The 288358-nt window shown below is 41.4% G+C and overlaps 3 protein-coding genes across 14 annotated transcripts; all 3 read right to left on the bottom strand.

The window, feature by feature from the left end:
• Nucleotides 1–5714: 5714 nt before the first annotated feature.
• Nucleotides 5715–35778, bottom strand: Ldhb (lactate dehydrogenase B). Of its 3 annotated transcripts, none has more exons than XM_057771867.1 (8): nucleotides 35627–35778; nucleotides 33146–33279; nucleotides 28758–28875; nucleotides 26007–26180; nucleotides 13679–13852; nucleotides 8927–9044; nucleotides 8000–8123; nucleotides 5715–6074 (listed from the first exon to the last, which is right to left on the bottom strand). In XM_057771867.1, exons 2-8 carry the CDS (start codon nucleotides 33272–33274, stop codon nucleotides 5907–5909), a joined length of 1005 nt encoding a protein of 334 aa, XP_057627850.1. In that variant the 5' UTR covers nucleotides 33275–33279; nucleotides 35627–35778; the 3' UTR covers nucleotides 5715–5906. The 3 variants fall into 3 exon arrangements, with proteins under 3 accessions (XP_057627850.1, XP_057627869.1, XP_057627860.1); XM_057771886.1 differs by having other exon boundaries at nucleotides 35647–35762; XM_057771877.1 differs by lacking the exon at nucleotides 35627–35778 and adding an exon at nucleotides 35334–35543.
• Nucleotides 35779–107308: 71530 nt separating this feature from the next.
• On the bottom strand, nucleotides 107309–113901 carry Kcnj8 (potassium inwardly rectifying channel subfamily J member 8). Its single transcript, XM_057775602.1, has 3 exons — nucleotides 113699–113901; nucleotides 112433–112875; nucleotides 107309–108953 (listed from the first exon to the last, which is right to left on the bottom strand). Exons 2-3 carry the CDS (start codon nucleotides 112804–112806, stop codon nucleotides 108053–108055), a joined length of 1275 nt encoding a protein of 424 aa, XP_057631585.1. The 5' UTR covers nucleotides 112807–112875; nucleotides 113699–113901; the 3' UTR covers nucleotides 107309–108052.
• Nucleotides 113902–129919: 16018 nt separating this feature from the next.
• Nucleotides 129920–257016, bottom strand: Abcc9 (ATP binding cassette subfamily C member 9). Of its 10 annotated transcripts, XM_057763727.1 has the most exons (41): nucleotides 256697–257016; nucleotides 256323–256429; nucleotides 252205–252365; nucleotides 248742–248883; nucleotides 244914–245035; nucleotides 236330–236496; nucleotides 234717–234959; nucleotides 231307–231501; nucleotides 228492–228644; nucleotides 227599–227754; nucleotides 225477–225611; nucleotides 221387–221549; nucleotides 219088–219128; nucleotides 217820–217962; nucleotides 210073–210181; nucleotides 204288–204392; nucleotides 202540–202612; nucleotides 198047–198152; nucleotides 192257–192295; nucleotides 190510–190611; nucleotides 187665–187749; nucleotides 186160–186240; nucleotides 180736–180873; nucleotides 180479–180604; nucleotides 177020–177116; nucleotides 174595–174824; nucleotides 173380–173528; nucleotides 173131–173200; nucleotides 171579–171736; nucleotides 166877–166969; nucleotides 155964–156066; nucleotides 149187–149291; nucleotides 147933–148053; nucleotides 146444–146574; nucleotides 145691–145769; nucleotides 143259–143367; nucleotides 141636–141739; nucleotides 140684–140817; nucleotides 136338–136400; nucleotides 135804–135979; nucleotides 132697–132760 (listed from the first exon to the last, which is right to left on the bottom strand). In XM_057763727.1, the coding sequence occupies exons 3-40, from the start codon at nucleotides 252344–252346 to the stop codon at nucleotides 135842–135844; spliced, it is 4650 nt and encodes a 1549-aa protein (XP_057619710.1). In that variant the 5' UTR covers nucleotides 252347–252365; nucleotides 256323–256429; nucleotides 256697–257016; the 3' UTR covers nucleotides 132697–132760; nucleotides 135804–135841. The 10 variants fall into 10 exon arrangements, with proteins under 10 accessions (XP_057619702.1, XP_057619729.1, XP_057619720.1 ...); XM_057763719.1 differs by lacking the exon at nucleotides 135804–135979 and having other exon boundaries at nucleotides 129920–132760; XM_057763746.1 differs by lacking the exon at nucleotides 135804–135979 and having other exon boundaries at nucleotides 129920–132760; nucleotides 155973–156066.
• Nucleotides 257017–288358: the final 31342 nt, after the last annotated feature.

Genomic DNA, 288358 nt, shown 5'->3' with positions numbered 1-288358 from the left:
TAAAAGTTAACAAGGACAGACTATGCTTTGTCATCATCTCTATGAATATTACCTTGACTTGTAGAATTATCATGGGCTTTTAAAAAATAAATTTATCCTATGCCAACTTTATACAAATAGATTTTGCATTTTGATCATAGCCCCACCCAATCTCATCTGCCTCCCATCCTTGCCAACCCCCTCCCTGTAAGTACCACCTCACTGACTTTTAATATTAAGACCATTTTTGTTAGCACACAATTGAGCCTGCTCATGATAAGCACCGTGAAACATTCTTCTCCATTCCCCTGGCTATAAGTTAATACTAAAGACAGAAACGATAATAAATAAAGATAGTTTAAATACATTTTTAAACATTAAGGGAGCTCATGGTGCCTGTTGGCAGAGCTAGGAGCTGGGAGCTATTTTTAAGCACTGTTAAAAATACCCCACACATCATTCTTATAAATATTCAGCTGATTAGAAAGAATAATTCATGTCACCAGGGGAATTGAAAGCAACAGCTGCAGGGATGAGGTGGGAGGCTCATGTTCCAAGCAGCCTTCACGTTCCTCAAGGCCAGGGGGCAAGCCTGACAACCATTGGTGTTTTGAAATACAGGTCACTAAATATCTTATAGACAAAATCAACGAGAACCTGGGGCATGCACCATAGTTTTTTTCTGATCCTCCTACCACCCCACGCCCCATTTGGGATGAAAATCCCCTGTTATTTAACTCTTCAAACCCTTCATGCTTTCTATATTTCCTGGAAAGTTGATTTTATTCAAAACTAGACTCATCTTGGGATAATGTGTTGCTTATATGTCTGCTCTTCTCTGACTCTTAGTCCTGGGATTTCTCAGTTTCAAAATAAATTACTCCAGTCTCTCAGGGACACAAGAATTTGTTCCTTCTCTGTCAACTAATAAGAGATATTGGTTTTGACGCTGTAAAGTCTTACTTTGCTATCAGCACTGATGAGTTAACAAGGGATAGAAAAAGAAAATGATGGTTCACACATCATTATGGAGTTCAAAAAAGTGACTGAGAGCCTGTGAGATAGCTCAGAAGGTAAAGGCACTTGTGGCCAAGCCTCGTGAACCAAGTTCAGTCCCCACAACACACATGATGGACATAGACAAGCAATTCCTGCCAGTTGTTCGCTGACCTCCACACACATGGACTGTGGCATGCACGTGCGCACACAAGCACACACACACAATAAATAAATAAATGTAAAGGTTTAAGAAATAAATTAATATTTTGTATTATTTTCTTCTATTCTGTGAGTGAAAACAGTTATCGATATCCTTTTACTTATGGATAGTTTTTCACATATTTTTTTTTTTTTTTTTTTGGTTTTTTCGAGACAGGGTTTCTTTGTGGTTTTGGAGCCTGTCCTGGAACTAGCTCTTGTAGACCAGGCTGGTCTCGAACTCACAGAGATCCGCCTGCCTCTGCCTCCCGAGTGCTGGGATTAAAGGCATGCGCCACCACCGCCCGGCAGTTTTTCACATATTTAATATCAATTTGAATAGTTATTTTTAGAAATAATCTACCTAAGCACATGATATGGGCTGTCCTTCTGTATATGTGTTGCTTTTTTTGGTTGGTGAATACAGCTGTTTAGGCTATTGGCTTAGCAGAGTAAAGCCAGGCAGGAATTCTGTACAGAGATATATTGATAGAGAGTAGGCAGAGTCAAGGAGACGCCAAGTAGCTGCTGAAGGAGGCAGATACCACATAGCTGCCCAAGAAGCAAGATGAAACAAACCAAGAGCCTAGTGGTAAAATGTAAAATAATAGAAATGGGTTAAACTGTAAGAACTAGCTAGAAAATATGCATAAGCCATGGCCAAACAGAGTTGTAATTAATATAGTTTCTATATGATTGATTATTCAGGTCTGAGCAGCCAGGGAAACAAAAGAACTATCTCTATTTAGAGGCACAGCACCTTAATTTGTTCTCAAAATTAAATCTTAATTCTTACATGCTGAGTAGCTGGGTCTTTGCCTTGTGTCTCCTTGTGTCAGCTGCTGTTTCTAGGGAATTGTTTCTCTGGGAAGAAACCTGGTTCTCTTGTGAAAAGCCGGACTTTGAACCTTGGAGAAGTTTTTCCAAACTTCAAGGCAGTAAAAGGATTTTCCAGATGTATTTACTTCCTAATTAAAAATAAATACTATTTTATGTATGTGGGTCCTTTGCATGTATGTATGTCTGCATACCATGTAAGTGCTTGGTGTTAGAGAAGGCCAGAAAAGAGAATTAGAGCCTCTGGAAATGGAGTCACAGACAGTTGTGAGCAGCCATGTGGGCGCTGGGAATTGAACCCAGGTCCTTTAGAAGAGAGCTGATGTTCCTAACCTCTGGACTGTCGCTCCAGTCTTCCCAGGTACATTAAAGCCTCCATGTATAGATATTTGCCCTCTGTGTAGGGTGAGATACTCGTGAATGCTTTCCCCAGCCATGCTTTCGGGTTATTCATACCGCCCCCACATTCCTAAATGTTTATAAATTTTTCCCTATCATTTCACAGATTGTTTTCCAAGACTGGCACAGCACTTTGGACTTCATCCCTGTGATATTCTTACCGTAACAACAAAGGCATCCAGGTTCACAACTGAGGTCATTTCCAAATGTTACTTAGTCTATATCACTTGCTACATTTTAAAGAGTCTGATTATGGGGTTAGAACTGTGTCTTGGTGGCAGGACACATACTTAGCATGAGCAAAATCTTCAATTTAATTTCCTACATCAACTAAGACTAAGAAAAATTAAAGTGGAAAAATCTGACACCATGATTACATGCATTTGGAGATCTGTGATCTTTAACATCAGGACTAGTGTTCCTTCCTATATCAAGTATGCAGTAGGGCTGAGGTGGTACAGAAGAGTACTTTCTACTTTTGCAGAGGACCCAGCACCCACAGCCATTTTTGACTCCACCTCCAGAGGGTGTCTCACCTTTTCCTAACCATCATCAATGTGTACATACCCACAGATAATTTTTTAAATGGGAACATATAAATATAATGCACACTCACACATTTTGTTTTCTTGAGTTATTGACACTGAACACTGTTCCTAAACTTGGCGAACAGCTTCTGCTTCCTACTCAGCCCCTACCTGCAGACTTCCATGGCAGAATGTAGGAGCTCCAGCAGAAACAAGAATCCCATTTAAACTCTTAACTGGTCTGTAAGCTGAATCTTGGAAACCAATAGTTTACTATGAATTCAGCATTTACTTGGGGATTATGACCAAGAAATGGCATTGAGACTTATCCTCTCTCCTTGCAGAAATGGTCTTGATGCAAACATATATTCTGGAAATGACTTGAAAAATAAATGCAATACCTGTCTTGGTCTCTGTTACCATAACACAAACATCCTTAGGTATGTTAGAACATGAAACAAAACTTCAAAGTGTTATGAAGAAGTGGTGATTGCTTCAGAACACACAAAGGTTAAGGGCAGTCGAATCTCCAAGGTCTGGCTTGAATCTTACTTGTTCAGTGACTGGTTGTCATCTTTGGATACCTCTCATTTTCCTTACGATAAAACAGAGATACAAATGTTCAGGGCAGTTATTTTAACCAGGGTGACTTTGTCCCTTCCTCCAGGAACATTTGAAGGTAACTACAGGACTCTTTAGAGTGCCCTGAGAAATGGTGTCCATGGACATTTGCCAGGTCTGTCAGGTGACCATCTGAGCTGGGGCCAAACATCTCACTGCCAGTTTTCTACAGTGAGTACCATCCAGTCCAAAGCATCACTAGTGCTAAGGCGAAGAAACACGACCTTATAACTTGGGAGATCAAAATCTGTGCATAACACCTGCAATATAAGCCCTAGTTGGGTGTTGGCCCCTATTATGGCCACACCTTGTACTAAGAGTTCTATATAATTTTCTCATTTTATTTACATATCTTTGGCTAGGGATACAGCTCAATGGCAAGTATTTGCCTAGCTTCAAAATAGGGTAGACCATTCATATTGAAAAGGAACCATTACCACGACTGCTCATGGATGAAGGAATCAAGGCTTTGGTTCAATTAGACAGAAGGTAACATGCTCAGACCACTGTCAATCCAGAACAGAGCTGACTCTCAAACCCAGGTGTCTTAGGGTTTACTATTGCTTTGAAGAGATACCATGACCATGACTGAAATTACCTGGCGCGAGTGAAAAGTAAACACGGAACACAAACAAACCCTTTTAGGAGTTTATTAGAGGGGGTGAGTACAGGCCTGGGATCGGTGTGCAGAGAGATGTGGGGAGATGGCGCGTCCAGCTTTTAAAAGCTGCTTAGCACATACGCACAGGGGGTGGGCATGACTATGTTATACACTGATGACGCAGATGATGAGCGACTCATGCGTGCGTGCAAGGGTTTCAGCTGAGTCATACGTGGATGTAATCATGAATATGTACACGTGGATCATGCGTGGGCCCTTTGTGCCTGAGGGCCCGTCCGCACATGCCTGCCTTTAGAACCCGGAAGTGCAGCCTTATCTGTGGCTGAATAATTACAATGGCAACTCTTATAAAGAAAACATTTAATGGAGGGTGGCTTGCTTACAGTTTCAGAGGTTCAGTCCATTATGATCATGAAGTAGAGCATGGTAGCATGCAGGCAGACATGGTGCTGGAGCTCAGAGTGCTACATCTTGTAGACAAAAGGAAGTCAGCTGACTGTCACACTGAGTAAAGATTGAGAAAAAGACCTCAAAGCCCACCCCTACAGTGACACTTCCAACAGAAGGTGTGGCCCAGATTAAAGGTGTCCACTCCAGCCTAGATTGCTGTATGCTCCAGCCTCCAAGTCTAAATTAAAGGTGTGTGTCATCTAGCCTCCTCCAACAAGACCACACCTCCTAATAGCCCCACTCCCTATGAGCTTATGGGGGGCAAACACATTCAAACTTCCACACCAGGGTTGTTATAATGGCTCTTAACCATCCCCAAGCTGAGTCTTAGATAACCCATGTGTATCAGTCTCTGTCTCTTTCATTTCTCTATTGTACTGTCTTCTTGACACCTGGGACTTTGTGAGTCAACCTAAGCATTCGTTTTCCTTCACTATCAAAAGCAACTCCAACATACGTCTTTCCCAATTTCACAGAACAGTTTCTTCCTTTCAGAGAATTAAAATGGGAGATTTTATAAGAAAGGTGTGCACATGAGCATGCGAGCACACACACACACACACACACTAATACACATTACTTCTCTAGTTATAACCTCAAAATTGTAGCCACAGCTTGAGAGATGGCTCAGGGGCAAAGAGCATGTTCTGCCTGCCCTTGCAGTGGACTCTTGCTTGGCTCCCAGCACTGACATCAGTTAACTTACAACCACATGTGACTCCAGCTTCAAGGTATCTGGTGCCTGTGACACCATGTGTACATATCTACACATAGCTGTAATTAAAACTCTTCAAAAGTTGTAACCATATTCTCAAGACATGGAAATCATGGAACACACTATGAGTGAATATTCTAGTGCTAACTCTAAGGCAGGTTACAGAAACAGAGATGGCAGAATTTAGGGACATTGAAGGTGGAGGAAGGTCATTTAAAAAAAGGAGGAGAAGCATACAAAGTGAGCTTATATCTTGTATCTCATCACCAGGGAAGCGGAAGCCAGAAGGTCAAGTTCAAGGCTGGCCCTAGATACAAAGGTCCTGAGACACCATCTCAAACAGCCTAGAGAAAAGGACACAAGAAACCACGCTGCAATGTCTAACTTTATTTGTTCAAGAGCTCCTAGTGCAAACATCAAACAAGTCTGGGTTTTGATCTGTGAGCTCATATCACATGTCAGGGGAGAAGCAAATTGTGACCTACAGACAAGGCTGAAGACTAAAGGTTCACGGTTAGTGACTTTGGAGGCTTGGGTTTTACAGCCTAGAACCCAGCAGTCACAGGTCTTTTAGGTCCTTCTGGATGTCCCACAGGGTGTCTGCACTCTTCCTGAGCTGAGCAACCTCATCATCCTTCAGCTTCTGGTTGATGACACTGGTCAGTCCTCGGGCATTGAGGATGCATGGGAGGCTGAGGAAGACTTCGTTCTCAATGCCATACATCCCCTGTGAGAGCAACAAAAGCATTCAGACAAGGCATGAGGTCATGGTTCAGATGATCAGCAGAGTTATGTTGAATACAGACGACTGTAGATTTGGTGAACACGTATTCTCCTATTTTGCATTTAACTGGTCCATATGTCCATATATCTTTGGGGATTGAAGTCATTTTCATATTTATAGACTATACAAACTTACACTGCAAAAAAACTAGTTACAAGAAGGTAGTCAGTACTTAGTTTTTAAGTCAAATACTATATTCTGCTTAAATATGCTTTGCTATAGGAGTCTTTTTTTTTTTTTTTTTTTTTTTTTTGGTTTTTCGAGACAGGGTTTCTCTGTGGTTTTGGAGCCTTTCCTGGAACTAGCTCTTGTAGACCAGGCTGGTCTCGAACTCACAGAGATCTGCCTGCCTCTGCCTCCCAAGTGCTGGGATTAAAGGCGTGCGCCACCACCGCCCGGCTCGCTATAGGAGTCTTTAAATGACTTTCAATGAGGTCCCTTAATGGATAACTTTCCATCAACTCATTTTTTTTTAATCTTTATGTTGTTTGTGCCTAGGGTGGCACATGCCTTTAATCCCAGCACTCAGAAGGCAAAAGTACACAGATTGTTGAAGCTAAACTATGAAGAGCAAGTTCCAGGACAGCCAGGGCTACATAGAGAAACTTGTCTTGAAAACACAACAACAATTTATTTTTTGTGTTTCTGTGAGTTTATTTGTGCCAATGAGTACAGGTGTCTACAAAAGCCAGAAGAGGGTGTCAGATCCCCTGGAACTGGAGTGATAATACCATCAAGAGGTGCTGAGGAAGCAGTTTTAACTCACTCTCAAATGTTCTTTAAATAAGGGAATTGATTAATTATAGTTAACTTATCTTAATCTTTAAAACTATTAACCTCAAACATTTTTGTACATACACCAAAGTAGATAAAATAAAAACATTCTTCTCTAGGCACCCTAAAGAAGCCAACAATTACTCAAATTTTCCCATACTCGCTTTATAAACTGTCCATAGTACCCTAAGCCAAACATCTGGTGCCATGCTGTACACCTACCTAACTACCTTTCTGTATGTGTGGGTATGCATGTGTGCATCGTGTTTCGGTGTGTGCATGTAGAAGTCAGAAGTTGACAGCAGGCGTCTTCCTTGATGGCTCTTCACTTTACTCCCCTTTGAAATGACAGCTTGTCAATTCAGCTTCCCAGCCAGCTAGCTTACTTTTGGGGATCCCACTTACTTGCCATATTTTTTTTTTCATTCTTGGCACTGACATGTAGAAACAACTCACTTGCTACATATGCTGTTTTAATATAACTTTACTTTTCTTGGATGGCTTTTATTCCAACGAAGTAATGTAGTAAATGTTCATCTCAAACTTGCCATGTAGCTGAGGATGACTTTGAACTTCTGATCCTTTTGTCTCTACATCCTCAGTGCTCAGATCTGCACAACCACACCTGATTTCAGCAGAACTGGGAAACTAAACCTACATCCAGTCCCTGGCTTCAGGTTCTTTTGGCCTCTTCTGTATGTTTGCTTCATAGTTTTTGAATTAAACTAGATTTGCTATGTTATCGAGTGCTCCATGAAAGACTTTCTACGGTTTATTACATAAGCTTAAAATGGACCTCGTATATGCCTATTTAATAGTACAGCAGAGGCAGGATCTGAACAGGACTCATGGTTAATAGTTTTATGGCACACAAGGAAGATTTCTCAGAAAACGTTGTCAGATACTTTAGCTCCTACAAAGTTAAGTGCTCTTGCCTTAGACTTTGGTTGGGAAGAGATCAACTATGTTTATATAAACTGTAAATGCAGAAGTAACTTTGGACTGAAGCTTCTTTGTCTTTCTCTAGATGAATCTCTTTATACAACATGAGACTAGACATGTTGCTACTTTTTTCCCCCAGCGGTTTCTCTCACCTTCACCATCGTAGACACAGGGTGAATCCGAGACAGGTTTTTCAACATGGACTCAATGAGGTCAGCCACACTTAGCCCAATGGCCCAGTTGGTATATCCTTTCAGCTTGATGACTTCATAGGCACTTAGGAAAAGAAACCATATGAGAGATTATTGAACCTGACACTGAATTGACACCTGCTCTGTCTCTAATGGTCATCTTGGCCAATTTCTAAACTTTTCCGGCTTTAGTTCCTTTAGTAAAGGAGAACATACACTTGTTTTGTAAGTTGTTTTAGGAATATTAAGTGAATTAATGTACAAATAAAAGCTGTAAAAATGTAAGGACTAAATGGCAGGTATCAGTGAATATTTATGAAGTCATGATGGTTATGAATATCCACTCTCTTTTCAAGATTTTTTTTTTAAATGTACGCATGTGCACCATTTGTCTGTGCATTTGTATGTGCAGGTGGGTACACGTGCACATGAGTGCCAGTATCCAGGGGCCAGAGGTATCAGATGCCCCTAGAGCTGGAGTTATAGGCAATTATGAGTCACCCACTGTGGGTGCTTGGAACTTAACTCCAGTCCTTTACAAGAGCAGTACAAACTCTTGACTGATAAGTTATTTCTCCAGTCCCTAAAACTGTGTGTGCACGTGGTTATTTGACTAACAGGGTCCAGGTTTACCTTATTGGCTGACAGGTAACACAGTGAAGGCCCTCTCTCTAGGCAGTTCCATGTTGACTGCTACAGCTGGATTTGTATTGCAGCTTTCTCTAGATACCTGCACAGCAAATCTGACTGGTCTAAATTAATCCTGCCTACTTCTTAAAGAGACTCATCAGGGGAGGAGCTTCCTGAGCAGGCTGTCTGGAAACAGCTTAGAGTTTTACCTTCTGGGACAGGACACGAACTCACCAAGGTGGGGTCACCTGTACTCACCTGTCCACCACCATCTTATGTACTTCCTTCCAGTTTTCACTGTCATTGTCTGTTCCCATTTCAGGGTTCAGCTCCTGAAGGGAGACTCCTGCCACATTCACCCCACTCCACACAGCCACTGTGAGAAAAACAAAACTTTCTTATCTCAGATCTCAACTCTGATGCAAATTATCCCAACACCAGTTGGTACTATTCAGTGGCATCTGACTCTAGTAGACTTTTCATCCCCTTTGGAGGGAGTATTTGTTCTAATACTTGGCTTCAACTAGCAACAAAACTGACCTTTTAAATAAATAAATATAACATGTATGTATACATACATACATATATAATTTGTATGTATGTATGTGTATTTATGTACTTGTATGAGCATGTACATACAAGGAGTCCAGAAGAGAGAGTCGAAGCAACTGGGGCTGAAGTGACAGGCAGTTATGAGCCAACTAATATGGGTGCTATGAACTTGGTCCTCTGCCTTCTGCCACAGCAGCAACTGCTCTTTGCTGAGCCATGCCTCCAGTTCCTACTACTGACCTTTTCACTCTCAACATATGTGGTTCAAAACAGTTACTGTATAATTTACAGAGAACATAAAATTCTTTCTAAATCTCTAGGTTGGTAAAAATTACAAGAGATTATAGTTTGGGACCATCCTAAACTCTCAATTTTAGAAATGTAAACTCCTCTACTGGGGATTGTTTGTTTGGTAACAAAAACCCATTTCTTTTTAAGAAAAAAAAACCTATGGTAATTATACCCAAATACAGTTATTATAAAAGCACACTAATATATAAATTAGGGTCTCTATAATTTAGAGGAGAATGTCTACAAACAAACATAGGAACTGGACTTTGAAACCTCAGTCTCACACTCCAAAAGTGTGACTCACAGTATGAACGAGGGTTCAGGTACAGCTCAGTGCAATTACACAGAGACAGCAGCTAAACTGCTAGGGACCAAGTAAGATCCTCATGGTCCATGGTTTCTACTGTTTCAGGCCAACTAGACATCCTCATGGACTTTAAGGAAAACCATGTGATGTGAGAGCCCCCTTTGTATGCTGTGAATACTATTGGTAAATAAAAGAACTGCCTTGGCCTGTTGATAGAGCAGAACTTAGGTAGGTGGAGAAAACAAATACGGAGTTTAACACAGTTTCTCACTGTTTGCTGGTTGGAGGCTGCAGCTCCTTAAAGAGAGGTTTTCCTGACTCAGTGGTAGCCGTGGTTTTGAAATGCAGGCTTTCTGGGCCGTGCTGCTGGCATGACCTCTGGCTCCTTCAGGAGATCCAGCCAAGGAGCATTTAAATGGAGTCTGTGAGAAGAAGGCTACAACTTGCTTTGTGGAGACATAGACCCACTGTGTGCCTGAAAATGGGGCTGTGAGCATGGCTCTCAGAGGGAGCAAACAGCTCCACCATGCTGGGCTGGGCAGGACAAGCAGGCAGTGCTGTATTTCCTCTAGCAATGGCGCCACTTAAGTTTATAAGAAGGGCTTAACATTTTAAGAAGCGATTCTGGTCAAAAAATAATTACAGATATACAATAAAGACAAATCAAGATGGAAAAGACCTCTAAATGAGACACAGTGTTTAAAAAATGTACATAGGCTTGGGAGAGAAAAATAGAGTAAAGAGATAGTAAATGTAATATAAAAGAGTACAGATAGTAATAGATTAAAGGATTAAAAATAATAAAATAGGTATTAAACTTGTAAAAAAAGGTAACAGAGTAAAAATAAATAAGCCATGTAAACATAAGATATACAAAGAGAGTCAGAATATGTATATTATTATGTTTTCTTTAAATTTTTTGACTGTGAAGGAGCTAAGTACAGAGAGACATTTCATTGTATGGGCTGCTAAGCTAAGCCAACATATATCTTTTAGAAGTATCTTAAATTCAAAATATGGTTTTAAGGATATGTTGCTTTGGAAAAGAGGTTTTTCTTTTGTTTCCACAGAAAACGAGAATCTGTGGATTGCTTCCAGACTAATGTGGTTTGATGGACCAAGATCCCCTAAAAGGTTTCCTTAAACAACCCTCAAAAATTATTTTGCTTAGGGCTGGAGAGATGGCTCAGTGGTTAAGAGCATTGCCTGCTCTCCCAAAGGTCCTGAGTTCAATTCCCAGCAACCACATGGTGGCTCACAACCATCTGTAAAGAGGTCTGGCGCCCTCTTCTGGCCTTCAGGCATACACACAGACAGAATATTGTGTACATAATAAATAAATAAATATTTTAAAAAAGTATTTTGTTTAATAAACAGCAGAAAGCAGTTTAGAGAAGAATTGTGGCCGGGCGGTGGTGGCACACGCCTTTAATCCCAGCACTCGGGAGGCAGAGGCAGGCGGATCTCTGGGAGTTCGAGGCCAGCCTGGTCTACAAGAGCTAGTTCTGGGACAGGCACCAAAGCTACAGAGAAACCCTGTCTCGAAAAACCAAAAAAAAAAAAAAAAATTAGAGAATTGTGCCCATATTTCCAAATATTACTTATAAATGTTTATTTACATTTAAAGGGGGATATGCTAGAGATTTGCATTGGTATGGATCTTGGTTTATTGATACAAATTTGAGGTCAATTTTGTTATATCTTGTGATTGTGTAGTTCATTTTAAAATGTAATGTATAATTAAGAAATAAAGGTTAATAGATAATCTATAATAGTCAAGCTTGTAGTCATGTTAGATTTTCTAGATTGACAGTTATGTATTTCAGATGGGTAGGCATTCTTCAAACCTTTCAAAGACTACAGAATATGACATTTAAAATGTTTAAAATCTTAGGACTTTTATGACACATCTGCTCCTGGAAGCACCAATCTATTTCAAAAAATGATGGGCATCAAAAGAGGCTCCTTATGGAGTTTGTTAGCAATTTGGATAAGAAACTTCTCTTGCCTGGACTGCTTAACTGGACATGCAGGACCCACAGAAAAATGAATGCTAAACTTGCCTAAAGGTAAGACTGTCCTTTGGAGTTCTTGTTTCATGAAAGAGTCTGCCAGACATTCTGCAGGACACATAAAAATGTGACTGGCAAACTGCCAATATAGCAGATCTATAAAATTTCCTACTTTATGGAAAAGTCTGCTGGATACTATGGGTCTGTAGGCTAAAGATGGATGCCCTAATGGTACAGAAGAACTTTGGGTGACTTTCCAGATAGTGAGATGTCTCTGTCAATTCTAGAGTTTTGGAAGTTGCTTATAATGCACTTCCTGTTTACTTAGGTAATATATCCTACTGGAGTCTTTGATGGAGTTAGAGAGTAGATAGTAATAATATAGCTTTCCTTAATTATGATAAATGATAAAATAGATATAAATATTGTAACTAATTACTGCTTAATACCTGCTTTGTTATATGTAATTTTACTATGCTAAAGTTAAAACCTTCCTTTTTATTTAAACAGAAAAGTGGAGGTGATGTGGGATTTCCCTCTGTATGCTGTAAATACCATTGGTGAGTAAAGGAACTGCCTTGGCCTGTTGTTAGGGCAGAACTTAGGTAGGTGGGGAAAACTAAACTGAATCCTGGAAGAAAGGAGGCAGAGTCAGAGAGAAGCCATGGATCCATTGGAGACAGATACACTGAAACATTGCCGGTAGACCACAACCTTGTGGTGATGCACAGATTAATAAAGATGGGTTAAAGAAGATGTAAGAGTTAGCCAATAAGAAGCTAGAGCTAATGGACCAAGCAGTGATTGAATTAATATGGTTTCTGTGTGATTATTTCAGTTCTGGGAGGCTGGAACAAACCAGCGGCTCCCTTCCAACAACCTGGACTAAGGAAGACTCAGGAAACAGAATGAGATACAACTCAAGATATCAGGATGGATCCAGATGGGGAAGAGGGCCCACAGGACATCAGAGGGTGACATTTGCAAATGGTCTGTGGGTTAAATATGGGCTCAATGTTACATTCCCTGATTTTGCTTCCTGTATTGTGGCACAGGAAAAAAATAAAAGAAAAAAGAAACCCCCCTAGGCTTTGGTCCCAGCAATTTTGAGACAGAGGCAGGAGGATCAGAGTTCAAGGTTATCGTCTGATACTGGGAATTTTAGGCGAAGCTGGACGGCATGAAAAACAAAAACAAAACCACAGAACAAAGTAAAGCATGAGGAGGAGGAAAAGATAGAACAGAAGAAATCACAGATTCAAGGATTTGGGGAGAAAAGACCATGGTGACTGATTTAATGGAGGACGGCAAACACAGTGAGACAGGCAAGTTGGCTCAGCAGGTAAAGATGTTTGTTGCCAAGACTAATGGCCTGAGTTTTATCTTTGGTAATTTTGTGATAGGAGCAACTCCCAAAGTTGTCCTCTGATTTCCATGTGTGTGCAGATGTTCACACACAGATATTTTAAAAAATAGCTAGATGAAGTTGGGCAGGGTGGCACATACCTCTACTCCCTGCACCAGAGAGGCAGAGGCAGGCTGATCTCTGTGAGTTCAAAGCCTGCCTGGTCTACATGGCAAATTCCAGGACAGCTACATGGTTAAGTTCCATAGTAAGACCCTGCCTGTAAAACAACCAAAAAAAGGTAGCAAGGTGGATGGATGCATGGATGGATGGATGGATGGATGGATGGATGGATGGACAGATGACAGCAAAAGCAAACTTGAATAGATTCAAAAATACAACTATACTACTTCTGAATTCTTTCTGAAATATAGCAAAGCATATAAAATGAAAAAAAGAACAGTCTGCATAAGCCAGAAGCACAAAGAAATCATTTTTCTTACCGCTGGAGTCGCCATGTTCTCCCAGAATCCACCCATGGCAACTGCTGGGATGAATGCCAAGCTTCTCAGCCATAAGGTAGCGAAACCGAGCAGAATCCAGGTTGCATCCACTTCCAATCACACGGTGCTTAGGTAACCCGCTTAGTTTCCAGGTGACATAAGTAAGAATATCCACTAGATATTTTAGAAAAAAGAAAGTAAATTAGAACGGCTGAGCCAATTAGAAGGTGTTCTAGCCTCTCCTTCTCCACATGCCCATCTCTCAGATGAGATGTGACCTAAAAGATGTCTGTGATTTAACTTTTCATACCCAGGTTCAGACAGATAAGAATGAAGTATTTGTAAAGAAACAAATATGAAATATGTAAAAAACATGCACATGTATTATTATTTGACATAAGAATACCTAGGAGCTTTACAAGTCAATGAACTTTACCATGAAAGAAAGAAAAAGGGCTGGTTCAGCCCTCACTGGGATAGCTTGAATAAGAATGTGCCCCATTGGCTCATGTAGTTGAATGTTTAGTCACCAGGGAATGATCAGAAGAATCAGGAGGTGTGGCCTTGTTGGACTAAGTATGGCCTTATTGGAGTATGTGTGGCCTTGCTGGAGGAAGCAGTCAGTAGGGAGTGGGCTGTGAGGTTTCAAAAGCCCATGTAAAGCCCAGGCTCCCTTGTTCTGCCTATGGATCAGGATGTAGAACTCTTGAGGGCTGCCATGCTTCCTGCTATGATAATGGACTAAACCTCTGAAACTGTAAGTCAGCCCCAATTACATGCTTTATTTTGTTATAAGTGTTGCCTTGGTCATGGTGTCTCTAACAGGAACACAGCACTGACATACACACTTAGATTGCCCCCAGTTCTAACAGTCTGTGGCTGTGGAGGCTGTCATCACAAAAAATTGCCACTTCTAGGTTAGTAAGGGCTGCCAGGATGCATTTTCTTGAGTATGATATTGTCTAACAAGTTATCATGAAATTCATGTCATTACTGTCTCATGGTTGGACAGCTGCTGTGTAACCTTCACCTCCGTGTGGCACAGTGGTAAGACGTTTGCTGGGTCACAGAAGTTAAAGGCTATGTTGGAAAGAAAAGGAAAGAAGCACACTGTCGGAAAAGAAGCCGACAGTGCATCTGGTTATCCCCCCCCCCCCCACTGCACTCCTCTGTGCAGCCTGGCCAAGGTATTTTAAGTGCACTCTGACTGGATAATGCCTTTGTATGCCAACTTGAATGCATCAGAAGTGGTCCCCGTACAGACGTGGTACCCCCCCCCCACATACACTCTGCAGAAGTGGTCCCACCTTGCAGAAGTGGTTTCTCCCTACAGAAGTGATTTCCTCATGCAGAAGTGATTCCCCCACCTTGCAGACATTGTTCCCACCATACAGAAGTTCTGTGAAGACTCAGACTTGGAAAGTTTACCATGAAAGTGATATAATTAGTGTTGAAGGAGCTGAGGGCTGCGTTCCTGCCACCCAGCTCCTGGTCACCTGGCTAGTTTATGCCCCAAAATAACAACAACACACAAACTGTATTTTTTTTTTTTTTTTTTTTTGGTTTTTCAAGACAGGGTTTCTCTGTGGTTTTGGAGCCTGTCCTGGAACTAGCTCTTGTAGACCAGGCTGGTCTCGAACTCACAGAGATCCACCTGCCTCTGCCTCCCGAGTGCTGGGATTAAAGGCGTGCGCCACCACCGCCCGGCAAACTGTATTCTTTTAATCACTGGTCTACAGAGTTATTCTAGGTCAAAGAGATACAGAGAACCTGGCTCAAAAAGCAAAAAGTTAAAAGTAAAAATAAACGAAATAGAGGTTAAAACAAAGCTGCACAAAGATGGAAAATACACAGAGAATCTTGATACTTTATGCTATTATGCTCTCTATGAATTGTTTGAATGCTGAGGAAGGAGCAAGAGCTGCTAAAAGATATTTGTTTATAAATGCTGCTGAACTAATCCAAGATAGATATTTTCAAAATACCTTGACTTTAAAATTTGAATCTAAGGACATGATGCTTTGGAAAGGAGTTTCTTTTGTTTTCACAGAGGATGAGACTCTTTGGATTACTTCTATCACAATATGGTATGATAGACCACGCCCTCCTGAAAGGTTGCTGTGAACACCTTCAAAAAATTACTTTGTTCGCTCTCTTCTTGTCCCACCCAGCTTGCATCCAGAACCCTTCTTCCTTCTGCCCCCTTTCCTCTTTGGGCACATAACACCATCCAGCTCAGTCTGTCTGGCGCTGGGGGCAAATCCTCAGGGCAAGTAGGCAGATGAGACTTCCTTTGTCTCTCCAGCCAGCCTGCATCAAGCAAGGTAAGGCCTTTGTTTACAAACTACCCAACCTGCACGGAGATCTGATCTAGGCACCAGGAGAGACAGCAGCGGGGTGAGTTTGTGACCTGACTGGCGGCGGCGGAAGCAGCCCTGGACAGGGAACTCTGAAGTTCCTCATCCCCCACCCTATACTCCCTGGGCTCCCTGCAGGGGCTCTACACCCTGCATACTGCCTCTCTCTTCTTGTCCCACCCAGCTTGCATCCAGAACCCTTATTCCTTCTGCCCCCTTTCCTCTTTGGGCACATAACACCATCCAGCTCAGTCTGTCTGGCGCTGGGGGCAAATCCTCAGGGCAAGTAGGCAGGCGATACTTCCTTTGGTTCACTGGCCTGCCTGCACCAAACAAGGTAAGGCCTTTGTTTACGAACTACCCAACCTGCACGGAGATCTGATCTTGGCACCAGGAGAGCCATCAGTGGTAGAGCTAATCTGGGTACCAGGATTGCCGTCTTTGGGCACGGAGATCTGATATTGGTACCAGGAGAGACATCACTGGAGCACCAGGAGAGCTATCACTGCAGGGTGCCATCACTGGGAAAGTACATCAGTAGGCAAGGAGACCTGATCCGGTAAAAGAAGATCCATAGGGGAGCATTCGGAGAAAGAGATGGGCAGGCGCCAATGCAAGAATTCACCCAACAATCTGAAAAACTATATGAAACCACCAGAACCCAGCGACTTCACAACAGGAGGACATGAACACCTTAATCATGAAGAAGTAGATAAAATTGACTTTATGAAAGTGATTGACGCCCTTAAACAGCATGTAAAAAATGCCCTTATAGAAATGGATGAGAAGTATAACAGAAAGTTTGAAGAATTGAGTAAATCAGTGAATGATACCCTAGGAAACCAAGGAAAAACAATCAAACAAATAATGGAAACAGTTCAAGACTTAAAAACTGAAATGGAGGCAAAGAAGAAAACACAAACAGAAGGCCAGCTGGACAGGGAAAATCTAGGTAAATGAATAGAGACTACAGAAACAAGCATAACCAACAGAATACAAGAGATAGAAGAAAGAATCTCAGATTCTGAAGATACCATAGAGAAAATAAACACGCTGATCAAAGAAAACAGCAAGGCCAACAAATTCTCATCACAAAACATTCAGGAAATATGGGACACAATAAAAAGACCAAACCTAAGAATAATAGGAATAGAAGAAGGAGAAGAAGCGCAGCTCAACGGTCCAGAAAATATATTTAATAAAATTATAGAAGAAAACTTTCCCAACCTAAAGAAAGATATACCTATGAAGGTTCAAGAAGCATACAGAACACCAAATAGGCTGGATCAAAGAAAACATCCTCTCGCCATATAATAATCAAAACACAAAGCATACAGAATAAAGAAAGAATACTAAGAGCAGCAAAGGAAAAAGGCCAAGTTACTTATAAAGGTAAACCTATCAGACTTACACCTGACTTCTCTATGGAAACCATGAAAGCCAGAAGGTCCTGGATAGATGTACTGTAGAAACTAAGAGACCATGGATGCAAGCCCAGACTACTATACCCAGCCAAGCTTTCGTTCACTATAAATGGAGAAAACAAAATTTTCCAGGATAAAAACAAATTTAAACAATACGTAGCCACAAATCCAGCCTTACAGAAAGTAATAGAAGGAAAATCACTAATCAAGGAGTCCAACAATGACCACAGTAACTCAGACATCTAGAAACCCTTTACCAGCACATCTCAAAGAAGGGAAACACACAAAATCTACTACTAAAAAAAAATGACCGGAGTTAACAACCACTGGTCATTAATATCACTTAATGTCAATGGACTCAACTCACCTATAAAAAGGCACAGACTAAGAGATTGGATACAAAAACAGGATCCAACATTCTGCTGTTTACAAGAAACACACCTCAACCACAAAGACAGGCACCTACTCAGAGTAAAGGGCTGGGATAAGGCTTATCAAGTAAATGGACCTAGGAAACAAGCAGGTGTGGCCATACTAATTTCTAACAAAGTTGACTTCAAACTTAAATCAATCAGAAGAGATGGAGAGGGACATTTTCTACTCATAACAGGAACAATTCATCAAGATGAAATCTAAATCCTGAATATCTATGCCCCTAATATAAAAGCACCCACGTACGTAAAAGAAACATTGTTAAAACTCAAGGCAGCCATCAAACCGCACACATTAATAGTAGGAGACTTTAATACTCCTCTCTCACCAATGGACAGGTCAATCAGACAGAAACCTAACAGAGAAATAAGAGAATTAATGGAGGTAATGAATCAAATGGACTTAACAGACATCTATAGAATATTCCACCCAAATAGGAAAGAATATACCTTCTTCTCTGCAGCTCATGGAACGTTCTCAAAAATCGACCACATACTCGGTAACAAAGCAAACATTCACAGTTACAAAAAAATATTAATAACCACCTGTATCTTATCAGATCACCATGGATTAAAGCTAGAATTCAGCAACAATGCTACCCCCAGAAAGCCTACAAACTCATGGAAACTGAATAGTCAACTACTGAACCATACCTGGATTAAGGAAGAAATAAAGAAAGAAATTAAAGTCTTCCTTGAAGACAATGAAAATAAAGAAACAACATACTCAAACCTATGGGACACTATGAAAGCAGTCCTGAGAGGAAAGTTCATAGCACTAACTGCCCACTTAAAGAAAACAGAGAAAGCACACATTGGAGACTTAACAGCCCACCTGAAAGCTCTAGAAAAAAAAGAAGCAGACTCACCTAGAAGGGGTAGAAGACTGGAAATAATCAAACTGAGGGCTGAAATCAACAAAATAGAGACACAGAAAACAATTGAAAGAATCAATAAATCAAAAAGCTGGTTCCTGGAGAAAATCAACAAGATTGATAAACCCCTATCCAAACTAATCAAACGGCAGAGAGAGAATTTGCAAATTAATAAGATCAGAAATGAAAAGGGAGACATAACCACAGACACAGAGGAAATTCAGAGAATCATTAGATCTTACTACAAAAGCCTGTATGCCACAAAACTGGAAAATGTAAAAGAAATGGACACTTTTTTAGATAAATACCATATACCAAAGTTAAACCAGGACCAGGTGAACAACCTAAATAGACCTGTTAGTCGTGAAGAATTAGAAGCAGTTATCAAAAACCTCCCTTCCAAAAAAAGTCCAGGACCAGATGGTTTCAATGCGGAATTCTACCAGAACTTCCAAGAAGACCTAATACCTATACTCCTTAAGGTATTTCACAATATAGGAACAGAAGAGTCATTGCCAAATTCCTTTTATGAAGCTACAGTAACTCTGATACCAAAACCACACAAAGACCCAACCAAGAAAGAAAATTACAGGCCAATCTCACTCATGAACATCGATGCAAAAATCCTCAACAAAATTCTGGCAAACCGAATCCAAGAACACATTAGAAAAATTATCCATTATGATCAAGTAGGCTTCATACCAGAGATGCAGGGCTGGTTTAACATACGCAAGTCTATCAATGTAATCCATCATATAAATAAACTGAAAGAAAAAAACCATATGATCGTTTCATTAGACGCTGAAAAAGCATTTGACAAAATTCAACATCCCTTTATGATAAAAGTCTTGGAGAGATTAGGGATACAAGGGTCATACCTAAATTTAATTAAAGCTATATACAGCAAGCCGACAGCTAATATCAAATTAAATGGAGAGAAACTTAAAGCCATCCCACTAAAATCAGGAACACGCCAAGGCTGTCCACTCTCTCCATACCTCTTCAATATAGTTCTCGAAGTTTTAGCAATAGCAATAAGACAACATAAGGGGATAAAGGGGATTCAAATTGGAAAGGAAGAAGTTAAACTTGCATTATTTGCAGATGATATGATAGTGTACATGAGCGACCCCAAAAACTCCACCAAAGAACTCCTACAGCTGATAAACGCCTTTAGCAATGTGGCAGGATACAAGATCAACTCCAAAAAATCAGTCGCCCTCTTATACACAAAGGATATGGAAGCAGAGAGGGAAATAAGAGAATCATCACCTTTCACGATAGCCACAAAAAGCATAAACTATCTTGGGGTAACTCTAACCAAGGAAGTGAAAGATCTATTTGACAAGAACTTTAAGGCATTGAAGAAAGAAATTGAAGAGGATACCAGAAAATGGAAGGATCTCCCTTGCTCCTGGATTGGGAGGATCAACATAGTAAAAATGGCAATTCTACCAAGGGCAAATTATAGATTCAATGCAATCCCTATTAAAATCCCATCAAAATTCTTCACAGATCTTGAAAGGACAATAATCAACTTTATATGGAGAAACAAAAAACCCAGGATAGCCAAAACAATCTTATATAATAAAGGAACTTCTGGAGGCATTACCATCCCTGACTTCAAACTCTATTACAGAGCTACAGTAATGAAAACAGCGTGGTACTGGCATAAAAACAGAGCAGTCGACCAATGGAATCGTATAGAAGACCCGGATTTTAACCCACAAACCTATGAACAACTAATTTTCGATAAAGGAGCTAAAAGTATACAATGGAAGAAAGAAAGCATCTTCAACAAATGGTGCTGGCACAATTGGATGTCAACCTGTAGAAGAATGAAAATAGACCCATATCTATCACCATGCACAAAACTCAAGTCCAAATGGATCAAAGACCTCAATATCAATCTGAACACACTGAACCTGATAGAAGAGAAAATGGGAAGTACCCTACAACATATGGGCACAGGAGATCGCTTCCTATGTATAACCCCAGCAGCACAGACATTAAGGGCAACATTGAATAAATGGGACCTCCTGAAACTGAGAAGCTTCTGTAAAGCAAAGGACACTGTCATTAAGACAAAAAGGCAGCCTACTGACTGGGAGAAGATCTTCACCAACCCCACTACAGACAAAGGTCTGATCTCCAAAATATATAAAGAACTCAAGAAACTAGACTTTAAAAGGATAATTAACCCAATTAAAAAATGGGGCACTGAACTGAACAGAGAATTCTCATCAGAAGAATTTAAAATGGCCAAAAGATACTTAAGGTCATGCTCAACCTCCTTAGCGATCAGAGAAATGCAAATCAAAACAACTTTGAGATATCATTTTACACCTGTCAGAATGGCTAAAATCAAAAACACCAAGGATAGCCTTTGCTGGAGAGGTTGTGGAGAAAGGGGTACCCTCATCCATTGCTGGTGGGACTGCAAACTTGTGCAACCACTTTGGAAATCAGTGTGGCGGTTTCTCAGAAAAATTGGGATCAACCTACCCCTGGACCCAGCAATAGCACTCTTGGGAATATACCCAAGATGTGCCCTAGCATATGACAAAAGCATTTGTCCAACTATGTTCATAGCAGCATTATTTGTAATAGCCAGAACCTGGAAGCAACCTAGATGCCCTTCAATAGAAGAATGGATGAAGAAAGTGTGGAATATATATACATTAGAGTACTACTCTGTGGTAAAAAACAATGACTTCTCGAATTTTGCATGCAAATGGATGGAAATAGAAAATACGATCCTGAGTGAGGTAACCCAGACCCAAAAAGAAGATCATGGGATGTACTCACTCATAATTGGTTTCTAGCCATGGATAGGGGCCACTGAGTCTATAATTTGTGATCCTAAAGAAGCTAAACAAGAGGGTAAACCCAAGGAAAAACATATAGATATCCTCCCAGCTATGGGAAATAGACAAGATTGATGGGCAAAAAATGGGAATCTTGGGGGGTGGGGTGGGATGGGGATGAGGGGAGATGGGGAGAGAAAAGTGTGAAGGAGAGGATGAGGGGAACTGGGGAAATCGGGGTGATTGGGGGTAAAGGAAGGTTGGATGGGGGAGCAGGGAAACTCATACCTTAGTTAAGGGAGCCACCTAAGGGTTGGCAAGAGACTTGAACCTGGAATGGCTACCAGAAGCCCAGGGCAATGTCCCCAGTTAGCTCATTGGGGCACCTGAGCATAGGGAACCTGAAATGAACCTATCCTATAATCATACTGATGAATATCTTGCATATCGCCATAGAACCTTCATCTAGCGATGGATGGAGATAGAGACAGAGACCCACACTGGAGCACCGGACTGAGCTCCCAAGGTTATAATGAGGAGCAGAAGGAGAGAGAACATGAACAAGGAAGTCAGGACCATGAGGGGTGCACCCAACCACTGAGACAGGGGGGCCGATCTATTGGGAGCTCACCAAGGCCAGCTGGACTGCTACTGAAAAAAACATGGGATAAAACCGGACTCTCTTAATGTGGTGGACAATGAGAGCTGACGAGAGGCCAAGGAGAATGGCACAGGAACTTTCATCTGGCGATGGATCGAGAGAGAGACAGAGACCCAATTAGGATCAACCGTCTGAGCTCTTAAGGTCCAAATGAGGAGCAGAAGGACACGAGGGGTGCACCCACCCACTGTGACAGTGGAACTGATCTATTGGGAGCTCTCCAAGGCCAGCTGGACTGGGACTGAATAAGCATGGGTTGAAACTGGACTCTCTGAACAAGGCGGACAATGAAGGCTGATGAGAAGCCAAGGACAATGGCACTAGGTTTCGATCCTAATACATGAACTGGCTTTGTGGGAGCGTAGCCTGTTTGGATGCTCACCTTCCTGGACCTAGATAGAAGTGGGAGGACCTTGGTCTTCATGTAGAGCAGGGAATTTGGACTGCTCTTCAGTATCGAGAGGGAGGGGGAGTGGACTAGGGGGAGGAGAAGTAGAGTGGGGATAGGGGGAGGGGAGCGGGGGGAGGGGGCAATATGTGGGAGGAGGGGGAGGGAAATGGGAAACGGGGAGCAGTTGGAAATTTTAAGTAAAAAAGAATAAAAAAAAATAATAAAAAAAATTACTTTGTTCAACTGCCGACTGAGATGAACCTAGCAGACAGGTTATCCCATAAAAGACCTAAATAACAGCGCTCCCATTCAGCAGGAAGCAGTTTGGAGAGAAATAACTGTGCCCATGTTCCCATATATTGTTTATAAATGTTCTTTTACATTTAAAGGGGGATATGATATAGATATGAATAATTTGCATCGGTATGGATTTGACTTTATTGATATAAATTTAAGATCAATTTTGTTATATGTATTTCTGATCTTGATTAAGGTATTGTGATTGTATAGTTCATGTAAAAATGTAATGTATATAGGTTGTTAATATATAATCATCTACAATAGTCAAGCTTGTCATGTTAGTTAGATTTTCTAGATGTACATGGATATATCTTAGATAGGCATTCTTCATATCTTTCAAAGATTATAGAATATGGCATTTTAAATGTTTTAATAACTTAGGGTTTTTCATGACAATGAGACACGTCTGCTCCTGGCAGCACCAATCTACTTCAAGAAGAAAGAAGATGGGCATTGAAGAGGCACCTTATGGAGTGTGATAGCCATTTGGGCAAGAAACTGCTCTTGCCTGTACTATTGTATAAACTGGACACAGAGAACCCACAGAGAGAGGACTACTGAACTTGCCTAAAGGTGAGATGATCTTTAGGGGTTCCTGATTCATGAAGGAGTCTACGAGACATTCTGCAGGACACAGCAGATACTGACTAAACTGCCTTTGAAATTTCCTGCTTCATGGAAATGTCTCTGGATACTATGGGCCTGTAGGCTGAAGATGGATGCCCCAATGGTACAGAGGAACTTTGGGTGACTGTCCAGGCAGTGAGATGTCTCTGTCATTTCTAGAGTTTTAGAAGTTACTTATTTCTTGTTTACTTAGGTAGTACTATATCCTTCTGGAGTTTTTGGTGGAGTAGAAGAATAGATAGATAGTTATAGTTAATAATTTTCCTTTGTTATGATAAAGATAAAATAGATGTAAATATTGTAATTTTTACTTGATAACTGTTTTGTTAAAAGTAATTTTGTTATGTTAAAGCCTTCCTTTTTCTTTTTTGTTTAAACATAAAAAGGAGAAATGATGGAGGAAGGTCATTGGTTAAAAAATAAAGAAACTGCTTGGCCCTTATAGGTTAGAACATAGGTGGGTGAAGTAAACAGAACAGAATGCTGGGAGGAAGAGGAAGTGAGCTCAGATGCAGGGCAGCTGCTCCCCAGGGCAGACGCGATGAAGCTCCAACCCAGGATGGACATAGGCTAGAATCTTCCTGGTAAGCGCACCTTGGGGTGCTACAGAGATTATTAGAAATGGGCTAAATTAATATGTGATAATTAGCCAAGAAGAGGCTAGATATAATAGGCCAAGCAGTGTTTAAAAGAATACAATTTGTGTGTTGTTATTTCGGGGCATAAGCTAGACAGGCGACCGGGAGCTGGGGTGGCAGGAACACAGCCCGCAGCTCCCACAACAAATTAGTGACGACTGAAATAGGACATGGAATGGAATAATATGGCTAGCTTTCTGCCATTTCTGTCCTACAATGACCTGGTGCACATGTTTACATACACGACTGAACCATTCAGGAAGCCCCAATCTACACTCATAAAGAATGGGAATACAGAAATGGTCTCCTAACAGGTCCCAACTCCCAGTACTAAGGGAACTGCAGTGATCCCCAAGCTTCTTCACAATCCTCCAAGGAAGGGTCAGAGATAGCGCTATCATTTTATCAGCATTCCGTGTATGCACACCATCACGCAGTAACATGGATGATAAACTATAGACCAAAGATGTGTGACACTGACCTGAGTGGGGACACAGCTCAACGGGAGAATACTTACCTACCATGTAGTTCAATTCCCCGTGCACCCCAAAACAAGTGAGTCTGCGTGTGCGTGTGCGTGTGCGTGTGCGTGTGTGTGTGTGTGTGTGAGTGCGTGTGACAGAGATGGAACTTTAGCCATTTGTTCTGACACATGATAAAGTAAAATTTACTTACAAAACCTTAAATTGTCCTTAGAAAACGTTCTTTTTATAAATAGAAAGAAAAAAAGCTAAGGCAAGAAAATGTCAAACAAAAACTAGCTCAGCCATTACAAAGTCACTTTCTTTGCAAGATGGTGACAGAAAAACAATTGATACCAGGTTCTAAGAGCTGATTCTGTTTTCAGAAAGTTTTAGTTATTTTTCTTTTATGTGTGTTTATTTACCTATATGTCCATATGCCACATGCAGAGGCCAGAAAAGGGCATCAGATTCCCCAGAACTGTAGTTACAGATGGTTGTGAGCCAACATGTGGGTGATGGGAATTGAATCTGGGTCCTCTGCAAAGGCAGCTGGGGGCTCTTAACTACCAAGTCATTCTCTCCAAGCCCCTTTGGGAGATGTGACTATTTTGTTTCTTGTTCTGATTTATCAATTCAAATGAATGGCTCGGTGGCAACTTGGTGGTGTAGATTTTGCTTCGTGAATCAACTCTGACTTTTACCCTGGTCTGATGGCCCAGCAGAAGCTGTAAACAATGGCATCATATAATTTTTATTATTAGGCTAAAAGAGGTGGTGTCAGGGACTGGAATGTGTTATATATGGCGTATGCACACAAGAGCACACACACACCTGTGTGAGTGTGAAGGCCAAAGGTCTATGAGTCTTCCTCAGTTGCTCCCCATCTTATTAACTAATCCAGCATTGGCCAGTTTGGGTAGGATGGCTGGCCAATGAGTGCCAGACAATCTCCTGTTGCCATCTCCCTGGCACTAAAATTAAAACTGTGTGTCCCCAAGCATGGCATTTTACCTGGTTGCTATAGATCCAAACCCAGGTCCTTACATTTTCATAACATATACTTTGCAGGGTCATTGCCCAGCTCCAACTTTACAGCATTAACAAATGCCTTCCAACTCTACAGCATACATAGCTGAAATAAAAAGATGAAACCCCACCATACAAAACACATTTTTAAACATTTGGCCCGGGATGGAGCCATCTGTTTTGCAAACACCATCTTTCTGCACCAGTAATAGAAGACATGTGAACCACCTCTGCCAGTGAGCAAACCCAAAACAAAGTCCCCAAAGGCAAAGCAGACAGAACAGAACCAGACAGGCCACTGTCACAGTTAAAGCCCCGCGTTAGTACCTGGGTTGGACACCACAATGATGGTGCAGTCAGGGCTGTACTTGACGATCTGAGGAATAATGAACTTGAACACATTGACATTTCTCTGCACCAGGTTGAGTCGACTCTCTCCCTCCTGCTGACGGACTCCCGCGGTCACCACCACGATTTTAGAATTGGCTGTCACAGAGTAATCTTGAAGAGAAATGGCAAGAGAGGGAACCTTAAATTCAACTCCTGGGCCAAATAGGCCATCTATGGTATGCTCTGGAAGCTTCACCATGCATAAGTCTCCAGAACTTACAAGAGTTAAGACTGTGTTTTAAGAAGGTGTGTGTGTGTGTGTGTGTGTGTGTGTGTGTGTGTGTGTAGATGAGGGCATCAGATTTTTCTGAAGCTGGAGTGGCAGGTGGTTGGTTGTGAGCTGCCCACAGAGGTAGTGTGGACTGAACCTAGGTCCTCTGGAAGAGCAGCACACAATAGTCAACTAAACACTGGGTCATTCCTCCAGCCACTATTTAAAGGTTTTCAGAGCCAGATGGTGGTGGCGCACACCTTTAATCCCAGCACTCAGGAGGCCGAGGCAGGCAGATCTCTATGTGTTCGAGGCCAGCCTGGTCTACAAGAGCTAGTTCCAGGACAGGCTCCAAAGCTACAGAGAAACCTGGTCTCAAAACAAACAAAAAAGGAAAGAGAAAAAGGTTTTCAGGTTCAAGCTTCTGCAACTGCATTTTTCTTCCCTGAGAGACAATGAAGCAACCCCACTTTAAAACTGGCAAATAATGAACCAGGGAAATGCCCTAAAGTATGTCTGTGGCTAAGAAGTCCATTGGATTTCCATGAAAAGCTGAAACATGTTAGTGAGCCCGCAACCCAGCAGACAGGCTTCCCACATCACCATGAAATTACAGTTTTGCATATTCCTGTTAGTAACACACAAGACAAACAAAACTCAGTTTTAATTTTTTCTTCAGCCATATAATGCTATTGCTATCTCTAAAGGAAAAGAAAGTGTTAAGTTTGGTTTGGAAATCAAATTTTGATTTTTAATATTCTATGTACTAAGGGATGGGACACACTTCTAATACCAGCATCCAAGAAGGTGTACCAGGAGGATTGCCATGAATTCAAGGCCAGTATGAGTTACATACATATATATTATACATATACATACACATGCCTACAGTATGTAAAGGCATGCATGAACGCACGTGCGTGTGTGTGTGTGTGTGTGTGTGTGTGTATGTTTAAGAGAGTCTTACTATGTAGCCCTGTCTGGCTTGGAACTCATGATGTAGATCAGGCTGGCCTAGAACTGCCTGCCTGTGCCTCCTGAGTGCTGGGATTATAGATGTATGCCACCATACCTGGTTGTCACACATTTGTTAGGGAAGATTATTTATGTTCTAGTGGTATTAATTTTTGGAGAAGATTTTATTTTTCTGCTAAGGAAGTGTTGATGCAATCAGCAAATTCCAACACAACAGCTTATTCCCATCACTAATGCAGAAGATTAACAGTCTTTTCCCATAAGATGCAAGGACTGGTCTTATCTCCTCCTTACGACTACTGTGTTCTGAAGGTGGAATGACAAACCCAACCACCTGACCCAGGACTCTGAATGCTACATAAGTAACAGCCATTAGCTAGCTTCTTCCAAGGGAGCTGAGGAACGAGAGAACAATTCTGAGACAAAGGAAATGCAGATTACTTGAAAACAGATATTACATATAATCATTCTGGGGTTTTATTATTTTTTAAAAGGTAAAGATCATTTTAAAAAAAAGAAAAGAAAACACGCAAATTTTACTTCAGAAAACAAACTGCGCTGCTGAGCACAGCCCTGCACACCTATAATCCTGGCAGCTAGGAGAGGCCAGCCTCAAGTGCATAGTGAGTTCAAGGCAACTTGGATTCCATGAGATGTGTCTCAAGCAAGCAGAATGAACAAAACCCATGTGTCTGTAAAGTAAAGCTGACAAAGATGGCGGCTAGTATGTGGCTCACAGGACCACATTCTACAGGGATTCTCAAGGACAGAACATGTTCACATGCTGTGTGCATCTAAAGCAAAATCTCCAGAAAACAGATTTCTAGAAACCGTTGCAAAAAGGTTGGTGTGTCCGAAGCCAATACAGACAGTAAATAACTCCACACATCACAGCCTGAGATTCTCTCCTGGCCACAGTAGAAATGGAGAAGAATTTCATTTTTAATGACTACACATTCTACAAGAAGTAGAATTGAGAACAAATTTTAAGTTAAATAGGGGACTATTTCTAGGTAGATGGAAATTTTGTAGTATATGAAATTACTAAAACAGATCATGAGCATTTTGTCATTAGCCATTATTAAAACAATCACTCCACAATTGCAACGTTTTCTAGTTTAAAAAAATAGTTTTAACTGGGTGGTGGTGGCATACATCTTCAATCCTAGCCCACAGGAGGCACAGGCAGGTGGATTTGTGAGTTCAAGGCTATCCTGATTTACAGAGCAAGTTCTAAGAAATCCTGTCTCAAAACGAAACCCAAACAACAACAAAACCCGAAAAACAAACAAACAAAATTTAGGATAGAGTATAACTCAGGGGACGTTGGGCACTTGCTCTGCATCCAGCAAGGCCCTGGGCATCAGCACCACAGGTAGTAATAGCAATAAATTAAAAGTAAATGATCAGTTTGTCATGCTGGAGGGTACATTCCCACCATCTATCCATTATAAAATTTCTTTCACGTAAGATCCCTTGTAGCATACAAAGAAACTACCTACCTTTATCCGCCACGATTTTGGAAGTCTGAAGAAACAAGCTCCCGTGCTGCAGATCCATCATCTCTCCTTTGAGCTTGTCTTCCAGGACATCCACAAGGGCAAGTTCATCAGCTAGGGACTAGAAACACAAAACACGCACTCGTTCCTATCACGGTTTGAATATGAAGTCTCCCACAGGCTGTGTGTTCTGAACACGCAGCTCGCAGCCAGCAGAGCTGTCTGTGGAAAGTAGAACCTTGAGGACATGAAGCTTCACTGGACAAGGGGGTCACTGGGGATGGGCTTGGGGTCCACATTATAGCTGGCTTTACTTCCCACCTTATCTTTGCAGCTGATCTACAGAGATATAAATAAACACGCCTTCTATGCCATGATGGTCTGTGAGGGAAAGTAACACACCTTCTCATTTGAATCGCTCACCAAGGGTTTGAGTATAAAAATAGCACCCTAAGTTACACAAGAAAGGTTTAGCACCAATATATCCTAAAGAAGTCTTTTACAAATGGCTAAGTACCCAATGTCTAAAATCCTCAACAATGATTCCTCATGAAAGTTAAGTTGGTTCATTAAAAGACACTTGCCTACACATTATGTACATATATAAACATATATATGAACAAATATGTACATATATGAACACACACATATCTATGAGAGAGACAAAGACAGATGATAAAGACTGACTCAGAACAACATTAGAAGTATGTTTTGATGTCATCATAGTTCAGAGGGCTTATGGGAGGGTGATCGATTTAAATCTCCAAAGGTGAGTTCACATTGGAGTTGAATGTTGTTGAACCCTAGAATGCTTAACTTGGCAGGAAGGGCAGTCAAGTCTTAGGATAAAGAGCCAGCCCTCGGGAACCAATCCCTAAGCACAGGGAGAGACGACAGCTCTGTATCAAATATGGACACAGACTTTTATATACCTTCTTACTTATACGTGTTTGGAAAACTTTTAAAGACAACTGTTCTTCTGCATGCAGCATCTAAGAGCCCACAACATCCTCATTTTCATTTTCTAGTTCTAAATTAGCACCTTCTCACTTAATAATAACCTAATATATTCTGTAACCACACCCAGCACCAGCAATTCCAATCGTCTTTAGTAACAGTACAATACAATCCAGTGCTTATGTCAGAAAGCACACCACAGGATGTCAGTGCCTCTGTGTCAGTGGGTGTAGAGAATTTGCTTTGAAGTGCATGTTTAGCTGAAGGAAGCAGGAGAGTCAGCACCTAAAAAAATAACCAAAGCGCTGAATATAGCTGACTGTGTGTGCCGCACACCCTCCACAAGCAGAGATACACAAAGAGATGCATGGGCAAGGACTGATGCTGTGGATGACTCAAATCTCTCTACCTACATCTCCACAGCGCATGCATTTACTGTGACTATAAATAAACTATTAAGGAGCAAGACCAGTTGGAAGCCAAGAATGCTAATGTAGAAATCTTTTTAATCTTAAGAGGAATGGATGTAGTTATGAATTCTGCCTCTTAGTTAATAAATGACTCACATCAATGGGTTGGTATTTGATACCAGCAATTTTATATTCAAGTTCTGGTTAAGTATGAGATTTTTATGGGAGGAAAAGACATAACTTTTTAAATAATTAACCAAATGGGGAAGTACCATTCACTAATTTTCATTTTTGAGCTTGTCCTAGCCTAGGGATATGTATTAAGATATTCTGAGCAGCTGCAGCGGGCTGCAGGACCCAGGGATACAGTTCTCTCCCGTGTCCTGTGCTGCTGTGGCACTGGGTGGGTTATTCACATTAAATAAGTACATTACTTTGTGGTGCTGAGGAACTGAATCCAAGGCCCTGTGCGTGGCAGGAATGCTCTCTATTTGAGCGTATGTTATCCCTAGGGTCAACTTTAGAGGCTTGTGTCAGATACGTGGAGGGATAGCCATATGTACAGTTCATGTGACAATGGCAAGTGACATTTTACTTCTCTTGTCTCAGTTACTTCGTCTCAAAACAAGGAAAAGAAAAGTTCTCTGTGAGGAGGATGTAGTGTTATGGGCCAAGAATTACAGCATCTGGAAGGTTGAGCTGATGCAGAACTATCATGAGATTGAGGCCAGCCTAGTTTGAAGGAGACCCCACAGCAAAACAGTAGCATCTACCCCCTCCCCCACACACACACAAAAGTTTTTTTTTTTTTTAATCTATCAATTGTTTAGAATAAAGCAGTTTACTAGTATTGGCATGCACTTATATTTTTTTTTTAAAAAAAAGAAATGTAAGCTCAACTGTTTTTGTTCTGACTAAAGAGTGAACACTTATTAAGACAATTTAAAACCCCTATAATTCGGGAGACTATAACATATCATAGGTATCTAGTCAATTAAAAGCAGCTAGAAAAAACAAGCAAAAGGGCACAGTACACACTGATCAGTTCTTTGATAACTATTTCTCAGTTAAAAGATTCACAATTTGAGGCCGGGCGGTGGTGGCGCACACCTTCAATCCCAGCACTTGGGAGGCAGAGGCAGGTAGATCTCTGTGAGTTCGAGACCAGCCTGGTCTACAAGAGCTAGTTCCAGGACAGGCTTCAAAACCACAGAGAAACCCTGTCTTGAAATACTTAAAAAAAAAAAAAAAAAAAAAGATTCACAATTTGATCCTTTAGAATTTAAAATTTACACACTGGAAAGATGGCTCTGTGGTTAATGGCACAAGCTACTGTTGCAGAGGAACCAGTTTAGATTCCCAGCACTCACATGGTGGCTCACAACCGTCTGTAACTTCAGTTCCAGAGGATCTAACACCCTCTTCTGGCCTTCTCAGGCATGAATGAAGATACATTCAGGCAAACACTCATACACATAAAATAAATAAGAGAAAGAACCTAAAGTTTGGGGTCAGGTCTTGCGGCACATACCCCTAATCCCAACGTTCAGGAGGCGGAAGCAGGAGGGATCACAACTTTGAAACCAGTGTGGGATACACAAAGAATCTCAAAAACACTGAAAATAAAAAGTGCTGGGAACGCACCCAGGAACTGAGCTGCAGAATGCTCATCTAGCATACAGAAGAGTTCCTGTGCTCAGTCCCCAACAAAACAACAACAACCCACTAAACTTTACAAACAGAAGGAATATGCTTGGTCAGAGGTACTCGGGAAGCCTCCTCACAAAGAGTCAGTGTACTCTGTGGCGGGGGAGGTGCTGCTTGCGAGCATTGCTTCTCTCTTCCTACATGTAAGGACGCTCTCAGAACCAGCAAGGCCTCAAAGTCACTAAAGCCAGAGAAGCAAAAAAAGAAACAGTGATGTGAACCACAAGGGCTATCTGTAAGCACAACCAAGAGTCTAGCAGGTGGACGGCGAAAGGAATAGTAAGTCTGGAGACACAAAGTCAGCCTTAAAACTGATGCCGAGAGCTGTGGACAGCAATGCTTATGTAAGAATGGGTCCTGTTCTTAGAAGACATGTGGGGGGCTTAGAAAGCTTTATCTCATCAAGATATTCTCAAATGCTTTAAGAAACTCATAGTACACACATAATACCTATACACATACATACATATATACATATGTATACGTATATGTATACATACATACATATACATGTACACATAATGGAGGCGGCGAGAGAAATGAAAGGCAGGAGAGGGACGAGAAGAGGTAGGGACAGATGGCAAAATGCAGAGGGCTGGCAAATCTGAACGATGCATACATGGAAATGCTGATTTATTAAGATAATTTTTACAAATTTTCTGTTTTAAGTTTGAAATCATTTCTAAATAAAGCCATAGATTTAAGATTTGAGACTAGTAAGACGTTCTTTCAACAAGCCACTCTACAAAAATCCCCTAAGAAGAGAAAGCGGAGACCACGGCATCTGAAGTTTCCAGTCACTCATTCAACCACAAGCTCAGTTTATCACCATAGAAATGAGGCCAAGTTACCATGCTGTCCTCCTGATGTGACACCCACCCAACAGATACAACTGGGTTAATCATAAAGAAGTCCCCAAAAAGCATATACTGATGCCCCAAAACTGACTTGGACCAGTAAAAAAAGTCAAAGGCTTGTGAGACAGAGAAAAAGAGGCATGGTAAGGATATAAAATGCTTGTCTTGGATTGAGGCAAAACCAGCTACAACAGATATGATTTTGACAACATGGAGAATTTTAAATATGAATATGATGGGGGACACCACACTACTATAGCAGTGTCAAGAAATCCCTGGGTGGTCACACAGAGTGACCAGAACCCTCTGGTAGTGTTCAAGTACTGAAAGATAAGTCAGTGTGACCCTCCAAGTTACTTCAGATTGCTGAGGGTTGTCTAAAGACAACCCTCCCCTAGGCTGTGCAGCTGGAACATGCATTCCTGCAGCACGCGTGACCTCTCTTGCTCTTAAAACATACCTTTCCCAGAATGCTGATAGCACACGCCATTCCAACTTGTCCAACACCTACAACAGTAATCTTATTGTTCGGGGTAGCTGCTTCCTCTTCCGCCACTGGGGCAATGAGCTTTTCCTTAAGGGTTGCCATGTTGCCTACAAGAAAAAGGTGACCAATGCATTTTCCAGGAGTGGAATATGAGTGAGAAACAGCCTAAAATGACAGAGCTTCAATACCAGAGGAGCCTCAGAATGGTCTAAACACAGAATGCATTTGCGGGAACCACATCACACCTAATGGATGATTTAAACATAGGAAAATTCTCTAGGAGCTTAAAATAAAAGTTCTTTCCCTGGGCAGAGGGCTCCATGCACGCAATTAAGTTGCCATCATCACTCCTACGACCTTTTTTGTTATAACCGCTCATTACTGGCTAAAGGGTAGGGGCATTTGTACTTAAATAAGCTATTTCTTTCCATTGTCCCTATAAGAAATTTATATACCACCATGTTAACCAGCTAACTTATATTTGTAGCTCTTTTTAAGCCAACAGAAATGATTATAATTCCCATTATAAATAATTACTTTCACTCCAGGATGGCAAGGCCTGAGTTTTGTGCTTTAAATCTCATGAAATGTTCCATGCAGCTCTGCCCTTCTCACAAGTTTCTCCTTCACGACTAAGTATCAAATTTAGTAATCTATGCTGATTACTTTGTTGCTTTTTAGCTTAGCTTATCACAGCTGAGGTGCTGGTCATCATCCTGTTCATAGCCCATCCTGTTCTTCCTACAGCCGTTTTCACTTTTCACCCCTGAAGAGCTAAGTGGCAAAACCTGGCTTTGCTAACTGCTGTGTGAAGACCCCTTAGTTGTCCTGAAGGAAGAGTAGCTGGAGTCAATCACGACTATTGTAGTCTGTAGCTTGTTTATTTTAAACCGTTTCTCCAAACTGTACCACTTCAGGGGTTATTTTGGTTTAGGGAATCACGTTTGCGGCTTCCTGGTGGACGAAAGATTGAAATGCCTCCAAAGGACTGGGACAAAGCACTTAGTGAATTCAAACAGACCCTGTATTTTAAGCAGCTTCAACAGAGGAGCTGTCTTTCTCCAGTCAGAAAAGCACAGCCTCCCCAACCCCTGCCCACACCAAGTTTATTTTTGTTAGTTGGCTTAAAATCGGTTAGGTAGGTTCCAGAAAGCATTAGGAAGGCCTGGAATCCCAGCATTTAGGAGACGAGGCAGGAGGATGGGGGAGGTCAAGGTCAGACTCCATCACACAGTCACACAGTGGTTTCTTGAGATTCCTGAGAGCGTGTGTGTGTGTGTGTGTGTGTGTGTGTGTGTGTGTGTGTGAATCCAGAAAGGGAAAGCAGAAGCTTTCTCCAGCTGGGCTGTCCTGAAAACATCTTAAATTGGTTTGGGTAATTTCAAAAGCGACACTGTTGAAGATCCAGCAAGCACAGGCAGACTCAGTTGTGCAGAGAAAAGAACACATTCTCCTCCCAGCGCCCAGCAGTGGTAGAAAATAAGAAGGAAATGGTAAGCATTGTAGCAGGCCTGGCGTCAAATCGGAGAGGTGACTGTCGGGAGAGATAAACTGGAACAAACAAACAAAACACGCTAGTCTCAGGGTCCCCCACATCCCCTCCCCTGCGAACTTGAAGAAGCGTCAGAGACTAAGGTCCCCTCCGCAGAGGATCTTTCTGTGTTAACTGTTAAAGCCCAGGTTTTTCCTCGAATCCCCCCACCCCAGGTTGGGGCTCACTCGGTTCGCGGCCCACAAGCCACCTCTCCTGTGCAAAGCAGGTCGCGAGGGAGGCAGCGGCGCACATCTCGGATAAAGTCTCCGGAGGCAAGTCTAGGCCTTGCACACTGAACGCAAGAAGTAAACAAAACCTTAGTGCATCCAAGAGGCACAGCAAACGCAGGTAACCGGCTGCGGGGTGGGGGGTGGGGGGGAGGGAGAAGGCTGCGTGAGCCGGGGATGAAGCCGGACGTCTAGGACTGAACTTTGCTTTATCCTCATTCCTACAATCGCAGGAAACTTAATCCATCACTAGGTGCAAGGCCTTCCAACCTTCACAGAACCCACTCGTCCCACCGGATTCCCTGGCACTTAGGCTCGTGCCCCCAGCCTGCACCCCAGCAGGTGAGTGATGTGTTCGCCACCTGCCGACCAAGGACTTGGTGGGACTAGGTTCACTTACGCTTGTACAAGTCTCTCCTCCGATAGCACACAGGCCTGGGACCAGCCTGCAGGATGCAGACCAGAGTTCAGCCCCAGCGTCCTGCCCACCTCTGCTCCCTGGGCTGGACGCCAAAAAACGCCAGGCAGAAAGAGGCTGGAGCTGAGATGCTCAGAGGTAAAGGCCCCAGAAGGTGGATGTGTCGTAGCTTCTTCCTCCCGTTCCGCCAAACAATTACGCCTCTTAGCTCCCTACCCCCAACACACACCCTCCTGTTCTGTGAGTCAGGCTTTGGGGTCCTGGGTCAAACCTACCAGACAAGAAGAGACTCTACCTCGCGCTGAGGAAGGGAAACCACCGCAAAGTCAGCCGACTGCACCGCCGATCCTAGATCTGCAAGAAGGAGGAGGTGGAGGAGGCGGGGCCCGCTGCCCTCCAGCCTCCTAGCTTTCTCCATTGTGATTGGAAACCCGAGCCGGGTCTACCACTCCCCTCGGCTCGCTCAATCCCCTTCAAGGACAAGGCTGCAGTAAGCACACGCTCTCCCCCGCTCCCTCTCTAAAAGTTGGAGGTCACCTTCTGGCAGCCGCGGCATTCTTCCAGCTTGAGGTCTGGCTCTCACTGTGGCAGTTGTCGCCTAAACCTGCTTCTCAGGCCTTTCTGGATCGTCCCCATCTTGCGCAAATAGAAATCTATGTCTAGATTGCATTTAGACTCAACTTTAGACCAGTCTCCTGGGTTAAGATGCTGCTGCTGGTTCATCCCTCAGAAAGACTCTCTCAGAACTCACATCAGAGCAAGGGTCTTGCGCAAGCTTGGAATCCCAGCACTGGGCATGCGGAGTCCAGAGGAAAGCCAGGAGTTTGAGACTAGCCTGGACCCCCCTGTTAAGAGTCTGTTTCAAACAAAAACTGAAAACAGAAGAAAACTAAATATTGCCCGTCATGTTCAAATTTTTTTCGATAAGACATTGGTCTCCCCTCTACCCACACCTGCTTCAACTAATAGCTGCCTAATAAAACCAAGGGGGCTTGATTTTTGCACTTCACAGTTCTTATGCGCAGCAATTTCTCACCCAGTCCAGAGCCTGGTTCCTTAATCCTGCATGGAGAGGTGTTCTGAAAATTGGGGCAGCTGTGTTTTCTTACGATAAATTGTTTCCTTATCTAGCTATCTTACTGACTCCAGTGTGTGAGAATTAGCCTTTTGTTTTCTCTCAGTGTGTAGATCTTGTGAAGTCCTGCTAACTCCATAAATAGAACTCTCCTCTGCCAAGCGGTGTTCATGGGGTGCTGCTTCTAGGCCCAATTTATTAAAAATTTGGGGGAGTCTGGGTGGAGCTACCACAGTACTGGGGTACAGAAGGAACGCTGGAAATTGAAGAAAAGGAGCTGCTTTGATATAAAGGTATTAGCACCTGGGGTGGGGCTCAGCGGTAGGGCGCATGCTTAGTGTGTGCAGAAGTCTTGGGGTTTGAATCCTGGCAGTGAAAGAGAATAGCGAATAGCGGCCCCAGGAGCTGGAGAGGGGCTGATAACGGGAAGATGTTAGGGAAGGAATGCACTTTTTCTTCCTGGAAGAAAGGTACTTGCTAAACATCTAGGCAATGCGGGCTAAAGAAATTAAAGTAAATCATTCCTAGGGAGGGAGATCAGTTATAAAATTGAAAACGAATATAAGAAAAAAATTGTCAAAAGCGACGACGGGTTTTTCCTTTCTAGTAGGTACTGAGAACTTTCCTATGTGATGAGTGATGCTCCAGGGACCAAGGCACACGAGATGAGACGCTTGCTAATAAGCTGTGCACTCATAGAGGACGAAAGGCACAAGCAAGTGAGTAAAACAGGAGACAAAGAATGTGCTCTCGAGCAGGCGTGGTGCCTTTAGTCCCAGAACTCAGGAGGCAAAGACAGGCACCTCTTTGAGTTCAAGGCCAGTCTGGTCTACAGAACAAGTTCTAGGACACCTAGGCCTACACAGAGAAACTCTGTACTCCCCTCCCCCACTCCCTAAAAAAGAGTATGATCATGGTACAGCGCCTCAGAGCACTGTGAGCAGGGTTCATGACATGCAGGGATGAATCCTAAAGCTGAGGGTGGAGGTATCACTTGTGCAACAAACGCCTGTGGCCTGTGTGCATGTGTGTGTGTGTGTGTGCGCGCGCGCTTGCTTTTCCTCTTGTGTCTTAGTAAGGTAATCTCCCATTGTCAGAGCAGTATGTTTTAGAACCAGGGCAACTGAACTGTGGAACAAAAACACTTTGGAGACAGTATAATCCAAGTGTATACTCAGCATGTGTCGCTAGTGTATAGAAGCTGCCAAGTATCCTAGTGCGTGTAAACTATACGTATCTTAATACTTGTGTAAACTACAGGTGTGGGAGCTGACACAGTTTGCACTAAGATGTAGATAGAATCATGGTTACCAGAGCCTGAGTTCAGCAGAGAGGAGATGGGAAGGGATGGAGGTGACAGACACATGACCCAAACAGAAGAACTTTGAGGTAGGAGGCCACCTTAGAAGAGTAGCTTGTCCTTAGAGTTTTCTTTCTTAATCTAGGCTGTTAGACACAGTCACTGTATTCTGACCTCTGAGCTGCCCCTCTCACCATAGACTCTTTCAGTCCATGTTTCTTTCTAATCTGCTATATTCCATAAGAAAAAGCGGGGGAGAATTCCGGGCAATTGGCAAGAGGGATCCTGAGTGCTAACATCGCAAAGGAACTGTATTTAGATTCTGATTGACTACCCGTTTCTTGAGAAGAGGTTCAATGTGGGCTAGTGATAATGTGAGTTATATCAGCAGTTTTAAATTGACTCAGGGTGTTACCTAGCTCTTAGGGTCAAAGCCAGGCCCTGGCAGCCCTAACAAAGTAGGTATGAAAACCTGTTCTCAATAATTAAAGAGACCAGTTAAACAGGGCAATTAAAGCAGAGGAAGGGGAGTTATCCAAAGACGCCGCACTGCGAAGAACAACAATTGCAGTTCCTTGGGGAGGAGGGGGGAAGGGATTCCTCCCTTGTTTCAGTGGTCTGACAGCCAAAGGGACGGGCACAAGGGTCTTTCCCTAGCTCATCTTCCATGTAGCTCCCAGAGGCTACATGGGAGAACCTAGCTGGACTGAGATTGTAGCTCATCTTCTACATAGCTCCCGGAGGCTACATGGGGCACCTAGCAGGATAGAGACTGTAGCCCATCTTCTACATAGCTCCCGCAGGCTACATGGGGGCACCTAGCAGGATAGAGACTGGCCTGTGTGTGCTCTAAGTTGAGCCAGGGTTAAGAAGTGATGCTCTTGATAAAACACTTCTGGACTCCAACCAACCAGTGTGCATAGAACCGGATTTGTCTCTCCTTGAGGTTCTGAAAGCAGCAGTGGACAGACACACATTTGGTGAAGAATGTCATTTTTTTTGTGTGTGCAAAACTGTGTTCAGCAATTACATACTAAATTTTGCTGTCACTGTTTTAGAAAAAGAAGCAAACCTTTGTTTGTTTGCTTGTTTATTTGTTTTTTAATGTGTGGGGCTGGCATTGGAACCCAGGTCCTTCCACGTGCTAGACTGTGGACCTGTGTTGTCTACAAAACAGCTATTTCCACTTTGTAGACGGGAGACCTCCCTCCCCAACAAGAGTAGCCTTTTGGCCTTCCACCTCAAAGAAGCCAGGTGGTGGAGCACGCCATTAATCCCAGCACTCGGGAGGCAGAGGCAGGCGGATCTCTGTGAGTTCGAGACCAGCCTGGTCTACAAGAGCTAGTTCCAGGACAGGCTCCAAAGCTACAGAGAAACCCTGTCTTGAAAAACCAAAAAAAAAAAAAAAAAAAAAAAAAAAAAAAAAAAAAAAAAAAAAAAAATTCTCACCTGATACCCCTGCTGTGATTAATTCTGTTACCTCTGCTTGAGCTCTTAGGAGAGACTCCACAGCTGGAAGGAGGCCCTTACCCATGCTGGTGTGGGGCTTCTCTGTGTTCCAGCTCTCTGGGGGTAACTTCCATACCCACAGGCACCCCCTCACCCATGTTCCTGTAAGTAAACTCAGGGGTTCACAAGCTGGACTGGGCGGGGTCCTTCCTCTGGTCTTTCATTGGTGGGGGATCTGGGGTGAACACGTGTCTGTTCCCACCTCCCCAGGGCAGGTAAAACAAGCCAGGCACTCAAGTCCTCCTACACGGAGTTCAGCGGAAAATACCTGGAGGAGTGAGTCACCGGCCAGGCTTGACGTCTTAGCTTTTCTTGAAGGTGAATTTCCAGAGAGGTGTGCTCCCTCCCGCAGAGCTGATGAGGAAATATCTTTCCCAGAATTTCACACAACATGGTTCCAGAAAACTGAAGTCGGAGACATTCTCCCTGAACATATTTAAGTCTTCCTTGTCTAAAGGCCCTGAAGTCATCTACCTAGCATATCCCAGGACCCAGGAGCCGACCAGCACGAACAAGGTGTTCTCCAGAAGGGCACAGCCTCTTATTCTTCCCAGTCTCACCTGCCTGCTGTCTCATTACACTGACCCTATTCAATATTAATGCTTTATTTGTGCCAATCAAAAAAAAAATTGTTCAAAATGCGAATGACCGTGGTGATTCATAGGGACATAGAATTTGCTTTGTAAACGTTAATATTTATTGTTGTTGATCTTTCACAGTGGCCGTGCATCTTGTGCTGTCTGTATTTTGTCCTTCAGTCTGGAAACCAGATTGGAGCCCGGGCAAGCCTACAAGCTTTGTGCAGATCTCACAGTTTTATATGCATACGAGGCTTACCGAAATAGTTCACTTGCATTGAACAGTTTGTGCAAGGGACACAGCATAATTTCTAGGTGAAAAATAAATATACAAATACTCAAAATATATAAACTATATCCCCCTCACTTTCCTCCTCTTTCTCTGTCTCCTATCCTTTTTTCCTTTACCTTTCTCCTCTCTCTCCTCCCTCCTCCTCCAAGGAGTTTTATTAAATACCCTCTATTGAGCTCCTGGCCTCTTTCTAGGTACTAGTGAATAGACTTGGCTCACCTTAACACTCACTGGTTAAGCTCAGGTGAGTGATTTGCATATCAGGGCAACCTGAGCCGGGTGTTTCCACTGTGTTCCTCCAGCCAGGAGGAGGAAAGGCCACCTGAGGGGATTCATTCCTGCTTACAAATGGACCCTGGTGAGGAGCTGTAAAGGGGAGAGAGCACAGGCTGCCCGAGGCCCCAGGTTTGAGCCTCAAAACTGCTTAAACTAGGTATTGTAGTGTACTTTTGAATCTAGTCATTCAAGGCAGGAGGCAGATGGGTCAGAAGCTCAAGGTCATCCATAGCTACCTAGCAAATTTGAGGTCAGCCTGGTCCTAGGGACCCTATCATTAGGGCTGCTGTTTTGTTAAAAGACAAAGTTGTATCAGTTTCTTCCCTGTTCCCACATTCCCCGCATGTGCATTTGTATACGCGGTGAATCCTTTTCTCGTCCCTCACTTGGCTAGTAACTGTTGTTCACCTCTTTCCGGCATCCTGAGGGCTGCCTTTCTGGCACATTCCTATAGGGAAACAGCAGAGTGCAGAATTAGGACTTACTTTGATGTTGAAATTGATCACCATAAACTCCCCCCTTATCCTTCCTGGCTTGGGTGTGAGCTCTCCTAGCATCTGCCAGGGCTTGCTGTACAGCCGGCCTCTCACCCCCTCTATCCGTGCTGTGTGGGCTGCTGCCCATAACTATGGCATCAAAAATGTATTACCCTCGACTTCCACCTCCTGCCCAGACCCCTCTCCTAAGCCCCTAGGTCTCTATTTCTAGCTGCCTCCTGGACAAATCTGCCCGGAAACCTTATAGGTGCCCCACACTCCACATGTCCATGTCAGGAGCCACCCCGCAAACTTCCTTTTGGCAGTTGTCAGAAGCTGAGAATACCCACAAATAGTTTATTTTGGATGTACATTATTTTAAGTATTAAATTAAGTGCTGGGGAAGGATAGAGAGGTGGCTCAGTGGTTAAGAGTATCTCCTATTCTTCCTGATGACCTGGATTCAGCTCCCAGCTTCTACACTGCCTCTCACAACCATCTGTAACTCCAGTTCCAGGGACTCTGATACCTCTTCTGACCTCCAAGGGTTTCTGCATACACATGGTGCACAGACATATACTCAGGTGTGCACACTCACACTCATACACATAAGATTAAATAACATTTAAACAGTATCCAATATTACAAGCTTAAGATGCCTCGGCTCCTTAGGAAAAAGGTTCATTCAGGCCAGTGGCTTCAAGGGAGAGAACTAAGCACCTGGGGATTGGGTGGGAAAATTTCTTTTCCATTGTGTTGTCTTTTGGTGACTTTTATACACATGTGTACTCAAAGAATAATAATTAAAAATAATGAAGAGTCTAAATTAATTTGTGTGTATCTGTGTGTATGTGTATAAACATGTATGTGTGTGTATAGTTTTGTGCCTGTGCATGCTTGTGTGTGTGTGTGCGCACATGTGTGTGTGTGTATCTACATGTGTGTGCATGCAGAGGTCAGAGGACACCTTTTGGGAGTTGGTCCTCTCCCTCTACCAAGTGAATCCTGATGATGCCACTCAGGTCAAGCATGATGATCGCGAGTGTGTTTACCAGCTGAACCATCTCACTGACCCCGAAAAATGTTTATTATAAAAATCCACTTATGCAAACCACTTGAGTACTCAGTCCCATGGGAAGTGTCTCTCCCTTTCAGGAGACCACTAGTTATTCATAGGCACTGGCTCCTTCTGAACAAGGTCTCTCGGCTACTGTGGGATTGTTTCAAGTTCAAAGATTTCCTTCCTGAATACACACCCACTGAATGTTTATGTCCTGTGTGTGTCTGTGTGTCTGTGTGTGTGTGTGTGCCTGGGTAGCCACACAGAGTCATTTCACACATCTCTGGGTGCCAGACCCTGATCAGACCTTACAAGACAGATTGAGTTTCAGAGCTCAGGTTGCTTGGAATCCACAGACACATGAATTCATGTGTTAATGATCTAGGGCTATCTCGGGCATTGAGCTTGTGCACAGAGAGGACTTGAGCCAGAGAGGTTTCCTAAGGCTGATGAGAAAGGTGGAGAGGAGAGAAACAGGAGCAAAGTGAATGGAATCAGGAGTGTCTGACCTGAGCCAGGCAAGATGAGCAGAGCAGGGAAGCCGAGGATGACATGGAGGGTACAGATCTCTCTAATTCAGTAGCTCAGTTGTGTGTGTGTGTGTGTGTGTGTGCTTAAACTAAGGAATGTCTTCTTGTGTTCTCAATATTCCATATTGCCTGAAAAAATGTAGTTTATCTTTACACAGCCTAAAAGCATACCCACAGATGTGTGGCTCCTGATCTTTCCCACCTTCGTGACTCTCAGACCCATTAAGCATCTGGATTTTATACAATTGGTGCACAAATACAAGTGTGCATTTTTAATTAAAGGGACTCAGACATCTCATCAGTGCTCCCCTGCCCCCCCTCCAGGCACACACACTCAAGACACAGATCCTTCTGCGTAAATGATTATGTTATAGGACCTCACAGACACATACTCCAGCCATTCCCAAACACTGGCCCTCAGCAGACAGTGTGAACCCCACTTTGCCCATTTGAATATACTGATTAGTTTTTTCTGGGGCAGACTATATCTGGTAGATACTGGGTTAATCCATGTAAACCTTGGACTTGGTGATATTTAGGGCCACAGAGTTACATGGCACAAGCCACTGTTATTTTGTTGTTGTTTCTTAGATGAAGTCTCACGTAGCCTAGGCTGGTCTTGAACTTACCATGTACCAAGAATGTGATCGAATTCTTTTCTGAGCCTCCTTCCTCCACGTTCCACATGCTGTGATTGCAGGTGTGGGTAGACTAGGATTACACCAGATGCCCATACATTTCCTAGACCTTTTCACATGTAGTCAAAAGACTACGTGTACAAACAGCTTGTTAGTGTCCTTTAAAAGTCCTTGCTAGTGTCCTTTAAAAGTCCCCAGGTAACCCTAAGAAAGAAAACCATGCTGGACGGGTTAGGCCAGACTTTCATTTCCTTCATGTGCAGACAACTCATAGCTTGTTTCTTTGCTGTTTATGGTTTGTTTGGGGGAAGATACTAAACATTTCCTTTGAGGGAGCCGGGTTTTTCTAACATGATGCACACACATAGAAACAGAAAGGAGAATGGTTTATCGGGGGCCAATGATAAGAATGAGCATCCAATTAACTCATATGGCTCAGGACTCTGGCCAGTTTGGGTTAGCTCTATCTGCTTTCTGTTTGTGGATCAAGATGTGAGCTCTCAGATGCTGCTCCAGTGTCTGCCTGCCTGCTGCCATACTCCCCACCATGATGGAGATGTAGAGACCCTTCCTCCTACTGCCATGCTCCTCACTGTGATGGGGGATGTATATGTTTGGGACAAGCTTTGATAAAAATACCTCTTGCCAGGGTAGGAATGTGTGGATCAGAAAAATAGTAAAGAGGATGAAGATGCTAGTAACAATAATAAAACTAAAACATAGGATAATACTGAGAAGGAGTTCCAGTGAATATTGAAATTGCCTCATTTAATTTTCCATACACTTTTATACCCCAATATAAAAGGGGGAAGAAGTTCACAAAAGACTTCTTTAACATGATCCAAAGGACAACTCACATAGTTAAATGCTTCAGTACTTTGAACTATCAAGCCATTAATCCATCCATTAGCATTCTGTTGTTTAGACCAAGTATCCTGAAGGCAGCCAATCCCCAGGTTAAACCTCCAGCTACAAAAGAAGGATCAGAAGTAAGCTTGCACATCCTGACCATCTGCCAGGATGGAGTGGACCTACCTGTATGTGGCATCTTAATGTCAGAAGAACCAAGTAACCACACCCATCATCAGGTGTGTAGCCCTGGTTGTTGTCAACAGTTCCGAACAAGCTAAAAGTCTCTGACCTTCAGACAAGATGGAATAGGCTCACATTTTTGGGCCTCCAAGTGTATAGATAAACCCTTCTTTCCATTAGTTACCTTAGTCATGATGATTTATGACAGAAATTGTAAAGTAACTAAGGGATACACTGTGCAGGATGACTCAACTATTTTAAATGCAAATGTGGATGCCTGCTATGGTGAAAGATGGCCACAATGAGCTGATGAGGCTGATTCTCTGGAAACGAGTGAGGCTACCTCATCCTACACCCGTAATCTGAATGCTTGTATGTCTGTATAGACATGCTAAATATGTCATGCTGTACTCATTAGCTTTCATAAAGAAGAACAAAAATGGGACTGGGATGTAGCTCACGTGGAAGACTATTTGCTCAACATATACAAAGCCATGGGTTTCATTCATAAATTGTAGGAGGATACTGCTTATTCATTTCCAAAATAATCACACAGAAACTTTATTGATTAAAACACAGTTTGACCTATTAGCTGAGGTTTATTAGCTTACGTGTAACCAACTCTTACATCTTAAATTAACCAATTTCTATTATTCTGTGTGTTCCCACAAGACTGTGGCTTACTGGGTAAATTTCTGGCATGGTGTCTCCCTGACTCCACCTTCTTATTTCCTCCATCTTTGCTTAAAATTTCCACATTGCTCTATTCTTCCCTGCCATAGGCCCAAGGCAGATTCTTTATTAACCAATGGTAATAAAACATATTTACACCATACAAAGGGAAATCCCATATCAAATGATGTAATGGTACATATCTGTAACCATAGCACCTATTTAGGAAGCAGAGACAGGAGGATCAGAAGTACAAGGTCATCCATGGCTGCTTAGTGAGTTCAAGGCCAGCTTGAACTACCTAAGACCTTGTCTGGAAAAAAGGAAAAGAAAAGAATGGTATGACAGATACAACTGCTACACATATCTGTGAAAAGAGCTTCCTTTTAAAAGGTACGCGAATTCTAAGGCAACTGAGCATAAAGAATGGATTATGCCTTAAAGATGCTCCACGAACCATAGATGACTCTGGGTATCTAGGAATCAGAATGTGGGCTATGAGGCCCTGGATTTAATCTCCAGAATTCCTAAATCAGGGAATGAGCAATGACCAAACCGGCTTTATTACCATTAAGTTAAAGAAAGCAGGAATTACATGTACAGAATCTAATTCTGAAAATGATGTTTTCATCACTCTGAGAAGATACATGGAAGATGAGAGGACAAAGACAGGAGATGGGGACCAATCGCAGTGAACACCCGGTGAAGAGCATTTTGAAGCAAGGCAGGAACATGGCTTTAGGAAGACTGAAACAGGAGATTTTTAAACAAGGAGACCAAGGTTACAGTATGGAGGTGAGAATGGCCGTGGTGAGCTCAGAGGACTTGTGCCTGTCCAGCCAGCGTAAGGATGCAGTTAAGTAGTTTGTACAAGGCTTTATCTGTTAGGGAAGTGTGATAAGCAGTTATTTGTTGCCAGGTAACAGATCTATCATGAGCATTGTGGTCACCTGTGTGCATGTCAACAGTCTAATCCTATGTTTATGCTTGGGCAAGACACTGAAGAGCTAACACAAAGCAGCAGCACTCCAAAGCTTAGTAAACCTGGTAAACAAGGCAAGCATAATTATAGGTAAAGAATTAAATTTGAGGTTGGGATACATTACAGCCTAATTGGTAGAGGGCTCACCTAACATATAAAAGATCCTGGGTTTGAGCCCGAGTAATGCTTTAAACCAAGAATGGTGGACATGCCTGCAACTCCAGCCTTGAGAAGCGGAGGCAGGAGGATAAGAAATTGTAGCTCCAAAGTCATCTATAGCTGCATAGTGAGTTTGAGAACAGCCCGAGCTACAAGAGACTTTGTATGGGATAAAAGAGGTCGTGTTTCAAGTACTTTACATAAAGTTCCTCAAATAAAGTTAACCAAACTTACTGTAACTTATTAAAACCATTGATCTAAAGGGCAGCCCCACATGAAAAAGTTATTAGAAAAATGTGACACCTTGCTAGTTCCAAAGACAATGAATGGCACAATATTTGGAAAAGCAGCTTTAACCAAAGCTTAAAGTCTCTTGCTTCTTGGCAGTGGAGGGTGTGGTTGAGTGGCGGCCCTGAGCTCACCCTAGCACCAAGTCCCCTTGCTGAACTTGCTCTGTGTGGAAATGAGCTGTGGGGAAGCTGTGTGCCATAATGTTCTTAGACACTGCCATCTGCTGGAAGTTTTAACTAGCATGTTTAGCTAGCACACCCCACACAAGTTTTCTTGTATTTCTTTCTCCTTCTCTTGCTCTTATTTTGCAGTCGTAGAGATTTAACCCAGGTCCCAGTAGGTACCCACAATCTACAACCATGCTTTTCACCAACCTTCTATCATGGTCCAACACCGACCATGTGGGGAATGAGTAATCATGGATTCTTTAATGTGAGGCCTCTTCGATTCTGTAACACCAAGTCTTCATAGAAGAGCAGATCTATGGTAATCTGTGAGACAGGAAAAGCAGGACTGGGGCTGGGGAGACTGCCCGGGGGGTTAAGAGCACTGGCTGTTCTTCCTGAGGAGCTGGGTTCAATTTCCAGCACCATAGGGTGACTTCCAACCATCTGTAACTCCAGTTCCAGGGCATCCAATGTCCTTCTCTGGCCTCCACAGGCACCGAGCATGTCCATGCTCATGGTACACAAACATAAACAAACATCCCTACAAATACAATAAAAATAAAATTTTAAAAAGAAAGACTAGATTTAGGTTTAGCTTTAAAAATAAAGTAATTCCTTCTTGATTTGATTCTTAGAAGAATACAACGTATAAAACCATTTTGCTTTCTTCATTTCAGATCTGGTGTGAGAAGTTTTTCTGTATATGTGTTGCTTTCATTGGTTAATGAATAAATCTGTTTTGGCCAATGGCTTAACCGAATAAAGCAAGGCAGGAAATCTAAGCAGATAGAGGAGGAAAGAAGACAGAGTCAGGAGATGCCATATAGTTGCTGCCAGAGGAGACAGATGTTAGAATCTTGCCAGTAGGCCATGGCCTCATAGTGATGCACAGATTAATAGAAATGGGTTAATTTAAGATATAAGAGTTATCTAGAAATATGCATAAGCTAATAGACCAAGCAATATTATAATTAATATAGTTTCTGAGTGATTATTTGGGTCTGAGAGGCCAAGAAATGAACAAGCAGCCTCTGCCAATACAGATCTGCTCCTTATAATAAAGTTATTGCTCTAGTATTTACCGAAGATCCAGACTATTCTAGAAAGCAAATATTTTGCTTAGGTTAAAATTCAGTTTAGAATTAAGGCATTTTATAAGCACTGCCCTGGATAATGGTAATGTATAAAAGGATAAAATGTAAATGTATTAATAAAAATGAACCTGGGCCTCGGCCTCACGTTTTAGTTCAATGATGCTGGCTAGGCTACTCCACTTGGATGACCTTGTTTGTTCTATTGTTGACAAACATCTTCACTCACTGATCTCTCAGCTATAGGCTCAGAATAAAAACAATAACTGATTAACATAGCGCCAAAGAAATAGACAAAGCCAACATGCTATGATACTTTGGGATGGGTGCTAAAAATCAGATCCTGGGCCCTCTCTACACACCAAGCGAGCTCTCACCCGCTGAGCTCCAAGCCCGCCCAGCCATCTGATTCTTAATCATGGTTGATACTCCTTTTTAAATGCTGTATGAAATTCAAGTTATAATGAAAGGATATATTTTCATACCTTCAAGATGTTCCAGCTACCAGATTTATCCTCCTAAGTTCCGCTGACCTGATTCTGGATGGGAGGATGGTTTCTGGGTCATCACTTCTTTGGGAGTGTTCCGTGCTCACCATGCCAGGTGCCGTCCGCTTCCCAGTCAGCTGGGAATCACATGTGGAACTATTTTGGGATCTAAGGGACTATCGATTCTTGCCAAGGTGATGAGAATGGGTACAAAATTATATAAGCATCTGCATGACTCAGCAGTATATGTTGCAATGTGTCCCTTGTTTTGTCCTGTTTATTTTAAGGTCACACATTTCTACAAAGGGTCTGAAGCACAAAAGTGTGTGTGTGTGTGTGTGTCCCTGTGTATGAATACTCAGGGCCATATAATACCACTAGTTTGCTGTTTTCCCTGCTCTGCTCTTTCTCCCTCATCTACAAATTTCTCAGACATTCCTCTCTATAATCTCTTTTTCCAGATCTAGGCACTTACTTCTGCCACTGTTTGTTCATCCGGGAAGATAGTGTGTTTGAGGGATCTTTGACAATCTCTGTTGGTCTTCCACTCTATTGTTGCTGGGGAAGTACACGAAATGAGGGGTTCCACTGCCTTCCGGGTATGTCTTAACCCAGGAAGCTTCACTTCTGTTTCCTATCTGCCTCAAAGACAGGCCTTGGAGTCTGGGGTCAGAGGGGATGATGTCATTCACAGTGTGACTAAGATTTTCTCAGGTGAAACACCCAGACCCAGGCAGTTAACTGTGGATTTAGATTGACCTTGGGGCATCGTCATGGACTGAACTGTATTACTGGGGAAAACATGCAGAAAGCAATTGCTTCCTTTTCTGTCTGAAGTCTTGCAAAGATTTTGGGAAACTTCCTGCCACTCTTTTTCTCAGATATTTATTTTTCTCTCCTTCTCTCTAAACAGAGAACTCACTATAGTCACAAAAAAAATGTAGCCAGAGTCTTATCCCAAAACAAACAAAGCTCTGAGAAGAGATGAGACTGGAGAGGTGAGTGTGAACCGGTAGGTATGGATCTTGCTTGGTTTATTGTAAAAATTCACATTTTCTTTTTTATTACGGAGAAGTTGATGTAGGATTTCCCTCTGTATGCTTGATTACCACTGATTAATAAAGAAACTTCCTTGGGCCTATAGCAGGATAGAACAGAGCTAGATGGGGAAAATAAAACTGAATGCTTGGACAAAGAAAGCAGAGTCAGGAGAAGTCACAAAGCCATGGCCAGGGACAGATGTGCCAGAAACTTGCCAGTAAACCATGATCTTTGTGGTAAAATATAAAATAATAGAAATGGGTTGACCAAAGATATAAGAGCTAGCTAACAATATGCCTAAGTGATTGGTCAAAGCAGTGATTAAAATAATACAGTTTCCAAGTGATTATTTTGTGGTCTGGGCAGCCAGGAATGGCCTCATACAACAGATCAGCACACCAAAATGGGCAACTACATCTACACATAAACCTGAGAGAGCTTGAAAAGGAATTCTAAACATAAAAAACTAGAGTTTAGCACAGCTTCTTGCTCTGCTTGCTTCTAGCAAGCAGAGGCATAGCTCCTTTAAGAGAGGTCTTCCTGATTCAGCAGTAGAAACAAAATAAAAAAAAAAGCATGGGTTTGAAAAGGTGCTGCCAGCAAGAACTCTGGCTCTTTTAGGAGACCAAGCATTTAAATGGATTTGTGAGCAGAGTACTACAATTTGCTTAATGGCAACACAGACCTACTGCAACCCAACTCTGGATCTGGGGTGGGGAGAACGATTCTCAGAGGCAGTGAATGGACCTCTGCCATGTAGGACTGGGCAGAGCCAACAGGCAGTACCTCAGTGTTGGCTCCAATCATGTCTGCTTAGCAAAAAAGTGTTTCTGGTCAAAAAATAATTACATATACACAACAGGACAAATTCAGATATAAAAGACCTCTACATGAGACAAAGTATATTTAAAAAATGTATGTAGACTTGGGAAAGAGAAGAAAAAGAGTAAAGAGACAGTACATGTAACATAAAAGAGTACAGACAGTCATAGATTAAAGGAATAAAGACAATAAAATGATGTGGGATTCTCTTCTGTATGCTGTGAATACCTTGGTGAATAAAGAAACAGTCTTGGCCTGTTGTTAGGGCAGAACTTAGGTAGGTGGGGAAAACTAAACTGAATGCTGGGAGAAAGGAGGCAGAGTCAGAGAGAAGCCACAGAGTTACTGCCGGAGATAGATGTCCTGAAACCTTGCTGGTAGGCAACAACCTCGTGCTGATGCACAGATTAATGGAGATGGGTTAAATTTAGATGTAAGAGTTAGCCATAAGAAGCTAGAGCTAATGGGCCAAGCAGTAATTTAAATAATATAGTTTCTGTGTGATTATTTTGGGGCTAAGCAGCCGGGAACTAACTAGCAGTTTCCTCCTACAATAAAATAAATATTAAACTTGTAGGAAAAGTAATAGAGAAAGAAAAATAAGCCACATAAAGGTGGAATAGACATAAAGAGTTTGGATTATGTATATTATTGGGTTTTCTTTGAATTTTTTTTGCCTGTGAAGGAGCTTTGTACAAAGAGACATTACATTGTCTGGGCTACTAAGTTAAACCCACCTATATATTTTAAAGGTATCATGACTTCATAATTTGGGTCTAAGGATATGTTATTTTGGAATAGAATTTCTTTTGTTTCCACAGAGGATGAGAACCTGTGGATTCCTTTCAGACTATGTGGTTTGATGGATCAAGATCCCCCAAAAGGTCACTGTGAACACCCCCCAAAATACTTTGTCCAACAAAAAGCAGGAAGCAGTTTGGGAAGAACTATGCCCATAGTCTCAAATACTGTTTATAGATGTTTGTTTACATTTAAAGAGGGATATGCTATAGAAAATTGCATTGGTATGGATTTTGTTTTATTAATACAAATTTAAGGTCAGTTTTGTTATATGTATATTTCTGCTCTTGAATGAGGTTTTATTGTGTTTGTGCAGCTTATTTAAAAATGTAATGTATAATTAAGAAATATAGGTTAATAGATACTCATCTATTATAGTCAAGCTTGTAGTCATGTTAGTTTGGTTTTCTAGATATATAGAGATATATTTCAGACAGTTAGGTATTCTTCAAATCTTTCAGAGACCTTCAGAATATGGCATTTAAAATGATTTAAAAACTTAGGGCTTTTCATGACAATGAGACACATCTGCTCCTGGCAGCACCAATCTTCTTCAAGAAGATGATATATTTTATATTTTACCATGAGGATCATGTTTTACTGGCAAGGTTCTGGCACATCTGTCCCAGGTTGTGGCTACATGGCCTCTCCTGACTCTGACTTCTTTCTCCCAGCATTCAGTTTAGTTTTTCCAACCTTGCTATGTTCTACCCTGCTATAAGCCCAAAGCAGTTTCTTTATTAATCAATGGTAATCACAGCATACAGAGGGGAATCCCACATCATCTCCCCATGGGAAAGGCTCCTTATGGAGTTTGCTAGCCATTTGGGCAAGAAACTGCTCTTACCTGTACTGCTTGATAATTTACTGTATGAACTGGACATGCAGGACCCACAGAGAAATGACTGCTGAACTTGCCTAAAGGTGAGATGATACTTCAGGGTTCCTGCTTCATGAAAGAGTCTCCTAGACATTCTACAGGACACAGAAAAAAATGACTGACAAACTACCAATATAGGCAGAACTGTCTTTGAAATTTCCTGCTTCGTGGAAAAGTCTGCTAAATACTATGGGCCTGTAGGCTGAAGATGGATGTCCCCAGCAGTACAGAAGAACTTTGGGTGACTGTCCAGGCAGTAAGATGTCTCTGTCAGTTTTAGAGTTTTAGAAGTTGCTTACAACATATTTTGTGATTGGTTTGATGGAAAATTGAAGGGATAATAGCTAGGCAGGAGAGGTTAGGTGGGACTTCCATGAAGAGAGAAGAACTCAGAGGGATGATGAGTCTAGGTGTGGGGAGTCTCTAATGAGACACTGAGAAAGTTGGATGCACAGAATGGAAGAGAGATAAAGAGTCACCTGACAGAACATAGATTAATAAAAGTGGGTTAATTTAAGTTATAAGACCTAGTTGGGAACAAGCCTAAGCCAAGGTTGAGCTTTCATAATTAATACTAAATCTTGGTGTCATTATTTGGGGGCTGGTGGTCCAAAGAAAGTTTTACAAGAGAGACCAGCTAGAGGCTCTGCCTTCTGACCTCAGGTTTTTATTTGATTAATATAACCATGGGTTTGACAGTGTGATCCAATACCTTGCAAAACCTGTCTTAGCTCAAAATAGAGTGTAGACACCGGACATCCTGCCATGGCCTCTATATGCATTGGAGTGAACTGCTTACCTGAACACTCACACCTCTCTCTCTCTCTCTCTCTCTCTCTCTCTCTCTCTCTCTCTCTCTCTCTCTCTCTCTCTGTCACACACACACACACACACACACACCTTTGTGAATCTGTTATACTTTTAAAGAGTAGTTTTGGAAAGCTCTTGTTATTCCCAGGGTCATGAGTAGACATTCATTCTCTGTCCTTATTCACTCTCTTCTCAGTGGTGATATACAGCTGGCAGAGAGGATGAGGTTCATCTGGGTCTCACTTCTGAGGCTTACGTAATTTTACATGTCTGTTCTTTCTGATTTTGTAGGGTGGGGAAATATCCTAGAAGCCATAGTTGAAAGGCATTGAGTTATTCACCTCAGATATCCGGAGATGGATGGAGAGTGTGGGAGTTATTTCAGACCTCTGGGAACAGACACATAAAGCTGCTAATCCATATCTAGAACTTTCCATATGACCACAGCCAGGCCAGAAACATGGGAGCATGGTGTTGTTGACTTTCCCCAACATCTAAGTATTTTATCAAGAACCTAGATTATGGTTGTGTAATCCATGTACAGTGGCTTGTCCCATTGTTCCAGAATTATCACTGAGACTGGCCCGATACCACATTCTAAAGATAACTGAAGTTCTTTTGACCCTTTGTTAAAGCCATGGCCATGCCACTGGAAACAACCAGCAGTGTTCACTGAAAAGTCTACAAGCAGAGGCAGGGATATTAAAAAAATGAGTAACCATAATCCATACTTCAGCTTTTTCTCTCTTTCTCTCTCTCCCTTTCTCTTGCACGTGTGTGTGTGTGTGTGTGTATGAGCTCATGTAAGTATGGAAGGTAGAGGTTAACCTTGGCTATTGTTTCTCAGGTAATATTTACCTTGATTTTTGAAATTTAACCTCTCATTAGCCTAGAGCTCATCAAGTATATTAATATGGCTGGTGAGCCAGTAAGCCCTAGGGATCCTCCTGTCTCCAACTTCTCAATACTGTGGAAACAAGTGGATGCCATCATTCCTAGCTTTTTTATCTGGGGTCTGGGAATTGGACTCAGGCCATGAAGTTTTCAAGACAAAGACTTTTATGATTGCATTCTCTCCTCAGACCCTCATCTAATTTGTAAACTCATTTATTTGATGCTGCTGCTGCTAATGATGATGATGACTGTTTTTTGAAACAGGGTTTCTCTGTGTAGCTCTGACTGTCCTGGAACTCATATATAGACCAGGCTTGTAGATGAAACTTTCTGTCCCACCTAGTCTCACAGCCATTCAGTCCCAAATAAATATACAGAGACTTATATAAATTATAAACTATTTGGTCACTTAGCTCAGGTTTATTATTCACTAGCTCTTTCAACTTAAAATTAACCCATTATTCTTATCCATGTTTAGCCATGTTACTTGGTACCTTTTCTTAGTAAGGCATTCTCATCTTACTTCCTCTGTGTCTGTTTGGTGACTGCATCTCTGCCTTTCCTCTTTCCAGAATTCTCCTAGTCTGGTCACACCACCTATACTTCCTGCCTGGCTACTGGCCAATCAGTGTTTCATTAAACCAATATGAATGACAAATCTTTGGAATGTATAAGAGCATTATCCCACAGCATAGACTGACCTCAAAATCAGAAATTTGCCTGCCTCTGCCTCTCTAGTGCTAGGATTAAAGACATGCTCATACATATAATTTTACCATATGTATGAATGTTTCTTATATGTCTTACATGTATGTATGTGTACCATATGTGCAGTACCCTTGAGGGGCAGGAGAAGGTTTTGAATCCCCTGGAACTGAAATTACAGATAGTTGTAAGCCACCATGTGGGTGCTGGGAATCAAACCTAGGTCCTCTGCAGGAGCAGCCAGTGCTCTTCACTGTTGAGCTAACTCTCCAGCCTGATTCATTCAGTTTTTTAGTAAGCCTTATAAATATCCTAGAGTTACTAAGGAGAGGACAAGTGCCCTTTTTGGCATTTCCTAGTAGGCACACTGAAGAATGTAATATGGTTTCAGAATCTACAGTTGCTTTTAATTACATTTTTTTTTGAAATAGGGTCTTATATAGTATAAGCTGAACTCCAACCTGACCTGCACCTGAAGGAGACCCTGGCCTCTTGACCCTTATACCATCTCCTCCAAGGTGCCCCCCTGAATCTTCTTACTTGCTAACATGGGCTCTTGGGGCGTCAAATAGAAGGGGAGGGGCAATTTCAATTCTCAAATCATTTGAATCAGTTTCAAAAAAGAATGATATTGAAATGTACATATTGCTATGATTAAATGCAAATGTGTCATTCATTGTGTCTCTTTTAGAAGCTCAATACATGCCTGCTTGCACATGAATGCACTTTAAGAGACCTGACATAACAATTGGAGCAAACAGTATGTTTAATTAGGAAGAAAGGATCAGGGAGACTTCCAACCTCCCCTCTCTCTTTCCCTCCCTCTCTTCCCCCCTCCTTCCCTCCTCCCTCCCTCCTTCCTCTCTCCATACAGGCATGGGTTAGTTGAGCTTTGTGACCTATTAGATAAGGGCGATGATCTCCCATCCCTCATTTTTCTAAAGATTCAAAAATAGTACTATACACACAGAATGCTAAGAGCAGGAACTAGTAGAAACTTACTTCTATGTATACATAAACTTCAAATATTTTTTTAATTTTTTAAAGTTAATTAACTTTTGGGGAATTTCATGCATGAATCCTGCATTTACATCATTACATACATAATCTTCTCTCTCGCCCCTTACAAATTGCCAAGTCCATTTAACGTTGCATATATATGTATATATATGGCTGATCATTTGGGATTAGACAGTCTCTTAAGGTGATTATTCCTTGAGAAGACTGGTTCTTCCCTTCTACAGCCATTAGTGGCCTGTAGGTCCATCTAGGGCCTTGTGACATTTCCTGCATCTGGGCTGGCATGCCAACTAGTGTTGTCATTAGGCTGTTCTTGTTTAGGCAGTCCTATTGTTGAGATTTCACGGATGTAGCTTCTCGAAGGACCTGCTAGAAGCTAAACAATGTTCTATTCCAAGGGACCTGCTGGAATGTGAACACGAGACATTTCTGGGAATGCTGTGCCTCTTACACAGTGTGCCTTTCAATTGTCAATCCTGGAATGATCTTGAGAGGCAGAGTCCTCCAAAGGAGGTGAAAGGGTCATGAAGTGTTGCCGAAAATTAGCTGAAGATGTGTTACATTCATTTACGCTGGGGAATATTTATTTAAAGATGCAAAGATGTGTTACATGCTTTTATGTTGCATTTGTTTAACTCTGTAAAGTTGTGTTGCTGTGCCTGCCTAAAACATCTGATTGGTCTAATAAAGAGCTGAACAGCCAATAGGTAGGCAGGAGAAAGGATAGGTGGGGCTGGCAGGCAGAAAAATAAATAGGAGGAGAAATCTAGGATCACAAAGAGAAAAAGAGAAGGAAGGAGGGAAAAAGGGGGAAGGAGAGGAGGGCGCTGGAGCCAGCTACCTGGTCACGCAGCCAGCCATGGAGTAAGAAGCAAAGAAAGATATATAGAATAAAGAAAGCTTAAAAGCCCAAAGGCAAGGCATAGTCAATGAGAAATGGGATAATTTTAGATAATTTTAAAGTTAGAAAAGCTGGCTAGAAACAAGCCAAGCTAAGGCCGGACATTCATAACTAAGACTAAGTCTCCATGTATTTAACTGGGTGCTGGGTGGTGGGCTCCCAAAAGAGTAAAAGAACAAGAACAAAAACAGAACAAAAAACAACAACCACAATTAAGCATTTTGTATATTTCTTGGGCATGAGCATTAGAGGCCCCACTTCACTCCTGAAGGCATAGAAAGGAACCATGTGAACCCACGTATCTCAAATCCCAGCAAGAGCCAAACTCTAACCATGTGTTCGTCATTTTCTAATTAGACTATTGAGCACTCTCCTTTCTTCTTGTCTTTCCTTCCCTCTCTGTTCCTCCCTCCTTCCTCCTTCCCCTCCTCTCTCCCTCCCTTCCTTCATCTCCCTCCCTCCCTTCCTTTTCTCTATTTTTTCTATTTTATTGAGATAGGGTCCCAGGTGGTCTATGGTGACCTGAAATTCACTGTGTTACTGAGGATGACCTTGACTCCTAATGCTCCTGCATGTGTCTCCCAATTACCAGGGGAAAGGCATGAGTAACCACACCGAGCTTTAATATTTATTGACATAATTTAAAACAGTGAATGTCTTCTTAGTTGCTTGGCTCACTGTGCAGCCCAGGCTGGTTTCCATCTTACTATCTTGCTGCCTTCACTTCTTGAGGGCAGAAATTATGTACCTGTGCTAAATTCTGCTTTTACCTGGTAATTTTGTTCTGAGCTCTCAGAATGTGTCTGTATATTTCTATCATTGTCACCAGATGGCGGTATGAACCCATTTATTAATTTCTTCCTCATTATTTTCCTGCTTATGTAATTCTAGAAATGAGAAGTGATGACTGACATTTCTCATACTTCTTATGACAAGTCAGGACCCTAGAATCACAGATCCATGTGGGTGAAAGATAGTTGAAAACATACATTGAAGTAGACAAAGGAACAATAGTATACATGGGAGGGGGACTGGATTTGTGAGGCAGGTGGTATTGTCGTGTATATATAACTTTTAAAAAGCACAGGGGCTGGATATATAGTTCATCTGTTGAGAATGAGAACTGCTCTTCCAGCAGACCCAAGTCTAGACCTAAACCTGTGCAAGGTGACTCACAACCTCTGGCGAAGCCTGCTACAGAGGGATCCAGTACCTCCAGCTTCAGTGGGCAGCTGCACTCACATGAGCAGACAGACGCGCTAACAAGTGTACACACTTGCTCATAATTAAAAAATAAATTCTTTTAAAAACCCAAGCCAGAAAAAAGCAACTGTTGCCACATCTGAGGCAAAATTCCATCAAGAATGAGGACACATAGCAGCAGTTTAATGCTAGTTTCTATCCTGTTGTTCATTAACCTCTCTCAGTTTACTGTAATGTAGCATCTTTCCCATATTAATTTCTCCAAGGTGGGTGAAAAAGAGAAGAAGAAGAAGAAGAAGAAGAAGAAGAAGAAGAAGAAGAAGAAGAAGAAGAAGAAGAAGAAGAAGAAGAAGAAGAAGAAGAAGAAGAAGAAGAAGAAAAGAAGAAGAAGAAGATCTCTCTTGGATTCCTAAGTTTGTCTTTTAGCAAATTGTAGCATTTAGAATTAAAGAACTTTCTCTCTTATTAAAAAGAGTTATGAAAAGTTTCTAAAGATTGAGAATTAAAACCTACAATTATGCCGAACACAAAAACTGCCCAGGCTTCTCTCAATCTTGATGAGGGCTGTTTAAACAAAACTTTCAAGTAAATTTTCAAGACAGAGAAGGATGGTTTGAAATGACGGGTTCAGGTTGTTGTTGCTAGTCATTGCATGTTTAGTTAGTGGGGCTGGTGTTGCCCATTTTCCAGCAATATAGAACAACTATTAATATTATTTCCACCCCAGATGATAGTCTTCAAGGATCTTAACTGCCAAGAATGATGCCAGAGAGCCTGGTTTTCATCAGTGAGAAGTCATGGAGAGTAGAGGCATCGTCATTACCAATAAAGTTGGGTTGAACCTTACACATTCACAGCTGAATGTGTGCATATGGACTTGGTAGTCCCATCCCTAAGATGGGAATAATTTCATTATGAGGAAAAACTTAGGGCCTGTGGCATGCATGCAACATTGAATAGCGTGACTTGTTACTGTCTGCTTCTCACTGCCTTTCCAGGATACAAGTAGTATGACCTGGCTTGTATTGAATAATGTGACCAGTGTGCTGACTGACTAATCTTAGGTGGCTCAGCAAGTAAAGGCACACATTGTCATGCCTGAGGACATGAGTTCAATTCCTGGATTTCACATAGGATAAGAAGAGAACCAATAACCTTCACATATGTGCCATGGCATGAGTGTACCCACATACCTCCCTCGTCCTTCTCTCCCTCCCGCTCTCCTGCCCTCCCTCCCTCCCTCCCTCCCTCCCTCCCTCCCTCCCTCCCTTCGTCCCTCCCTCCCCATCTCTCTTTCTCTCTGTCTCTCTGTCACACACACACACACACACACACACACACTCCCAATGGGAGAATAACTTGATCGTAGACAGGCTAAATGCTTTCTGTGGATGTTTATTTGATACAGCTAAGGTGGCACTCATGAAAACATTAAATGAAACATCTTATTGAAGTGAGAGACAAAACAATTTTAAACAAGTCCTAAAAAGCTTCATGATGAATTCCACTCCGTTGCTCTCAGAAGTTAACACATTTTATGTGTCCTCAGGCTCTGGAGGTATACTAAGGACAAGACAGAGGGGAACATCTTCTTTGGTTCTTCTTTCTTCCTTAGGGCATGCTCCAAACTAGACCAGTGTTGTGGGATGGGAAGCAGGTATACTGGAAGCAGAGAAGCAGAGAAAGTTGAGCTTCTTTCCTTAACTGAGCATGAAGCAATACTTCCCACCAATAGAACTTGGTGAAGGGAAGATGAGTCACGATAGCTCAGTGCTGTGCCTAGAAGGGGTTAGGAGCACAATGTCACACAGGATGTATTTGAAAGTCATATGTGTGTGTGTGTATGTGTGTGTGTTGTGTGTGTGTGTTTACATGCTCCTACTACTAAGAGTGTGTAGAGAGGTCAGAAGAAAACTTGCAGGTCTCTGTTCCCTTCTTCTAGCATGAATGTCACAAACATGGAACTTATGTCCCCAGGCTTTACAATAAAAGTAAAAAATGTGCCCTTATCCACTGCGCCATCTCACCAACCTGTCTTTTTTTTTTTTTTTTCCAACGTGGGCCGGTTCACCCCTCCTTAGGCAACCTGGTGGTCCCCTGCTCTCAGGAGATCATCATATTGATGACGACCTTAGTGCAGACACCCGATCAGCATAACACACTGCAGCCCAGAACTCCTGGGCTCAAGCAATCCTCCTGTCTCAGTCTCCTGAGTAGGTGAGACTATAGGCATGCACCACCACACCCAGTCCATCTTTTTTTAAAGATTTTATTTTACAGTTCTTTGTTTATGTGTCTGTGTCTATATGTACACATATGTGTTGGTGACCTTGGAGGCCCAAAGAAGGAGTTGAAACACAGGGTCTTCAGATGGAGGTGTTTGCTGCATTATTTAGAAATAGACATTGTATTGTCTTGTTTGAGCTTCATCTCCGCAGAGTTGGGATGATACCTCTATTTTATGTAGATATAGATTTCCAAAGCCTGAATAATGTGCATTTTACAAATGTATGTATGTGATGTCCCAAATGTTTGTTCACAGGAAGAGAAAGAAAACTTCAACAATATTATTGTTGAGGGACACAAAGTCGAACTGCCACTCAATGAGGGAAGCCCAAGAAAGGAAGATGGACAGGGACCAGAGAAAAGAACCTAATGTCTGTCCATCCTAATAAACAGTGACTGTTGAGATTTTCTGGTCAGGACCTTGTAGACCTCAGACTCAGGGGTGGGAAAGGGAAGAAACACTTGAGTGCACGCACACACTGTGTAGGATGGAGGGGCGTATCTAGCATTTACTTCTACATATCTCAATTCAAACCAAATATTGATGCAGTAGTATTATGTTTAAATGCCAGCAATAAGACTAAATAACTCAAGAGTTAGGGACACTGTTTTTTAAAGTAGGAAGGGCTAGAGATACAGACATGAACTTTGGCCTCTAAAGCTCCTTTCTAAAACTGAGCTGGAATTGAGCTGGAAGCTTCCTCCCTGCTGGCTGGCATCAGAAGACGAGCTGCAGAAAGAAAAAAGGTGTCAATGGTCTTTCCTAACTGTGACCCTATGAACTACAACACCAACTCATCAGGAAAGATGAGCCCATTTGTAACAGCAAAACTGTTATTGGGGGGGGGGCTGGAGAGATGGCTCAGCGGTTAAGAGCACTGCCTGCTCTTCCAAAGGTCCTGAGTTCAATTCCCAGCAACCACATGGTGGCTCACAAACATCTGTAATGACGTCTGGTGCCCTCTTCTGGCCTGCAGGCATGCAGACAGAACAATGTATACATAATAAATAAATAAATAAATAAATAAATAAATAAATAAATAACTGTTATGGGTGTGACCAACCACTGTGATTGGATCTGAGGCCTGCACTGCAGGAGGGAATATATGCTTGGTGCTGTTAACTTTGTCAAAATCACAGGGCTAGAGAAGTCCTAAGCTCTAGGACTGCCATTGATTAAATAAATAAACCTAAAAATTATTTTCTGAGTTAGTGAGATGCTCAGTATGTAAAACACTTCACACCTGAGCACGAGGACCAGTGTTTGGCCCTTAGCACCCATGTAAACACCCATGTAGACACCATGTAAACACTATGTGGGTAGGGCAGCCTGTCTTTTACCCTAGCACATTGTTAATGAATCAGGGTATTCAGAACAGCCAAAATGGTGAGTTCTGGGCTCATCTAAAGCGAAGTGTGATGGAGGAAGAGACCTAAGGTCAAATCAGGCTTGCACACATGTGGCCATGCGCCCCCAGGCTTGCACACTCATATGTGCACGTGCAATCTGATGAGGTACCCATGGCTCCCAGCACTGTGAAACTGAAGGTCAAATAGACCTTTTGTTCCTTTAGTTTCTTTGGCCAGGTATCTTGCACAGCAGTGAGAAAAGTTGACAGTCATCAATGGGATCATACACAGGGGTTCAGAGATTAAAAGGGTGTTAGCAATTATCTAATCCAAACCACGGTCAAATCTGAGGAACCCGTGTCAGATTCTTCACATCTGATAGTTCAGACCCTGGGGAGCAATCCTCAGAAGGGAACCTGCCTTTTAATCTCTGTGGGTTGAGAAGAGTTGCATGATCTAATCATAATCATATTTACAACTGGGAGAAAATATACATTTAGAGCAAGTAGTCAGACCCTTCACAGCTAACGGACATTCCACTCACAAGAACACGCTACCTTGTTCCCCATTTCTCGCCTTTCCTGTTACACAGAACATGCGGTAGTTCTTCATTTCGGCGACTGTGGGAGCACTAGAATGGATCATTTCCTCCTGCGTAATGATTTCTATTTTCCATGGAAGGCTGCCAATGTTGTGTGTTTACCCACAGGCTCAGGGGAGTGGACAGCACAGTTGGAAGAAAGGACTTTGTGTCTTTAAGGTGTTCGGAAGCACCATCGGAAAAGATCCCTCCATGTCTCTTGCTTTCTTTCCTGAGACATAAAAGTTAGAACAGACAACATAACAGTCAGGTACGTGGAGCCCAAGTGGAGTGACATCTTTTATTTCATGCCATCAAATAGATTAACTGACTATTTGGACTCCGAAATGCAAGCATCTTGTTCACACTCACTGAACTGGTATTTACCAAGGTTTTAACCAGTGTAACGTGGCTTTCGTGGTGGAGTTGTACATTTTGTTCACGCCCATTGAACCAGTTTAACCAGTGTAACGTGGCTTTCGTGGTGGAGTTGTACATTTTGTTCACGCCCATTGAACCAGTTTAACCAGTGTAACGTGGCTTTCGTGGTGGAGTTGTACAGATGCCCCTGTCCTCAGAGAAGCAGATTCTTACAAATGACCAAGTAAGAAAAGCCACAGGACTCAGATTGTGAGAATTCTCCCCTCCCCAGACTCATGCATTGTGGGAAATGAAGTGCTGAAAAGTCCCACAGACTCTCTTACCAGCTCAGTAAGCATCACTCTCTCGGGGAGCCATACAGAATGCAGCTGGCCAGAGACCCGAACTCACAGCTGTGAACGTTGGGGTCAGGATTCAAAACTGGCCAGCTCTCTCGGAATGGTCCCTTTATCACTGCTTTCTAAAATCTTCAGTTTGAAATGTCATTCATCGTTTGTTTCCTTGCTTGAAAGGTGACTGATGGTTCTGGAAAAGATTGTGCCATTTTTTCACACTGACACTTAGCAACAAAGAGAAAACAGATATCAAGAGATTGCCTCTTCAACATTCAAACCATCTCTGAAAATTTCAAGACATAACATAAGTGCGAATGTGGTTTTTTGGTTGTGTCTCACTCTGCTTTCTGTCCTTGTTTGTTTGTTTTCAAGACAAGGTTTCTGTGTAGCCCAGCTGTCCTGGAACTCACTCTGTAGACCAGGCTGGCCTTGAACTCAATAATCTTCCTGTCTCTGCCTCCCTAGTGCTGAGTATAAAGGCGTACGCTACCAATGCTTGGCAATAAACTAAAGAATGCCTCACCGTGCCTGGCCCTTCTGTCTTCTTTAACGTGCTTCTGTTGTATTTTTATACTATTAGGAGAACACTCCAATTGTTCACAGGGAGAATGCTTAATCAAGTCTTGGCCCTAGCCTATTGCCAGCCCCTTTCCTGTTGGAAGAATTGGAGCAAAGGCAAAAAAGACATGATGCTGGCGAGGGTGTTGTGCACTACCCCAGCTCTGTGACTTGGATGTCATTTCTCTAAGAAACTTAGTCCTCTTGAATTCTTTTCACTGTAGAAATACAGCAAGTGTCGGGTCAGCTAGGGTCAGTGGTGAACACTGTGGCAAAAATAAAAAAAATAAATGAGCGAATAAGAAAGATAAATAAATATATCTCTGTGTGTGTGTACACATGCACGCAAACATGTGTTTAATTTCCTTAAAATTTTTTATTTAAAAATAGAGCCAGGCACAGTGGCAAATGCTTATAATCTCGAAAGTCAGAAAGCTGAGGCAGGGCGATAGTGATTTCAAGGCCAGTCTGGGCCATGTTGCAAGTGCTAGATTAGCCTCATAAACATAGTGAGACCCTGTATCCAAACAACAAGCAGTAACTGTTTACTTCCCTCTTGGTGCTATCATACATTCATACACCAAGTGTTATTGTGTATGACACAGTTCTTCGGGTTTCTGGGTCTAAGGTGTAGTAATTGATGATTTTGCAGACAGACCTTGCTTCATGCTCTACAGGATATGAATGCTGTTTAGAATTTCTATGGAATCTGCTGTCATCTCATAGTTCATTCTCTTTCAAAGGGCTTATTTGTGTGTGTGTGAAAGAGAGACAGAGAGAGAGAGAGAGAGAGAGAGAGAGAGAGAGAGAGAGCTCATTTGAGAGTGACAATCTGTGCTAGTGCAGAGGCTAGGAGGGAGAGTCTGGTGTCTTCCTCTGCTACTCTCCATTTATTCTTTTGAGGCAGAGTCTCTCCCTGAACTTGGAGTTTATGCCTCTGTGCAAGACTGGAAGCCAGAAAGCCCCAGTGACCCTCCCTGTTTCTGTGCTCCTTGTAGCTGGGATTGACAAGGTGTGCAGGACACCTGTTTGTAACAAAGAAGCTGGGATCGAAACTTTGGGACTCATGATTGTATAACAAGTGCTCTTGACCTCTGAGTCATGGCTCCAGCTCAAAAGTCTGCTAAGCAGCAGTTTCCCAGCTTGCTTACGATTTGTGCTATTCTTTTTTAGAGGCTACTCCACCTGGTGTACAGGGAAAATGGAACCACTCTTGAGGGCAAGGATTGTTCTAGGTTGCATTATTGTTGTAGCACTATTTCATTTGTATTTTTAATAAATAAAGCTTGCCTGAAGTTCAGAGAGTAAAACAGCCACCCTGGTCAGCCTTACAGACCAGGCAGTGGTGCCACACACCTTTAATTCCAGTAGCCATGCTAGGTTGCCATAGAAAACGGGTGGTAGTAGTGCACACCCTTTATCCCAGAACTAGAGAGGAATATAAGATGGGAGGAGACAGCTCTCAGTCAGTCTCATTCTGAGATTCCTGGAGGCAGGATCGCCATTTCGGATGGAAATAGAGGTAAAAGTCAGTGGGTAGATGTTTTGCTTTTCTGACCTTCAGGTTGCACTCTAATTTCTGTCTCTGGGTTTTTATTATTCATGCACATTTTGCTGTGATAAAACATTCTGATCAAAAGCAAATGCTGAAGGAAAAGGTTTATACAGGCTAAGTTCATCAGGAAAGAAAGTCAAATGATGGATTCAGGTGAGACAGAAACCAAGACAGAATGCTGCTTACTCAGCCAGCTTTTTTATACAGCCCAGAACCCCAACCACCCATAGTGGGCTGAGTCCTCCTGAATCAATTAGTGATCAAGAAAATACCCCACAGACATGCCTGCGGGGTGATTTGTTGGAGGCAATCCCCCGAGTTGAAATTTTTGGTTATGTCAACTTGACAGGTGAAGCTAGCAAGAAGTATGATCTGAAGACAATGGACAGAAGGGTTACAGTGCTGGTCAACAACCAGGGTCCTGCCTGGCATGCTGCCTGGCTTCTTTATACAAAGGTTTGGTGACAAGTCACTTTTTTGGTACACCGAAAACATTTAAGGAAGAGTCTCCATTAATCTCCCCAGTGCGCTACAGTAGGATAGTCAGCCCTGGGACCCTGGACCCTGGACCCTTGAGCTCTCGTGGGCTCCTATCTTCTCTGCAGACTTCTGAGTTAGAGAGTCTGGATGTTGCGATCTCACAGTCAGATTCGGGAGGGAAGGATTCATTTGGACCTCACAGGTGACCTATTATTTATTTGCCTCCTCTACTTAATATTTTTTCTCAAACTAAGACTTTTTTTTCCCCCCACAGGACTTAATCTAAGTTTTCCAGCTTTCCTAGTATAAACCATTAGTGGTCATTTTGTGGTGTCTCTTTAGGTCATGGGAAGGTACTGTGTTTCCTATGCACATAATATTAGGCAGGCTCTCCTCACCACCACTGTGAGAGGGTCATTCCCTTTGTCTCTAAGAAGCACACATGTAATTACAATGCAAATTTACTTCCCATCTGTAATTATGGGAAACACAGAATGCTTGTACAGTACGCTGCAATAGCTTAGGGACCTCCCGCCTGAGTTTTTACCTTTTTTGTCCATATGGTCATAGAACCTTTGTGAGAAAATGAAAGTTTTCAAATGCCTCATACACCTTCAAAATAGTCAGTGAAGTCGATATAGAAAATGGGCCTGGAGAGATGGCTTTGTGGTTAAGAGCACTGCCTGCTTTTGCAGAGGACCTGGGTTTGATTCCAAGCACCCATGATAATCATGGCAAGCTTCTTTCTTCAGCCTTCTGAGCACTGGGATTACAAGCATGTGCCAGATATTCAATTTTTCTCAGCATGAATTTTACATAAAAAGATAATCTTTTTTGCACATTTTTAAAAATTTGTTTATTTATTATGTATACACTTGCCAGGAGACAGTGCCAGATCTCATTGCACATGGTTGTGAGCCACCATATGGCTGCTGGAAATTGAACTCAGGTAGTCTGGAAGAGCAGCCAGTTCTCTTAACCTCTGAGCCATCTCTCCAGCCCACAAAAGGATAATCTTATGGATCCTCATCTGATTACTCACCTGTTCTTTGACTTCTGACTTTGTTTCATTGTTAAAGATGTCCTGGTAAATACACATGTGTGTTCATGCCAGCTTTGCCATTCTATATTGCTGGTGAGTTTTCACATATAAAGCTTTTTATTTTATTTATTATTATTGTTTGTTTTTTTGAGACAAGGTTGCTATATATAATTTTAAAATAATATTTTATTTATTCCTTGAGAATTTCATGCATGTATACAATACATTTCAATAGAATCCACCCACCATTTCCCTCCTCAACTCCCACCAGACCCCAGCATATTTCCCATTCCTAACTCATGAATTTCTCTTATTATCTCATTGAGTCCATTCAGTGTTGCCTACATGCACACAGCCAGTGGAAGCGGTGTCATCCACGGAAGCATGGGTAACCTATCAGAGGTCATATCCACAAGGAAAAGAACTCTCCCACCCTGCTATGTGCCAATAGCTCCTCATGCACCATGACCCCATTCATGCTGGGATGGAAACTGGCTTGATCTTGTGTGGGTCTTGTGCAGGCAACTGTGCCGCTGTGAGTTCCTGAGGGCAGAGGCTGTGCCATATCCAGAAGACAGCGTGCCATGGCACTGCTCATCATTCTCTTGTTTACATTCTGTTTGTCCCTTCTTCCTGAGCTTTGGTGGTGTGATTGTGGAGGGCTTGACATAGGAGCGCCATTCAGGCCTGACCTCTTAGCAATCACCTCTTTCCAGGACTTTGACCACGTGAGTCTCTGCATCGACCTCAGCCTGCTACAAACAGAAGGTTCTCTTGTTAAAGCAGAGAGCAGTGCTGATGTGGGCAGTTTGGCATTATCACAAGAGTAGTTTTTAATTTGAAAGTAAAAAGATGCCTTTCTCCTTTTCATCACATTGTTGGTATCAGTTTAACAGGGAGGGTACCAGTTTCATCTGTTTGGTAAACACTTAAATTCTTTCCTTTGAGAGCTGCTCATCTGTCATTCTTCCCGAGTTTAATTTGGTGTGTGATGTGTTGCTAATTAGATGCATAAGAAAACCATCACCCATTAAAGACATTATCTAAATTGATCTTTATTGGAAATGTTTTCAATTCTGGTGTTTGCTTTTTAATTTTGATGATAACACTTATTGATTGTAACTGCTAATAATTAAAGTTTTTATTGTCTGTTTTTCTCATTCTCATAGCCCTGCTTTTGCTGTATTTATTTATCTATGCCTCACTGGTCAAGAGCACTGACCTGGTTTGGGTTCCCAGCACCCACATGGCAACTCACAGCCATCTCTAGCTCCAGTTCTGCGGACCTGATGCCTTTTTCTAGCTTCTGAGGGCACAACATGAACACTGTGTACTTTCATTACATTCAGACAAATACTCATATGCATAAAGTAAAAATAAATATATCTTTAAAAGTACCTATAAAACATTAGCAAAAATATCTGCAAGAATCTTTGTATTTGAATAAAGGATTAAATTTTTATCACCTGTAGCCAGCCTTAAATCTATCTGAAAGCTTTTTGTAAACAACAACAATAACAACAACAAATGTCTCTCTTCGAAACCTCCTTATCTATTGTTTTTGGGTTCCATTCAATTGTTTGTTTGTTTTTCTTTTCTTCTTCTTCTTTTTTTTTTCCTTTTCCTGTCTCCATGCAAGTGTCCCTATTTCTGGTGGGAAATTTGCTAAGTGATGTGTGTGTTTTCTCTTCCTTTGGGATTTGAATTATCCCAGAACCATTTTTTTTTCTCTATTTTTTTCCCCTATAAATTCTGCTTCTCAGATGACAATGTCCGTGTTTGGTTCCACCCACATCTGGATGAAAGTTCCTTGTTTTCCTCTGGAGATACACACTGACACTTGAGTATATTTTCATTTTTAGAAAACTACAAGGTGATAATTCAAAGCCTGGGCAGACAAAGGGCTTTTAAACTCAGAGCAACTTCAAGTCATGGGGATTCATTTGCTAAAACTGTTCAGGGAAAACAACCTCTTTTTTTTATTTAATTTTTGAGTTTCTAATTTAACTACATAATTTCTCCCTTCCCTTTCCTCTCTCCAAACTCTCCCACATGCCCCTCCCCACTTTCCTTCAAATTCATGGCCTCCTTTTCATCAAATGTCGCTGAAGAGATATACGCATATACAGAAGTATCCCTATATAGAACTACTTGGTCCATATAATGCTACCCTTGTATAAGTTCTCAGGACTGACTGCTTAGCACTGGACAACCAACTGTCCTGCTCTTCTCTGGGGAAAGTCAGCTCACCCACTCCCAAGTTTCCCTGGTTACCTCTAGTCCTTTTCTGTAGGGCTGAGGCCTCAGGGACTTAACACCCCCACCCCTCCACTTCCACCTCTACCCTACCCTCTGCCCTCCATCCACTTTGGCATGGAGAAAAGCCTCTTTACACTAGAAAAGAACCCAGTTACTTAGGGTGAAGCCTTTGAACCATTCTTTTCTTTCTTTCTTTTTTCTTTCTTTCTTTCTTTCTTTCTTTCTTTCTTTCTTTCTTTTTTTGAGACCTTATGCAATTAAGGGAGGGGATTCTGTCTTTTCACTATTTAAGACCAGGTCTCATATGGTCTGGGCTATGTAGGATGACCTTGAGTTAGTGATCCTCCTACCTCTTCCCAAGTTCAAGAGATAGAGGAGTACTTTCTTCATTCTTATTTTATGTTCTTGCAGTCATCAGATGAGGACATCCTATGTAACTGGAAGTAAACATCAGTGGCTGTCAGTGTGCAGGAAGTGATGAGTGCAGAAGCGGTTTCCGTCTACAGACTCATCATGGTTCTTAAGACTGTCTTCTTTGGTCTAGTGTAACAGAACAGGCCTGGATATGCCCCAACAACTTCTTCCAGGAAGATTAGCTTAAGCGTTTAAGACATCATTAAGGACAGCAGAAATACCATCAAACAACTGTTGCTTTTGTTTCAGTAGGAGCAGCAAAACTTCAATATTTGATGTGGAATGAATCAATTATAGACATAGACACACTAGCCTGGCCTTATCCTAGAGTCATCAAGGGTAAAGATAGATGAAAGCCAAAAAGGTGACTGCAGGAATCAGTCTCCACCTGTTTTTGTTTTTTTGGTTGGTTGTTTTGTTTCATTTTGTTTTTTATTGTAAGTGTTTTGTTGTTGAAGGAGCTGCGGGCAGCATTCCCACCCGGCTCCTGGCCGCCTGGCTAGCTTATGCCCCGAAATAACAACACATAATCTGTATTCTTTTAAACACTGCCTGGCCCATTATATCTAGCCTCTTCTAGGCTAATTCTCACATGTTAATTTAGCCCATTTCTAATAATCTGCATAGCACCACTAGGTGCACTTACCAGGAAAGATTCAGCATGTTTGACCTGGCGGATGGCTGCATTGCATCTGGCTCTGAGAGGAGCTGCCCTGCATCTCAGCTCACTTCCTCTTCCTCCCCGCATTCTGTTCTGTTTACTCCACCCACCTATGTTCTAACCTATGAGGCCAAGCAATTTCTTTATTAATTAACCAATGACCTTCCTCCATCATTTTGTTTTTCAACTAACCTCCTCAAAGAATTGGTACATGTGCACATTATGGCACTTGGAATGATCTTTCCCTGCAAAGAGTTGCGAAGATTCCTGCTGCTCCTAAGCAATGATGTTTGGAGTTTGCATCTATTTTCTATCATTTCATCACTTTCATTGTTCAGAGAGAAAACAGCTTTCTTTGGGAAAAAAAATATATGAAGAACTAGAGAGATGGCTCAGCCGTTAAGAGCATTAGTTGCTCTTGCTGGAGACCCAGGTTCAATTCCCAGAACTCACATGGTGGCTCACAACCATCTGTAACTCCAGTTCCAGGTGGTCTGACAGCTTCTTTTGACTTCCAAGTACACACATGATTCAGACATACATGTAGGCATACATATAAAATAAATAAATATAAGTTACAAATGTTTTATATTTATTTTGTGTTTGTGTATGCATGAGTACAGGCACACATATGACACTGTGCGTCTGTGTAGATCACAGCCAGACTTTTGGGAGTCAGTTCTCTCTCACCATCTGGATCCTGGGTATCGAGATCAGGTCATTAGGCTTGGTAGCAAGCACTTTCATTAACTGAGCCATTTTTCCAGCCCTTAAATGTCAAATTTTAGTTTTCTTCTATTTCAAATAATCAGATATGGATTGGGTCAAGAAATCCTTCTAGTTAAGAGGTGACTGTTATATCTCATATTTCAAAGAGAAAGGTCTAGTCATGAGTTGAGGGTCAATTATAAAGGAAATTGTGAGGGGGGAGAGTTACTTTAGCATATAGGAAAATAATTAGCAATTTGCTCTCATCTTTTTGCTACTATAGTGGATGCTTATAGCAGGAGCAGCCTAGAGGAAGTAAGACAGGATTAGATTGAGATGAGCTGGTAGCCAATGGCCCAGACTGGTGAACTGAGCTATGATCTGTGAAACAGAAGAGCATGAAACTGATAAGACAGGATTATCAGAGTTGAATTTCCTCATCATTATCTTTCCATAACTTCTATTTTTGTTCAGTTTAACTAATCGAGAACAGAGATAGTTTTTATTGTTTTTGTTTGTTTGTTTGTTTGTTTTAATTAAAAGCAAAAACAGAAAAGGGGGCAGGGAGGAAAACAACTCCTTTCAGGAGGTGAAGCAGTTTCGAAGTTGTTTGTTTTTACGACACATCACCTTTCCTAGCCTTTGTTCTCAGGGGTCCAGGTTAAGAATCAAGGCCACCTGCCCACAACAGTTAAGAGTTTATACTTGAGCACATACACTTTGAGATGATTCTTAACATCCAGGCAGTGGTGCTGTCCAGACAGGCACTGGAGATGAGCTCAGGGTAGTAGGCTGGACCGAGAACAAAGAGCCTGCAATCATGTTGGAGAGACCAGCCAGCAGATAAGAGCACTGGATGTTCTTCCAGAAGAAATCTGAATTGAATTTTATGCCCTAGCAACACTGAAGCATGCATGGGCAGCCCATATATGATGGTTCTGTTGAACTTGCCTATTTGGGTTTCATGGTCTAAGTTGGTGAGGACGACAGGCTAGGTCTCTTCCTCAAGAGTAGGGACCTGGCTTTAATTCCCAGTACCCATCTGATGGCTCACAAACATCTGTAACTCCATTTCCAGGGGATCTGATGCCACTTTCTCCCTCCTTGGGCACCAGGAGGCCAGTCATATGCACACGGTACACAGACATGCATTCAGGTAGAACACCCATACACATGATATTTTTTAGATTAAAAAATGTGAAGGATTTTGTCATAGAAATTGTAAACCAAGGACTGGGATGACCTGACAGTGTCAAAGAGAGAAAAAGAAACAAGAGGCCTTAAAAATCCTCTTTTTAAATGGAATGAGTCTGAGAAAACCCAATGACAAACAACGGAGATACAACTGCAAAGGAAGGAATTGGAATGATGTGGGGTTCACTGAAAAGGCTGAGAGTGGGGCATGATGAGCTGTCTGGAACACTGCCAGGCTCAGGAAGACGAAACCTGAGACACAACCTGTCAATCTTTGTAGATAGGATCAGTTTGTCCCTAAAGAAAAGATGTTTCAGTTTGGGGACAATAGCCCAGTTGGAGTGTGTTCAAGTGGAAAATAAAAAGATGTTCAAGGAATTGACATGGTTATGAATTGAGAAAAGGATAATGGCTAACTTGAGAAGATTTTTTTCTTTCCGTAAAGACAAGCAGGTGTGGGAGTCGGGAGCAGTGAATACAAACAGATGCAAGACCTAGGGAAAGTTTCTTCCCTTAGCAGGAACTGCCTCAGGTCCAGCATATTTGTATATTGATTGGAATGATCTCCAGGGAGATAGGTGTTACCATAAGAAAGCGAGAAGTGTAGAATACAGTGTGTAAGGGAAAGAGGTGACACAGGTAAGTGTAGGAGGGTCCTACACTAAATAGAAGATGAAATAAGATTCATGAGCACATGTGAAGTCTGTGATAAATTGTGGTAGATTCTTGAATGCTCTCTCCAAACCCATTGTCTTTGGAGAAGGGTGAAAATCTAGGTCATCATCTCAGAGTGAGGAGCTAGGATGACAAATGCATGAGAACACATGTGTAGAATCTTCTGGAAGCACTTGTGGGCCATTTGAGGCTAAGAATCATAAAAATGAGCCCAATGAGCATTCGTGAGTATAATTAAATTTGGGGTTTCCAAAGGATGGGGGAGAGGCAGCGGCAAGAGAGTGGAGAATGATTAGACTGAACATAAGCAATTCTATCAGAAAACATAAGAATCTGGACTAGCTAAGGAGGCTGTAAGCAAAGTACCGTGAAGAGGAGGTAGGAGAATCAGAGGCCAAGACAACTGAGTCATTGGTAGAGTCAACTACAAAGCAAGAGATCTGGAAATGTAGAATGTGGCAAGTAGAGAAATGAACTTGGACTTGAAGCTGAAGGATGCTGCGATCACTAGGAAACAAGCAAGCATGACCAATCAAGAGGCAACCTAGGCAGAGTGAAGGGCATTCATAGCTCAAAGGAGGCAGAATGTGAAAGGACCGGGTGTTGGAGAAGTTGGGCACTTGAATGTGAACATCCCCAAGAATTTCTGCAGGATTTTCTACTGTGACCAAGGCTAACACCTTAATGGACAGCTAGAAGCATTTCATCCATCTGGAAGCAACAGGAATAGACAACACAGTCTGGAGGCAGGGACAAGGAGCATTGGAGGTCCAGCCCCAGAGTAACCTAAACAATTCAGACAGCAGTCCCAAGCTCTGCTGTGTGTTAGCATCACCTGGGGAGCCTTGGTGTCCACGGATTCCCAGTTCTTAGCATGTATTCACAAAATCAGAATGCTGGTGGGTGGGAGCTCAGCCTGGGAAGTGTTCTTAAGGTCATGAGATGATTTATTTCAGTGACATCCAAGTCTGAGGGCCGCATGGCACAGAGTCAACCCAACCTATACCATTTGGTGAGAATTAAGGGTTGATCTTCCTTGGGAGGCTCTTTCCTGAAAGTATCCTTGTGAAAATGGGAACAGGAAATGACAATAGCTCTAAGAACAATAACAAACCAGCTGTGGGAAGCCGGAAATGGGGCCGTTGTTGTGATAAGGAAGTTGATAATTCGAATGAGTTAGGTATGCTCTAGTTCATGCATGACCATGGGACTTGGTGCCAGATTCCTATCTGTATCCTGTGCCTCCTCAGTGGTAAAACGAGGTCAAAATATGTATATTTCAACTGTTGGCAGGAAGCAAACACCCTTGGCAGGGTGACCCTCATAAACACAAGTTCCTCCTTATTAAACAATTTTGTGTCTTCTGCGTGGATGAAGCTCTTTCATTATAGCACTTTTGCCCAATTTTACATATGTTCATCAATAGCAAGGTCTCTATAATTTAATTTGTTTTATTTACAGGTACATGCATGCATAGAAAAACGTTCCTCAATGTATTTCCAAATAAACCCAGTACGACTTGAAAATATGAACAAAAAATACACTTAATCACTTACCTTGGTAAATGTGCCACCTTACCAGTACAGTTGGCTGTATAAAATCATGGCTGTTCCTCCTCACGATGGCATGACCAGCTAGGAACTTCTGTGGGTACTTAGCGTTGCCTGACTAGGAGGCTCTGCCTCTTGCTAGTTGGGTGAATGTACGTTATTCAAAATTTGGAGCATGGTTTCAATTGGTGGTATATATCTCTGACAACACTGTCATGTTGGAAAACTGTGATGGACTGGAGTTCATCTGTGTCCACATTCAGGAGATCACAGGACAGCAAGCACCATGCCTGTCATGGGAGGACGGGTCAGCATCACTTCTCTCTCATAGAGCCATGGCTTGAGCAGGATATGGTGCTGTTATTTGTAACCCCAGCGTCTGAGAAGCTAAGGCAGAAGGACCACTATGGGTTTGAGGCCAGCATGACTTGTAGAGGGAGACCTTGTCTCAACAACAGCAAAGTTGACACAGGTCTGCCGAAGATTGTCAATGGTACTTTCTGAGAAGGAAAGGGAGACAATGGGCTGTATGGTTTCCCCCTTTTCCTCTGTGAATCCTTCTAGGCGGTGTTGAGATAACATAGGTGCCAAATGCCTAAACCAGTTTCTGGCCCACAGTGAGTGTGAGCCTTCAGTAAGTGGTTGTCACTATCCATCATCAACAGCCACTTGAATTGGAGTTGTTTGCGGTTTTACAAATCAGTGACATGCCTAGAAGAATTAGGGGAAAAAATGTGCAAGAAATATAAGCATTACTCATGCTGCATGATTTTGACAGTTTTCCTGATACTGTTTATGTGAGATTGAAAGGTCACAAGGACACATTCCATTTCCTCTGATAAAGGCAGGAAGTTGACAAAAAGGACCAGATGGCTCATTCCTTGGGTCCTTGGTTACTGGAGACAGGAACATCACTAGGACAAAAACCTACCTCGGAAACGCTCCTCTTTTCATCCTTTTTATACCACAGTGACACATTGTCCCTCCTTATAATTTGCTGACCGTGACGCTGCTGAAGGTGAGTCATGGAGAAGCATCTTGCTGATTCTACAATGACCTTCAGTTGTGACACACTGCAATACTCCAAGACGGCCATGGCTCTAGGGGCAAAACAGGCTTTCCAAAAATATCTTTAATAGCACAGTCTTTCTTCAGGCCCTTCCACTTTGATTTTTCTGATTATTGTATAATAAACATATATAAATCCAATTTGAAAATTTTCAAGTCTTGTAAACTGGCCAGAAACTTTCAGGTCAGCTAATAATAATGGGACTAAGCAGTTTCTTGGCTCCTTTCTTTAAGACTTAACATCTTTCCCCGGGCTGTAAATTAAACAAGCTTCCCAGGGTTTAAAGATCTGATTGCTGGTGGTGCTCTTTGACACAGTGGTCTGCTCTACAGGAGATGGCTAAATATATTACTTTTCTCAGAATTAGAAGCCATATCCCAGTTCTGCCATAATCGTGGGAGTGGGAGACATTTTCATTGTCAGAAACTGATAATGCTCCACCATGAAGGCCTTGTGCTATCACGTTGTTAAAGGGTCAATGACAAGATGGTGGTCACTGCTGACGTGGCTTTGAAGGCCTAGTAACATCATGGTTTCCACTTGAGCATCTATTTTTTTTGGAGACCTGACCAAAGTTAAGGTCATCTGGGAAGAAAGAACTTCAGTTGAGAAAGTGCCCCCTCCATCAGAAGGGCTTGTAGGGAGATCTGTGGAAGTATTATCTTGATTAATTATCATGTGGGAGGGTTCAGCCCACTGTGGGTGGTGCCACCTCTTCAATGTGGTTCTGAGTTGTATTTAAAAAAATGCAGGCAGATCAGGGCATGGGGATCAAACCAGCAACTCTCTTTCCTCCATGGTTCTTTTCTCTGTTCCTGCCTGAGTTCCCACCCTGACTTTCCCCAGCATTCTAGGCTGTGATCAGGACCTGTAGGCCAATACACCCTTTCTTTCCTAAGTTGCTCGTGGCCAGTGTTTTATCACAGCAAACAAGCTAGGATACCACTTTCACTAGGCCTTATAAACCTTTTAGAATCTTGTATTAGACAATCATGTGAAAAAGAGAAATTTAAATTATGCCTTCACTTGTTTGCATGTGTGTTGTACGTGTGTGTTTATGTGTGCATGTAATGTGTATGCATATAGTATGTGTGCACATGTGTCTGTGTATGTGGTGCATATAGTGTATGTGATTCCTGTGTGGGTATTCATGCCTGTATTTGTCTCTTTGTATGTGTGCATATAGTGTGTATGCATATAGTATGTGTGCATATAGTGTGTGTGTATGTGTCTGTGTGTGTGTGTCTGTTGTGCATATAGTGTATGTACATGCCTGTGTGGGTGTTCATGCCTGGGTGCATCTCTCTGTGTGTGTACATACAGTGTGTGTGTGTACATATAGTGTGTATGTGGATTCCTGTGTATGTGTGGATGCATATAGTATGTATATATGTGTATGTGTTTAGAGGCCAGAGGTTAAGATTGGGCATTTTTCTCAAACATTTGCTACCTTACATTTTAGAGAGTCTCTAATAGAACCTGAAATTCTCTAATTCTGATGGAGAGACTGAACAGTGAACCTCAGAGATGGGCCTGTCTCTCCTCCCACCCTCGGCACTGGGATTACAGGTCCCTTCTGCCACACATAGATTTTATGAAGGTTTGGGGATCTGAACTCCAGTCCTCATGTTACATGGCAAGCAGTTTATCACCTGAGTTGTCTCCCAGGCTCTTGACTTGGGAGACATTGCATCCCTTTTCCTTTTCCATTTTGCAATTCTCATGATTTCTTCCTTATTACTGGTGTGAAATTTGCCAAGTTATCTTAGGTCTTTTTGGAAAAATTCTGTAGGCCGGATGCCCAGACTATTATTTGTTTAAAAGATATCTATCCTTCTCACCCAGTTTAGGACTCATGGGACTAACCAACTGGAATAAGATAGGTGCCTTGACAGCCCATTTGATTTGTTTATGTGATTTCAAATCACCTCCTACTCACACTATTCTTTATCAAGAAGTAAAAACTGAAGTAGAAAACAGATCTTGCTCCAATGGGTGGGTCCTAATTCAGTCCTGGATGGCCCCAAATGGGAGGCTGTTTTGATCCCTTGCACACCACAGGTTGGATCATTAGGACTGTGTCTAAGGACGAAGAGCAGAATGTGGGCACATTACCCAGTGCCCGTGGAGGAGAAGGTAAGAGAGCAAGGTTGATGGGGAAAATATCAAGCTTCAGTCTCATCTTGATTTATTTTATATTCCTGTGATAAACACCACAACTCAAAGTAACTTTGTGAAGAAAGGGTTCATTTATTTGTCTTCGGCTTAGACTTTATCATGAGGGCAGAACTAAAGGCAGGAAGCTGAGGGCAGGAACTAAAACAGAGGCCATGGAGAGAAGCTGCTTACTGGTTTGCCCTCAGGTTCATGTTCAGCTACCTTTCTTCTACCTCCCAGGAAATCTTCACAAGGGTGGAACCATCCAAAGTGGACTGCCTCCCACTTCAGTCATGCAATAGGACATCCCACAGCTGTCCTACGAGCCAATAGGATGGAGACGTTTCCTTAGTTGATATTTCTTCTTTCCAGATATGGCCAGATGTGTCATATTGACAGACACTAACCAGCACAGGGCTCAGTAGGTATTTTGACCAACCTTACCAAAAGTTGCCCTACTGACTTTTAACTCACTATGAAGCCAAGAATGACTTGACCCAAGCTTCCTCCTCAACCATTCCTCTCCCTGTGAGTTCTGTAGTTGATGGCATTCATCAGGGGATCAAACCTAGTGTTCTTTGCATCTGGACAAGTACTCTGCCCACGAAACTCCATTCTGAGCCCCTCATCAAAAGTTTTAAAGAGGAGATAGTACCAGAACCAAGAGAGATAGACCTTTGTATTTTCATATCAAACATTTTTTTGGATGGATGCAGGTCAAAAAACTTTGATCTAGGCCAAGATGAATAACTAAAGAGTCCCTTTCTGCCTCCCCTTCTCGCCAGCTCCCCCTCCTCTCTTCTTCCTCCCCTCCCTCCATCCCTTCTTTCCTCCTTTGCTTCCTCTTTGGTGATGACAGCAGGATACAAAACTCCAGACTTGGAAGGTCTGTGAATGGCTTACTTCATATGTATTGATGTCCCTGGAGAGATTGGTAGGGACAGTGTAGGAATACCCTGCTCAGGGCAGAGGGATAGTAGTGCCTTTGTCTAAAAGTTCTTCAGTTCTGAGCCTGCTTCCATCACCATGTCTCTACGGTGCTGAGGATCATGTATAGCATCCACCATCCCAGTCTGTGGTACACATCTACAAACAGATATTAAAAACTCAAACACATAATATTTCACTTTAACTCTATGCCATCATCCCATGGTCTCCCTCTTGACTTCCAGACAGAACCCCTAAATGAGGTTTTCCAAAAATATAAATTTCAGAGTACATTCTGAAAGTTCCAAAAGACATTTTATTGCCCCCAAAGAACAGTTAAAAATGCAAACATGCTAAAGCATAAGCAATAAATCAAATATATGAAACCCACAGAAAAAATGTCATAAAAACCATGAACACCACACAGAATGTGTTTAGCATGTACATTGTTGATCCTCAAAAATTCTGATGATCTATGTAGGGATCCTGGTATTTGCAGGGCCTTTTCCAGATGGGCAGAGATTGATTCAGAGTCCTCCTTCTCTACTAGCAGAGGAGATTAGGAGGGAGGGCATTTTATACCTCCCCAAATATAAAATATTAAACTTATTTTAGTAAAAATAGCATATTTGTGTAAAAATATCATGCACTGAAAACATTTCAGTTCTTGACCAATATTTTAAGATGTGTAAAGTTTTCCAATATTTTTGTATCTGACAAAGCCAGCGTGTTTTAACATAAAACAGACGGCACATTCTGGGGAAGATATTCTCCATCTGTTCACAGGAGTGAGGGCCGGGTATAGAGGACTCTGCCAAAGTAACAGAGGGCTTTGGACATACATCTACCACTGAGCCACATCCCCACCCCTTAGATCAGGTGATTTGGTTCATGTCTGTTGTGATTTTAGTAGAAAATATCCCCCACAGGCTCATGTTTTGGACGGTTAGCCCACAACTGGTGGTATTGCATTAGAAGGCTGTAGAACCTTAGGACTGGAGCCTTGCTTCAGTAAATGGGACAGCGGAGTGGAGGAAGACCTTAAGACCATCTAGTCCCACCCCACTTTCTGTCTATCATCCGCTTCCAGACCTACTTTGTCATACTGCTACCGTAGCACCTTCCCCATCTTTATGGATTTTATTTCCTTGACCTAACCGCTCTTTCTCTTAAATTGTTTCTTGTTGGATATTTGACCACAGCAATAAGAAAAGCACCAGGTCTCTTTTCTCTCAAGGATGGAAGGAGAGATAGTTAGGATTATAGAATGCAAGAAGGAAATTGCTCCCTTCCTCTCAATGCAGGGGAAGAGAAAACAGGAGGACACACACTTCCACCCCATTCCACCCCTTCTACTTTCCATAAAAACTCCCCACTTGACAAGTCATAGTACAGAGAAGTGGAAGGAAGAGAGAGAGGATCCAGGGAGCAAGGGGGCATGCTTGATACAGGAGTACATGAGGAGAAGCCGGGACCCTGAGTAGATCAGGGCTCTATGATTTATTGATTATGTTATTCATTGATGGATTAGACACTTACCTAGTATCTACTGTAGTGTCAGATACTGTTGTAAGTTTCTGGGAAGAGGAAGATCCATAGCACCAAGTATCTGGCAAAGAAGAGAAGATTGACCATGTACAAGAAAGTGAAATTCTCATCTAGGTGGAAGGTTAAATTCCAAATGCATGACACAGATGTTTGAAGAAGGCTTCAAGCAGCTGTATTTGAGGAGATATTTTCCCTCCAAACATTTGTTAAAGAAAACAGGAAATCCACTTCCAGGAAGAACAGCAGATTTGATCCTGTGAACAGGGGACAAAACCAAACCAAACAAACAAAGAACCCTAGGATATTATATCAAGACCAAAGAGCAAGGAGTAAAGCTGGTGAAATGTCGGGTTAAGGAAGATGTGGTGGAGGTTGTCCTGAGACGGGAAGGTCTGTGTACAGGATAGATGGTGCCTCTGAGAAAGGCACCAGGATGGGAGCACAGAAGGGGAAAGTGTTCACCATAGACTTGGGCTGTGTCCAGGGTTCCTGAGAGCACATCTGTGGGGAAATCCCATGCAATCCAGAGACCAGAGAGACCTTCTCCTCTCCCCCTGCCAACTTGTCCCCAGAACCCAACCCTTTATCAGTCCTTTTATTATGTAATTAGTTATTCTGTCAATTAATTTGTGTATGTTTGTGATGGAGGAAGGTCATTGGTTAATAAAGAAACTGCTTGGCCTGATAGATTAGAACATAGGTGGGTAGAGTAGACAGAACAGAATGCTGGGAGGAAGAGGAAGTGAGGCAGATGCCATGCCTCTCCTCTCCAGGGCAGATGCGATGAAGCAAGCCGCCAGGTCAGACATGCTGAATCTTTCCCGGTAAGACTGGTGCTACACAGATTACTAAATATGGGTTAGGCAAGATAAGTCACCACCTCGTGGTGCTACACACATTATTAGAAATGGGCCAAGCAGTGTTTAAAAGAATACATTTTCCATGTAATTATTTCGGGGCATAAGCTAGCCAGGCGGCAGGAGCCAGTGGCAGGAACACAGCCCGCAGCTCCCTTCAACATGTGTGATCTTAAAGCAGACAATACGTAGGAAGTGAGCCTGTTTATGGGTGCACTCATCCAGGTGTGGAGGAGAGGGGTGGCCACTAGATGCCTCCTTCCAATGCTCTTCTATTACTCTTTTTTTTTCTTTTTTTTTGTGATAGGCTCTCTGACTAAACCCAAAGCTCAAAACTTTGCCCATATTGGCTGGCCAGTTAGCTCATGGGATGTGCCTTTCTCATCCCTACAGCACTGGGTTTACAAACTCCTGCTACAACACCTGATTCTTACCTGAGGGATCCATATTCAGGCCTCTGTGCAAACACTTGAACCATCTGAACCCACAGAACCATCTCTCTATCCCTCTTTATGTGCTTCTGTACATTAAAAAAATACAATTACATACTTTTTGTTTTGTTTTTGAGATTATGTTTCCCTGTGTAGCCTGGATGTCCTGGAACTGTCAATCAGGCTGACCTCACACTTAGAGCTCCACCTGCTTCTGCCTCTCGAGTGCTGGTGTTATGAGGAGGCCTCTCGTTTGTTCCTGGCAGCTCAGACCTGAAATAATCACAAAGAACCCATATTATTTAAATCACTACTTGACCCATTAGCTCTAGCTTCTTATTGGCTAACTCTTACATATTAGTTTAACCCATCTCCATTAATCTGTGCATCACCACGAGGTCGTGGCCTACCAGCAAAGTTTCAGTGCATCTGTCTCCAGCAGTGATTCCATGACTTCTCTCCTACTCCTCCTTTTCCCTCCCATTATTCAGTTTAGTTTTCTCTGCCTAGGACTGTTCTACCCTATTAGGCCAAGCCAGTTTTCTTTATTCATTAATGGTAATCACAGCAAACAGAGGGGAATCTCACATCACCTCTCCTTTTCTGTTTAAATAAAAAGGGAGGTTTTAACTTCAGCACAGTAAAATTACATATAACAAAACAGGTATCAAGCAAGAATTACAGTTACACTATTTATATATACTTTATCTTTTATCATAACTAAGGAAAACTATAATTATAACTATTTATTCTTCAACTCCATCAAAGACTCCAGAAGGATATATTATTACCTAAGGAAACAGAAAGTTCATTGTAACCAACTTCCAAAACTCTAGAATTGACAGAGACATCTTGCTGCTTGGACAGTCACCCAAAGTTCTTCCGTATGTTGGGGCATCCAATCTTCAGCCCACAGACACATAGTATCCAGCAGACTTTTCCATGAAGCAGGAAATTTCAAAGACAGTTCTACCTATATAGGCTGTTTGTCAGTCACTTTCTTCTCTATCCTGCAGAATGTCTGCAGACTCTTTCATGAAACAGGAACCCCGAAGGATCATCTTACTTTTAGACAAGGTTGGCAGTCATTTCTCTGTGGGTCCTGCATGTCCAGTTCATGTAGCATAACATCAAGCAGTTCAGGCAAGAGCAGTTTCTTGCCCAAATAGCTAGCAAACTCTATAAGGAGCCTCTTCAATTCCTATCTTCCTCTTGAAGTAGATTGGAGCTTCCAGGAGCATATGTGTCTCACTGTCATGAAAAGTCCTAAGTCTTTAAAACATTTTAAATGCCATATTCTGAAGGTCTCTGAAAGATTTGAAGAATACCTAACTGTCTGAAATACATCTCCATATATCTAGAAAACCTAATTAATATGACCACAAGCTTGACTGTTAGAGATGACTATCTATTAACCTGTATTTCTTAATTATACATTACATTTTTAAATGAACTATACAATCACAATACCTTAATCAAAAGCATATACATATATATATATATACACACACACAGTATAATAAAATTGACCTTAAATTTGTATCAATAAACCAAGACCTGTATTAATACAAATCTCTATATCATATCCCCCTTTAAATGTAAACAAACATTTTAAAACAGTATTTGGGAATATGGGCATAGTTCTTCTCCAAACTGCTTCCTGCTGTTTGTTGGGCAAAGTATTTTTTGGGAGGGTGTTCATGGCAGCCTTTCAGGGGGTCTTGGTGCATCAAACCACATTAGTCTGGAATTAATCCAAAGGTTCTCATCTTCTGTGGAGATAAAAGAAGAATATCTTTTCCAAAGCAACATATCCTCAGATCCATATTTTGAAGACAAAATGCATTTAAAGTATATATGTGGGTTAGTTAGTTCCTTCACAGTCAAAAAATTCAAAGAAAACACAATAATATACACAATCCAGACTGTACATATTTCATCTTTACTTGACTTGTTTTAACTTTGTTACTTTTTAATATTTATTTTGTTATCTTTACTCCTTTAATCTATGACTGTCTGTACTCCATCTCATTAAAGACTTCATTTTATTTTTTAAGTGATTTACTTATTTTCCAACTTTCTATACTCTTTTTCTTCTCTCTCACAAGCCTACATACATTTATCCAACACTGTGACCCATTTAGAGGTCTTTTTCATCTGAATTTGTCTTTATTGAGTATTTGTAATTATTTTCTGACCAGAAGTGCTTCTTAAAATGCTAAGCCCTTCTTATGAACGTAAGCGGTACCACTGCTAGGGGAAATGTGGTACTGCCTGCTTGTCCTGCACAGTTCAGCATGGCAGAGCTGCTCACCACCTCTGAGAGTCGTGCACAGTTGCCCCATCTCTAGGCACACAGCTGGTCCATTTTGCCACCAAGGAAGCCACAGCACATTGCTCACAAACCTCATTCAAATGCTCAGTCTCCTGAAAGAGCCAGAGGTCACACTGGCAGAACGGTCCAGAAAGTCAGCATTTCAAAATGGTGTGGCTTTTTCTCTGCTACCACTGAACCAGGAAACCTCTCTTAAGGGAGCCACAGTGTGCCACCAGCAAGCAAAGCCTTTTCAGAAAAAAATGTGGCTAAACTTTGTTGGGGTTTTTTTGTGTGTCCAGAGTTCCTTTCCAAGTTTTCTCAGGTCTTACATGGATTTAATCCACCATGTTGGGGTGCCAATTGTTGTGAGGAGGCTGCTAGTTTGTTCCTGGCAGCTCGAATCCTAAATAATCACAAAGAAACCATATTATTTAAATCACTGTTTGGCTCATTAGCTCTAGTTTCTTATTGGCTAACTCTTACATATTAATTTAACCCATCTTCATTAATCTGTGCATCACCACAAGGTCATGGCCTACCAGCAAAGTTAAAGTGTATCTGTCTCCGGCAGTGACTCCATGGCTTCTCTCCTACTTCTTCTTCTTCCTCTTAGCATTCACTTTAGTTTTTCCCACCTAGGTCGGTTCTACCCTATTAGGCCAAGCCAGTTTTCTTTATTCATTAATCCTTAGGAAGTAGTTTTACTGCACCTTAGCATGTTTTGTCTGCTGGAAAAGCATGTTAACATGTAGACCTCTGTGGGGTATGCTGTCAACAACACATTTCCAACTGCTTCCAAGGACCACAGTTTAAGCAGCTCACCTTTAGGTTGCAATCCAACACATCACTCGTGCTTGACGTCACAAACTTCCATCCCTCAGTGTCAGTTGATATGTCATGAGGACTGAAGCAGACAGATCTTTCAAAAGGATGGATCCAGTAACTCTGGTGAGGAAGACTCTCCCTCTAGATGGAACGCAAGTCTCCTTCCTAATGAGAATTTGCATACCATCAGATTGTGCCATATTCCATGAGTTAATTAGTTACATGAGAATCAAGGGAAGAGAGTGATCAACTAGAGACCATTATGTGATTTTTTTTTCTTTTTAATAGACAGTTTAAGCCCAACACAATTAAAGTGACTTCAATACCTCAATCTCACCAACAGATAGGGCACAACTGCTCACAAAAGAAAAAGCAGAGATCCAGACCCAACCAGATAAACCCACATCTGGCTTCTCTAGGCTGTAGTCTGGAGAGTCAGCCAGACTCCGCTTTCCACACTCTCCCCAGTTCACCAGATCTAGTCTGGGTCCCACATTCAGGGTCCTGTCCTAGTGTGGAGATCCCAACTTATACCACAAGCTAGTTCTTGGAGTGCTCCATGACCCACCCTATGTATCACTAACCCAAGGTGCCTATGTGATTTTTAAAAAAGATTTATATGTATGCATATTTTATCTGTCTTTATGTATGTGCAACATATGTGTGCCTGGTGCCCAAAAGGCTAAGAAGAGGGCACCCAGCTCCTGGGACTGAAGTTAAGGATGATTATGAGCCACCACATGGATGCTGGGACTGGAACCCTGGCCCCAAGAAAATAGCATCAGTACTCTTCATCCCTGAGCCATCCTTCTGGCCCCATTATCACATTATTTTTAATATTAGTTTGCCACTTGATAGCAATGAGTAGTAGTATTATGATAGTATAAATTTTATCCTATTTAAAAATAGACGCTCAGCTTTAAAAGGAAGTCTTTAAATTTTAAAAAGTGGTAAAATATCTCTCGGTGTTCAAGTTGCTTGTGTTGGCTCTCTACCCCTGTAACAAAATGCCTGAGACAGTTAACTTACAAAGAACCAAGGTCTGCTTTAGCTAACGGCTTAGGAAGTATTAGTCACTGGGAGGGGGATGGCCACATAGCCTACTGACTTTTGTATTAGTCAATGAGGGGATGACTACATAGCTTATTGATTTTTGTCCTGTGATAATTCAGCACATCATGGTAGGGAACAGTGTGTGGTGGTGGAAAAGGCCTGCCTGTTGGCAGTGGGGAAATGAAAATGGGAGATGGGAAAAGAAAGAAAAGATCTTAATGTTGCCTTGCCGAGCATCCTCCAAGGAAGGCCCTAACTTCCTTCCAGTAGGCCCTGCCCCTGGAGGTTCAGTGCCTTCCAGTAGTGCTCTAGGGTAAAGCCTGTAGCTGGGATACTTAAGGTTAAATGCTATTGCTGCCTTTCAATTAAGAAAGCAGCTAACAAAAGCGAGCTTGGTCCCTGAGCTCTGTTCCAATGAAGGAAAAGGACAAGCGTCTTCCAGAGGACTTCAGGAGCAGCCCACGAACAGACGCAGTTACAATGATAAAGCAGCCCTGGTTCCTCAATCCAGAAGATAATTAGACTTGTATACTCTAGCGAATTCTTTCCAGGCCGCTTTTAGCCTGGCACTGCTCACACCGCTAACTTTCAGGCTTAAGCATGGACAAGAGCCAATGAAAACGAACCATAACTCATGGACGCAGGGACGAGAGCTCTCTGTGGGTGAACAACTGGAACGCCCCATGTGGAGAAGACCTGGGGTTTTCTCTCACTCGCATTCTGCCCACGTGAAATAGAGAAGGTAAGATTTTAGGTAGGATTACACAGCTTTCTTCACCTCCTGGTTTGATTCGCTCGACGGCTAACAGAATCAGTTTATGACTTTTGCTTGGTGTGTTCAGAAAATATAGTAGGGGAAGCCTAGCTATCTCTAAATTTCCCAATTTATCAGAATATTGGCAGACTGACTAGGCTTCTAATCTCAAAGTTGGCGACCAACCATACAGTTTGTATGTTTTCATAACTATTGAACTGTTTTGCAACTGTGAATTGTATAGACATCTATTTTAAAATCACAATCTCATTTACTCTAGATCTATGTCTTTCTTCTCTTTCCTCGTTATCCATTCATCCTTGACGGTGATTCCCAAATACCTAAACAGTAAAGAAATCAAGTTTTCTGGTCTCAGATAAAAATCGAGTGTTAACTTTTCCATACTTCTGCATGTGTACTTTCTAGATCACAGTATTTTACCCCTGAAAACTGGGCTCTAGCAGTCATTGACATGAAATCTGGCTGGGGAATGAAAGGGACCTTCTGGGCAATAGCTGCTATGATGTCAGAAATCACTGTCATGTCAGAAGTGTGGTGAAACTACACACACTTAGTTGGAAGTACAACCTGGGGTGTGTGTGGTGGGGGAAGGATTTATAATTTTGGTGCTCACTTGGTTATTTGGCTCCAGAAACCAATTCCTTTAATTCATTTTCTAAATTTATCTCCCTACTTTTACATGAGACACTGTATTTGAACATCAAAACACAGCGAAGAACATGTTAGTGGCTAAGTCATAGTTCTGGAGCTTTCATGATGTTTATCTTTATATGCACATAGATATATAATGCTAGGAGTTGGCAGATGGCTTCACAGTTAAGAACACTGGCTATTCTTCCAGAGGACCTAATCTGGGTTCAGTTCCCAGCATCCACATTGACAGTTCTAGAGCATCGATGGTGCTCTCTTTTGGCTTTCTTGGGCACTGCACGCATGGAATGCACAGACATACATGCAGACAAACACTCGCACATAGAAAATTAGTGGCTCCATGCCAGAATCATTAAGCATTGTTGGATTTTAGTCTTTGGTTTGACTTTCTGATTTTTCTTTCATATTTCTTCTCTGTTGCCTAAACAAACAGTCTACTTGGCTCTAATAATTCCAAATTATTCCAGAAACTTTTCAAGAGTAATGCATTTTATATTCAAAGACTATTAAGACTAAGATGGAGAACGGCAAATAATACCTCACATGGTGATTATTGATTCTTGGTGTTAATCAATTAATTGTATGTTTTGACCTAATAATTTCTATATTGTTATATAGAGACTTTTGGAGAATGTTTAGTTTTTAATAAACAAGGAGGTTTCGAATTATGATTCAAACACTTTCCTATTTCTCGGTTCCAAGCAGGACGTTTTCACTGGTTCTGATCTCTTAGCTGTCACAGATACTTCTCCAGATCCCGGATGCTCAGCAATTCAGTTTCTTAGCTAAAGTATCACACAAATAGCCCCTCTCCCTGCTCCTGGCAGTCCTTATTCCTTTCTATGAGCTAGGTTTCCACTGTCTATGTTTCTCTCTGTGATTCTCTTTTCTAAACTTCTTCTAGAATGGTCCATTAACCTTATGCACAAATCAATCCCACACCAGTTATGATTTAAAGGAATATTTATTGGGGGGGGGGGGTAAAACTCACGAAACACCAACCGTCAGGAAAGGAGCCTAGTCGCTGGAGCAGAAGCAGGAACCAAGCACTGGAACCAAGAGAGCAGGCCAAGACTTGCCACTCTTTTTTAAAGATAAATAGACCACGCCCCGGTGGGCTGGTATTTCAACAGCTATTGGCTGAAGGAGCGGAAGGCGCTCCTGCAGCACAATGGGCTCATACTTCAGGACTATTGGCTGAAGGAGCGGAAGGTCCTCCCACAGCATTAACTTCTACCCATAAGTTCAAATTCTTCCACAATAGTCCACGGGCATGAAATCTGCATGGTTGCATTTATTACAGCACTGACTCAATACCAGTTTCTGCTCTAGTGACTTTTCTGTTACTACAATAAAATATCCTGACTGACAAAAAGCAACTTAGAGGAGAAAGGGTGTGCCTAAGCTCAAAATTTGGTTATGGTCCATGATAGAAGGGAGGTCAAGATGACAGACTTCAAATAATGCGTCACACAGCACCCACCGTCAAGACCAGAGGGCAGAAACATGTACATTTCTCACCTGCCTGTTTGCTTGTGCTCAATTTGGTTTTTCCCTCATATATTCAAGAGGCTCTTGGTAAGGATGGTGCCACCCACAGTGTGCTGGTTTTCCCTACATCAGTTAACTTAAGGCAGCTCCCACAACAGGCATACCCACTGGCCCACCAATGGAGACAATCTTTTATTGAGATTCTCTTCCCAGGTTATTCTAGGTTATGCCATTGACATTTAAAGGTTTTTTTTTTTGTTTGTTTGTTTCGTTTTTCGAGACAGGGTTTCTCTGTGGTTTTGGAGCCTGTCCTGGAACTAGCTCTTGTAGACCAGGCTGGTCTCGAACTCACAGAGATCCGCCTGCCTCTGCCTCCCAAGTGCTGGGATTAAAGGCGTGCGCCACCACCGCCCGGCCCATTGACATTTAAAGGTAACTGCTGTCCTGTATAAACGAAATTATTTACTCAAGCTTCCATCCAGGGTACTAGCAATTCCCAAGCTCCTTTATACTGTGGGACTTGCTATCTCTGTCACCTTAATCAAGTTGTATAAGTTATTTCTCATAGCTGTGAAATGCCTCACAGAACCAAGTTAAGGAGAGGATGGTTTATGTTGGTTGGTTCATGATGTCAGAGGTATCATTGTAGTCCTGTCTCCAGTGTTCCTGGCTCCATAATGAGACTGTAACAGTGAGGTTTGAAATCAAAGAAACAGAAACTAAGCAAGTCTGGGGACCGGGAGTAACTTCAAAGGCACACCTATTCTTCAGAATAATCTCAACCTCCTGTTTCCAGAACCTTCTAATCAGCGCCACCAGCTGGGGACTCTTGCCAGGGGAAAACTTTATATAACTGCATAACATTCTTCCTCTGGACCCCAAAACCATCTCATAATTTAAAATGCGTTTAATCAATTTCTAAGAGTTTTAAAAGTCTACCTGGCACATTCAACCATGGCCTTCAAGCTACATTCATTTTAGAATATCTGTGAGTGAAGTCAACACATTTGTATAAGACAACACCATGGCACAGTGTCAAAGTGTGCCCCTACATAGTTCCAATGTTGTTTTTAAAAAAAGTTCAAAGATCCCTCTAATAATCAAAACAAACTTTTAGTTGAAAGCTACCAAAAGACAAATAGCACAGATTTTCACTATTCAGTGGTCTGAGCAAAATCTGCCAGGGTAGTCATTAAATCCTGCAGGTTTTGTTCAGCATGTAGACAAATGGTGTTGTGATATAAGATACAAAGGCCTTGAGTTGCCTCACCCTGGTGATTGGATGGTTGCAGGCACAGGTCCTGTCTCTTGGGCTAGCTCAGATCTCTACCTGTTGGTTTCTTTAACAGGCATATTCTATATTTCATCTTTATGACTTCACTTCGGGGCTCCCTCCAGGGAATCATACTCTGCCATGCATTGTCTAGCCTCCTTGTCTTTCTTTTGAAATCTATACAGAATATCCCATCACCCCACAACTCTTCCCTTTTATTTTATTCCTCCATTATCAGTTGGACACAGATGGTACCCACTGCAGCTGGCATTCTACCTGTTCAGCTCACAGTGTTCCCACATGTCTGGATGGTTGACAACTGTGAAAAAAATCTCAAGGAAATAATTTCTTGGGCTGCCCTTTGCAAAGAGGTGGTAGTATACTCCGAAGAGAAAGCTTTTCAAGTGTTTACTCTTTTATGCCCTTAAGCCTGTGACAACTAGGTTCCAGTAGCTTCTGTGATGACCTTGAAGTATCTTCCTTGTTATCCAGATGCAAAGTCTGAGCTATATCTCCAGTCCTTAGCACTTTAGATTTCTCCCCTGTTTCTAGGCATAATCTCACCATGTAGCTCAGGTTAGCCTAAAACTCACTGCATGCTGGAGAGGTGTAATTAAACATTTCTCTCTCTTCTGACTGCTCCCAAATGCCTGTCTGCTTCCCAAATAGTTGACTTTGAGACTTAATATTACTTATAAATGCTTGGACAATAGCTCAAGCTTGTTACTAGCAAACTCTTACATTTTAAGTTAATCTATATTCGTTATGTATGCTGTGCCACATGATACATTCATCTCCTACTCTGTCTGCATCTGGTTGGCCTCCTTCCCATCATCCTTAGTTTGATTCCCCACCTATACTTCCTGACTGGCTACTGGCCAATCAGTGTTTTATTAAACCAATTCGAGTGACAAATCTTTACAATGTACAAAAGGATTATTCTACAGCAAAGCTGGTCTTTAGCTCCTGATCTTCCTGCTTCAGCATGCCAAGTACTTGGTTTATAAACTTATCCTATACCACCTGTATTCTTGGCTTCTTTTATACAACTAATCCTTCAAGAAATGAAAATTTGATTTTACCTTCAAATTTATATAGGCCTATTGGACCAAACTGAAATATTTTCATGTCTTTCTGTTGTGTCTGTTCCTGATTTTCACTATACAAACCAATAAAAACAGCAATAAACATTCCATTGCTTGAATGTTGTTAGTCTCAGAATTTCCTGTTCAATGTTAACTACTCCTTCACCTCCAAACTCTATTTCCTCAAAGTCTCGGGAGCGAAATGTAGAAAAGTTACTTTCATGCATACACATATGCATTTTTGTTGAATTTAACCACAGAAGCCCTGTCCCAACTGAAACTTCATGAATGTTCACTGTTATCTGCATTTTGATTGGCATTCTGGCCTCATGACACTTTGAACTCCTAATAGAATTACTTACAAAGCTCTGATCATAACATTTTAAGTTTTTCTCTAGCCTTTATCTGCAATTTTTCTACATTACTCATACAAACCAATTCTCAAGTCACCTGCCAGGAATAGTCACTGCAACAACCCCACTGCTGGTACCAGTTTTCTGCATTACTTTCTCACTGCTGTGACGAAACACCAGACAGAAACAACCAGTAGGAGGGAGGGCTTATTTTGTCTCATCGTGTTGGAGATTTTTGCTGGTAGTCTTGAATTCTTGATTCGGGCCCCATGGTGAGGCAGTCAAAGCAGGAGGAGCATGAGATGTTAAGGTTTTGTACTTCATAGCAGATTGGAAATATGGAGTGAAAAGTTGACCTGTATCTGGCATAGCCCTCACAGCCATACCTCTGATGGTCTGCTTCTTCTAGCCAGATCATGCTTGTTAAGTGTTCTAGACCTCCTAGAACACACACAACACATGATCCTGCTGGGGTGCATTTCATATCCATACTGTAAGAGGAACTGAAAGTAGAATGGAATGAAGTAATTTCAATAGCCTTGAACAGTTCTGTGTTTTTGAATTAATGGGGATGGGAAAGATTAAAGAGGGGAGGTTAGAATTTGTAAACCTTTGCTAATGAAGTAACTGAGATTTTGGTAGCTGAGGATGAACTGCAGATTTAGACTTTTCGGACACATACTAGAATAAGATTCCACAGTACAAGAAGCCTCTCTGGGGTTTGAGATGAAAACAAGGTCAATTTCCCAGGGGAGTAACGGATCAAGCAAGCGCCTAAGATAAACAAACTGTCTGGCTCTTACTTGAAACAAGCAGTGGCTAAGCAAGACTTACCGCAACTGACTCTGGACCCCATTCAAATGTTGAATTAATGCAAAGTTCTTATTGACTAAAATGGAATCTCACTTTTGGCAGATGCAGTAGAAAAGCTCCTTTGCTAATTCTGGAAGTAGATTAATTACCCTCTCACCTCCCAGCCTGGGTTGCTGAACACTATCACAAGAGAAGCAGAGACTTTCTGCATGTATTGTTTTAGAGATTTGATCTCAAAACTTGTAAAACTCAGAGGCACAATTCATTTATAACATTTAAAATTAGATTTTAGATAAGTCTTTGAAAATATAGTAGCTCACATATATATTGTGATTTCAATTGTATAGTCTCTGTGATATATGTAATTGAAATATATATGAGATAATTTTAATACTTTTGTCTTTTCCCCCCATGTAACAGTAGACAACTGATCTCCTTGAGAGCAAGAAGAAAGGGTTCAATCCTTTTAGGATCCTCACTTGAAGGAGGGTTTGCTCAGGTTACCACCAAAGATGATGGCAGGCTGGGTCAAAGATAGGGCCTAAAGGTCTCAGCTCTAACAATCATAATCTGAAGTCCTATGTCATAGGAAAGGTGTCTCTTCCTTGGTGATGTTACTAAAACCGTAGTCTGTATCTTACCAGCTGGCTCTCCATTGCTCAAGCAACCTTATCGGAAGGCTCATGTTGCAATGAACTGGAGTCATCACCAGTCAGGGACAGTAATTCCAGTGGCTCTCAAGGAGCTCCACAACACATGACCTCGGAGCAGGCCCTTTCCCAGTCATGTACTCACAGGGGATTCTCTCAAACTTTGTGAGAGACCCCAGCTGATACCTTGTAGATGGAGCAGTAGGCCGCTTCCAGCCACTCAGCTCCCAGCCATCAGCTAGCTTTACCTGAAATAATTACACAAAAACTGTGTTCTTTTAAACACTGCTTGGCCCGTTATCTGTAGCCTCTTATTAGCTAACTCTCACACCTTGATCAACCCATATCTAATAATCTGTGTAGCACCACGAGGTGGTGGCTTACCCGTAAGATCTTAACCTGCATCCATCTTGGAGAGGAGAGCTATGGAGACTGTTTTACTCTGCTTCTTTCTTCCAGAATTCTGTTCTGTCTACTCCACCCACCTAAGAGCTGGCCTATAAAGGCCAAGCAGTTTCTTTTTTAATTAACCAATGAAAGCAACAGATCGATAGATGACACTCCCAAATCATTTCCCCTTTTTCTGTTTAGACAAAAAAGGCTTTAACTTTAACATAGTAAAATTACATATAACAAAACAGTTATCAAGCAAGAATTACAATTACAATATTTATATCTACTTTATCTTTTATCATAACTAAGAAAAACTATAACTATCTATCCATTTTTCAACTCCATGAAAGACTCCAGAAGGATATAATATTACCTAAGTAAACAGGAAATAAGCAACTTCCAAAACTCTAGAAATGACAGAGACATCTCGCTGCCTGTACAGTCACTCAAAGTTCTTTTGTACCGTTGGGGCATCCATCTTCAGCCTACAGGCCTATACTTTCCAGCAGAAATTTCCATGAAGCAGGAAATTTCAAAGACAGTTCAATCACTATCTGTTGTGTCCTGCAGAATATCTCGCAGACTCTTCATGAGTCAAGAACCCCAAAAGACCATCTCACCTTTAGGCAAGTTCAACAGTCCTCTCTCTGTGGGTTCTCTGTGTCCAGTTTATTCAACAGTCCAGGCAAGAGCAGTTTCTTGCTCAAGTGACTATCAAACTTCATAAGGAGACTCTTCGATGCCCATCTTCCTCTTGAAGTAGATTGGTGCTGCCAGGAGCAGACGTGTCTCATTGTCATGAAAAGCCCTAAGTTATTAAAATTTTTAAATGCCATATTATGCAATCTTTGAAAGATATGAAGAATGCCTATCTAACTGAAATATATCTCTATATATCTAGAAAATATAACTAACATGATGACAAATTTGACTATTATTGGTGATTATCCATTAACAACCTATATTTCTTAATTATACATTACATTTTTAAATGAACTACACAATCACAAAACCTTAATCAAGATCAGAAATACATATACATATAATAAAATTGACCTTAAAATCCATACCAATGTAAATTATTCATATCTATATCATCTCCCCCTTTAAATGTAAAAGAACATTTATAAACAATATTTGGGAACATGGGTACCTAGTTTGCTGAGAGAATCTCAAATACAGGACTGTATTTTTCACATTTTTCGTGCTGTGACAGTGTGTGTGACAATGACAATTTAAGGAAGGAAACAGTTATTTTGGCTTGCTGGTTTGAGGGGACAGTCAATCATGGTGGGGAGGTCATGGCATCAGGACTGATGTAGCAGATCACTTTGTATCCATAGTCAGGACACAGGGAAAGATGAATTCTGGCACTCAGTTCTCTTTCTCATTTCATTTTTCTGAGACCCCAGCACATAGCACAATGTTGCCTACATTTAGAGTGGATCTTCTTTCTTCAGTTACCTCTTCTGGAAATGCCCTCCCAGACACACACAGAGGTATTTTTCCACAGTGAATCTGATCTGATAAAATTGGCAATGAAGATTAACTGGTACAAAGACTCAGTTAAATCGTATTTATATTTCTGAACCCACAAAACTGTGGGGATAAGGAGTTTATGTTCTTAAGTCAACAGTTAACTACCACAAAGGCAGTAAGGACATGTTCACTGATAAAGGATGAGCTGAGATGTGGATGCGCTCACTGGTTGGGATGCACAGCTGTATGTCAGCCCCATCCACCTAGGGGTGGCACCACTCACAGTGGGCTGGGTTCTTCCCCATCAATCAGCAATCAAGAAAATGTCCCACAGACATGTTCAGAGGCCAGTCTGCTGGAGACAATACCTCATTGCCGTTTACACATCTCAGATACATCTAGGTTTGTGTCAAGATGACAAAAATTATGACATCTGTAAAAATGATTTTTTAATGTCTCTTATTCTTTTATCTTCCCAACATGTGGGCTTGTAGAAAGAAAGGATGAGCAAACACCTTAGGAATAAGTCATTCCTCCAGGTGAGGGATAAGGATGGAGATGATAAACCAGGTGCCCTCACCACACAATTCACATCTGACAACATTTCCAGTGGCAGAGAGTAAAGGTTTGTTATCTGATACACAGTTGAAGAATTGTGTGGACAAAGTTTTTGCAAGTTTGGGAGGAAGAAGTTTTCCGCTCAGTCAGGAAGAGGAAATTGACACAGTTTTTGGCAATGCTATTAACCTAATGTTGAAGGATTAATCTGCCACAAAACTTAAGGGTATTCACTAAATGAGTTATGGTTACAGATAAAAAGGGGGTGGATGCTCTAAGAACTAAAGGATGCCTTGGGGTAGGATTTTAGGTTCTGAATGGTGAGAAATCACCCCATGATCAAAATGCTTTGCCCCCTAATGCTTATCAACTAACAATTAAACATGGGAGTTCTCAGGCATTTGACAATATATTCTTCACACCTAAGTGTGTGCTGATGGAGCCATCCTAGAACAGCTATTCTAAAAATATTTCTTTCCTTCTTCTTTCCTTCCTTCTTCTTTTCTTCCTTCCTTCTTTCCTTCCTTCCTTCCTTACTTCCTTCCTTCCTTCCTCCCTCCCTCCTTTCTTTCTTCCTTCTTCTTCCTTCTTTCCTTCCTTCCTTCCTTCCTTCCTTCCTTTTTTCTTCTGTTCTTCCTTCCTTCCTTCCCTCCCTCCCTCCCTCCCTCCCTCCCTCCCTCCCTCCTTTCTTCCTTTCTTCTGTTCTTCCTTCCCTTTCTCCCTCCCTCTCTCCCTCCCTTCCTCCTTCCTTCCTTCCTCCTGTCCTCCTTCCTTACTTCCTTCCTTCCTGATGGGGAAGCTCAGCCAATCACATCTGGATAGGGTGTGGCCATCTGGGGCCAGGTAGAAAGCCTGGAGATCCAGGTGCTTGCTCTCTGTGTGCACAGTGATCACCCTGCCGATTTGGACTTCTGACTTTCTTGGGTAGCGTGAGTTTCTTGGTTTTCAATTATTAAATTATATCTGCTGGTTTTGAGCTGGTCTGTTTATTTATGTGTACCGGTTGAATACGGCATCACCTTCCTTTCTTCTGTCCTCCTTCCTTCTTTCTTTCTTTCCTTCCTTCCTTCCTTCCTTCCTTCCTTCCTTCCTTCCTTCCTTCCTCCCTCCCTCCCTCCCTCCCTCTCTCCCTTCCTTCCTTCCTTCCTTCCTTCCTTCCTTCCTTCCTTCCTTCCTTCCTTCCATCTTCCCCTTCCTTCTTCCTTCTTTCCTTTTTTCCTTTCCCTTCCTTTCTTCTTTTTTCTTCTTTCCTTTTTTTCTCTATTTCTTTCATGTGTGTACATCTGTGTGCATGTGTGTGTATGTATGTGTGTAAGCACACATTTCACAATTTATCTATAGAGGTCAAAGGACAGTTGGTTGGAGTTGTTTCTCTCCTTTCAGTGTGTGGGTTCCATGGATCGAACTCAGGTTAGAAAGCTTGGTGTCAAGTGTCTTTTCCCACTGAACCATTGCAGTGATCCCCCAGACTAGATCCTGAGCTCTACATCTGCAAGTCTCCTAGGGGGGAATCATCTTAAAATTAACCTGCAAATAATCACAATGACTAAAAAATGATTAATCTTTTCCAGAATTGTCTAAAATCCCAATACTAGTTATGGTGGCTAATTTTATATCAACTTGTCACAATCTAGAGTCATTTTGGAAAAGGAAACTTCAATTGAGAAAATTCTTCACCAGATTTACTTATAAGCAAATCTATAGTGCATTTTCTAGATTGGTGATCCATGTGGGAATGCCCAGCAAATTGTGGGTGGGGTCACCCTGGGCAGGTGGTCTTGGGTTCTATGAGAAAGCAGACTGGGCAAACCACGGGAGGAAGCCCGTAAACAGCACCTTTTCATGGCCTCTGCTTCAGTCCCTGCCTCTAGGTTCCTGCCCTGACTGCCTTCAGTGATGTACTGACTTGTAAGTATAAGACATAAAATCTCTTTTCTCCCTAAGCTGGTCATAATGTTTTCTCATAGCAATAGAAACTCTAATGAAGATGCCACTGATCATCATACTTCATGTCCTTTTGACCTTCTGTAATTTATATCTGTCTTCTTTAAAACTATTTCCTTTTTCTGTCTCTCTGAAGTTGAGCAAATTTGTTTCTTGGCTCTACTAAATATTCCTTTTCTCTTCTTTCTCCTAGCAGGCTATCTATTTCTTCAGTTCTGCTAAGTTGTCTATGTGTAATACACACACACACATACACACACACTTATGGACATAAGTACACACACATAGATATAAACACACACATATGCACACATGAGCACACACCTATACACAATGATAACAATCTCTCATTGCTTCTAGGATAAAGTTGAAGATTTTTTATGATTTGTTCTTCCCCCTTGGTGGCACATGGCCTTTATTCAACCCACTATTTCTTAAACAAGCTCATCAGAGCTGTCCCCTTCCTATCTCCCTCAACCTGGCCACCTTTTTTCTAACTGGCTTTGATAAAAGTGAACTTCTTCAGAAAGTCCATCTTGTAACCTCCTACCTAAAGGCTTGTTCATGCCCATGGCACTCACCTAACTAATCACATGACCTGTTTATTTCCTGAGTCTCATTTTATCTCTCGCTAAAACAATGCAATGATTTCAAATCTTAATTCTGACTTTGTGTCTTGTTCTCTTCCATAAGATCATGGGTCTGTAAGGCCAGGGATGTTGTCTACCTTGTCTATGTTCATCTGGTTTACTGATGCCATTTCTACTGTGTTGAATAATTTATTTTATTCCTGACTTTAACAAGATTCTATTTTTAAAAATGAATGTTTTATGTGTATGGGTGTTTGCCTGCATGTATGTATACATACTGTGTGTGCGTGAAGTGCTCATGGAGGCCAAAAGGGAAAGTTTTGTACTGTGGTGGTTTGAAAGAAAATGGCCCCAAAAGGGAGTGGCAGTTTTATGAGGCATGGCCTTGTTGGAGCAGGTGTAGTCTTGTTGGAGAAAGTGTGTCACTATGGGGGTGGGTTTTGAGGTATCATATATGGTGAAAATACTGCCCAGTGTCTCAGTCTACTTCCTGTTGTCTGCATTTCAACATGTAGCAGCTACCTCTCCAGCACCGTGTCTGCCTGCACACTGCCATGTCCTATAATGATGATCGACCCTTTGAATGGTGAGCAAGCCACCACAGTTAAATGCTTTCTTTGGAAGAGTTGCTGTGGTCTTAGAAACTCTAAGACACATCCTTGGAACTGGAATTACAGGGCTGTAAGCTGTCAGATGGGTCCTCCAGAAGGGCAGAAAGTGCTCTTAACTTCTGAGCCGTCTCTCCAGCCCCCTTAAACTCATCGCTGAGTTTATAGTCCCTAGGGGTCTGGACATACCACATCTTTTTTGTATTTTAATATCTTCATGCTGTCCTCCAGTTTTGTAAAATACAGTCATGAGCCCTGTGATGACTTTTTTGACAACAAGTCATATATATCCAATGTAGATCCCAGGAGATTATGAGGGAGTTGACAATCCTTGTTGCCTAGTGACATGTTGCAATCATTTTAGATGTCTTAATGCAATACATCAGTGCATCGCTCATGTGTCTGGGTGATGCTAGTGTGAGCAAACTGATTGTATCATCTAAAAGTGCAGTGCACACAATCACATGCAGCACATATTGCCAAGTGACTGTGTTTCTGGTTTACATCTCTGCTATTCTGTCTCATTATTTTAGAGTGTATTCCTTCTACATGGAGATTCCACAGTTTACTGTAAGATAATTTATGACTTCTCCAAAGGAGGTATGAACAAGTGACTATTCACTCCAGATAGGGCATTATCAACAGGACAAAGGAAGGATCCCACCCAAGTCTAGATTGGTAAACCAATTGCTTTACTGGGATTACTTATTGGAATATGAGGGGTGTTGTCTGCTGGAACGTGGGGAGAGATTACTTACAGGAGCATGGGAGACTGAAAAGCCCACTCTAACGTGGACAAAGACTCAATTTGGAGTCAAGTGCAGACAACACCACTGACAAATCTCCTTGGCAATGCTTTACAGCTTGTAGCACCTTAGGAAGCATAATTGTGAATTTTGTAGCTCAGGCTCCTCAAGCTTTCAAAGTTTCTTTTCCTTCCTGAGTCTTACAAGCTTCTCTTTTTCTTCCAACAAGGACTATCTCAAAAAGAAGAGCTGAGCAACCAACAGTACTGAACTGTGCTGTGGCCACACCCAGCTGGGGTTGACCCTGTCTTTGCTGCATTAAAGGTTACAGTAAGTGACCTTACCATGCAGGTTTATGTGAGCACAGTTGTGAAAGAAGGTGACAATGCATCTGTCAGAGTGTGCCATGGTCCTTTATTAGCACGTGACTGTGTGTCTATGTACAAAGACATTAACAATTTAGTTCAGAGCAGGAACATAGCTTAAAATCACAGCACTTTTCCCAGAATGCACATGGTCCCAATATAAGAGAATAATAATTGTCTTCAGTACAGCGTCTGCACTATAGTAACCCTCAATGCATCTTATATTGTAACCTTAATAACTTTGGCTAATACTATTAGATAATATTGTTGCTACTTTAGTGATAGCCATAGGTGATGGCTCTACAGTAATAGCAAGCATAAGGCAGAAAAGCAGGATTCTTTAAGAGGTAAGGCAGCAAGAGTCCAGTGATAAGGAAGAGGAGTGAATTTGTTCTAGAATGTCCATAGATTCCTAACATAAGGATAGTGCCTGTGAAAGAAGACCATGAGTGATGAACCCTGCCTTCTGCCACCGAGCTTACCACTGAGTCAGCTCCTGAAGTCCCACACCCTCACTAAGAGCAGCGCCTTCATTTTCAAACAACACAAATGTCTTCACACTTAGTCATTTAATGCAGGGAAGGAAATTAAAGGAGAAGCCGCTGGTCCCATCCTCCGATGCTCCTCTTTCCGATTAGGCGCATCATGAAGCGGTATGAAGTGAGTGAATCAGACACTGTGAGCCATTCTAAGCAGAACCTCTCCCTCACGGGGTAAGCAACGCCTTTAGCTGATTCCCTTGATTCTGTTAACAGTCAGACAGAAATCCGATCGGAATTAATCTCCTGCAGCACTGCAGGGTTATTTTTCTCTTAGTGGGAAATGAATTCTGAGGAATGTCTGGAAAGATAAGAAAGATGAAAGGCGTTGCCGGGAAAAGAAGGCTGAGCTGGCCGAGACCTGTTACCCAGATTCCTCCAGAAGTGCCGAGTGCTGAGGGCAGCGAAGGTCAGGAAATACCCCGTCCAGAGACAGATGGCAGGGCAGACGCTGACACGGGGCTGTCACGGAGTCTTGGCACCTCGCGTCCTTTCAAGCTCAGGCAGAGGCTGACCCTGGGGAATCTTGGGTCTACAGATTCTAGGAAGGCCTGTGGCTTTGTGCCCGTAAATAGCTTGGATCACCCAGAGTGATAGAGAGAAAACGCTGAGGGCACTGGTGGAGGGAAGCATTGCAATTGAAGTTGTATTTGTAGGTTTTTTTCTTGTTTTTGTTTTTTTAATTTTGTCACATTTATTCATAATTTGTTTTCAAATTGCCTATGTTGGTATACTGTTGTGTGAGCTGCAGGCTGTGTTCCTGCCGCCCCAGCTCCTGGTCGCCCGGCTAGCTTATGCCCCGAAATAACAACACACAAACTGTATTCTTTTAAACACTGCTTGGCCCATTATATCTAGCCTCTTCTCGGCTAACTCTCGCACCTGGACTAGCCCATTTCTAATAATGTGGGTAGCACCCCAAGGTGCGCTTACCGGGAAGATTCTAGCCTAGGTCCATCCTGGGTCGGAGCTTCATCGTATCTGCCCCAGAGAGGAGAGCTATCGAGTCTGAGCTCACTTCCTCTTCCTCCCAGCATTCTGTTCTGTTTACTCCACCCACCTATGTTCTAACCTATGAGGGACAGGCAGTTTCTTTATTTTTTTAACCAATGACCTTCCTCCATCAGTATACTTTTGAAAAAAAAAAACCATATGTCTGTGTGTCTCTGTGTGAGTATGAACATCTTCATGCAGGTACTCATGGAGACCAGAAAAGAATGTCAAACTTCCTGAAGTGAAAGTTACAGCCAGCTGTCAGTCACCCAATATGGGTGCTGGGAACTGAACTCCAGTTCTCTGAAAGAACAGTAAGCCAGTAAGCACTCATAACCCCATGGTATACAGACCAAAATTTTAGCCTTCTCTAATTTGAAATGGGCATTGAATATTATTATTATTTAAACGTGGAACACAAATGCACTTAAAATTTTTCTACTTCACCAGGCGATGGTGACTTGCCCCTTTAATTCCAGAAGTTGGAAGGCAGAGGCAGGTGGATCTCTGTGCGTTCAAAGTCAGCCTGGTCTACAGAGCCAGTGCCAGGACAGCAGGACAGGCTCCAAAGCTACGCAAGAAACCCTGTCTCAAAAAAAAAAAATCCCATTTCTGGCAAAGCTACCACTAAGTAAAATAGGATCTCTTGCATGCTATTGCTCTTTGCTCTTCAGTGGATAGACTCTCTGCATTTAGAACAGTGGGTGATTCTGAGAATGGAGGCAGGTGATAAAGGACCTCATCGTAAATGTGGCAATATTTCCCAGCAGAGACACAGCACAGAAAAATACATACAAAAAGCTTGGTCTGGAATTGGTCTGGAATTCAGTAGGTAAACAAGAGAACTACAACTAAGAAACAAGCATTTACTATTTACTTATTTTATTTGATGCTTGTTGATATTTTGCCTGCATGTATGTATAGGCACTAAATGTGTGCAGTGCCCAAGGAGGCCAGAGGGGGCGACAAATTCCCTGCAGCTGGAGAGGCAGGTAGTTGAGAGCTGTCATGTGAGTGCTGAGAATTGAACCCAGGTCTCTGCAAATGCAGCAAATGTTTCTTAACTACAGAGCTATCTCCTCGGCCCCAAGTCAGATGGTTAGTATGTGGCAAATTCATTACACTTGTTCTCTAGAGTGGAGATAAAATGCCTTTGAAACCTAATTCCCAAATTTTTGCTTTAGGAATATTTTATCTGCCTTCTCCACTTGCTTTTCCTGATCTTTGGCCCTTGATAATTGCCTGTCTTCAAAACTGCCATGTGTGAAACACTAAACTGGGAAATGGAAATGAGGCATTCTGCACAAAGAGGAGATGTTTGTTTCATGTGTCTATTTATCCTTTTAGTGTTATCAATGCAATATCTTCTATTTCTGACATGGAGCATTGAGCAGAAGATAACCAGGTGTGTTTGTTTTCTCTAAGGAGGAGCTGAGAGATATAAAAGAGATCAGGTGGAGAACTTGAGGCAGAAAACAAAAACAAACAAACAAAAATCATCTGAGTCACAATCTAGAGCCATAGAAAGAACTTCCATGTCAAAATCAAAATCAAAATCACAATCCACTCCAGTTACTTAGCAGGCAGAGAAAGACAAAAATGTGCTGGACCCATGACACAGTTGCCTTGCTGATCCCTGGGAGAGACAACGCCACTTTGTCCATTCTCAGAGATAATGTATTTTCCTGTGTTCTTTCCTCCCAGCCCCACTGTTTAGTCCACAGTTCCTAACTACTCTTCCCCACTGAGCACTGGCTCTTTCTGGATGAAATCCTTGCATTCAGAGATGTTTCTAAATACCCTTGGCCTTGGTCTGACACAGTGACTCAGAACTCACAGTCCTCCAGTGGCCCAAGGAAATGACCTCCAGAGAGGACATGGTCACCAGTAAGAGCATTTCCTCCCTCGTGTTGATGCTATTTTGTGATTTGCCATCATAGAGAAAGAAATTTCCTCTTTGATAAATAAATTAATCACAGATACAGAATGAAGAATGAAAAAGACTTCTGCATCTCCTGGGGCTTCTCTCCCTATCTTTTCATTATTTCCAGGATGTAGAAGGTAGAGAAAGAACAGAAATTCGTGTCTCCAAGGAGTGGTGCGTGAAAGAAACCACAACAAACCCTACAGGCAGCCCAAAAGGAAGCTTGGGGCCATGCTCTTCCCAGGATCTTTCTACACGATTCTCATCAAATGTGATGGGAATTCCCCACAGACCTTGAAAGGATGTGACTCCAATTACACCCCTTCGTAATTCACTGCAAAGACTCAAGTTTAAGTTCATGAAAACCTTAACCAGCCTTTAATGTCAGGTCAAAAATATATCATTGGTGCTAACTCTGCTTTAGATGGCTTTCCTCTTCATTAGTCCTTTTTAAAAGTGACTCTGTCCCCTTGGTGACTTTGCTGACCATATGGAAGCCCCCACTCAGTGATAACCAAGAGGAAACTATTACATGGAGCAGTTTATTTCAACAGGTCAAGAATTATTGCTCAGCATCGGGGACATGGCTCAGAGGGTGAATGCCGGCTATGCAAGCAGGCAGAGCTAAATTTGGACCCCAGAATTCACATAAAAAGTTGGCACTGCCTCATGCTTACATAACCTCAATGCAATGGGAACAGGGACAGGCAAACCCCTGGAGTTTCTGACCAGTTACCACAGTCACAATGATGAGCTCCAGGTCAGTGAGAGACCTTGTCTCCAAAATAAAATAGTGAGGACTTACATACCCAATATCAATCTCTGGTTTTGACATGTATATTTGCGCCTGTACACAGCCACCATGTGAACACATCTTCATATATAAACATGTGCACACACCTACACACACAACCTGAAGCTAAATGTCTACAGACTACTGGATTGCTTCAGTGCGCGTTGACGAAGCGAAGGATGAAAACAGTCACAAGCAAAATTAAAGTTGTGGTCCACCTCTCTGTTAAAAATGCTACATATATATAGTTCAACACAGTTCTCAAAAGGCCTCAAATACTTGACATATACCACTGGAGAAAGGCCATCTTTTTCAGGAACAACAGCCAAGGCTTTTCTAGTTGGACTCTGCTGTGGCTGCCTGGGTTCATTTCTCAGGTTCATTCCCAACACCTTGCAGCTCTTCAAGTTCACTGAATACCACATCTCTATTTAGTGTTTTATACAGACTTCCATGCTACTGAGGCTAACATTCTCTACTTTTACTAAACTGTGCTTTTGTGTCTTCTTTCAAATCTCTCCCTCATCTCTTCCCCACTTCTCCTTATGGTTATTTCATTGTAACTTTATAAAATCATCTAAATCTCTCCCCCTGTTCCTGTCTTTAGACTATTTATCACCGTGTTTGTCTTAAACATGTGGTGACAGGAGAGGAATGGCTGCCCTCTCCTCCCAGGCCCCTTTCATAGCTACACTTTTTGCTTTTCTGGGAACTTGACCGTTCGGCTATAGACTTGACATTCCTCATCTGCTGTCCCAGTGGCCATGAGCCTAATTTTCAATTAAATGACTTTGAACAAAAGCCAATAAGCTATCTCCAGTTCCTGGTTCAGGAAAATTTCACTTGGATTGGAGAGGCAGCTCAGTGACAAGAGCACACGTGGCACTCCTGGAGTTCTGCACCCTCCAGCTCCGGGGGATCTGGTACCCAGATCTGGCCTCTGTGGGTGATGAGGAAAGCCTGGCAGTGAAGTGGCTGGTCACAACACATCCACACTTAGGAGGCAGACAGCAGACAGGGAGTAGGGCTATTCTATCAAACCTGGCTTCTAGTGACTCACTTTCTCCTATAAGCTCCTCCTTCTGAAGTAGTGGTTCTCAATCTTCCTAATGCTGTGACCCTTTAATATAGTTCCTTATATCATGGTGACCCTAACCATAAGATTATTTTTGCTGCTACTTCATAAGTGTAATTTTGCTACTGTTATGAATCATAATGTAAATATCTGATATGTAGGTCATCTGATATGTAACCCATGTAAAAGGATCATTCCATTCCCAAAGGGGTCATAGCCCACAGGTTGAGAAACACTTTTCTAAAGTTTCCACAACCTTCCAACCCCTGTTAGGGACAAAGAGTTCAAACTCATGAGTCTCTGGTGGGAATTTCACATCCAAGCCACCACAGAGTGGGGTAACGGATAAAAAATAGCCAGAGATATACCATAGAGTGGGGTAACAGGTGAAAAGTAACCAGAGATATACCACAGAGCAAAGTAACAGGTGAAAGGTAGCCAGAGATATACCACAGAACAAGGTAACAGGTGAAAAGTAGCCAGAGATATACCACAATTAGCGAGGCAAGTGACGAGCGTGCAGGGTTCACTATAGTAATACTTCCACTATTGAATGTGCTTAAACTTTTTTGTAACAAAAGATTAAAAAGAGGAAATTTCCCCTAAAGAAATGTAATTGTTTTTAGTGATTTCCAAAAGGAATCGAGATGAAAGAGAACTTTATATTGAATAATCACACAAATTCCGCTATTCATGGTAGAAATGTTGCCTAAGTATTCACTGTTTTCCTTATTAAATGATCACTCCTCTAGCTAGAGAGATGGCTCAGCAGTAAAGAACCCTGGCTGCTCTTGCAAAGAACCTGGGTTCAGTTCCCAGTACTCAAATAAGGGCTCTCAACCATCTGTAACTCCAGTTTCCAGGGGATCTGAAGACCTTCCCTGGCCTCCCTGGGAACTGCAGACATTGAAAGAATTGCTTGAGTCTAAGGAAAGCCTCGGCTACATAACGAATACCAGGTCAGCATAGGCTACAATGTAAGACTTTGTAACACACACACACACACACACACACACACACACACACACTTAGTAAGAGGTCACTTCTTTCTCCCCGCTGTTCTGCCCCAAAATAATCACACAGAAACTGTATTAATTAAATCACTGCTTGGCCTATTAGCTCTAACTTCCTATTGGCTAGCTTTTACATCTTAATTTCACCCATTTCCATTATTTTATATTTTACCATGAGGCTTGTGGCCTACCAAAAAGGTTCCAGAGTGTCTGTCTCTAGCTGTGGCTCCATGGCTTCTCCCCGACCCTGCCTCCCTTCTCCCAGCATTCAGTTTAGTTTTCCTTGCCTATCTCTATTCTACCCTATCACAGGCTCACAGGCTCAAGACAGTTTCTTTATTAACTAATGGTATTTAAAGCATATAGAGGGGAATCACACACACACACACATACACACACACACACACTACAGAAATCAACCAACCAATCAACCACCCAATCAGACACCAAAAACAACCCCTCCCCAAAGAACAGAGAAGTCAATGTAATTTAAAGTGATCATGATTACACGTAGTGGTTTATGGTTCTTGGAAAAGAATTTTATTTTCATCTTGAAAAAATGGAAAGCCATAGGAGGTTTTTAACAAGAGGTATAGTATAACACAATTTATGACTTGAAAAATTATGGCTGCTGAATGAAGATTTGAGTGGAAAGAAAAACTCTATAAATATTGAATATAAAATAATATTTAAACTTAAGTTTAAATATATATAAGTTCATAAAACGTTATATACACATACAGAGAGAGAAAACAAATAGTATGGTGTGTGTGTGTGCATGTGTGCGTGTGCACAAGAGCACATGTGTACACAAGTACACTTTCCCATACACACAGGGACTAGAGGACACCATCTACCTTGTTCCTGTAATAGGGTCTGTCACTTACCTGGGGCTCATCAAGTATGTTGGACAGGCTGACCAGTGAGTCTGCCATTTGCATGCTCGACCTTCAGCACACTGTGATTACAAGAGTCTGTCATCACATGAGACTTTTAAATATGCTTTTTTTATTTTTTAAAAAGAAAACAATCTGTTTTCATTTTACATACCAATGCTTTCTTAAGTTCATTACAGAGTTAAGTTCTTTACAGACTCAGTTATCACAGCCATGACCTTCTTGTTGTCTAATGCAGTAAATACAGTTTAGCAAAACTAGGTCATAGGGGCTTGTTAATTCTAAAAGGTTTCTGGATTTTTAAAGGTTGTTTTGTTACCGTTTGTTTGATGTGGCTGTCATTAGCTAAATAGCATCCCATTCTAAGTCATGACCTTCCCTGGACCCCCCATCACTGTGATGGTCATTGGGTCCTTGGTATCAAGCAATGACAAGTGGCCAGAAGAAGTGACCATGTTCTGGTTCTAGAGCATTCTGCATCATGGGGACTCAGAAATCCTACACCACGCCTTTAATGACTGTGTCCAGCATTTGCTGCTTTGCATCTTGGTGCCCTTTCAGGAACATTGTGCTTTTCCTGAGAAGCAAGCAGCACTGTCCATGTGCCTGTGGCCATTGTAGCAGCTGCTTGTTGGGTTTGTTTATTTGCCTTGGGCTATTAAGATGACAAACCTCTCCAAGAACTGCTATAGGGGCTGCAATTGCTATTAGACTGTTTGATAAAGACATACTTTCTTCAATGATTTCTAAGGAAATGTCTCAATATTTCAATAATATAAAAAATAAACAATAATTTTATGTACACCCTGTGGAAAGCAGGACTTACTGGAGGACGAAGGAGGTGATAGAAAGAAACAGTTACACACTGGATATATATTGAATGTGTATATTTGCTAGTGGATGGCACAGTAGGTATAAAAAAGGCACAGTAGGTATAAAAAAGGGCACACACAGTAGGTATTTAAAAAGGCATCAAGTATGATCTCAGGTGTTGGTCTGAATGAGAAGACTGGAGAGAGGAATGGATTTTCTGAATGGGAATAAAGCATTCTGTGTATGGGGGGATTGTTCATTTTTTCTTTCTTTTTTTTTGTGTGTGTGGGGGGTGTAGTCCAGACTGACCTCAGACTTGATGTGTAGCTGAGGATGACTTGAACTTATGATCCTCCTGCCTCAACCTCCAAGGTTAGAATTACAGGTGCTGCACCATCATGCTTGGTTTATGCTGTGAGGTCCTGGGAACCAAACCCAGGACTTTGTATATGCTGGGTAAACATTTACACACCTGAAGCTACATTCCTACACCAGAATATTGGCTTCTAAAGACACAAGTATGTTTTGAGTGTTTTATTAAACAGGCAAGCAGAGCTTCAAGAACCTGTTTGATCTGTGAGTTTAGAGTTCCATGTCTGAACATTTTTAAGAATAAATAACTTAACCCAACATTTTCTATTCACATGGTAAGAATCATGAGTCTTTTAAGATTAGATTTCAGTATATTCATGATGACTCATGTGGTTCAATTGCTCATGTAAGAAATAAATTCAAACCCCAAACTCTGAGTAAAAAGCTACACAGATGCCCAACTTCCAGGTTTTATTATATCACACCCTGAGTTAACCTAGAACATCTCTCTACTCTTCCTTCACTTGAAGATGCAGGAGCTAAGGATGATGAAATCATGCTTTGGTAGAAGATCTCATTATAGCCTAGGGACAAAATGCTCACCTATGTAGGTCAGTTGACCAACTATGGAGACTGCTACGAAGGAAATACAGTTTTAAGACAAGACGTAGGAGATTCAGAGATAAAGAGCTCAGGTTCCCATGCCACCTCAAATTCAGAAATAAATATCAAAAAGAATATTGTCAAACTAAAGTGCAATTCTCTTTGGCCACAGATCTGATAATGGACTCTTAGAAGATGATTTCATCACTGTGTGGGTCCGTGCCTCTAAAGATGTCTTTCTTGGGGTTTCAGATATGAGATAATTTTGTGTAAGAGGACTCACAAAACCACACAGTGAGTATAAAGGAAATGTTTTAATAAAATATTCAATACAGTTTTTTTTTTGTGGGGGAGAAAGTTGAGAAAACACTTGAACAAGAGCAAGGACTCAGCTTTTCTGCAGACTCTTGCCCAGTTCTACCCAACAGACTGTACAGAGAAGTCAGTGTATAGGATTAGTGACTGATCAAATGCTGCTTAGAAGCAGACAGATGTAAGAGGTTTGCTTTATGCTTTCTACCACATACAGCATCATGAAAAAAGAATAAGGTTGACATACAAAAGGTGCTTAATGTGATTGGAACATTCACCTTCCCATTCTATCTGCAGGTGTAGAATGAGCAGTAGAAACAGCATAGCCGTGAGCTCACCAATTACATGTTTCAGACAGACTCAATCCTTGGCCGGGTGTGGAATTCCAGATCCAATCCTAAATTGTGTTTCAAAATGAGAGCCATGAATACCTTCTGTGTTCTATTCAGTAACTTTAGCATGTCACAGTGACATTCTGTGTGTGAAACAAGTGTGAGCCATGAGTCTTCTGCATTGAGTGTTATTGTTTATTAATACAGGAAGTTGTATTTCTTGAATATGAAACATTTTTCAGTGCATTAAACTATGAATACTGCGTTCCAACCCTATCTTGGTGCTCAGTCTAATATTCAGCCATCAGAACTCAATGAGTAACTGTCTTGGGCTGTCAGTCATCAGAATTCAATGGTACTGTCTCAGGGCTGTCAGCCATCAGAACTCAGTGTGACAGTCTCAGAATCATCCTGCCGTCATGATTCTGATGGGCACTGGTTTCCCTCTGGAGTCATGAATTGCACCTTAGGCACCATGAGAGAAGAGTTATTCCTCCGGATGGAGTTGTTTCTCCTCATAGAGTTGTTTCTTCTCATGGAGTTGCGCTTCCTCAGAGAATTCTGGTGTGATAGTTCACTCTTTTGGAGGGTCTGAATCAGGATGGAAGGCTTCTCATCCAGCTCCCGGGCACTGCATCTTGGGGCAGCCACCTTCACAGTATTACCAAATTTAGAATAGTCCACAGCGTACACTCCCTCCTCCTCGGTCACAATCGACACGAAGCGGTGTCCCCACTGGATCTCCTCGGCAATGTAGGAGGTCCGTGCCTGCGTGGTGATGCCAGTGGTTTCCACCACACCCTCCAGAATCACTATGACCTCCAGGTCTTGATTGGCAAGGTCAGTTGCTGAGATATCATATAGGGGGCTACGCTTATCAATCACATGGCAGATGATCAAAGGGGCTACTAGGAAGATGTTATTGCTCTCAATGGGATTATCCACTGGAATGTCCAGCTGATGAATCGGCACCACCTCCCCTTCGGGTGTCGTTGTTTTCTTGACTACCTGGATGCGCACTGACGCACTAATTATCATGCTCTTTCTCAAATCACCCACCCGGAACATGAAGCACAGCTTGCCATTGCGGACTGCGATCACAGCATGGCGGCTGAAAATCAGAGTCTCCGCCCTTCTGTGGGCCTGAGCCGTTTTCATGAAGATGCAGCCCAACATGACCGCGTTGATGATCAGACCCACAATGTTCTGCAGAATCAAAACCGTGATGGCCAGAGGGCATTCCTCAGTCATCATTCTCCCGCCAAATCCGATGGTCACTTGAACTTCAATGGAGAATAGGAACGCAGACGTGAATGACCTGTAAGAAAGGACACCAGAAATAATGCCAGGTCAGAGACCACATGGCGAAAACAGCCTCGAGTCTAGTAAGAAACTCTGGAAAGACTAATTTTAAATATAAGCACCCTCTTCTCTCCTCCCCCACTTCCTCCCATTATCCGTTTTCTCCTTTTCCCCTTCTCTGCTATTTCCCTTTCCGTTTGCACCTAAGTACATACATCCAGATTTGGATACACAATTTCAATAATATTTCCTAGATCATATACTGTGCAACGACATTCATAAAATAAATAAATATAAATTGTAGATATATTCCACTTTCACCAAAGTGCAACTTATTTTGTGAAATTTTATACCACATGGGTGTTTCTTATTTCTGACTTTCTCGTGTTTAAGAGATTTGAATCATATGGAAGGTATTGAGTAATAAGCGCAATATTTATTATTTATAACTCATAAAATTATAGTCATTATTCAGTGATTAATTGTTCTGCTTACACAACTTAGCACGGTGCTAAAACATAGTATAAAAGACACCATCTCCAAACATTAAAATTTTAATAAGAATGATTTTCTATTTGGAGGAGTAGCAGTTTTGCTGACTATCTCGTTTTGTTTTCTAAGTAACCCAGAGAACATGGAAGCTATTAACAGAGTTTCAGATGTCAATTAGTAAATGACTATGTAAAGACAGCTTTCCTCCTGAGTCCTATCAGTTCTGGCCTGGTGTTCTCAAAGAGGCAAGAGGAAGGTGCCAACAGGCATCAAGATTTTCTTGGGGAGTTTTTTGTTTGTTTGCTTGCTTTGCTTTGTTTTGTTGTTATTGTTTTGTGGCTGTACATCTCCTCTCCATCTTAGTGAATGAACAAGGGTTTGCTGGCTCCTAGTGGACCTGTGCCTCTCAGAAAGACTCCTGGATAACTCTGCTTAACCTCTGATGAAGAAGCATCATTTTTTGGTTATTAGCAAGGTTTGCACTTGGCTGCATACCCAGTACTGCTGTGGCCTCCTCACAGCCCCTATTCCTGCCACGCACCCTAATCCCAAATTTCTCTAATTTCATAGACGAGAAACCCATACATTCGCAGCCTGTCAAAATACTATTTATCAGTGCCAAGCACAATGAGGAAACAAAGCATTTGAACTTTGAGCGCCCAGTACACACTGCACTTTGGCAGGAAGCCAGGAGAGCGTACCCATCCATCAGTTTTTAAGTAGGGTCAGAAAGGGGCTGTTTATCTCTGTTTTGGCTAAAAGGGTTTGTGCAAAACTATAAGAACTGACTTCTGCCCTACTTACACACCATGAGACATATGGCATGTCCTGAAAATACTATAGATAGTAGGGATAGATTCCAGAAGAGGATACAGCACAAATAGTACTGAGTTTAATAATGGCTTATGTGTTAGAGAAGAACCTAATGAGGGATTTCCCTATTCAAAGTCTGTCTCCTTGGCTTCAGACATGGTTCACGGGCTATGTTTTCATAACGCTTATTTTAAAATGGAATTTAATTTCTCTAGCCAGTATAAGATCCGATCTTTTTCTGGTCACCTGTCAGGTTAAACAGTCTCAAGAGAAAAAGCATTTAGGGGAGGCAGAGCTGGGGGTGTATCAGCTGAATAATAATGAGAAAAATAACATAGTTTTTACTTTCTGATTCATGTTAGAAAGTGATCTGCACAAAGGAGAAAGCAAGTCACCCTAAAATGAGAGTGATTATATGGTGTTTGGGAACACTAGAGGAAAGCCGGGGAATAAAATCACTTCCAAATTTGATAGTTCGGCTGACACTGAATTTATGAAAGGAATGGAAATTCAAATAATTAGAATTATTAAGCATCTTTTAAGTTCTCTAGGAAGAGAATAAAGCTTTAAATAATGCTGTGGAGTGTGATCCAAAAGTTGGCACTGTTCTATACTGAAAGTCAAATTGTCTTCATTGTAATTCTGACACCATTTCCCATGGTTCAACACCAGCAGGCAGGCATCTAGGAAATAGATATTCTTCAGAGTGTCTTGTTTGAAAAATGGAAAGTAACAATAAGCAACTTTTAGGAGCCAGTGAACACTATAACATTCTCTTCATAGGAAAAATAATCTCTTTTGATTATATATATTTAAATTTGATAAATGATTTCTTTTTCATAGACAGTGACAATAGATTGTCTTGGGTAAAATTGTAAAATTGTTTTCAAGATTGTCATGATCATTTCTCCCATTGCTCTTTGTCGGGATCTCTTGCCTGTTTGATGGAACCTTCTTTGAATACACCACCCTCCTCAGCCATACCAACGCCAATAAGTTACTCAGAACACTGTGTGACAGTAACGTATTAACTTCAAATGTTGCTCACCGGGACTTCTTATCCACATTGTCACTGAGGCAAACATTGGAGAACAGGAAACTCTAAGTGCCCAGTGGTAAAGCTGCGGGTCAGTCTAGTGCATTGTGTTCTCCCCAAATCTGAGCAGGGATCTCTGTGTGTTCTAAGGTGATCTGTTGATGCACTGGCCTGGTCAACAGGAAGAGTGGGTAAAGTCATGAGAGGCTCTGCTTCCACCATACCATTAATCTTTTATAGGATCCCAGGGCCACCAAAACTCTCCTTAACCGTTTCCTGCCTGGATGATGCTTCTTCAGTTTCTCTGCCTGATGAATTGTGTGGATTTGGAACATGATTCAGAAAATACCCTGGAGATTTTCCCAGTATTACCACTGTTTTTATCCAGTGAACATTTCTGCATTTGATATAAATCATATCTCCATCCAACGAAACAGATTAAGAAAAAATTTGCCCCACTGCAACATTCTTGGGTCTCCTGGGAATACCAAAGGAGAGCCACAGAAATCAAAGGCACTTTAGCTGTCTTTGAGACATCCGTAAATGCTCGCTCAAATTTGTGTAATGAAAAGCTGTCTTGTTCCTGTCCTGTGGGAGTTTTGGAAGGGGAGTCTTCAATATGCACTTGTTACTCAGGCCCTTCCGTGAAAACTTGGACTAAATTTCACTGAAAACGTCTCTGCTGAATTTAAGCTTCCATTTTTGAATCTAAAGCAATGTATCAGGTACATTAAAATCATTTTTAAAAAGGGCTTACATTTATTTCAATTATTTTATCGTTAGCATATTTTAAAATCAAGAGCACTTCATGTAAAAGTGTTTCTCACGTTTGCACAATACTTTTGGTAGATTGGAAGTGTTTACTGGTGCAAAACATCATGATGAAACTGAGCAGAGGTTTCAGGAGTCAGGAATCCTTTGGAGCCATCCAAGGTTAACACAAAAACGCAGTCAAGCAGTCTCAGAGACCCAGCCATCAAACGACATTTACAAATACTTTTAATGTGCTGGCCTCCACCTTGCACCCCAAATTTGCTTTCGTTTTTGTTTCTGAACTGTCCAATGAAAACCCCTTATTTCACCATCATCTACATGAAAGAGATTTTTATTTCGACATTGCTGCCGACCCGCGTGTCACCCCATTTTATTCTTACCTGACGTTGGTCACACAGACAGTGGACTCCAGGCCGCTCTTCTCCATTGCGCTTTTCTCCATGTAAGCATAGATGTCCCCGTGGGCGAAGGCCACCAGCCACCACATAATAGCGAAGAGCAGCCAGCTGCAGAGGAAGGACATAGTGAAGATGACCAGCGTGTGACGCCACTTCAGGTCTACCAAGGTGGTAAAGATGTCCTGCAGGAAGCGACCCTGTTCACGGATGTTCTTGTGCGCCAGGTTGCAGGCTCCGCTCTTGGCAATGAAGCGGGCTTTGGGGAGGCGGTCGCGGATGCGCGGCTTGCGCAGATTCTCCGCGGCGATGCGTGCCAGTACATACTCCTCGGGGATGATACTCTTCCTGGCCAACATCTTCCTGTCACCATAGCCTGTCTATGCACCTGCCCAAACCTGCGACTCCCTTCCTCCACGCGCGTCCTCCTACGCCAGGAAAAAAAAAAAAACGCTTATTAAAATCTGCCAACTTCATTTCCTCGCCTCGGGTCCTTGTACATAGGGGATACCTTTTCATACACACACGAAGTGGCACGCAAAATTGAATGAAGATGGGGTCAACAATACAAACGAGAAGCTAGTTTGTGTCTGAAGTCTGAGAACCCCGAGAAAACTTTTGAACCAGAGGATTAATTTTTTTCCTTTTCAGAACCAGAGGAATTATTTTTACCTCTTGCCTGTTACTCCTGAGCGCTTTTGTCTCAGATATGCAAATCTTAGAGCATTCTATGTAAATACAGCCTCGTAGAGAATTCTGTGATTCAGCACGTCTCGGGATTAGGGCAAGGATACGTGCACACGCCGTCAAGGAAGAAAATTAAAGCCAGCTGGGTTGACTACCCACTCGTTATTTAAGTATAGTAGCAGGGTTACAAGTAAAGAAAGAAAAATTCTTATTTTTAGTAGCCGCGAAGAAATTGCTTCCTGCTCTTTAAGAAAATGTTAATGGTAATTGACAAGGTACCGAGCGCTGTACTTTTGAACTTGAAAATGAATGATTTAAATTGGAAGGATTTACGAGACGCATTTTAAAAAGCAACCTACCTAGCCTCCCCTCCACTCTCTACCTATCATACTATATACTGGAAACTAATTTGCAACACAAAGATCAGACACACAAGCAGGGCTTGCAGTGGCATTCAGGGCTTGAGCCTGGCTGGGTGCACTTGGGCTGTGTGGGCTTTGAAGTCACGGGCTGTGCTGTGACCGGCTTCCCCTAGTTCTCCCCGGGAGGAGCAACGCAACTTACAGACTCAGGACAGTGCGCGCCGAGGCGAGAGCTCCGCGCACCTCAAGGCACACCGCGGGCGGGTCCCTGTCTCTCGCATCCCGGGAGCAGGGGCCGCCACAGCCCGAGGGGCAGATCCGGGGGATGCTGGTCCTCCAGAACTGAGTTAGGACTCTAGAAGGTGCGATTCACTGTGCACGCAGGGAGGAGGGCTGTAGGACGAGGGATGGGTTTTGTCCACCCCCCCTCCCTCACTGCTGCCGGACTCCCGGAGGGCGGGGGAGGAGTTGGGGGGAAGAGAGGCGGGTGGTTGTGCTCTGCTAGCTCCTCAGCCGCCTAGTTTGGGCCAGACGTCCTAGGGAGCAGGGGAAGGTGGAGGCGGAGACCAGTCTTGGGGAGGGAGGGAGGGAGCGGGTCTGGAGGGAGGGACCACCGCAGGAGGAGGCACCGGCCAAGTCAGCTTGGTTCTCAGTAGCCGCTACTCCGCTGCTGGTCAGACACACACGTCTTTAAAAGGCTCGCCCTCAGAGAACTTTGAGTCCAAGTTCACTGACGCAAAGAGATTTTAATTTATTATTTTTTAATTGTAACTTTGGGAGATCACTGCGTTGCTTCAGATTGAATAAAACCAGATGGAGAAAGTTTAGGTGTTCTGGGTGGGATGAGGCGGGGCGGGGTGGGGTGGGGTCCCAGCCCTGAGAGCATTAGAACAGAGGTTGAGAGAGTTGAAATCCTTTCTAATAAAGTACTTCACCACTTAAGATTGGTTCTTGGGAACTTAAATACACACACACACACACACACACACACACACGACGGAGGGAGGGGGAGAGAGGGAGGGAGAGGGAGGGGGAGTAGAGGGGAGGAAAGAGAGAGAGAAGAGAGGAGAGGAGGAGAGAGAAGGGGGGAGAGAAGAGGGGAGAAGAGAAGAGAAGAGAGAGAAGAGAAGAGAAGAGAAGAGAAGAGAAGAGAAGAGAAGAGAAGAGAAGAGAAGAGAAGAGAAGAGGTAGAGACTAACAGCAAAAACTCCTTCAGCAATCTCTTCCAATAAAGAAATTTACAATCAGCAGGAAGGCCTGTCTACAGCTTGGCACCATCAAGGCGCAGTCAGTGTTCAGGTTTCTGGGTTTCTGACTTGTGGTCTCTCCTCCCACCCCCCAACCCCCACCCCCGCCCGGCCCCGCCCTGCCCCATCTAGATTGTGGAATGATAAGGCAGCGCATTTGCAAAGAAGAAAAATTGTACAGTAAATATCTTTCTATAGCTTTTGAGAAGGAGCCAGGAGGGACAAATGTGCTTTCTCCTGAAGGCCAAGCCTCTGTTTTTGGCGCTTGGATTAATGGAAACTTTAATTCTTGGAAATTTTATGTGTTTTCCCAGACTTGGGGGTCGAGAGTATATGAAGTATAAACAACACGCTCATTTACTAGAAAGACCTAAAATTAGTCTTTAATGAAGGAAAATGAGTTCCCCCCACCTCCTTTTTTCCATTGTGGGTAGAACTGTTTAACCCCTTGAAGGCTGGAGCTCCTGTCCCCTCAGTGGCTTCTTTCTGCATCCTTTGTTCTCTGCTGTTGTGACCTGATAGCAGTCACCTAGATGCCACTTGTGCAGTGAGTCCCGCCACTGAAATACAGTTTGCAGTGCAGCGTGCTGTGCAGTTTATTGTCTGATAATTTAACACCAAAAAAAACCCCATTTAACATTTTTTCACATAAGACAGGGCATCATGTATTCCAAGCTGGCCTAAAATTTGCTGTGTAGCTTAGGATGGACCTTGAACTTCAGATCCTCCCGCCTGTATCATCTAAGTGCTGGGGTGACAGGTGACATCATGCCTGCTTTCAGAGGTTGTGCACGCTAGACTCTACCAACCAAGCTACACCTCTACTCCTTCTCTCTCGTTAAGTGATTTTACTGCTGTCCTTTGAGACAGGACTTCACTGTGTAGCCCAGGCTAGCTTGTAGTTCATTATATAGCCTAAAAAGGCCTGAAATTCAAGGCAATCCTCTTGACTCAACCTCTTGAATGCTAAGACAAAAGAAGTGATGTACCTACCATACCTGGTTATTAAACATATGCTATGTATTTACATAACTAGAATTATATAAATATGTCACTATTGCTGATCTTCAGAGACAGACAGCAATAGTAGAAGAGATGGGATATCGATAAGATCTGACACAATTAAGAATGTGTGTAGGTAAGGAGGTAAGAGCAACGGCTGCTCTTCCAGAGAACTTGGGTTCAATTTCCAGCACATGTATGGTGACTCGCAGCCATCTCTAACTCCAGTTCCAGGGGATCCAACATCTACTTTCTACCTCTGTAGGAACCAGGCATGCATGTGGTGCATAGACATACATGTAGGCAAAACACTTGTACAAATGAAATAAATAATAAAAGATTAAAATGTTAAGTAAAATGAAATACAGAAGGTACCATAGGAATTCAGGACAAAGCAGAACAGGCTGGGATACCATGGGAATGTTTTTGGATTGTTTGGTATCCAGTCTCGTCTTTGAAAAACTAGGTCTATTTGGAGTATATTAAAAAAACATGGAAAAGACATTTCATAGACAAGTAGATAGCCATGAAATGTGGGCAAGTGCCCTGGTATAGCAGAAGTGAATCTACTCAGCAACTAGAAAGCACCCATATGGCAGCAGGCAATAGGCTAGAATGCAATGCTTTCTGAGCAGCCCAGTCACTAGCTTTCTTAACACAAATACTTGCTCATGTGGAAGTCAGCTTATTTGTAGGCACTACAAGCTATTATTTAGGAATAGAGAATGTGAGGGTTGGGTTTCATTATCAAGTTGGCTGGATTAAGAATCACTGAGGAGATTTGTGAATGTGTTTAGAGAGAGAATTAGCTGAGGGAGAAGACTCATCTGGAACATGGACAATATCCCACTGGTTGGGGTTCTAGACTGAGCAAAGAAAGGAGAAAGGGAGCTGAGCACCAACATCCACCTGTGAAGATGGGCACTAAAAAGAAATCCCACACTAGCTTAGAATTGAGAATTAGAATAATAAAGGGTTATTTATTTAGGGGTAGACTTACAGATCACAGTCCTCTGCATGAACAGGGAATAGGAGCTGAATCCAGCAGCCAGAAGAGATAAAGAGAGTGCACACACGTTACATGGGCATTTATAATATAAGAGGCCATGCCCAAGTGGGCTGGTATCTTAAAAGCTACCAGCTGAAGGAGTTCCTACAGTACCTCCTCATTTTGTTTAAATAAGAGAGTTCTAAGCCTAATACAAAATTATATACAATAAGAACAAATATCAAGTATAAAAATTAAAATTACAACCAGCACAAACAATATCAAGCAAGAAGCATGATAAATGTTTCAATAATCATCCTAACCTAAGGAGTATAAGTCTTGTATTAGAAATATCTTGGCCAAGCCATGAGAGGAAAGTAACTGAACTATCTAGTCTTCAACCCATTGAAGACCTGAGAAGGGAAATAATATTACCTGAGTAAACAGGAAGTGCAATCAAACAACTTCTAAAATGTGTAATAAATGATACAGATAACTGGCTACCTGGGTGATCACCCAAAGTCTCATTTGCAACATTGGAGCAACCAACTTTGGTTAAGGCTTAGAATAACTGATAGACCATTTTCAGAGATGGGAAATTTTTTAGAACTGTCTTAACCAGTCTTGGCAAGATTTGACAGTCCTTTTTCTTGTCTCCTGCTTCTCCTATCCGGACATTGTGCATTTTGTCAATGGTCGAGGCTTGGGCAGTTCCTTGCCCAAAGGCCAGTTTTGCCAAGAAGAAAACAAGCTCCAGGTGTAGTGTCTTCGGGGCTCAACATGCTCTCGGGAATAGATTGGTGCTGCCAGAAGCAATTGTGTCTCACGTCAACAGAATCCTAAGTTATTTAAATGACATATTCTACAGCTCTTTGAAGTGGTTAAAAATTACCTATCTATGTGGAATACAATCTCTAGGTATTTAAAGAACCTGATTATTCTAACTATAAGTATGACAAACATGGATGACTCATGAATCTTAATACCAATATAACTTAAAGACTAAGACTTCATATTGGAATATTAAACAATCTTTAAACAACTGTGCTGTAAATGAGGACAATGACCCCAAAATGTGAAAAATGTATAAGTATCTTAATCAGAGGTAGAAATGTATAGTGCCATATGATAAATATATCCTAAAATTATATTAATATACAAAATGTCTTAAGCAGAGGTAGAAGCATACATACATACAATATTACAAAATAATTTTGCCTAGGTGTACAAATATTGTAGACATAATAGGAGCATATTCAATATAATCTGAATTTGTATCAATATACAAGAATCTATACCAATGTAAATTGTCTATAAATAATAGCTCACAAGTAATCTCACTATTACTCATTATTATTATTAGTGTAAGTAAGCTCATAGTAATCTATCTATTATCCCATCCAATTTATCTCTTATTTTTTTCAATGAGTTCCCTGAGCCTATATAATTTCCACCCCAATCCAAACCCCAAACCTATACCAATTATGATCAACCCCTAATAGATGTTCTTAACCCTGAGGACAAAGTTTGTTGGGAGAGGGGACGTCATCGTCTAGAGTTACTTCCAGCTTTCATGGGGATGATGTCCTTTCTATGGGAATCTGTGAAAATAAAATAATGGTTAATGTTTAAGATTACTGTCTTGTATAATTGCAAAGAGTCTCCGAGTATTCTCTAGGGTTTTTCTGAGGCTCCTATTTGAAGTTCTGGCCAGAACATTGTAAAAGAGATGCATCATTTCAGCTAACTAAGTTGGAACCATCTTGAGAAGCTGGTACCCAAAACAGGTCTTATATAGTGGTATCAGCATCATGACATCATATCAACCAGGTGAAGTTGTTGTTCTGGGGCTCCATCTTCTTCCTGGAAACTTCAAAGATTACTGCAGGAAAATTCACTGTTCATTGTGGAAAACTTAAACATTATTTATATAGACATATACTCAATGAAAGGTGTGATATAGACAAAAATAGGTATGGAGAAAATTTACATTTTTCCTAAATTCTTTCTTCCTTCTGTCACAAACCAGATGACATGAGACAGAAGCTCTGAATTTTTCTTTATTAATTTTGATGGTATTCTATAGCTTTTCTTTTCCTCTGGAAACAAGAACAAAAGCCCTTCCCCAATGTATCACATCTCCTGGTTTCCACTGTGAGGTCAACACATCCTTGAAATACACTGGCTGATATAATTCAGAAGTTTTTTCTGTTCTCCAATGTCTCTCTGCTGCTGTTGCCTACAGAACACCTGCTCTGCTTCCTGGCTGCAGATGCTGTGGGACCATCTACCTCACACTCCTGCTGCCATGCCTTCCCTGTCATGCTGGATCGTATCTTCTCAACCATAAGCACAAGCAAAGCCCTCCTTCCACACCATGCTTTTCAGGTATTTCATCCCAGAAACAAGAAAAGGAATGATTATAAAGTGGTTCCTGATGTTCATACTCTCTAAAGAAATAAAGCTTGTCAGGTGCTTGCAAGCAAGGGAGGGGTAACAGGCTGGTGTCTTTCTCAACTGTCAGTTGCTATGGTTACCAAATGAAGATTGGTGAGGCCCTGGAAATGACTTCTGAGATGAAGGGTGGAGTCTTTGTGTCTGATGACTTTGCCTTTGACATGACTTGTGAGTTTTCAACTCTTGACTTTGGAATTTGGAAAATCTTCCGCATGACAGTTGGAACAGGATGGTGGTTGGTCTATTTTCTCGGTGTGCTGCTTTATATGTGTCCTCATCGAAACCACTTGGGAACATATTGCTTTGGAATCAACATAATAAAACATTACATAAACTGGTAATCAAAACAGCATGCCACAAACTCACTTTCAGAGTTCTATCAACAATTGAGATGACAGTATATCTCTTCACAGTTACCTGTCAGGGCATTGTGGAAATATTTCTGTCTGAGTTAGGTGTGTATATGTACACTGTATAACAAATATTTCTCTTTTTTTAAATTAGATCATTCATCTTGTCAAAGAGATCTTACAGAATGCCAAATGAAAATGATTTGCAACCAGTTACTGTGGTTAATCCAAGTAAACCAGCTCATAAGTGAGTGTGAGTCAGAAAGTTACAATGTGGGTAGTCAATAACAACCAATACGTTTTTATTTGCATCTAGGTGGATAAAACAAACTCTCTGCTCTCAGGGCGAAGAGAGGAAACTGTGGTCTATTAACCACAGAAGGAAAAGATTATATAATTATGAAACGTAAAGGTTTATGAACAATCAATCAGGGGTCGGGGAGATAATTCAGTCAGTATATTTTGGCCTTGCAAGTAAGTTGAGCAGCATTCAATCCCCACAAAGTTGTGTGTGATGGCATGTTTGTAATCTTAAAACTGGGGAGACAGGGACTGCAAAATCTCTGGGGTTTGCTGACAAGCCAGACTAGTCTACCCTAATCTGAGAGCTTCAGTGAATGTTTCTCAAAAACAACATGGACTTCACCTGAGGAAGACTACTGGAGGCTGACCTTCTACATGCACCTATCCTGGGCTATGAGCCCCTCAGGGAACTCAAGAACTACTGTGAAGGTTTTGGAAATAGCTGGACATGCTTGAATACTGCCAGCAAGAGCAGTGCAGTTAACAGAGAAGGCAGAAGTAGGACACATCAGTGGTCAATCCATCATCCCACTTACCTAGAGGGTCAACCAGAGACTAGGCTGTGACAACCAGTGACCCAGTGAGAACTCGCTTATTTTCCTCACATTCCTTGTAAGTTTAGAGCACAGTGAAGTAACCTGTGCAAACTAATCTGCCTAGGGAGGGAACAGCTATGACAAGCTCAGAAGGTATGCTCTCACACTGCTTCTCCAATGGGGCAGTCTTCTGGGGAATGGTTTTCCATCCATGGTCCAGCTACATGAAAAATGCCCAGTGATGTGCCTTTACACTCCTCTGAGGTTATTTGGGGGAAAATATAAAGCAAGAATAAAATCCTTCACCACAAATTAAAATGTCTTTAATGAGAAGGTATAAATTCTTCCAATAAGATGGAACAAAACACATCGTTCCAGAGATGCGAGAAGCTTCAGCTGTTGGAGAAGGCCGCTTGTTGGTTTCCTGCTGCCCGGCTAGCTTAGACCCGAAATAATCACACAAAAACTGTATTAATTAAATCAATGCTTGGCTCATTGGCTCTAGTCTCTTATTGACTAACTCTGATATTAATTTAACCCATTTCTATTAATCTGCATATTGCCACATGGCTGTAGTTTACTGGGTAAAGTTCCCAATGTCTATCTCAGGAGGCTCCATGGCTTCTTTCTAACTCTGCCTTCCTTTCTCCCAGCATTCACTTTAGTTTTCCCTGCCTAGCTAAGTTCTGCCCTGCTATAGTTCCAAAACAGTTTCTTTATTCATTAATGGCAAACACAGCATACAGGGGGAAATCCCACATCATTCAGCTTATGATGAGGGTGCTGTGGATTTGGATTTGAGGGTTTAGACACAGTCTGAATGTGTCCTCCAAGAGTTACTGGGCCAGCAACTTGCTCTCAGGTGTGGTATTGTGAGAAACAACAAAATACTTGCGTGTGTGTGTGTGCTCTGTTTATATGTTGTGTGTGCACACACATGTGCAGGTGCATGAGTCTGCACGTTGTGGAGGCCAGAAGTTAATTTCAGGTGTTGTTTCTCAGACTCAACTCACCTCATTTTTTTGAGATTAAGCTCTCATTGGTCTGGAGCTCACCAATTAGGCCAGACTAGCTGACTAGCAAACCCCAAGGATCCTCTAGGCTCTGCTTTGCTGGGAATACAAGTGCATGGCACCAGTCTGGCTTTTTATCTGGGCACTGTGTCTCCAAACACCAGTCCTTTGCACTCTTATCTATGGACCGAGTCATCTCCCTAGCCTCTGGAATGATGGAATTTTTAAGAGGTAAGCCTTAAAGGCATAGTCTTCAGAAGATAACTACTGTTGGTAATTCTCTTAAAACTTTTATGCTTATATATTCATTGTACAAAGAGATGGCTTTCATAAAGGCATATTCATTTAAGTCTATTGTACTTTGTCCATATTCCCCTCTATGTATATCCCAGTCCTCTGTCTGAGAGAAAGAGCTATATTTTTTTCTGGGTCTGTTTTCTTTCATTCAGTATGATAAACTCCAGTTCCATATATTTTCTTACAAATGGTAATGTCAATTCTTTGCAAAAAAAATTTATTACTATTTTGCATATGTGTGGGGATTGGACACAAATGCCATGGCATTCCTGTGTAAGTCGGAGACCTTTGCGGGGGGGGGGGGTCAGGTCTCTTTCTACCATGTGGGTCATGGGGCTTGAGCTCATGCCATCAGCTTTGAGGACAGGTGTCCTCTCCTGCTGAGCCACCTCATCGTACTACTCTTCCCTGTTTGTGACTGAATGAAATTTCACTTTGAATGTGCACTGCATCCATCTTTCTGCTGAGGACACTGAGGCTGATCTTGAGGAGTGGATTAGTTCTCAGGAGAGCAGGTTGTTCTGTCTGAATCTCTAGCTGTGTGCCCCATGTGATCTTGTAATCTCAGGCACATGATGCACCCTTCCTTGAAGTCTTCTCCAGAGATGCTCAGTCTTGTCCGTGCAGTCCCCAAACCAAACAAATCCAAATAACCCCTCTTCCCTTATACAATATCTAACTTTGGCTCTTCTGCTGAGGTAACAGAAGAAGATGGACATATTCAAAGGTAAGACAAGTTGTCCTATAAGCAGTGTCTTGGACAGTGCCTGCCCTAGGTCACATGCTTATGAACTCTTGTTAATATGTAAGCATTGGTTTTGGTCAAGGAGCCAGAGCATGAGGTGAGTGTAGGAAGGGAGGGAGGAATAGCCCGAAGATTCCTTTAGTTATTACCTAACTCTCCCCTTAATCTAAGGCTAAGAGAATAAAGGACTATGTACTATTTTTTATAGAGCTGAGGATCTTTTTTGAGAACTTACCAACCTTCAGAGTATGGTATACAATCAATAGTTGTATTGGTGCCTCTGCAGCTCTGAAATTTGACTGACGACAAATACTGAACAGGAACAAACCAAAATACTAATAATAAAACACAAACTCAAACATGTAAAACTATGCCTGTTTTACTGGAATCGTGAATGACACTAAGAGAAAGGTGGCTCCTTTAACTAAGGAGAGAATATCTGTCAGCATTTTCTACACTGAAGTTATAAAATGTTAGTTCTAAATAAAGCCATAAAGGCCCCACTCCCACCCCAAGAAATGAGGAAGAGTTGTTAGCTGTTGATGCTTCCAGGGCCTGGACTTGGGTATTGATTGCACAGAGTGGAAGAGACAGACAGAGAGATCTGCATGAGCCTGGCCTCTGCTCTGCAGGGGAAGCTCCTGGCATTTAGGGAGAGATTTCCAAACATGTCCTTCTCTACCCTGTGCGCTCAAAGGTTTTGCAAACCCAGTGACTCATGCCGTGCCTGGAAAGAAGAATGGACGTTTCCCAGAACCTCTTGTTGAGTAGCTGCTGACTGCCACCTTTCAGAAAGGGCTGACTGCAAAAAGGATTACAAAAGCTAAAAGATTTAAAAGAGCTTTTAGATTTGAGCCCAAGGAAGCTGGGGGTTTTCTTTTCTACCATTAAACTGGGGGTTTTACTTCAGGTAAAGATTATCTAAGCAAAAACGTTTTTGTGGGGTCAGTTTGTTTCCTAAACAGGTCCACACTGGAATTAAATAGTTGAGCTTGGTTTCTAATTTAAAATGTCATATTACCTTATTTATTGTTAGTACAGAAGGGATAATATAACAACCTCTGCCAAACTGCAGAAATTTGTTATACATTTGAAATTTTTTTCAAATAAATAAATGAAATATAAAAGTTGCAGGAGAGGTACTAATTAAGTTCATAGAGCCTGGGGTGAGGAAGATGTAAGATTCAGGTGGTGCTGGGAGTATAGTTCAGTGGTGGAACACTTGCTTAGCATGCACGAGTTAAGATCATTAAACCTCTCAGGGTCCAGAAAGAGTCCTTCCCTATGGCAGGCTAATTGGATCTGAAGACAAATAGAATAAACCAACTCATGTACATTACCACTACATGTTCTTTATTCCTTTGTATGAAGAAGCAGAAATCAAAGGATGAGGAGGAAGCGGAGGGGGAGGAGGAGGAAGAAGAAAAAGAAAAAGATGCAGAAGCAGGAGTGATCTCCATGAGGTTTTTATTTTTTCAGACAAAGTTATAAAATTCTGTATGCAAAGACAATGATAATATGCTTAACAAAATTACAAAAAAGGGCAGGTAGAACCTGACAAAACTGTACTCCAGAACAGGTGGCCCCACCCAGGAAAGAGCCAGCATCCAAGGGGAAGTACCAGACAACCCAAACCATTAGGTAAAGTTACTAAACATCCTTGAATCGTCGATCCATTCATTCTCCTCTTCTAATCTCTATTGTGATAACCATCTTTGGGGATGCCCAGATTTTTTTGTTAGCAAAGGTGGGGCATACTGCCTTCCTGCTCAGTGCTTGTCTTCTATATACATTTCTGTGTGGTCTGTTAGCAAGTAATTTTATGGGATTGATTCTAACATTTGACTGTTAGAACAAAGAGTGAATGTTATTCTCTAAGGCTCATGGTGTGGGGGAATGGAAAGGTCATTCTGTTGTCCTTGCAGGAGAGGTTGCACTGCTGAAGTGTTCTGGGAGTGAATCCCATTTTGAAGGGAGAACCATGGCCTCACAGGGTTTTCACCTATATGACAGTGACCCCTTGAAAAGACAAGTGTTCCCACAGCTCTGCAAAATGGGTTATTCCTTGTGGACGTGTATTTACACACTTTCCGTGGATCTGCTTATTGGCCTGTGAGCTGTGCATTCACTGTAGAGTCTTGTGGACTCCAACACATGAGGCCCTAGATCAATTCCCAGCTCTGAAAAAACAAAAACAAACAAACAAAACACCAAAACCAAAACCAATTCGTGGTTGTTCTCTGACCTCCAATCCATGTGCACACACACGCAGAAGTAGATGATATCCAAGTTCAGGTTCAGGCAAACTTCCAAGAAGTAGCTGGTTCTGTTCTACTTTGTTCTAATCCACGGAGAAGGAGTGCTCATCAGTTCTACAGACTCAAGGCCGGTACCCAAAGGAACCAGTGCTGTCCTTTCTTTGGTTGGGGGTTTTGAAAATCACACTTACTCGCCCTATTTTGTTTCCTTGTTGGTAAGATGGAGCCGTTAAGCTGCACCTCTCGGAACTGTGCGTTAATGAGCTGGGTCCGCAACTAGGGTTAAGAAGGGACTAGGACGTATATCACATGGCATGACTGAAAAGTAATTACAACTTTGACCAGATTTGTGTTTTATTTGCTATTTTCTAATTTTTTTCTGTGTTTGCAATGCATTGTTTTAGTAGTTTTAACCAGGGATAAAGAAATAATGGAGGTGATTAATGTGGTTTTCTTCTTGTGATTTTAATGAAACCTTTCAGAGCAAAGAATTTCAATGTCATTTTGGCATAGTGTGTTTTATGCTGTTTAATTTTTAATCAGTGATGGAGAATAAATTAGATTATGACAAATGCACATGTTTAAGTGACTCTTCTTTTGACTAGCTAACACAGTGAAGTAAATCACTAGCTTAAAATTGTTGAGCTAGAGTTTATTTTCTCTTTTTAAAATTTTATCTATCTATCCATATATTTATTTTTTTATATACCAATCCCAGTTCCCCCTCCCTCCTCTCCTCCCACTTCCTCCATCTCTTTCTCACTCCTCTGCTCCTCAGAGACGTAAAGGCTTCCCCCTGGAAAGTCAACTAAGTCTGCGCCTGCCTCAAGGAGGTAATAGAGTCCATTTTCTTATGATGAACTGTTATTTTATTTAATATGTTGGATTTTGTTTTCTAAACAATTGATTTTCGAAGACTGTTTCCTAGGCAAGATTAGTCTAACACTTCTCTTTGACTCCCCCGGCTTTGGGTACCAGTCTTGAGTCTGTAGAACTGATGAGCGCTCCTTCTCCGTGGATTAGAACAAAGTAGAACAGAACCAGCTACTTCTTGGAAGTTTGCCTGAACTTGGATATCATCTACTTCTCTGTGTGTGTGCAACCTGGAAGGCAGCTCCTCAGACACTGCCCACCTTCTCTTGAGATAAGATATCTCACTGGAACTTGCCAATGAGGCTGAGCTGCCTGCCAGGGGATGTCAAGGATTCACCTCTCTTCACCTCCCCAGCACTGGCCTGATTCGCTTGTTTCTGGACATGGTCTTGCCATGTAACCATGGCTGACCTGGAATTAACTGAATTAACTGTTACAATTCACAGGCTGGCTTCAGACTCACAGAGAGTTGCCTGCTTCTTCTTCCTGCACGCTGAAATAAAGCTATGCATCACCACCCCTGTCTCATCACAGCAAATGTGCTTTTTGCATTTGGATAACCTCTAGCCTCCAAGGACACTTGCACTCATATGTGCTTGTGTGAGCATGTGTGTGTGTGTGTGTGCACACATGCGAGTGTGTATTAAACATTTCACCAAAAAGAACCTGCCTGCTCAGCTATGCAGCTCCACACAGAGGTGAGGATGTGATCTGTGTCGCATCCTTGACACATCTGCCTCTTCAGGGTTGTAACCCTACTTGACTGAGCTTAGTTTCTTGGTTTCTCCGTTTGCTTTATCTGTTGAACTGTATGCTCATGGAATCCCAAGGTAAGATACAGACACACATTCAGCCCTGGTGGATCCTCCCAGGTCTCTAAACTGCCTGTGTCATTTGCCCTCCTTTCAGTGGTGTCTGATGTTCTGTCCTCGCCCAGGCTATGTTGGTAGCCAGTTTCTTGGTAGGTAGTTCTTTTTTTTTAGTTTTCTCGACAAAACATGTTGAGCACGTTTTTATAAACTCATCAACAGACATGCACACTTTAAAATTTCTTATAAATTATTCATCTTGCTAACTCTTGTGCTAACATTCTCAGCTATTTATATATTTTTAATTCTTTGAGAATTTCATACATGGTATTTTCACCCCTCTCCCCTACGTCTTCCAAGATTCACTTCCCCTTTTCATGCCCATCCAACTTTGCATCCTCATCTTTCTTCTTTCTTTCTTTCTTTCTTTCTTTCTTTCTTTCTTTCTTTCTTTCTTTCTTTCTTTCTTCTTTCTTAAAAAAATCCAATTGAATTCAGTTAGTGCTTCCCATATACTCTTGAGTGTGTGATCATCTACTGGAATATGGTGGATCTACCATGCCCTACCGTGAGCCATACTCTTGATGAAAATTAACTTTCTCTCTCCCAACAGCTATCAATTACTGAACTCCATCGCAGCCAGAGGTGGGACTGACATCCACCTCTCCCCCGCCAAACTGGCATTTTGGCCTACTTGAGCCTTTACAGGTCTTGTAAATTCTGTCACAATCACAGTGACTTTATATGTGCAACTGATTATTGTGCCTGGAAAATGGTTAAAATACATTTAAAAAATTCATTCTAGGTTGTTAATTTTCCCAAACAGTTTAATTTTGAGCATGTGATCTTTTTTTTTAATTCCATAAGAAATCTATACTTTACTGTAATACATTGGTATTGTTTGTCCTTACTAAAACTTCAGGGGCATTCATATTATGAGCTATAATTATATAATTTCTCACTTTGAATATGATTTCACCATTATGTAATTAGAATATCAATGTGTTATATTCACTATTATGATTATTATTGGTTTCTCAATGTAGGGTTTCTCTTTGTAACAGCTCTTACTGTCCTGAAACTTACTCTGTAGTAGACCGGACTAGCCTCGAACTCAGGTCCGCCTGTCTCTGCCTCCTGAGTGCTGGGATTAAAGTCATGCACCACCACTGCCTGGGTATAACTTTATTTTTAAAGGGAAGTTGATATTGTGATTTAAAAAAATAAGACGTATCCATAAGATGTATGTGTCCTGAGGTCATGTTGCTAATATATCATACAGGATGATGTTTTGTAATCATATTGTCATTTTGTCATCACTTGTGTGAATGAAACTCAGGAGAAGAAGCAGTGTGTCGTGTGCTTGAGTTTTCCTTCTTTGCAAATGAAGAAACAGGAACTTAAATTTAACTACTAAATGCTGGATTGTGTACCCACTAAGTGATGGAGGCTGAGTGTTAGAGGACCTTGTCTTCTAATCCCCCACCCCCCCAGAGGTCCCTGTCAGTACTCTTCTAAACAGAGCCACATAGTTATTCTTTTATTGTGTGCCATATATAAGATAAATTACTTCTTCTCAAGAGACACTAACTCACAAGTCTAGTCTTCAGTGAGTCCCATGGTTAAGAATCCAGCCTTAAAGTCAGATTGCTTGACTTTGCCTCTCAGTTCCACTGAAGCTTGGGCAAGTTGACTTTTCCGACTCTCCATTATAAAAACAGATAAAAATATTTTACTTTGCAGAACTTTTTTCCAAATTAAACTAGATCATAGTCTCAAGGCTCCTGTCACATATACTCAGCATATGTCAGCTACTCTTATCCTTGTAGCAAAAATTTAAAGGGACAGTTTTATCATATGTGTTCTATTAATGTCTGAGCTGATGTCAAATTATTCTTCTGTTCTTTTCCCCTGTGATTTTATTTCTCTTGTGTTGTTTGATATGAGATGGTACCAGACATTACAGAGGTTATATAATATTTAAACCATAAATCATTATTTCATCCCTATGTTTTATTGGCAGGCATAGCTAAGTTTTATTAAAATACCATTTAGCCAAGAATTCCTCATGAAATATGAAGCTTGCTAATTTTCTCCCTACGTTGTTGGACAAAGGCCTAGATGCCTTGTGTTCCCGATATTATCGATGTTTGTGTTGGGGATTTAGCCCCCTTAAACCTCTCAGGATTCAGAAGGATCACTATCTCAGATGAAAACTGGCTAAAGATATCAGAGGGTAAACAAATTAATTCACATAAGTCTTTTCATAATGTCCCATTTATTCTTTCTATGCTCACTCCAGTGCTCTCTTGATGTTTGTCCTTGATGTTCCTCCCAATCCCACAAGGTTTCTAGTTTATATACTCACGCATATGTAATTATCAATTCTCTGGTAAATAAGAATGATAACAAGCTTGCATTTCTTAGGGCTGACAGGATGGATAAAGTAAGCACCAGTTTTTTTATTACTGCCTCAGAGAGGGTGTGGCTGTGAAACGCCCCTGTAGATAATGGGAGGATTAGTATAGGACTTTAAATCAGTACAGAATTCTAAAAATAAAAAAGAGGACTATGTATTGGCTACATTTGTGTGGTTAGAATTAGTATCAGAGTCTTACTAGCTGAATTAAAGGGAATGGAACTGATGGAGTGGCCAGTTCCCAAACTGACTTCTAGATATGTCCCCATCAATGGTTTTCCTGAGCCCTGATTTCCTCGAATTGCAGTTCTAATTGGTATGGCTTTCCTGACCTTTGCTCTTTGAGAAACAGGGTATTGCTGACTATCATGTGAATGGCCATTAGAAATTTGCTGTGGGGCATATAATGAGAGGTGATTTAAATTCCATGTAGAAGACACATAGTGCTATCACATCAACACGTAAAGATGAAAATATTTGAAGAACAAAATGTGACTGAGAAAAGAGAACAGCCGTTTTGATCCCTTCCACTCCTTCCTTACTGGGAAACTGGGAAACACTGGCAACAACCCCCACCTCCAAACCAGGCACCTGTGTTCATTGTTTATATCTGGAAATGTACACGGAATAGAACTTGTCCATTTGGAACTCAAACTCCACACAGTCACAAGCAAGGATTTGATAGGTAACTCACGTGTAGAAAGTACACATCGCATTCTCATGAAAAATATTCATGCTTAGAATTTCCACTGCTGGTGAAATGGCAAATAAAAGAAAAATGGTGTTGTGAGCCCTGGCTATCTTCGCAGGCGAGATTCAAAACAAGATTGCATCAGCGAGGAACACCAGTCATAGAAACACTTCAAGTTCAAGGTGCTAGAAAAATAAAAACAAAGAGGAAGAGGAGGGGGAGGAGGAGGAAGAAGAGTAAGCCCACTCAATGGAAACAGTCCTGGAGTCTGTTTTTAAAGTGATGGTGCACATACATGACTCTTGGAAATCATGAAGGCAGGCAGGTCAGGTATTGGCTGGCATGTATGTTGATTTAACATCTATTGACTGCTTAACATGCAATGGAACTGTCTGTGGAAGAAAAGTCGCCCACTGTAATTGAGTAAACAAAAGGACTAGTTTATTATGTTAGATAAGCCAATATGTTCTCATGAACTATAGAGAGTAAACATACAAGTACATCATAAACAAATTTAATATACTGAGAATAAATAGAATAAACATAACAAGGACTAGTAAAGAGTAACCCATAGTTACAGCTGTGTGGCTAGCAGTAAAAAGAATCAACTGATAAATTGCCATATATATGTGGAGTTATATATTTGTCTTTAATGCTAAGGGCACAAAGATAAACAAGGTATAGTACAGATCATAATACCAGTTACTTAGAAAGATCTTATGGTACGTAATCTAGATTCAGTGAGAAATAGTAGGGGGTCACGATCTCTGAGGGAAACGATCTTTACTTGAACAATGACACCAATAACCCTGTCATTTTGCTATGAACTTTCTTGTCTTAATTATTTTTATAGATAGTAAAGAGTAAATATTTATGAGGTTGATTTGGTTAGATGAATGCAAAGTTTAACTCTGTTGAGATTATTTTTTTCCATGACATTTTTCTTAAAACAAGTAGTAAAAATGCTTTCTATGGAACAATCTCTGTACACTGTGAAGATGTGTTGCTCTCCTTGTTAATAAAAAGCTGATTGACCCATAGCAAGGCAGGATTTGAGGGAGCAGAGAGAATTCTGGGAAGAAGAAGGGTAGAGTTGGAGAGTTGCAAGCCAGACACAGAAGCAGCAACCTGGGAAGTTTATAGATGAGGTAAACAAACCTCGGGTAGCACATAGAATAATACAAGTGAGTTAATTTAAGTTATAAGAGCTGACTAGAGACAAGCCTAAGTTATCAGTCGAGCATTTATAATTAGTACTAAGTATCTGAGTATTTATTTGGGAGTGGCTGCCAAGGCACAGAGAAATTTTGCCTACAAACTCCTTTCTGTCATTGAAGGTAACACGAACAAAATAATATATAATTACCTGACTGAGAATATCCCCCTGACTCCATCTGGTAGGTTTGGTTTCACAGATAATCAAATATTTACTCAACTGAAGTAAGTAAAGGTTCTAGGGACCCAAAGATCCCTTGTGTACAGGATAGTGTAGTTTTGCATCTGAAGGGGCTACGTCTATAGACAAACCTCTCCATGTGAGAGGAAGTGTGACTTCATAATAAACATCATGGATATTCAGCCCCAACAGAACTTTTTCAAACCAACAGTGTTTTAGTAGATTAGTCAAATTTTTGCAAAGTAATTTTGAGATTGAATTTTTCAGTAATGACTGTGATCTGCTGACTTTCTGCAACTAGAACATTATTTTCTCCTAATAAAGTTTTATATGTGGGACAAAAATGGTGGTGACTTAAGCAAAGCAATTGGAACCATTTTTGTCCATCTTCATGAAGTCCTTACAATATAGGGTTCTGTATCTCTGAAGGCTCATTAATATATTCTGATATACAAGAATATTAAGTCTTGAAACAAATGCATTACGTATCAATTATGAGTCTTGGAGATCTTGCAATGTGTGAAGACTCTGATATGAAACTCAGCAATGCTTGTATCAGACGGGCAAGAGTTTAGCTAGAATAACAGCGAAACAAATATCCAGCAAGCTAGACTTTACTAACTAGCATCTAGGTAAAATAGGACACCAATAGCCTGCAGATTTCTGGTACATTCTTGCGCACTAAAATGATAACAAAACAAATGGCCACATGTGTGTCATCAATGTCTATGGGTAAATTTGTCAAGAACAAATAAGCACTCATTACCTATGTAACTCTCCCACAGAAAAGTATTGTAGGGAATCTGGTACCCTTGAGGAATGTGTACTTGTCAAGATTAACATACAGCTAAGATGTGGCATGAAAATTATATATGTGTGTACATTTATATGCACATATATATATAGAGAGAGAGATAGAGAGAGACAGGCAGAGACAGAGAGAGTGCATGCATGTGTGTGTGATGGATAAGGCCATTTACCTATATTTTTTGAGTCCTGAATAAGATAGCATTTCAGGGTTTAGAGTCATTACCTGGCTGAACTAAACTCCAGAAAGCTTCACTGACCTATCACTGCAGGATGGAAGCTAACTTGAACTTTCTCCTTACTGGACAGAGGAAATCAGAGACATGTAAAAAGTTTTCAAATATTCAACCCCTTGCTGTGATCTTTCTCTTGGAAGAGGCTGGCTTTACAGAAATGCCAAAAATGTGATCTTTTTTGGTGACAGGAAATTATTTAAAGAGAAAAATGAAAAAAAAACCAGCATTACTAATGTTAAAAGCATAGAAAATACTCTCCTAAGGTTGATCATGACCTTGAGTATTTCATTAGAAAATGATTTTTTTTTTTTTTTACTCTCTTCCCACATGGGCACCCAACAGCAAGGCAAGGTTAGTCTTCCCAGGAAGTGTGGTTATACAGAGGACTCACCTCAGCTCCCATGTGTGACAGACATTGACCAGGCTTAATTCAAACTGACTCACCTCTTATGGTAGCTTGATGTGTTAACCTAGCTTAGTATTCTAACCTGGCCTGGTCATTAGAAAAATAAGCTATGGATGAAGCTACAAGAAGTGTATCTCAGGAAACTGTTACACCAAGCATGAAACAGAGACCTCAGCTTTCCATACAGAAATTCGCTGAAGCTTAGAGTGCCGCCCTATGAAGGCCAAGGTGAGGCTCCCTCGGTGTGCTGACTGCAGGCGCTTGAATCTGAGCAGTACTGCAAAGGCATCCCCTCACATGTCCGCACGAACGAACGAGGCAAACACCCCATCTTCCTGGGCCAAGAGACTTTCTGGGGTGTCATATTCCAAAATGTTTCCTCGCTTCATCACGATAACCAGGTCTGCCGTCAAAATGGTATGGACTCGGTGCTGTGCGAACACATATTTAAAAAAAAAAAAAAAAAAAACAAGAATATTTGTTACGAATTTGAACACATGGGTCAAAGCAATGACTATGAACACTTCACAGGCTGGTCATGCATGGTTACTTCTTTACTTTGGGTACGCCAAGAAATACCCTTTTCTTGTATTAATTAATTAGTATATTTTTAAATCCCAATGAATGCAGTTAGTTCTGTTTGCTCTGGCTTCCCTTTAGTGCAGCTAGTGATATCACTACTGTACTGAAACCTGACAACCATGTCTACTAATAAAGGTGCCTCAAGGATAGGCTGAAGGGAGTCACTGCAAACCAGTTCAGTTATATTTTATTCTTGATTACAGTTATCTCATGTGGGAGCCCACTAAGTCCCTGAATCAACACACAATAAGAAGGACCCTGAGAGATTCAGGTCGGGAAATCCCAGCTGGGGAAGTCTATTCGGCATTTGTTATCCAGGGCTATTGATGTGTAGTCTCTTACTTGACAGAGATCACCATCCGTCAGTGGCTCACTTCCCATATGACCCACTGGAATAGGAGCCTTGATGTTAATATTAATATTGAAAACTGCCATTTATACAGCATGTGTCATATGTTAAGTGCACCACATGCATGTAATCATGAATCGTTAAAATGTTCTTCAGCAGTGGGTCTTCCCTCTCTCCACTTTATCAGGGATGTCATCAGGGTTCAGACAGATCAAGAAAAATGGAGAGATGAACTAGATAACTAACGGAATAATCATCATGGAATCATTATTGAGACAGGTTTTCCTAGCTTCAGGGAGCAAAGTGTTTGCATCCTGTAACTGGACCTGGATACCTTGGGTAGTCACCAACCTCGATGAGTAATGTAATAACGTATGTGAACAGACTCTGATGTCAGACCAGCTCATGCTTCAGCTCCACACCTGTTACCTGGGCAATCGGCATCAGCATCCCAAGCATGCATGCTGCAGCTTCGCACCTATAATGATGGCAGCGGCCCCGCCCGCCTTCCAGCACAATGGGAGATAATTTGTGTGGACACTGCACACCTTTTCTGGCACAAGTAAGCTGATGATCACTGCCCGCTGCTGTTAGCAATTCTCTTGTTGGTGTAGAAAAAAAACTCTCTGTGCTGGTGTTTATTCTTGCTGAGATCAGCCTATCCCACAAAAATCTAAAGGCAGCCTCATGCAGTTTTAAATTTGCTGGGAGATGCATTTTGAAAGCTGCAACAAGTAGTTGAAAGCAACTCTAGTACATACATACATACAATACATAATACATACAATACATAATACATACAATACATACATACATACAATACATAATACATACATACAATACATATATATAATACATATCCTCAATATGTTCTCTGTGTTAGCATTTTGATGTGAAACCAACATAAAAATCTTCACAAGTCTGTTTACATTCTTCTGTTCTTGCTGTTTGAGATGCGTGATGTATTTTAGACACATGGTGAATCTCACACGGCACTAGCCACTTTCAAGTCCTCCGTAGTCACCCACAGCTATTTTTAGGAATTTGTCAGAAGCTGGAGGGCAATGCCATCTTTGAGAAAAGAGCAGAGCCATGTGCACCCCCACACATTTGGAAGGAATAAACGTAGCAAATCACTTTAGAGCTCTTGATGCATTTTCTCTTCAGAAAAATAGTATTTCTTCAATAGCCATATCAGAGGTGCTTAAAAACGAATTTGGCTTTTATGTCTATGAAGACAGTTTTATAAACATTACTATAATAGTCAAAAATAATGTTTACTAAAATTATAAGAACATTGAAAAATCTTAGCCAGCAGAAATAAGTATCATTTGTGTTTACTCCATTTATCCACACAATTTCTTGTTGTTGTTGAAAAAGTGTGGGATCAGTTAGTGTTGAAGAAAATCTCAAAATGCTCCAAAGAAATTAATCCAATGGAGAGCGAGGAATAACTTGTTTCCATAAATAAATACCAGGAACTAATCTGGTATGTGATGGCTCTTTTGAGAAGCTGGGAAAACACGTATTTTTTTTTAAAGAAATTTTAATGCTTCAGTGGCAGATAACCAAGGTCACAGGGGACCTTTTAGGCAGAGAGAGAAATCTTAGCAGAGATGTCGCTCCTTCTGCAAGGGGAGAGCCATTTGGGTAGCACGGGTTTCTGTAGCTATGCCTCAACCTGTGACCTTTAGGTGTGCGGGGGATGCTGGGAGTTTAGTGACCTCCACAATAAGATGTGCATAGTGAAAAGTATTTCACAAATACAGTTAGAAATTAGGTTATAAAACAAGGCAACTTTTCATTTAAAGATATAAATCGTGATCAAGTAACCTTCAAGATAAAGACTTCATGGGACTGACCACCACCACCACCATGTTTCATGCAGAGCAGAGACTTGGTCTCCTGGGGTAGCAAGGGTCTGGCAATCCTCTCTTTTCGCACTCATGAAGGGGCAGCAGGGAATTCTCCCTACATGTCTCTAGTGAGACAATGCTTGACTTGTATTCAAGAAGTAATATTTCATATCAGCTGGTTCTCTAGCTTCTTAGATCATTTACTGTGGTGAGAATGAACCCATGTGCCCCTCTTTAGGGCAGAGGAACCACAGACCTTATCAGGAAAATTAGAGAAAATGGTGTTTCTTTCTCCTGGAGCTTGAGAAAGATGCCCTTCAGAGGGTGGCTTTCCCCCAAGAGTAGCAAGTGTTCCTCACCAGCTCAGGCTCCCCAGCAGTTGCACTAAGTCATATTTTAAATTACTTAAAGCAGGTAATACACGAAGCATTTTTAAGGGGTACTAGAAAAGAGACTCAAATCAACTTAGCACAGAGGGAAACCTGCTTCCGGCTTCGTAAAATGCTGTCTTTGTAAACATAAGCACGCTCCCCTGTCAGTATCACACGCGATGCAAACACTTGGGCGAGCTGACCTGTGTAGCCACACCCCGTGGTTAGTCCCCCCCCTTTCCCCACCGGCACCCCCTTCAGTCGCAGCCTCAGCTCTGCCTTAAGCAGGCGCAAGCGAGTCTGCTCAGACATCTACCAGAGAACGAGGCACTCGGAAGAGCAGAGCACGGTGATCTACTTGTTGGTCATCACCAAAGTAGAGAAAAGGCCATTCTTGTGTTCGAGCAAGTTTGGAGCAGTGTCACACTCCACTAAAATACCCTCCGAAAAGACTAAAACAAGGTCTGCGTCCACAATAGAAGAGACGCGGTGCTGGAGGAGAGAGCCATAGAGAGAAGAGCGTCAGAGAGGGGAGAATGGACAAGCGTTTCCAGAACAGTCTTCAGGGGGCTGCAGTGAGAGCAAAGATCCCGCCAAACACAAGGGAGAGTCGGAAAACTAACGCCCTTGTAAGCTATCAAACTGGGGCTAAGTGTCTCATCAACCTAATCACTGCTACCTAAGGAAGGGACATTGCCTCCCTAGGCCATGGGCATCTCATTGTCTTCTGCTTTAAAACGGGTAAATGAGTAGAAATTGAGAAAGTGTATATAAATATTAGTTAAACTGGGGATGGAACTTAGGAACCCAAGCTACAAAGGAGGGAAGAGACCCCACGCCTGTCACTTACAGCTATGGTCACGACTGTGCGATCCGCAAAGGCTGTCATTACCACCTTCTGCAAAATGTTTTCCTGCCGAAAGGAAAAGAAAAGGTTTAATTTTCAGGAGCCTATTTTCTGTCGCCAAAGCATCTTATACGCCAAGATTGATACTCCACTGCCTAGTTCCTTCTAAGCTTGCCCACTCCAAAGTTTCTGTGGTGTTAAGGAGGAAGTGTAAGCAATAGCAGGCTGGGTTTTGGAAATGTCTTCAAAATGCAAGGAGAGTCAGTAGTCCTAAGTAGAAAGGGGAACGTGAGAAAGAAGGAAGATATCTTTCTTAAAAAATAATTTATTTAAAACATTTTTTCTCCTTGTGTATGTCATGTGCATTTATGCTGAGAGTGTGCAAGCACCCACAGAAGCCAGAAGAGGGCACCAAACTCCCTGAAACAGAGTTAGAGGTGATCATGAGCTAGCAGATGTGAATCTGAGACCCGAACCCGAGTCCTCTGCTAGATCAGGGCACGCTCCTCACCACTGGGCAGCTCTGCGGCCCCAGAGGAGGATCTTAGTGGCTGGGGGTGGGAGTAATGGGACACATGTGAGTTGAAAGCAGAAGGGAAGACCTTGGAGGAAGTGGAAATGTGTGTGTGTGTGGGGGGGATAGGTAATGGCAGTGGGGGATGGGCAAGAATGAGAAGGAAGGACAGTGGTGGCATTTATGTCTGAAAGTGCCATGATGAGATCCATGCTAACTGAAAAGGACAGCTCAGCGGTCCATCTGATTTACAGATTTGCCAGGAACTCAAAGGAGAAAAGGAATCACAGGAGCCTGGAAGCGCTTGCTTCAATTTGACCACAAGCAGCATATGACTGAAGCTAAGCAAAGCCTACCCTGGCACTGACCTTTGACTTAGCAAACAAAGAGAAATCGAAGTCTATGCCAACGTTTGCACTTTGACCCATACAGAATGTTTAAGACAAAAATACTTCTCTTCACATTCTAAACTATGGTTATCATTATGTCTGAAAAGCGCTATGGGTGAAGGGTCTGCCTCACTCCTACAGGAAGACCCAGTTACCCCCGCATCTCATTCCGACCGCTTGGTGCTGCTTGAGTCCTGACTCTCACCTGCTCTCTGCCATGCTGAAGCAGATGTCCTTGAACCTGACTGGTAACACCAATTTTGTGTTACTTTCAATCATAGGCCATTTTGTTATTTTATACTATGTTAACTGTGATGTCATGTGTTGTAATATGAGTGGCAGGCTGCGTTCCCCGCACCCAGCCACCCGCATGGCTAGCTTATGTCCCGAAATAATTACACGGAAACTGTATTCTTTTAATCACTGCCTGGCCCATTAGTTGCAGCCTCTTATTGGCTAGCTCTTACATATTGATCTAACCCATTTTTAATATTCTGTGTAGTACCACGAGCTGGCTTACCAGGAAAGATCTTAACCTGCATCTGTCTGGAGTGAGAGAATCATGGCGACTCACTGATAACTTTGTCTATATTGTATTGATACATCTACCATATTACATTGTACATTTTTACCTCTGATACTATGACATTGTTTACAGTTGAAGATCATTGTCTTCATATATTACACAGTTGTTTATTCTTTTAGTCTTCAAGTTAGATAGGTATTGAGAATTATATGTTTGTCATATTTATTTTTAAGTTAATCAGGTCTTTTAGTTACATAGAGATTATATTTAGTATAGATAGTATGATCTTCAGCCTCTTCAAGAGCTGTAGAAAATGGCCTTTAATCTAACCTAAAATTTCTGTGCCAACGAGACACAATTACTCCTGGCAACACCACTCTACTCCCGAGAGAACGTTGAGAACCAAAGACACTCCACTGGGAGCTTGTCTTCTTGGCAGAACTGGCCTTTGGGTTAAGAAAAGCCCATACCTCAACTTCTGACAAAGATACAGACTATCCCTAAGTGGATGAAACAGGATTGTCTTATCCTGCCAAGACAGGGTAGGATAGTTCTAAAAATGGTATGCCAGTTATGTTAGGCCTTAGCCAAAGTTGGTTGACTCAACATTGCAAACGAGACTGGGTGATTGCCCAGGTAGTCAGTTGTCTCTGTCAATTGTTGCACATTTTGGACATCTCTCGATTGTTAAGTAATATTTATTCCCTTCTCAGATCTTTGATGGAGTTAAAGATTATATAATTGTAGTTACTCTCTATGTTATTTAGACTCCTTGAGATAGAATGTTTAGCAAAAGTTTTGTTCTCAATATTGTTTGTTATATTTATTATTTGTTATTATTGTATATAGTTGTATTTGGTTTAGTTCTATCTTATTTAGACAAAAGGGGGAGATGTAGGGATATAGCCCCACCCATTGGGGGCGTGTTCGCCTCGGGCTAATGTTTACGGATAAATCTGCCAGGCGTGATCCCAGCAGCCCTTTTTCTTTTGCTCCGCTTTTCCTGTTCTCCGCGGGAACCTGTGGTCCTGTAAGTCTATTTCCTTATTAAAGCTGTATATATCTATATAATCTGTCTGCATTCATTTACGTCGCCACAGTCATGTAACTTGGAACTGTACTTTGATTAGTCTTAATAGGCAAAAAAGAAAAAAAAAGATGTGAATCCAAGTGTAGTGGTTTGTTTGTAACCCTAGCTCTAAGGAGGCCAAGGCAAGAGGATTGCAAACTTGAGGCCAACTTGGGCATGATAGCTAGTTTTAAGCCAGCCAGGATTACACAGTGACCCTCTAACTTAGGACACTGGGGTAGGGAGCAAGGAGGAGGGAAGGAGTCAAATTAACACCTTCATATATGGTTGGTTCTTAACAATCTTGAAATGGTTTTATTTGGGGGTCATTTTACCCAGTCTGAAGTGAGCATCAAGAAAGCAGCATGGTGTTAGGGATGTAAAAGCTCTGGCCTTTCCCATGAGTACACGGGGAAGGCAATTCTTAACTCAAGCCATTATTCATGTTAACAATACAAATAGTTGTAGCCAAAGATGGCTGTAGCTATCATGGTCTACTGAAAAGAGGTCTATATTCCGCAGCTGAGTTCTCATGACCTGTGGCCTTATTCCTTATTCCAGCACACTGCTCTCATCTGCTGAACCCTGGAATATGACACTTGGGGATGTATAGAAAATAAAGATCTGGTCCTGATAAGTCTTCCAGGCTGAGACCTCTGCTAAACAGCCTCTCTTTCCCCTTCCCTCCCTTCCCTTTCTCCCCTAGGTAACCACCTCCCCTACATGAGCTCCATACCAACAGCTCTGATTTGTCTCGATGATATTGATTTCTTTTAGATTCTCTGTCAGGGAGGCCATACAGAATTTGTCTTCCTGTGACTGGCTCATTAGTGCAGTGCCCTCCAGTTCCAACCATACTGTCACAAGTGGCAGAGTGACCCCCTTCTCAAAGGCTGTGTAGCATCCCCTGATCTCTACACAGCACATTCTTTTTATCTTCCTGTCTACACACACAATAATGTTGAGGTGAGCAAGGCCATGTGGACACCTGTCTATTACAGTCTGAGTTCTTTTGAAGTACACCCAGTAGTGAGTTTGCTGAGTCATACGGTAGATCTAGTTTTTGCTTTTGAGGAGATTCCCGATGTTTTTCAAAACAGCTGTACTAATGTTCATTTCCCCAACAGTGTGCCAGGGGTCCCTCTTCTCTCTGTCCTCCATGGTGCTTACTGTTTCTCCATCCATTTCTCGGCACAATAAACTCAGTCAATTATAAAGTCATATATTGCAAATATGTTGATAGATTTCCAACATTTCCACTACAAAGAAATGTGGTCAATTGCTTGGGTTAAAGACATGCTTGTTTTCTTGATTGACTCTTTCTATGATGTATAATATAGATGATGACTTCATAATGTCCACCCCCACATGTTTTTGTGGTATGTGTGTGTGTATGTACAAATAGGTATCTGGTCCTTATTTCTCATTTCTTCTCAACAGTTTTAATAGTCTGAATTCATGTCAAATGAAAGGGTTAAGGAGAGGTTAAGAGACAAGGTCAAGTTGCTTGTCCAAGGTTACATTCAGGCAATGAGTAGTGGGATGTAAGAAGAAATTGAATATCTCAACCTTAATTCCACTTTTTTTGTGTGTTCTATCACCCCACTAATCTGTATTCTCCCAGTGGATGAAGGTTGAGTTTGTTTTTTAATCAATGAATCTCCAGTCCTAGTGTGGATTATTAAAAGTGAGTCTTGGTAACAGAAACCTCCTTTGGCTGATCAAGGAGTTAGTTGGGGGAGTCATTTGCAACGATAAAGCTTAGGATTCAGAACCCAGTTAGAAGAATTCGCTGCCATTTTCCAATGCGTTTCCAACACACTGGCTTTCACAGCAGAGATGGAAACTTACCGTGGCCATGTCAATGGAGGCTGTGGCTTCGTCCATGATGAGTATACTGCTTTTTCGCACGAAGGCCCTGGCCAAGCAGAACAGCTGCCTCTGGCCGACGCTAAAGTTTTCCCCACCTTCAGTGACAGTAGCATCTGAGGCAGGATAAGTAAGAGACTCACTAAGAACAGTTAGTAACTTTTGAAGGGCGGAGAGGGATCAGGAAAAACACGACATATGCATGACTAGCCTGGTGTGCTGTTGAAGAGATGGCATCCTGAGAGTCAGGGAGAAGATAAGGCTGGTTCATCTTATCTGTGACAGCATGTGGAGAATTGTGTCCTAACATCTAAGAGATACTGCTAGGACATTTGCAAGACCAAAAGACCTTGGGGATCGCTGAATTATTTAACCCAGTTCTCCCAGGAGACTGTGGAATTTATCTACCTGTGGCCTAGGGAGAGCAAATGGTTTGTCCAACGTCACATTTAGCTAATGTATAGAAGGGCTTGAGAAGAAGCAGAATATGTCAACCCCAATTCCACTTCTCTTTCTGTTATATCACCCTGCTAATCTATACTGTCACAGTGGATGGGGGTTGAGTTCATTTTCATCTCCAGTACTACTGTAACTCTATTAAAACAAACAACCAAAGTAGATGAGGGCTGAGACATGGCTCAGCAGTTAAGAGCACTGTCTGCCCTTGCAAGGGACCTATGTGTTTTTCCCCCAGCACCTACATGATGGCTCATAACCTCTTGTAACTCCTCTTTAGGCCTCTGTGAGCACTGGCTACATGCACATGATACACATACAGACAAACAGGTCCACATAAACAAAAATAAATAATTTTTTAAAATAAATTCTTTTAGATAAAAAAAATTGACTCTAGAATTAGGCCGTCCTACTGAGCCAGGAGCTAGAGGCATGTGGAGTCAGTTTTGTAGTTCTAAGTAACTAATGGAAGGTGTACCTAGGCCTCCTGGCAGAGATTTCACCATATTCTTCAGCTGGGCGATTTCCAGAGCCTCCCACAGCCTGTCGTCCGTGCACTTGCACTCAGGATCCAAGTTGAACCTATAAGGAAAGATCTCTGCTTATCAGTCAATAATAAACACGAGACAATATATTCAACACCAGGACAGGACTCAGCTCAGAGCAAATGTAAAATCTGTACTTTAGTGATGAATGTATAAATGACCTTTAATGTTAGCCCAAACATTTTTGACATTACGAGGCATATTTGCATATATAATATAATATGAACAATGTTATTTCCTGGATCTTTATCATGCTTAGTATAACCCAAATACTATCTAGTAAATATCCCACAGAACTGATGTTAAACACTTAAGTCTATATGGGAATATATAATATACATTAGAAGGATTTGGAGTATAGCAGAGATACAAGTTGATATATTACTACTAAATAACTTAATGCATCTAGAACTTTTTAAAATATTTTTATTTTTAAAATGAAATTATAATTACATAATTTCTTCATTTCTCTTTCCTCCTGCCAACTTTCCAATACATCCCCCTTCTGTCTCTCACATTCATGGCCTATATACTTTAATTGCCTGTCTGTTTGTATGTATGTATGTATGTATGTATGTATGTATGCATATGTGTGTGTGTACATATAGGTGTATATAGAAATATAAAAACACAACCTGCTCAGTCCATATGATGTTACTTGCATGCATATGTTTCCAGGGACGACCACCTCATACTGGATAACTAATTCCCAGGGAATACTCCACCCCACTCCCAGCATTCCTTAGTTACTCAACAGTTCTTTGTCTAACGTTGGACCACTAGGACTTTTAATTAAAGAAATCTTACAGGTAAATAATGAATAATAGTTCATACATGCTTTTCTTCAATATAAATAATAATTCTTGAATGGTGGTAGCAAATACTTCTTTGTAATTAAGCTATGACAGGAAAGGGAGTCAGGGGAGAAAGACGAAAACAAAGCAAAACAAAACAAGCCACACATACACAAAGAGCCACACCTCCCCCACCCACCCCAATGATCCAGTAGATGTCTTGGTAGACCCTGGACTCAGACAGTCTGCTACTGGATGGCAATTTTACCACTTAGATGGAATATGAACTTGGGAAAGCCACAACAGCTTTGAGTTTCAACACAATCATTTGTAACGTGGACATAATAATGTGACCCCAAAGGATTTTCTGAGGAATAAAAGCAACTACTGGGGGAGTAAATATCTCCAGCTGTTTTAAACTTTTTACTCATTTATGGGAAATGACAAACCAGGACAGGAGAACCCTGGAGCCACTTTGTCCAAGTGATCTTGAGGAGAGCAAAAGTTGTGAGAGGCAGGGAGGCAAATAGAGATGATCTACATTATCTTCTAAGCTCAGGACCGACACACAGGAACCAGACAGGTGTCTATGGGGCGGGATACCTCAAAAACGTTGTCAGTCACTGTGGGCTTTATAGAATTGAACAAGAGAGAGCTCAAAGCGCACGTCTAGGCTAGCACACCTGGGTGCTTCTATTCCAGTTATGGGGCAGCGTGACCAGCTTTCTCATCTTGATAAAGTCAGCAAATTAGAGCACTCACCTGATAGAGCCGCTGAACAGGATCGGGTCCTGGAGAATGATGGACAGTCTAGAGCGTAATGTGTGCAGGGGCAGTTTGGAAATATCTATCCCATCAATGACTATCTTTCCTGTTACAGAAAAATAAATGCCACAGACATGTAGCAAACTCACGAGAGAGAGAGTTTCATTCATTTAATAATTAAAATTGTTCTCCCCTCCTCTCTTCCACCTTTGCCTGGCCATGAGGCCCTGGACTCAGTTGCAGTTCCACAATGAATGAAGTAATAAATTTTTTTTCCAAGTTCTGGGTTGAAACACAGAATGTAAAACTTCCCATTAAAGAATTAGAAACATCTGTCTCTAACAAAATGTACACTTCCGGGGAGATTTGTCTTTCTGACATATTTTCCCCTGAAGGAATGTTCTGGAATGTTCTGTTACTATTCAGTATTTGGTCATGAGAGCCAATATCACTTTTCTCCTTTGGATACTGTTTCTTCTAGAATGCCTTCACCTCTCCTTCTTGTTTTATAGGATTTGTTGGAATCAGACATCCTGTATGTATTTATTTAATTTTTATTGTATAGTTCCATACATACAAACTTCTTGAAGACAAAGCCTTTGGCCTGTCACCCATGGCTGTAAGGAATAGCACAAGGCATTATGAACAGGAAAGCAAATTCCGACATGAGATCAGATTTACCAATTGTAGCCCATACTGCCTGTAGACTTACAGGGCTACACATTCTTTACGTCCCCTTTACCTTAGGTTAATTTCCTCATCTTTGTCATGCAAGGACAATGTTCCTTGTGAGACAAATATGATGAGCTCAGAATGGTAGTTACGGCCCATTTAGTAATAAGCAGGGACTTTATTCAAGCAGAGGCAAAGATGAGCATAAGTGGTTTCTTTCAGGGACAACACAGTGGCTATTAGCATATTAACCAATGCCTGCTACTAAAAGGGTCTCAAGTTAGTTATGGTTCTCAGGGGGCCTAAGGTTACCTTTGTTTATGTTTGAGGAGCAGGCTAACCAAACAAGCTCAGCCATAATCACAGTTTTGCTAAGTGAAAACAATCCATCCGTTGTCTTTGAACTGCATAATTGCCCAGAAACACAAACTCTGCTGAAGGCATCGCCCACCAGGGAATGAACAAACCACTAACCTCACTAACCTGCTGGTGGATGCTTACTATGCCACTGAATTTTAACCTTCCTCCATTCTGACTTCTATGGTTCATATGTGTGTGTGTGTGTGTGTGTGTGTGCATAAAAGTGTATGTATATAAGCACACACATATTTTGAGACCGTTCTCTCCATTATGTAGCTCTGGCTGTCCCACAACTCACTATGTAGACCAGGTTGTCCTCAAACTCACAGAGATTCACCAGCCTCTGTCTCCTGAAGGCTGGAATTAAAGGCGTGCATCACCATGCCCAGCTACAGTTCAGTTTTGTTGCTCACAAACTGAGCTTTTCTCTCACAGAGTTGTTTTGTAAATTACATAATATAAATTATCAAGTGTAATAAAAATACCAAGTACTGTAATTATTACCATAGTCAATGGACACAGTAGTAGCAATCATTTCCTGGACTAAATGTCAGGGGTCCCTAATTGCTGGAGTCCCTTTCATCAGGATGGCTTATGTGTTGACCTGTTTATAGCCACTTGGTAAACTAAATAATATCACATATTACTTTTCTAAAACAAAGATTAAATGATCTCTGCTGTTATAGCAAATAAATATTTGAATATTGTGGACATGAATTTAGCATTTTGTAGCAAGATTTGTTTCCACACAAAATATTTCAGCATCATTAAACAGTGTCATTAAGAACACAGCTACAAAAGTCACACGACTAAATTATAAGTGCAGGTTACTTATTTCTGTGTGCTTTCTTTTTCCTTCAGTAGAGAAAGACATTTTTTTAATCTGGGGGAGAACAAAGCAAACTTTCCCTCCCTTTTCTTCCCAAAATTTCACTGCCATCTGGTCACGTTCCGTGTGGTGACTGCGTTCATTCTGGAAGTTTATTACAACCCATTGGCAGCTGTCTCTAGGTCTTTGTTTTGGACGATCTTTTTATTTTTCCAGTTCTATGTTCCTTTTTTTGTCTAGGGTGCCCACCTCGACCCATGAGCAGGATACGAAGTCCTGATGAATATGTGCTGTTTATTTGTGCAGAATTAGATAAATTGATTGGGCTCTATTATTTGTAAAATATTTTATTTCTTTATTGTATGTGCATGTGTGTGTTTCACAAGCACAGGTACACACACTGTGATGCACATAAAAGCTGGGGGCAATCTGTGGAAGTCAGTGTCTCTTTCCACTCTGTAAGTCGTGAGTACTGAATGAGTCCAGGTTGTCAGTCTGGGTGACAAGACCTATACACACTAAGCCACAAAAGGTCACCTGGCTGACAAAATCTCAGTTCACAACTCACCATCAAATATGTCGACCATTCTGAAGAACGCCAGAGATAAGGACGACTTCCCACTTCCAGTACGACCACAAATGCCCACCTGGGAAAAGCAAGAGCAGTCAAGACTCAGACAAAGGCATGAAATGGATTGAGGTATTTCTAACTTAGGCAAGGTATCATGGAAAAAGTATAAACTTGCTCAAACAATTGAATCACAATTTTCTTATCATGAATTATGATAAAAATAAAGTCCTCACTGAAGTAATGATTGCCTCCTATTTTTTTCTGTGTGGCTGTGTTGTTTCCCATTTAGGGCTTCATTTCAAACCAATTTATAGCTGGACCTTTACACAAGTGCCCAATTTTAGCCGAGCAAAGACAGGTTTATAAACATAGTTTATAATGAATGGATTTATAAGAATTCCTCACACATATTCTTTTAAAGACAGGAATTAAAAGAAGTCATTTCAGAGCAGATCTAGAATGGAGGCAAAGTTCATGGAGGTGATGTCTAGTACAGCTCCAAGCGAGAAATCAGAAATTTCCAATAGTGTGCCTGGTGTTGACCATTCTGATTTTGATGAGGGGTTAATGAAGGGCAGGATAATGTAGGGAGCATTTGGTGTTGTTCTTGGATCCCCTCTCTCCCCTCCTCTTCCATGCAGCGTATGTGGAACGTGAGTCTGGGTCTGGACACTCTGGTGGGTGCTCATGGGGTGCTAGAAGCTCCACCAGAGATTAATGCAGATAACCAGACGGTGGTAAATCCCATACCTTCTGCCCAGGTTTGATGTAAGCCTTGACGTGTTTCAGAACAGGCTTCAGGTTATTTTCATATCTGACACATAGATCATGAATCCTGATCTCGCCTTCCTGTGGCCAATGTTCTGGGACTTGGGAAGGATCTGGAGTAGTAGAATAGAAGCCAGTAGTTAAGAGACAGAGGAAGAAAGACATACACACTTAAATATGTATATGATTTCCAGGAATAATAACGTTTACAATGCATACACACATACACACACACATAATTTTCCCTAGATTCTTTGTAATACTGAAACAAACTATGGTGGCTTAGTTTTTAAATTTAAATTGCATTCAGCGTGAACAATGTTGATTGAGAATTTTAAGATTTTTGAGTTATTTTCTCTCTTTAAAGGTTAGTTTTTGAAACTTCTGCATAGATAGACAATGTGTTGCGATCATTCCTCACCGTAACTTTTGCTTAGCTACCTTCCACTCCTGAACTTTTCTATCTAGCTCCTCTCCCACTTTCTTGACTTTTTTGTGCAGTACAATTTTAGCTTGTAGGAGGGGGTGGGTGTTAACATCATCCCATCTCCTCAGCTTCCCAGCATTCATTGCCATTCAGGTTAAGTAAAGAGTTCATTTGTCAATTGATGTCCCTGTAATTGGAACCTCAAACACCCGAAGTTTCTAATGGGAGAGTATCAGTTATTTGAATGAAGATAAAAGACATGGCATTCTGTATCCCTGGGAGGCAGACAAGAAGTTAGCATCTGCAGCTCTAAGGGGACAGCCACATGGGGAGGTAAGAGCAAAGCATTCTGGGAGCACAGAGGGTGGAAATCTGGGACATCCAAGATTGTATCTGGGGAGGAAGTAGGTGGGTGGTGAGAAATGGGTGGGGCAGGTAGCAAGAGTCACTTAGTGGCCTCAGCTATAACTGGGACCATGTGCTTTACCAACTAGAAAGACACTGAATGGCTTAGGCAAAAAAAATGCATTTTGATTGAGATTTGCATGTAATAAAGACCATACTGCATCTATTGTCAACTTTCTTGACAGTTATTCTAATAGAATTAAGAATCTTGTTTAGTACTTTCAAGTTTCTTGATGTCTAAGGTAACAAAGCTATAAGAAAGAGAATACAATGTAATAAGGCTCCAATACATTTACAATTATTTCTAAATAGTATTGAATAATGTCTACTTAGAGTCTACTTGTATCTAAGACTAAATTTTTGCTTCTTCTCAACTGGTGAATCAAGCAATATCAATATGAGAGGTGGTGTAGTGTGCTTCTCCGAGTCAGGAGAATCTTGAGCTTAAAGCTAGCTTGGGCTACATAGCTATAACATGTCTCACAACTCCAAACTCTAAGGATACATAAGTAGATAAATAAGTAAACAAAAGTAGGAAGGAAAGAAAGGAGGAACGTAAACCCAGAAGAGAAGGGAGTCTCTTGGTAACGACAAAGCAAAGCCAACACAAGGTTCCCAGAGCGGTCATATGCACAGTACCCATGGTGCCTTCGTAGTTCTCAGACTCCATAGTCAAGAAACTGTTCACTTTCTTCACTGCGCCCATCTGGACCTCCAGGTCAGCCAAATTCCTCACAACCCAATTCAAATAATTGGTTATCTGTATCAGGTGACAAAAGTGGCCACATTTAAAGTAAGTAAGCAATTCTCATGATCACTGAACATCTGGCCAGAATGACCCATACAGTGTCCATAAGACGGTTCAGGTCCTAAGTACTGCAGGCCAGCAGACACCAGGGAGAGGATCATGAGACATCGGTAGAGGTGTGTGTTCTTCAAAGGTCTCCCACGTCTCTCTTTCATGAACTGCTCTGATTCCCCTCCACAGTAGAGAACTGATTCCATCCACATGCATGTCTCATTTGTATTCATGCCCTTTTTAGTGCCCCGATTGTGATGTAAACAAAACAAGACAGGGATCTCCAACACCTCCAAGAACAGGAGGCCTGTGGGATTTGAGAAGTTTTTAGGAACTAGTATTGATGCCAGAAAGGAATCGAAGGGACTGGGAGATGCTTCAGTCTGCAGAGAGCTTTCCATACAAGCATGAAGGCATGGGTTTGGCTCCTCAGCACCCACATAAAAAGCTGGTTATAGTGGTGTGAGTCTGTAACTTCAGCACTGGAGAGGCAGAGGCAGGAGAATTCCTGGGGCTTGTTGACCAGCAAGTCTAGCCAAATCAGTAAGCTCCAGGTTCAGGGAGAGACATTTTCTCAAAAAGGAGGGATGGAGGAAGGCACACGACATCAACCTCTGATCTCCACAGGCACACGTGAGCATACTAATAAATAACCTGCTCACACACATGAACATATACAGACACCTCCAAAGAGAAAGGGCACAGTGGGAGAACGGCTCAGCAATTAAAAGTATATAATGCTTTTGCAGAGGGGAGTTTGAACCACAGCACTCATGTTGGTTGGTTCTCAGCTGCCTGGAGCTCCAGCCCTAGAGGCTCTGACATCCTCTTCTGGCCTCCGTGAGCACCTGCATCTCTGTGTGCACACATGCACAGGCACACAGTATACATGATTAAAAGTTAAAACTTTAAAATAAAAAGGGGAGATCTAAGTTGTCCTAAAACATTAACTTTGGGTTTATATCTTCTATTGTGTGTAAATGTCATGTTATAAATTTCAAATTTTACTAGTGTCCATGAACGAGAGTTGATAATTACTGTGGACAGTCCCTCCAGCATTGCATGGAAAGAAAGATATTTTTGTCAGTACCTACCGTGAGGGCGTACAGAAGGCCCAAGCCCACTAGTCCAGAATTGGAAGATCCGCTACTGATGGATGCGATGGAGGCCGTGAGGACAATGCAGGCTCCCAGGTAGTCCTGCAAAGGGAAGAAACAAGGGACAAGATCTGATGATCCCCCAGTTGTTAAAGTAAGGATGTCAACCATCTTAGAGAGAGTGACCACCACACATGAGTGTCTACTCGGCGGAGGTGGGGTAAGGAAGACTTGCAACATGGAGGTCACACTAGAGAGTGGAATTGTATCTCTTAGGGGAGAGATGGGTTACCTGTAGAGAACTGTGGTTGATGTCACAAGCAGGATCATATTTAGTCCCCATCTTTTATACACATGCTTTTCTGACAGACAACTATTTCCTAGCTTGGATTTCACATACGCTTCTGTAAAGGTTACCAGAGACTCCTGTGTGTCAGAACAAAGCCCTTGCACAAAGGAGTCTCTGGTTCATGTTGGGCTCTGGAGCTGAACATTTTGCCAACTGTGTCTATGTCTGGGACGTGAGATTTGCAGACTATGTAGAGAGATGATAATAAGGGCTGGGATTGCTCAAAAGTTACAAGTACACGCATGTCTTAAAGCTCCAGACTTTTCTATGACTCAACGATAAGTCCTTTTGAGAAACTTACAAAAAATAAATTCACAAAGGTCAGCCTTGGATTCAACTAAATTGCACCTGCCCATCTCCATTATAATGCCATTTCCCAACTTCCTGGGAAATTTTTCGGCCTCTTTCAGCCCATGTGTCACTTGTCCTAGATACAGGGAGACTTTCAGACGTTGGTGTCTTTCTTATCATAAGTCACAGGCAATCGGGGAATTCATTCTGTGGCTAGAGAGAGCTCCAATCCCTCTATACAACAGCAAACCACTGAATGATAAGACTTCAATAATAATAATAATAAAATCTTTACTGTGCTAAAATCAAAGAAGGAAGTGTCTCCAGCTGATCCCTGTGCACACTGGTACCTGTATCAAAACAGTTATAAACACCCCTCTGTTGCAGAGGTGACCAAGAGTCCAGCCTTGACATCAGAGACTGGTCAAATGCTAGCTTTGCCAGTTAGGGGCTAGTGAACTCATGTAACTAATTTAGATGCCTTTGACTCTAAATTTCTCTGTGAAAACTAGAAACTATGCCTAAGTCACCAAAACATTAAAAGAAATGAAGTCATAATTATGCTTCCCCACCTCTGGGAATTGAGATTGTTTTTAGTTCTGAATAATTTTTAAATGTTTGAAGTAAGCTTTACATCATAGAATACCAGAGGTCAAAACATGTCCTAAGACATAAAAAAATGTAACAGGCACTCACACAGAGTAGACCTCTCCAGGCAATGAATATCACTGAGTAGCAAATTCCTCTTCGATTGCTGCTTCTGACATAGCCATTACTAAAATCCTACCGCACCCCAGCAGGTCAGTTCTCCCCTCCCAGTTTTGCTTGAAGTGATAACCTCCTGAGTTCAGACTCCATCACTTCTGACCCCTTTTAAGGTGTGTAAATGCCCACAAGATCCTGAGTACCTTAAAAACGCTTACAGTGATAGGCTTTCCCCCTTAAGTGCGCTATGTAAAATCCATTGTTTCAACGTGATGTGGTTATGTGGACAGATTACACGGCATCTTTTCTAAAAAGACTCACAAAGAGGCAGAGAGATGCTCAGTGGCTAAGAGCACTTGTTGTTCTTGTAGAGGATCCAAGCTCAATGCTTAACTCCTACATGGTGGCTCACAACTACCTATAACTCTAGCTCCAGGGATCATAGGTTCTTTCCTGGTCTCTGTAAGCACTTCATTCACATGCACACACACACACACACACACACACAAATTTTTTATGTTTTAAAAAGAAAATAAAATAAACACATGGAACTCATGGATTACTCATTCTCAAGCAGGAGCCCAACCACACCAAATCATCTGTGTAGTGTCAAATTGTGTGTGTGTGATATTTGGTTCGCATGTGCACAGGTACATGCGTGTGTGTGTGTGTGATGTTTGGTTCGCATGTGCACAGGTACGTGTGTGTGTGTGTGTGTGCACATGGAAGCCTGAGCTCAGGCTCAGGCTCAGGGACTCTTCCTCAGGTGCTGTCCACTGTTTTAAGACTCGTTTTGGAGCTCACTATGTAGCTACATTGCCTGGCCAGGGAGCCTGGGGATCTGCCTGTCTCCACCTCTTCAGCACTGAGATAAGAAGTGTATCTTCTTGCATGGGTTCTGCGTGGAGTAGGGGGCTGAACTCAGGTCCTTGTGTTTCCAAGGCAAGCTTTTACCAATGGACCTGGCTCCGCAGCCACCCTGGAATTGTAATCTCTTGTGATCGTGTAAAGCCAATGTTCCTGGAATAGAAGCCCTTGATTCCCATTACCCAGAGAGAAGCTTCTGGCCCCATTTCAGGGAGACCACGATGCCGACCTATACTTAGGCTTATAATGAAAACTGTAATTCTCTGTAAAAACAGACTTGTGGTGATGCTTTGTTTGTGCTATAACAAATAAAGCTTGCCCAAGGTTTATATTTAATAAGACCACTTAGAATTTGTACAACATAGACTTGTAAGCAATCAGTAGCAGCTGGAAACTGCAGGTTCTGCTCTCCTCCAGGCAGTCCTTAGACCTTGTCTCTCTCCAGCGCTTGGGAACTGAGAACTGATATGAGGGACTCAAATTGCAGTGTGATTGCAGGCCTGTCTCCACGGGAACTGGCAGGAGAAAGCTCGACTCTTCCACCAAACAGACTGAAGATAGACTAACCAACTGCTTGCACTTTCGCACGGCGTGCCTACTGACTTTCGCGTTGTTTGTTTGTTTTGGCTTCTTGGTGAGAATTTTCTTTTAGCCGCGCACCACACAGCATGACAAAGCCTTGGAGGCACAGCTGTAGATAGACTTACACAACTTCTGCAAAGGGAAGCACGAATGCCAGAGAACTGGAATTGTTTAATATGGAGGGATGAGGGGAGGACATATGCTGTGTGCAAAGGCCAGGCCCTGGGGACACACACAGAACCCTGGCCACTCCACTCAACACTGATAGGAAAACAGTGCCTTCCACTGCCAAAGCAAGCAGGGTGGCCACAGTCTAGCTATGAGTCTGCCAGTCAAGTGACTTTATCCCTTAGATTCAGCCCCTGTGAATGTGCTAAAGCCTTGCTTATGCTTCTCCCAACCTAAGCAAATAGGAAGGGAATGTGGTAGGCGAGATGAAATCTTCTACACGGAAACCATAGAACCAAGGAAAGAGAATAACTTGGACTGTCTTAACTCTTTTTGTTTCTTCTTTTCTTTTCACGTGCCTATGCAGGGTGCATGATGTGTGTGTTTGTGTTTGTATATATGTATCTATGTGTGTATCTGTGTGTGTGTGTGTGTGTGTGTGTGTGTGTGTGTAGGCAAGTGCATTTGCTGAGGCAGAGTCCTCCAGAGCTTGCTAACTCATCTAGTATAACTAGCTTGCCTGGAGATCCCTTCTCTGCCTCTCTAGTGCTGAGATGACAGAGGATTCCCACTCCTGTGGTCCTAGCGTCCAAACTCTGCCCTTTAGATGTGTGCGGTGGCACTTTATCTATTGATCCATCTCCTCAGTGTCAGGTTTTCTTAACTCCCATTCAGCATGATCGGAAAAAGCAAAAAAGAAAAGAACCAGGAATTTTAGAATTTAGAATTTAGAAAAGACAGAATTTTAAAGCTGGTTGCAGCCCAAGGTCCTTTCCCAATTCAGTCTCTGTTCTGTTTTCCCTCCTTCTCGCTGGGATTTTCCACCAGCAGCAATGGGTGGCGGGAGGGGCTCTCAAAGGAAGAAATAAGTAACAAGTGGAAATGGAAGGGGGAGAGCCATGGGAAACGCTGAAATCAAGTGTTCTCCTTTCTACATGAAGGTTCCTAATCCTCCTGGAGGCTTCGGGAAAAGCTGCCTGAGTAATTAACACCCAGTGCAGTGGCCCCTTTCCCACAGTGTTAGCTATGTCTGTTCTGAGGACCTTGGGAATATTCACAGGGAGCAGATATTCGTGTTGATTTCCTGGATACCGAGTAATAAGAGGGGCAGGAAGGGCTGTGTGAACAGTGCAGATAAGCTCAATGCAGAATTTTTGAGCCAAATAAAGGCTTTCCTTACTTTTTCCCACCCTCAGAGGATTTATGAAACTAAGCGTGTCTAGCTGTGGGGCTGAGGACAATGTATACTCTCATCTCTGAGATCCCGATTTCAGTGGTCATTTTCCAGACAGAAAAACCAGTTATGTGAGGCTGAGGTTGTGGGTACAGTGTTGAGGCTCCAACCATAGATGCCCAGCAGTAACGAAGCCAAGTAGGAGAAATACATTTTCTCCCAGCAGAATTTGTTTGCTTGAATTATTCAACAATTCACCTGTGTGGCATATGCTCTTGAACTACAGGATATAGTTTTCAATTATTTTATTTTATATGTAAGGGTGTATCATCTGTGTGTTTTTCTTTGTACCATGTGCATGCCTGGTAACTGAGGACCAAAGGAGGGCATTAGACTTCCTAGAACTGGAGTTGTGGGCACTTGTGGGCAGACTTGTAGGTGCTGGGAATCGAACCAATGTCTACTGGAAGAGCAGCCAGTGCTCTCAACATCTGAGCCATCTCTCCAGCCCTGCATTAGTGTTTGAGGTAGAATTCTACTATGAAAGTGGTCTAGAGACTCTCAAGCTGTTTGATACACAAAATGCAAAGAGGAAGTAAATTAGCAAATATATTCCATAAAAATGCCTAACCAATGAGTCAGGAAATTATGGGATGAAGAGCAGAAGCATTCTCTCCTTTGTAAAATGTAATTGCTTCTTTAGCCCTCAGGTGAACTGAGTTCTTATTCTCAGGTAGGTTTGATTGCTCTTTCATGTGGGGGTTCAAATCATGGGTCAGATGGAGCCATTTTGGGCTTGGCTGCTGTCTTTTCTATCTTGCCCTGCCCTCTTTCTTGGCAATCTCGGGTCTAATGTCTTCTTTTGGCTCTAAGAACTGTACATATGGTTTGCATGAATATTCTTGTCTTACACTTGTCTGTGAACCTGTCATGGGGAAGTGTGAAGGGCAGAAGTCATAGTCAGACGTCTCAAGTCCAAGGCAAATGGACTTACCCCTAACATCACACCTGATCTCCAAGCTAAGGAAAACCAGACTCACGGGCAGCTGCTGTTATTATCTCCTTATGCTTCTGAAAATCCACTCACCCTTCATGTTCACTAGTTCTCCTATTCAGATATGATACTTCCCCTTAGAGAAAAACAAGGATTTTTTTAAAAAGAAGAAAACAAATAGAAGCTTAGTCTAAATAATGCTGTTCTAGATGGCCCAGTAATTACGTTTAGGCTTTATTATAGGTTTTGTGCAACAGTTTCCTTAATTTCAGTTGTCTAAGCCACTCTGTCCTGATTTTTCCAACCCTCACAGTCACATGAAAGATGATTTATTAGTTGTTTTCCACAACTAATGCTTCTTTCAAAATTTTGTATAACACAATTGTGTTCTATTGCCCAGTGAGTTCTCTACAGTCACTAACACAGAGGTAGAGTCTTTGTCAACCAATGAGAAGTCACAGTAGGTGAAAAAACACAGGGTGTCTAAGACTCTGTCTCAATCCACAGAAATCCACTGTAAGATTAGTCTTGAACTTGGGCACCCTCATTTTGACCTCATAAAATTTCTGTTATCAGCTGCCCACTCTGGTGGTTGGGTTTTAAAAAGAATCTGCATCTTGTTGGGGAAACAAATCAACACAGAAGGTGCTTAGCTTGAATTGTCAGTTTGATACAACTTGGGATCACTGGGAAATAGAGTCTCAGTGAGGTATTGTCTACACTGGGTGATAGAGTATCAATGAGGCATTGTCTATACTGGGTAGCTGTGTGAGCATGCTTGGGGAAACAGACATGGCAAGTTAACTGAGGTGGCCGGGTCTATGCCACTGTGGGCAGCACCAATCCCTGCGCAGGTGTCCTGGAATGTGAAATAGTGGAGAAATTAAGCTACACATCAGCAAGCGAGCAAGCACATATGCATGTATTTATTTTTACTCTTACCATATGACTAGATATTTGGAGTTTCTGCCTCAGTTTCCCAAAATGAAGGGCAGTAATCTGGAATCATAAGCTGGAAAAAGCCCCTTTCTTCCCTAAGTTGTCTTTTGACAGGACATTTTATCACATAACAAGTCAAGCTAGAGCAGCACACTAGGGAAATTATGCCATTTTCAGTGTTATTTTAGTAACATGTCCATGAAGTACATTCTTACTCCTATTTTATAAATGCAGGGGAATCGGTGAGTGAAAGAAATTAATCTGGTATATGATGTCTATACAGTGCCAAAGTCTGTGTTTGTTTCTCCATGTCACATAAGACGGAAGACAGCAATAGATGTCTTAGCCATTGATGTTTTGTACTAACGTAACCCTCCATTGGCTTAAAACAAAGTCACCATTCCTTACAGGCTATCTGGCTCAGCTAAGGACATGAGTGTATGTGGTCACTTCAAATTCTCTCTTTTAAAAACTGACGTTATATAAATATTTACCATCGCATTAACTGGGGTAGTTCAGAGACTATAAAGAACACAGAATGAATTTTGCTTTGGGGGCTACTTTTGTTGTGACTGACAAAAACATTGTGATAAGTTAAATTTCATTTGGAACATAAACAAACCAAAAAGTCCAGACAATAGAGGCTGGTACTGACTCTCAGCGGAAAGCTAATTCTACCAAGTGTCTGGAACACAATGAACATACCGTCCTGACCTCCAGCCATCTGTTGGCAGCTGAGAGAAATAAGTAGGCAATGTTGTTTGTGTCTGTCAGCTCTAGCATGCGTTGTTTGAATCTGGTTTCATGCCTGCAAAAAAACAAAAAACAGAAAAAAAAAAGCTATGATATTAGCCACCTAGAAGAAGAAGTAGTAAAAAAGCCAGACATGCTTAACTACTGCCCAGTTTGCTCAACAGAGTGACACGTGGATGGTACGGATGAATAGTAACTGAACTTTAGAGCCACCCTGCTGCATTCTGGATGGAGCCCAAGACGTCAAGTGTTTGCTGTCTTTTCATGCCACAACTAGGAATAGAAGCCGTTGCCATGGCAAACCTTTATGAAAGGGTACTTCACAATTCTGCAAGATTGGAGGAGTCATGTAAACAAGACCTGACATATGTCACAAGGACTACAGAAATCACAATATCTTCTACTTTCACTTGAAGCATTTATTTAATTTTCCAAATGCTATTGAGTTGGGCTGGATGAGAACTGGTGAAGACAGAAAGCTAGGCATCTATAGCAGGTAAACATATTCCTTTGTGCTCATAGGGTCATTGTCAGCAGACCCTGTACTGAGCCAGTTAGCTGCAAGGCCCCTTGTTGTGGGATTTTGATCCCTTTAGCCAATGGCTTTGGAGATTACAAATCTTAAGGCATGGTTTTGACTGCAGATGTGACAATTTAGAAACTCAGACTGATCCTCTCAGTTGGTTGTGGTGGCACACGATGATGGTAGGATTTGCTAAAGGAGGCAGGAGCACAAGGAAGCAGGACCCTCTCCCTAAGCTTATAAATCGTCAAGTCTGCAGACAAGTATCTTTAGGGATGAAGCTGAGCTTCTCAGGTAAACAAGGCATTGTAAGTATCCCACGTGACATGAACGAAAGTCTGTCATCATCCAGGGCTGGGCAGGGTTCTCACCCTAATGGTCATGGTAATAGAGAGATTAATCCATGAAAAACTAAGCTCATCCTTGCTGTTCAACATAAACAAATAAAATTCTGTGTACTCTGTTTTATGAGCAGAACTAGGAACAGCCTTCATGGAAGCATATATTGTATATAAGCATGTTTCACCCTACATCCCAATCTCTTGCACTACCATGCACAAATAATACATGAAGTGTAAATTTCTTAAGAAACCAAGAAGAACCTCATATACTTGAGCATACATGTTGAAAAGCATCTTTTCTAAATAGCAAAAATGTCCTTATTTTGTAATTATTTTTTTTGAATAATGGAAACAAGAGAGGGCTGGAAAACAACTGGTTTGAACGTTGGTTACACGTCCAGTTGAGGTTGCTTCTTTTCTTTCTGTGGTCATGGCTGCTCTGACATAACCCATCCACAGGTCATTTTTGTAAGGAATTTCTGACCCACTAGTAAGTCTTGTTTCCTAAGAGTTCCCCACTCCTATAAAAACTTCCAGTAAAATTGCAAAACTTAAATAACTCATCACTTGTATCAAAGAACAGAGAAGCCCTGGGTGGGGTGGTTTTTGGCCCACCATCAGCGCCCATTCAGGCCAATATAAAGCAGATACTTGGTATCTCTCCAATCAAGCTGATCATTCCAGTGTGCCAAGCCAGATAGATAATTTGGTCAGACAGCAATGTCTGTTCTACAGTGATCAGATAATTTGGGAGTGAGAGCCAAACCATTACTTCACTTTGAGTTATGTAGCCTTGAACTAAATGCCACGTCCAGGAGGACCTGTGCTGAAGAACAGCAGCACTATGGCTTGGGACTAAGCCGTTCAAGGAACACATCTGCCTTCCAGATGACCTTGACAGGTGACTACAGCAACAGGGGTGACAAACTGTGAAGAATTTTTTGTAAGGGTCACACTTCTGTGCATGCCAGGGGCATGTCAGGTGGAAGTGCTTGCTAGGGAGATGTCGGCTATATTTACATCTATTTACTCAGATGCATTTAGTCAGTGGCTGTTCTCCACACTGTGTTAGACTCCAGAGATACGCAATGTCTTTCTCAGGATGGGAGAAACTGTACTAAGTAGTGAGGCTGGTGCAGCTGGGACCTTCCTTTAACAGCCCCAAGAACATAAAGGGGAAATGTACATTGCAAGATGTGAATAGGGTACCCTAGGTAGGGGGTGGGGAGAGGGAAGGCCTAAGCCAGGCTTTGCAGAGCACAAGGAAGATACCCAGTGTGGTTTTAGGAGATGACATTGGGCTCCTCAGGTGAACAAGGCATTGTAAGTACCCGAATGACAAGAGACAACACAGAAGTGAAGAAATTCAGTGCCTTTCTGGATGGGGCACGTTTCTCTCTCCACTGGACAAACGCATCCAGGAGGCTCAAAGCTTGGGAGTCATATTCTAAATGAAAAACTAAACCTTGGTTCTGTCAGCATGCTCACTCTGGGACCTTCTTCCTGCTGTGGTAGTGGAGTTTCATCTCTAACACTCTACACGTCTGTAGGGAACTGGCAACAGCCTGAAGCAGCAGGGAGAAGGAGGGGTGAAATGCTGTGAGCATTCTTTCTCTGTTTCTATTTGGCAAGAAACCTGCTGTTTTCCTAATGGAAACTTTGACACACTCAGCCTGTATCTTTTCATTCGCATCCAGCCCATCTTCTGAACATTCTTAGACCTTTATTCTGTCAGACAGAAAAATAATAATAAAGCAATGGCAAAGGTCACTGACAACTTAGTCTAATTTAGCTGCAATACTTTCCTTGTAAATGATTAGAGGTTCACTGCTTCATGTGAGTGCACCCTGAGCCCTGGGCACAGAGGGAATACAAGATCCAATCAGTAAAGATGACTCTGAGAGAAAGATGGCCCAGGGAACATTGAGTAGACATGGAAAGAAGCAGATATGGGAAATCATGTGCACTTGTAGTTAACCCCCCAGTTCCCCAAATTCTGACTTCAGTTCTGTTCTTGTGAAGGTCATCTCTAGCACTGAAATTTCTTATCCAGAGAACACCTTTATTTCTTTGTGTTCTTTTGTGTTTTTATCACTGTTGTCCATTCAAATTTTTAACAAGCTCACTTGTCTGATTGCAGTCAAAAACCATTATTTTTCAAGCTGCACAGAACCTTTCTGATCAGTTCTTTATTTTTGTGAAATTCTCAGGTAATTAAACTGTCCTGAGCTTTTACCTCTTTATGTGGTTTAGGTTCTCAACTGATCTGAATTGCTCTCCTTTGGTAGGAAGATGAGATATTCCCTAAGAAGTGGTATTTGGTCTTATTTCATGTCTAAAGTCTTTGAAAAGGAGAACCAGTCCATCACAATGATGCATCTTATAATACTGTTGTTCCAACAGTCTCCTAGCATCTTCTTACCTCTAGCCTCAGCCATCCTGACTAATCCTTTATGAGTCAGTTATTCTAATTAATACAACTTTGATTAGGTCAGTTTCCTGTTGAGATTCTTCAACAACTCCACAACACAGAAAGAATAAAGTCCAAGTTCCAGACAGAGGCATTCATTCAATATCTGTTAGCATCATCTCCCTTGTGTTCAAACTTCCTGGTGATGACCTCCATCACTGTGTTCATTTAATACTCGGTTTGATTTTTACATGAAATAGAAATCTTCATGCCTTTTCCTCTAAATGCACTGTCCCCTTTCTTTCCAGCTCAACTGTTCTTCATTCAAAGGCCCATTGTCCTATAGGTGCTTCCATCTTGTTTAAATACAAGGTGCCTACCCAACCCTTTGAAACAGTTGTCTGTGTGGTGACTCCATAGATGTCACTATACTGTTATCTTTGTCTTTAAACCCTCTCTCTTGTGTGGTGACCCCATAGGATGGAGCCTACACTAGCCCACTAGTTGACTATATAGACATTTCCCAAATCACTGTAAACTCACTATGAAAACAAAATCCTGCTCTCTCAGAACTCATTTTCTAATCAGAAGAGATTGGATAATTAACATGCAAATGTTTTTAATAAAACAGATAATGAAAATATACTCATATAAATACTCATAAAGGAAATAAAATAAGGTCACATGTTGGCCAAAGTAAAGAACCCAACCTGTAATTGGAGTGTAAATAAATGGCCACATATATTCAGTTTTTACTAATCTACATCTAGAATAGTACTTGGTGTGTATTAACTATTAAAATAAATATTTCCATGCAAACTAATTAGAAAAGACTTACTTGATGTCAACAGTAATCATTAATACTATATTTGTTAATGGTCTCTACTGAGTACTATTAGACTATAAATTTGATGTCAGTATCTATATATTCAATACCAATAAATAACATTGAAATTCCCAGGAAGAGGTATTACCACCTTTGTTGAGAAAGCATGCCAGGATGTGAAATATGGGTGGAGTAAATTAAACTCATATAAATTCAGGTAACAATCCTATCATACATCATGCTGTGGAAAGTTGCACCTTCACGTTCTGCCCTATAACCCATTTCTACCTTCTTAACATAAACTTCTGAGGTTGGAGAAATCTATGATTGAAGTCGGTGCATATTTATAATAAGAGTGAGAGAAGATACAGTGCTTTAAAACATAAACTTTCCAGAGCAAAGGAAAAGCGCAGTAACACCACTTTTATGATCTAACTTCAGGAAAATAGAGCCAGCTTCATGGAAGCTTAGGTTATTACTGTTCACAAACATCAATAAACATGGGTTGCTTTCTTTGTTGTTTGCTTTGTTGTATTCTTGAAATAGGGTCTCACAGATTTCAGGCTGACTTTGAACTTAGGAAGCTTAGAATTGCTGTAGAAATTCCTACAGCCAGTAGCCTTTAAGTTACCCATCCTCTTGGGAGTGGCCTCTTATACTATATATGCTGAGTTAAAGCACATGTCCACCTGCTCTTCTGGCAGTGTGATTCAGTTCCTGTTCCCCATTCATGCAGAGGACTATAATCTGTGGATCTATGCCGAATTAAATAACACTCTATTATATTCCATTCTGAGCTAGCGTGGAATTTCTTTTAAGCATCCATCTTCATCTGGCACCCCACATGGATCTGAACTCCACACCTTCCAAGTAGACTGGCTTAAAGGCCTAACCTGCCCACAGTCCAGAAAGTCTTCCACCCCCAGCAGCCTGGCTTGCATTTACCTAAGCGGATTTTTGTAAAACCTCCACCACAGTGAAGCTAACTGCTTGTGGTGACTTGGAAATTTCCCAAGCTTTTGCACACCTCCCTGCCACGTTCTCTGCCACGTGGCAACTTGCACAGCTTCTGGTTTATACTCCCCATTCTTGAGTTCAGGGCTTCTTGTTCTGTGTACAGAATTGATTTAATTGCTTTTAATTTGTCAAGCAAAGAATATTTCTCAGTATTTAACCAGAACCAAGGTGAAAAAACCAAAGCAGCTCAGGACTGTTCATGGCATCAGGTTGTGCCACTAGTCGCGACTCTGCAACCACGACACTGGCTGGACAATAAACATTATTACACCTAAAACAATTTACCAGACCTTATGACAGGTAATTAATAAATCAATAAACTTGAAAGTCATATAATGGCAGATAAAATTACCATTGAAAGTTTTAGTAACTTTTTTGTTAATAGTATCGATTGTATTCTGCAAGACTTATATGGTTATTTTGATACATCCATTTATTGGATATTGGGACTCAGTTTTTTCTTCATATTATATCCTTAAGAAAATAGTTTGATAACAGAGTCAAGAATGAGGAATTCTTAGAAATGATACAGTCTTTACAGACTAATAATGAACAGCTAGCTGACAGGATTAATACCATCAAAAATCAAAAGTTACCTGAAAAAATTAAATCCATGTCAAAGAATACTGAGAAGTTATCTGAACAAATTCATACTGTTGAATTTGACAAACAAAAAGTTGTTTAAAAAGTTATAATAGGTTAGCAGATAGAGTATCTCTCCAGGAATGCATCTACATGCTATCCAAATAATGTCCAAGGATGAGGTGTTATCTTTAAAGGAAAAACTTCAGACCTTGGAATCACATGTGCAGAATGAGGACCAGAGGCTAGGTGCCTCAATAAAATCACAAGAAACATATGCAGGCTAGGAGGGTCAGGCTTTCCAAAGACAATAGAAAAAAGATTTGAAATGATTAAGGAAATTATTGGAGCTGATGTGCAGGGGAAAAAAAGGTACAAGGACAAGATTTAACTTGTAGCTGTCAGAGATGACTTACCCAGGGTTTTAGCTTCCTACCCTGCAATCTACTCTGACAAAACATAAAGTTCTAAAGGCCCAAAAGGATTCAAAGAAGGTAGATGGATACCTATAGGAATGAATAATCTAAAAGAATTAAGTAAGCAATAATAACTTACGGCTTGCATTCTGCATTTGTTAGGGAGATGGTAAAGACATGGGCTTCTTGCATTAAAGCAACAGCACACAACTGGATTCAGTTAGTGTCAGCAAACAGTTCTGCATGAAGGGCCTCAACTGATGTTTAAATGTTATTTCAGAGAAGATGGTAAAATTTTAGAACAACAGGTGAAAGCAAAAAAAACTTGGGACTTTCCCAAAATCAAATTCTTGGTGAGGGCACTTATGTTGACCACAGACTCAAGCTCTGTATGATGAACAAATCTTGTCCCTATGCCACAAAGCAACCTTAAATGCTTGGTACAGGATTCAAGAACTTGGAAAACAAATTGAATCATATACCAGGGTTAAAAAGGGCCAGAGAGAACCTTTTAGTAACTTTTTACAAAGATTAACTAAGGATGTACAAATAGAAGTAACAGACCCAGATGCTATATGAGTACTTATTTAATCTCTGGCTTTTGAAAATGCCAACCTAGAATTAAAAAAAAAATACTTGGGCCTTTAAAGGTTAGATCAGCACCAATGGATAAATGGATCCTTCATACAATGAACATTGAGACATTTGATTATAATACTGAATCTTTGGTAGGAGAAGCAATTTCCAAAGAAATGAAGAGACATCAAAATGCCAAATGTTTTTATTGTGGTAGAATAGGACATCTGAAAGGGATTGTAGACAAGGAATTCCTAGGAATAATATCTCCTCTGGGAATGACAAGAATAGGAGGACTCAGCCTTTAGGTATGTGTAGAAGGTGTGGGAAAGGCCGCCATTAGACCAACAAGTGCAGATCAACAAAAGACAAATAAGGCAACCCTATACCATTGGGAAACTCCTTAGGGGGCCATACTATTCTGGATTATGGAATAAGCATGGAGGATAAATCGAAAATTTCAATATGAAATAGGAAACGTATATTCTAGCAGACTTCTATGAATGATCAAAGACCAAAGATAAGAGTGCATATAAATGGGCATTGTAATTGTGGGTTTGATTGACATGGGTATGGACAGTAGTATCATTACTCCAGAATCTTGGCTTCTTTTAGAGGCAGATGTTCAATTACTAGGAATTAGAACCCTATCTCAAATGAAACAAAGCAAATAGGGCCAGAAGGACAGAGAGGAGGAATGCTGAGGCCATATGTGGCTAATATTAAAGTGAATTTATGGAGTCATGACCTGCTGCAGCAATAGAATACTCAAATTAACATTCCTGCAGTCCCAGAAACTCATAATTCTGGGAAGGATATTATAAGGTACTATACACAAAGGTCACCAGTCATTCAGGCTATACAAGAACATAAAGCAACTAGCAAACCTATAGAGGTACCAACAGCTCTACCTTTAAAATGGTTAACAGAGAAACCGATATGGGTTAAACAGTGGCCATTAACAGAAGGCAAACTGCAGGCTTTAGAAAGGCTGGTACAGGAGCAACTAGATGCTCACCATATTGAAGAATCAACCAGCCCTTGGAATTCTCCTGCATGTGTTGTTAAAAAGAAATCTGATAATTGGAGAATGGTGATAGATCTAAGAGCTGTCAGCAATATAATTCAACATATGGGCCCTCTCCAATCTGGAATTCCTCAGTTTTCCCTATTACCAAAAAGATGGCTTATAGTTATTGATTTGAAAGTTGTTTCTTCACTATACCTTTACAACAAAAGGACAGAGAAAACTTTGCCTTCACAGTGCCTACTTACAATAATTCTCAGCCTACTAGGAGATACCAGTGGACTATTATTCCACATGGAATGCTTGATAACCCCACCCTATGCCAATACTTTATAAGTCAGCCATTGGAAATAATATACAAAAAATTCCTAAGTCTATAATTTACCATTACATGGATGACATTTTGCTATCTGATTCAAACATAGATACTTTTTTTTTTTTTTTTTTTTTTTTGGTTTTTCGAGACAGGGTTACTTTAGAATGTTTGAAGAGGTAAAGAAAGTTTTGCCAAACTGGGGATTACAAATTTCTCCTGAAAAAATACAGAGAGGAAATTCTGTCAATTACCTAGGTTATAAAATAGGTTTTCAGAAAATTATAAGAAAAAAGGCACAAATTAGGAGAAACCTACTGTGGATTCTGAATGATTTTCAAATATTGTTAGGAGACATTTCCAGTCTACAACCAGCTGTTGGGATAACACCTGATCTGATAGTTTACTTAAACAAAACCTTAGATGGTAACAAAGGCTTGAATAGTCCCAGAGAATTAACAGCTGAAGTGGAAAAGGGATTGATTGTTGTTGAAGAAAAATTACAGGAGGCACATGTAGATAGGGTGAATCCAAATTTTAATTTCATTTTAGTCATATTGCCTTTCAGAATTTCCCCTATAGGAATTTTAAAAATTCCTAAGGGAAGATATTATCTTAGAACGGATATTTTTACTACATAAGCCAAGTAAAAAAATTAAAATATTTTGTGGAAAAAGTCTCTGAATTAATTATAAAAGGAAAGTTGAGACTTCATCAACTAGCAGGTATAGACCCAGCAGAGATTATAATGCCTTTTACTACTGATGAAATTAAAAAGTTATTGGAAGGCAATGAACCTTGGCAAAGAACTTGTGCTAATTGTTTAAAAGAGATTAATAGCAATTATCCCAAAAGTAATAGAATTAACTTATAAAGAGAACTACTTGAATCCTTTCCTGCATTATATGGGACACACCAATAACTGAAGTCTGTACATTTTATACTGTTGCAAATAAATCAGGAAATGCAAACTACAAATCAGAAGATTGAAGTAATGTGGAGCAAAGCCCTTATAATTATGTGCAAAAAGCAGAATTATATGCTATTCTTATGGTGCTAAGAGATTTTAAAGAACCTCTCAATATAGTTACTAATTCACAATATGCAGAAAGAGTTGTCTTGCGTATTAAAACCACTGAATTTATACCAGATAATACAGAATTGACTTCATTATTCATACAGGTTCAAGATATAATCAGGAATAGGCTTTGCCCAATATACATAACACAGATCTTATCTCATATGGGTCTGCCAGGTCCTCTGGCACAAGATAATGCAGAAATTGATCAATTACTGATTGGAAGTATGTTGAAGGCCTCAGAATTCTGTAAGAAACATCATGCTAATAGCAAAGGTTTAAAGAGTTTTCTATTACATGGCAACAAGCTAAGGAGATTATAAAGAGATGTCCTACTTGCTCTTTCTTTAACCAAACGCGACTACCTTCAGAGACTAACCCAAAGGGTATTCAAAAAAATGAAATCTGGCAGATGGATATGTTCTACTTTGCAGAATTTGGAAAATTAAAATATGTACATCACACCATTGACAATTATTCAGGTTTTCAATAGGCAACAGCTCTGAGCTCAGAAAAGGTTGATTTAGTAATCCCACGTTTATTAGAAGTTATGGTCATCACGGGTATACGTGCACAAATAAAGACAGATAATGGTCCAGCATATGTCTCTATGAAAATGAAGCATTTTTTGCTTAATATAATATAAAACATATTACAGGTATACCACACAATCCTACAGGTCAAGCAGTTATAGAAAGATCAAATCAAACTATAAAGGATACGTTAAACAAACAGAAAGGGATGGAAAATACTCCCAGAAATAGATTACATAATGCTTCATTAACTTTGAATTTTCTTAACACTAATGAGAAAGGTATAATATTGGTTTGGAAGTGTCACCCCAGCCTGCTAAGCACTTGAACTCCAAATTTCAACCTGCCACGTGCTTGGACTTTAAGTACCAGCCTTCCAAGCACTTGGACTCCAACTCCCAGCCTGCCAAGCACTGACTCCTCCCAGCGGGGGGTCAGGACCACTCCTACTGGGTATTTAGGCTTGTGCTGAGAAAAGGAACAGGTCATTTTGGATTTGGGTGTGCGGTCTCTCTGTCTTCCCCCTGCCATGCTCCCGGTTACCTGGGAGTGTGCTGTCTATTAAACTCGGACATTTAGTTTGGTTCAATCTGATCTGATTGGATTCCTTGGTGCTGGCAGAGAGGCTTTTCTTAGCAAAGGGACAACAGCAGGCGAAAGACATTGGATAATAGAAAAGTCTCTGAATTAAATCAGCTGGTGTCTTTTAAGGATGTGTTGACCTCACAATGGAAGCCAGGAGATGTGCTACATTGGGGAAGGGGTTTTGTTCTTGCTTCAACAGGAGGAGAAAAGTTATGGATACCATCAAAACTGATAAAGATTCGGGTTGAAAATGAGAAGCAAGACTGACTTACATGTATTATGCCAGTCCTTCCAAGGTCTGTGATAAGCGAGACTGACTTACATGCATATGTCAGTCATTCCAATGGTTGTATTAAGCAAGACAGATCCCCCATTTTTCAGATGAGGATGTAGAAGTTTTGAAATTAGAAAACCTTGTCTAGACCACACAACCAATTCTTTCCACTCTGTCAACTCATTCCTTACTCTTAAATTGTCACATGAGAAACCCTGAGCAAGGTCCATTCTTATTGCCATGGTGCAGTTCACTGGGAGAAACAAGTGCACCCCCAGAAGGTGTGGCGGTTAGCTATTATCTGTTGATAGACATCTGTGGGTGGATTTTCCCCTTGTGGGCAATTTGAAGATGTGTTACTCACCTGAAGGCCCGGATAGTGGTGAGTCCTTCAGCTGTTTCTGAGAAGTGGCAAAGTAGGGGGAGCTGGGTGCTGTCATCAAGTTCCTGGAGATCCCTAGGACAAAGGCAATGGCATGTGTCACCTGTCTCCAGGATCTGAGAAATGGGGGATCTGTCTTGCTTAATACAACCATTGGAATGATTGACATATGCATTGAACCTGCTAGTTCTCAGACCCCAGTGCTTGCTCTTGTCACCGCTCTTCTATACTCCACCTCCTATCTGTTTGTTCTAAGTTGTCATGCTTAAAAGCTTGGTCAAAATGTTTCCCATGTGAATATGACCTATTTGCTCATTATGTACCCCACAGCCAGTGTGTTTTAGCTGTGACATAAGACTTGGAGTTTTGTAGATGCTTTGGATGAAGTGTGGACCAGTAGTCCTTTCACGTCCATCCTTTCCTTCATCTTGAGTGTAAGCTGTTGAAGATTTTGTTAATTGAGTGCTTCAGTAAGAGTTACCATGACAAAATATAATGTATCAACCTTGATTTAGAATGGATGAATTAGTGAAAAATAATTCTGTGGGGGGAGTATGGTCTTCTTATTGTTATTGTTTAGAGAGGAAAGATTGTTTATTGAGAAGGTGTGTAATGTAACCCAAGCTGACCTTGAACTCACAACATCACTTGTGATTACCTTGTATCCTGAATCCCTCTGTCTCCACCTCCCAAGAGCATGTGAAACCATATCCAGCACAAGAATGTAGCCTTGTAGGTGTGATACTGGACTGTAGAGGATTCTTAACCAAATGAAAAAGTCACTAAACAGAAGTAAACTGATAAGAACTGGCCTGATGAATGATATAAAGAATGAGAGAGTAACTGAGAAGGGGAGTACAGTTAGAACAGTCTATGGGAGGAAGTTTTAAAGTGCTCAGTTAGTAAGATGCTAATCAATTTAAAAGAAGAGGGTAGAGAGTGACAGTGGGAAGCTGGTTGCTAGAGGGAGCTTCATGTGCTACTGTGATGCATTAGTTGTACCAAAAGTCACTTGGCCGTTCCCAGCATAACAGACTTAAAACATAACTGCTACTTACCAATGTTGAAGGACAGAGAGAGAGACAGAGACAGAGAGAGAGAGAGTAGAGTGAGATAGTAGATATATGGATGGATGGATGGATGGATGGATGGATGGATGGATGGATGGATAGATAAATGATTGATAGAGATAGATGAGAGATGATAGATAGATAGATAGATAATACATAGATAGATAGATGATAGATAGATGATAGATAGATAGATAGATAGATAGATAGATAGATGATACATAGATAGATGATACATAGATAGATAGATGATAGATAGATAGATAGATAGATAGATAGATAGATAGATAGATAGATAGATAGATAGATAGATAGATAGATAGATAGATAGGAATATATCAGACTAGGTTGAATCCCTACCTCCAAGAAATTTTCACTGTTCCCCCTAGGATCTAATGCCCTTGTATATACAGACTTATGCACAAGCCTCTATAACCTACCTAAAAATAGAAATACCTCAATCAGCTCAAAGTAGTCCTCTTCACACAGATGTGTATTTGTAAATTTTCTGTTTAAAGTATCTTGTTTATTTATTTACTTATCTATTTATTCATTTTTGTAGGAGCTCACTGTGTATCCCAGGTTGGCCTTAAACTTGCTATGATTCTCCTGCCTCAGTCTCCCAACTGCTAGAATGACAGACATTAGTAGGCATACCAAGGTCAAGAACTGATGTGGGTCCTTCTGTCTATGTGTTGCCTTTATTGGTTAATGAATAAAGAAAACTGGCTTGGCCTGACAGAACAGAGTAGAGGTAGGCAAGGAAACCTAAACTGAATGCTGGGAGAAAGAAGGCAGAGTAAGGAGAAGCCATGTAGCCCCTCCAGAGACAGACGCCAGAACTTTTCCCAGTAAGCCACAGCCTTGTGGTGACACACAAATTAATAGAGATGGGTTAAATTAATATTTAAAAAATAGCCAATAAGAATCTAGAGCTAATAGGCCAAGAGGCGATTTAAGTAATTCAGTTTCTATATGGTTATTTTGAGTCTGAGCTGCCAGGCAGCCAGGAAACAAACAAGCAGCCTATTACAACAAACAACTTTTCTTTAAACCATATAAGCTTACATTTCTAGAAAATAAGGCTGAGTTAAACCAAACGTTAGAGAGTATTTTTTCTTTTCTTCTGCCCCTTTCTGCCTTTCTTGAGGTCATGGGGGTTGGGAGACCTAGAGGGGATGCCCTTCCCTTCACCTGTGAACATCAAGTGAACTGACAAATGCTGTCCCACAGCATCAGCCACGGAGGTCATTCTTGATTGACTATGTAATCCCACAAACAAACAGTGTTTTCTCTTAGAGTTTCTGGGAAGGAAGGACTTGGCACACTTCAGGAATGGCAGATGTGGGGAGAGCACAGAGGAAAGGTGGTGAGGAAAGTGAAGGAATGTGAGGACTTCCCTCTTCTTAAACATAAACAGGTGGCTATTGGCGCAGTTGACACCAGCAACAGATGGCCAAAGCAACTACAGTGAGGTCAGGGCTGAAGAGAGCATCAGGAAGGAGCTGTCTTTGTTTACAGCCCTGTCAAGTGTGAAACCCAGAAGGTGAAAGCACAGCTGGATCTGTGTTCTTGTTGGAAGGAAGCAGACAGCTAAACACCCATTAGACCTGTGACTTCAGACATTCAAAAGGTCCAGTTATTGCCTGCTGTGAGTTTGACCACTTCAGTTCCCTTTGGTATATATAGCCTGTTGAGCTGTGTGAGCGTTTCCCCTGGGTGAGTCATAGGCAGGATTCTTGAGCCTGTAAGATTTCACGTCATTGGCCATTGGGCTGTCTCCCCAACTTTCAGATGAGAATGGGTAGACTTTGGCTGCTGAATCTGCTATCAATTCTAATTCCTTAAAAAATAACAGTTGGCTTTTTTTTTTAAAAAAAAGAAATCTATTATGTGTCCTTCCCCTCTTTCACTGGTATTAAAAATTAAAACATTTTATATATTACACACACACACATATATATGTATATATATAATATCTTTATATAACATTTTAAAAGACCGTACCCTCTATTATAGTCACTACTCATGTGGACAGATGATTCAGATTATGTTCCAGGAGCAAAGCTTAATGTCCACATTTGTAGTGGGTTAGAAATCTTTGCCTAACACTCCCCACTTATTTTATCTTGGTCATGGCAAAAATGGGTCAAATGAACTTCTGGTTGCAGTAAGATACAAATGCTTGGTACAAGTGCTGAGAGGCACTGACTCTGTGCAAATCAACCAGTGGTCATTAACCTTGGCCCTTCAGCACAGAATGTCAGCACAAACATCAGAGGAAATGGAAGTGTAAATCTGACTGCTACCTTCTTCATTTTGGTCTGAATTTGCTACAAAAATGGAGGGAAGAAAGGAAAGGAAGGAAGAAGGGAAGGAAGGAAGGAAATAGGGAAGGAAGAAAAGAATGAGGGAGGGAGGATGAGAGGGAGGGAGGAAGGAAAGAAGGAATGAAGGATGCTGAGGAAGAAAAACCACTCAAATATAACACACATCTCCAGTACGTGAAGGACTCTTAACTCACAGCCCTGGGGGAGAGGAGAAATACTCTAAAATGTTGTGAATCTCTGTATGTCTGGAGGACCTCACTAGAGGCCTCCCCTTTTCTTCTCTCTCCCCCCTGTATAACTTCATCTTCTTTGTACTCTTGTGATATAAAGTATGTTTAGGGTTCTAGAAAACATGTTTGCCTTTTATTAAAGTTTAATCCATGTGTTACTTTATATATGGCTTTATGTTATATACTTTATTATATACTTTTATAAAAATTAGTGTGTCTCTGGCTTTATCTTAACAAGAAATGGGTTTTGTTGAGAACAGATTCCTTATCACCCAACGCATGGCTCAACACAGCTATTGGTAACACAGCCGTGTTTACTGAGTGCTGAAACAGAGTCCTTGCAATAATAATCCTCATCGTATTCTTCAGGAAAGCATTAAACACAAACGTTCAAGTTTACAATGGTGGACATCGTATTGATCATTCGATTTCTCAGGGAAACAATAAGTCCTATATTAATAGAAAATCTTAGACTAATGTTGTCCCTTTATTTATTTGACTGGGTTAGCAGGTACAAGGGAAATTCTGTGAGCTCAATTCTCCAGTCTCTTAAAGTGATGGTGTGCCTTTCAGATACTCAAGATTATCCAACTGCATAGTCAAGGATGACTTATCTCTTCATCTGTCTTCTTCTACTATTTCAAACCATGCATTTGAAGGATTTGGTAATTTTCACCCTTTTTCCTGCTTTGAAATATACTTACTGGCTCCAACTTGCTCATTCCTCAGGACTGTGTTTGACCTTGTAAGTTTCCTGCTAATGTTACACTCAGAAAAAGAACCAAGGAATGAAAGAACCAGCACATCTATGGGCTCTCAACTTAGGAGACAAATCGTTGGCACACTGAATGATGTGTTAGTATGTGTCAACTGATGAACGTGTCAATTGCAGAAAGAATGACGTTGGATCTCACACTGAGACATAAGGTTTATGCGAAGCCAGTTGCATTTCTAAATTCTCCACCTTAGTTTGAGAAATAAACAGTAGAGAAAACACAGTTCCCAATGAATTGAATATGCAGGCCTTTGAAAAGGAGAGAAGAGTTTTACTTACTTAGAAGCAACTCGGAAGTATTTCTGGATGAAATAAAAGGCGACACCAAGGGGCACCAGGGCGACAAGGAACACAGGCGTGGCATAGGAGATCATCCCGATAGCCGACAAGCAGAGCAGGGTGGAGCGGGTCAGCGATTCCAAGGTTGGAGGGATGTGCTGTGGAGGATATTTAAAGGACAACCTTTTCAGCACATGCACAATATCCATGACAGTGTAATAAAAAATACTCACTTTTATATTAATGTTAAGTAATACGGGCTGCCAAAGCAGCCTCTAGGAATGTTCACTGTAAATAATTCCACATGCCTCCATAGTTAAGTAGCTGCATCTATTGACATGGCATTACATATTGTTCACCTACTTACCTTGGATAGTTTATATGAACAGCTATACTAGAAATCTTTTCACCCTGTCTTTGTTTTGCTTTACCAGAATAGACCAGAGGCATTTCCTTGTCAGTGGTTTCAAACACTCCCTTTTAACTATCTAAAACTCATCTGCGCCTCCACTGTAAAAGCACAGAAGTTATTTTTCCTGTAGCAACTTGTGTCCTTTGAGCATTTTTGGTTGTATTACTTGCCTTTTCCATTTTTAATTTAGATGCTATTCATATATTGTGGTGTTTATCTTCTTTCTTTTACAATTTAAATTTGTCTTCGGTGCTTTAGGTTCAATCAAAGTTTATTTTTTGTACAGTTATTTCTATTTGTTTTTTTCTTATTTTCATGCTATGTTCTGTCTTACATCAAAAGACCTTTTGCAGTTCATAGTTCTAAAACTATCCAGTTATCTTTTATTTCACAATGTCATGACTTTATTTGGCCATCTTTATTCTATAATCATATTGTTTTATATTTTATGGATAATTCTCTCAACATCTTCTAGTTTGAAAATGAATGATTCTCCCAGATTCCAGATGCCACATTTACCTTGTGTTAAATTTCTGTGTGTACTAACTTGTGTGTGTGTGTGTGTGTGTGCATGTGAGAATGTGTGAGTTGGTAGAGGTGCCCATAAGTGAACATATGGCAGCTTGAGGTTGGAACTGGGCATCTTCTGTAATAGTTATCCACTTTATTTTGGGGTCATGGTTTCTCAGTGAACCTGGGGATGGTGTTTTTTGCCACAGTGGCTGACTAGCAAGGCCCTGGCATCTACCTGACCTGCTGCAAGAATTTCACATGCAGAAACACATACATACAACTTCAAAATTAGAAATAATAAGACCTAAAAAATAAGATTGGGAGCATTGAAGAACATGCCTGTGTCAACCTCTGACTAACACACACACTCATACACACACGGAAGTGTGCATGGGCACTTATATGTCAAGTGCAGACACTCACACAAGTATGTGCATACAACATACATGAACATACCAACAGAAATTCTTATCCTAGAAATCATTTTTTTTTTCATTTTGATAGGAGATCAAATAAATCCTAACTTAAATTTTATCAATTCTTTGCCATACAGAGTCCTGTTTGGAATGCTGTTTAGTTTACACTGAGGAATTTGTCTTAGAACTTAGAAGCAACTCAGATACTCACCTGGTCAATGATATTAGTATCAGCAGAAAACCGATTGAGAATCAGTCCCAGGGGTGTGGTATCAAAGAACCTACATAGGGAATAGATGGAAGAGTAAGTGATGTGGAGTATCTGACCAGAAGCACCACTGAGAGACATCTAGAGTCCTGAAAATGACTAACTTTTTCTTTAATCTTTCACATTTCAATTTTAAATGTATGTTTTTATTACTACATGCATAGGGGCGAGAGATTATTACTTTTTTTTTACCTTATTGGTCCAAGGATTATTTTATTCAGGAGATTGTAGTGGAGGTTCTTGGCAGCTGTGAGGCCCATCCATTCTACAGTGAGGGAGGTGACGAGGCAAAGAAAGATGCCAACTCCACAGAGAATGCTAAATCCAGCCACGTAGAACGTCTAGGAAGAACCAGCATGAGACAATGACATGAAATGACTACCTGGGTTTTTCCTAACTAGAAAATGAATAAAGCATCAAAATCAGAAAGATTGTCAATATTCTTTTCTTGCTTGCATTAGAGGGCTGAAGACAAGTGGTGGGTTCTCAGAGCAGGGATTCCCTTCAGGTTAGTCCCACAGGCCAGGAAGCCCCTGCTTGCTTTTGTCGCCTGTAAGGTCTGCCCAAATGACTGCAGGGTCAATGTATCTTTCAAGTTGGAGACAGACTCTTGGTTTTCTACATTTTCAAGCTCATTCTTCCAATGATTACTCAGTATACTGATCCAGGACTGAAAATCATCAGAAGAACAGAATCTCTTTTGTATGTGTTTAGCATGTAATATATAATAGTAACATACATTACATGTAAAACAGATTGAACTTCTGGAATCTGTATCTAACTATTATGACTAAATGCTTCTTATAAAAGCAGAGTTGGAAGCTGGGTGTGATGGCACACACCTTTAATCTCAGCACTCAAGAGGCAGAGGCAGGTGGATCTCTGGGAGTTTGAGGTCAGCCTGGTCTACAAAGCAAGTTCCAGGACAGTCAGAGCTAAACACAGATAAACCCTGTCTCGAAAAACAAAACAAAACAATGAAAAAACAACAACAAAGAAAAACCCCAGGGCTGGAGAGATGATTCCACAGTTAAGAGTACTTGCTCCTTTTCCAGAGCACCTGTATTTAGTTCCCAGAACCCACACTAGGTGGTTCACAGCTGCCTAAGGCTCCAGCTCTAGGGGATCTGGCACCTTTTCCTGGCCTCCATAGGCACTACACTGATGTGCACATACCCACACACAGACACATAAGATATAATACATAAATATGTAATAAGTAAAAATAATATGAGCAAGACAAGTATTTAAAATGATAAAAAACAGTAAGAGCCATGTTTCCCATTATTGGCAGTTTGCCCTGTTTTATGTAGTTCCCTGATTACTAACATACTGAACTCACACCAAATTCCTCCAGCCTTCTGACTGTTAACTGACCTCAGCAAAGGGCCTCCCTCTTCACTGTACCTGGTCAGCTTTCCCGGTGTGGTTTATGCTGTATTCGGATGTCCATGTAGCCAGCCAGTAGTCTATTGCCACAATCACTGAGTGCTTCAGAAGCTTAGAGAAGATCATGAGGAAGAGTAAGAAGAACCCTCCTGAAGTGAGGTACCACCAACAGGTCTTCCAGGGCATCTTTGTCCTGAGCCTCATCACAGTTGACATGTTATCATCCTCGTCTTCCTCCTCCTCTTCCTCTGTAGAGTCACACATGCAACAAACCTTGTGTAAGCTTCAGCTGAGCACCAGAATGAATTTCTATTTTCTGACAAGAATATTCATAACCACTTTTAACTTTACAGAAGCAAATGTATTAGCTTAGGAGGTTTAAATACTTTAAGTAGTGCATACTTTGACTATTAAAAATACATTGAAAATGGTCAGACATGGTGGCATGTTTCTGCAATCCCAGCATTTGGGAGGCAGAGGTGGGAGGATCACAAATCCAAGGTTAACCCCAGCTATAGGCTTCATGGGGAGTTCAAGGCTAGTCCCAGCGCTCTCTCTCTCTCTCTCTCTCTCTCTCTCTCTCTCTCTCTCTCTCTCTCCCTCTCTCCCTCTCTCTTTCCACATATAATATATATATATATATATATATATATATATATATATGGAGTTCAAGGATTGCCTAAGCTGTATAAGATCCACTCAAAATAAAGAGAAAGAAAATAGAAAGGAAGGAAGAAAAAAGACGGAAGGAAGGAAGGGAAAGAAAGAAAGAAAGAAAGAAAGAAAGAAAGAAAGAAAGAAAGAAAGAAAGAAAGAAGAAAGAAAGAAAGAAAGCAGAGCTAAAAAAAATGAATAAAAGAACAAATATAAAAATTCACATATAGACCAGACCACTGATTTCCAGACACTTAAGTTAGTGATGGAATTGTGTTGTAATGAAAACATGCTCCTGGTTTGCAAACATCTAATTTTTAAAGAAATATATGGCTTTCTGAACTTAGAAATCTGCATTAGGAGAAAAGCAACTGTGGAATTTGTGCCTACCCTAGAAGTACCAATCCATAATTTTTCTGTTCTGCTTTAGGTGTGGTCATGGAAGAGAGTTGTCAAGAAAGAACATTCCAGAAGGCAAAGCTAAAGACCACATGAGACAATGAGCAGGGTGATCCTATCAAATGTTTAAGCCGCTTAGTTACTTTGAGATAGATTGTCTCTTTACTGCAATGGCAGGGAAACCTTCTATTTCCTTCTCAGCACCACTTGGTTATTTGCATGTTCCAGCAATTGTCGGGTCTCCTGTCTGCTCCCTCTCAAGTCAGTTTGTATTACACTTAAGCTGCATGCTCTCCACTACTAGAATAGTTATGGATACTAAGCTGTAGATCCAAAGGATAGGCAATATGACTTTGTCTGCCAATCATCAGACCAAAGGGGCCCCATGTGGATGTGAGGCAGAGACAGCTCACCACCAGCACTTCCTGTTTTGACTGGATCCTGTGAAGGACCGAGTCTTAGATGAGCTCGTCTTTGGAAGTATTATGTTCTCTGTCTCATAGGTGTGGGAACAGAAACATGAATGATGAAAATGGTAGATACTTGAAGACTGCGATCAGTCTCTCTAGTCTAGACACCCTCAAAATTAAGACTTGGAACTGAAAAGGCTTCCTTCCTTCATTGACGCCTTTTTAAACTTCATGAACATTCACTGAGACATCTGAAATATGGAGGTAGCAGAATTTGGTGTGTTCTGCCTTCACATTGCTGTATTCCGTACTCCTGAGTTGCCCAGTGGAAAGGAACGGAAAACAAAAGCTACACAGGAGGTGGAACATAGCGAATGTCTTTATTCCGTGGACTTAAATGGTTTATTTTAAAACATTCTTGTGACTCAGATCAAGACAATGTTATAATTTTGGGTGACTGCTTTTTCAAACTTCCAGCAAATCTTTTTCTTCTTCTTCTTTAGAATATAGTATTATATGTGGAAGTTGAAGTGAAGAAAGGGCTCCCTGACATCTGCGTTCTTTGTCAAGTGTGACGGAAACCACATGCGTAAGGAGTGAACAACTCAAGCATAGGGACTGTCTTTCCGATATTTCCACTGATTGTTGGTGTTTAAACAATCGATATTTTAGTAACAAACTGATTCAGTAATGATACTGGACTTTTACAATTGTTCTGTTTTTAGATCCCACTCTTGTCTTTCCATGCCCACTGAGCTTCTCACAGAGGCTGCTAGGGGAAATACGCCTTGCCTTGACTCTGTCATGCTAAATATATTAAGCATCTCGTTTGGCTCTGGGCCTTGTGCAGAGTGGCTTGTTATATGTGTGTGGAACACTCTCATGTCAGTTTCCAGAGCAAAGTCCTCATGACATACTAATCTAGCTGAATGTTTCAGATACAAAAAAAAAAAAAAAAAAAAAAAAAAAAAGAGACTTGCCTTCATCTTCATCCTCCATCTGTGCTTTGGCCTCTCTTGAGTACATGGCTCTTCGGAGAGTCTTTCTCTCTAATGTCGTCTGGTCTGCTTCCATGTCCTGTGAACAACAATATGCTCACTGAAGGAGTTTCTGTCTGAGGAAGGGATACACTTAGCCATGGATGACACACTGAATAGTTTCTTTTTTTCTTTCTTTCTTTCTTTCTTTTTTTTTTTTTTTTTTTGTATTTTTCAAAACAGGGTCTCTCTGTATAATAGTCCTGACTTTCCTGGAACTAGCTATTGTAGACCAGGCTGGCCTCGAACTCACAGAGATCCTCCTGCCTCTGCCTTTAGTGCTGGGACTAAAGGCCTGTGCCACCACTGCCCGACCCTGGGCAATTCTATACCAGTCCCCAGCTCTCCTGTCACAAGGGCTGTTATAGAAATCATGCTAGAATTTTATGAATTTATGAATTTTATGAATAGCATTTCTGTACTCAGACGTGTAGCCCAATAGGAAGCCAGAAAGAGTTACAACAACATCAGCTCCACCACTGAGACATCTTTTGTTTTTACATCAATTTCAAACACAGGTTTTTAACCTGAGGATCCACCTATTCTAAATATCATCTTTTAAAAACATGCAAGCTAGGCATGATAATAAATGCCTGTCATCTCAGTCTTCAAAAGACTTAGGTAGGTGGGTTTCTAGAAATCGCAGGCCAGCTGAACTACACAGGGAGATCCATCTCAAGAAACAAAACAAACAAAAACTGCATGAAATGGCTGGGCAGCAAGCTCCAAGGATCCTCTTGACTCTACTTGCCGGCTCTGGGATTGCAGATGTGTGTGTAGTCACACGCACACACAGCTATGCCTGGCTTTTCACGTGAGTCCTAAGAGTCTAAACTCAGGTTTTCATGCTTGAAAAGCAAGCATTTTACCCCTCCCCAGTCCTATGGAGGAATACCTCTCCAGCTTCAGATTGGAATTCTGTCTGGATTCTGTCTTCTCCTGGCCTCCATTTTATTTTGCAGCTGACTTTGCCATGGCCTCTCCTTAGCTTGTTCCACATCTCCTGTGCCTGAAAGATGTCCTGCCATCTGTCTCTGATTAGGAAGCCAATCATCCCTTCATCTCTAAATGCACCTGAATGGACATAGACTTTCTTCCTGGCTTGCTCAAACAATATTGCTATCCCACTCAGCCTACTGTGTTTCTCTCTCTCTCTCTCTCTCTCTCTCTCTCTCTCTCTCTCTCTCTCTCTCTCTCTCTCTCTCTCTCTCTCTGTTTTATTCCAGATCCTGATCCTTCTTTTCAAAGAAAACAATAAATTTTCCTGCTCCTGACAATGACATCATATTATTTCCCCCTGGCGCTTAGATGACTAAATCGATGTTAGTTGGGGTCCCCTCAAGATGCTCCTCATCACCCCTCGCACACCTGCTTCCTTGGGCATGGCACTGCACAGTGTGAGATGTTTCCTAAAACCCTGAGTCCCATGAGTCTGTCATCCTTCTTATTCTCTGCAGAGATTTTTCACAGAGGTTTTTCTTTCTCGGGTGTGGTGATATTTTGTTTGTGATCTAACAAATAAAGCTTGTCTTAAGATCAGAGTGCAGAGCTAGGCACACTAGTCAGTCAGACAAGCCAGACAGTGGTGGCACACACCTTTTATCCCGGCACTAGGCAGATGGATATTTGTGAGTTCAAGGCCACTCTGGGCTACATATTGAATCACCCTAAAAGAAAAACAGAGCTCACTCCTTTGATCCCAGTACTTGGGATCATGTACCTTTAATCCCAGCACTAGGGGAGTAGAAACAGGAGTGATATGGCTGGGCAGAGAGAGGAATCTAAACTGGGAGGAAACAGGAGCTCAGAGTATCCAGTCTGAGGATTCATGGACGCAGGATCTTGTCCTTTTAGTCTGAGAATTTGGTAGAGGTAAGAACTCTAGTGGCTCGCTCCCTTACTTCTCTGATCTTTCAGCATTTACCCTGAATTCTGACTCCAGGTTTTTATTAACAAAACCAACTAGAATTCTCACAACATGGGTGGAGTGGGGATTTGCTTTTGAAATCTTCAGAAAGTCACCAGACATAGAACTTTGAGAAGAGTGTGGCCTTTGGACCTTCCTTCACTACAGAAGTATAGATTTTATTTTTCTTTCTTAAAAGATACAATTTGATTTTCTGACTTTTAAGAAACTGGCTAACATAACTGCTTTATTTTTTTAAAGGCTCATTCCTGGCCACTGTACTAAATTCTGGATATATCCTAGGCCAAACCCCAAAGCAAAAGTTCTCAAAGATTTGAAAATTCAATGTCCTATTTCTTTCCCAATCACAAAATGAACCAATTTCCAGGTTCTGGTTTCCAAGTCTATTATTGCACCATTTAGTATGGCTGAAATGCGGTACAGCTACTCTGGAGGTGGAGCTGGCTTTTAATCCCATCAGTACCATGAATACATGTTGTACAGCTCAGACAAATTATTTGACTTCTCTGGGCCCCCGTTCTCTCTTCTATAAAAATGAAAAAATACTTTCTGTGCTTATTCATCATGACTTTTCATGAGAACTAAATGAGAGTGTTAAAAAAAAGTCCTTGTGGAGTATGAAGAAGATAAAAATAGTGTCTTTTTCTTTCTGTTGGGCTCCATCCGCTATCAGGGTCACTCCAGATGCACCCAGTGACTCCAGCCAGAACTCAGAGCTTTGCCTTCTTCAAAGCCACCTTGGCTTTTGTCTTGACTGTGTTTGTCTGATGGTAGGCAATGCATGAAAATGATCTTACCACTCGTGAGAAAAGAAGAGATCAATCAGCAAAAGAAGGAAAGTCTCAAGCCTTGATAAACAGCTCATTCACCTTGTAGCTACACACACAATTCCAAATGGTTCAGAGTCAAAACTCAGGTAGCTGTTCATCCAGAAGACAGCATAAGACAGGACCAGCTAGGGGCTTGAGAGGTAGCTCCATGGGGAAGAGGGTTTGCTGTACAAACAGGAGAGTCTGGATCTGTATCTCAGCACCCATATAAAAATTTAGGGGTGGCCATTCACACCTGGAACCCCAGCATTGTGTGTGCTCATCAGCCTACATCCAGGTTCAGTGAGAGATCCTCTCTCAAGGGAATAAAGCAGAGAGAGAAAGAACAAGACATCGAGTGTGCTCCTCTAGTCTCTACAAATATGCCTGTGACTGTGTACTCCTAGTAGGCACACACACACACACACACACACACGCACCACACATGCAATACATACCAGACACAGAGTAAATCAACAAGCAAATAACAAATAAGTATAGTAAAATATAACAAGTTCAAAGTAGACTGTTCAATAACTGTATACAAAGACACAATTATCTTGAGCTTCAGAAGAGGCTGTTGCAGAGCCCCATGCATCCTACGAAGCACAGCGCTTCCTTCAGGGCATTTCTAGTAACTGCACTGACCGCTCTGACCCTTCTTACCTTCTCCAGTTCTTGGTCTTGTCGATTCATGAGAGTTTTCCAGTGCTCGTAAAGCTCCACATCCTTGGTCTGAATGTCTTTCAAAGTCCCTTCTCGTAGCACACTCCCGTCCTTCATGGCTATGATCTGAGGAAAGAGACGGTGAGCAGAACCCTAGCACAACCAGGAAGCGGCCCAATGACTCAGCTGTGGCTCAGGGAGTATGTCTTGGTGTCTTGTCTAAGATACGACTGTAACACAAACCCAGGAAGTCTCACCCAGTCTGCGTGGGTCAGGTACTGCAACTTGTGAGTCACAAGGACAACCGTCCTCTTGTCATCCTGGAGGAACTTCAGAATTCCTTCCTGCATCAGGTGATCGCTCAGGTGGATATCCAGGGCAGAGAATGGGTCGTCCTGAAGCAGGGAGAGTGGGAAGGGAGATGAACGGGGCCCGTACTCAGTTCCGCTAAAAATCCTCAAAGAACCAGTTAAACAATGAGAAACAGAAACATAAGCCAGGCTTTTGGTGAAGCGATGAGGGTGTCTGGGACATGTCTTTTTTTGTTTTATTTATTTCTGTGTTGCTCTCCTACATGTCTACTATGCAAACCAGTATCTACATAATCTGGGTCCAGGGAAGGAGTGACTGGATTCTTATTCTATCAGTTCTACATAGTGGGATGCATACTCACAAATGTAGAAATATAACTCTGAAAGAATTTAGCACAATTCTGTCAGCTACACACATAAACCTGATTGATTATGTAGACAGGGAAATAAAACAACTATATTTAGAAGTTAGAGTCAGTTTAAATGTACAGCCATTACAAGGAGAATTATAATTAGCTCAATATTTATTCAGTATTCAATTATTCTCTGCTCAATAAACAGGAACACTAAGTGATGATTTTAATTAAAGTATTTAATAACAATCTAATGAAAAAATAAACATTGTTAAAGTAATTAAAGTTACTTTTTTAGATATCATAATCACAGATAAATAGGTGAATTAATAAATATCCTCAAATGGCTTTTATATAAATACATTTAGTAACTGATATTAGCCTTCAGTAGTTTATTTAAACCATTCAAATACAAAAATATTTAGATAATGGAATAGTTAGCAAGGCAATTGTCATTATATATGTATATATGTGTGTGTATACAGAAACCTAACAAATACAAATTTATGTTTATATGCTATCTGGGTAATTAAATTTACTTTATTTTATTTTTTTCATGAACATAGAGGCAAAAATTCTCAATAAAATACTGGCAAACTGAATCCAAGAACATATCCAAAAAATTATACACTATGATCAAGTAGGCTTCATCCCAGAAAGGCAGGGCTGGTTCAACATACGAAAATCTATCAATGTAATCCATCATATAAATAAACTGAAGAAAAAAAACATATGATCATTTCATTAGATGCTGAAAAAGCATTTGACAAAATTCAACACCCCTTTATGATAAAGGTCTTGGATATATTAGAAATATAAGGTTCATTCCTAAATATAATAAAAGCAATATACAGCAAGCCGACAGCTAACATTAAATTAAATGGAGAGAAACTCAAAGCCATCCCACTAAAATCAGGAACAAGACAAGGCTGTCCACTCTCTCCATACCTTTTCAATATAGTGCTTGAAGTTCTAGCAATAGCAATAAGGCAGCATAAGGAGATCAAGGGGATTTGAATTGGAAAGGAAGAAGTCAAACTTTTGTTATTTGTAGATGATATTATAGTGTACACAAGCGACCCCAAAAACTCTACCAAAGAACTCCTATAGCTGATAAACACCTTTAGTAATGTGGCAGGTTACAAGATCAACTCCAAAAAATCAGTAGCCCTCCTATACATAAAGAACAAAGAAGCAGAGAGGGAAATCAGAGAAGCATCACCTTTCACGATAGCCACAAATAGCATAAAGTATCTTGGGGTAACTCTGACCAAGGAAGTGAAAGATCTATTTGACAAGAACTTTAAGTCTTTGAAGAAATAAATTGAAGAGCATACCATAAAATGGAAGGATCTCCTATGCTCTTGGATTGGGAGGATCAACATAGTAAAAATGGCAATTCTACCAAAAGCAATCTATAGATTCAATGCAATCCCCATCAAAATCCCAACAAAATTTTTCACAGACTTTGAGAGAACAATAATCAACTTTATATGGAAAAACAAAAAACCCAGGATAGCCAAAAGAATCTTATACAATAAAGGAACGTCTGGAGGCATTACCATCCCCGACTTCAAACTCTATTACAGAGCTTCAGTATTGAAAACAGCTTGGTATTGGCATAAAAACAGAGAAGTCGATCAATAGAATCAAATCGAAGACCAGATATTAATCCATAAACCTATGAACACCTGATTTTCGACAAAGGAGCTAAAATTATACAATGGAAGAAAGAAAGCATCTTTAACAAATGGTGCTGGCATAACTGAATGTCAACCTGTAGAAGAATGAAAATAGATCCATATCTATCACCATGTACAAAACTCAAGTCCAAATGGATTAAAGACCTCAATATTAATCTGACCACACTGAATCTGATAGAAGAGAAAGTTGGAAGTAGTCTACAACACATGGGCACAGGAGATCGCTTCCTACATAGAACCCCAGTAACACAGACAATAAGAGCAACATTGAATAAACTGAGAAGCTTCTGTAGGACAAAGGACACTGTCATTAAGACAAAAAGGCATCCTACTGATTGGAAGAAGATTAAATTTATTTTAAAAAGTAATGAAATGAAATTTATTAGTAACAGAATGTTCTGGAATATTCGAAAAATATTTTTTCATGATATTGAAATGTTTCAAAATCATTGTGAACCTTTAGTTTATTTTTATTAATACCAACTCTTTCTAAGACACTCTGTGAACTAGAACATCAAAGAGAGGAATCTGTCTCCCTGCGGCCCAATAACTTGCTTTTAAAAATTGTCACAGGTACTCCGGGCAGTGGTGGCATGCATCTTTAATCCCAGGACTAGGGAGGCAGAGGCAGGCAGACCTCTGTGAGTTCGAGGCCAGCCTGGTCTACAAGAGCTAGTTCCAGGAAAGGTTCCAAAGCTACAGCGAAACTCTGTCTTGAAAAAAAAAATTGTCACAGGTGGCTCTGGAGAGATGGCTCAGGGGCTAAGAGCTCTGGCTGCTTTTCTAGAAGGCAGATTACCTAAAAATGAAAGCATGTGTAGCAATATAAATCATTCTAAGATACATTGTTCTCATGCTGGTCTTAGGAAAGAGACTTGAGCTCTCTTTCAGGACACTGGCAGGGTTTACCTCCTTCTCCCAGCATCAACACGGCAGGAGTTTAATTGCAAGGTTTACTAGCCAATTACTGGTTTTGAAAATTCAGATAACTATTATAGGGGATGAACTAATTGCTCTTGACACAACTTCTGTTTCTGGTTCCTGTAAGACCCAGAGCATCTTTGGTTGTACAGATCAAATATCCCAAATAGCTTGTATAAGAAATTATTTATAAGGAAAAGGATATGTTAGAAATGAGTTTTTATAGGAACTCGTGTCTGCTTTCCATACAGTTCTGAATTGAAATGTCATGAGACAGCTTGCAGAGTGTTGGGAATGAGAGAGCTGGAATGTAGTTACAATCTCTCCTCTCTCTCTCTGTTCTGGGCAGTGTATGTCCCAACTGGTACTTCATTTGTAAAATGACAGGCATACTAAAGGGACCTGTCAGAATACTCATCAGACTGATGCAAAGATCCAGTAAAATAATGTGGTGTTTCCTGAAATCTTTTAAAAGTGATGTTCTACCGTTACTGTCTTATAAACCAAGCCGTGATGGATTGACAGGTTATGTCTCTCTAAAATGCCATGGTGACAGCTATGTGTCTCTGGGACTCAGCACAGAGGAAGTTAGGCTGATTCAAAGGCCTGCTCCAGCCAACCTGGGGTCAGCCATCCCAGCTACTCAGAGGTCGAGGCAAAAAGGTCACAAATTCAAGGTGTGTCTGACCCGTAGAAGGAGTACAAAGCCAGCTTAGTAACTTAGCAATATTTTGTCTCAAAATAAAAAGAAGGTTGAGGACATAGCTCAGTGGCGGAGCACTTGCCCACCAAGCTGAAGATTAGGGGAAACACAAGGTGTGGAATCACGTTACTTTACATGGTAGAATGATTATTTTTAAATACCAGCAGAGAAGGAAATCTCAGTGGGAGAAAGGGGGTTGTCTAGATCAGGTTGACCCATGGGCAGCTGTGTGAGGAATTGTCTTGATTAAATGAACTGGTGTGGGAGAACCCAACCTCCAATGGTTGACGTCATTCCCTAAATTAGTTTTGAGGATTAACCTGAAATAATTCCAACTTATCCAGATTCTTCTTTTAAATGGATTCAAATTCAGCAGAAAACTCCAACATCAACCAATGTTTGGAAGAGGTTCAAGAGATACAGGGGAACTAATGTCTTAAACAGTGGTTTTCAACCTTCGTAACGTTATGACCCTTTAACACAGTTTCTTATGTAACGGTGACTCCCAACCATAAAATCATTTTTGTTGCTACTTCATAACTGTAACTTTGTTACTGTTATGAATCATAATATAAATATCTGTATCTTCCAGTGGTCTTAGATGACCTCTGTGGATGGGTCATTTGGCCTGCAAAGGAGTCTTGACCCACAGATTGAAGGTTCTAAACTCTCTAGAAGCAGATTTATAAATGAAGGCTAATTATGTCCCAGGAAAGGAACAAACTTACATTCTCTGCTGGATTCTAAAATTCCCACTTTATATATATGTTGTTATTTTGACCCCTGCGCCCTATATAAACTAAAGCAGATCAAAATCATAACCAACATAATCAAAAAATTCTGTGAATATATAAAATTTCCTGAAGCATCTTCAAGGCATGGGTGCTATTGGTGTTGAGCAAAAATTGTTCACTCTGTAGATCAGGCTAGCCTCGAACTCACAGAGATCCACCTGGCCCCTGTCTACTGAGTGCTGGGATTAAAGGTGTATGCTACCACCACCCAGCAAAAATTGCTATCATTTTAGGGATTATCACATATAATGCTTATCTACAGCCTGAGATGTTCATGATTGGAACAGAATATCTATTTAGATGCTCCTATGTCCACCAACAATCTATTTTCTGAGCCTTATCTCTTTGCCATGAAGCAAAAGGAGAAGATTTTGCCCAATTTTCCAACATTATTCATATTCCTTCTTTAATGATTCTCCTGGTCAAGAAACCCAGAAAAACCACTTCTTCTAGGGTCTGTCAAATCAGTTCAGAAGCAGATGGTGGTTATCACCAAACCTGATGACCAAGACTGAGTTGGATCCTTAGGGTCAAAATGTTGAAAGGAGAGAACTAACTGAGTAACTTGTCTTTCAACTTCCACACATACACTGTGACAAGCAAGCTCTGCATCCCCTTCCCACACAAACTGAATAAATAATGCATAAAGCTTCAAAAGATACTGTCTAAAGTGCCTTGGTGCTTTCTATTGTAATTTCGTGGGCACCAACCTGGAGCCACCAACTCTCAGTTCTGTATGCTGAGTCACTGAACTGCACTGTGAGGATTTGCCTACTCTGTACTCTGTAATTCCATTAAACCAGCTTTCCTTCAGTTGTCCGGCTTGGCTTTTTAAAGACCTACTTGTCCAGAGGGAGAAATCAAAGAATAAATAAAATTGAAGTTCATATTCTTACCAAGAAGACAATGTTGGTGTTTTGGTAGAGCGCCCGGGCCACACAGATCCTTTGCCTCTGGCCCCCACTCAGGTTGATGCCCTTGAAAAGAAATACCAGGAACACCCATTTCCATCATTAATATGGGATCTGATGGTAAAGATCACCTCTAAAATACGAGTCTCTCTGAACACTTTTAACGTGACGCTTGATATATGTCCATAGTCTTTGGCTATTCCTCCTTTCACTGTGTGAGCTCCGCTGAGCAAAAACACGAATAACCAGCTCTCTTGCTGGGTAACAAAGACAAGCAATTCCCAATTTTTAAGTTTTCACATTGGCTATACTTCGACACATACCTCGTTTTACAGAGTTTTTTATTTTATTTTTAATTATGCGTGTTTCTGTGTGGGTAAGTGCACATGAGGGTAAGATGCTTGTGGTCAGAGGAGGGAATCAGATCACTTGGAGTTGGAGTTACGGGAGGTTGTAAGCTGCCTAGATAGGCGGTCAGAACCGAACTTTGGTCTTCTGCAAGAGAAGCAAAAGTTCTCTGCTGCTGAGACAACGCCCAACTCTCAACACATACCACTTCAATTTGATTGTATAAGTAATACCAAATATCACTTCACAGCAATAGTTTTTACAATGAAATATTAATGATAGTTAATAATTAGCATTAACTTAGCACCTGCTATTACCAGGCTGGTATATGTGATTTTATAATTTTCTCTGTTTTATTCATCAAAGAAGGTCCAGTAGACCAAGATTGTTATCATTTTGCACCTGTGGATGCTTTCACTCAGAGACATGAAGCTACTGCTGCTCTTAAATGATGTTGTAATAGAAAATAGTCGTTAAGAAGGTGGCTGGACCTAAGCAGCTAAAACTGATGTGTTTGGGAAATTTCTCAGTTGTTTAGCCTTGGTATCCTCAGTTGTACTGTGCAGAGGACAAAATCACCCACAACATCAACTTATTATCACAGTAGATAGCACACATTTGCCTTTTGTTTCAGGACAACTTTGAACCTATAAGGATTACGGTTCTTGTTAGTCATTAGTGTGATAAAGATGGCAGGTCTAAATGTTTTCATCTGCCAGGACAGCATGATGTCAACATAAAACAGGAGAGTATAAAGATGAATAACACTTTAACAAAATAATAGATGTTGATGGGATGAACTGGAAGAAATCATCAGAAGCGATCTAAGTTTCCAAAGCAATTCACACCAGCAGAACCAGGAAGGCAGAGTATGCTTGCTCAGAGCCAGGGGTGATGGTTCACTCTCCCCAACCCCGCTCACTGCCACAGGTCCTGAGGGGCTAACACAATATGACTTGCACTGTAGGCAATGGGTAGCTAAAGGACGGTGGTATCAAAGAATGCCTGTCCTTATATTTTGGTGCCTGTCACTGAGACATAAGCTCCAAGACTTCCTGGGCTCTTCTGAGGATTAAAGATAAGCAGTCAACTTTTCTCTCTTTTCTTTTGTGCATTGCTTAGTTCAATTACATGTAGCTCACCCTCTCTCCAATTTCAGTTTGGTCTCCGAACGGTAACAAATCAATATCTGGCTGGAGAGAGCAGGCGTCGGTAACAGCTTTGTACCTTTGGGAGAAATGATATTCAGGGTCTTTTGAAATACGGATGTTCCCTCAAGTGTATTACATTCTTTGTCAATAGCCACTCCCCCCCTTATCTGTACCTTCTCTTTCTTTCTCTCCCTTCCCCTTCCCTTCCTCCCTTCCCTCCCTCTCTTCTAGTCTACCCCCTCTCCTAGTCCCCGTCTACTCTCAAGGCACATTCATGGGTAAAAGGTTTTCTTATCTATTTTAAAGGAAGAAAGGATCCAAAATGTAACAAAACATGCAGTATTTGTCCTCCTGAGTTTGGCTTATATGACTTAGTAGCCTCAGCTGTACCCATTCTCCATCAAAGAATATAATTATCTTCTTTATGATGAATAAACTCATATATATATTCATTCACTGGTTTAGTTTTGAGGCTTGTTTTTCATTATTCTCTCATTGCCCACAACCCCAAGGTCAGTATCTTAGACTGGAATAGACATCGACCGAGCACGTGAGTGTGAGCCTAGACTAGGAAAGTGTGAGTTCCCATTCCTCCCTCTGTGAACAGTGATAGTGGTATGAGGTTATACGCATATTAAATAACTAGATTTTCTCATTATAGTTTGTATCTAAAGCATCACTTTATACTTAAAAATTATATCCAAGTTTATTTGTCTGTTAAAAAATTTAAAGCTAGCTGGATGGATGGTAGTGGTACATTCCTTAATTAATTAATTAATTAATTAATTAATTCCAGAACTTGGTAGGCAGAGACAGGTGGATCTCTGTGAATTCAAGGCCACTCTAGTCCAAAGAAAGTTCCAGGAGAGGCTCCAAAGTTACAGAGAAATCCTGTCTTAGGAAACCAAAACAAAACAAAAAAGCTGAAAGCTAGCATCTTCAAAAGAGGATCAAGGCAAACACACAACAGAACTGGGATTTCTCAGGTGCTGTCAGTAGAGAGGGGAACCAGCACTCCTGCAACACCAGAAAAACAATAACACTCCATAAAGGGAGGTAGAAATTTGCCAAAAAAAAAGGAGCAAAATGAAGCTTAAGGAAGATCTGATGGTAGGTAGTTCATGGTATCAGTGAGAGACAGAAGGCTGTCTCTCATAGCCAAGCACAGTCTAAGTGGCTGCCCTCAAATATTGTTGTGTATGCTAAGGTAGGAGAAACAGAGGGAAGGGGATTGATAGTACTCAAATTTAATTAAGTATATAAAGATGGGACTAGAACACAGGTGAATTAAATATAGAGAAGCAAAGGACTTGGAGACACTGGACAAATTATCAACACTTTAGTTATTGTGTGCATGTTCATGTGTGCAAGTGTGTTCATATGCTCATTTTGTACAGGTACATGTGTGTGAATGCTTATGTGTGTGTATGTTCATGTGTGGGCATGTATGTGCACGCATCCATGTGTGTGTAGGTGTGAGTGTGTGCATGTTCATGTGTGTTTAGGTATGTGTGTGTGCATGCCCATGTGTGTGTAGCTGCATGTGTCTATCTGCCCATTTGAAAGTCAGGACAACTTCAGGTGTCTTTCCTCAGGTACTTTCCACCTTATTTTTTATTTGTTGGCATGGATCTCAACAAATAGTTTAGGGCCGGCTGGACAGTGATCCCTGGGGTTCATCCTGTCTGCCCTGCTTCTCTAGTGCTGGGAGCATGGAAGCATGCGACCATATCTAGATTTTTTTTACGTGGGTTCTAGAGAGAAAATTCAGGTCCTCGTATTTGCAAAGAAGACATCTTACTATCAGCTATCGCCCTGGCCGTCAACTATTTATTGGTTCAAAAATATTCAAGTCAATCTTGATTCCTTCCCCATCTGTCTCCATTATTATTCTAGAGCGTTTTTTATCAACCATCCACTCTTTTACACTTCGACTCTCTAATGTAAGCATGTGTCTAAGTGATTCTTCCAAATAACTCCTTTATATCCCTTTGACTCAATTCAGATTGTGTCTGCCTGTGTTTCTGTATCTAATCTGACTGATATTTTAACCTCCAAAGTCAACACTGCATTTCCTTGTAGCACTTTCCATTCTTATTGTTAATTGATATTCTATCTGTTTGTTTGTTTGGGTTATTTCTGAAGCAGGGTCCCATGTAACCAGGCTGACCTTCAATTTGCTATACAGCCAAAGATGATCCTTCTGCCAGGACAACATCCAAGTGTTGGAATTTCAGACACACCCCATTCCACCAGCCTGTACCCCCATTCTAAAGCCTACAATTCCTTTTTGGAATACACACAATAACATCGAATGAGCTTTATAATCACCCCAACCTGGTTCACCCTTCTGAATCTCCTTTTATCTGCCTGTTTCGAGAAAACTCAAATAATATATGTTGTTCTCTCGAGATGCCATGCTCCTGCCTTCTTTTCTTGTCAGTATTCCTCTCCTCTTGCCTAATTCTCTTTAATTTTCAAGATCTCAGCTTTTGATAATAAGACCCATCACTGTGAATGTGGCTCAAGGCACAGGCCATCTTGTCTACCTTCCTACAAAAGATGGTAGAGAGGTGGTATAGGTCAACTCAATGTCGTCACTAGGGGACTCCATCACCAAACTCACTATCCGTCCAGTTAACCCTCTTCATTCCACATGCTGGGACATGTCCCTTTTTACCTACTCTAGAACAAATTACACAGTCCCATCCCACTGTTACACACTCTTCCACTGTGACCTTAATTTTGTGGCATTGCCTCCCGATGAGTGAACTGGTCCAAACTCGTGGATCACAAGGGGTTGTTTCAGTTGTAAATTCCATATGTGCAAAGTTACCTCTGTCTGTTGAAAGGACTTCCAAAAGTGATGTTTTCCTCGACTGTTGCATTTAGAAGCCAGGGCTTCTGGGCAGCGTAAGCCACAGAATACCTGCTCCTGCTGGGAAGAGGAAACAACGCAGGTTACATGGGGTGCTGTGCTAAGCATTTCAGTGCAACTAAGGGCAACGAGAGCTGACAGAATATATCAGACGTGGAAGTAGACAACTAAATGCCAAGAAGGCCAAGACCCCCAACCTTAAAAGGCATTTATTAAATAAGTCACTTAAATTACAAGGATCAGAATTTAATTAAAATACCATGCAATGAGTAAAATTTGATTTTCCTGTGCTGATGAATTGTTTAATGTTATAAACTGTTAAGAGAAAATTTCTTTTCTGAATTGAAATTAAAGTGTTATTGATAATTCACTCTCTTTAGTAGTCACAGATATTTTGGTTTATACTAAACACACTACTTTGTGAAACAGTGAGTTTTTATAATTACTTTTAAGAACCATGAATTAAAAACTAGAGTTAGAATGCACATTTGTGTTTAATTACATAAGTATATTTTATTTATATAAAATATTTCAAAATGAAGAATGATATCTAGAGAAGTCTATTTCAATGCTGAAACTATACATTCAAGGTCCATGTTTCAAAACATAAAATATTTTTAGGGAGAGGAGTTGGAGGAGGGGTGAATATGCTCAAAATAAATTATAGGAAATTCTCAAAGAACTAATAAAAATTTTAAGAGAAAGACAGAAAGTAAATAAAAACTACTAAATTCCTCCTCTCTTTTCTATTTCTTTAACTTACAAATTGTGTTATATGCTTACACATTAGACTTCAACTTGCAATCATTTCAAAATACATGAGTTGAAGAAACAGAAGATGAAGGACCAGACTGGGGAAAGGAAAGGGTGAGCTTCGAATCAGATCTCCACAGTTAGTTCATGATATGTCAGTTCTAATGACGGGATTACAGTTAACAGAGAATAAAGGTAAGAGGAAGAAATAAGAAAAGCTAAACAGTCATCGGGAAGCATGGCATCGTAGGGCTTTAGAGGACATTAAAGTCTAGTGTGACAGTCATCTTTTAGATAGTTACATATGTGGGAAGGCGGTGGTCCCCAAGTCCGGCATGTCTCCTGCCCTTCCCCTTAGTCTCAGGAGTGTTTTTCTGATGTTGGTAGTCAAAGCCTCTTTGAGCTTTTGGTTTTTGTTTTGTTTTGTGATGGGCTGATTGTTTGTTTTTGAGTAGTTAAAGCACTGGGCTCTCGATTTCAATGCCACATTCAGATATTATTTGACATATAAACTCTGCATGTATTGTTTCCTGGAGTTTTAGTTTAATGAGCCCCCAAGCTCCTTTACTAAAGACAGTTTGATTTTCAGCCAAACATAAAAAACATGTGACCCATTGAGACAAAAACAGTTGACCCAATGAGCTACTTGGCAAATTTCTTTCTCTTTTTGATTTATTGAGACAGGCTGTCACTCTAGCCTGGACTAAGCTGGAGCTTAGTGTATAATGAAGAATGGCCTAGAAATCAAGTCCATTCTCCTGCCTCGGGGTTACAGGCAAGGGGGTGACAAATCAATCCTTCAGCATCGTGCAACATTTGAGATCCACTGCTGTTGGAGATATGGTAGGTATCTTAAAAATGACTGTACACCACCAGAATATGATGGGCAAGAGATTAAAGACTGACGGGGAAAGTTATTCTTATTAAACTTGGGGGAAAATAGAAATAATACCTTCGGGTTGCTTCAAAGGAAGGCTCAGATTCATTTACACTGTAAGTATGGCAAACAATGTTCATTAATTATGAACTGTGACCATGAGAGGAAAGGTGTGCACATAGGTATGAGATAAACAAACATCAGAAACATTCTTCTAGTCGATTTCAAAGACAAGCTAGATAAATTATTTTCTTCTTGTCAATCTTCCTCAAGCGGGAGATAACCCATCACCAAGCTTCTGGACGACAGCAGGCCCAACTGTCGCCCACACAAGCTGCTGCTTCGTGTAACATCTTGTAATCTATGTCCAGCTCTGCTTCAGTTGGCTCTGGAAACTTAAGTAATTTCCTAAAACCCAGATGTCTGTAGTTCTGCATGTCCAACTTCTTACCATCATTAAAATTTGATTTTAACCAATTTAACTTCCTTTTGCTGTCCTGAGACAGGTCAAAAGAAATACCTTGAGAGTCTAAACATGAAATGGTCATGAATCTCAGGTGTCATCCTCCAAGGATCGTGTATGAAAGTGAGACGTGAAGCGGGTCAAACTGCAACATCTGAACACAACTATGGAGCGATGTGAAATTCATAAAAGTGGAATTGTACTGATTCCATGTAGTTACTCATTAATTATGGTGGGAAAATTACCTGAAGATTAGTATTTTGTATTTGAATTTTGAAGCATTTAGCCTTACCCAAATTTTATTATTTTGAAAGATTTTTATTCAATTGATCTACACAATTGGTCTAATACAAGAGTAAGTATTATTTTTACTTTAGACAATGCTCTATGCTTTCTGTGAGAAAATATATCTAATTACATTACCAATTGATAAATCTGTTTTAGAACTGGTAAGAGTTAGTTCCAATATTGCACATTGCTGATGACATGATAGGTTGATTAATAGAAGCAAAGAGTCATCAATATGAGACTAATAAAATACCAGTCTATAAAAAGTCTCTCAATAAGTATCCCCTGATTTAAGTAATTCATGAAAAAAAATACTAAAATACTCCATATCTCAATTTGGATACCAAAACATTTGATCTTAATGTCTTAGTAGTAATGCTATTTAAGGCATCCCTGAAAGAAAAGTAGATGTGCTGGAGGTTAGTGGGCTCACTTGTGCATTGTTCACCCAGATGGAAATGTCCACCACACAGCTGGATGGAGACCTTGGAAACCACCAATTTGCCCAGATAATGATCAACTAAATTTCCACTGGGTTCAACATCAATTAAAAAACTTTATGGAGCTGGGGAGATAACTCAGTGGGCCAAGTCTTGGCAGCCAAACTTAACTGACCTGAGTTCAAGGCCTGGGAACCATGTGGTACAAGGACAGGCTTAGTTAAGTTGTTCTCTAAACTCCACCTGCACACGGTGGCATATGCATCTCCCACACTACATAGATAAACAAATAATTAAATATATTTCTGATCACTTCCTGCTCCTGAGACTACTGGAGACCCCATGAGAAGGAAGGTTCTTTCCTTCCTGCATGGTGCTGCACTGTTGTCAGAACACGACAAGCAGTAAGTACCAAGGTGAACAGGAATCTCCATGGAAACACATTTCTGGTCATGTCTGTGAAAGTGTTTTCAGAGAATTTTAACTGAGGAGGCAAGATCCACCCTGAATGTGGGTGACAGCATCCTATTGCCTGAGATCTTGGGCTGAGCAGAACTGAATGCCAGCACCCACGCTTCTCCACCACCCAAATGCTTATGCAGTATTATCAGCTGCATCCTGCTCCTGCAGCAATGGCTTCCCAATCATGATGAATGGTGCTCTTGAAATTTGATGAAAAAAATCCCTTCCTTCTGTAAGTTGATTTTGTCAGGTACTGTGGGAGTTCCTTCAGTCAATAGCCTTTAAGATAACAGCCCACTTGGCTGTGAACTCTTATACTATAAATACCAAGGTAAAGTGTGTTCTCCCTCTTCCAGCTGCTGGATTCAGTTCCTGTTCTCCGTTCATGCAGAGGACTGTGATCTGTGAGTCTACCCTTAAATAAATAACCCTTTATTGTACTCAGTTCTGAGCTAGTGTGGGATTTCTTATTAACGTCCATCTTCATCTGGTGCCCAATGTGGGGCTCAAACCTATGACCGTGGGATTAAGAGTCCCATGTTCTACCAACTGAGCTGGATGGCAGGATTGGGCAGTACAGAAGCCTCTGCCAACAGTTAGGTGAGGTACTTACTCCCAGATATAGGCAAAGTAACTAGTCAATGCAATGGGGAGGATGAAGAGTGAGCCACACTAAGAAAATGCCCGGAGAACTTAAGGCCAGAGAAAGTACATAGCAGATTCCCACACATTACTCTGCTCAGACAAAGAACAGGTAAATCCAATATGGTCAAAACATTACATAAGCAGAGGACATAAGACCCACAAAGACAAGCAAATGAGGACTACTTAGACCGTGAAGGACTCATGAACCACTTTGCAGGGTTCTACAAAAACATCATAAACTTCTACTTAAGAGAGAGGTTCAGTTGAGAAGCCACACTCCAGTGGATCATAGGAACTGCAGGAACAGGAGGGAGGAAATACAGAGACCTCTGGAGTATAGCAGAGCAGCGAGGGCAGTGCCCCCCAGAGAGCTGTGCTGAGCAGATAAAGATACCCAGCTGCCTTGGCTTGCAGGACTGGGGAGAGGGGAGGATGGAAGAGCAAGAGAAAATGAGCACAGGAAGGGCAGTGCCTGTGATGGGGGACAGCAGAGATTTTTAGCATCAAATACACTCGGTTTGAGGTGCCTGGGGAGTTTCCAAATGACCTTGGCCATGAAGCAGAAATTAAAGCTCAAGGGAGACCCAAGAAGGAAATGAAGACTTTGGAATGATTTCCTGTCTTAACATGTCTTACCATGTAAACTGTATATATTTCATCTTCTTTAAAAATGTGTATTTGCTGGAAAATGTTGATAGAGAAGTCAAGAATGAAATTAGTTTACACAATAATTTCTGGATATATTTTTACATATTTTGGACCATAGCATATGTGTGTCCACACACAAATAAGTAATTAATTTTAAGTCATGACATCCTTAAGTACGTGTATGACTTTACTTTGCTTCCCTGCCACCTGATGCTTTTACTAACACTTTTCACATGCAGATGACTTCCTTGCTTAGTTTTCAGTAAAACTTGCAGCATGGTTCTCCCCTTACCATGTAGTAAGATACAGTGGCACGTGTCTGAAATCGCAGTTCCCAGGATGATTAGGAAGGAGGATCATGATTTTGAGGCTAGCCTAGTCTACATAATAAGCCCTCATCTTAGAAAGTATTCAAAACCAACCAGAAACCAAGCCTCTCCGCATTGCCCATTGCATAAATTTCTTTTCTTTATCAGTTTGCTTGGTGGTGGTATTTTTGGGGATTCTGCCTTCTCTGTCCTCTGCTTCTGTATTTGCCAGATCATCACACATTTTCCCAAGACATCAGTTTCCACACTCTGCTCCAAATCTTTTGTTCTCTTGTAAACAAAGTAGAGTGTTGGAACCATTCACTGATCTTTTTTCAAAGTAATAAGAAAGTTGAAACTGGAATTTTGTTATCTAACAAAATTGAGAGTGCAAAGAAAACAACTTATTAGATTATGAAATGTATTTTCATATTGTCATATTGCTTGTTTATTAAACCAATGATAATAATCATGAATGGCAATGCCCACAGTCTGATGGACTCGATTGGAGTGCAGGCCCAGAAAATTGAATAAGACCAGGGAAGAGCCGATTAGAACTCCATGGAGGCCTGAGAGAGAGGCTTCTAGTTCTGTCACTTTCTTACAGATATCAATTTTGATAAAACAATGTTAAATGAAAGCCACGTAACCTGATGATGATGGCAACTGTTACATCACATAATTTAGCTGGTGAGATCTGCTTTCCCTCCAGAGCACAGGCTGACAGCGGGAAGGCAGACACTGCTGGGTGTCTGACTGCAGTGATCAACACCAAGCTGAGGCTTCGTGATCCTGAGCTATTTCTCCCTCCAGAGCAGAGGATGACTGTGGGGAGGGAAACACTGCTCAGTGTCTGACTGCTCAGGCATCATAATTTCCTGAGCTATCCTCTGAATGTCAGCAAACAGTTTCGTGGCTACTGCCTTCTAGAGTTTTCCAATGCAGATAAAACAGACTCTCAACTTTTCTCAGCTTCTTTCTTTTGCCAATGACACTTTTGCAAGCAAGAGTTCTAGGCCAAATTTCACAGCCAAGCATTTCTCTCTCCTAACGTTTCAAGTGCAGTGCATGCTAACAGACTCATAAACAGTCTGTAGTCCCTCAGAGACACCTGTGTGCATGAGCATCCGGCTACACTGCAGTATAACTTGTGGCCACGAGTTCAAAACTGGACCCTTTCCAATAAGCCTGCTCAACTTTAGAGCAAGCAGTAGTGCTAGGATGACTCTCGGTTGTGGGGGCCTCACGGTGCCGCTCAGGTTGCCTAGCAGATCTCTCCGGTCTTAGCAACCAGAATAGCAGCAATGTAGTTCTCAAACATGTCTCCATACACTGCAAATTTTATGGAAAAAGAATCGCACCTGGATAGGAATTGCTACACAACATTTTCATTTATTTATTTACTTGCTTATTAATTTATGTATGTGTGTATCTGTTGGTTGATTTATTGGACAGAAGTTTCAACTAGTTCTCTCGCACACTTCCCATGAGGAATCAACTAGGTAGGCCAAACTAGTTTTACCTGGTTTGCTCTTCATCACTCAGTGCTACTCTAGTATCGTCCCGGATCACTTTGTTACCGCGGCCTCTTTGCAGACCCCTGTATCACCGCCCTGGCTGAGTGACCTCTCTCAGTGTTAATGGGGGTGTTTGCAAGCATCTTGACACCTGAAGAGGCACCAGGCTGGTTTGCTTCCTCTTCACATCCTTTTGAGCTGCATAGCACACTAGGCTTTCCCACCCATGTCTTCCCCAATACCTCTAGTGTCTAGCTTACACTAAATATGAAGAGAAATCGTTACTTCTTGGCCTCTTTTGAAGACTTTAGAAAATGTCACTTGATATTTGTGCCCTGAACATCGAACCCTTGGTGATCTGTTTGCAATTAAACTTTATAAATAGTATAAACTTTCTATAACTTATTTTATTACAGAATAAATTTTGTTATTTGAGTATTTCTTTTGTACATTTAAAAATTTGTCTTGAGCACCCCAACCTTTTATCTTAGCATGCAGTAGTTAACTAGCAGAGTGAGTTGCTTTATAATTTTCATGACATTTGAACTTTCCCCCTGTTTTTGATATTTCTGTGATTTTTATTTTTATGTATTTGCATATTTCAGAAATTCTATGACCCATGAAATAAAGAACTACCATTCTAGTCTTCCCTTGGAAGCTTTTCAGCTGTGTGAGAGAACAGAAATCCATTAAAAGCACTGTCCTAGATATTGCAAACTGTCAACGTGATACAACCTAGAGTCAACTGAAAAAGGAATTCTCTCAATAAAGATATCAGACTGCTCTCTGGGCAAATCTATGGGGGATTGTCTTAGCATTAATAGTCATAGACCGAGCCCACTGTCAGTGGCAGTATCCCCTGAGTGTGCAGCTCTGGGCTGTATCAGAGAGCTAGCTAAGTATGAGCTAGATGAAGAAGCAAGTGTCATTCCTCTGTGGTTTCTACTACAAGTTCCTCCTTGATTCCCTGCCCTGACTTCCCTCTATGATTCATGGTGACATGAGAGTCAAGCAAAGCCCTTCTTTCCCCAGGTTGCTTTTGGTCTGAGTGTTTATTGCAGCACCAGAGAGGAAACTACAACAGACACACTTACTTGCTCCAGTAAACTTTTCCTTCCAGGGTCTGCATCTCCCCAAGGATGGCAAGGAGAAGAGATGATTTCCCACACCCCACTTGGCCCACGATCATGGTTAACTGACCTACAGAAACAAAGCGGAGAACAGGAAGATGAGAAAGACTTCATTTATCCAAATAAAACCAAAACCTGGCCATGATGGGCATGCTGGGACTCTCATCACTAAAAATATAGACAGCTATGAAGATCACTGCAAGCTCCAGGCCAGCCTGGTCTACATTGCAAATACCAGGACAACAAGAAACACACAACGAGACCCTGACTCAAATACTAAGAGCAAAAGTTAAATAAATAAATAAATTCAGCAAAATAAATAGCAAAATAAGTTTTTAAAAAAGGATGGCACATTTGACAGGTCTCGCATTTCAATCCCCAGCCCAGTTTGGTACCAAGCAGTGGAGTACGCAGCTCCTGCCCCTGTCTTTTGCAAAAGGAAAGAAAAAGTAAAATCTCTGGGTCTGACTTACTACTTTAATTTCTTGAAAGATCTCCTTTGGGCTAGGCTGCCCTATAACTTGTTGTGAATTTCTGATCCTTCTGCCTCTGCCAGCTGAGTCTCATTGAAGACCTGTGCTTTAGTATTATTTAAATGGAAAGTAGCTGGTACTAACTAAAGAATAAAAAAAAAAATTCAAACAGTGAAGGAGCAATTATGACAAAAGTCATAGTTGAGATAAAGTGCTTTGGACTGTGAGGACTCTGTAGCTTCTCACTTTGACCTCGAGGTATGATAGAAAATGCCAATGCTACTGATCATCACACCAGGCTGAATAAATATCTCTACTCAGTTATTCAAACATTTTAAATAAAATTACTATGACCATTCTGACGTATCTTGTTCTTATGGTGCTATCATAAATGCTATTGTCCTTCTTGGGTAATTTGTTGCTAGCACATCAAAATACAGAAATAAAATTTAACCAAGGAAGAAGATTCTCACATGGTAATAAAATGCATGCAGAAAACAGAGAGAGATGAAAATACCCCCAGGCTTAAATATTTGACAAACTAATATTATTAAAACGTCCATGCTTTCCAACACTATCTACAGACTCAATGTAACCTTCGGGATACCACGCCAAAAACATTCTACAAGTGATACATTCCAAAGCCTCCGTGATCTGTGTGGTAATGGCATGTTGGGTGACAAAATGGAATGAAAAGCCGAGAACTAACACACATGTATCTGGTCACTTAATCTGCAGTAAGCACCTCAGGGTCACACATTGGGGAAGGAAACAGTGGTGATGGGCAAACCGAATAAGCACTTGCAAAGACTGGGCTTCAACTATTGGAGTCTACGGCGCCCTAAAGTCATCTCACAGTGACATAAAGCCCTAACAGTCAGTGTAGAAACTTCAAAACCCTCAAAAAAAGCAAAGGGGAGAGCTTCTTCATACTGATCTTGGCATGAACTTTTGGATTTTAAATAAAAACAAAACATAGTGAAATGGGAATACCTCAAAAATGTAAATGGCACAGCAAAGGAAATGATGAGCAGAGAGAAAATGACAGAAAACACAAACCTGCTACCTGGTATTCATATTCAAACTTACAAGAATTTCCTATAACTCAAAAGGAGAAAAATAGACCGTGAGAATTCAGTACAAAAAGAAAAAGAAAACATTATGAAGGTGACTCAAATATTAAAAACAAAACTACCATATGGTTCATCAAACTCACCTCTTAGTGTCTCACAAAGTAATTAGAATTCAGATAGTCAAAGAAGACTGTGCTCCCACAGTCTCTGAAAAATTTTTCATGGTATCAAAGCAGACAGAAATAATCCATTGTCCACTGACAAGGTAAGAAAGCATGCTACATGCATGTAATAAAAAGTTCATCTATCAAAGAAGGAATCCCTACTGTTTTCAACAACATAGATGAACCTTATGCTAAGCAAAGTAGGAAAGACATAGAAGAGAGAACACAGCATGGGCGATGAATATGGTTTCTAACAGTCGAACTCACAGAGGCAGAAATAGCCACTGTGGTCGCCAGTGAGCAGAGGAAGGGAGCTGTGGGGGAATTGTTGTTTAATGGATATAAAATTTCTAAAATGCTTCAATATCTGCTCTGTATGGTATCTAAATAACTTTAATCTGTGGCAGGATAGCTTAGGGTATTATCTTCCCACAAAAATTTATAAATTAATAGAAAAAAAGGAAGTGACTTTTGGAAGTGGCTATGCATTAAGTTCTTGACTGCTATGATGGCATCAGAGGCCTAAGTTAAGCCCAAATTCTTGAAGTAGAAAGAAAGATGGTAAGAGCCATAGGTGTTGGATGACTTCAAAGAATCAGCATTTTCCAGATACAACTGGGCAGTGGTACATATGAACCCATAGTGGTTATGGTGGTAGACACAAAACCTGCCCAAACTCCAGCCAGACAAAACCCCAGCATGTGGTAGGGAGGTAGACATGACATCCCACCACTAACTGAGGAGCTGTTAGCATTTGATAGCAGCTGGTAGAGATGTACTCAGTTTTATTTACTGACATGACATCTGGTAGATCAACCATACTTCAGGGCAGGCCCCACTCCCCAGAGTTGCTGAACAACAGACACTATTTGATGGATTTAGAAAGGACAACAAAGGCTCAAAGTTATGGGAATAAGGAAATGAGGATGGAGTTGGAAGATGGAATTGAAAATGACCAAAATACAGCATAAAAAAATCTGCAAAGAATTAATAAAAACATTATTTTAAAAAACTCAAAATAAAATATTGTGAGATAATCTTTTTTGTACACTTTGAAGATGTACCGCTGTGTAACTTTGCCTGCCAAGGCACCTTCTGATTGGTTTAAAAAGAGCTGAGTGGCCAATAGCTACTCAGCCAATAGCAGGAGGGGATAGGTGAAACTTCCAGGGAGAGGGAGGAACTCTGGAAGGAAGAAAGGTGAAACTTGCCAGCCAGACATGGAGGAAGTGGGATGCATGGTATTGAGCAGAGGTAACAAACCATGTGGCAGAATGTAAATTAATACAAATGGCTAATCCATTTATAAGAGCTAGTTGGGAACAAGTCTAAGCTAAGGTCAAACTTTCATAATTAATAAGAAGTTTCCATGTCATTATTTGGGAGCTGGCAGTCCAGAGAAAGCCTGTCTACAACGAAATACTAAGCGGATACAGCTATTGTAGACGAGTTGCATCTTAATAAAACTTAAAGGCAAGAAAATTAATAAGCAAATAAAATGATCAGATGGGTGATCCTGAATTGCTTGCAAGTGCCATCTGTTGCAGGTTATTTAAGCAAACTGTAAAGGTTTGTTATACCTTGCCTGTCTAAGGTACCTGATTGGTTTAATAAAAAGCTAAATGGCCCAATAATTAGGCAGGTGATGTTAGGCAGGACTTCTGGGAAGAAAGAGGAATTCAGCGTTAGAATCTGGTACAGGAGGAGAAGAAAGCAAGACATGAAGGGAGTTGGACATACAGAGTGGAGAAGAGGTAAAGAGAAACCAAGAATCCTAATTCCTTAAATACCTTGAATCACTGAGTAAGCAATAAATAACTTTGTCCAAAGACACAGCGTTTTTAAATTACTGTTTAGTTTTATAATTTCTAGTTCACAGTGATATAATTGCCTCGTGAGGAACCTAATACATATAAGTAACATAACCTTATGGTTGTATCTTTCAAAACTCCTTTAACAGGCAGGAGAGATGGGAGACAGGTCAATGATTAAGATTGTGGGGAACTAAGTTCAGATTCCCAGATCACAAGTAAGTCCACTCAGCCCTGGAGATGGAGACAGGGCATTCCTAGAGCAAGATGATGGAGACAAAGCATTCTCAGAGCAAGATTGAGACAGGACATTCCCAGAGTAAGATGATGGAGACAGGACATTCCCAGAGCAAGATGGAGGAGATAGGACGGTCCCAGAGCAAGATGATGGAGGCAAGGCATTCCCAAAGCAAGATGATGGAGAAAGAGCAAGATGAAGATGGGACATTCCCAAAGCAAGAATGAAGGAGATAGAGCATTTCCAGAGCAAGATGATGGAGACAGGACATTCCCAGAGCAATGTGATGGAGACAGAGTAAGATGAAGATGAGATATTCCCAAAGCAAGATGATGGAGAAAGAGCAAGATGATGGAGACAGGGCATTTCCAGAGCAAACTGGTAAACCAGACATGCCATATCACTGAGCTCTGAGTTGAACTGAGAGATCTTGTTTCACTGAATAAGGTGGAAAATTAATTGAGGAAGATTCCAGACCTCAACTTCGGGTTCCCACACTTAAGAACTCACCCCCTCCACACATATTCACACACATGCAAAAATGTATGCACACATTCACACCACACACACACACACAAATACACAGACATGAATTGTAAACTAAATAAATATAAATAAATCCTCCCTTTTTACTTTTTGTTAGGCTCAATTATCTTGGAAAAAATTACAAAAATGTTTAAGTAACAAGCCTTCCTTACCTGTTGGAATTCTAATGTCGATATTGGATAACGTAGCTAAACCACTGCCCCATGAAAAGTATCCATTTGTCACCTAGAAAGTAAAGATATAGGAATGAAATTAGGTGCACAATACTAGTGAGCAGTGAAAGTGCAGCTCCTTTATAATATTTAACATAAGCTCCAGCACACAGTGGCAGCCTAATCTGAGTTCTAAGTGTTCAGTGCTATAAATGAGAAAGGAAGGATGGGAGACTGGAGAGATGGCTCAGTGTTCAGACCACTTGCTGCTCTCAAACAGCTCCTGCGTTCAGTTCCCAGCACCCACGTCACCTGACTCACAACCAATGGTCACTCCAACTCCAGGGGATCAACTCAGTGCCCTCTTCTTGCCTCTGTTAGCACTTACACACATGCCACATATAAACTAATACAGGCGCATACACATACAGATAGCAAACAAGTAAATGCAAACTTTTAAAAATGAAAACAATTATATTTACTTGTCATGTACTAGGAAAGGAGGACAGTGCTGATGGCACCAGGGAAAGTAGGACAGAGCTAAGACGTCTCTGGTGACAGATGTGACAAGCAACTGAAGATGTCACAGCTTCACCTGAGTGTAAGAAGAAAAACTAGAGTCTGAAACCACCAGACAAGGGCCTGGAACGTGTACAGTCACCCTCAAAAAGCAGCTGCCTGCTGACCATAGGCCAGGCATTGACCCTCACTGCCTTGGCCTGACCTGTGGATCTGGGGAAGAGGCTTCCAAAAGGGAAATGTTCCAAGAATCTGGCACACCAGTGTCATTATTGGCCCCTCCATCAGTCTCCAGATGTGTCCCCAAAGTTGACATTTCTACCCAAGTTCTACCAAAGGACAGAGGCCTGGGAAGGCATAAAGTCAAGTTTGAAATTCTATCACTATGGAGCCCGAGAGGCTCAGTGAAGCCATAAGTACATGTATTCATATTGGGTACCAATTCCCTCTCAGCTGAAGCATTGGGCAGGGAAGCTTACCGAAAATCAGGAATTTCAATAGGGGGGTTCTTTTAAGACTCAAGCAATCAACAACTCACAAGTAACAGGAAGTATCTGACATGTACAAGATTCACAGTGCCTATCAATCTCTAATATTATCAACTAGTAAAGACTAAAGAGAAGACGCTCCTACCTGCCCTGTTCCCTACAGTTTGTGCAGAGAGAGTCTGGGTTCCTGCTTTCCTGAGTCATCACCCATTCTGGGGTGGATGTATGTTTTTGGGTCATCCATGGTTCTATAAGTAACCCCTGACCCATACTCCTGTAAGTAACCCCACTAGACTTTTGGTTCACCAAGTTGGACCTTAATGGTGTTGTTACATTGGTCTGCCATTAGCTTCCTCTCTTTGGTGCGTAGACATTTGTTCATATCTCCCTAGAAATAGTGCCATGCAACAACTAGCTTTTCTGTTTAAAAATGGAATTATAAAATACTGGTATTTTCTATGGGTCAGTTTGTATGTGAGTCTTGGAGCAATAAGTTGAATACTAACTTCTGGTAGATTTGAAAGAAATGTTCTTTCTGGGTACCAAATACAAGGATGAAACAGAACCTGTGGTCAAGAGGTGAAAAAAAGAATAAACTCAATGAAGTATGCGTTAGAGATCGTCAGGCCTGTGGTCACAGAAAGGAGGCCCTGCAGACACATTTGGGGCACTTTTATAGACGTCATTCTGGAGTATCACCCAAGTGCTCCACTTGCGTAAGAACATAACAGATGAACTAACCTTTATTGCGATATCCTCTGTCTCTGGGGGCCGAAGACGACGTGGTTGCTCATAGTTGTCCAGGTGGTATCTTCCAGGCTGCTTCCTGTTTATTGGCTTTGATTGCTGTGTTCCAAATAGAAACGGACAGAAGTTGAAGCATTATAAAAACATTGAGATTTTTTACCAAGCGTTCACTCAGATTGCTATTTCACTTCAATTCCAAGAAAAACAAGCAAAGTGAATGTCAAATTTTAGTCTCTCCTATGGCTACTCCACAAGAGCAAACAGTGAAAAAAATATTTAGCTAAAACTTTAAAGCTAATTAACTGACCTCTTGGGAAAACTGAAAAACGAATATGGAGTACTTGCGAATGGTGGTTGCTAGGATGCTGATCCCTGGAACTTGTTGGCTTCAGTCTAGTCCAGGAAACCCGAGGCACTGGTTCAGTGAGACCTTGCCTCAGAGAACAGGCACAGTGTGAGAGTGGTACCCTCAGCAAGCCTCTCTGTACGCATAGGCTTGTGAGCCTACCTATCCATCCACACATGCACACATCACTCAGACACAAACATACACAGACAAATAAATATTTTTAAGCCCTGTGTACTATAAACTGGCTGATCAGATTCACCCTGACCAAATTGCAATCCATCTGGAAGAACCATCATACTCATAATCGAACATCCCAGAAGGACATTTACAGATCATCTTTGGAAAATCATGAGAAGTTTAAATCTGATATATGTACATAAATTAAACTAAGCTAGAACACACCCAAGAATCCCTTGTGGACTGTCAGGAGAACAAGACCTATGTGTACACAAAGGCAGACAGTGCATCACCAGGAGATCCATAGGAGCTATAATGTGACCTGATCTACTTGAGATATAGCAAAATTCTTTGTCAGCAGACAGACCTATCCACTGCAAGGAAACCAGCAACAGTAAGAGGCAGAGGGTGTCTTTGCCCATAGAATATTTGTAAACAGACCTGAGTTTGATACCCAGAACACTAATGTTTTTTTTTTTGTTGTTTTTTTGTTTTTTTTTTAAATCTGGATATGATGGCAGGACTTGCAATCTCAACATTGAAGAAGTTTGAGATAGGCCAGCTCAACTCCCATGAAGCATTCTAGGCCAAGGAAAGTCTGTTGAAAAACAAGGTGGATGGTACTCAAGAAATGACAGCTTGGTTTGTCCTCTGGTCTCTACACACAGGACTTCACAAAGTATGTACACACACAGACACACACACAAAGACAAACATGCACACACATACATAGGTACCTGCTGTGGGACAATGGTCTAGTACCCTGTAAAGTTTTATTAGTTGTACTGGTTTAATAAAATGCTGATTGGCCAGTAGCTAGGCAGGAAGTATAGATAGGTCAACCAAGTAGGAAATATAGGACCAGAATAGGAGAATTCTGGGAAGAGGAAAAGTTCAGTCTGCAATCATCACCCAGGAAGCAAGATGAGAATGCCTCACTAATAAGAGGTACCAAGTCACATGGTTGACAAAGACAAGAATTATGGGTTAATGTAGGATGTAAGACTTAATTAGAAGCCTGAGCTAATAGGCCAACCAGTTTATGATTAATGTAGACCTCTGTGTGTTTCTTTGGGACAGAACCCTCTGTCAACAGGTACATACAAAGACACTCAAGGGCTGGATAGATGGCTCAGTTGTTAAGAGCCCTGGTTGCTCTTCTAGAGGACTTGGTTTTGGCTCCTAGCACCCACATAGAGGTCACGACTTGCTGTACCTCCTTCCCTCTTCTGGCATATGCAGATACTGCACACATGTGCTGCACAGACATACATGTAGGTAAAACACCTATATGCATAAAGAAGATTTAAAAAATTTTAGATCAAAAAAGCTCAAAATTTGCCTATAAATTTAACAATAAAGTACTTCCCCATAAACAATTATATGCCTCATTCAACTACCTTGTAGAGATAATTAAGGTTAAAATGTAACAGTTTGAAACTGTTAATTTGCCCAGAAAAGCAAATGATTCTAGAAGCATGAAGCTTTAAAAAACATTTCTGCCTGAAATTTCAGGTTTAACATTTATTTTTAAAAAAGATAACTTCTATGAGAACTAACAATGTCTGAAAATAATCAGTAGTTTAATCCAAAAAAGACATTGCCTTTCCAACTTCCATCAACTGATGTCCCAAAAGAACATCAGCCATCAAGCGGAAAAAATGCCAAGGCTTCATGGGAGCAGCACAAACCAAAATCTCAGTAAGAAAATAGACAGTAGAGGATCAGCTGAGGTTAAGCCATCTAGGAAGCACACACACAGATACACACACACACACACACACACACACACACACCTTGCTTTAAAAGAGGATGGGTGATGAAATATAAGGTTAGTTGTATGTCCTTTCCAAGGTTCTCACAGACAACACTGGAGGCACAGTGCTTGGAACATTCTGAAATTATCACAACTCTTTAGGGTAGATATACATTGCATGCTAGTAGATCTGAACCTATACTTTAGCCTCATAGTCTTCTAGAGTCATGAGGACTATGGTAGTGCTGCCCCAGAGGCCCAGAAGGATGACGTCATACTCTTCCTGAAACCAAGGCGAGGCCGACAAGTAGAGATGTGTTGACAGAGACTTGAGTTACAGCTCCACAGATGTAACTTGAAGAGACTTTGGCCCTAGAGCGCCATCAATTCTCTGTGGCAATGCTACAGCCAAAACTACTCAACTCTAAGCTCTCACAGAATATATAGCATCCCAAGTGCTCTCAAAAAGGACTTTCCATCAGTATTGTTTTCAAGCACACACCATTTAAAAAAAAAAAAAGCTTGTCATTTGTGGTTTGGACCATCCACAGTGATGAATGACTCTGGAAGGCACTAGAAGTCCAACCTGGATTCAATAACTGAAGATATTGGACGGGTCTGATGGAGATTCTCTTTTTTTCCAACAATCTCTTTGCAGTGTAATTTTACTCCTCTGCCTCATCTTGTACAGAAAATAATTCTTCAGATATCTCCAACTCCATGAACTTGATCTCCCCTTTCTTTGAGGTCATCTTGCTCTGCTCACTCTGCCTCTCTAGAAAATAGTCTAATGCATTCTCTGGGAGATGAAAATCAACAAAAGTATGAGGACCTGGTTCTAATCAAAGATTTGATTTCTTTCTCTTAAAAAGTATAGATACACTTGAATATACTTTTTAAAGATTTCTTTTATTTGTGTGTGTGTACAGGTTTGTGTAGGTGCAAACAGAGGCAGAAGAGGCCATAGAGGGTGTCAGATGCCCTGGAGACGGATATACAAGTGATTATGAAGTGTCCAACTTGGGTGCTGAGAACCAAACTCAGATTCTCTGCAGCAACATCGAGTGTTCTTATGCTAAGTGAGTCACCTTTCTAGCCCCCATGAATTTCTTATGTGGTCCATTCAGGGATGCAAACCCTGACCTGGAACACTATAAACTCCCTGCTTTAACCTGAACTAGCCATCCATTCATGTGCGTTTGGACTTATGCACACGTCCACGTAATATCAAGCATCCTTTGTAGGCCTTGCTATGCAACATAGACAGGCATACATGGCAGTTATTTCTCAAACAAAAATCACACCTGTTCAATTTTGACCTGCTCAACCTAAAAAAGCGTTCTTTTTATTTAGCTACAGAAAAGCAAAGAAAACAGTACACATAAAAATATTCAAACACCTGGCTTAACTGTTTTTTAGCAATTTTAAAATCATTATGAAGAAAATTTTAATACAGATGGATTTCCTGGCGAAGACCTTCTGAATTCTACTCATCTTCACTATTTCTGCCTCCCCAGTCCTGGAATTACAAGAGCACACCATTGCACCCCGATTTATAATGTGGATGCTGTGGGTATCAACTCAGGTCCTTATGCTTCATGACTCACTTTAAAGAAAGAGCCACCTCCACAATCAAAGAAACGTTTCCCCCAGTCCCATTGACTTAAAACTTATCTCATGGCCTATGTTTTGTAATTTCCACCTCCGATGCTGATGTTTCTTCTTGGACAACAGGAAGTGTTGCAAAAATCAACTGTAAAAGACACACACCTTGATCTTAACCTAATGGCAATTGCCTCCTTAATCAGTGCCCTGTTTCAGTGAATGGCTCTACTTTATACCCAGCAGTCAGCCAATCAGAAAGCTCCCATCCTCGAGTCTTCTTTCTTCCTGGTTGCCATCTAATCTTTCAACACATTTTTATTAACTGAACATAAAAAAGACACAGAGGGCTCTGGAGGTGTAGCTCAGTGGTGGAGGGTTTGTTTAGCATGGGTGAGGTCCTGGGTCAGTCCTGAACAACACGCACATGCACACACGCTTGCACACGCGCACACACACACACACACACGCACAGAAGAGACAGACAGACAAAATACTCTGAATTAAATCACTTCTTTACCATGTTCACCATGACTGCAACAGAATCCGAATTCTAGCCATCATATCTTTTTTGTGTTATTATAACCACCTCTACTCACCTCTCAGTTCCAATTTTTGCCCAGCCCAACTTACTTGTCTAATTAACCAAAGCTAACTCTGAAAAAACTGAGTAAAATTGCACCGTGCTTGTAATCCCACCATTTTGGTGTGGACATGGAAGGAAGAATAGGTATTCAAGGTTATTCTCAGTCCCACAAAGGTCCAGGAAAGTCTGGGATGCATGAGATACTGTCTCCCAACCCAAAAACAAACAAACAAAGTAGCCTTGTCCACTGGTTCCTACCACACATCTGTAAGATCGCATTCCTCCCTGTGTTCTACAAACCCCCATCATTATCATAACTGCTCCTCATCTCCCTCTTTTTCACAGACCCCAAACCTACTGCCCTTCTGCCCTCTGCTCTTCATATCAACCAAATCAATTCACCACTGCAGACCTTTACACGTGCTAGCCTTCTTATTCCCAGTGTCCCCCCTGGAAAACATACATCTGTGTTCTTCAGGTCTTGGCCCAAAGGCTGGCTCCTCAGAGGGATCATCAGGTGAAGAGCCACCATAATGTAGTACCCTTTCACTTTTTCATGTCCTTTTCATGCAAGAAATGATCTTGTAATTCAAACTAATCTATCATTTGATTCCTGCTGCAAGAAAACACAGCATGCTGGGAGAGACCTCATGTGCCTTGTTTGGAGCAACGGTCTAGCCCTTGGCATTAAATACAAGGGAGCCAGTGAGTCTGGAAGCCTAGTGAACACATGACAAGTGGTTGATTTCTACTGCGTGTGACACACGTCCAAACAGAACTGACAGCTTCCAGACATTCTGCAACTATTGAGTAAACATTTTTGGCGAGGATGAGTGAACCTGCTGGGTTACACGTGCCAAGATTCAGGTGAAAACTCTGGTTCTGATCCTTCTCATCTATGACTTTGTTCAAGCCACTGAAGCATGCAAAGCCAGTGTATTCAAGTGAAAATAAAAACAGTTAACATGCAGTGATATGTTCAGTTAATCAAACTAGCTAATGTATTAAGCAAACATGTCTTAAACTAGAGTGCATGCTGGAATTAAAACACCTCCTAAGAATGTGGGTAAGAAACAACTTCTCAATTCCCTTTGGAATCAAGCAGGGGGTCATTCTTTCACAATTTATAGAGGCTATATTCCTTTATTTGTATATTGATTTTGGGCATATGAGGATTTGTTTTTGTAGAAGCAAATAGCCATTTTTCTTCTTGTAGATTTAAACAAATGAAGCTTACAGTTTTTTTCTAACTGCACCTATATTAAAACATATTACTTGTTTGGCCTGTCCTTTGTATAGCAAGACTTACCACTCCAGTGTGCTTCTTACAGGACTCAAAAGGCAGTGTGCCCTCCCCAGTCCTCCAGCTGTCATCGCCAATCTCGTCACTCAAGAGAAACTCATTCAACTTTTGAACACTGCAAAAAGAAACCAGGAAACACTATGTCAGGATACCAGGTAAGACAGTTGTCTAAGAAGAACATTAACTTGTTCAATCTGGGACTTCATTATCAACACAGGCCCTGAAAGTCACAGCACTAGACTGTCTTAGGAAACAGTATGCTGTCCATCTTGAATGTCAAGCGTTCCTTTTTGATGTCTGCATGGTGTAGCTGCCATTGTGCTCTGGTGTTTTAAACAGTGTGGTCTGGAGAAATAGTCTTGTCCAACTACAGGAATATCCCTTGTGCACACTCATGTTGTACCTCCGGACACAAGTGCAAGTGCCTAGACCAGACTCAAGAGTCTAATAGTGCCTGGCACACACTGTTATATAGATAGTTGCTCAATGAATCAAAGAATAAACAGACTAATGATTCACACACTGTAGCTCATGGGTCCAGTTCTGCATTCCTCCCTTCTTGTATGCACACAAATCTCACTGAAGTTTTTATGGAATACATAAGCCTAAATGTTGCAGAACAATAAGGAGCCATAACTTCTCAGCTACTCTGGGAGTGGAAAGAACTTTCTCTTCTCTGTGTACCATCCTGTCCTTGCTAGCTTTCAGCTGTCAACCTGACATCGCCTAGAGTCAACTGAGAATGGAGTCTCCATTGGAAGAGTTCCTAGATCAGATTGACCTAAGACTGATTGCCTTGATTGATTGACTGGTGGGAGAGTCTGCAGAGATTACCTTGATTGACTTACCTAGGGGTGAGTCTGTGAGGATTGCTTTGATTGATCTGGGGAAGAGTCTGTGGGAAGTGCCTTGACTGATTAACCTGTGAGCTAGTCTGTGGGGATTGTCTGAATTGACTGACCTGTGAAAGAGTCTGTGGGGACTGCCTTGATTGATTATCCTGTGAGTTAGTCTGTAGGGATTGCCTTGACTGTCAGTTGATGTAGAAGGGCCCGGACCACTGTGGGTAACCACCCATCCCCTTGGTAGGTGGCCCTGAGCAGATTAAGAAAGCTGGCTAAGCATAGCCCCCCCAGTTCAGCCAGCAAGCAGTGTTCCCCTACAAGTGATGTTTCAAGTTCCTGCCTTGACTCCCCTCAATGATGGACTGTGATTTAGAACAAATAAAGCTTTTCCTCATCTAAGTTCTCTTGAGTCTAAATATGTATCCTGTTTGTAACACAAATTCTAATTGGTCTTCATAGATAAAACAGAGTAAGATGTTAGGGAGTGAAGGCTGAAGGATCAGAGAAGCAATGTGGCCAGCCACTAGAGATACATTTTACCTCTACCAACGTTCAGACCAAAGTGGCAATACTGTCCTCAGACTGTCTCCTCAGACTGCAACTGTCTCCACCAAGCCTCAGATTGCTCTGAGCTTCTGTCTCCTGCCACCTTATATTCTTCTCTTCACTCAGCCATATCTCTTCCTGTCTCTACCTCCCTAGTGCTTGGGATTAAAGGTATGGGACTCCCAAATGTTGGGATCACCCTTGGGTGAGCTCTGTTTCTCTTTTAAACAGATCCAATCTCCTGTAGCCTAGGGTGGCCTTGAACTTACAGAGATCCCTCTGCCTCTGTCTCCAGAGTCCTGGGATTAAAGATGTGTGCCACCACTCCCTGGCCTCTAGTGGCTTTAGCTCTGCACTTTGATTGCCAGGCAAGCTTTATTTGTTAAAACACAAACAAAATATCACGACGCACATCAACAAAAATGAAGTTAAGACATCCTATTTGGTGCCTCCAGTTACAATGTACATAGATGGTGCCCAGTGCTAAACTTACTCTGAACCTCCTTGTGACCTTCCTTTAGGCAAGTGGTTCTTAACCTGTGGTTTTACAACCCCATTGGGGGTAGCATATCAGATACCCTACATATCAAATACTTACATTATGACTCATAATGGTAGCAAAATTACAGTTATGAAGTGGAGATGAAATAATTTATGGTTGAGGGTCACCACATGAGGATCTGTAAAGGGTCGCAGCACTAGGAAGGTTGAGAACCACTGCCCTACACTCTCTGGCTGAAGGTCCCACACATTACTGCATCATCATAACTTCTGTATTTATGTGTTATTTCTATCTCTCCCATTAGACTATGAAAACCTTTTAAAGGAAACCTCCCCATCTTTTGGCGCTGTCTTACTGCATATGTTGTGATTCCTCTGTGATGTTGGTGAGAGGATAAGAGGCTAATAAACAGCAAAAGCATCTCCTGGTTCTGTGAGGTCCTTTCAGGAACCACTGAGGTGAATAACTATGGAAAATGCATAAATCCTGACCAGGGAGAGGTAGCTTCAGCCAAATTACCAGGGTTCTCCTCTACACTGTGAATCTACCAGTATAAGACGCCCCTACCAGGGTTCTCCTTTACACTGCGAACCCACCAATGTAAGCCCCTCTTAGATCACAAATGGTGCAGCACTTCCCTGCCTTTCAACATCTTCCCCACGATCTTCCTGCCTTATCCCCCAATAAGTCTAGTGTCAGCGCCATTGCTCCACACACATAAAACCACCTGTAGCCCCCAAGTGCACAAGATGTCTACCTGCTCTGATAAAATTCATTTTCCTCTTCCTCTGACTAGTCAAAAGCCACTTATCCTTTTAGAGTTAGCAGATACGGTCCCACCCTCCAAACTATCATGAACAAGACGGCCCCCCTTTCCTCTAAGTGAACTGATAGTTATCTGCAGGTCATGCCATTCTGTGTATAGGGGTTCATTTTTGCTTTCTGGCCTTTCTAAATCCACGGTGGACTCTCCACTTGTGGCCATTCTATCTCTCTTCTTTACAGTTATTAATGCGGCCCCAAGAGAATGAAGACGTGCCTAAGATGCTTGGACATTCAATGATAATAAAGGAGGTAAATGAGTAAAATTGAGATTTGTAAAATAGATCTACCTGATTTAGAAAGGGTTCTGGGCCATTTCTATGCAGTGTCATGATTTTATCAACCTTCAGAAGCAAGTGATATTACGGTATTCGTTTGATAAATGAGAAAACCGGGCCTCAGATACAGTCAGACAACATATCTGAAGTTGAACAAGAAGTACTTTGTGCCTAGGATTTGAAAGTCAGCATGTTTGATACAAACAAGCTTACTGGCCTTCCTTCACCAGTGCTTTCTAAGTTCAGTATTTCACTAACGTCTCATTTGTTTAGGGAACTGACAGAAGTGCTCACAGTTTTACATAGTCACATTACTTTGGCTTTTGAAAAAAATATGTATTTTACCTTTGATTATGTGTCTGTTATGGGTATGCAAGTGGAGGACAGGTGCCAGGGGAGGCCAGGAGAGGGTGTTAGGTCCCCTGTAGCTGGAATTACAGGAGGTGGTGAGTTGTCTAACATGGGTGCTGTAAACTTACAGTGGATTGTCTAGAAGAATAGTATGTAATCATAACCTCTGAATCGCCATCCCAACCCTTCAAATACGTTGGACATTTAGGTGCAACTTGAAAACCTTGAACAGGTGTTACAGTAATTAAGAATAATTAATTTTTGTGGCTGATAGTTGTATGTTTTTAAATAGAGATTATAAAGTTTTGTTAACTGAAATACAGAGACCTGGCCAAGGTGTAAGCATGCTTGATTATCAGTAATAATCTATTTAATAGATGGTGATGTAGGAGACTTGCCAAGCAGAAACATCTCTGAGAGGCACACGAGAGAAAAGACAATGTTTGTTGTTGTTTCTTTCGCCTGAAAATGAGAGAGTTCTTTAATAATGTTTTTCTCCCATTTGGCAACTAATGTCTTTGGACATAGTCACTACATTACCTATCAAATTCTAAATACCGATAAGGAATACTACATAGTCTGCTCCAGAAGGGCCAGACACATAAATTATTTCTAAGAAGGTGGAGAATAAGGTTTACCATTCTGAAAAAAAATCACTCTTACTCAAATCTCAAATACTTTTTGTTTTTGAGATAGGGTCTCAGGGAGCCCATGTTGCTCAGTTCGGAGCAGAGTGTAACCTTGAACTCCTGATCCTCCTACCTCTACCTCCCAAGTCCTTGATTGCAAGCTTGTGTCACCATGCCTGCTCCTTTTATAAGAACCTTAATTTTTAATTTTAATTTTATGTGTAGAGGTGTTTGCCTGCATGTACATCTGTACATCAGTACATGCTTGGCATCCACAGAGGCCAGAAGAAGATGTTGGATACCCTGGAACTAGAGTCAAATTTGAAATAGCAAGTGACATTTTTTTAATCTGTTTTGAAACACTGAAAGCGAAACTCAAACAGGGTGGGATGTGAGACGCTGCGCCAAGACAACCTGGGTCACATGTGCCTCTTTGTTCCATTTTGTTATAAACATACTAACAGGTACATTGCATGTGTGCATGTGAACATGCTCCACCCAATGAACATAACAAGGCTACCTGGATATTGATAACAACTCTTTCAAAAGAAAGTGTGGGACTTGTCCTGGAGCTGGGAATTCTATACGGCCTTGCATATTCCTCCAGTGAAGAGGTTTCTCATTTTCTCTCATGCACACATAGCAGAAGTTCAACCCATTCCAACCCACCAAGTGTCTTAATATATTTAAGAATCCAGTAAAGAACTTGTGACTTCTAGAGTCCTGAAGAGGAGATTTCAAAATCAGCTGACCAAAGTCTCCCGCTATAAACAGGCAGCTCAGCTCACTGCAAGCCAACTGGCATTTGAGATTGGTCACGGGTTCCCAGGCACTGAAGCAAATGCAGAGGCCAGTCAACACTGGGAAAATACTTTTTTGGGTTCCCAGAACCAGAACCCAGTGGGAAAAATGTCTGGCCACTTCTGTTGACCCACCGTCTTTGTAGGATGTCTTTGCAAATCAACGCTGAATGTCATTTTAGAGAAGTGAGCTTTTAGAAGCACATTCTGTTTGGCTTGTGGCTTGGGGAAGCTGGCTGGGGGCCCTGAAAGTACACTGGGCTTTATCAAACTGGCGAATGCCTTTTCCCCAGGAGGGATAAAGGAGGAGGGCGATGAGAAATCCACAGAGGGCATTACCACCTTCCACCATACTAAGATTTACTTGCAGGATTGTAATGCTAGATTTGAGGAAGGGCCCTTTTCATCTTTTTCAAATCAACTGTCAAAGTCCTTTTAATGCTTGGCAAGCTCCTTGTTTCAAAAGCATGATATGTTATGAGTTATAGACTGCTTTTTATTTCGACTTCTAGTGCAAAGTCAAGTTTCAGTTAATTAAGACTGCAACCATGGAAGGGACAGCCGTTAAATGGAGAAAATGAAAATAGGGACCAAAATAGCAGACGCTGGCTATTTATCAATTTTATTGTTTGAAGTGGTTTCCCTTCCAGAGTGCTGCCTAATTTGGAAGGCTGACTTCGAGCTACAGTCTATCTATGTAAGCCATCCAAAGGCAGAACAATGAAAAAAGAAACAAGGGTAGCCGAGGTCAGAGGGTCGGAGCTTCCAAAGCCCAGCAGCTCTGGAACAGTTACTGAGAACCTGGCTCAGAGAAGACTGAAACTCTCTTAGGATTCCATCTCCTCCACCCACCCCCTCATAACCTGCCGCTTTTCAGAATAGCTCATCTGCATTGAATTGTTATCTGGTATTTAGTCACCGGCAAGTCGATATAAAGCGTTGCCTACAACCAATGCACTGAACATCAAATGCTAGGTTTCTCAGTCATGTATGTGCTTTGTGGAAATTATTTAATTTTGTTTGCTGTTGATAGTGGAATGTACCCTTAAGGGCTCGTATTCTCTTCAGGGTTCGAACATGTAGACATATCTTTCAAAGGTCATATATACATATGACAAAAGCCATTTGCAGTAAATGCAAAGATTCTATAAGGCATATAAAGATTGCAAAGTGAGAGTAACATACGACTTCCAGACTGGCTTGTTTATAATATGGTTGAGAACAGCAAGTGGAGTCACAGACGGCACGAGCAGTCTTGTCAACATAGCTGTGTGTGTGGTACTAATGGAAGAAATGGGAAATGGCCGCCATCATATAACACCTACTTTTGTAGCTGTTCTTTATGGGAAATTATAACCAAGACAACGTCTCCCCTGACTTGAATCCTGATTAAAAGAGAAAAGTTTCAAGTCTTTCTATTTTCAAAAAGTAGGAACTGGCCTTATTACTTTTTTTTTTTTTTTTTTGGCCAATTAAACTGAAATCCATACAACATACTCTGTTGATTCAAAAATATTCCATCCCTGCTGGTACACTTACAGATCGGTGAAGCTTCAAGGAAACATGATGACCACATCATAGACATTAAATATACATGCAAGCTTTGACCTATGTCAATTTGACGAAAAGTATGTTTGCCATCTTCATCAAGAACCTTTAAGATACCACCAAAACTAGCACTATCGCTTAGAGAAATCTGACCTAAGCAACCACCAGAGAAGACTGCAGAGATAAATGGGAGAGTTTGCCTTGATATCAAGCATATGGGGGTGGGGGAATAAAGACATTCTAAATGCCCAGTAAAAGGCCAATTGTTCTATAAATCAGACTGCTTCTAAAGAATGGACTGTGGCATGGCCAGAAAGGTTCCTCCTGCAGCAGATGGGAACAAATATAGGAACACACTGCCAGACATTATTCAGAGAATGGGAGACCTTGGAACACTCAGCCCCAAATGGAATATCTCCACCAACTCCCTCCCCTCAGAGGTCAGGGAATCCTGGGGAGAAGGATGTACAAGGAGTGTGTCAGAGCGGATGGAGGACACCAGGAGATCACGGCCCTCTAAATCAACATGAGCCAAGCTCATGTATACTCGGAGACGGAAGCAGCGAGCACAAGGCTTGCCTGCACGGGTCTGCACCAGGTCGTCTGTGAACATATTATGGCTTCCAGTTTAGGGTTTTTATGGGACTCCTGAGTGTGAATGAGTGGGTCTCTGATTTTTGTGCCTTCTCTTGGGTTCTTTTCTTTCTGTTGGTTTGTCTTATCCAACTTCAAGGTGATAGTTTTTGTTTTATCTTATATTTTATTTTGTTATATTTTTAAAAATAAATGAATGAAAACGTATCCACTGGGATAAAGGCCCGCAACTGAACTGTCACTTGTACCTACTAGGAAAGGTAAAATCAGTTTTCTCCAACAGTATGACACCATGTGTATCAACCACTCTAGGAATGGCCTCATGTTCAGGAGCAGTTGACCAACATATAGTGGCCTCCATGGTTTTTGTTTCTTGTTTTGTGTGTGTGTGTGTGTTTGTGTATGTGTGTATATATGTGTGTGGTTTATTTGGATACAATTTGGTGCTTTTTGGTGTGGTTTTATTATTATTTTTTGTTTTTGTTTTTCTTGTTGTATTGAACTTCTGTTTGTTTTTTGAGAAACAACTTATAGTTAGGTCAGGGAAGGATCTGGAAGGACTTAGGGGAGGGAAAGAATATGATAAAAGTAATTTAAATTTAAAAATTGTTTCAAATAACAAAAAGTATAATAATAAAAAGGAGAAAACGACGGAGCCAAAATCTACAACAGTTCCATATGAACTAAAACACTGAATGTTAACATACTCGATTTCTAACAGTGGAAATCTCTGGCATCATCTTTAAGGTTCCTTTTGTACTTCTGCAAGTTCACCAGCAAGGACACACATTATCCATACCATCAATAAGCAAAGAGATCCAGACAGTTCAGTGCATACCTGATGATGGCTTTGACCGCAAATCTGACCACTGTGGACAGCAGGAAGAGGGGTGTGACCAGGATATGGAAGAGAGACAGGGAGGCAAAAGCCTCTGCAGGCTTCAGGTTGTTTCCACTGGCATACGCATGCGTCACAAACGTCTGCACATACACACAAAAAGGTTTATTAGAAAGTCTTGAAGAAAGTGACACACACACTGGCATTCAACTAGTCTATCCCAGCATACCCTACTGTGCTGGCGTGTCCACTGGAACCATGAAAAATACTGACTCCAAACTCATGACTGAGACAATACTAGCCGTGGGTAAAGACACAGTGATCTGCACATAATCCTAGCAGTAAACTTGCAAGACAGACAAGACAGTCTATTTATAGAACAGGATAGTGACTTCTCTCAAATTACTGTCTATGGAGGAATAAACTGAACAGAGAACTCAGAGTCCCCAATACCCAGCCAGATGCTTTCCAAGCAACTCAGAGTCGCTATTCTAAGCAAAGAGAGTGGTCTAGCATTTAAAGGTCTCTACTGTACTAAAATTCCAACACCACAGTCCAGCGAAGACTTATTCTCATCTTTAAACACTATATAGGGAAATAGAATGTAATTATTTAACACATCCTGATTGTTAATATGAACTATTTAGAGGCCAAGGACAATGGCACGGGGTTTTGATCCTACTTCATGTTCTGGCTTTGTGGGAGCCTAGACAGTTTGGATGTTCACCTTCCTAGACCTGGATAGAGTGGGGAGGACCTTAGACTTTCCACAGGGCAGGGAACCCTGACTGCTCTTGAGGCTGGAGAAGGAGGAGAAGAGGAGTGGTGGAAGGGGGAGAGGGGCGGGAGGAGGGGGAGGGAAATGGGAGGCGGGGAGGAGGCGGAAAATTTTTTTTTCAAAAAAAAAAAAGAATTACGAGAACAGGCCACCGTAATGAAGATGGATACTTTCCCATCACTGTTAGTTTTAATCACATTCACCCACATTTGGGAATAGGTTTTATTGTCATGGTTGGGCAAATTTGAAGCCAGGGACACCACTATTTATACAAATGGTAGGGATATCTCCTTACAACAAAGAACGGTCCAAACTAAAGTATCGTGCTGTTGGGGCTGAGTAATCCTGGACTAGAACCATTGGACTGGAAACTACAGAGAAGGAAGTGATGTGGGAAGTAACAGCCATGGCCACCCACACATTTTCTGTGAGATGTCATTCATGAGCACTGATCTACTTCTAGTTCTAAAAGCAAGAAAAAGTGTCTTACTGCAAGAACAGCCGCGATGGGGATTGCTGCATTCATGAAGACTGTGGGAAGAAATCAAATCTGTTATTCCAGTGCGCTGTGCAAACGTTTTCCCCACTTAAATTAATCATCCACCATTACTTTAATGCTCCATGAAGACAAGAATGGCAGAGTATGTTAGCAGCATTCTGTCTGGACTCACCAATATTCCCCAGGTGCTTTCTCCTCATCTCTGGTTATGTGAGTTCCCACATACACATTTTAGCCAGAAAGCTCTAAGCAACAGAATTCAGATAAAAGAATCCTTTGATGATGAAAATTGTTAGAATTTTTAAAATGTGTATTTTGAGAGCATGTACGGGTTAGAGTTTATTAAGTCTACTGAAACTTGGTTATTATGCAGATGAAAAATGAGAATTTGACATTACTTCATGCTCAGGGTCCAATAGGGGTTATTAGCTTTCACTTTTAGACCTTTCAGTTAATAAATAATTTCATTTCTTCACCCCTCCTTAAACCGTAAACACAGAGTCAACACTGGGGCAACTCAGAATTTTAGACAAAATCTCTAAAGGGGTTTAGTGTAGTATGTTTCTCTTCTTTCTTTTTTCTTGTTTTGTTCAAAGACTGATTGGTTTATTTTTAATTTATGTCTATGTACTTGTGCCCGAGTACATAGTATGTGCATTATATGTGTGCAGCTGACTGAGGAGGCCAGAAGAGGGCATCAGATTCTCTGGAGTTGGAGTTACAGGTGGTCGGTTGTAAGCTGCCACAGTGGGTGCTGGGAATCGAAACCAGGTCCTCTGCAAAAGCAGTAAATGCTTTTAACTCCAGGCCTGGTTTTACTTTTGCTTTCATTTATTGACATGGTCTCACTTTATAGCTGAGGCTGGACTTGAATTCACTCTGTAGCCCAGGCTGACTTGACCCTCATGGCAATCTCTCTGCCCTAGGTTCCCAAGGGCTGGGGCTATGGCCATATGCCACCAAAAATATTAGTGTTTGAGTCATAGTAAAGCCAGATAGATGGTTTGTTAGGATCCTTCTTGGAAACCACAGGGCTTTATCAAAATCTTGCACCATAGGCCGGGCGGTGGTGGCGCACGCCTTTAATCCCAGCACTCGGGAGGCAGAGACAGGCGGATCTCTGTGAGTTCGAGACCAGCCTGGTCTACAAGAGCTAGTTCCAGGACAGACTCCAAAACCACAGAGAAACCCTGTCTCAAAAAACCAAAAAAAAAAAAAATCTTGCACCATTGTCATATAGATACAAGACCCAATGAGTATAAAGACTTCTCATGACACCTAAAATAGAATGTGTCCTCAATGTTGACTGTAATTCCACTTCAAAGCAGAAGCAAATAACATCACAATGATCTAAAGTCATTTATGGTTCAAGAGAAAATAATGCATAAACCTTCAAATTTCTAAGTCATTAATGACTTTTGAGAACAAAACAACCCACAAATCAAATCAAGTAAGAGTGGGTGACATTTGACTAAGTATGTATAAACTACACTAACATAAACCCATTATTCTGGACAACACTGAGTTTGTACTGAAGATGGGAACAGTATGTAAAGATTCTCAAGAACACACTAGGAAAGCAGATGGTGAGTCCATAAATTCTGACGTCTTTCACTTGACGCTTTTCTTCTCCTTCATTTACTCTTCAGGAAAGCCTATCAGGAGTGCCCTCCAAAACAGATAACATAAGCAAGAGTGGGAGCTTTGAAATGATTTAGAGATGGACATTAGCAAGATAGTCAAATCAACTTCAGAAATAGCTCCTGTTTTACTGAGCTAGCTGACGTTCCAACTGTAACTGATGAGAGTTTTCAGCTGGAGCTACCAGCTGACGTCATTACCATTTTCATAGGACCGGGTGAGAGTTCAGCAGGTGAAAGTGCTTGCTGCACAGGGCTAGCAACCCGAGTTCAATTCCTGGCACCCACATAAATGTGGAAGAAAAGAACTCACCCCACGAAGCTGTCCTCTGGCCTCCATACATGTGCCGAAAATGCGCATGCCCCCACACATCAACAATTTAAAATAAAGTTTACAAAAGTACGAAGGATTTCAGTATGTGATGTATCACAACCAAAAACAACTTGCAAAGAGCCAGATTCAGGTCTCCCAGGCATTAGCCTTGTGCTTTTTCTTCTTAGTGTAAAGAGTGTCGTGTGGACCAGTGGAGACTAGGTAAATATGTATAGACAGCAATGGGCTTCCTTTGAGGACTAGCACACTTCACTGCTCATAAGTCAGACACAACACTGTGTACATCTTGGCCACTCAGAGAGCGGTGATGACTCACTGGAGAGGGATGTGTAGAGCGCGAAGGTTTTGAGGCTGGAGAGCTCCTTCATTCTCGTCTCCTTCACACTCTTGCAGAAAATGTGCTCCCAGGCATACAGCTTAAGGAGCTTGATGCCTTTCAGTATCTCATTGGTCTTTTTCAGCCTCTCGGTGGAATAATCCTATAAGGCAAAGGAAGAAACCTTGGTGCAAGATGCAGCCAATTACACTAAGTGGGCGGGACCCAGAGGTACTCAGGCCCTTGGGAGGCCTTGGTTCTGAGTAGCTCTCCGGCTAATCACACTAGAAAGTCCCAGGCTTTGTTCAGTCCAGTGCCACACTCTCCACTCCATTCATTCTGATATTGAAGCAATGGATTTTGTCGTGGACTCTTTATCCAAATGTGTCATACTGTGTTCCTGTTTGTTCCCCTCCTTATGTCCTCTCTCCCCTGCAGACAGATCCTATTCCTCTCCCAACTCCCAACCAATCCCACCTTCTGCTTTCTTACCACATGTATTTCATTGCCCTCTCTACCTTCTCTCCTATAAAATACCCTCGTCTCCTGATAGAATTCCCTAGTATTGTGACACACACATAAATGCATATATACACATATGCATGCATACACGCATATGCACATACATACACATGCACACATATTCACACATACACATTGATACATTGCACATGTGTGCACACAAGCATACACAGATACATTACACATGCGCCTGTATAAGCACATACATACACACATATATACAGTCACATATATATACACGCCACTCACACATCACATGGACACAAACACATAAATGAACACAAAATATGGACTGCTTCTTCAGTTAGTGTCATCCACGCCCAGGGGCTATGCACACACTCTCTGAGCCATTCCAGCTTTAGCATGTATGTTGTCAAAGCAAGAATTTTCCTCAGCTTTAAAATAAAGAACTAACCAGGGAGATAACTCCAAAATATCTGTCCGACTAGAGGCACATTCTTCAGTGTGTATGAAAGCGAATTCTTCAGATTCCCATGGTGTCCTTGAGTAACAGCTGCACGTAAGTATGAATGTTAGCACTGAGTGTGCAATGGCTCCGGTTGGCTGTGGTCTCCCCTCAACACCACCACAGAACAACAAGTGTAAAGTGAAGGTGGGTGGTTTGTACTAGTGGCCAGGTCAGTGGAGCAGCAGATAGCACTTGACTTCAGGGGGTTTGCCCACCAGGAAATAAAACCCTGGTAGGTGAATCTTGAATAGGCGAGGTCCCAAGACCACAGTCCACAGAATGTCTGGCTTCTGCTATGCCTTCACATGTTTGCCACTGCCATCTTCCTCTGGTATCTGGTATGGTGTGAATGCGTGTGGGGAGATCCCTACCGCCTGTAATGTAGTGTGTTTATCTAATGGAAACATCCCATTCTACTGGGCCATTTTACCTGAGGATTATTATGAAGATGATTTCCTCCTAAACTGTACTGTTTAACTGAAACAATGAGTTTATATAATAATAGTGTTAGTTTAGATAGGATTTTGATGAGTGAGGGTCTTTAATAAATAAATATAGTAAGGGATTATTATAGAGTTAGTTTAGTGGAAAAATTAATATTGGTAAATGATGTGGGAGGGTCTTCTGTTTTGTGTTGATTTCATTGGTTAATAAAGAAACTGCCTTGGCCATTTGATATGCCAGCCCTTAGGTGGGTAGAGTAGACAGAACAGAAGGCTGGGAGGAAGAGGGAAGTGAGGCAGACATCATTTCCTCTCCTGTCCGGGGCAGATGCGATGCAGCCAGCCACCAGGTCAGACATGCTGAATCTTTTCTGGGTAAGCCACCACTTCGTGGTGCTACACAGATTATTAGAAATGGGTTAAGCTATATGTAAGAATTAGCCAATAAGAGGCTGAAACTAATGGGCAAGGCAGTATTTAAATGAATACAAATTGTGTGTTATTATTTTGGGTGTAAAACTAGCCATGTGGGAGAGCCTGGTGGGATGAAAAGCAGGTCTGCCTGCAGCTCATCACTACGGGTAAAGGTAGGATAAAATATTGCCCCTGCCTCTGATAAAGCAGAGGCTGCAGAGGATAAAAAATAAAACAAGGAAGTGTCACACAGCTAGAACACAGGAGCTTCTATTAAGGAGCCATATAAACTATGGCTTAGGTTAATGATTAAGAAAAACAACTGATACCCAGTAACCCAGTTAGCTTAAATTCTTTAAATCTTAATGTTGGGAGCTGAAACAAAGCCTTAGAATGATATCAGATTAAGATATTTTGATAACAGTTTTGAGGTTAAGGATCAAAAAACAAAGCAGCCCAATTATTTCTAGCTGACATACTTTCCTTGGAAGGATCAGTTGGTGAGCAAAGATGATTAATTCCTTGTAAAACAAATTCATGGTAAATTCAAGCCAGAAAAGATCAATAATTGGCCTGCCCCCGCCCCCTTGCCAACATGACTGTAAATTCGCTCAGTAGGATTGGCTGTCACTGATAGGTCACCATGGAGGGACTTTAACCTCAAATGTACCAAATCTGGTCTGTGACCCCTGCTTGGTTCATTCTTTGTTGTCATAACTGGCACCCAGTAGCCTCAAAATATGCTTAAGGGTAATTTTTGACAAGTTTTTTTTTAGAGATCCAGTCAGTCTTGCCTTAACTTGGTATACCAGATTTTGTTGACTCCCCAAGTGGTCCTTACCCCTTCTGAGGAATAGATGGAGGTGTTATGGGGGGGAGTTGGGGGTGGGAGAAGGGGAGAGAGAGGGAACTAGGGCTGATATGTAAAATTTTTAAATTTTTAAATAAAAAAGATCATGAAATAACAACAGCAGCAAAAAAGACCCATCCAGATGTGGTAGTGCACACCTCTAATTGCAGCACTGGAGAGGCAGAGGCCAACAGATCTTTGTGAGTTCAAGGCCAACCCAATCTACATAGTGAATTCCAGGACAGTCAAAGCTACAGAATGAGAACCTGTCTCAAAAGAAAAAAAGCCAAATAAAACAAAACAAGGCCAAAACCCTTGCCCCCCGTGATTCTCATAGTGAGAGACTAAGACAGTCAAGTCTCAAGTTTCCAGCCTATCTTTGTGAGTTGTTCTTGCCTCTACAAAGATCAGTGTGGAAATTCTTCAAAAACGACTAAAGCTATATCTACCACATGGCCCAGCTACACCACCCCTCAATCCTGACCCACGTGACTCCACGTGGACACACCAGAGACTGGCACATCCATGTCAATACAGCACCAGTCACGGTAGCTGAGTTTTGGAACTGATTGTAGTGCCCACCATCAGGGAAACGTATATAAAAAAAAAGTGCATGCACACACAGTGGGTTTGATTCCACCATGAAGGAGAACAAAATTATGCTCTTTTCAGGACAAGGTGCAACTGGAGATCCTCATGACAAGAAAATTAGATCAGACTCAAAATTACAAAGATCACGCTTTCCGTCAACTGTGAGTCCTAGGTTTTACACAGATACATAAATTCATCCATGTGCTTATAACATGGAAGTGATGTGGGAACTGTCTAGCAAAACAAATGAGTTTAATGGGAGAAAAAGAGGGGTTGTGGGTGATACAGATAGAATACATTCAACATATACTAAATGCTTGTATGAAATTTGGTACGTAGAATGAATAGATACCAATTTTAAGTATTTTTGCAGTAATAAAATACATATTTTCTCCCCAAGAATACAAATGAGGCCAGGAATTGCAGTAATTGTAATGCCTTAATCCCAACACTCAGGAATCAGAAACGGGCAGAGCTCTGTCAATTCAGGCCAGTCTGGTCTACATAGCAAAATTCAGGATAGCCGGGGTTGCATAGAGAAGAAAGAGGAAAAAAGGAAGGAAGGAAGGAAGGAAGGAAGGAAGGAAGGAAGGAGGGAGGGAGGGAGGGAGGGAGGGAGGGAGGGAGGGAGGGAGGAAGGGAGGGAGGGGGAGGGGAAAGGAAGGAAGAAGGCAGGGGAGGAGAGGGGAGGGCAGGATAAGGCATACAATTTTTAAATTATCCAGATTGAAATGGATACAAATACAAAAATCAGTCAGCACTACTCAGTTCCCTAATCATGTTTCCAAGAATGTGACTCACCAGCGTGCTCTTCTGCGCCTCAGCTAGCTTCGTCGCAATGAAGTACTGAATTGGGGCAAGGAGCACAATGACAGCAGCACCAACCAGAGCACTTGATCCAAGCAAATTGTACAGCAGGATTACCCCCATTATGATCTGGGAGGAAGCACAGAAAGAGAGCGTGAGCAAACCGTGGGAGCCAGCTGCAGGGGGAATGCCATTAGTGATAATGGACATCTTTAATTGTCCTGCTAAGTTTATTTGGGGATCAACTAAATGGTGACGGTTGGGTTTTGCTAAGATCTCTTTGTGCAGCTGAGTGGTGGGAATATATTTTTAGTGTTTTGATCTGTACAACTGGTGTCGGGCTGGGTTTTTACATGAAGCTGCAAAACAATCTCCTGGTGTTTTTGACCAGATAACACAGATGTAAACTTGAAAAGACTTTAAAGGGAAAAGGCTGTCACTCATCATAACCTTGATATTCTAGGTTCCCTTGGAATTGTACTAAATTTTCAAAGTTGTGGAAAGAAAGTACTGGCAGCATTTCACATGAGAATAGGAGGACTGTTGGGGAGCAGAGTTCCCTACTTAGTGTCTCCAAAAGTCATTTAAGACAAGAAAGCTAGGACTAACCAAACTTGTGAAGAAAGCTGGGTGTGATGACACCAGCCTTTAGACCCCAGCACTTGGGAGCTGGTGTGGGACAATGGTTTGCATTCTGTCAATTATATTTTAAATAAATGCTGATTGGCCAGTAGCCAGGCAGGAAGTATAGGTGGGACAACCAGACAAGTAGAGGCGGGTCAACGAGAACAGGAGAATTCTGAGAAAAAGGAAGCCCATTCCTCGCAGTCCTGGCCCAGCCACGGAGCAAGCAAGATATCACTGCCTTGCCAAATAAGGTACTGAGCCACGTGGCTAACATAGACAAGAATAATGGGCTAATATAAGTTTTAAGAGTTAATAAGAAGCCTGAGCTAATTGGCCAATCAGTTTATAGTTAATGTAGACAGACCTCTGAGTGATTTCTTCGGGACTTAATGACTGCAGGAACTGGGAAGGACAGAAACCTCAGACAACAGGGAGCTGTGGGCAGGAAGGTTGCTGTGGGTTCAAGACCAGCTAAGAGTACATATATAAGCTCCAATCCAACAAACAAACAAAACAAACAAAACCAACCAATCACAAAGACTCTCAGGCTACTTTATTGGATTCATTTTTCTTTTTTATCCATTTTCTTATTTTTGGTTTCTGGGAGAGGTTCCCAACTTGCTACATAGCTAAGGCTGGCTAAACTAGCCAAGGCTGGTCTCATGCTTGCTCTCCATTATGCTCAAACACTTGTATTTTATGAGTTTGAATTTCCACAAAAAACAAACTATAATACATTTAAGAACTTGCATTTTATTGTTTTATGTACTTTTAATAAATGTAGATACAGTGTGAGTTTCAATTTAAAGATGAGACTTTTAAAATAATGAAAAATGCCCCACATGGCAATCCAGAAAAAAATCTGGAAGTGTTTCTTTGGCCATTTTTATCCAGGGGTCTGAAAACTCCATATTTTAAAAACCTCACTTAAAATGCTACTTTATATAATGTATAACTAAATAGCACTACAGCTTGTCATGTTTCAACTACCCAGTTAAAGCCATGGGATGGTTTGAAGTAACCACTCTAGCTCAGAAACACTGGTGGGAGTTTGACAGAATGAAAGAGTCCAAACCTGGGTGTGGATTTGAACAGTAAATTCAACAGCCATTGGATACTAGGTGCTATGAAATGTTAGACCCTCTTTCCAAATGCTTTGGACCCAGTGACTTATTTGAACTTGACAACTTCCACAGCTATGCCAAGAAGATATGTGTAGTCTGCCCATTGTAAAGTTAAAGAAAGCCAAACTTTGAGGGGCGCAACAGCCATGCATGCAAGAGGCACACAGGCACTGGAATTTAAGCAATGTAACCCCAAATCAGACTTTTTAACCTGCTCACATTCCTTAGTCTCATATTCCTTGTCTACAAAACTTGCCAAAGGACACTAGAACATTCAAACAGTAAACCCCTTCCTGAGCCAAGCATTCTCATCTCTGCTTGTTCTATTTCCCCTTCCAATGAGTGTCTTATGTGTATTGATCTACCTGAACAGGCATGGCCCACAGATTGGGACACAGGAACAAGAACCACATGAGCTGATTGGTTTCTATGGCAACCAAGTTGTTGATCTGTCCCAGGGTCATCTCACCCATGGATAGGTTGGAAGTGGAGAGCCGAAGGATTTTATTGTATATCATAGCCTACGAGGAGAAGGGAAAGATGAATGCCAAGCTTCAGACTTAAATACAACACTAGTTAGTTACTTCCATTGGAAAAACAATTATTTTAAGTTTTTGAAAATTTACAAGTCTCTCTATATTCTTAAACTAATCATGTTCTTAAATATGAACTCATATTTCCTAGGATTATAATTAAAACCTACACTCAGCTTTAAACATTATGTTCATGAATAAACAGACAAAGGGATGGTAAATGCAAGACTTTTGAAATATCTTTCTCAATGTGTTATTTTGAAAGTTCCCCCACACATTAAGTTCGTGTTTCTTTCATTAAGTGGAAGCTACAGACCTGGAAGTCAAGAGGGTCTATGAGAAGGGAGGGGGAAGGGGCAGTGGGAAGGGAGAGGAGGTCCAAAGTTGGGGGGTTGGGGAGGGTAAGTGAATATGTGTGACTCAGAAACAGGAGGGGCTATTTTCAGGAGGTGAAAGGTACCAGTGAGAGAGAGAGGGAGAGAGAGAGAGAGAGAGAGAGAGAGAGAGAGAGAGAGAGAGAGAGAATAATAATGAAATTTGCATATAAAAATGTTACAATAAAGTCCATTATTTTATATGACACATTTTTAAAGGAGTAGTTCCTAGAAGCTTACTGCCACCATATCAAACAAAATGGAGTGGCAGCATTCCCTCCCTGTTAGTGGTCTCAGCCATACACAGTGCATAGGATTTACAAGACACACAGTTTCCTGTGGTCTACATACCAGTAGCGCCCCGCGGAGGTTGATGCCAGTCTCTATGGTCACATAGTAGGACGCCTGCAGAAACGTCCTTTGTAGGATAAGGGCCAGGAAGAGCAAGACCGCCAGCACGTAGGCATTGTCCAGGAATTCCTTCGATGAGAGTGTCTCTGAAATCTTATCCCAGAACAGAAGAAACCAAATTAAAACCAGCTTTTCCATCTACCAGATGTATAATTTGTATTTCTTAAAGGATACATGATTTTCAATTTAAAACTCAATGTTCTCACAATGAAGACATCTATCTCCCTTGAGACAGGCTCTCTTATTGGTCTGGAGTTCACCAGGTCAGCTAGACTGGCTGGGGTTGAGCCCCAGGGGCTTTCCTGTCTCCATTTCCCCAGTGCTGGCATGACAATCATAAATCACCAGGCTTTTCTGCTTGTCAGTCAAGAAGTTGGCTGACTGAGCTACCCTTGCCCATGGTCTTTAACATTAAACACAGATAACTTCTTCCGGTTTCCATGTATCCTAATTCGTGCCTAGTGAGACAAGTGTTAAAACATGTCACTCATTTCACCTGTGTCATTTCCGGGAAGAAAGGATGACTTGTGAAAATTTGTCTTAGAAGGAGAATGACTGACCCCATCATAGGGACAAGAAAATGCATGACTACAGTCAATGAAGCACACAGCATTACTAAAGTCAGTCTCCACCTTTTATTATTGAAATCTAGTGTTGTGCCGGAGTCTAAAAAGCACGCAGATTTTGTAGCTTCAACTCCTTCATAGTCCCCGTCTTCTCCTCCTCCTTTTATTGTGGTTAATAAGTGAATGAAAATGTAATTGGAGGTGAAGTGTAAAACCTTAAGCAAATTTTGTGGCTTCAGAATGGCCGTTTTAACTGCAGCAAAGTTCGTGGAGATGGATGGAGTTAGGGACTAGGCAAGCAAGCGTTTGTTCGGATGACGAACTTGAGCTAAACATGTGATGCTGCTATTTGTGAGGGGATTTCAGTAAAGTGTATTTATTTGTTTGTTTGGTTGGTTGGTTTTGGTTCTTTGAGCTAGGGTTTCTCTGTGTAGCTTTGATACCTGTCCTGGAACTAGCTTAGTAGACTAGGCTGGCCTCAAATTCACAGAGACCTGCCTGCCTCTGCTTCCTAAAGTGCTGGGATTAAAGGTGTGCAACACCATCGCCTGGCTTAATAAAGTGTTTTTAAAAAAATTAGTAAGATTTTTACTTCTATTGGCTTCTTCACCTGTCTTCAGCATTTGAACCTCGAATCCTACCCCGACTCCATTCTCCCAACCCTTGTTCAGGGCATGCGAACTTCCACTCCTATTCCAACTCCATTCTCCCAGCCCTAGTTCAGGCATGTGAACCCCCACTCCTATCCCAACTCCATTCTCCCAGCCCTAGTTCAGGCATGTGAGCCCCCACTCCTACCCCGACTCCATTCTCCCAGCTCTAGTTCAGGCATGTGAACCCCCACTCCTATCCCGACTCCATTCTCTTAGCCCTACAGTTCAGGTGTGAGCTGTTATGCCTGGATTTTTCTCCATAGCTACTGAAGAAAAGAACCTACTTCCTTACGCTTAGGTGTCAAGCCCTTTCCTGACAGGAAAATGGAGACAGGAGGATCACTAGGGCTCAGTGGTCAACCAGTTTTAGTCAAACTTAACTCCAAACCCAGTGATAAGCTTGTCTTTAAAAGCATCAAGGTGGAAGAATGATTGAGTAGAACATCCAATGTCAATCTCTGGTCTACACACACACACACACACACACACACACACACATGCATACACGCACACACGCACTCACCTGAAAATACACAGGCATACACACACAACGCAATAAAACAGCAAAGAAGAATATACAATATTAAAAACCACATTGCTCATACTGTTGCCACAGACCTTTGAAACAGTGACTTAATGCCCTCACATCCTATTTAAAGATTACTATAAAAATCAAGTAAAATAACTAATGTGAAATTTTTGCATAAAGTTTCATACTCATGAAAAGCAATTATGAAACATTTATAAACTCCAGTTCTTAGGAATAATAATTTTGATGGCTAGTTACATTCATATATATTTTTTTCTCTAAAAGGAAAATTATTAGCTTTACTTAAACATTCATTTTCTCTATTAAAAAAGCTTACTTGAATTTCTCATACTACTACATTAATAAAAAGTGACAATTACAAAGTAATCATCCAATAATGTTTTCCCTTTCAAAAGTACTGTGAGCAGGGCAGGCAAGATGGCTCAGATAATAAAGGTGCTTGCCACCAAGACTGATGGCCTGAGACCAATCCCCTGGATCCACATGATGGAAAGAGAGAACCCACTCTACTCCCATGACTTATTCTCTGATCTTCACGTGTTAGCTATGTCATTCACATGTCCACACAATACACACTGTAGTGATCTGAGTAAGAATGTCCCCCATAGGCTCCTATGTTTGAATACTTGACCCTAGTTTGTGGAACTGCTCAGGAAGGATTAGGAGGTGTGGCCTAGATAGAGGAACTGTGTCATAGAGAGCAGGCTTTCAGGTTTCAATAACATGATATTCCCAGTTATGCATTTCTCTGCCTCATGTTCATGGATCAAGATGTTAACTCTCGGCTACTGCTCCAATACCATGCCTGCCTGCCTGCTGCCATCATGTTGGTCTCATGATGGTCACAGAGTCTAGCCCTCTGGAACTATAATCATCCAACAAACTCGATCTTCTATGGGTTTCCTTTGTCACAGTATCTTCATAGCAAAAAAAGGTAACTAATGCAAACACAAACTAAGTAATAAAAAGAAAAAACAAGAACTTACTCCTGCTGTGCTGTTTGTCTTGTTCTTGGTTTCATTCACACTCTGGACAATTCCAGAAATACAGAGAGGACCAGCAAACCCCAGCAAGTCAGCTAAGTATCGGAACGTGCTGCTCAGCAAAATTGGTCTCCCAAAAGCTCTGTACATGGCCAGCCATATGGATGGGGTTCGGTTGGGATGGTCTGCAACTTTTTTCTGAAACAAACAAGAGATCCAAATAAAATTGTGAAGCAGAAACTGACAGTGATGTGCTTTCTGAAATCCCAATAATATTGTAAAGACCTAAAAATAATTGAGGAAATTTCAGTGCAACATGGGAAATTCGGCACCCTTGCATCTTATGCAGATGGTAGCTACCAGACCCTACACAATGAAACAGATATAACGTAATATATAAACTAGTTCTTTTACATCTCTGCATTATTTTTAGCTGTCAAGGGATGACAGGGGATTCTTATGGACAAATTCATATCTAGTTCTGTTGAGCTTGGAAAATATGTATCAATCATGAATATAACCAAAAAAAATCATATAAAAACAAGATGATGAGAGACAAGGAAAGGTGTTATGAGGCTCCAACTATGTATTTCCTTTCAAAAATACTGTAATGAGGACAGGCAAGATGGTTCATTGAGGTAAGGTGTCTGCCACCAAGCCTGGTGACCTGAGATCAATCTGCAGGATCCACTCCTACAAATTGTTCCCTGATCTCTACATATAAGCTATTGAGTGCAAATGTCCACACACATACATATTATAGAGATTTGAATAAAATGGCGCCATAGGCTCACATGTTTGAATATTCAAAATAGATGATCTCCAATGATTTATCTTTCACATTTTCTTAGCTTCATGAAGAGTAGTAGTCAGTTCATTTTTAAATTGTTGGAGAGTTGAGTTTGAAAAAGGAAAAATGGATACATGCTCAAAGTAAGCATTGAATCACACATTGGCCATCTTTTGTTAAGACTTTAAGGCCTGACCGTCTATGGTGGCAATGAAAACAACTCAATGGAATAAAAGGCTGGGGAATAGTTTGGCTGGTAAACCACTTGCCTTAAAAGAATGAGGACTTGAGTTCAATTATCAAAACACATGAAAAAAGCCAGGCACGGTGACTCCGATTCCCAACATTAGGGAGGCATCCCTGGGGCTCACTGGCCAGCCAACCTACCTCACTGAGGAGTCCTGTGTCCTGCTGAGATACCCTGTCTCAAAAAACAGGTGGAAATCTCCTAAGGCAACCTATGACTATTATATGGCCTCCACATACATGCAAACACACACAATGAAATAGAATTTGTCTTTTCTATTCAGTTGCCCATTAGAGGAAGTGATTTCTTCATTTTCTCGGGTTTACTTACAGTACATGAGCATGGCAAGTTCAAGCTGTACATAGAAATTGTGCAGGAAACCTAGGGTAACTTCAGTCTATATTTTAAATATTTACTTTAGCAGAGAAATGTACACACTTTGATACAATACTTTCCTCAAAGGGAAACCAGAAAAATGACTCAGGCCCATTTGAAGCAACCTTCTTCTGCAACAGCAATTTCAAAACACAGGATTCTGATATACGAGGTTATTTTCATTATTTACCATAAACACTTAGCTAATTTTTATTTAGAGTTGCCAAAAATAACTCTTTAACGAATTCCGCATGCAAGATTCCCTTCCATCATCACGAATACCAACATTTTACAGACAGTTGTAACCAAAATACATCTACAACTGTGTGTCATCATCACACCTAGGACTGTTTGAAATGATAACAGGACAAATTCAAATTTCCAAAGGAGTAAGTGGGATTGAGATGCACTGTATCCATGTATGAACTTGTCAAAGAATAAAGCAAGGGTATTTTTTAAATTAAATATTCACTTATTTTTAACATTTTAAGAAATTATTAAAATACAAAAATGTACTAGAAGCAGTCCACTTTTGAAGACATTTATGGTAATAAATAAAATAAGAGTTGACACTCCTCTAATATCTATAGTTTCCAAGTCTGAACTGCAGGACCCAGTTTGTTAATAATCAATATGAAATCTCAGAGGTTATTAGTGCCGGGCTTGGTGGCACATCCCTTTAATCCCAGCACTCAGGAGGCAGAGGCAGGCAGATCTCTATGAGTTCAGGGTTAGCCTGATCTACAAAGCAAATTCCAGGACAACTAGGACTGTTACAAAGAGAAATTCTATCTCAAGAAACCAAAAGAAGGGGAGAGGGGCATTATTAATGAAAATATGTTGTGGGATATTACTTTAACTATGTAAATAAGTATTGCATTTGTTTACGCTGCACTTGTTTAACTAGGCAAAAAATTGTTACATATGTTTATGCTGCATTTATTTAATTATGTAAAGCTGTGTTACTGTTTTACCTTACCAGCTTAAGGCACCTGATTGGTCTAATAAAAAACTGGAATAGCAAATAGCTAGGCAGTAGAGGGATGGATGGGATTGGTGGGCAGAGAGAACTAGGAGGAGGAGGAATGTAGGTTTGAGAAGAGAGCAAAAAGAGAGAGAAGGCAGAAGGAGAGGGAGATGCCTGGGGCCACACAGACAGATACAGAGTGGGCATACAGAATGAAAACGAAGATAAATGCCCCAAGGCAAAATGTAGATGAAGATAAATAGCGTAAATTAATTAAGACATAGAAACTACTTGGACAAACATAAGATAAGGCTGAGCATTTATAACTTATAATAAGTCTCCATGTCTTGATTTGGGAGCTGGTTGGTGGTCCAAGGAAAAAGCCTACTATAAACATATGTTATTTTGTCATAATTAGAAAGGTTATTACCAAGATACTTGAGAAGAATTAAAATGCATGAGCTATTAATATTCTATGATAACAAGTTAGTTACATGGGGTCACTCAACTTACTATGTTTTAAGTGTATGGTCGTTTTGCCTTCTGTATGTATGTGTACCATGTGTGTGCAGTACCCTCCAAAGCTGTATGGTGGCATTGGATCTCCTGGGAAAGGAGTGATAGATGGGTATGAGCCATTCTGTAGGTACTGAGAATCAAACCCAAGACCTCTAGAAGAGCAGCCGGTGCTCTGAACCACTGAGCCATCTCTCCAGACCCTGAGCTCATTTAATGTGTACTTGAACACGTGTCCCAGAGGAAAACCAGTACTCCCACTGTCCTTCCTTATCTGACTAGGGACAGCAATCATTACATCTTTTTACTCCAGTAGCCCTTCCTCTTTTTCCCTGGTCGTGTAATCAAGATGAAGTCAAACTACTGGGTGAGACAGATGGGAAAAAAAATCTATATTCCTTTGGCCAGATATTAATGATCTTTGTACTTTCATATTTGCCAAGCCTTCTCTCTCTCTCTCTCTCTCTCTCTCTCTCTCTCTCTCTCTCTCTCTAGATATGGAAGACAAATGCCATTACCTTTTGTTCTTCATAGGCATCCTTCAGGCAAACATAATTTGTCACTGCCCTCATTGCAATCGGCAGCTTTCCAATCGCCTTCAGATCAATAGGCTTCCTGTGAGCAGATATGATTAGCGTGTTCATCCACCAGTATGTTGCTTTGGAGAGTAAATTCACAAATGGCTGGAGGAACCTCACACCCAGGTCCTGGAGGTCTTCGGGAGGCTTCACTTTCTGAGGATTCATGAAGAAAACATATCTCTGCAGGACGAAGAATTCCACAGTGTCACCATTAGCTTACTTCTCTCCACAGACTAAAAGTAAAACAACAACCTTTCCCACATTTTTGTTTAAGACAGCCAAAACTCATGTTTTAATTTACGGTTCTTTCCATTGCATTCTGAAATATAGTTTGCCATGTTTATCCCTTATTTTCCTTAGACTAACCAGCTAGTTGTCAGAATTCCATATTGAAACCATTTGGAGACAATCCTGAAATATTAATTAGCCCATTAAAAGAACCTATTTTTTATCCTATGATAGGGGTAATATAATGAAGATTGCTCTATCAAATCATTGAGATTTTAGCACCATTGTTGAGTTACATGGTTTGGCTAATTTTAACTGTCTGTTGTGCACATTCATTGCAGTGTGCATCTCTCTATTCATAAAGTTATTTGATAGAAAAATGAATATTGAAAATTGTGTTAGTGCTAGTAGTGTCTCACACAATCTAGCATTAAGAGCAGAAAGTACAGAAGAATTGAAAGCACAGGCTCTGAGTGCCTTAACTATGGTTTTAACTACTGCATTTTTGACATGTACCTAGTTACTACTATAGACCCCTAATCAGGGAAATGAGAAGAATAGAGAAAACTATCTTCTCTATAATCATCAAATTCAAGATTCATATTTTGATAAACCCAGACATGTCTTTGACCAGTCATGGATGAATAATTCAATTACTATCTGTGAGAGCATAAATAGAGTCTGGTTCACACAGATTCTGAGACATTTGCACACACACACAGGCTCATAGAAGTAAATTCTTGGTCCTCAGGTGGTGAAACTGTTTGGGAAGCATTAAGAAATGTGGACTTGTTAAAGACGGTGTGTCACTGAGGGTGGGTTTTGTAATTTCAAAAGACTGGTGTTATTCCCAGTCTCTCCATCTGTCTGTTTATCTATCTATCTGTCTGTCTATCTATCTATTTGTCTGTCTGTCTGTCTGTCTGTCTATCTATCTATCTAATCGTCTATCTATCATCTATCTATCATCTGTCTATCTATCTATGTATCTATCGATTTACCTATCTATATCTCTATCTGTTTCATGCTTGTGGATCAAGATATAAGCTCTCATCCAACTGTTCCAGTGCCATGCCTGCCTGCCTGCTTGTCCTCCTGCTTGTTTGCCACCATGCTGGTCATGATGAACATGAACTCTAATCCTCTGAAACTGTTATTACCCCTAGTAAACCCTTTCTTCTTTAAGTGTAACACACATAGATCACATATCCTTTGTTTCACATATTCCCCTCTTCAGAAACACTACCTATTCCTATTTGGCTGTAGTCTGTAAGGATGTGGTTTTGAGTGGCAGTCATCACACAAATGCCATTGGTACTCACTCTGACCCGAATGACGTTGATCTCCACAGCCATCAGCAGCCCGTTCAAGATTACCATCACGCCTGTGATGCAGAAGCGCAGATCTGACACTCCCCACCCCAACTGCCAGTATTTGACCAACTTTATTGTCTTTGTAATAAAGGCCATCACCCAATATAGGAATAAAGCTGCAGAAAGAGAAAGGGGAAATGTAAAACTTCACTAACATTTCAACAGAAACACATGGGATTCTGTCAGTCTCTAAAGTGGCTTGTCTGTGTGTACTCCTTAAGACTTCAGTTACATAAAGAATTAATGACTTGGTATCTGTGTAATTTATTAGGCAGGTACATTGTAGTTCCCAGTGTGTGAGGATCATTGTTGACATGGAATCACTATGGGATTTATACAGCTGTAGAGCAGAGCTTCTGCTGTACTGTTAACCTTCAAGGAGGAAGAGATGCTTCTCAAACAAGTAGCTTTAAACAGCACAGCCATCTGCAGGACACAGAAACAAGCAATGACCTTGAAGAGCAGCCTAGTCCTTGACTAGCTGAATGAGAAGGGCAGACACCCAGCTAGCTCCTCACCACCACAGCCAGCATCAAACCATGAATGGGAGTGAGAAGCAAAGAGATATCTATAGCTCTGTTGTAGTAGGGAGCTGCGGGCCTGCTTTTCGTCCTGCCCGGCTCCTGCACGGCTAGCTTTATACCGGAAATAATTACACGGAAACTGTATTCTTTTAAACACTGCTTGGCCCTTTAGCTCTAGCCCTTACTGGCTAATTCTCATATCCCGATTAACCCATCTCGAATAATCTGTGTAGCACCAGTCTTACCGGGAAAGATTCAGCATGTCTGACCTGGTGGCTGGCTGCATCGCGTCTGCCTCTGAGAGGAGCTGCCCTGCATCCGAGCTCACTTCCTCTTCCTCCCAGCATTCTATTCTGTCTACTCCACCCACCTAAGGGATGGCCTATCAAATGGGCCAAGGCAGTTTGTTTATTGACAAATGACCTTCCTCCATCACTCTGTGGATACGAAAGTAGTCCGCTCTGCACTGTCCGCTCTGTACTGGGGTCCTTACAAACAAATACAGGATAAAGATGAATCTAGAACACCCCAAACAACCCAGTCTGGTCAACATTTAGCATAGTCAGAATGCTTCAGAGTGCTCCCCTTTCCTCCCTGAAGCAGGGTGCACATTGACTTCAGCACTCAACATATATCAGGGATTTTAAGCTGAAGATGTAGAAATGGGGATAAATTTAAGGGATATTACCAGATCAAATAATCCACTGTCTAAAGAGATCCACTTAAATACTAGAAACAGGTTGAGAATATGTGATGGAAAAAGATACAACCTGAAACTAGGAAGCATAGGATCCTGGAGAAACCATGTTAACTTTAAGACAAGTAGACTTCAAGATGAAATATTAGCTGGAAGAAAAAAATGTCATTAATAATCTAATAACAATAAAAGAGATTTTTGATTTTGGTTTTTGTATTTTTGAGACAAGGTATCTCTATGTAACAGCTCTGGCTGTCTTGGAACTCGCTTCGTAGACCAGACTGTCCTTGAACTCACAGAGATATGCTTGCCTCTGCCTCCCAAGTGTTAGGATTATTAAAAGTGTGCTCCATCACACCCGGCCTAAAAGAGGTCTATTTTTCAACAATCAAATTATGAGTGACCCAATGAAAACTTGAAGATCTAGACAGTCTCAAGCATCTCATATTATTTGATGTCAGTGAAACTATCCAGTCTTTGGCATTATAAGATCTACTCACCACCTTCAGACTATACCTTCACAGTAACTGACCATGGAGCTGGTAATTAGGAAAAGGGGCATAATAAAATCAAAACAGGAATGAGATATAACTCAGCAGTCAAGGCAATTATTGCATAAGCAGCCAGTGCGAGGACTGGGGTTCAGATCCCTAGACCCACATGAGTGCTGAGTGGTCTCAGTGACGCGCCTGTATTTCCAGCACCCAGAAGGCAGAGACAAGGGACCCCTGGAGCAGGTTGGCTAGTCAGAGCATCTGTATTGGTGAACTCTTCGTTCATAGGAAAGACTCTACCTCAGTGAATAAGGCAGAAGAGCAATGAGGATGATTCCTAACTTCCACCTGAGGCAGCCACACACACGTGCACATTTGTGCGACTGCACCTATGCATGCATTCATGCGCCCACACATATATGAACATGCATAGCCATCTGGACACAATACAAAAATGAAGGAAACAAAACAACAGGAACCATTCACAGTATGGTTGTATTCATTTCACAATGTAATTAAATTTTAAAATAAAACTGGGAATGGTGATTCATGCCTGTAACCCCAGAACTTGGAACACTAGTCTGATGCAAGAGAATCAGAAGTTTGAGGTCAACCTGAACTACGTATTGAGACCCTTTCTCACACACACGGGGAAAATGTCAAGAACAAAGTTGGAGAGATGACTCAGCAGTTAAGAGCACTGGCTGTCCTTTCAGAGGACCCAAGTTCAATTCCTAGAACCCACATGGTAGGTCACAACCCATCTGTAATTACAATTCCAGGAAATCCAGTATCTTCTTGGGTATATGCATGGTACACAAACACACGTGTCAGCAAAACACCTGTATACATAAAATGAAAACAATAGAATAAAATAAAAAAATGAAAGTGTTACTTTTTTAAAGTCAAGAGCAATGTCTGTCACCTCTGCTTGTTGCTTAATGGGTGACAGACACTTAACAACTTAAAACAGCCCACACTTGTCTGGCAGTTTTCACGTGCTGTGAGTCGAAGCACGTGTCATCTGGATTCTCTCAACAAACACAAGCCAAGTGATGACAGCTTGGCTGCACTGCTGGTCAGCAGTGGACCAACGAACTTTGAATTTTTGTTCTTGCCACACGTTGTTGGAGCCTCCTCGACCTCAGGAGAATAAGTGACAGACTAGGGACGCCACGCACAGAGACAGAGCAGTCACCTCCGAGTCTTTCTGCTCGGGAAGCTAGCTAGATGTCTCCAAATGCTCAGAAATTTAACCAAGTATATCTCATAATCCATGTGAAAGGATAGTTCCTGTACACACTAGAAAACATTCTACATAAATTCTACTTTATGTAAAAAATTAAGAAAAACTAAACTTAGAGTAAGATTATTGTTTTAGACATTCATTTTGCAGAGGTCCCAAATCAGTGTTTCTACCTTAAAAGTTCTGGGAAGGAGGACAAAGGAGAAAATCTGGAGAAAGGAGGCAGTGGATTGCAAGTAGAAAAGGACAGAACACTGAGACAGTGTGCCTGAACTAGTGGGAGCTCACTAAACACAGCTGGACTGCGACTGAATGACCATGGGATCAAACTGGACCCTCTGAATGTGGAGCCAATGATAATGGCACTGGGATTTGTCTCTACTGCATGTACTGGCTTTTTGAGATCCTATTCTATTTTAATGCACACCTTCCTAAGCCTGGATGGAGTGGGGAGGGCCTTGGACTTCCCACAGGGCAGGGTACCCTGCCCTCTCTTAGGACTGGAGTGGGAGGGGGAGAGGGTGAATGGGGAAGCAGGAGGGAAGTGGGAGGAGGGGAGGAAGTGGAAATTTTGATTGGCATTATTTATAAAGTAATAAAAAATTATCAGGAAAAAAAAAGAATTCAGGCGAACAATAAAAAAAGAAAAGGACAGAACACAAAATGAACAACTGATGAAAGACTGCCCTGCGGAACATCAGCAAGACTGATCAGAAAGGACCATAGCAGACTGCTAATTCCTTAGCCAGGTTAGACAAGACGGGAGACTAAAACGGCCAGCATTGGGAAGGGAGGCAGCTATACCTCTAGCTTCATCTGTGAGCACGATAACCAGGGACAACTTTATGTTATCCCATCTGAAAAGTTATACCAAAGGGAATTGCTTAGAACCAATGACCGTGTGTGTGAAATAAAGAGTCTTGCCTCCTAATAGTATCTTATAGCACTTGGATTTTAAGTACATTGTGATTCTCAAAACAAAAGTTAAAACTACAAACTTTCCAGATAAAGAACAAGATAGCAAAGATTTAAGACATAGGAAGAAGGCCATTAGATAAACTACACCACATCAAAATTAGTTTTTTCTATTTCACAGGAGGCCCAGATCACAAGGATACCAACTTAATACCTCACAAAGACACCAACGAAGAAATCTATCAAATGGTACTCTGTGCTAGGAGCCAAGGAAGATGCATATTAAAGCCACAGTACGCTATTGGTATACACCCACCAGTCTAGAAAATATAAAATGATTCAACAACTTTGGGGAAGCATCTGTTGGCTTCTTACTGATATAGACATATGCCTCTACCTGCCCTATGGCCCAGAAGTTCTCTCAGAGGTTTTTACCCTAAAGAAATAATCTCATATTTCCATGAAATTTCACAATAGCCCTTTACTGTCATAACAGCCCGACTCCAGACAGAGTCTGGGTATGCGTCAACACCACAGGGAAAAGAGAGCTTCCATGGAGGAATGCTGTTCCACAGTTGATCCTAAGGCACACTGTTCCACACTGATCAAAGCACGCTGTAAATGAGCCTCACCGAATGATGCTGAGAGAAAGCAGCCCACATTGAAAGAGTTGAGAGTATTTGATTCAATCTGTGTGAAACTGGAGAACAAGCCAACCTCCTCATGGAGGAAATTAGGATGGATGTTGCCTCTGTGTGGACGGAAGGGAAGTGAGGGTAGTCTAAGACAGAGACTACATGCTCAGCTAAGGGCGATGCTATGTTGGGCTGATGGGGTACACACAACTAACAGTTCAAGGCCTCTTGGCTTCAGGAATGCAAACTTTAGTTCACAGGAAGAACTACAGACAAAGGTTAACACCAGTTAGGGAGTGTGTGTGTGCGCGAGTGTGTGTGTGTGTGTTTGTCTGTCTGTCTGTCTGCTCTCTGCTTCTGTCTGTGTCTATGTGTGTCTTTATGTATGTAAAGAGTAGAAAAATAAAGATTTGTGCTAAAACAAACAGAATGAAACCTAAAGTGAAGAATTTTGGGCAGTAGGTAAATGAGTACTTGTATAATTTTTTCAATTTTATGCCAATTTGGAAGTTTTCATCATGAATTTGTAATTGGAACAAATTGCAAGTTCATGATTTTAAAATGGGCATTTTTTTTTCTGGGATCAAATCTTTCTCTTAAAATGATGGTAAAGTAACCCTGTCTTTTCATTGCGTCAGTCCCTCATTTTAGACATAAACCAAAGCCTTGTCTCCCACCTACATAACAATTGTGCACTGATTTTGACTTCAAGTCATTAAATACATTGTTAAATCATACATGTTCTTTTCATTTGTATCCTGTAACTTAATTATATGCTTTCAAATGTTTCTTTTCTTTTTTTCTTTTTTGTTGCCCGTTAGAAATTTCTTGTAGTTACTAGAAAGCCTTTGTCAGAGTTCAGGCTTTGGCAAACCTTTTGTGCTAATTAGATTCCCTTCCCCCAGCCATGTGTCAGGCAACCCAGAATTAAGCCATCAGTATTTTTTTTATGCAGCCATATTGACTGTCAACACCCTCTTGACAATAAAGCACTATTGTATATTTAATTTCTTCTTATAATCTCCTGGTCAGTAGTCAATGGCATTTTCCCACATCAACCACATAAAATCCAGGTCCTTGGGTAGTTCTAAGCTTGCGCTTGTACTAACACTTGATTGTGGTTCTAACTTTGACAGGTTCACAGGACCCTCAAGTTCACCAGGGGCCCAGAATCATTTCAGTTGCGTCTTCATGACAATGTATGCAAAAAATAGAAATATGAGTCAAAGTTCTGAGCCCAACCTACTGGAAAAAGTTCTATCATGTCAACATAAGGCAAAAGTGAAGTAAAGAGCGTTCAACTCCCCATTTCTAGAGGTCAAAGGAGCCTGAGAGGCTAACTGGGCAACCGTAACCCCCATGCAGGAGAGAGCAGCTAAGCTTTGAGAGGCTGTTCCCCTTGACTGCAATCATCTTTTCAGCATGCTACAATGCTCACTCTGCTGCAAGTAGACATCTGGGAACTCCCCAAGAACCTACAGCAGAATGGAATCCACTGGCATCACCAGAGGGTGGGAAAGGCCCTTGGAAGTTGTCTCAAGACTCCAAGGCAAAGGGATACGTGGAGCTATGTGAGATAACATGTTCACAGGGCCACTATGTGTTAAGCTCTGATGGTTAGAAAATGATTCTTTAGTAGAGTTTGAAGTCCGGAGTGGTGATGCCTCCAAAAGTTCCTTTATTGTGCAGGATTGTTTTGGCTATCCTGGGTGTTTTTGCTTTTCCATATGAAGTTGAGTATTGTCCTTTCGAGGACTGTGAAGAATTTTGCTGGAATTTTGATGGGCATTGCATTGATTCTGTTGATTGCTTTTGGTAAGATTGCCATTTTTACTAAGTTAATTCTACCTACTCAAGAACAGGAGAAAAAAAATTAAAAATAAAAAAAAAAGAACAGGAGAGATCTTTCCATTTTCTGGTATCTTTGTCAATTTCTTTCTTAAAGATTTAAAGTTCAAACTGTACTACAATACTGAAAACAGCCTGATATTGGCATAAAACAAACAGGAGGACCAATGGAAATCAAAGACCAGAACATCAATCCACACATCTACAAACACCTAATTTTTGACAAGGAAGCAAAAGATATAAAATGGAAAAAAGAAAGCATATTTAACAAATGGTGCTGGCATAACTTGATATCAACATATAGAAGAATGAAAATAGATCCATATCTATTGCCATGCACAAAACTCAAGTTCAAATGGATCAAAGACCTCAACATAAAACTAACCACATTGAACCTCATAGAGAAGAAAGTGGGAAGTATACTTGAATGCATTGGCAGAGGAGACCACTTCCCAAATATAAAGCCAGTAGCACAGACACTGGGAGAAACAATAAATGGGACCTCCTGAAACTGAGAAGCTTCTGTAAAGCAAAGAACAAGACAAAACTGCAGCCTAAAGAATGGGAAAATATCTTCACCAACCCCACATCAGACATATGGCTTATCTCCAAAATATACAGAGAACTCAAGAAATTGGTCATCAAAAGAACAAATAATCCAATAAAAAACAGAGTACAGACCTAACATAGAACTCTCAAGAGAGGAATCTAAAATGGCTGAAAGACACTTAGGGAAATGCTAAACATCCTTAGTCAAGAGAAATGCAAATCAAAACAACTCTGAGATTCCATCTTACACCTGTAAGAATGCCCAAGATCAAAAACAGTGATGAAGACTTACGCTGGAGAGGATGTGGGGTAAAGGGAACACTCCTTCATTGCTGGAGGCAGTGCAAACTGGTACAGCCCATTTGGATGTCAGTACGGTGGTTTATTCATAAAAAATGGGAAACAACCTACCTCAAGATCCAGCAATACCACTTTTGGGTATATACCTAAAGGATGCCCAATCATACCACAAGGATATGTGCTCAACTATGTTCATAGCAGCATTATTTGTAATACAGAACCTGGAAACAACCTAAATGCCCCTCGACCCAAGAATCAATTAAAAAAAAATGTGGTTCATTTACACAATGGAGTACTACAGAGCAGAAAAAATAATGACATCTTGAAATTTGCAGGTAAATGGATCTATAAAAGATCATTGAGTGAGGTAGCCCAGATCCAGAAAGACAATTATCATATGTACTCACTCATAAGTGGCTTTTAGATATAAAGAAAAAAAAAAAACAGCCTACAGTCCACAACCCCAGAGAACCTAGATACCAAAGAGGACTCTAAGGAGACATACATGAATCCAGTCTATATGGAAAGCAGAAAAAGACAAGATCTCCTGAGTAAATTGGGCGTGTGTGGATGATGGGGGAGGGCAGAAAGGGAGAGTAAAAGAAGGCAGGGGAGAGGAGAAAATATATTGCTCAATAAAAACAATAATTCAAAAAGAAAGAAGGAATTGTCAACTGTTAGAACTCTCCCTAAAGAGAGGAGGACAACAGAGATGGATACCACACAGCATTGATGTAACACCTTGAGGACCACTCAACTTCAATAACCCTATGTTCCACTAGGAACTTGCCATTCTCCCTCTAAACTACTGCCATCATCACTCTGAAATGTACTGAAGTCTTCCTAAGCAGTGGGAAATCTGTCCTTTCCATGTCCTGCCTGTCCTGACTCTTGGACTGTAAATGGATCTAAGTAAACTTGCCATCCAGGCCCATATGGGAATAAAAACTAGAGACGTAGAGACTGTCATCCAGTCCCAAACCACAATGAGCTGGTAATAGACAAGTTTTGCTTTCTCTGCCTTCATTTAACATATATCTCCTCAAAAAAATGATTTTTAATGTCCCCAAGGCCAGCACATGGCTCTCCCTCACCCCACTAGCACATTGCAGAGGGTATTTATTGGAGGGAAAATGGAGTTGTCACAGCTTAGGATGCCTTAATGCATCCCCAACCTCACATTCACTGGAAGACTCCAAAAGAATAAAGTGTTTTCCATACTTCCCATTCCCAACCCCCTTTGCTCTTTATTTATTTGTCATTTGGAGAAGAAAGCAGATGGTTCTTTTGCCGAGGATGATCAGAAAATCTGTGAGAATATTTACCTAAAAGCAATTTCGGGAAATTGGATGTTTCGATGTTATGATAATACACGATGGACGTTGTGGTGGCAATAAATCCCATCACAGCCGGCATGAAAAGATGGAGGTGCCTGGATGCCCGCCTCCTAGAGAGAGCAAAACAGTGTCGGTGTCTAAGCAAAGGGTTCTAGAGAGTTCTTCATTGTGTTTGCAACCTTCGAATGAGAACTCACTCAGCTATGTTTCAAAGTCAGACTGCAATAGTAGATTCTTAGAGAGCATGTGAGCAAATACAACATAGTTGTGCTGAAAACATTCATCCTAACACAAAGCATTAATTAAATACAACGAAACAACAAAATCCTTACAACAAAACATATATACCCACCATTGTATATGTGTATATGCATTGTGTGTGTATATGCATGGATATATACATTGATCTATAAATTACTTGTCAATGCAGGCCTGCTGAAGTAATAATGACCAGAGTGAAAGACATATTTGAGAAAGTATGAGTGACATTGGAGACTGGAATACAGAAAGATAATGCAACTGAGCGTAATATCAAGCAAAATGAGAGGCATGAAGACAACATTTTCTCCCATTTTTGGGTCCTACTATTCTTTATAAATATATAGCACCATTTATCTATATGTATTTAAATGTCATGGAAACAGAGTGAGGTTATGGGAAAGGAGGAGATGAGCAGAGGGAGAAAGGAGAAGGGAGACCACAGGGAGGTCACGGACCATGGATGGGGTGCTAAAGTCACAGTACGTAACACATTCAGAGCAATTGTCTATATAAAACCCAGCACTGGGGTCAAGGAATATATGATAATAAAAATAAAATAAATAAAATAAAACCAGTGCCCCAGTCAGAATAGTGGTAGACAGAGCAGAGAATATGGAAATACAATGACACTTTAAACCACATAATATGTTTAAAATTATTAATAGTTTAACGTTGAACCAGAGAATTTAAGATTTTGTACACCATGTAACAGGCAATAATCTCTGAAGAAAACTGGAAGAGCTTAATAGTTAGTGCTTGGTCACACTTGGGGTTTTAGACCGATTTATTCTGCACCATAGGGACGATGGATTTGGTAAGTAGTTGTGGAGGAGGGAAGAAACAGAGGGAGAGGCCACTAGGAAGTGATCCACAAGAGGCAGGTGATACAGTGAAGGTCATCAGTGACGTGAAGGGAACAGGACATCTGGGAAAGGTCAGCTGCAAGGTTGGACCAGTGTTGATCAGTGTGGGTCACAAAGGCAAAGGCCATAGAGTTAGACGACCATTGACCAGTGTGAATGTATGAAGGTGATGATGGCAGACTCAGACAACAGTCCTCTTCCTGGGCAGACAGCTATGTGACTGGGGTGCTACATATGCAGAAGAGAAAGGAAGCAAGCTCGGGGAGGATATGCAGACCATGAGGGTGCCTAATGATGACAACTGACTTGTTGAACATAAGCAAGCCTGAGTACTGCTTCACTGCACTGAGCAAAGAATATTTGACAAAGATTTGGGTTATAAGAGATCAGAAAGTTAGTCTGGCGAGATAAATAAGTGTTTCCGTACAAGTATGAGGACTGGAGTTGAGATCGCCAGAAGCCAGGTGGGCATGGTACGGTGGCCTGCCTGTCGTCCCAGAACTAGCTGGCTGACTAGTCATTCCAACAAGCTCAGAGTTCAGGAAGAGGCCCTGCCTTAATACAAACGATGGCAAGGGGTGGAGGAGGGAACCTGATGTCAGCTTCAGGCACACACACACATGCATTGGCACACACACATGCTTCCACAAACATGCTAAAACAAATTCACACACACAAAGAGCAGAAAGAAAGACTATCAACAATGAAAACATGATAATATGGCCATGGCTGTGTAGTGCGTGCTCACTGGGTTTCTTGTAGAGCAGTTTTCAGGGTAGGTTAGAGAGAAGGAGGCCAACTTAGTGTTGAAGAAGTCGTGGCAAAACGGCATTTTAAGAAGCCTGGATAAGAAGTAGGGAGAAGTCTATAGCTCAAAAGTGGGAGAGTTATATTTGTTCACAATACACAAAAACAGGGTTCTATTGGTTCTATTTGCCTGTTTGGTTTTAAGACCAACTTCCAACCATCACTACTGCGAACAACTTCCACCATTACCAAGGAATGCTCATTATTCATTCGGCCTGTTTTCTGTTGCTCATGCCACACATCTACCGTGAAGCTGGAAGAGAAGAGTCCTCCTTGATAACACACCAAGGTTATAAGAAATATTGGACTGGTCTCTTTTCACATACACACATAGAAACATACAATGTCAAACTACGTGGTTGAAAAGCAGAAGAAATCATTAAAGCCAGCATTGGCTGTGTTTGTATAAACATACAAGGGAGTTCTAAACAGGTATCAATAAGTCAATGGCAAAATAAACCTCCTATTGCTTTAAATAAGGACACATATTAGAATCTCTGATTTTCCTCTCTTATAAGAAATTCAGATGAACACACATCTGCAAAGAACTACCATGAAGCATTATGGGAAAGGCGGCTCCCTGACGAAAGTTTCAGTCCTTGCTAACTGCAACAGGAAAAGTTGGAAATTACAAAGGAGGTCCTATGAAATGAGAGGAAAATAGTTTTCAAACTTGCTTTTTTTTAAACTTGAAAGGTTTCTATTATTATTTTTTTTAGACAGAGTTTCTCTATATAGTCCCAGCTATCCTGGAACTCACTATGTAGATCAAGTTGGCCTCAGACAGAGATCTACCTCTGCTTCCCCAGTGCTGGGATTAAGGGTGTGTGCCACCACACATGGCTCCAAATCAATGTTTGAATGAAGGGTATTCTGGGATCTAAGCATTTCCTATTGCTTGGGTGTATTCTGTTAATATGTGAGGGAAATACTTTTTACAGCCTATATTTACATTTATAAGTGAAATACATTGTTTTTAATTTCCTAAATAAACTTCTTTTATACAAAGGACAAAATTCCACTAGAAATATGACTTCATGTAAATTCTGATATTAAATTTCTCTCATCCTTTACTTCAATCTCTTTGTCTCTATGGCTCTATTAATGCCTGCCTCGTCTCTGTTTCTTTACAAAAATAATCAGAACATCTGAGAATTGATGGCTATATTAAAACATAAATTCATAGCTATTAGAGTTATATATTCAATTAATATCAAGACATATAGAAAGATAAAGATATTTAATAGTGGTATAGATGATATGTATAAAGCTATTTTTAAAGATAAAGTACACATCAAAATGATTCAAAGAATAGAACTTTCTGGATAAGAGAACAAAGAAATATGAAAACACATGACTTAGGGAAAGTCACAAAGATCTGGAATTATCCATCAGAGAAATTATGCAGCCAGACAACAATGAACGTAAAACACAGAGGGACTAGGGAGAAAGTTCAGCAGGCAAAGTGTTTACAGCGTGGAGCTGAGTTCAGAACCCATGTAGAAAGGCAGGCAGGATGTTTGTACCCTCAAGCTTAGTGCTCCTAGGAGTCATGTGAATCCGAGACACCTTGGGCGCCAGCTAACCTGATGTATGCAATGGCAATGGAATCACATGTCAAACAAGCAGACAATGAGGACCAACAACAGAAATTGTACCTTCCACATGTACACCCCATTCACACACATGAACATACATACATCATACACACACACACACAACAGAAGCAAACCAACATGATTATCCTGTATGGTGGGTGGCAGTTATTACAGCTAATAAATCATGATCTGATCCCCTCCCCTGGCTTAGCCTGGCTGTGTGCTCTGAGCTACAACTCTGCGCCTGCTCGCACCTAGTGAAATACTGGACAAGCTGGGTCACTTACGAGTCTGAAACAATGCCTTCTGCTATTTCACAGACATGGACAAACAGGAGTGCGAACGTCAGAATCCATCTCAGGTTGTGTCCGGGAAAATGAAGCCAGGTGTTGTGATGAATTTGCACCTTTGAGCTTTGGCTCCCCCATCCTGAGAGAAAAGGGGAAAATATGATTAACAAAAAGGTCATTATAGCCAGGAGTGCAATTTACATTACTGAATGCCGCATGCTTTGGGGAAATTCCTGAAACACTAGAGCCCGCCTCACAGCAATGGAAACTTTGGTCTATTTTCTTTGTGTTAAAAATAACTATTTAAGTTAGATTTACAATACCATGGAGGCTCACACATTAACACATGGTACATTGTTCAGGCATGACTCTCCACCTCTGAGAACAACGTGTTCATAACTGATGCACCCTCAACTTCTGATTCATCCAACAAGACAAATGAATAATTACAATATCTAAAGAAGATCTGTAGTCTTTTAAAACCTGAGGCCTCCAGGGGCCTAACAAAAAACCCACATATTTAGTGGTACGATAGGGGACCCATTTGTAGAGTCAATTCTGAATCACATGAATGTATTTGTGTGTGTGTGTGTGTATGTGTGTGTTCACATGTGTGGGAGGACGAGTACATGTATGTCATGGTGTACATGTGGAAGTCCTCACCTTCCACTTTGTTTGACACAAAGGTCTATTATTGGTCACGGTTGACCTGTGAGCTTCTGGGGCTTTTCCTGTCTCCCCCTCCCGTCTTGCAACAGGAGTGCCTAGATTATAGATATGCAATAGAGCATCTTTTTTATATGGGTTCTGGGGATTCAAACCCAGGTCCTCATGCTTGCACAACAATGCGATGAGCACTGTTCAACAAGCGTGCTATGTGTTTCTCAAGGAAATTGGGGCCTGTAGAGATAGATGGTTCAGCAGTTGCATACTGATACTACAGAAGACCAGAATTCTGTTTCCAGCTTACAGATGCTCATAACACTAGCTCCAGCCATGGTGTCTGCATGCACGTAAGTATACATGCATATGTACACACTTTAAAATAAAATAATAAAGTAAAATAAAAATATTCAGTCATTCACATAAGCCTTGGGAATAACTGAGAATACTACTGGTCCCCCCTAGGATCACAACAGAATTAAAAACAGTATTATTTCTTGCTCAGATTTTAAGCTTTTCCTCCCCAAACTGTAGGTAGAGAGAATATCATCACTTATGGTACACTAGACCAGAATCCCACCTCCATTTTATGCCCTCCTTTTTCTTTCTAGATTTTGACTAAAGAAATAGACAATTCACTTCGAAAATAAATGAGAAGTTCTGCTAGAGATACTGCAAGAAAGAAATTCTGCGTAGACCAAGAAAGACAGCAGCAATTGTGAGAAAACCCGATTCACATCTCAGAACTTCCAAATGTAACTCACAACTGGAAGATAGGCTTTCTTAACATATACTCCTGAGGTTTACACTTTCACCTCTAGCAAGCGAGTTCTGTCTCTCTCCTGTGATGTTATCATTCCCCTAGGATGTGGTACTTCTTTCATACTAAGTGGCCAATGTCATAAATGAACATTCCATCAGTCCTTCTATTTACAGCCTCTGTGATGACATTGAAGTGGGGGATATCACTGGCTAACTGTGTGTAGGGATGTGAATTATTAACTATAGACCTGCATTAAAAGAGCAACGCTTAAGATACCGCTGCGTAAAAACTGAGCAGGGTGTCTACTCTCTGCTCCTAGCACGTTCGTTGTCTGTACATCTATTTAGCGCAATTAGCAATGCACCAAGTGTCGTACTGGTCTCTCTGTACTCCAGATGACAGATCATCTCTCTTGGAATGTTATTCCATGATACCTATGGATGTTTCTGCTGCTGTGATAAGCGCGCGGACCAAAAGCAACTGCTGCAGAAAGCACTTAGTTCCTCCTGCAATTTCCAGTCCTTCAGCAAGAGAAGCCAGGACAGGAACTCAAGCTAGAATCTTGAAGCAGAAGTCTAGGAGGACTGCAACTCACTGGCTTGGTGCCCCAGCTTGTTCAGCTACCTTTCATAGACAGCCCAGGTCCACCCATCTAGGGATGGTTCTGACTGCCTCGACTTCCCCACAAGAATTCTAATGAAGAATTGCTAACCAGATAAGCTTCCCCCTTGTATTAGTCAAGATATTTAGTTTTACATTAATCTTAATTATTTTATATATAAATGGTTTAATGTTTTACAAGTTAAAGGATCTAATTTTTGCAGTTGTGGTTGGTTGCAATGCCTGGAACCCCCACATCACTTACATTAATCTTAATTATTTTATATATAAATGGTTTAATGTTTTACAAGTTAAAGGATCTAATTTTTGCAGTTGTGGTTGGCTGCAATGCCTGGAACCCCCACATCACTCAGGAGATTAAAGCAAGAGCATTTCAAGATCAAGGGCAAACTGGGACGCATATCAAACTTCAGATGTCTGAGCTGTGTAACAGAAACTTTTCTCAAGGAAAATAAAGAGGAGAAAATGAAAGGGAAATGATCTATTTTGATTGTTTGCAGGAAGCTCCTAAAATTATATATAACTGCCCTAAATAATTGGTTGTGCACATCTATAAATGACTAAATAAAGCACAGTTACAAGATTGTTGTTTGTTTCCCGAGTCAGTATCACTGTATAGCCCATCCTGGACTAGAACTCAGGCCAGCCTCCTGCCTTAGCCTCCCAGATGCTTGAACTGCAGGGCTTAGCCACCACACCCAGCCGACCTTGCAAATGGTTTCCATAAGAATCTTTCTCCCTAAGACACAACCTACCAGCCTCCTCCTTTTAAGACCTGGATGTGTCACCCTGCAACACGTGAGTTCTCAGGGCGCTTTTGCAAAGGGACTGACAAGATGGAGTTACAGTGGCTCGTCTGCTCCTGCAGTCTGCACTGGAGGTGGGAGCTCTGTCTTGGCCAGTTTCTATCCTGTCTCTGTGCATGAGGCAAACAGTCCACAAATGCTTTGGTTCTGTCTCACAGAATTATCCTTGCTCCCTTTGAAAGAGCCACACAGCTTGGCATTTACATGCGGAATATTCTACAGCAAGCGCGTACAATTGAAACACACAAAACCAGCATCACACTGTCTTCACAAACTTACACATCAACTTTCAAGGTGGAAAACTTAACACGGCATCACACAGAACCTCCACTATCAGTGAGGCAGAAATGTGAGGTGCTGTAACAAAGGACATTTGAGGACTCACCAATGAACAGTATTGAGGAGGACATTTGAGGACTCAATAATGAACAGTATTGGGGAGGACATTTGAGGACTCACCAGTGAACAGTATTGGGGAGGACGTTTGAGGACTCACCAGTGAACAGTATTGGGGAGGACATTTGAGGACTCACCAATGAACAGTATTGGGGAGGACGTTTGAGGACTCACCAGTGAACAGTATTGGGAAGGACGTTTGAAGACTCACCAATGAACAGTATTGGGAAGGTGATAAACAAAAGGAAGACGTGAGGGACCAGGTTGAGTGCGTCCACAAAGCAGGGGTTTTGGAGGACACCATAATAGATGTTATATGAGGAGATGTTGTTCCCACAGAATGAAAGGCTCATTTCTTCTTATTTGATTAGCCTAAAATGGAGAGAAGACCATGCCAGCATTAAACTTTCTTTCCTAAAATGATGGCTTTGATTGAGGGGACTATGGTGTAAATTAATGCCCTTGCTTTTGTGCCTGGAAAGCAGAAAGCTTTATCAAGGTAACTTCAGATTTTCCATAACATTCTACTAGGCCTCTTCCCACACCTTTTAAAAAAGGAAAACACCTGTGCAAAGTGGTGCCTCAGAGAAGTACGTATCTGACTAAGAGAAAGTCAAAGGACAAAAACGGAGATATGGCAGGGAAAGGAGGAGAAACAACACTGGTGAGTGCAAAGTTGGAATCTATGATATGAAATTGTTTCCCAGGCTCATTCACCAAGAATCAAAAGAAGGGTTCCCTAGTCATGTTATCGGGATACAGATGACCGGAACATCTCTCTCTTCTCCTATAGGAATTAATAACAGAAGCAGACAGGGCTGCAGACAGGAGCTGCTTTTCTCTGAAGAAGAACAATGTCAAACAATTAAGACACATTTAACACAATGCCTAACAAGTTAAAGAGATTCCTCGGGCCTCAGGGTCAGACATCTTCTTGGGCATGTGTGACCCAATGGCTTTATTACAGCCATGGTGTGGCTGTCACCATGCTAATTTTAGACACGTTCATCATCCCCAAAGAAACTTAATATTATCCTTTGATCTACCTGCTCCCATTTTCTCATTCTCCCTCCTTAAGGAAAAAGTAACATATTTTCTCTGCTTTAATTCTTTGTTTACAATGTGTGTGTGTGGGGGGGGGGGTGTGTGCGCGCGCGCGCACGTGCGCAATACAGTAGGCATGTGGGGATCAGAGGACAACTTGCAGGAGTCAGCTCTCCCTTCCACCATCTGGGTTAGGTGCTCAAATGCAGGTCATGCATCTTAGCAGTCAGCGGCTTTATCACTGATCCATCTCACCAGGCCTTATGTACTTTTTCAACAGTATTTTAAGCACCAAGATGAACAGCTTTCCATGGTACAGGTTCTACCACATTTTAACCTTTTCATCAGTTGATAGACTTTTGGTGCATTCAGACATCTAGGTGTTACGAAAATACCACTAGAAATACTGCTAATTTCAAGGCACTCTGTCCAAGTTCAGACAAAGGCTAGCTGCTGAGTTGGAGATCAGTGTCCTTGTGCAATATAAGAAGGGGTAAGTGGGTAGGAAACACAGGGCTTCATGCCAGGCTTTGTGAGGACCTCAGCTTTCACCCTATGTGGGTGTGAGCCCAGGATGTTCTCTGGCTTTGATTTTAAGTAGAAGACCTTTCTCCTTGCTAGGCTGGAAAGACCGTAGAGCTTGCTCCATCCACGTAAGACCTGGGGACCCCAAGTAGTCCTCCAGCAACCTGAAACCCTTTTTGTGGTGCCTACTACTTAAATAGCACCGACTTCGTTCTTGGTGCCGCCCAGGTGTTATCTGTAGTCCTCAGAACAGGCATGTATTGACAGTGATGTTGTGAGGGTTTACAGCAGACTATTCTGAGCTTTGGATAAGTCCAGCTGTTTGTCACCTGGTAGACAACTTGGGATCCGCACCCACTTGTCAGATTTATGACCTGTGCTTTTCCATTCTGTCACTTAGTCACCCACCCATTTTTCTACAGAACCGAGCTTAACTGTTTGTATTAAAACAAATAGCAGTTTAAGAGTTTAACCTCCAAAGACTTTCCCATATTCATGTTGGATTCTGAGTCAGGATATTAAAATATAATGTTTTATTAGCTAGCAGCACTTGTCTTTTTTTATTAATTTAATAATTAACATGATTTTTTCTCTGAAAAAAAGATGAATAAATAATATGACAGAGAGAATGTTGACAATATTAGATAAATTGCTGGGAAAATCAAATTTCCCTCAGAGGTCTTAAAAATCATTGCATGAACATAAGTAACTAGTTAGAAAACTTGTATGGTTATATTCCAAATCTTTGTTTATAACACTTCACACATATTATTTTTGATAAATGCTTTTGTGTATAAGTTACTGACAGGCTCTAGTTGAGATCTTTTTTTAAAAATTGTATTTTTACAACAAATTCAAAATTCAGATATATATTTGGTAAATTATTACACACTAAAAAAAACACACAGGAGAAATAATTTACAACTTCCAAATAGTAGCAAAATGGCAATTAAACATTCACATATGTGTATTAGTACATGTGTTTTGATAAAGATAGAAAAGCAATCTCAAAAATCATAGCTCTCAATGAGATTTTTAAGACTATTTCCTTGTTTAGTGGGAATGATAAAATTAAACTCTGAGTCATTTTTGTTTGTTTCTGCAGCGCACGAGCCCAAACCCAGGGCACTGAACATGCTAGGCAAATGGTTTACCACTGAACCACACACTCTATCCCCTGAACTCAAGTTCACATTTCACAGAAAAAAATCTAGACAATTGTATTCCCCCTGCTGTGGTCCCTGAGCCTTGCCCTGGTTCCCACTCTCTCCACTTATATAGCTCTCCTTGTTTCCTTTTGACATCTCCTCAATTGACCCTTTGACCTTTAGATTTCTGTCTCTAAACCCACTGTCCAGGAAGCAGGTTCTAGAGCCAGCTACAGCAAACCAGGAGGAGGGAATGAGAAAATTTATGGCAGCTATTTTAGTGTCTGTGTCCACCAAAGACATTGAATCAAGATGGTGTGTGCATGGTGTGTGTGTGTGTGTGAGAGAGAGAGAGAGAGAGAGAGAGAGAGAGAGAGATCTTGTGTGTGTTCTAGAATTCAAATCCAGACCCTCAAGGTTCTAGGCATTCAGTCTACAAACCAAACTACACCCCAACCTTCTAATAAATCCTTAAGTTTTCAAACAAACAGTGTCTGGGGTTCCAGAGCTCGGGCTGTTGTGAGCATTTGAGGAAGGCTTTCCACTAATGCTCTTGAGGGCTAAACTGTTATCTGTTACTAGTGTCTTCCACCCTGGATCTGGTTAGGCTCAGTTCTGCACAGAAGTCCCAGCAACGAGGCAGAGGATCAAAACGGGAAACAGAACATCTTTCTTCCCCCACACAAAATCCCTCTGAAAGACCACCAAGTGTTTATAACAGTCATCAGGGTTGGGGAACTGGAAGGAGCAAACTTTAAAGCAAAGATCAAAAGTGAAACTTTGACTATGGGATGGCTTGCAGAGCAGAAAACAGAGGGGAGAGGATTTCTTCACGGCCTAACTTCTTGTTTCCTAGAGAGAGTAACAATTCAAAAGCTTACTTAGTCCACCACACCTGGGATCTATAAAATGTGGTATTAGTTCATAAGTCTAATAGCTCGTCTATCAACTCGATTGACTCTTCCAAAGGAGAACAAAGGCTGACTGATGCAGTTCCTAAAACATGCCAAAACAGCACCATGCATCGGAGACGCCAGCTCCTTCTGCCAGCCTCGTCCTTCCAACGTCTGTGAGTGAGAAGCAGCCACCTACCTGCCCACCTAGTTCAAAATGTCCGTTGTGACCCAATGACAGTTCCAGCCAACCTCAGGCTCCGGAATCATCTAAGACAAACATGCACAAGCTGGCTTTCCTCGGAACACATGAAACAATTCACCTGATTACTCAGCACTTAGCACTGCCCTTTGAAGGCACCTAAGGCGTCCTTGAAGGCACCTAAGGCGTCCCTGCTACCCGTGACACCCAGGATGCCCGTCATTTACAAAGACAAATGCTGCAATCACTTCTTCGAAGTTTCTCGGTAGAGACCTCACAAAGTGAGTCTAGCTAGCTGTCTGGCTGATTCTATACAGATCCAAGTAGGAAATTTCCTAACAAAAATAACCACTGGCTTGATGGAATTTTTGATCTTAGTCCATCCATTTACCCTTCAGAGACTGTGACGTTCTGTGACACAGGAAAGCCAATGATGGACTCCTTCCACAGATAAGATTTCTTAGACACTGTAATCAACAAGGAGCAAACAAGCAGAAAATAAATAAATAATAAATACCTTGAGTTTGGCTCCTGTCCTCAGTCCCCCTACTGGCCACTCGAGCTACCTTCCAAACGCCTGCCCACGGTCTGAAGAAGTATATTTCAAACCAGTGCACCGGACTCCTAAAGAGTAAAAAGGAACAAATTCAGTGGATCGAAAGCTGCTTCGTGAATAGTAATAATGGGAATGGCTAAGAAGTCCATACATTAATCAGTGACACCTTTCCCTGTTTCCTGTAGGTTTGGGCTCCAGCCTGCAGGGTTGTGTAAATCAGACTTGAAACTTGATCCCCACCTTCTTCTCCTCTCCAGCCAGGGCCCTATTCCCTGAATTCTAGAAATAGCCAGCGCCTAAACTGAGGAAATACTAGATCAAAATCAACAGCTTACAGCCGGTGACTCTTCAAAGCGGTCGGTGATCGCTCTGTAGCAAGCCGAGGAGCTCGCGCGCTCCATGGGACAGCAAGTTTTCCTCCCTGGTCGGTCGGACAGCCGGCGGGAGGATTATTTTTAGGGTGGGTGGGAGGCCAGCTGCTGCCTCCTATCGCGTTTCTCCTCCGCTGCGCTGCTGAGCTGCGCTGCGCTGCGGGCCTGGCGGACTCCGCCGCGCCCAGGCAGGAAACCGCAGAAGCACAGGGCACATCGCCTGAGGCCCGGGATCCTCCGGACCCGGGACCCTCTCCACCCAGACCCTCCCCAGTCGGGGCCACGTCCACTTGGGATCCTCCACCACCCTTCCCCGGAGCCACTTTCTGCTGCTCAGCTGCTCCACTAGGGGCGAGCTCAGGGGAGATGTGCCAAACCAATGCCATAAGCCGCCGCGGCCCCCAAACTCCACTAGATGGTGGAACTTGCAAAAACCGACGCTTGAACCATAAAAACTAGGGTTGTCAGATGTGAAAACACAGAAGGTACCAGCTCCGCAGTCAGCCTTTGCTTTGACCACCAAGAAACAGATTTGGAGTTGTCATCCCTTCCAGCGGAACTGGGAACTGAAGGGTTCATTCTAAACAGAAGAACCCTCCACCAGGCTAAGGAAGCCCGCATATCTTATTTACATGGGCAGGCGTAAGGAAGAAGCTTCCAGTGGCCCGAGAACTTGTCTGCTTTCTAGACCTATTAGTGGCTCTTGATGAGTGATTTTGATTCTGAGGTTCGGCATCAACAGTACTTTCTTGTTTCTGTGCTTTCACCAACTACAGATGGAATTAACTCTTGAAACAACACAACCTATCTAAAACAAGATCAACTGAAGGCAGGTTGTGGTGGTGCTCTTCTGAAATGTCAGCGTTTGGGAGAAGATGCAGGGAGTTCAAAGCCCAGAGAACTACACAGAGGGTTAGAGGCCAGCTACACACACACACACACACACACACACACACACACGCGCGCGCGCGCGCGCGCGAGGGTATTTGATATACATATGTACGTGTATTGTTCCATAACTAGCTTTCCCTCTGGAAGTAAGGGTGAATTTTTAAATTTTTGAATTTTACTTGTTTCGGGGCTGGGGATGAAGGTTTCAAACCCTGGCTTAGACTCAGACTTGCAATAATCCTCCTGACTCAGTTTCTGGATTGTTGGGATTGCAGATGTGTGCCACAATCATACTGGATAATTTTGACCCCACTAACTCTTGAATAAAAACCCTTGGGATTCCCAAGGGCAGGTTTTGAGTCCTTTTCAGTAATTAGCGTTTTCAGCAACTGTCCTGATCAGATAAAGGACAGTCAGCCTGGCAGGTTGGTGCCTGTGAGGTTCCTCACACAGTCCCCTAGGAGCCCTGGTTGCTGAGCTGAACTCAGAACCCCATGGCTTCCTGACCTCCAGGAGTTGGTGCAGAAGCTGACCCCAGCACAGTCAGCCCCAGGGGATGTGAGAACGAAGCTGCTTTCTGGGAAGATCCACGCGACCTTGGCCAGTTTTCCGGGACCAATGTGTGCCACTGCCAGGGTCCAACAAGGCCCAAGAGAGTGGCACCTGGGAGGGTCCTGGAACTGATCTTCCAGCCTCAGAATGATATTCAGTTGGACACTATAGTGAGCCTTTGGGGCCAGAGGAAAAGAGTGTGGTCTGAGACCTGGGAATCTCAGAACTATGTTCAAAGTGTGGACACACCAAGTTGGGAGAGAATTGGGAACTGGTAGAGAATGCCAAGTACACAGTTAGAATAGGAATACACAAAAGGAAGTTGAGCTGAGGAGTTTTTTAAAAAAATACTACTATTATTGAGACTGGTTTCACATCTCAGTGGTTAAGAGTGCTCTTGTGGTAGGTTCCCAGAACCCATGTAGGATTGCACAGCTCTCTGTAACTCGAGGTCCAGGGCATCTGATGTCTTTTTCGGGCCTCTGAAGGTACCAGATACGCATGGCACACATACATATGTTCAGCAAACACACATAAAAATAAAAATAAAATCCTTATAAAGGAATTATCACAATTTTAAGGATATATATATATATATAAATAAAACAAAGCACATGGGTGGCTGAGGGAGGAAGTACTCAAACAAGCCTGGGATATAGAATAACACCAAAAGTACACATGAATGGATGATTGATAGATAGACAGAAATAGATAGATAGATAGATAGATAGATAGATAGATAGATAGATAGATAGATAATAGACAGATAGACAGAAATAGATAGATAGATAGATAGATAGATAGATAGATAGATAGATAGATAATAGACAGACAGATGATGGATGGATGGATAGATAGATAGATAGATAGATAGATAGATAGATAGATAGATAATAGACAGATGATGGATGGATGGATGGATAGATAGATAGCTAGATAGATAGATAGACAGACAGATGATGGATGGATAGATAGATAGATAGATAGATGATAGACAGACAGACAGATGATGGATGGATAGATAGATAGATGATAGACAGACAGACAGATGATGGATGGATAGATAGATAGATAGATAGATAGATAGATAGATAGATAGATAGATGATAGACAGACAGACAGATGATGGATGGATAGATAGATAGATAGATAGATAGATAGATAGATAGATGATAGACAGATGATGGATGGATAGATAGATGATAGATAGATAGATAGATAGATAGATAGATAGATAGATAGATAGATGATAGACAGACAGAGAGATGATAGATGGATAGATAGATAGATAGATAGATAGATAGATAGATAGATAGATAATAGACAGACAGACAGATGATGGATGGATAGCTAGATAGCTAGATAGCTAGATAGCTAGATAGCTAGATAGCTAGATAGCTAGATAGCTAGATAGCTAGCTAGATAGATAGATAGATAGATAGATAGATAGATAGATAGATAGATAGATAGATAGGTAGATAGATAGATAGAATGGATGGATAAAGATAGATTATAGAGAATATAGATAGTTGAAAATGAAGGATAAATATAGATATGGCATGATAGATGATAGATGGAGGGTGGATAAACAGGCAATAGACAGAAAGATGGGGAGAATGAAAGCCAACAAGGGTCAGGGGATACTAACTAGGATTCTGGTTATCATTCCTGTTCCCTATGCCCTTGACTGGACAATTCTATCAGGTCCCCTTGACTTCAATGGAACAAACCACGGTTCATGTGTCACAGGCTTCAGGCAAATGTAAACGTCCTTCACATTACTAATCAGACTCCCTCCCCTGCAGAAACATTCATGACTGTGTTGTCCTCATGCTATTTTTACTATGCATGTTTTTATAATTGCAATGATAACACATAATCTGTCTCTTTTGCAGCCATTATTTTCTTTCCCATGACACTTAAAACGGGCCATAGAAATAAATTAACTTGTTGCATAATATTCCATTCTGTGGCTTAAACACATGTCCTGATATTGAGCTTGAAATTCTGGATTTTCCATACTATCTGTTCCTAGACATAATTTTAATTAATTCTAGTAGGCAATTTATTTAAGATACACCCTCTGGGGCCAGGTATGGTGGTACACACCTTCATTCCCAGCACTGAGGAGGCAGAGACAGGAAGATCATTAACTTAAAAGCTAGCCTGGTCTACATGGTAAGTTCCAGGCTAGCCAAAGCTATATAGTGAGATCCTGTTTAGAAAAAAAAAAAAATGCATTCTCTGAATAGTAATTACAGGATCAAAAGTGTGAGCCTCCGGGAACCAATGCCAAACTGGCAACTGTGTTCTACAACAAAACAAGCACCCAATACTTTCAATTAAAAAAAAACTTACATTTTTCTACATTTTAGTATATTTAGAAATATACTATCTTTCTCTAGTATAGGCTGACTTGAATCTCCCTATGTACCCAAGGATGACATTTGAAATTCTGACCTTTGACCTCGACCTCCTGCGCATAGGAGCTGTGCCATCACACTTCACCGAGCCGTACTGGGGTTTGCACGCAGGGCCTTGCACATGCCAGGCAAGCACTGTGCTTCCTGAGCCAAGGCCCTTGGCCAGTCCCCTGCACACTTCTGGTAAGGAATGTTGGCTTGGATATATTGTCCCTTTTCCCATCACAATGCTGTCCAAGGCTTTACACGATAAACACTGGCCGCCTTTGATAGTTATTACAAATGCTTTGCTTTTTATTCTGGGGTTCATTTTGCCTTATGCTGTGGGATGAGAGTTGATGTATTTTATACATGATACCACTGCTGCTCTTCTGTCCCTATCTGTGAAGCTGGTCTTGCCTTGTGCGTGTGACAGCTCCATAGTCATGTGTTTCTAAGCTATTTACGCTGTTCAATTGATCCACTCTCTGTTTCTTAGTCTATAACTATAACCAGACCAATTCTACTATTGTGGCCATATATGTGTATGAATTTAAAATCCTTTTCATGCCTCTTTCCATTTTATTATTTGTTTTACTCTCCTTTTGTTGGCTTCTTGGTGTCCATTAAAGCTAAGAAGTAAGTTACCGAGGCCTGATGGCTTCCACGTCCTGCTTCCCATCCATCCATGTCACTCCCTTTTCACTCTTCCCCTTGCTAAGACTGCACATTTCTTGTGGAGGCCTACACTACAAAGATCACTGTTTTATTCTTATGCTTTTTCTCATTACGATTTTCTGACAGTCTGTATTAATCTTAGGTTCCAGCACTCTTTCAAGTACATGGGACTTCCTGGCATTTTGTTTCTAACGTTAATATATTCTAAACCAGCAAATGATAGGACATTCTTCTCTCCAAGACATAGTTTAGTGTGTGTGTGTGTGTGTGTGTGTGTGTTTGTGTTATAGTGAAACAGGGTCTCACTTTGTAACCCATGCTGGCCTTGAACTCAGTAATCCATATGTCTCAGTCTTTCAGACTGTAATTATAAGAGTGAGCCACCACACTGTTATAAAATAAATTTAGTTTACTTTGTTCAAGATATCTTTTCTAAATTTCTAATTATGTGAATATGTGTTTGTGTATGGGATTTGAGGGTAAATGCAGTACCCTAACATGCCAGAAGGGGGCATCGGATGCCCTGGAGCTGGAGCTACGGACTGTTAAGAGCCACCTGATTGTGGGTGCTTGGAAACTAACTCAGGTCTTTTGGGGACCAGTATGTGCTGTTACCCGACTCAGCCAGTTCTCCTGACCTATAAAATATATTTTAAATCAACTTTGTGGGGTGCAACACTATAAAATAAAGATGATAACACAGGTATAATTCAAATGTTATATATTCAAGTGTATAATTCATGAGACTGCAGATAATGGAGCATTCCTATCTCTCTCCTTGCTCTCTCACTCATCAGTCTGACTGTTGTCTATTTAGGTGTCTTAGGGTTTCTATTGTTGCTATGAAACACCATGACCAAAGAGCACTGGGGAGGAAAGGGTTTACCTGAATTATGCTTCCACATTCTGTCCAACACTGAAGGAAGCCAAGGCAGGAACCCAAGCAGGGCCGGATCCTGTAGGCAGGAGCTGATGCAGAAGCCATGGAGGGGAGTGGCTTACTGGCTTTGCTTCATGTCATTTGCTCAGCATGCCTTTTTATAGAATCCAGGACCACCAGCCCAGCCATGGCACAACCCACCATGGGCTGAGCCCTCCCCCACTGATCACTAATTGAGAAAATGCCTTACAGCTGGATCTCATGGAGGTATTTCCTCAATGGAGGCTCCTTCCTCTCTGATAACTCTAGCCTGTGTCAAGTTGACTCACAAACCCAACTAGTACACTAGAGTAGACACTTGCCAGCGTTTGTCTCTTTTTCTCGTGCTCTGTGTCTTCTGGGTTGACTGCAGACCTTGCATTGTTTCCTGATAAATACACAGCAGCAAGAAGGATGCACAGCACACAGCACTAAAATATGTCTTTGCCGGTCGGCTTCCTGCACTGTGAGGAGTATCTGAGATAAACCATTTTAAAAGGAAGAAAGGTAGGCATTTGGCCCATGATTTCAGAATTCTCCCTTTGTCTGGGCCTGCATCAACCCAGTGCATCACTAGGGGACGGTGCTGGGGGAGTTCTGCTCCCCTCATGACATTTGAAAAGCAATGACAAGGAGACGAAGGGGCCCAAGGTGATGCTAGTAGCTCTACAGCATTCCCAGGTTCCCGTGTCTCACTCTTGCTTAACGTTGTCTCAAAGCTGGTTTCATCTCAATAGTCCGACCAAGTCTACTACCTGTCCTGCAGAACCCCTCACACATCAACTCATTATCCTCAGTTTTGTTCATCCAAATGCCTGGGCCATTTTGCCCTGCTTTCCCTTCTCTGACGTATGTCCTATCTCAGTGTGTCACATGGACAGCTGTGCTCCAAACACTCTATCACACATACTGCGAAACTGGATGTGTGTTCCGATTCTGTTCAGGTAATCACAGTCCCTGTGTCTCCTTCTCTGCGGCTCTTGCAGTGATTCCCCCAACATGGTACAGGCTCTAGTTAAAGCTACCTTCCGCTCCCTAAATCCATCCCAGTGATCTCTACCCCTTCTCATCTCCTTGTTAGTGCTCAGGTCACAACGACGGGGAGCACAGCCGAAGCTGAGAAACCTAATCAGACAAGCAACCCTCTGCCACCTCAGTCTGCTGGCTCCCACTGACAGGAGCACTGTCATGGACTCTCCATGTCCTCCTTCCCAGAGAGCAAACATGCAAATGCAAGAAACATAGAGTGGAAGATGCTGTTGAAAGCTTAGTGGGGACAACACCATCTGTAGACTTGACCCCCGAAGAATTCTGAGCCAGGTAAATCACTTTGAAAGCAAAGAACTTTGTTCTGAGCCAGTGCTAAACTGAGTCAAAGGAATCAAGCCATTGACACTTCCTCCCAAGAAGATGGGTAGAGGAAGGACAGATGCTCAGAGCCCTGAAGACCCATATCTGCATCACGATGCAGCCCACAAACCGCGAATATGGCCTCACGTCCTCCGAGCACAGAAAACGGAATATCGGAAAGATCTTGTTGAGGATGTGAATCAGATAAACTTCTTAGGAAATGACCAAAGAGGATCTAAGGTCAAAGTCAAAATGTGGCTGTTCCTGGAATAGCAGGTCACAGTGGCCGATTTGGAACTAGGCTGATCCTAGTGTCTTCAGCAAGCCAGATAAGCACTGGAGATTATGTTGGCTTAGTCACGAACACGGCTCTCATTCACTGCAAATGTGAACCACTTAAAAAGGAGCTCATTTCCTTCTTTAATGACTCATGTGGGAAAGAGCAGTCAGAGCCAGAAAGGGTCTGGCTCATTAGTGTTTGATGAAAATTCAGTGGGAATCAACAGACTGCAGTTGCACCCTGTTTTAGCTGCATCAGCTAAAAACCAAAGTGCCCTATTTTGTTATTTTACTTTCCTCCTTGTTGTACCAGAGAGGAACCCAAGGTCTTCATGCTAACGTTTTACCACCGAGCCACATCCTTAATCCTTCAGCTTTTTTTCTTCTATTTTTGTTGTTGTTGTTTGTTTGAGACAGAATCTTACTAACTTGTCCAGTCTGGCTTTGAACTCATTGCATAGCCCAGGTAGGTACTGATCTTGCAACCTTCTTGCCTTGACCTCTCATGTGGCTAGGATTAAGGGCATGCGCCATCACACCTGGCAAACATTTGTTTTTTAGAACAAAATACTCAGACTGTGGTCAGTTTGTTCAGACTATCAGGCAATTTGTTCTTTCTTCAAATATTTATTGGGTGCTAAGAACATCCCTTAACTCTGGTCGGAGAAATGAGCACTGAGTGAGGCAGGCATGCTGGATTTTCTCTCTATAGAAAGAAGAAAACTTGAACACTTCTTGAGTTGAAGTGTAGCAAGAAGGAGCTGTTTGTTCATTCTGGTCGTTCAAAAACAAAACAACCATGCAGAAACTGAATTAATTAAAACACTACTTGGCCTATTAGCTCTAGCTTCTTATTGGCTAACTCTTATATAAATTTAACCCATTTCTATTAATCTGTATATCGCCATGTGGCAGTGGCTTACCGGTAAAAATTTAGCACGTCTGACTCTGGCTGCGGCTCCATAGCATCTCTCTGACTCTGCCTCCTTTCTCCCAGCATGCCATTTAGTTTCCCCTGCCTAGCTCTGTTCCCCTGTAGCTCTGCTATAGGCCAAAGCAGTTCCTTTATTAACCAATGAAAGCATCACATAGACAGAAGGAGCTCCTACATCATTGAAGTTGTAATGGAATTGTAAGGATGGAAACCAGAGGACATGGGGCTGGAGAGGCAACACAAAGATTAAGTGTACCGGCTGCCCTTTCAGAGGACTGGAGTTCAGTTCCCAGCACCCATGCTAGACGGCTCACAACAACCTGTACCTCCCGCTCCAGGGGATCTGAGGCCTTTTTCTTGCCTCCATATACACATGCACGACTTGGCATGCTCATGCGTGCATGTGTTCGAGCGCATGCACACACACACACACACACACACACACACACACACGGACTCTGTAGTAGAAGGAGTGGCCAGTACCTGAAGTACAGTGAATGCAAAAAAGAGTAAAGGGAGATGAAACAAAACAAGCCACGCCTCAGGTCTTAGAGCAGCGGGGAGCTGCAGGAACATGGCAAGTCCGTTTTGTTTAAGAGAGTGTCCCTGGAAAGTCAACAGTGCTCCAGTGGAAGGCCACACATCCAAGGGTCTATGGGCAGCACAAATAGGACTCAATGTTGTTGTGTTTTTTTTTAATGACACCAAACTGGGAAGTGATACAGGAGTTCCTTCTGTTTGTGTGTTGCTTTCATTGCTTAACGAATAAAGAAACTGCCTTGGCCTAGTTGATAGGGCAGAATTTAGGTTGGTGGGAAAAACTAAATGGCATGCTGGGAAAAAGGAGACAGAGTCAGAGAGAGACACCATGGAGCTGCCAGAATCAGACATGCCAAATCTTTCCTGGTAAGCCACTGGCATGTGGAGATACATAGATTAATAGAAATGGGCTAAATCAAGGTTTAAGAGTTAGCCAATAAGATGTTTGAGCTAATAGGCCAAGCAGTGATTTAATGAACACAGTTTCTGTGTGGTTATTTCAGGGCTAAGCTAGCTGGGTGGCAGGGACAAACAAGCGGCTTTCTCCCCTACAACAGGGAAGGCAGGAAAGAGGGTAGAATCTTGGAAGAGTAGGGTAAACACAGTTAATGCAATATATGAAATTCACAAAGAACTGGTAGAAATGGGGGGAAGCTTCAATATCGACGTGCCTCATGGGATTTAAATCACAATGCTAGTGGTGGGAAGGAAGAATCTGAATAAGGAGGGACACACAGGGCAGAAGCCTCAGGTGGTTTCTGATTGCCTGCTCTTAGGAGGGACCTCACATTGGTTGCAGCTAGGCACATCCTCTTCTAGAAGTGATCATCTCATCACCTAGCTGTGTGTCTGTGCACAAACAGCAATCTGTCACTGGGGGTAAGAGCCTCCTCATATGCTGGGTTTCAGACATTTTTCTGTGCCTGGGTTTGGCATTTAGAGCCTATATAAATATTTGCTGACTTCCCTGGAACTCAGTCTGTAGACCAGGCTGGCCTTGAACTCACAGAGATCTGCCTGCCTTATCCCCTGCCTCCCAAGTGTTGCAATTAAAGGTGTGTGCCACCACCACCTGGCTGAGTTTTACAATATTTAATTGATAAACAAACATGTGTTCAAAAACGTTGAGGAAAGGACTAGAGAGATGGTTCAGTGGTTAAGAATGCTCGTGCTCTTCCAGAGGACCTGAGACTGTTTGCCAGCAGGGAGCTCATAACCTCCTGTAACTCCAGCTCCAGGAGATCTGATGCCTTCCTCTGGCCTCCTCAGCATCTGTACACAAGTGGCACACCTTCACACATGCATACACACACACACACACACACTCCCTCTCACATTCACACACACATACACACACTCACACATATACACACACACAATTCACAAATACACAACTCACACACACTGACACACACACATGCCCTCTCACATTCACACATACATATACACACATACTCACACATATACATACACACATTCACATATATACACACAATTGACACATACACACACTCACACACAGGAAAATTTAAAAATTTTTCAAAAATGTCACAGGATGGATTTATGAGATGTGCAACTGCCTATTTAACACTAGGGTTAACTTTTGAAGTATGATAGAGGACCAACTCTCTTGCATACACTCATCTGTGCAAACGGTGTATGTGGTTGTGTGTGTGTGTGTGTGATGTCATGGTTCCCTGAAAACATTGTAAACAGACCATCACATCTGATTCAGGCCCACAGATACCAGATACCAGACTGAGATAGAATACCCTGTTGGCTTTGTAAAAACAAGGTGCACAAAACCACTTGGATAGCTCTTTAAGTCCCATGATCTCTGAGCAAAAGATAATCAGAAATAATTTTTGAATGAGACTTGGGAAGTAGGATTTGGAAGACTTAGGAAGAACTTTGAATAGAGTTGTCCCAAAGGAAAATGACAGGAGAAACTTCTTTTGACTATGTGTGTGCGAAGGGGATATAGAAGATAATCTCATGAGGCCAGGACATGTCAGCTGCAGCTTGGGGTACAATGGGCACAAATATCGAGCTTGACGAATCTGAAGGATGACAGACTAGGTTAAGAGGTAGAGTTGAGGACATTCCATAAACTCACCCCCACCTATGGGAGTTATGTTGTGACTCTTGAGTCTCCCATACACCCAGATAGCAATGAAAAAGTTCAAGGATGCCTGCTCTCTTTGGTCTCTACTGTGTCAGCCTTCCACAGCACACTCTCCCATCATTCATGAGTGATGCAGAATCTGCAAAGACTAAACGCCATACTTCAGCCTTGGGAACATTTTCCCTCAAGATCAGCACATAATACAGCAAAAGCTCTTGGCAGATGGCAATTCGCCACAGAATTACAAGGCATGGCTTCATCTGGCGCTGCGTGTGACACGTGTTTACTACATGAGAACGACACTTCTCTCAGATACAACACAGGAACACGTGACGCTGTTTCACCCAGGTCCTGTTTGCCTGGCGCTGGCTTCTGTTTACTATCCACTTAAGGCTCCATGGTTTTAAACTTGGCCAGGGAAATTTTAAAAAGTATAAAACAGTTAAGTTCTCATCAAACATTTTCCGTAATGCTCCCTTTTGCTCCCCACCCCACCCCTCAGTTTTGTTTCTTTGGGAAAATGCCAAGGAAAATATTTCAAGTGATTCTTTTAAAGGACAAAGAGGAAGTTAAATGAAGCTAAATAAAGCTGAGGGTTTTTTTTTTTTTCTTTTTTGAGAGATAGCTAATAGCACAATGGACAGACTCCATATCTGAAATTAACCTGTTTGAAAATCTGGTGTGCCTCCTCATTCAGAAATAAAAGCAACAGCAACAATAAAACTTAGTCAAAAGAACACGAAAATACACAAAACTTTATTTTGAATAATTAGCCGTTCGTTCTCTTGGCTCCCTTTAGAGTCAACAATGCCTGCTTTTAGGTGATGAAAAACACAAGGAGACGTAAACGTTGGTACTGCTCTTGCCGGCGTTTTGCCCTTTAATTCAAGAGTCTTACTGGGACTGTTCAGGAATATATTTGCATGTGGCAGTAGGGGGAACTGAATTGTCTGAGGACAGAGCACGTTCCTTCCTGGGGGAAACACGAACCGAGACACATGCTGAGCACAGTAGCGAGTTAAAGTAGGAGCTAGAATATCAGACAGCGCCTGCGCAGCAGGGAGCTGCGTCTAAAGCTAAGCTGTGGAAGGCTAACTCCTCAGTCAGCCACCCTGCTTTGCTTAGCCTCAGACTAAGACAGTCTTCTACCTTCCTAATGCTGCGACCCTTTAATACAATTCATGCGGTGGTGACCCAAACTACAAAATTATTTCGTTGCTACTTCATAACTGTAATTTTGCTGCTGTTTGAATCATGATAGAAATATTTGGTATGCAGGAGAGTCTCCGGAGACCCTTGTGAAAGGGTCATTCGACCCCCCCCCCCCCCCAGGGGTTAAGAACTGATGTCTTAAGGGCTCCAACTACAGGGCAGTCTGCTGCTTCACTCCCCTCACCTGCCTGGAGAGCTGTTTGGAAGAGAGATCCTATCAGCACACCTCCGCATCTGTGGGGCTTACAGGGTGGGGTTTGGTTGGTTCATGAAGAGGAAGCGGAACATTGGTCCTCTTCTGACCTCCCAAAGGCCCCCTGCACTTTCAGGGCCCAGCAAACTGGTTAAAAGCAAGGTTACAAAGCAGCGATTCTGGAGGAAAGAGAATCTGTGAGCATTTTAGCCCGTTTGTAAGTTTAAAACAGATTACCACTGGAAAGGCAACAAACACAGGAAAAAAACTGATTTCTCACCCTTCTGGAGGTTGCAGTCCAAGGTATGGGTCTTGCATCCTTTGGTGAAGGCCTTCATGGGCTCCTCTCCGTAGTGGAGAGACACAAGGCATCCCCGCGTAGTCTTTCTTTCCTTTGCTTATATAAAGCCACAATCACATCGGATTAGGGCCCCACCATCATGGCCTCATCTAGCCTTAATTGCCTCCGCAGAGTCTCTCCTTGGCTTCAACTACCCTCTTAACACCTCACACTGAGAAGTGTGTTTCAGTATGAATGGTGGGGACGTTCAAACCATTTATTACTCAAGAAAATATGACTCACAGAAGTTCTTTTCAAATAGATTTAATACCCAGTGGGTGGCTCACATGAGTCTTGATAACAATCTGCTGTGGTTGGAATGAGAAGGGTCTCCCATTGGTTTACGTATTTACACACTTTGTTTCTAGTTAATAGAATTATTTGGAGAAGATATGAGGCTTATACATCATGAGTCTTGTTGAAGAAGTACAACTCTGGGGGCTGGCTTTAAGAGTCTATAGCCTTGTCCTATTTCCAGCTTGTTTTCTCCGTTCTCTGTGCAGATGAATATGTGATCTCTCAGCTTTCCACTCCTGTCACAAAGCCTTTTCCACTGATAACAACATGAAACCATCTAGAATGTTAAGCCAAAATGGACTCTTCCTTAAATGGCACTTGGTAATGGCATTTGTTCATAGCAACAGAAAAGTAACTAAGACATGTTCTGGTGACAACCACAGAACAACCTGTCAGTGTCCACATCACCTGGTCCAAGTGTCACCGTGTTTAAAATGGCAGCTATGATTCCGTTGCCAGATTACTGCTAAGGTTGCCTAGCAACCCAAGACTAAATGTGCTGATTTCTAGTCAGGGGTTATGATATAAGTTATGAAATACTGGGATTTGAACCTAAGGTTATGCCAGAGTAGGGAAGTACTGTACCCCTGAGTTATATCCCTAGCGCTCTCTCTCTCTCTCTCTCTCTCTCTCTCTCTCTCTCTCTCTCTCTCTCTCTCTCTCTCTGTCACTAAAGTGCTCAAGTTGTCCTTGAACTTATTCTGATGTCCAGACAGACCTTAAATTTTCAATCCTCCTGCCTCAGCCTTCCAAGTTACCCGGGATTACATCCAGATAGCAAAGGACACTGAACATAGCACTTCATTATTCATGTCACCAACATGGATGTTCTCTATATAGTTCCTGTCTCTATGTCACTAATAATGTCACTTCCCAGAGGACCCGGGGACTTGGGGAGGTTACACAATAGCAGTCTTTTGAAATGTTTCTTACTATGTATGTGTTCACATTTGCATGCAAGCACATATGTGTGCAAATGTACATTTGTGTATATGTGGAGGCCAGAGCAGAGATCAGCCTTGAATGCTGTTCTTCAGGATGGCTTCTGTCTCATTTTTGCTTGTTTATTTGTTTGGGGTTGTATTTTGCTTTTGCTTTTGTCTTTTGAGGCAGGTTTTCTCTGAACCTGAAGCCTGCTGGCCAGTGTACCCTCCTGTCTCTACCCCCTGGTCCAAAAATTGCAGGCAAGTGCCTCACAGCCCGCTTCTTCATGTGGGTTCTGGAGATCAAACTCTGACCTCGTGCATATGTGGTAAATGCTATACTGATGAAGCCGTATCTCCAGACTCCTGTTTGCTTTTGCTCAGATCAAGGGTGACTGTGCTGAGTGATAGTCTAAGTGACAGCTTCAAATACACCCCCTCCTTACAATGGCATGACCAGACAGCTGTGCTTCCATTTTCTCTTTCCTTTCAATGAGTTCTTCTTAGTAAGACAGATTCTAGATGTACTAACTCTTATGCACTATGTAAGTCTTCCAGATTGATGGATTTATGAGGTATGTTCACTTCCCAGAATGCAAGCTAGAATACCAGGCATATTTACATAAAAATTTGTTTTAATTTTTATGCATCAGAAATTAACATAAAAATGGGTAGCTTATAATTTTATAGCATAGCCATGTGTATCTGTATATAAAATTGAATATAGCTATTATCTACAGCAAAGATGGTTTTCAACAATTCTTCTCTCACCTTTATAAAGAGTTAAAAGACCCTTCCTGAAGAATAGTGAGCCTCCCCTGAGAATAAGTGTAAGTCTCTTGCCCGGGTCAGGCAAAGCCGGCATCCAATAGTTGCATCAATGTTCTTGAAGTGGTCTATTTGGTGTTGTATGAGACACTAAGAATAACATAGAGTGTCTATAGCCCAGCCACCTGCATTTGAGAAAGTCAGTGCTGGAGTTGCGCAGTTAAGAGCACTTGCTGCTCTTCCAAAGACCTGGGTTCTGTGCCCAGCACCCACATTGGGTGGCTCATAACCACCTGTTACTAGCTGGCCTCCATGCTCCCTGCCAGGTAAACAAGACACTTTTCCGACTGATTCCTCTTCATCCTACTGAAATAGAGCATATCTGGGGCCCCGGAGCATGCCAGCCAGGTGATGTCATCTTCCGCTGAGAGCAGTGAGGAGCACTTCCTGTTTATCCTTCTTGAGGACGTCAACTTTTCCCCAGTTTATTTCCTGGAACTCTTTCATCCCTCCGTGTGCTCCACACCCTCCCTCCAGCTTCTCTTCATCACTTAGTTGGACACCCTTAAAGTTCACTCTAGACTGCCAGGATCCAAAGCAAGACAAAGAGGACAGATATCTTCCAACTTCGACTTGAAATCCTCATCTGTGTGAGAGAAGCGACAGAAGATGCCAAACGGAAGACTTATCTAAGCAGAAAAGCAATTCCAAAGCAGGGCCCCATGATCCCTCCACCTGGCCCCAATGTGGGCACAATTCTCTGAGCTTGCCTAAGAACTTTTTATTTTTATGTTAAGACATTTAACAGTCTTTATGACAGCGAGTGACCAATTATTGATAGCAAAAACCATAGGAGTTTTAAGGACATCAACAATCATTTAAATGCCAGGTCAAGTTTAGGAGGAAGACTTCATGAAATCAGGATTTTTCTCTTAGAGCAATATCACAAATACTTTCTCACTTCCCATTGTAACAGAGCTAAGTTTCACCAAAATACTTGATTAACCAAACAGCACTCAAAGCAAACAGAGTACAGTGAGCAGAAGTTTTTGTTTTTGTTTTCTAAGCTACAATAGAACTAGAATGGTAGCAGACTGAGCTCAGCAGGCGTTCAGGGAAGATCTGCAAAGGAGTAGGTAAAACATTAGAGAAGGGAGAGACAAATCCTGAGCTTCAAGTGTAGACTAAGGAAATTACTAATCCATTAGAAATTGGATCAGAAATAATGAAAGACATAAGACTCAAAACGTTGGGGTGTGGGAAGTCCCCTAAGCTGTTTGGGGTAGAGGATGCTGATAGCAAACTGCGGGGTCGGTGGCGGGTGAAGAAGACAGAGGCTGCTATGACCACGGACTCCTGTCAACCAGGAAACCTGTGCTTGGTTTGCAGGGAGCAGAAGGGCAAGGGAAAGAGGAGATTCCTAACTGTCGACCCAATACCACTCGAAGCTAAGTGATGGAAAATACCCCGGAAAAGGAAGAAAAAGTGTCTTGGTAGGCTATCATTTCTCCAGCTGTAACTACAGAGAGCTTCTGATGCCTTTGGGAGGGTTTAAAAATGACATACTGATGACTGAAGAGTGTACGAGAAAGTGAAAATATTTAGTAATTAATATACGTAGCAAAGTATCGAAACACACATATTCGTGAGGATGGGTTCCTTCGGCCTGTATTTCCTATAGGTTAATATTAAAACAGAAACAAGAGAAAGGAATCATATAATGTGAAATAACCCCAAGCTGAAACACAGACATAAACACTGGCCCTCATCTGTCACACGCTGAAGGGACGAATAGAATTAAATTTGCAGTCACCCTGAGGACATACTGTAGCTGAGAATGTCCTGTGGGCTTTTATGTCCTGTCCAGTCCCAACTCCCATGAGCTCTTTTTTACTATTTTTTGAAGTAAAATTGAGACTCTTTCTTGCCATTTCCTGTCCATCCAATAGACAGCACCCTGTTCAGGAAGAGTCTCCTAGACACATCCCCTCCCCCGCACTCACTTTGTATAAGTTGCTTGGCCCCAGTTCTAACATAGCTGAAACTCAACAGACCCCTGCAGGGGCAGCCTGAGATTACTGTCTATGGGGTTTGCCTTGTCTGGCTCTCTCCCCTTCTCTGTCTCGCCCGGCATATTCACTTCCTGGTCACTTCCCTTAGTCTGCACTATCTCTGGGTCCTAGATGTCTGCTTCTAAGGCAGCATAGTCCCTTGAGATTCCCATTGGAAAATTATAAGCACCTCTAAAGACAAATACTTTAGAAAACAAACAAGAGGGGAAAATCCACCTGAGACACTACAGAAACAAAGAAGTATTATTGAAGCAAGCAACTTCACATGGCAGAAAGCTAACCTGAGTGAATACACCAGTTACCCCAGCAATGATCCAGGATGCAGAGGGAGAGGACCCGAATGGGGAATGTGACAGAGTTTGAGATGTGAGACTGCAATGCTGAGAATTGACTGGGGCCCCATAGCAGCCCTGAAAGGAGTGGAGGGAGTTGCTGATGGAGCAATAGCAGGAGGATGTGCAAAGCCTACAGACGTGAGGGAAAAGAAAAGAGGTGGCCAGAGAAATAAAACCAAATGTTCATGAAAGAGAAGCACACCACAAAAGGACACAGAATGTTGTAATAGGAGGAGGCAGGGCTGCGTCCCTGGCACCCAGCCGCCCGCATGGCTAGCTTATGCCCTGAAATAATTACACGGAAACTGTATTCTTTTAAACACTGTCTGGCCCATTAGCTCCAGCCTCTTATTGACTAGCTCTTACATATTGATCTAACCCATTTCTAATATTCTGTGTAGCATCATGAGCTGGCTTACCAGGAAAGATCTTAACCTGCGTCTGTCTGGAGTGGAAGAATCATGGCGACTCCCGACTCGGCTTCTTTCTCCCAGCATTCTGTCTGTTTACTCCACCCACCTAAGGGCTGGCCTATAAATGGGCCAAGGCAGTTTCTTTATTAAATGAAAGTAACTCCTCCATCAACAGAATATGAACCCTGACTGGGGGGCGGCTTCGTCCATTAGTGCTTCCTATGTAAAGATAAGGACCTGAGTTTGATTGTTAGCATCCATGTAAAAGGCCAGGCATGGTGGCATGCACAAATCACCAGAAGTCCCCATGGGGGAATCAATGAGTTTAGTAGTCTTACTTACAGAGCAATGGAGAAGGGTTTTAGGCAGGAGCTGAGTGATCATAAAGCAGCTCCCTTCCCAAAGGTCTGCATTAAGCATGAATAATAATTCCCCATCCTCCCCTGCAGTGTACCATGCCCCGTCTGTGCTCTATGAGCTACAATACAGTTCACGAGCTTTGGATAAGGGCCTGGAGATTGAGGAAACACAAACACACACAGAGATAGACAGACACACAAACGTCTAATCACTGGTACAAAGCTTTTTATTTCATAGCACCATGGAGACTTAAATACCCAGCAGTCAATGGCCAACAAGTGAAAATCCCATCCTCTGATCCTCTAGGCAAGGCACAGCTTTTAGTAACTCCAATTAGAAGGCTCTCGCAGGGAAGAGCAGCTGAAGGCCAGGCAGGGATTGGAGTTACTAAAAGCAAAACAACAACAACCAAAAAAAAAAAAAAAAAAAAAAAAAAAGGATCACGAGTTTGAGTCCAGCCTGGTCTACAAGAGCTAGTTCTTATTTTTTCCCACTGGTTTCCTAAAGTTCTTCAGATCAATGGTTATACCTTCATTCTGACTGCTGGCCTGCTGTGCATTAGCAGGTATTGGGGTGGTTGCTGCTGCTGCTGCTGCTGCTGCTGCTGCTGCTGCTGCTGCTGCTGCTGCTGCTGGTGATGTTGATGGTGCTTCCTTGGGGTATGGTTCTGCTTGATTGGGACTCACCAGGAGGCTCATCAAGCTCATCACAGGATCCTTTCTCATCATTTTCCACAGCCCGAACATATCTCTCTGGTACCCAAATGGGCTTGTCCATTCCTGGAGGAAAAACACAAACAGCTCCTCTCACCCTAGCCAACAGGGGTGTGGGATCCTTCCATTGTCCTGTAATAAGGTCTTTCCATTGTACCTATCCTATCATATTTGGCATGCACAAATCACCAGAGGTCCCCATGGGGGAACCAATGAGTTTAGTAGTCTTACTCACATAGCAATGGAGAAGGGTTTAGGCAGGGGCTGAGTGATCATAAAGCAGCTCCCTCCCCAAAGGTCTGCATAAAGCATGAATAATAATTCCCCATCCTCTCCTAGTCCTTCCAAGTCTATACATTCAAGTCCTTAGATCCAAAAACCACAGGCAGGATTAAGGCAGAATTAAATACAACAGGTTTAGAATAGTGACTGGATGCCCATGTGAGTATCCTGTGACTTTCCCGACCACTCCTAGGAAGAAACACTAACAGCAAAAGTGGGGCCCTGATGATCCAGCATTGAAATCCTGTAGGTGGCAGTGTTTGGATCAGTGGATAGTGCTGTACAAAAGGCTCAGAGGCTAGACAGCCTCACCAGATCAGGAAGGCCTGGGCTCCATCAAGAATCTGTCTCAAAACCCAAGGCAGACAGATCCTGAAAAACAACACTCAACAGGTACAGGGGAGCAACTGGTGAGCAAGTGGGCCAGAGCCAGAGACCAATGTGGGTCAGGGCATGAATCTGGGACCTTGGAGGGAGTAGACCTGAGCCAGGACCCCTGTGGGTCTGGGAATGAGTCTGGAACCTCCAAGGGAGTAGGCCTGAGCCAGGTCCTCTGCTGGTCCAGATTCACCCAAGTCTGGGACCTCTGAAGGATAAGATCAGAGCCAGAGACCTTTGCATGACCAATCCCAAGCCAGGGACCTCCACAGGAGCAGATCCAGGCCAAGAACATTTACAGAAACAGGTCTGAGCTGGCAACCAGAGTAGGTCTGAGACAGAAAACTCCACTGGAATGGAGCAAACCCTGGGAGCACTGAGCGACCTCCAAGAATATGGAGTGACCAACGGGGTAACTAGAACCGTGGCACTGACTGTACCTTGAGGAACAACCATCTGAGCCTTGGATCCACTGGCAACTAGAATAATAATCAAAGTCACAGACAGACATAACCACACCAATTAGAGCAAAAGATGAGTAGACAAGGGAAGAACATACACAACACCACAAAGAGAAACATGATACCGGTAGAACCTAGTGACCCTACAACAGCAAAATTTGAACAACCAAATATAGATGAAGCAGAAGAAAATGACCTAAAAATAACTTCAAGATAATGTTTGAGAGTCTTAAAGAGGAAATGAGAAATTCCCTTAAAGAAATGGAGGGAAAGAGAAAAAATTGGAAGACATCAGCAAATCCCTTAAAGAAAACCAAGAAAAAGCAATCAAACATATAAAAGAAATTATTCAAGATTTGAAAACTGAAATAGAGTTAATAAAGAAAACACAAGCTGAGGGAATTATAGAAACATAAATCATGAGAAAATGATCAGGAACCACAAAAGCAAACATAAACAGCAGAATACAAGAGATGAAAGAGAGAATCTCAAGCACTGAAGATATAATCGAGAAAATAGACTCATCAGTCAAAGAAAATGTTAAATCTAACAAAAACTTAACATAAAATATCCAGAAAATATGGGACACCATGAAAAGACCAAACCTAAGAGTAATAGGTATAGAAGGAGAAGAAATTCAACTCAAAAGCACAGAAAATATATTTAACAAAATCTAGAAGAAAACTTTCCCAACCTTAAGAAAGATATGCCTATGAAGATACAAGAAGCATTAGAACACCAAATATGCTGGATTTAAAAAAAAAGCCCCATTGCCACATAATAATCAAAATACTAAACCTACAGAATAAAGCAAGAATATTAAGAGCTGCAAAGGAAAAAGACCAAGTAACATATAAAGGCAAACCTATCAGAATTACACCTGACTTCTCATTGGAGACAATGAAAGTCAGAAGGTCATGTTTAAGGGCTATGCAGACATTAAGAGACCATGGATGCCAGCCCAAACTACAATATTCAGCAAGACTTTCAATCACCATAGAAGAATAAAACAAGATATTCCATGAAAAAAGCAGATTTAACCAATACCTAGAACCAAACCCAGCCATACACAAAGTGATGTGGGATTTCATTGGTCAATAAAGAAACTGCCTTGGCCCATCTGATAGGGCAGAATTTAGGTGGAGTAAACAGAACAGAATGCTGGGAGGAAGAGGAAGTGAGCTCAGATGCAGAGCAGCTCCTCTCAGAGCAGACGCGATGAAGCCCCCACCCAGGATGGATGTAGGCTAGAATCTTCCCAGTAAGAACACCTCAAGGTGCTACACACATTAATAGAAATGGGCCAGACAGTGTTTAAAAGAATACAGTTTGTGTGTTGTTATTTTGGGGCATGAGCTAGCCAGGCAACTGGGAGCTGGGTGGCAGGAATGCCAGCCCGCAGCTCCTTCAACAACAAAGTACTAGAAGGAAAACTCCAACCCACAGCAGCAAATCCCAAAAAAGGAAAAAACACACAAATTAACATCACCAACAATGAAAACTGAATTAACAGAAGATAGAAATGTCTGGTCATTAATATCCCTTAACATAAATGGACTCAACTCACCTATAAAAAGACATAGGCTAACAGAATGGACATGAAAACAGAATCCATCCTTCTGATGCATACAAGAAACACACCTCAACCTCAAAGACAGACATCACCTCAGAGTAAAGGGTTGGGAAAAAATTTCCAATCAAATGGACCTAAGAAACAAGTTGGTGTAGCTATTCTATTTTCTAACAGAAGAGACTTCAAACTAAAGTTAATCAAAAGAGACAAAGAAGGACATTTCATATTAGTCACAGGAAAATTCATCAAGAGGAAATCTCAATATTGAACATCTATGCCCCAAATGTAAGGGCACCCTCATATGTAAAAGCAACACTTACAAAGCTTAAATCATACATAAAACCCCACACACTAATAGTGGGAGACTTCAATACTCCACTCTCACCACTGGACAGGTCTGCCAGACAAAAAAAAATAACAGAGAAATGAGGGAACTATCAGATGTTATGACTCAAATGAACCTAGCAGAAATCTATAGAATATTCCATCCAAACATAAAAGAATATACCTTCTTCTCTGAACCTCATAAAATCTTCTCAAAAATTGATCATACTCATTAACAAAACAAACCTCAACAGATATAAAAAAATGAAATAATCCCATGTATCTTATCAGATCACCATGGCTTAAAACTAGAATGGCAATACTAATTCCAGGAAACCCACAATCAAATGGAAATTAAACAATGCTCACCCAAATCGTTAATAAGTCAAGGAAGAATAAAGGGAGAAATTAAAGACTTCCTAAAATTCAATAAAAATGACCATGCAACATACCCAAATTTATGGGACACAATGAAAACAGTGTTAAGAGGAAAGCTCATAGCACTAAATGCCTACATAAATAAGCTGGAAAATCCCACACTAGTGAATTAACAAAACATTTGAAAACTTTATAACAAAAAGATAGAACAAGAGAACTAGACAACAGGAAATAATTAAACTGAAAACTGAAATCAACAAAATAGAAACAAAGAAACAACACAAAGAATCAATGAGACAAAGAGTTTATTCTTTGAGAAAATCAACAAAATCAACAAACTTTTATCCAAACTAACCAAAAGGCAGAGAGAGAATATCCAAATTAACAAAATCAGAAATGAAAAGGGGGATATAACAATAAACAAGGAGGAAATCCAGATAATCATCAGATCATATTTCAAAAACCTGTACTCCACAAAATTGAAAAACTAAAAAGAAATGAACAATTTTCTGGACAAATATTAGTTACCAAAATTAAATCAAGGCCGGGCGGTGGTGGCACACGCCTTTAATCCCAGCACTCAGGAGGCAGAGACAGGCGGATCTCTGTGAGTTCGAGGTCAGCCTGGTCTACAGAGCTAGTTCCACGACAAGCTCCAAAGCCACAGAGAAACCCTGTCTCAAAAAATCCAAAAAAAAAAAAAATATTAAATCAAGAACAGATAAGCAAATTAAACAGACCTACAACTGCTGAAGAAATAGAAACAGTCATCAAAAGTCTCCCAACCAAAAAAAGTCCAGGACCAGATGGTTTCAGCTTAGAATTTTACAAGATTTTCAAAGAAGAACTAATACCAATACTCCTCAAATTGTTCCACACAATAGAAACAGAAGGAACATTGCCAAACCCCTTTTATGAGGCTACAATTATCCTGATAACCAAACCACATAAAGACATTGCTTAGTGCTGTGGGAAGACCTTCTGTTCCTTTAGCCAATAGCCGCTGAAGTAGGAGCCCACTGTGCTGCAGAGCACCTTCCGCTCCTTCAGCCAATAGCTGCTGAAATACCAGCCCACTGGGACGTGGTCTATTTATCTTTAAAAAAGAGTGGCAAGCCTCGGCCCGGCCAGCTCTCTTGGTTCCGGCTTTTGGTTCCGACTCCTGCTCTAGCTCCTGCTTCGGCTACTAGGCTCCTTTCCTGACGTTTGGTGTATTGTGAGTTTTACTCCCCAAAATAAATACCCCTTTAAATACTAACTGGTGTGGGATTCTTTCGTGCATTAACTTAGAAAGAGAATTACAGACCAATCTCACTCATGAATATTGATGCAAAAATACTAAATAAAATACTGGCAAATCAAATCCAAGAACACATCAGAACCATCATCCACCATGAACAAGTCGGCTTCATTTCAGAGATGCAAGGATAGTTCAACATACAAAAATCTGTCAATATAATCTCTGATATAAACAAACTGAAAAATAAAAACCACATGATCATCTCATTCAATGTTGGAAAAGTTTTCGACAAAATACAATGTCCCTCATGATAAAGGTCATGGAGAGAGCAGGGATACAAGGAACATACCTAAACAAAATAAAGGCAATATACAACAAGCCAACAGCCAACTTCAAACTAAATGGAGAGAAATTCCCAGAGATTCCACTGAAATCAGGAACAAGACAAGGTTGTCAACTCTCTCCATATCTATTCAATATAGTTCTTGTGGTCCTAGCTAGAGCAATAAGACACTAAAAGTAGTTCAAGGGGACACAAATCTGAATAGAAGAAGTCAAACTCTCACTGTTTGTTGATGATATGATAGTTTACATAAGTGATCCCAAAATTCTACCAAGGAACTTCTACGACTCATAAACATTTTCAGTAATGTAGCAGGATACAAGTGTAACTCAAAAAAAAAAACAAAAAAATAACCGAAGTCCCCCTGTACACAGATGATAAATGGGCTGAGAAAGAAATCAGAGAAACATCACCCTTCACAATAGCCACAAACAGCCTAAAATATCTTGGAGTAACTCTAACCAAACAAGTGAAAAACTTGTATGACAAGAACTTTAAATCTTTGTAGAAAGACATTGAAAAAGACACCAGAAAGTGGAAAGATCTTCTATACTCTTGGGTAGGTAGAATTACATAGTAAAAATGGAAATCTTACCAAAAGCAATCTACAGATTCAAGGCAATGCCCAGCAAAATCCCAGCAAAATTCTTCATAGACCTCCAAAGAACAGTATTCAACTTTATATGGAAAAGAGAAGAAAAAAAAAACAGGATAGCAAAAACAATCTTGTACAATAAAAGAATTTCTGGAGGCATCACAATCCCTGACTTCAAACTCTACTACAGAGCTACAGGACTAAAAACAGCCTGGCATAAAAACAGACAGGTAGACCAATGAAACCAAATCAAAGACGTGGTTATTAATCCACACACTTTCGAACACCTAATATTTGAAAACATAATTTTAAGTGAGGTAACCCAGACTCAGAAAGACAATTATCATATGTACTCACTCATTAGTGTTTTTTTTTTAAGTTTTTTTTTACTTATTTATTTATTTTTATTCTTTTTTAATTAAAATTTCCACCTGCTCCCCATTTCCCATTTCCCTCCCCTCCTCCCAAATATTGCCCTCCCCCCACTTCCCTCCCCCTATCCCCACTCCTCTTCTCCTCCCCCCACTCCATTCCCCCTCCCTCTCGATACTGAAGAGCAGTCCAAATTCCCTGCCCTGCGGGAAGACCAAGGTCCTTCTATCTACGTCCAGAAAGGTGAGCGTCCAAACAGGCTAAGCTCCCACAAAGCCAGTTCATGTATTAGGATCGAAACCTAGTGCCATTGTCCTTGGCTTCTCATCAGTCTTCATTGACCGCCATGCTCAGAGAGTCCGGAATCAACCCATGCTTATTCAGTCCCAGACCAGCTGGCCTTGGTGGGCTCCCAATAAATCAGTTCCACTGTCACAGTGGGTGGGTGCATCCCTCGTGGTCCTGATTTTTTGCTCATGTTCTCCCTCCTTCTGCTCCTCATTTGGACCTTAAGAGCTCAGACCGTTGCTCCAAATTGAGACTCTGTCTCTACCTCGATCCATCGCCAGATGAAGGTTCTAAGGTGATATGCAAGATATTCATCAGTATAGGATAGGGTCATTTCAGGTTCCCTCTCCTTAGTTGCCCAAGGTACCAGCTGGGGACATATTCCTGGACACCTGCGAACCCCTCAAGAGTCAAGTCTCTTGCCAACCCTAAGATGGCTCCCTTAGATAGGATATATACTTCGCTGCTCCCGTATCCATCCTTCCTATATCCCAACCATCCCAATCCTCCGAGCTCCTCCCATCCTCCCCTTCTCATATTTCTCATCCCATTTCCCCTTTGCCCCATGCCACCTCACCCGCAAGTTCCCAGTTTTTGCCCTGGAATCTTGTCTACTTCCCCCTCTCCATGCGGATGACTATATGATTTTCTTTGGGTTCACTTTCTTATTTAGCTTCTATAGGATCACACATTATATGCTTAATGTCTTTTATTTTATGGCTAGAAACCGATTATGAGTGAGTACATCCCATGTTCCTCTTTTTGAGTCTGGGATACCTCACTCAGGATAGTGTTTTCTATTTCCATCCATTTGCACGCAAAATTCGAGAAGTCATTGTTTTTTACTGCTGAGTAGTACTCTAATATGTATATATTCCACACTTTCTTCATCCATTCCTCCATTTAAGGGCATCTAGGTTGTTTCCAGGTTTTGGCTATTACAAACAATGCTGCTATGAACATAGTTGAACAGATACTTTTGTCATTTGATGTGGCATCTCTTGGGTATATTCCCAATAGTGGTATTACTGGATCTTGGGGTAGGTTGATCCCAAATTTCCTGAGAAATCGCCACACTGATTTCCAAAGTGGTTGCACAAGTTTACATTCCCACCAGCAATGAATGAGTGTGCCTCTTTCTCCACAACCTCTCCAGCAAAGGCTATCATTGGTGTTCTTGATTTTAGCCATTCTGACAGGTGTAAGATGGTATCTCAAAGTTGTTTTAATTTGCATTTCCCTTATCGCTAAGGAGGTTGAGCATGACCTTAGGTGTCTTTTGGCCATTTGAATTTCTTCTGTTGAGAATTCTCTGTTCAGATCAGTGCCCCATTTTTTTATTGGGTTCATTAGCATTTTAAAGTTTAGTTTCTTGAGTTCTTTATATATTTTGGTGATCAGACCTTTGTCTGTTGCAGGGTTGGTGAAGATCTTCTCCCAGTCAGTGGGTTGCCTTTTTGTCTTAGTGACAGTGTCCTTTGCTTTACAGAAGCTACTCAGTTTCAGGAGGTCCCATTTATTCAACGTTGCCCTTAATGTCTGTGCTGCTGGGGATAAACGTAGGAAGTGATCTCCTGTACCCATATGTTGTAGAGTACTTCCAACTTTTTCTTCTATCAGGTTCAGTGTGTTCAGACTAATATTGAGGTCTTTAATCCATTTGGACTTGAGTTTTGTGCATGGTGATAGATATGGATCTATTTTCATTCTTCTACACGTTGACAACCAGTTCTGCCAGCACCATTTGTTGAAGATGCTCTCTTTTTTCCATTGAATACTTTTAGCTCCTTTATCAAAAATTAGGTGTTCATAAGTTTGTGGGTTAAAATCAGGGTCTTCTACTCGGTTCCATTGGTCGACTTCTCTGTTTTTATGCCAATACCAAACTGTTTTCAATACTGAGGCTCTGTAATAGAGTTTGAGGTCAGGGATGGTAATGCCTCCAGACGATCCTTTATTATATAAGATTGTTTTGGCTATCCTGGGTTTTTTGTTTCTCCATATAAAGTTGATTATTGTCCTCTCAAGATCTGTGAAGAATTTTGATGGGATTTTAATGGGGATTGCATTGAATCTATAAATTGCCCTTGGTAGAATTGCCATTTTTACTATGTTGATCCTCCCTATCCAAGAGCAAGGGAGATCCTTCCATTTTCTGGTATCCTCCTCAATTTCTTTCTTCATTGACTTAAAGTTCTTGTCAAATAGATCCTTTACTTCCTTGGTTAGGGTTACCCCAAGATATTTTATGCTATTTGTGGCTATCGTGAAGGGTGATGCTTCTCTGATTTCCATCTCTGCTTCCTTATCCTTTGTGTATAGGAGGGCAACTGATTTTTTGGAATTGATCTTGTATCCTGCAACGCTACTAAAGGTGTTTATCAGCTGAAGGAGTTCTTTGCTGGAGTTTTTGGGGTCGCTTATGTACACTATCATATCGTCTGCAAATAATGAAAGTTTAACTTCTTCCTTTCCGATTTGAATCCCTTTGATCCCCTTATGTTGTCTTATTGCTATTGCTAGAATTTCAAGCACTATATTAAAGAGGTATGGAGAGAGTGGACAACCTTGTCGTGTTCCTGATTTTAGTGGAATAGCTTTGAGTTTCTCTCCATTTAATTTGATGTTAGCTGACGGCTTGCTATAAATAGCTTTTATTATAGTTAGGAACGACCCTTGTATTCCTAATCTCTCTAAGACCTTTATCATAAAGGGATGTTGAATTTTGTCAAATGCTTTTTCAGCATCTAATGAAATGATCATATGGTTTTTTTCTTTCAGTTTATTTATATGATGGATTACATTGATAGATTTTCGTATGTTGAACCAGCCCTGCATCTCTGGGATGAAGCCTACTTGATCATAATGGATAATTTTTCTGATGTGTTCTTGGATTCGGTTTGCCAGTATTTTATTGAGTATTTTTGCGTCGATGTTCATGAGTGAGATTGGCCTGTAGTTCTCTTTCTTGGTGGTGTCTTTGTGTGGTTTTGGTATCAGAGTAACTTCAGCTTCATAAAAGGAATTTGGCAATGACTTCTCTGTTTCAATATTGTGAAATACATTAAGGAGTATAGGTATTAGGTCTTCTTGGAAGTTCTGGTAGAATTCTGCATTGAAGCCATCTGGACCTGGGCTTTTTTTGGTGGGGAGGTTTTTTATAACAACTTCTAATTCTTCGCGACTAACAGGTCTATTTAGATTGTTCACCTGGTCCTGGTTTAACTTTGGTATATGGTACTTATCTAAAAAAGTGTCCATTTCTATAACATTTTCCAATTTTGTGGCATACAGATTTTTGTAGTAAGATCTAATGATTCTCTGAATTTCCTCTGAGTCTGTGGTTATGTCTCCCTTTTCGTTTCTGATTTTGTTAATTTGCGTATTCTCTCTCCGCCGTTTGATTAGTTTGGATAGGGGTTTATCAATCTTATTGATTTTCTCCATGAACCAGCTTTTTGTTTCATTGATTCTTTGGATTGTTTTCTGTGTTTCTATTTTGTTGATTTCAGCCCTCAATTTGATTATTTCCAGTCTTCTACTTCTCCTAGGTGAGTCTGCTTCTTTTTTTTCTAAAGCTTTCAGGTGGGCTATTAAGTCTCCAATGTGTGCTTTCTCCGTTTTCTTTAAGTGGGCACTTAATGCTATGAATTTTCCTCTTAGCACTGCTTTCATAGTGTCCCATAGGTTTGAGTATGTTGAGTCTTCGTTTTCATTGAATTCAAGAAAGACTTTAATTTCTTTCTTTATTTCTTCCTTGATCCAGGTGAGGTTCAGTAGTTGACTGTCCAGTTTCCATGAGTTCATAGGCTTTCTGGGGATAGCATTGTTGTTGAATTCTAACTTTAATCCATGGTGATCTGATAAGACACAGGTGGTTACCGATATTTTTTTTGTAACTGTGTAAGTTTGCTTTGTTACCGAGTATGTGGTCTATTTTCGAGAAGGTTCCATGAGCTGCAGAGAAGAAGGTATATTCTTTCCTATTTGGGTGGAATGTTCTATAGATGTCTGTTAAGTCCATTTGATTCATTACCTCCCTTAATCCTCTTATTTCTCTGTTAGGCTTCTGTTTGATTGACCTGTCCATTGGTGAGAGAGGAGTGTTGAAATCTCCTACTATTAGTGTGTGTGGTTTGATGACTGCCTTGAGTTTTAGTAACGTTTCTTTTACATAAGTGGGTGCTTTTATATTAGGGGCATATATATTCAGGATTGAGATTTCATCCTGGTGAATTGTTCCTGTTATGAGTAAAAAATGTCCATCTCCATCTCTTTTGATTGATTTTAGTTTGAAGTCAACTTTCTTAGAAATTAGTATGGCCACACCTGCTTGTTTCTTAGGTCCGTTTGCTTGATAAACCTTTTCCCAGCCCTTTACTCTGAGTAGATGTCTGTCTTTGTGGTTGAGGTGTGTTTCTTGTAAGCAGCAGAATGTTGGATCCTGTTTTCGTATCCACTCTCTTAGCCTGTGCCTCTTTATAGGTGAGTTGAGTCCATTGATATTAAGTGATATTAATGACCAGTGGTTGTTAACTCCGGTCATTTTTCCTTTCTTTCTTTCTTTCCTTTGGTAGTAGAGTTTGTGTGTTTCCCTTCTTCAAGTTGTGCTGGTGAAGGGTCTTTAGATGTCTGAGTTATTGTGGGCATTGTTGGACTCCTTGGCTTGTGATTTTCCTTCAATTACTTTCTGAAGGGCTGGATTTGTGGCTACGTATTGTTTAAATTTGTTTTTATCCTGGAAAACTTTGTTTTCTCCATTTATAGTGAACGAAAGCTTGGCTGGGTATAGTAGTCTGGGCTTGCATCCATGGTCTCGTAGTTTCTGCAGTATATCTATCCAGGACCTTCTGGCTTTCATGGTTTCCATAGAGAAATCAGGTGTAAGTCTGATAGGTTTACCTTTATAGGTAACTTGACCTTTTTCCTTTGCAGCTCTTAATATTCTTTCTTTATTCTGTATGTTTTGTGTTTTGATTATTATATGATGAGGAGATGTTTTTTTTTGATCCAGTCGATTTGGTGTTCTGTATGCTTCTTGGACCTTCAAAGGAATATCTTTCTTAAGGTTGGGAAAGTTTTCTTCTATAATTTTATTAAATATATTTTCTGGACCATTGAGCTGTACTTCTTCTCCTTCTTCTATCCCTATTATTCTTAGGTTTGGTCTTTTTATTGTGTCCCAGATTTCCTGAATGTTTTGTGATGAGAATTTGTTGGTTATGCTGTTTTCTTTGATGAGAGTGTTTATTTTCTCTATGGTATCTTCAGTGTCTGAGATTCTTTCTTCTATCTCTTGTAATCTGTTGGTGGTACTTGTCTCTGTAGTTCCTGTTCGTTTATTCAAATTTTCCATCTCCATCCTTCCCTCGGTTTGTGTTTTCTTTATTACTTCCACTTCGTTCTTCAAGTCTTGAACCGTTTCCCTTACCTGTTTGATTACTTTTTCTTGTTTCTCTTGGTTTTCTTGGGTATCTTTGAGATATTTATTCATTTCCTCTACCTTTTTGTTTGTAATCTCTAATTGGTTGTGGCAGTTTTTCACCTCCTGTTTAAGGTCCTCTATTATTTTCATAAAATTCACTTTTGAGTCGAATTCTTCTAATTCTTCTGTATTAGGGTTTAGACTTCTCATTTCGGGATTCCTGGATCCTGGTGATGTCACGTTGCCTTTCAAGTTGTTGGGGGAATTCTTGCATTGGCGCCTGCCCATCTTTTCCTTCAAATGGAGCCAGGAGAGGCCTGATGTCTTGGACCAGTCTTTGCTGTGACTAACTCTCTAGGTGTATCTCCTCAGTGTAGGGGCAGGAACCGTTCCCTTCCAGGTGAACTCCTCAACACCAAAACATGGATGCGTGGTATTCCAATGACCCGCTTAAAGAAGGCCGAATGCGAGGGGTCGGGCGGGGTCCAGTAGAACACAGGCGACACTGCAGTACAAGCTGGAGGTGCCTGCACTCCCTTTCGGGGGTTGCTGAGGCCTGCCCGCTGCCCTGGTTGGGTAGCCTTAGTGTAGGGGCGTTTGTGCTCTCTACCGGGACCGTCCGCCCCAGGATAGTACACACTCACCCGTCCCGATGAAACTTCTTGGCACCTACACAGGAACTCCTGGATGCCCCAATGAGCCAGGGACTAATGGAAGTAGGGCGCAGGCAGAGCAGGTCCAGCAGATCACAGCAGAGACTGCAGCCCCAGCAGCAGGGGCCCGCTTTCCCTGGCGGGGACCTTGAGGCCTGCCCTCTAGTCAGGGACTCACTGCTCTGGGTTGGTAGCCTTAGTGAAATGGCAGGAAACTGTTCCACAGCTAAGGACCTTGCAGACAAGGCAGGTTTGGGGGTGGGGGTGGGGGCGGGTGTGTAGGAGAGCAAGCCCTGCAGCAGGAGCTGGGGGAGGGGTGTTTGTGCTCTCTACCTGGACAGTCCGCCCCAGGATAGCACACACTCACCCGTCCCGATGAAACTTCTCGGCACCTACACAGGAACTCCTGGATGCCCCAATGAGCCAGGGACTAAGGGAAGTAGGGCGCAGGCAGAGCAGGTCCAGCAGATCACTGCAGAGACTGCAGCCCCAGCAGCAAGGGCCCGCTTTCCCTGGCGGGGACCTTGAGGCCTGCCCTCTGGTCAGGGACTCACTGCTCTGGGTTCTCATTAGTGTTTTTTAAACATAAAGCAAAGAAAAATAGGCTACAGATCACAATCCCAGAGAACCTAGAGAGCAATGAGGACTCTAAGAGAGACATATTTGATCTAATATACATAGGAAGTAGAAAAAGACAAGATACGCTGAGTAAATTGGGAGCATGGGGACTTTGGGAGAGGGTTGAAGGGGAGGGGAGAGGCAGGGAGGGGAGAAGAGAAAAATGTAGAGCTAAATAAAAATTAATTATGTATATATATATATATGAAAAACAATGCTCAAGATTGACCTCTAGCCTCTTTATGCAAACACATAAGCACACCACACACACACACAAAAGAGAGCCATTTGTTTGTTTCTGGCTGCTTAGCCTCAAAATAATCACAAAGAAACTGTATTAATTAAATCACTGCTTGGCCCATTAGCTCTAGCGTCTTATTGGATAACTCTTACATATTAA

This window comes from Chionomys nivalis, chromosome 1 (assembly GCF_950005125.1).
Source record: "Chionomys nivalis chromosome 1, mChiNiv1.1, whole genome shotgun sequence".
NCBI lineage: Eukaryota > Metazoa > Chordata > Mammalia > Rodentia > Cricetidae > Chionomys > Chionomys nivalis.
This window is presented reverse-complemented; position numbering and strand designations above follow the sequence as displayed.

Coding starts and splice junctions, on each gene's coding strand:
- Ldhb (XM_057771867.1), bottom strand. CDS start 33,274: ATGGCAACCCTTAAGGAAAAGCTCATTGCCCCAGTGGCGGAAGAGGAA. Junction 8,124..8,926: donor CATAAGATGGTGGTGGACAG/GTGAGTACAGGT, acceptor TCTTTTCCTAAG/TGCCTATGAAGTCATCAAGC. Junction 6,075..7,999: donor CTGTGTCTACGATGGTGAAG/GTGAGAGAAACC, acceptor TTGCTCTCACAG/GGGATGTATGGCATTGAGAA.
- Kcnj8 (XM_057775602.1), bottom strand. CDS start 112,806: ATGTTGGCCAGGAAGAGTATCATCCCCGAGGAGTATGTACTGGCACGC. Junction 108,954..112,432: donor GTCTGTGTGACCAACGTCAG/GTAAGAATAAAA, acceptor CCTTTCTTACAG/GTCATTCACGTCTGCGTTCC.
- Abcc9 (XM_057763719.1), bottom strand. CDS start 252,346: ATGAGCCTTTCATTCTGTGGGAACAACATCTCCTCATATAACATCTAT. Junction 156,067..166,876: donor ACCACTATCCGGGCCTTCAG/GTGAGTAACACA, acceptor GTTTTTTTGCAG/GCATGAAACCAGATTCAAAC. Junction 132,761..136,337: donor GCACAGTCGTGACCATAGCT/GTAAGTGACAGG, acceptor GTGTTCGCACAG/CACCGAGTCCATACCATTTT.